Source organism: Leopardus geoffroyi, chromosome A3 (assembly GCF_018350155.1).
Source record: "Leopardus geoffroyi isolate Oge1 chromosome A3, O.geoffroyi_Oge1_pat1.0, whole genome shotgun sequence".
NCBI lineage: Eukaryota > Metazoa > Chordata > Mammalia > Carnivora > Felidae > Leopardus > Leopardus geoffroyi.
In genome coordinates, this window is record NC_059336.1 from 16,620,503 (window position 1) to 16,844,052 (window position 223,550).

A 223,550-nucleotide genomic window follows, 5' to 3' on the forward strand; every position below is an offset into this window, starting at 1 on the left:
CCTGACATTTGCACTTCCACAGACATTTTAAAATCAGCCAGTCTGTTTACACACACACACACACACACACACACACACACACACACACACAATCCTGCTGGGATTTTGATTACTATGTTGCTATCACATTGAATCTTTAGATCAATTTGAAAATCAACATTTTCAGTATTAAGTCTTGCTATCCATAAACATGGTATGTCCCTTCATTTGTTTAGTTTTCTTTTTAAGTTCTCTCAGCAATGTTTTGTAGTTTGTTTGGGTTTTTTTTGTAGTTTTCTATGTAAAGATCTTGCACATCTTTTATTAGATTTAGTTCTGAGTGTTTTATACTTTTGATGTTATTATAAATGGTTTCTTTATATAGCTTTTTATTTTTCTGTTTGTTGCAAGTACAATGTGGCAATTTTAAGACAAGTCAACCAATTCCCTCACTCTTCCCATGGAGTGGGGGTCTAATAACTTTCTCCTATAAAAGGGATGGGTTTAGTGAATGGTTTTTAACAAATAGAATATGGCAGAAATGACACATGGCTTCTGAGTCTAGGTCATGAAAGTTGATACAACTTGTGCCTGGCTTCCTCTCTCTTGGGTTATTTGTTTTTGGAACCCTCAGCCACTAGGCAAGAAGTCCCAGGCTGTTGTGCTTTAAAGAAGCCTGAAGTACAATCAAAAAGAATGAAATCTTGCCATTTGCAACTGCATAGATGGAACTGGAGGGTATTATGCTAAGTGAAATTAGTCAGTCAGAGAAAGACAAAAATCATATGACTTCACTCATATGAGGACTTTAAGAGACAAAACAGATGAACATAAGGGAAGGGAAACAAAAATAACATAAAAACAGGACAGGGAGGGGGACAAAACAGAAGAGACTCATAAATATGGAGAACAAACAGGGTTCCTGGAGGAGTGGTGGGAGGGGGGATGGGCTAAATGGATAAGGGGCACTAAGGAATCTACTCCTGAAATCACTGTTGCACCATATGCTAATTAATTTGGATGTAAGTTTATAAAAATAAAAAATAAAAAATAAAATTAAATAATTTTTTTAAAAAATAAAGAAGCCTGAAGTAACTGACACAGAGAATCCATACGCAGCAACCCTGAGACTAAAAACGAGAGTAAGATGGCTTGCCAGTCTCCAGTTGGATCATCCCCCTGCGGTTCCAGTTCTAGCCACTGTTTGGCTACAGCCATATGAAAAACTCTGGACCATCCAGCTGAGCCCTTCCCAAATCCTAAATGTACAGAAACTATTAGAGATTATTACTTGGCAATATAGATCTGGAACATATATATATTTTTGTACACTGCCCTTGTATTCAGCAACATTGCTAGACTCACTTAGGCTACCAATTTATCTGTAGATTCTGTGGCTTTAAAAAATATATGTACCACATTCTGTCTCATTTGTAACAATGAGAGTTCTTTCCTTTTCAATCCCTATACATTTATTTCTTTCTCTTGCTTTGCTGCACTGGCTAGTATTACCATTACAGTGTTGGAAAGAAGTAATAATAACAGACATCCTTATCTCATTCTTGATCTCAGAAGGAAAGCTATCAATATTTCACAATTGATTATAAAGCTTGCTATCATTTTTTGTTTAATTTCATTATGTTTTTTTGTTTTGTTTTGGGTTTTTTGTAGACACCTCTGCTGTGGGCTGGGGAGGTCAATCTTCACAGCAATCCTCTGGGTCAGCAAATAAGACTACTTTGGCCGTTTTGCAGATGATAAGAATAAGGTCCAGGGAGGGATGCTCAACATCACAGTCTTAATAGCAGGACTAATTAGCAGTACGTAAACCTAGATCTCTCACCTGAAGCATTCCTGATGCCCATATTTCCACAGTCTTGGTCTCACTAACTCTGACCAGAGCTATAGAACTACATCCATGAGAGGCCGGAGGCCATGTGCAATGAATCAGCTACAGACAGCCATTGGCTTCTTTAAGGGTCTGCCAGGAGCAACACCACCAACACAGTCACTTTTGTCCACTCCCTTCCCTAAGGAGAGGGTCAGCACCAAGGAGGTCTCCGGGAAGGCCAGGAGAGAGCCCAGCAAGGAAGTCACGCAGACCCAAAGCTTGGACTTGCCCTTTCACGTTGGCAGTTGATCAGATGGGAAGTTGATGACTCAGTTCCCCCAAAGAAATAGCCAGCCTCATTTGTTGTCCTCAGGATGGGAGTCGGGCTTGAGCCTTCCTCTCTTCCTCTTGACCCCATACAGAATCTGAGAGAGGGGAATCTCAGGTGTCACCTGAGATCCTGAGTCCTGACCAGCTGGCTCAGGACAGCTTGGTCATGCCCTGCCTGCAGCAAGCCAGTTAGGGGACCCAGAATATCTGCTTGTACATCTTCCAGTTCTCAGCTTCTAGTATCATAAATAGCTGAGATAGCAGAATACATATATGTCTTAATATGTTTTATTATGTAGATATGGCAAGGCAAACAGATCGGGAGACGATGGTCATTGAAAAGACAGTTTTTTTTTTGTTTTTTTTTTTTAATTTTTTTTTTCCAACGTTTATTTATTTTTGGGACAGAGAGAGACAGAGCATGAACGGGGGAGGGGCAGAGAGAGAGGGAGACATAGAATCGGAAACAGGCTCCAGGCTCTGAGCCATCAGCCCAGAGCCTGACGCGGGGCTCGAACTCACGGACCGCGAGATCGTGACCTGGCTGAAGTCGGACGCTTAACCGACTGCGCCACCCAGGCGCCCCGAAAAGACAGTTTTTTACAGCTCCCAAGAGAAGGAGGCACACCATGCCATGGAGGTGGGGTGGGGCAGGGCACACAGGAAAGCATATGCATTGTTCAGGAGGCAGAGGGAGAGAGGAGAAGTGTGGGCAAAAGCGTTTACTGTCTGGAAAAGAACTTCTGTGGAAAAGAACAGGCGAGGCAGGAAGATTTAGGATTGGCTAATTCGAATAATTTCAGTGGGCTCTGGGCCTAGGGACTATCCCTCGTTGTCTGGTACCTGGCCCTGGGTGATGAGGGCAGGTGGATAGCCAGCGGCATGGGGTGTGAGAGCTCAGTAAAGGAGGAGGTTGCTGGCACGGGCTCTGGATTGGCTGGTGTACATTTGAAAAATACATGCACAGCAGAGACGTTGACTACCTCTAGGAAGTGGCTAACCCTAGAAGGGGCAGTCCGTCCAGGGTCTGCAAGGCCCCAGATGTCAAAGCATCAAATGCAGAAAAGACATGGTTCACACAAGGCACGTCCACTTAGCCATGGGATCCCAGAGAGAAAGGAGTCCTACTCCAACTATGGCCCCTTTACCTGAGGAATGTCTTGGCTTTAGATCAAAACAGCCAACATTTCAGAAACAACTGTGGCAGAGAAGCTATGTAGCCAGCTGTGGGAGTCCTTAGGTCTCATCATTAATACTCTGTCTCATCCTTCTTATGGGCATTTGGAGGAATTATACTTCCCCTCCTCTTGCACTTAGGTATGACAGTATGACTCACATTAGCCACGGGAACATAAGTGGAAATGTTATTTGTCCCTTCTGGGCAGGAGCTTTAAGGATCTGGGCATATTTGACCCTATTCTCTTTTCTGTCCACCATGGAAACACTAACAAATTCCAGCTCTGCCTCTAAGACCCAACTCAAGTGACACCTCTTAATGAAGACTCGGCTGCAAGACTCCAACTCAGTGTTTCAATCTGCTGCCCCAATAACGGCCTGCACACAGAAGTGTTACCAAACCATAATAATGCATTTGCTCCATGAGTATCTTCAGGGCAGGGACAAGGGCTCACTCATCTTGGTGCCTCCAGTGATTAGCACAGGAGCTAAGACAGCATGGATGCTTCATGCCCTCTTCCAGGGGAGACAGAGCTTTGAACGACCTTCCCATCTACACACACACACACACACACACACACACACACACACACACACAGGCTGAGGAAGAAGTAGCCTCTAAATTGTTCAGATTCCAGGATACACTTACCGGTGAGCAGGTGGGGGGAGGGGGTCACAATTTAGAAGCCCAGCTAGAGCTGCTCCTTTGTCTCTGCATTCCTGGTGGCAAGATCTGACTCGGGTTAAGATGTGGTGAGACGTGTTAAGCTGGATTGGGGTGTGGAAGACGAAGGAACCCAGGGGAAAGCTCACCTCTCTGAGTTTAGCAGATCCTGACACAAGGATCCTAGTGCGAGTAGCTGATTGGAGAGTGATCCCAGGACACACAGGCAGGGGGGTGGGAAAGTAAGAGGAGAAAAGGAAGACAGTCAATAAAAGGTAAATGGCCACTGTGGAAAATTAACTCCACTGCACAATTCTGGAAAACAACGTGGAACACGTGCCCAGAGTTATCTCACTTGAGGGGCAAGGAGTTGGGTTTTTACCCACCAACTCCTAAAAGTTTTGGTTGCAGGCTTTTCCCAGAGGACCTTAATTCCCAGGCAGTTCAGCCTGGCAGGCAGAATGGGGCTCTGGCAACCAGAGAAAGCCATTAGACGAAGAGACACAGGGACCAGCACTCAGCAGCTGGTCGTGTGCTGGAGTGGTGAGGTTTGTGGGGATGTGGATAGAGCACCGAAAGTGTCTGCCACAGGGCTCTGGGCCATCCAGTCACAGGGCAGAACTCCCGCTCCCTCAGGCATGCTCACTCTATGTGTGTGCATGTTCTTTGGGAACCTGGTTGAGGTGGGTGACTACCATCTGGGGCAGTAGCCAGGCATTCCTAGGGCCCTGGCCATCGTGTCCCCAGCATTCCAGTCTGTCCATTATCTCTGAGAAGCAGCCAGCATGGCACACAGCTTCCATTCCGAACGTCTGCTGGACCAAAGAGCAAATGGACCAATGCCCACATGGCAGAGGCTTTGGCACAAGACGATTCACTCAGGCCCCTACCCAGAAAAAAAGCATGAGATGCCAAGGGCTCCGAATTCAAGTCCTGAGTTCTTTTCAACTCCCTGTTTGACCTTGGCCAAGTCACAAAACCTCTTTGAGTCTCAGTTTCCACTTCTGCAAAATGGGGTGGTAATGCTGACTCCATGGGTTTGTTGTAAGAAGCAATGATGAAATAGCAAAGCACTTTAAATCTCTGAAGCACTATCTATTAACTTGTGAGTCATTAAGTGATGTTTTCCTAGTCAAGGATTCTGAAGTCCCCACCCTTGAATTCCTCTCCATCTTTCCAGAAAGGCAATGCCAAGGTCCATCTGGGAGACTCCACGCTCCTCGGGGTTTCCCACAGAGAGGAAGTGAAGGCTGGATGTAAGGAGTGAGGGTGGAGAGTCCATGGGAAGTTCATGGAGCACCTGCTGAGAACCAGCACCTGAGCTTTTGGGACGCTCTCACCAGCCTTCAGAGTGAACGATATTTATAAAGCATTTTTTACAAATGAGGAAACTGAGGCTTAGAGAGAAGGCCTGGAGCCTCGGCCATACAGCCAGAGCCAAGACTTCTTCTTTCTTTTGAGTGTAGTTGATGCACAATGTTACATTAGTTTCAGGTGTGCAACAGAGTGATTCCACAAGTTGACACATTACCGCGTGCTCACCACAAGTACAGCTATGGTCTGTCCCAATATATTGCTGTTGTAATAGCCAGGACTTCTTGGAGCTAGGATTCATAGTTGAAATCCCTGCTCCTTCTACAACACACTACACTTGAGTTTAAATTACATGATGCGTATTGTCTTACAATACAAGGACCTTCTAACGGGTGAGTTATCTGGAACACACTCCCTGAGAATTGTCAAGGTCTGAACTTTGTCTGCCAAGTGCACACCTGTGTATTAGAGTGTGCTGGTTAAATACGGAGAGAAGCCAAGAAAGTTAAATGTGACTGAACCCCATTCAAAAAAGAAAAAAGAAATCACTGGGTGCAGCTATCTGCAGGGAAATCAAAAGAAGCATGCCTAACAGCTAAGAACTACTGAGTGCCAGACGTGTGCCAGACTCTGTGCTAAGTGCTGTACCTCTAGTCATCTTGATAAAACCCCATGAGGTAGGTACTACTATTATCCCTGTTTTCCAGGTAAGGAAAATTCGGCACAGAGAGGCCAAGTATCTTACGTACAGTTAGTACATACATCTTGTGGCCAGGATTGGCTCAAAGCCCACACTCCTGACTGCTGGACCTCACTACACCTCTGATCTTACATATAACTTTCAGCTTAAGCAAAAAAGAAAACCCTGTTCATGTTTTTATTGGAATTACATTTAATTGATAAACCGGGGAGAACCAAAATTTCTTACTAAAGCCTTTCAATCTATTGAGGTTGCATATATATTTATAAATTATATTTTAATATGTTTAATATAATGTATATTTAATTTATGTAATGTAAATTTAATGTAATGTATTTAAAATATCCCATAGTCAATATATATTTGACAGTGTAATATATATTGACAATAGTCAATACAATATATATTTTTATATAGATTTATATATGCACATGTACATATGTGTGTGTGTAGGTATATATGTACACATATATCAACGTATAAGGATACTAGGAAAACTCTGAATGCTTCTCTTGTACCCAAGAAACTTACAAATTCTCTTACTTGTGCCAACAGTTTTTTTTTCTTTCTGTAGATTAGCTTGGATTTTCTGTGTAAATGATCATGTAATCTGCAGAGAGAGAGATTCTTCCTTTCCAAGCATCTTACCACTTGTTTTTCCTTACTGCATTATCCATCACCACTAGAACCAATGTTAAATAGAAGTGTTGATGTCAGGAATTTTTGTCTTATTATTTACTTCAATAAACACACTGTTTACATTGACCATTAAGCCATTAAGTAAGATACTTCTGTGAACTTTTGGTAATTCTTCTTATCAATTAATAGTTTCTTTTTGTTTTTAGTCTGCTAAGAAATTTTTTTCTGGCATTAGTTAGGGTTTACAATGCTTTTTGAGCATCTATTGAAATAATCATTTGGATTTTATCTTCTAAGCTATTATTGAACCATCCTTGAATTCCTGGCAAAAACTGCTGGAACTTATATATGATTGTAATTTGTTTTTTTAATTCTGCTAAATTCCACTTGATATTATTTCATTTAGAATTTTCATTTAGAAAATTATTTCAGTTTATAACTATGTTAATAATTAAAATTGGTTGTACTTTTTTTATGCTGTTGTTGCCAAATTTTGTGTGTCAAGGTTATCATTATTTTTGCCTAGTGACTTGGGGAAGAAGAATTTTAGTAACTGGTTCAACTTCTTAAATTATAATTGGATCATTATGTCTTATATTTTTCTCCAGTAAGTGTTGGTAAACTATACTTTTTTAGAAAGTTGTTCATTTCCTCTAACTTTTCAAATGGATTGGTGCAAAGGTGTCTTTAGTACTATTTTACAGTTTTATAAATTCTTCTGTATCACTTCCAGTTCTGGAGTGAATAAGTCACAGGGATGAAAGGCACAGCATAGGGAATATAGCCAATGGTAACTGTAACAGTGTTGTATGCTGACAGGTGGTGGCTACACTTGCCGTGAACACAAACTGTAGAGACTTGTCAAATCACTAAGTTGTACACCTGAAACTAATGTAACACTGTGTGTCAACTACACTTCAATAAAAAAATTCTACTGTATCTATTATCAATGTTTTTTTTTCCTTTTTTCTTTTTTTTTAAATGTTTTTTAAATGTTTTTTTTTAATTTATTTTTGAGACAGAGAGAGACAGAGTGCAAGTGGGGGAGGGGCAGAGAGAGAGTGAGACACAGAATCCGAACAGGCTCCAGGCTCTGAGCTGTCAGCACAGAGCCCGACGCGGAGCTCGAACCCACGAACCATGAGATCATGACCTGAGCCGAAGTCAGATGCTTAACCGACTGAGCCACCCAGGCGCCCCTCCTTTTTTCTTAATCGATCATGCTCAAGGTTTGTCTATGTCACTAGACTATATTGTTTCTATATTCTATATGTCACTAGACTATATTTTTTCTATAGTCTATATTTTCTATATTTTCCTTTACCCTAAATTTTCTACAGTTACTTGGGTTTTTTTATATTAACATTAAAAATTTTTTTAACATTTATTTATTTTGGAGAGAGAGAGAGAGAGACAGAGTGTGAACAGAGAAGGGCAGAGAGAGACGGAGACACATAATCTGTAGCAGGCTCCAGGCTCTGAGCTGTCAGCACAGAGCCCCATGTGGGGCTTGAACTCAGACCACGAGATCATGACCTGAGCCGAAGTTGGGCGCTTAACTGACTGAGCCACCCAGGTGCTCCTAATATTAATATTTTTTAAAACAAAGAAAATAGTTGTAAAGTAACTAAAACTTAGCTTTTGGCAAATACTCATTAAGTTTATATAGGAAAAATATTTTTGAGCGCATGGCAGAGACTAGTCAATTATAATTGAGACATAGTTTATCCTCTCAAGGAGCTTACAGCTGAACTGGGGAGACAGACAAGCAAATAGGCACTTAAATACAATGTGATCAACATAAGAAAGGTGAGTACAAAGTGGAATGGGAACAGAAAGGAGGGCTTCCTGAAGGAAGTGATGTTGAGTGGGGCACAGCAGGATGAGTAGGAGTTAGGCAGATGAAAAAGATGGGTGTCTCTTAGCTCTACCCTTGGGCCCATTGTCAGCTGACCCACCTGGTATTTTCTATCACCTACAGTGGCCTCAGTCATGCACTGGCCTGGACAAAGGAGAATAAAGATAGAAATGGTTGCTACTTCTCACCTTAAGGAAGAATTTGGCAAAATTCCTTATAGTGACAGTTACTCCCCAACTGCTGGTGGCTTTGTAGAGGCACAACCTTATGGGAAACATCAGTACATTAAAATAAAAGATGTAGGGGCGCCTGGGTGGCGCAGTCGGTTAAGCGTCCGACTTCAGCCAGGTCACGATCTCGCGGTCCATGAGTTCGAGCTCTGCGTCAGGCTCTGGGCTGATGGCTCAGAGCCTGGAGCCTGTTTCCGATTCTGTGTCTCCCTCTCTCTCTGCCCCTCCCCCGTTCATGCTCTGTCTCTCTCTGTCCCAAAAATAAATAAACGAAAAAAAAATTAAAAAAAAATAATAATAAAAATTAAAAAAAATAAAAAAAAATAAAAGATGTACAACTTTCTGACCACTCCCTTCCAAGTCTCCTCCGGGAGGCGTCAGGAAATCATCCTGCAGAAGCCCTAATCTCCTAGCCCAGAGGAGTGAGACCTATGTCTTAAATAGGACAGAGACAGCAGTTTGGTTAATGGACATGAAAAGAAGGGTTTCACAGTCCCGCAGTGCTGACAGCAACCACTTAGCTGTGGACTCTCTCAAAGAAACCATTTATTGAGCACTTACTACATATTAAGCGTTTGACATGTATCACTCCCCTAATCCTCCCAGCCACCTATGGGATGTTGCTCTTACCATCCATCTCTAGGCTAAGTCAGGAAAGCAAAGCTCAGAGAGGTTAGGTGAGGTTAGCCCTATACAACTCTGGCCCTGAGACTCAACCCAGACAACTTGGCTCTGGAACTCTGATCCACCAGCTCATATGGGTTCATGTCCCCAGCACATGGGAGGAGAGCAGACCCTGGGTGACTAAAAGGTGAAGTGAGTTACAGAAGAATGAATTACTATGAAGACCAGGAAGCGACATGGGAAGTAATTACACTGTAATAGTAAGTGCGAAGCAAATGACAAAATGGTATGTGTGTGTGACAGAGCTTGTGTGTGGCAGGGCTTGACTTGGGAGGAGCACGGGGGAACCTTCTGGTGTGATCACAGTGTTCTATATCTTCATAAAGGTTTGGATTACATAGGCAGATGCGGTTGTCAAATCTCAGTTAATGGACATTTAAGATTTGTCCATTTCATTGCATGTAAATTTCAAATCAAAAGAAAAAATGTAAACAAATTCTGGACTCTCGTTAATGATTTCATACTGATGTGTTTCAGGGTCAAAGGATGTGCTTGAATTGCGTCCAGGAAAAAAAAAATAAGATGGACGATGGATGGACAGAGAAATGGCTAGATGGGTAAATGTATTAGGATAAAGCCAGGAGAGCAAAATGCTAACGCTAACAAATCTAAGCAGTGCATAGTCAGGTGTTCACTTGTAACATTCTTTCAACAGTGTTTGTTAAACTGTCCAAAATAAAACGTTGAGGGGGGAGTGTCTCCGGTGTTGCACCAGCTACTGTGAGAAGACATTTGCATTGGACACTTTCACCTGCCTGCTGCTGTTTACTATGCTTTCTCCTTTAAAACAACACAAAGATAGCCCTTCCTCCCTCATTTCATCCAGCAAATAGCAACAAAGTGCCAACAAAGTGCCCAGTTGGCAGCAAATCACTTCTCGGATTTCTCCTCCCCCATAAAGCTCTGCTCACCCCCTTTCCCCATACAGCATGGGTTAGTGCCTCTGATGGGCACTGTCTAGACCCCAAGGAAAGGCTGAGTAGAGTTGCATGGAGATCACACGCACAGGGGCACCCCCACTATGCCAACACCCTTGCAGACAAGAACCTCATTTATCTTTGCATCCCCCGCCCCAGCTCTTGGGCTGGCATGGAGTGGATCATCCACGACTGCTGAAGGAGTGCAGAGACAGAGACAAGGAAAAAGTGTCCTGGGTTCAGCAAATGCAATTGCAGACGATTTTTTTTTTTCAAACTTTCTGTAATGGTGTCCAGTTGCCTTTTGGATAAGAAGAACCCACAGCTTGCTCCAACGATGGCTTTTCACCCATTGAGGGAGGATGAAGCAGCATGCTGACTGGCAGTGATGTTTGCTTGCTTGGTTATGTGTTTATCGCTGGCTTGTTTTCATTTCATTTGCCACATTGTTTCTTTAAAATATCCAGAGAGGGAAACCACTATACATAAAGAAATTTGAATTTTTGATACCCGCTTCCCATCTGAAATGTCACTTGCACGCTAAGTCTGTGTCCCTGAGTTGCTGTGGCAACCTCTGCAGCACTCTTTGCCCGGGGTGACAAAGGGGCCCTTTGTCAGCCGGGAGGCCAGGTCTGGGTGCAGGGACATCCTATTCAGCCCATCATGACAAAGGAGCACACGTCCCCCTCTCGGAGCAGGGCAGCCGCCGGCCTGATTATGCCTGTGCCGTTGACAACCCTCCATGGGGAGACTGAGAAAAGCAATCCCCTATTATTGGCATCTTTGAACCAAAGTTGTTTTTCTCTTTTCTCTCTCTGTGCCGTTTGCTGTACAAAAACCCCTGCAAAGGGCCCCACTCATGCTCCTGAAAAGAAAAACACCAATTGTAAGGCCTCCCTGGAAGAGGGATGAGGCTCCCAATCTTAATTGAATCTCCTAAACTTGGTTATTAAAATGGCAACTCTAGCAGCAGTAGGTGAGCAGATGGGCTCTTCAAATTTTAGCAAGCAGCCTGGCCCCAGCCCAGAAAGGGAGCCTGACTGCCCTCGGCTCTGGGGTAGCCTCTGTACTTGAGAGCAAGGGGCTTGCGTTAAGGGCAGCCCCCCACTCCGACCAGGTACTCCATCCGATCAGACCTGGGGCTCAAGTGCATTCAGCCTGGGACGCTCCTCCCTCCTCAAAGGTGCAGTGGGGAATTGGGGGGCGGGCGGTGGTAGGTAGTGCCCGGCCCAGGCTGGCTGAGCTGGTTACCTGAGAGGAAGGCCTAGCTCTTAAAGGTCACGGGAGGGTAGAAAACAGCATCCAGCCCGGGCTGCTGCCCTCCTCCTGCTCCCAGAGCCGTGGGCTCCACGCCCTGTACCTGCCAGGTTAGGCCCATTTGAGGCTCTCAGAGCCCCTTTTCTTCCCCCTGTCGCTCCTCCGAGCAGAATCACCACTTCATACTTCTCTCTGTCCCAGTGATGTGTGTGGAAGCTGAGACCCCAGCAGAGCCGGAATCAGTATCTTGTTACTCAGTGTGCACCAGGGGCCAGCACAGGGCCTGGCACACGGCATGTACTCAGACAGCATTTGTTGAACCAACGAATCATGACTGACTTTATCTACAGTGTAGACTCATTGCATCCTATCAACCACTTTTTCAGGCTGAAGCCATTTCCTCATCTGATTCCATTTCTTGCTCTCCTCTGTGGCCAGGTCCAGGGCTGAGGCAGGCTACCAAGATTGCAGAGGTGATCCTTGCCCTAGAGCAGCTGCGTTTAGACAGATGTGTGGGCAGACACAATAGTGGGAGGCAGTGAGTGCCAAAGGGGGTAACCCAGGGGCTGCAGGTATTGGGGGTGGAGGCTGCAGGAGGTAAGAAGGCAGGATGGAAGGAATACAGATGGACTTGCAGGATAAAGACCTTCCCAAACAAAGTCTTGGGAATGACGGGGGGCTGGCTGAGCTTCCGTCAGAAGAAACAGTAAAAGCAAGGGCAGAGTGGTATGAAGTAACTTGTTACATGCGGAGCACCCCATGAAGCCAGCTATTGGTAGAGAAGATAGAACCTGGAAGACAGGGTCTGGATATAGCTGGAGAGGCAAAGCCAGAGGGAGGAGCCCACAACTGGGGCTTAGGAGCTCAAAGCCAAGGTGACCATGCACAGTTGTATAGGTTGTGTACTGTACAAAGGAGGTGAGTGGAGTTGAAATCCAGTCTGCATTCTGCTAGGGAATAAAAGCCCCTCCTCCCAGTTGTCAGTGGGCAAGGCTTAGCCAGGCTCACCCTGCTGTGTCAGGAATTCTTCCATTATTGCTCAGCAATTCAGTTACAAAGTATAAGATCTTTGAACATGTTTTTAAACACTATCAGCTCTGCCCTGTGTTCATTACATTTCCCTTTGTCCTGAAGTTGGACCCACACAAAAACATCTCCTCCATTAAAAATTCAATGGGACTCATACAAAGTGACAGTGGATTAAATAGCTGCATTTGGTGAAAGTCTTTCTGTCTGTCCCCCACCCCCCTGCCCCGCCCCGCCACACACACACACCTTTTTCTGGCCCAGCACCAAAAGTCAAATGCCAAAAAGGCAACTGATCTCAACTGCTTTGAAACAGACTGTGTCACAAAGGCTGTTTCACTTTGGATACTCTGTGACCCTGTTTTGGGACCTCATATTAAACTAAATAAGCCAGGGGCGCCTGGGTGGCTTAGTCGGTTGAGCATCCGACTTTGGCTCAGGTCATGATCTCACAGTTTGTGGGTTTGAGCCTTGCATCAGGCTCTGTGCTGACACCTTGCTCACAGCCTGCAGCCTGCTTCAGATTCTGTGTCTCCTTCTCTCTCTCTGCCCCTCCCCCACCCATGCTCTGTTTCTCTCAAAAATAAATAAATGTTAAAAAATTTTTTTTAATAAATAAATAAATTAATTAATTGAATAAACCAGAATCAAGGATCATCAGCCCTCTACTCCCAGTGCCTCACCCAGTGCTTGGCACACAGCGGGTTTAATAAACTTAAGACAGAAACCCACACACACCCTGTGTTTCTCTGACCCCAGTGAAAGGCAGCAAATTAGAGCCGGCGGTTGGTAATTTGTGGTATCTGATGTTAAATCCAAATATTCTCACGTTGCCTTAAAATTTATGAACACACAGGAATAGAGACTATCCCAGAGCCTTGCTCCCGTGGCTCAGAGTAAATAATAAATGATGTGTTGAATGAATGAACCAAAGAAGTAATGTCTCAAGATGGGTTTTCACACATCACATTATTTCCTAAAAACAGGACACGAAGGTAACTTCCCCTTAGCAAAGGGGACTCATTGCAAATCATGGCCTACAATACCCACCCCGCATCTGCTCTGCTCCTGAATCTTACCTGCTGGGCCCCTACCCCCAAATCTTCCTCTCCTCAACTCCCCTCCCAGATGCTGCTCATGACCTTCAGATCTCCTCCCCACACCTGTAACCTTAAACCTCAGACTCCGCACCCCACCTCTTCCCCTACCCAGCAGCCCTAGCCCCCCTACCCCCCACCCCCACCTCACTCTGATGCCCAGCAAGGCCTCAAGTCCCCTAGGTTCATTCTCTGAGGGGAAGAGGACTCACAGGACTCCTCCTGGTCCCCATGATGACCACTTGGGGAAGGGGAAGGAGCCGTAGGGTCCAGGGTGGGCCCCCTGGATGGAGGGTTGGTTTGGGGACAGGAGGGTTCAGCTTCTGGTATTTAGAAACATCCTGATGGCCCAGCCTGCCCACTTGCAAGCTACTAGTAGGGGTTCAAAGAGGCGAACACCTGTAAGAAGTGGGGGTGGACAGAGCCTAAGGCTCTTCCTTCCCCACCTAAGTATTTATTTGCCCCCCAACTTTATCCCTACTCCTAATTAATAGTAATGATATTAACCCTTTCCTTCATATATATTTTATTTTTTTTAATGTTTCTATTTATTTTTGAATTTTTTTTTTCAACGTTTATTTATTTTTGGGACAGAGAGAGACAGAGCATGAACGGGGGAGGGGCAGAGAGAGAGAGGGAGACACAGAAGCGGAAACAGGCTCCAGGCTCTGAGCCATCAGCCCAGAGCCTGACGCGGGGCTCGAACTCACGGACCGCGAGATCGTGACCTGGCTGAAGTCGGACGCTTAACCGACTGCGCCACCCAGGCGCCCCATGTTTCTATTTATTTTTGAAGGGGAGAGAGAGATAGAGACAGAGTATGAGCGGGGGAGGAGCAAAGAGAGAGGGAGACATAGAATTTGAAGCAGGCTCCAGGCTCCAAGCTGCCAGCACGGAACCCAACGTGAGGCTCAAACTCACAAACTATGAGATAATGACCTGAGCCGAAGTCAGACGCTTAACCAACTGAGCCACCCAGGCGCCCCTCTTCGTACATATTTTGAAAGTTTTTCTTCCACATTGGTACTTACCTTTTAACTTTATAACTTCTTTTGTTCTGTAGAAATCTATCTTCAGGCAATTAAATGGTACATCTTTTCCTTTAGTTTTTCTAAAGTTTTCTAAAATATTCTTTTTTTTTTTTTAATACTGCATGGATTTACAGATCCATTTTTTTTTTTTCTCTTTTCATCTTTGATCTAGTTCTGAAGTTTATTTTGGAGTAAAGACCTGAGAATAGTTTCTAGCTTAACTTTTTAATCCAAATGACTAGCCAATTTAGATACGAGTTACTGAATAATTCATCATTTCCTTCCCACAGGTGAAACACCAACTTCCTTCTACGCCCAACAGCCAAGGGTCCTTGGGTCTATACCTACACTCTGGGCCCTGTTCTCAGCATCCGTGTCTCTTTTGTGGTTTTCATTACTTTACAACATGGTTTGGGAAAAGGATAAGGTAAGTCCCACTGATTATGCTTCCTTTTCAGAAAATTTCATTCTATTTCTTCATACCCATTGTTCCAGATTTACAATAATCTCATTAAATGCCATCAATGTGAGGGCATGTGTATGTGTGTTTATTGGGATTACATTGAATTAAAGGCTAATATAAGAAGAACGAACATCCTTATAATACTAAATCTGCTTATCCAGATAGGAAGTCCTATTGTTTACTTACCATTATATTTATTAAGGTCCGATTTTATATCCTTCAGTGCAAATTCATCATTTTCTCCGTATAAGACCATTTCCTGATCTTGTTTCTAAGAATCCTCCTTGCTGCACTTTTTACTTGACTTTCAGGACACCACACTTCTCTGTTCTTCCTTCTACCTCTCAGGTCACTCCTTTTTGGTACCTGTTCTGGTTCCTTCTCTTCTCCCAGAACCTCTTAACATTGGACCCTGGAGCCCAGACTTAAAACTCTCAAGGATTCTACCGAGTGAGTAATTCCATGGTAAATATTGTGTAAATGGGTCTTCCCATGGTTTGTGTATTTTCCTCCTTATGATTCCTCACCAGTGCGAACAGTGGACATAAGAGCCACGGAGAGTACAACTCCTCATCATGTCAGTACCAACAACAGCTGTGTGGTTTCCTTCAGGGTTAGCTGGGTCCAGAGCACAGAGTTTTGGGAGACTGGGGTAAGAAAGCCCCTTTGTCTTCAAGTTAAGCTTTCAGGTTGCTCTATAAGTACAGCAATCTCGATTTGAAATGCAAACGCAGGAGCGACATTTAGAAGGAAATTGTGGTAGACTGCAAAAATGGCCCCTCGTCCACATGTGGAAAAATGATCTCTGGAGTATGTCAGTCCTAATTTCAAAACTCAGCTTTTCTCTCAACTCATGGTGTGGCCTTGGAAAAAATAACTCATCTTCTGAACCTCCATTTCCTGGCCAATAAAGTGAAGACAATAATGCCTAGATGTTGCAGGCAATTCATTTATTCATTCAACAAATATATATTGAGTGTCTATCACTTGGCATGGTTTTAAATACTGGGGACCCAGTAATGATAAAAGAGACAAAAATCTATGCCTTTGTGGAACTTGTATCATCAGAGTTCAGACAACCACAAAATAAACAAAATAATGAGAGCTAGTGGTAAGTGCAAAAAAGAAAAATAAAGCAGGAACATGGGATGGAGGAAGGGGGCTGCACCTGAGGGGGACATTTGTGGAAGGACTCCCATTAAGGTGGCAATGAACAGGGAGATCAGTTCAGATGCTACAGCACTTATTCAGGAGACAGGTGACGGTGGCTTAGGATGCAGCGGGAACCATGAGGTTCTTATCTTATCATGAGTGTGGAGAGGACCAAAATGTTCAGCCTGAGAGACTGCAAGAATTGCCATGAAGTGAGTTGCCCCTGAGACTGACGGTGGAACGGCATTGGGGAGATCGGGAACTTTGCTGGGACAAATCCCGCCGGAGAGGAGTGTCCACTTCGAAGCGGAGAGAGCCGGCAGGTAGCTGGACACATGGGTCTGGAGCTCAGGGCAGCAGCCCAGACCAGCAATAGAAATTTGAGGTTAAATAAGGGAGTCAAGTAAAGTGTTGAAACCATCGTGAGCCTGAGAGAGACAGACAAGTCTATGCTGGGCACTTGGCTAGGCTCACTCTTCGCTAGTTTGCTCCAACAGAGCGGTGTACACACTTGAAACTGATGCCTCTGCAAAATCACACATTTTTTTTTTTTTTTTTTACATGTCACAGTCCTTGCGAGTCTCTCAGAGATGGGTTTCAACAAACGGTGTCCCTCAGGAGGGCCTGCAGCACTTTCTCCCAGTACCCATTCCCCAAGTAGTTGGGTCTTCATGGATTTCCACTCAATGGATCTAGGTCTTTGTTTCATAAAAGTTCCCCAGGTGACTTTCGTGGACACCTCAGTGTGGCCAGAACCTTGAATGCTGAACTGCCAATGTCAAGAAAAAAAGAAGAAAACAACTGGAAACAATCTAAATATGCAAATAAGAGAGGTGAGCATCCTTAGCCTCATTTTACAGATGAGGAATCTGCAGCTCGGAGATTAAACAACTTCCCTGAAATCGCATAGCTGATGACTGGCAGCCAGGAACTGACACAGGCTTTAGGGTCAAATGCGTGTTCTTGTCACCACACCGCTTTGCTGCTGGTCACTCATAATCCCGCTGAGATAGGGAAAGCTGTTCTTGCGGTCTGAGTGACAGAGACATGTCTCAGCCAACTCTTCGGCAAGGAAGAGGTAGGGAATCGGTCAGTGTGTCTCAGATCCTGGTGCAGTCAAAATCCCCAGGAGCATCCCCGTGCCTCCGTCCCGAGAGTTGGCGTGTTGGGTCTGGGAAACACAGAGTTAGATGCAAAGTGCTCGCCGACCCAAATAGTCATTCTGTAAAATCTTTCTCCCACCTCCCTGGGTGCCCAGTCCCAGATCATAAACCTCCCCCACCTCAGTGCTGGTCCTTGGGATCCTGGCAGGAGAGGGTTAAAGTCCCGAGAACCCAGGGGCTCTTCTCTCAGGAGAATGGAATGTGGAGGGGAGCGAGCTGAGCTGCTGGCTGTCCAGTGCTGAGCATGGCCATTGTTGCAGAACAATTGACCTCAGGGAACAGAACAGCAGACGCTAATTACGGGACACTTGTGTTATCCTGTCATTATGAGGCCTCTGTGACCATTAACACAAGAAGCGAAGTTCACTGGCTTGCTTTGGTCATAACTTTCCCTAAACTGCTCTCTGCTCAGGGGTCTGAAGGAGTAAAACTATTAACTCAAAGCATCAGAAAAAACCCAGCTCAGAGATTCTCTAGTTCTGGTTATATTAAAATGTCCCCGATGCTTGACAGACATGCAGACTCTCAACTCCACTTCCAGAAACATGCATTTGGTGGATCTGAGTGGAAATGAAGGTAGTTTAGCCATTGACATTCATAGAAATCCAAATTCAGCCCTCCTTGGAAGCTGGCAGAGGTCCTGGAAACCACACTGGAGCTTTCTAGTACCTGCTCCCTGGCAAGGACTCTGAGGGCCTGCTGACGCTGTCTGAGCCTGTGAGTTAGTAAACTCATCCTCAACCACTGACATCCCCATCCTAGCTCACCAGGAACACCAAGTCAGATGACTATTTTTCTGCTCACACACAGCCTCGGGTCTGGTGGGAAGATAAGAATCAGAGGGGACAACAAGACAAAACTGGCCTGATGAGGGCGCTGAGGAGGGGAGAGAACGGAGGAGGAAAGTGACCTCATCTGGGAGTCCCTTGATCTCTGACCCCTGAGTTAGTCAGGTGACTTCACGCAAGAGTCAGAACCGAATAGCAATCTAGCTTGGGCAAAAAGAATCATCAATGGGTGAATTTGCTTACTGTGGAAAGAGCTGCAGCTGGCCTCAGAAATACCCAGATCCCAAAGTTAAATGCCTCCAGAACCCAGAGAGGCTTCACTCTGAGGTGGGCTTTCTGGGCCCACTAGAAACCCACCAACACCAACACCCTGCCTCGCATTGCCAGCTCTCCCACCTGAGAGATGCCGTATCTCTTCCTTTATTTTTTTTTTTTTTTAAATTTTTTTTTAACGTTTATTTATTTTTGGGACAGAGAGAGACAGAGCATGAACGGGGGAGGGGCAGAGAGAGAGGGAGACACAGAATCGGAAACAGGCTCCAGGCTCCGAGCCATCAGCCCGGAGCCCGATGCGGGGCTCGAACTCACGGACCGCGAGATCGTGACCTGGCTGAAGTCGGACGCCCAACCGACTGCGCCACCCAGGCGCCCCCGTATCTCTTCCTTTAATTCAAATTTAAAATCTCCCAGGAAGGCCTTTGATTGGTCCAGGGAAGTAAGCTGCAATGACTGATATCCCACACAAGCAAAGGGCAGAAGCAGGACAAGAAGCCTCTCCCCCAAAAGAGAGGAATGCTGGACTAAGCAAAATCTGTCCTCTGTGGCTCTTCACATACCCTATTGCATTTCAGCCTCACAACCACAGAGTGAGTCACCATTGTGACAGCTGACCAAACTAAAACTTGAAAAGTTGAAGCAACTTTCTCAAGGTCACACAGCTGGTCAGTGGCAGGTCTCCTGCATCTCAGCTCCATGGTCTCTGCTGCATTGTGTGGAATGGCAGGTTCGATGCACCGTTTGAAGGGTGAACCAAAGAAGGAAGGTAGACGCCGGGGGAGAACTGCACAGGAGGCTGAACAGGTAAGTGGGGACCATATTCTGGAGAGATATGGGTGTTAGACCAAAACTCAGGCTCTTGTTTAGAATGCAATGGAAAGCCAATCAAGATTTTTGAACAGTGCTTTAATATCAGATTTTTGGTGCGAACACAGACCTCTCAAAAGAAATAGGCAATGATACAGCATACACAAAACCAGCAGAAACAACAGATAAAGAGATGGTCCCACAGCAACTCTAGATTTTGGAGTACTCAGATACAAATGTAAAATAAAAGGAAACATGAAGAATTTCATTATAGGACTGGACATTTTATTTATTTATTTATTTATTTATTTATTTATTTGTTTATTTATTTTTAATGTTTTTAATGTTTATTTTTGAGACAGAGGGAGAGAGACAATGTGAGCAGGGGAGGGGCAGAGAGAGAGGGAGACACAGAATCCAAAGCAGGTTCCAGGCTCTGAGCTGTCAGCACAGAACCAATACGGGGCTTGAACCCAGAAACAGTGAGATCATGACCTGAGGCCAAGCCTGACGCTCAACCGACTGAGCCACCCAGGCACCCCAGAACTGGACATATTTTTAATTTTTTTTTTTCAACGTTTATTTATTTTTGGAGCAGAGAGAGACAGAGCATGAACGGGGGAGGGGCAGAGAGAGAGGGAGACACAGAAGTGGAAACAGGCTCCAGCTCTGAGCCATCAGCCCAGAGCCTGACGCAGGGCTCGAACTCACGGACCGCGAGATCGTGACCTGGCTGAAGTCGGACGCTTAACCGACTGCGCCACCCAGGCGCCCCTGGACATATTTTTAAAATAAAAATAGCATAGTTGTAAAAGAACTCAATATTAATACCAGAACCTTAAAAAGACAGTAACCAAAATGAGGAACCCTATGGATGGGGTTAAAGAACATAAGAGACCCACCAGAACACAGAATTAGTAAACTGGAAGTCAGAACAAAAGAAAATACACAGAGGTATATTCACTCTGTAAGAGAAGAATGGAGGGAAGACGCAGGAAAGAGAACAGTGAGCATAGAGAATAAAGTGAGAATATCCAGCATATGTGTAATTGGAGTGTCAGGAGGAAAAGAAAGAATGGCCCTTAAATAATCCTTGAGGAGACAAGGGCTCAGAATTTTCCAAAACCGTTGAAAGATATCAACCTATAGTTTCAAGAAGCATGGCAAAGACAAAGCAGAATAAATAAAAAGAATCCACACTTGGGCACAATAAACTGAAACTGCTGAAAACCAATAACAAAGAACATCTTTTGTAAACATCAAGGGAAGAAGACAGACTACCTTTGAAAGAGCAACACAGACTTATAACTGCCTTCTTAAAACCGGAAACATGAGCTGAAGAAAATCGAATGGCATCTTCAACATGCTGTAGGGGCCAAAAAACAAACAAACAAACAAACAAACAAACCCTCCAACCTGGAATTCTGTCTCAGAAGTCTTAACAAACACAAGATGTAGAAAATCTGTCATTAGTAGACTCACACAAAGAAAATTACCAGGGGTCTTGCAGAAGGAAAATGATCCGAGAGAAAAGCTCAGAGATGTAAGAAAGATGAAGAGCAATGGAAAGGATAAACATATGGATAGATTGAAATAAATTATTGACTTTATAAAAAAAAATAATAATGATAATGGTTTATGGGGCTCAAGATATATATTGAAATAAAATATGTGACAATAATAGCATATAGGCTGGGAGAAGGTAAGCAGTGCTGCGGGGGTTCCCAGTTGCATTAACTGGGAAGAAGATAAAAGTACCCACTAACATTAGAGTTTGATAAATGAAAGATACATGCTACAATCTCTATGGTAGCCTTTAAAACAATAGTAAAAGAATGTATCATTACTAACATAACAGAGGGGGAGAACACACACACACACACACACACACACACACACACACACACACACCCCAAATCCAACAGAAAAAAATATATGACAGAAAAAAAGATAAATCACATAGTAAAATGGTAGATATAAACTCAAGTACACCCATAACTACATTAAATACACATGGTCTAAATGACCAAAATAAGAGACAAAGATAGACTATATAAAAAGTGTAACACTCATGCTATATGCTCTTTAACAACAGATAGATCTAAAATAGGACACAGAAAAGTTGAAAGTGAAAGAGTGTGACCAAGCTATAGTTGGGAAGATGAGGTCTAAGCACAGACCTGAATGAAGTAGGAGTCCTGTGTGTATCTGGAGGGAAAGTATTTAAGAAAGAGGAGATAGCACAGGAAGAGGCATTTTCATGCAAGAGGAAGAAGCCCAGGATGGCTGGTACAAACTGAGGAAGAGCCAGCATGGTAGGAATGAGCTCACAAAGACAGCAGCCAGGTTGTGAATGGTTTTAAAGACCACTGTCATTCTAAGTGCCATCTGTAGACCAAGAGCATGGGCGTCACCTGAAAGCTTAATGCAAAATCTCAGACTCTGCTCCAGAATTATGGCATCAGGATTTGTATTTTAACAAATCCCCTGATGATTTGGATGCCTGTTAAAGATGGAGAGGCACTGTTGTCAGCCACTTGAAGGCTTTGGATTTTATTCTACATGTGAAAAGAATCCACAGGAGGGATGTGAGCAAAGGACTTATGTTTTAAAAAGGATCCCTCTGGCTGTTGTGTGGTGTGTAGGCTGTTTGGAGTTGAAAGTGAAAACAGGGAAGCCAGTGTTGACGCTTTTTACAAAAGTCAGAGAAGAGAGATGAGCGCTGGAACCAGGGTGGGGGCAGTGGAGGAAGTCAGAAGTGGTCAGACTAGTGGTCTTCAGGTTAATAGAACTGGGGAGGAATCCAGTGTGGGAGTTGATAAGGGAAAGAGAAGACTCAAGAATACCTTTTAGGTGTCTGAACGTGAGTAACAGGATGAATGATGGCATTGTTAACGGAAATGGGAAGGCAGAGGGGGAACGGTTCTGGAAGGGGCAAGAAGGTCCATTGCTACTTCTGTGTTCTGTTTTGGACATTATCAGTTGGAGATGCCTAATAGACATCAATCACATCAATCAGAGGTATTGAGTTGCCAGGTGAATATGTACCTGAAGATGAAGGGAATGGCAGGACTTGAGGTAGAAAATAGAGTGCGTAAATGATATTTAGAACCCCTATCCTTAAAAGCTGCTGATTGATGGATCAAAATGTGCAACCAGAAATGAGAAGATCATAAGAGGGAACTGAGAATAAGCAATAAAACTGATTTAGGATGAAATTCACTCCAAATATCATATATTTCTAAAAATTATCTCTCAGAAAAGAATTGCCCAAATCTGAGTTCTTACAAAATCCCTCACATTATTGGGAATATATTCTCAATTTCCTTATTTTGAACAAAAATCCTGTTTGGAGAGGAAACATCAACCTGAAATGACCTCAATCAATACTGGTTTGGGATGATTAGGGATGGCACCTGACAGAATCAGTAAATAAAGAAGGCAAAAGAAATTTGACACAGATTTAGTAATTATTGCTGGAGGTAGCACCTCACAATTACAAGTGTCACATGTCTTTGTAAACAAGCCTTTAACGCTCACTTTAAAATCAATACAGGGAATGGTTGTCTGTGGAAGTCATGCACATATACCACTAGGACAAATTAAACAACCAAAACCCTGTCCTGACATGGATTATTGTGGCTTGGGATACAAATTTCAGTGATAGCAAAAATATAGATTCAAAGATTAATGTATGTCAAATGCCCCAAATGGAAATAAAGACGATGTACTGTGGAGTTTCAAAACATGGCTTTACTGATGATGAAGACACGGATGTCCAAGATGCTGGTGAAGAGTCTGAATACAATTGTTTCTTAAAATATAAGTGGAGGGGCACCCGGGTGGCCCATTCGGTTAAGTGTCTGACTTCAGCTCAGGTCATGATCTCATAGCTCATGAATGCTGACAGCTCAGAGCCTGGAGCCTGCTTTGGATTCTATGTCTCCCTCTCTCTCTGCCCCTCCCTGCTCATGCTCTGTCTCTATTCCTCTTTCTCAAAAATAAATAAACATTTTTTAAAAAGTTAAAAATATATACAAGAGGAAAAAAGCAGTACATTAAGTTGTTTTCTAACATATCATTGTAAATGTGTATATGTAATGAAATTATCCCAATAAAATTTAGAAGTAAATATCTATTTCAATTATGTTGCAATGGTTTTTTATATGTAAGTTGGCCAAGAATTTGGAGACTATTCTAAGTAGGAAAATGGATGGAGGTGCTTTACATTCTGGTTGCCCTCAATTTAAGCATATGTGGTGTTGGATATTCCTATGGCTATAAAACTAAGTGAAAAGTTATGGCACTATCTCCAATTTGGAGGCATGAGGACAAAGACACAGATGGGCCATGAGAAAATCAGAGACCCGTTTTCCTACACAGACAGCACTCTGAGGCCATGGTAATGGGGTGAATGATGAAGACCATGTTCAGATAACTAAGGACTACCAGACATCTGAGGAAATCCTCTAATGTGAAAATCAGAGAAAAAAGAGAGAGAGAGAGAAGGAGATTAGACAGGTAGGATAGGGGTGCCTGGCTGGCTCAGTCAAAGGAGTGTGTGACTTATGATCTCAGGGTCATGAGTTCAAGCCTCACACTGAGCATAGAGATGACCCTAAAAAAAAAAAAGACAAGCAGGATAATGGCACCCACAAAATGTCCATGTCCTAATCCTAGAACCCATGAATATATTACATGACACGGCACTTTTGCAGTTTGAAGCCTACAAATGCAATTAAGGTTGTTCATCAGTGGATTCTAAGATGAAATTATCCTGGAGTATCTGGATGAGCCCAGTCTAATCACATGCCTCCTTAAAAACTAAGAACTCGTCCTGGCCATGGTCAGTGAGAGATATGACAACCAGCAAAGAGCCAGAGAGATGTGGGTTACTAGTTTTGAAGATGAGTCGAGGAAGGTGGGTGGTCTCTAAAATGCTGGAAAAGGCAAGAAAACAGATTCTTCCCTAGAGCCTCTAGAAGGAAACATAGCCCTTCAGATGCCATGATGTTAGCCCAGTGAAATCCGTATTGAACTTCTACCTATGGAATAGTAAGACAATACATTACAGTTGTGCTAATTCATTGTAGCATCAATAAAAACCAAATACAGGGGGATTTCAAGAAACAGATGTTTCAGAAGAGGAGAATTTCTTTTTAAAAAGCATTCATTGCCTCAAAGAAATGAAGTATTGCAAGCATGATCTAGGAACAGGATTCTCTTTTAAGAAAAGCAACATTCGGACAACAAAAAAGTGCTCTTGAAGTTAAAAGATAGGAGAAATTTCAAAAAGTCAGCAGCAGAGTTGGAAGAAACAGGTGAGGAAATTTCCCAGAAAGTACATTAAAAAGATAAAGATAGAGAAAATATGCAACAAAAGATAAGAAACTCTCTAGAAGATGCCCCATTTAAATAAGAGGAGTTCCAGAGAAACAGAGGGCAATATGTAAATAGGTTAAAGTACCAGTTTGAACACCAACAAACAACTCTTGGGCACCAGGTGGCTGTCCTACAATTCAACTCTGTTCCAACACCACCTACCTAGAGACAGCATCAGATTCCACAAGATAAAATTTCAGTCCTACAAGACTGCTCCCTGCCCCACTTCAGACACCAATCACAGGCCCAAGTTATTACCTGTACTTTTCACCCACTGGCTGTAAATCAAAGGTTCTGATGACCCCTCCTTTGGCTGGATTAATTTGCTACAGTGGCTCACAGAACTCAGAGAAACAATTTACTTACCAGATCACTAGCTGATTATAAAAGGATATAACTCCGGAACAGCCAGATGGAAGAGTTGCATAGGGCAAGCTCTAGGGAAGGGGCACAGAGCTTCCATGCCCACTCTAGGAGCACCACTTTCCCCACATCTCCAGGTGTTCATCAACCCAGAAGCTCTCCAAACCCCTTCCTTCTGGGTCTTTATGGAGGCCATGGTCAAGATGGTTAAATCACTGGCCATTGGCAATAGATTCAACTTCCAGCCCTCATCTCATCCTCTGAGGGTGGGGTGGGGTGGGGTGGGGTGCTAAAAGTTCCAAACCTCTGGTTACATGATTAGTACCCTCCACCACCCACCCCCCCCCCCCGCCCCGCAACGAGCCCCCATCCTTAAGTTACCTAAAGGGCTTTCTAAAAGTCACCTCATTAACATAATAAGACACTTTGATCATGGGTAATGTCAAAGATTTTGAGAGCTCAGTGCTAGGAATTGGTTGAAGACCAAATACATATTTCTTATTATAATTCACAATATCACAAACTGTCATTAACAAAACAATAACAATTTTCCCCACAGAGAAGGCCATCAATTGCCACATTGAAAAAAGCCTGTGAGGACCCAGCAAGATGGACAAAAATGGACTCATGCTATAGCATATCATCATGAAATTTCAAAACACCGGTAGCAGAGATTTTTTCAAGATAGCTCTGATTATTTTTAGACCACTAACTAATCTGTCCACTTCTGAGAGGAATATGATAATACATCCAATGACAAATAATGATTACCAGCATCTCCCTGGGATTCTGTGAATTGTTGATGTATTTGTACACTTTTAAGGGCATATAGTTTCCTGTTGGTAATGATTTTTTTACTATTCCTTTTGCTAGTATACAACCTCTTGCTATGTTTATTGTATTTTTATACTAAATGTTGTTTTGTCTCATATTAAAATTGCTACCCTAGATCTCTTAATATTTGCCTAGAATCCAGTCCTTGCTTTCTTTGCCTTTTCATGTTAAGTGTATTTCTTATTTTAAAAAATAATAATATTGACTGTTTCTTTAAAACATCTAATCTTAGGTATCTTTTAATAAGTAAGTTTAATTCATTTGCATTTATTGCAATTATTGTTAGATTAGAACATATGAATTTCACAACTTATAAGGATTTTTTTTCTTTTTCTTTCTTTCTTGGTATCTATTGGATAGGGAGAATTTCCTTTTGCTGATTTAAAAAGCTACATATTTTGCTTTTGGTCTTATTGTGGTCAGTAGTAACCACTACAGTAGTCTTTAAAACTCATGCTCATGGGGCACGTGGGTGACTCAGATGGTTAAGCATCTGATTCTTGATGTATAGTCGTGAGATTGAGCCCTGAGTCAGGCTCCACGCTAGGCATGGAGCTTGCTTAAGATTCTCTCTCCCTCCGCCCCTTCCTCTCCCCTCCCCCGCAAAAAACAAAACAAAACAAAAAAACCTCCTACTCAAGTTTAATTTCCCTTATTTATTTCTTGAACTTGACAATATTTATACCTACTCCTCCTTGTTTTCCATATTACTTGTAGCGTCTTCTTGATGTCAGTCTGATTCTTGTTTGTTGACAATCTGCTTCATTTCCAGAAATATTTAGGATGTGTCTGTGCTGTTCTTATGTTTTACCCTAAAGCAGGTGAAGGTTTTTCTCTATCTCTTTTTGTATGGTGTTCTAGAAGCCTTTTCAAGCCAGGACCTCTTGTCTTTGATTCAGAAAGTTGAACTTTTACTATTTCTCCAAATATTTTATCCTCTCCATTTTCCTCTTCTCCTAGAGTTCTTATTTTTCTGAATGTTGGCAATTCTACTTCTATCTTCCCTATTTTAAAGAATTTTTTGAGAGAGAGAGATAAAGAGAGAAGGGGCAAAGGGCAGAGGGAGAAAGAGAGAGAGAATCTCAAGCAGGCTCCACGCTCAGCACAGAGCCCAACAAGGGGCTTGATCCCATGACCCTGGGATCATGACCTGGGGATGCTCAATTGACTGAGCCACCCAGGCGCCCCTCAAAGCATTTTTAATAGTATATATTTTCCCCCTTTATCATTTGCTACTGCTTCGTGAGCAAGTTCTTCAACCTGATCTTCCATTTCATTAACTTGTTCTTCAGCTGTTTCCATCCTGCTATCAATTCCAATTCCTGTATCCTTTTACCTCAACTACTATATTTTCCACGCTTAACATTTCCACTTGATTTTTAAACAATTTCTTAATTTTTCTACATATTCCTAACCTTTCCCTTTTATTTCCTTAATTCTTTTTATAATGTTTATTTTAAATTCTAGATCCATCTGTCTCAATAATTCTGCTTCAGCTGGGATACATTCAATTTCTCACCTTTCTTTCATAACAGATGTACTTCTCCAGTGTCTCGATGCTTTGGCCTGTGAGTTCAAGGTTCCACCTGGCCAGCAGAGCAGCAGCTAGCTGTCCCTGTTATTCCACTGACACTGGAGGTCTGGGCTGCTGCTTCCAACTTCTATGGTGAAATGGCTGTCAAAGACAGCAGGGCATTTCAGGAGGAGTAGCAAGAACAGAACTTTTAAAAGCTTTCCTCCAACCCAACAGGTTTTAACCCTGGTTCAACATTACAATTGTATGTGAAGTTGAAAAAAAAAAAAGCCACCTCACCACACATTAATAAAATCAGAATGTCTGGGATTGGGTCAGGAGGTGAGCATACATTTTCTTGACATTGTATTCTGAAAAAATTTTTTCAAACCTATAAAACAGTTGAAAAAAATAATACAATGAACACGGGTATGGTCTTTACCTTGCTTCGCCAAATGTTGCCACATTTGCTTCCTCTCTCTCTGGTGGGAGTGAGGGTGTTGGTTTTGTTTTGCTGAACCAGTGAAAGTAGGTTGCAGATGTCATAACTTTTCATCCCTAATACTTCAATACAAAGGTCGTAGGAACGAGGACATTCTCCTACATATCACTGTTATCTGTGAATACTTTTAAGAGCTTTCTCAGATGACATTTAATGTGCAGCCAGGATTGAGAATCACTGCTCTTATCTTCCCACCATTGGCTCTGTTTGCCCTGTCTCCTACCCCTCAATATACATGAGCCTGCACACATTCACACAGACCCCCCCACACACACACACCAAAACACACATCACACATACACACATAGATTACATGCATACACACACCATCACATAGCACATGTGCATGTGCACACACACACACACACACACACTCACACTCCAGCTCAAGGCAGCCTTCAGGCTCCCCAGGAATTTCCATCAGTTCTTTGTTAATTCCTTGACTCCATGTTTTCTCCCATTTCTATCATTTCTCTGGGGTACAGTTTGAGGGCAAGAGCCATCAACCCCAGCTACAAGGTCACCTTAACAGGAATTTGAAGTCCTCAGACTCTGTATATATCTATTTTATAATGTTGATGTATTTGGCATTTGATAAAGCAGTGGAGAAATCACCATTTTAGGCAAAACATAATAGTTTAGAAAAACTGAAGGCAATCCTAATACAAAATAAAGTCTGATCTTGAATTTGTTCATAGTGTTCTTAAAAGGATATGAAATATTTCTTTAGTCAAAATACACAAAGACTAAATTAACCCACTCTGTCCATAGCCCCATTTCAGTCTGGGTTTTAAATGCCTGAAATAGTATTTTAAGTTACATGATACAGTCTCCAAGTTCCCTTTTTTTAAAAAAAAATTGGGGGGGGGGGGTGCCTGGGTGGCTCAGCTGGTTGAGTTTCCAACTCTTGATCTGGGCTCAGGTCATGACCCCAGGGCCATAGGATCAAGCCCCATGTCAAGGCCCATGCTGAGTGCGGAGCCTGCTTAAGATTCTCTCCCTCTCTCTCCCTCTGTCTCTCTCCTCCGCGCATGCTCTCTCTCTCTAAAATAAAATAAATTATTTTTGAAATAGTGCATCTTCCCCATATCTTTACCATATTAAATATTATAAAATTGTAATGCTTCTTTCCAATCTGATATGCAAGAGATGATGTTTCAGTGTTGCTTTAATTTGTATTTCATTGGATATCAGCAATGTCAAGCATTTTTTTACAGGGTAATTCAGTCATTTATAAATTTTATCTGATATTCATAATTTGTCCATTTTTTAAAAAGAGATTTTTAAAGAAATAGTCTCTCCCTCCAAAATTACCTTTAAGTAACTAGTATTTTCTGTTGGTTTTGTATCCTTTCAACTCTTTCTCCAAATGCATCCAAAATATACACTTATATGGTTCTAGTAAGATGATGCCAAAGCTATTCAAATACCGAGGGGTAAAGTGTGAGGTATGGGGAATCACCACGGAAAATCTGTCCATGCAAGTCTGAGGCAAATAAAAATCCTAAAAAGAATCTTATTCAAAGATGACAAAAGGGGACACAAGCAAAAACTTGGCAACAAAAGATAATGAAACAAACATAGCAGCCCAGAGAAATGAAGAATATGTTTCTGAAAATTGAACCCATAAAACGGATGAAAATTTGGGGCAAATCTACTTTCCACTTTCAATGGAATGGAAAAAAATCATCAAGGACTCCAAAGAAAAAAGGATGAAAAATAAGATCCTATAACAACAGATCAGGTTAACAAAAGAATGGGTGATGGATGCTAAGAAAAATCAGTAAGGAAATAAACCATGCTATTGCAACATTAAAAAAAAAAAAAAAAGGTATACAAAGCAATGAAAAACAGACTCATCATTGAAGAAACCCAAACCAGTGAGGTGGAGAGTAGACTTGAGAAAAATAATATAGGATATAGGGGCAAAGGACAAAAGAATAAGAAAATCCATACAGGAAAGACAACGGAGATTCAACGTAGAATGACTGGTATTCCCAAAGGAGAGGCCAGAACAAATTGGTCAAACAAACAGTAACAAGGCCAATTCTGATAAAATTATTTCATTTTATGTATAAATAAAAATTTATGTAAATATCCATGTAGAAGAAGCAGGACCCTGACTTTTCTGCCATACAATTCGCTGGTTTGAAGAAATAATAAGAACATGGCCCCAGATCATTGTCAAGGCACCAATCACCTGGTAAGGAAATGGACAAGATGTTATGAAACACTGGAGAATCTGAGGAGGAAACCACAAACACTTTTCCTCGAGAACTAGCTGAATAAATACTTTTGAACATGGAAGTTGTGTCATGGGGGAGAGTCAAATCCACCCAATTCTAAGCATGGAATTAGGACTTAATAACTGTAAGAATTATACTTATAAAATAGAGTGGAAATATTCAATTCCTGGATGGAGAATGACACATAATATAATTATGAATAATAACTTCATTATAACGCCCCGGGGCAAAAATTCAGGATACACTAATCTGGTCCGGTAGATTTGGAGTTGAGATTGACAGAGGAGGGGACAAAAAGGAGTAAAAATGTTCCTCCCTTTCACAGAGAGAGACAAAAGACAAGACCTTTCTTCCAATATTGATGAACTAGAGAATCTAGGATTAATCATTCGATTATTAACAGATCTAGAAAACAGAAACTACAGTCACTATATTACTTTAAAAATTGTAAATGTTATAGCAGAAGATACAGGGCAAGTAATACTGCAGTGAATCACAACAAAAAACAAAATAATCAAAGAACATTCTTAACAGAAATTATTATGACAATAAATGAAAAAGGGATAAACAGATTTTTTTTTTAAGCTTGCTTAGGTGAAAACACAAAATACAGCTTGCACATGCCTGCAAAACACTTGAGTAAAACAAAATGATTCAGAAAGATTATGAGTAAGACAAAAAGCAAAGAGGTTCCCGGGAATGCAAACAGGAAGAAAGCATAGCTGCAACGTGGACATCAGACAAAGCAGAAATCTCTCAAACATTCAAATATCACAGAAGTCAATTGCCATTTAAATTATTCTGATGCATAATGAAAGAAAATTTCCAATTATTTTTACAAATTATGCAGGATTCAATATAGAAAGAGCAGACAAAGCACAAAATGAAACACTACAAACCCAATTATGAATACACCTGCAAAACACTAACTGAAATATTAGCAAATAAACTAAATAGTATGTTAAAAGAAGAAACGTGAGATCAAGCAACAATTGTTCAAAATTTTATAGACTATTAATGTAAAAAGGTAAATAATCATCACAATAAATGACAAAAAACCTGATTTTTAAAAACAACATCTACCCCTGGTAGCAATGTTTCGTAAAATAAGAAGAATAGAAAGATATTTCCGTAGCATAACAACAACAAAAAAAAATTACACATGCATGTAGAATGACTGTTGGCATCATGTTCAATGGGAAGACACTCAGAAGCATTCCCCTGAAATCATGAAGAAAGACAAAGCGACAACTATTACCACTCATTTTGCCCTCTCTTCTGAAGTGAAGAGAATAAACAAGAGGTATAGATATTTCGGGGGAAACGCAAAGTGATCAATATTTGCACATTATATAATTTTCTCCCTAGGGAAAAAAAACCAAGAAAATCGATTAAAAACTTATTAGATATAATAATAGATTCAGTAAAGTAGATGGTTTAAAATAAACATACTAAAATCAATAGTTTTCTTACATTTCCAGCAATGACCAATTAGAAAATATAGCAGATTTTTTAAAAAATCACATTCATTCCAGCAATAAAAAACAAAAGATATACCTAAAATTAAACTTTTTAAAATGTGCATGATCTATACAGAAAAAAGAACAGCTACCTAATTCTACCCAACTAACTAACTGAAAAGAGAGAAAAACAGGCATGTTTTTGGATAAGAATATTCAATTGGTATAAATACATTTAAAAGAAGAGTTGGCAGTGTTTATCAAAACACAGGAAACAAGCATAAATTTTTATTCAGCAAACCCATTTCCGGGGACCCCACATAAATCTTGTACAATGTAAAAAATTACAACATGCAATACTCAAGAACGTCGGCCTCAGCTACTGGGCAAACAAACAGTTGTGCAAGTTCCCAGAGCTAACAAAGTTTATCACACTGGCAATATGTACTAACAGCCTTAAAAAGTGCTTACACTCTTAGCTAGCAATTCCATTCCTAGGAATTTTTTCTTAGGAAATAATCAAGGTCATGCTCAGAGTTAGTTTCCAGGAAATTTATTACCATGGTGTTCATAATAATAATAAAAAAAAGTGCAAACAATTTAAATGTTTAACAATGGAATATTGTGGAGCATTTAAGATTTATGTAGAATATTCAGTGATTTGGAAAGATATACATGATATACAGTAATGTGAAGACAATCATTTTATAGGCAGGTATGTTCTGCATGTATAATGTGATTGAAATTTTGTTGAAGAAAAACTATGTGGAAAAAATGATATGGAGATAGATATAGATATAGATATAGATATAGATTAGATATAGATATAGATATAGATTAGAGATAGAGATAGAGATAGAGATAGAGATAGAGATAGAGATAGAGATAGAGATATATGCCTAGAAAAAAAAGCCTAGAAAGATACAAACCAAGTTGTTGACAGCTACAGGTGTGATTTTTACTTTTCTGTCTATATTTTCTGAATTTTCTCCAATAATCATCTTTTACTTTTGTAAAATAAAAACTATTTTAAAAATTGTTTTATCTTCTGTGCAAGGGACACAGCCTGCCATCTTTACTGCACTGGGTCCTTTGTTATTTTGGAAGAATCCTTTTCCTTGGGGGGCCCTAAGTTCCTCATCTGTAAGCCAAAGGGTTGGTGAGGGCTGAGATCCTTTGGGCACTTATGCTCTCTGGCTACCTTTAAACTACCACCATTATGGCTCAGTTGGTTGAGAGTCCGACTCTTGATTTCGGTTCAGATCATGATCCCAGGATCGTGGGATAGAGCCCCTTGTTGGGCTCTGTGATAATCATGGAGCCTGCTTAAGATTCTCTTTCTCTCTCTCTCTCTCTCAACAAACAAATAAATAAAACAAACTACCATTAGCCCTGAGGCAACCTTTATGGCATTGCCCAGCCAGCCCACTACCCGTTGCTGGTGAATTCACTCTCCTACCCATGAGCCCTGGACCCTGACCATTTCAGTGCTGACTCAACTCCTAATTGCCATCATCTGCATGTCTTTGCCTAAGGGCTTTCTTTGGTAGCCAGAGGTCTCTTCCCACCACTATAGCCTATGTAAATGCTAGGGACCTATGGAATCCTCAGTCAGGAGCAGCCCTCCCCTCAGGGGTGGCTCCCAGAATCCCCCAGTGGGATTGACCTTCAGTTGCCCACCATGGTAACAGACTTGACCATGAACCCTTTACTGACTTCCTTCCCTTCCCTGCCCCACTTCCCCATCTCCCACCTGTGTGTCCTGGGATCCCCTTCCAAATTAACTATATATAATACACCCTTGTCTGAGGGTCTGCTTTTGAGCAACCCCAAGTGAGATAACCTACCCTCCCCATTTCCCCTCCCCTCAAATCTCCAACTCCCACCACCTTTCACTCACAGCTACTGACCTTGCTTGTTATTTTGTAGAAGTAGAAGCAATGAGAAGACAAAAATATCAAGACATTCACAGAAAAAAACTTTTTTAAAGGCCAATAAATAAATGAAAACAGGCTCAGCTTCACTGACCAGAGAAATGCAAATTAAAACAACTGACAAACCTTTCATAAATACTAGTAGACGAGTGGGTGTGGGGGGTCAGGGGGTATCTAACAATATAGAGAAGGTGGGAAAAATAGGAGCTCTCGTACAGTCTGAGTATGGGTACTCTCCTTGGAGAGCAATTTGGCAATATTTAGTAAAGTTGGAGATGTGCATGCCCTACAACCCTATGACCCAGCAATTCCACTTTCGGGTAAATACCCTAGAGTAACTCCAATACACAGGCTCGAGAATATTACCTGCAGCACTGATATTGTTAAGAAGAAAGAAAGAACAATCTAATTGCCTACCAACAGAGGACTGGATAAGGGAATTTTAAAACGTTCATATACCACAACACTATATAAAGGCAAATGGACCACACCTACTTGTAAAAAGGTGACTACATCTTAAAAGCACATGTTGGGGCGCCTGGGTGGCTCAGTCAGTTGAGTGTCCGACTTTGGCTCAGGTCATGATCTTGCAGTGAGTTTGAGCCCCGCGTCAGGCTCTGTGCTGACAGCTCCGAGCCTGGAGCCTGCTTCAGATTCTGTCTCCCTCTCTCTCTGCCCCTCCCCCGCCATGCTCTGTCTCTCTCTCTCTCTCTCTCTGTCAAAAATAAATAAAGCATTAACAAATAAAAAAAATAAGTAAAAAATAAAAGCACATGTTGAGCAAAAATAAGTTGCAAAAGGTGTTGTACACTCTGGCACTGTTTTATGTAAATATCAGAAGCCCCCCCCCCCCAACAATGCTGTGTCTGTGATCATACACAATGCAGTAACAGTTTCAAAACGTAGGTAGGACATGTTACCTTTAAGACACAGGCAGTGACTGGTTACCTTTGGGGATTGAGATGAAGAATGCACCAAGTATATCTATAATGTTTCGTTTCTTCAAAAGAATTTTATTGCATTTCTTTAAAAGGGAAGGTGGATAAAAGGAGTGAGGAGAGAGGGAGAAGGAGAAATGAGGCTGGAGCAAAGCAAATATGGCAAAGCAGTAACATTTGCTAAATCTTGGTGGCAAGTCTGTAAATGTTACTTTGTAATATTAATCTCTGTTCTTTTCTGGGTGGTTGTAACATTTCTGAATTCAAAAGAAAAATTATCAGGGTGATGAAAATGTTCCATGTCTCGCCTGTGGTAGTTAATGAATGGGGGCTTCTGACAAGGCTCCTTGAACTGGACACCTAGAACGGGTGCATTTTCTCACATGTAAATTATATTTCAATACAGCTGATTTTTAAAAGAGAGAACAATTAAATGAGACATTGATTGGCAGGTGCTCAGCCTCTCCTATGGGACCTGGTTCAACATAGAAGGGGAGGGAGGTGAGAGATGCTATGAACTCTGGGTCAGCCTTGAGGGTCTGGCCCCCAAACTTCAGGTCCTCAGAGCAAATGGGACACCCTCTGCTTTGGGGGCAAGAGAGAACTGAGCCCTCCTCACAGGGTTGGCTGAGTCTAATTTTAGAGCTTTGGCGGTTGGGGGAAGGGCTGACTCTGCTTCTACAGTGAGCTCATCATGTTCTTGGCACCTCAATGTTCTCTCCATTTAATTTTTTCAGAAGCACCAACATATCAGAAAAGAAGTTATGTCCTGAAATTGCTATTTGGACGAACGTGACATTTGTAGGCCAGCAACGGAAAATGGAGGAGGTGATGTGTTTGCAACTCACGGCCTCATCTCACAGCCCACACTCCAAACAATGCACACACTTATGGCGGAGAGCATTTGCCTGGATGGAAAAGTACAGCTCAATAGACAGATTCTCCACGAGGCAAGGAAGGAAGGAGGGAGAAACGACATGCAGGGCTGGCTAGAACACATCAACTGCTTACATGTGCCAGGCCCACTGTGTCATTTCATCCTCAAAATGCACTTTATCGCCCCCACTTGAGAGATGAGGAAACAAGGATGTGTTATTTTGCTAAGGACACAGAGCTGAGAAGCAGCAGAGTTGGATCTGACCCCATCTGGTTGATGTCAAATTCTTTATACTGTGCCTACAGTTAAAAAGAAGGGGCTCGGTAGCTGTTTCCTTCGTTTTATCTTGCCGTCCAGTCTTTTTCTTCCTTCCAGAGAAATCAGGGGAGATGTGAAAAGTTACTGGGCTGTTTTAGGGGCAGATCCAGGACAGGGTAACTAAACGGATGGTGAAGCTGAGGATGATGGAAGAATCCAGGGTGAGCCACGGGTTTCTGTCTTGGGGTCAGGCACAGAGATGAGGAGCCTTTCCAAGAAAAGGTGCTGTTAGTGGGAAGCAGAGACAGAGTGTTGGATTTGACGTATCCCTGGCAACAACCAATAAATGAATCCGGAGACAACGGATTTGTGAAGACAGAGGTATGCTAGGGGGATGTGGATACCCCTAAAAATGAGCCTCACTATGGTCAGACTTTCTTGTCAGGGTCTAGAATGATCCCTCAGTGCAATAAGTAAGGACATCAGACAGCCCAATGGTCATGGGCAGGAGAGGAAATCATTAGAAAAACAGACATACAAACTAAAGAAGCACACTCACAAGGGCACAGTCCATGAAGGGGTGACAGCTGCTCACACCGTAACCAGGTCCTCAAGGTGTCACTGTGTCACGCTGATATTTGTAATGATAATCCTTAACATCAAGAAAATATTCATATTCAGCCTCTTACATTCAATAAGGCAAGACATCTAAATCCACTTGATATTCATTCCCATTCAATATCAAATCAAAATGATGCTTAAAGGAGCAAGTTTTAGTTTCTAAAAATGTTTACACCTTTCAGGGAAGACACTGTCCTGGAAGGAATAGCTGGTATCTGAGATCAACTTTTAAATTTGTAAATGATAGAATACTTGTTACAAATGTAGCCTTACCCAGTGCTCAACCATACAGAGAACCCAGGGCACCTGGGAGACTCAGTCGGGTGAGTGCCAACTCTTGGTTTTGGCTCAGGTTATGATCCCAGGGTCATAGGATCGAGCCCCACATCAGGCTCTGCACTGAACCTGGACTCTGCTTGAGATTCTCTCTCTCTCTCTCTCTCTCTCGCTCTCGCTCTTGCTCTCGCTCTCTCTCTCTCTCCCTTTCCCTCGACCTCTCCCTTTCTCCCTCTCTCCCTCTCCCTCTCCGTTTCCCTCCACCCCAGCTCATGTTCTCCCTTTCTCTCTAAAATAAAATAAAAACCATATAGAGCACCAGCCACAGTTCCTGGGGCTCCTCGGAACACAGTTTGAAAAACACAGGGCCCATTTAACAAGGTTATTTTACTGATGGGTAAAATGAGGACCAAAGAAACTTCTCCAGGGCCACCCAGAAATACAGCAAAGCCCAGGCTGTCATCTGGGGCCAATTTCCAGGTACGAATTTCATGAAATCTGAAAACTTAAAGGCAAAAAGAACATACAACAATATACTTTTCACTTTTACCAGGAGAGAGATGAAGCCCAGAACTATTATATAACGGGTTCTTGGTCACACAGCTGAGACAAGGAACACAGTGTTCTTTCCTCTGGGTAGGCCGAATGAGGTGATGTGTCCCATAGTAGATTGGGAAAGGGGTCTAGGTGGAAAATTCCAATCCAAGGTGAGCTACTACATTTGTTAGATTTCTTCCATTTCCAATAGGCAGAGGGGGGAAAACACATTCACATATAACTGTACATATAATAACACCTGCTTTTTTTAATTTTTAAATTTTATTTAAATCCAAGTTAGTTAACACAGAGTACAATAATGATTTCAGGAGTAGAATTTAGTGATTCATCACTTACATGTAATACCCAGTACTCATCCCAACAAGTGCCCTCCTTAATGCCCATCATCCATTTAGCCTATTCCCCCCACCCCAACACTCCCCAGCACCCCCCAGAACCCTGTTCTCTGTATTTAAGAGTCTCTTATGATTTGCCTCCCTCTCTTTTTATCTTATTTTTCTTTCCCTTCCCCTATGTTCATCTGTTTTGTTTCTTAAATTCCACATATGAGTGAAATCATATGACATTTATCTTTCTCTGACTGTTTTATTTTGCTTAGCATAATACACTCTAGTTCCGTCCACATTGTTGCAAATGGCAAGATTTCATTCTTTTTGATCACTGAGTAATATTCCATCATATATATATGTGTGTGTGTGTGTGTATGTGTATACACACACATACACACACACACACACACACACACACACACACATACATACATACATACACACGACATCTTCTTTATCCATTCATCAGTCGATGGATGGGCTCCATCCATAAGAGCCCATATGGGCTCTTTCCATAATTTGGCTGTTGTTGATATAAATATTCGGGTGCATGTGCCCCTTCGAGTCAGCCTTTAACATTTTTGCAGTTGCTTAGCAATGAGATAGAAAAGGTAATGTTGTGGGGCGCCTGGGTGGCTCAGTCGGTTGGGCGTCCAACTTCGGCTCAGGTCATGATCTCGCGGTCCATGGGTTCGAGCCCCACGTTGGGCTCTGTGCTGACAGTTCAGAGCCTGGAGCCTGTTTCGCATTCTGTGTCTCCCTCTCTCTCTGACCTTCCCCCATTCATGCTCTGTCTCTCTCTGTCTCAAAAATGAATAAACATTAAAAAAAATTTTTTTAAAAAGAAAGGTAATGTTGTAATTTTTAAAACCCGGGATTGGTATTCCAATTAAGTTCAATTAAATATGCCCTTAGGTAGAGCAGAGGTGGTGAGCAATGTCTTGAGAAAACACACTCACCAGAAGACAAGGAGGTCATTACTTCATTTGTTGAAAAGGAGTGCCACATGGTGGAAAAAGACAAAAATCTGGAGTCGGACACATCTAATCCACATTAACTTACTAGCCACAGGTGATTGAAAGCCACTATAAAATGAGCATAATAATATTTACTTCAACAGGCTGCTAGAGGGTTAAATGAGATAATGCACAGGAAAGAACGATTTGAAAATGTATGCCAAATGGTCCTTAAAGCTACTTCTGGAACATGAAATCAAATGGCTAAATTATTTTGTGAGGTTTTCTTTAAAATTATCTGAAACATTCGAGAAAAGATGATACAATAAATGCAGGCTTACTAAATGTCCCCTCTCTGAATAGAATGAACAAAAATTAATTGGGGGGAGGGGGTTCAAAATGGTTTTTATGGAAAAACTAATCTGTAACAAAATCTTGGCATTGAACACGAAGGCTCCACCAGTTTTGAGCAAATCCTGCCAACCAAAGGTGTCTCTAGACTTTGCCAAGTGTCCCCTGGGGGTAGGAGGCCATATTGCCCCAATATGAGAACCAGCGGTCTAGAACACTCTTCCTTACTCCACAAAACAGTAAGTTGGCCAAACTCAGACAAACTTGCGATACGTCTTCTAGCTGAAGGGGAAGCAGAACCCTTTCAAGGGGGTAACCACCAGGACAAAACACTGTGATGACAAGCAAAAGCTTTACAGAACAGAGAGAGGCAACAGCATCTCCCATGGGCTAAGGGAGCTCCAGGAAAGATGTGGAATGTGAAGAATGACCCACTTGGCCTCTCTCCCTCCCTGTGAATAGGCAGAGGAGCAGAATCCCTAGAACTCAGCCTTATGAGAAGGCAGAAGAACCTGGCTGGACTCGTGGCCTGAAGCAGACTGCTCTCACGGCAAAAACTCAGCCTCAGAGAGAGACCTTCTCTGAAGCTGGGACCACCTGAAGGAGGTGAGGGAGAATCCAGCTGTTCTAAATTCAGGTAAATAATAGGCCTGATGAAACCACTCTGGTTCAAAAATAAATAAGCTTAAATAACAATATCAAACATCAAAACTATGGAAATTTTCAAAAGACAACAGGAAAGAAAGGAAGAAATAGATCATGCTAAAAACAGAGACTCTGTTTTGGAAAAAGATACAGCCAAAAGGACAGGAAACAGAAAAAAAAATTAGACCACAAATGTATCACAGCTTCAAAGAAACTAAAGATAAGGTGATAACAGATAAGATTAATAGGATTGGTTGGAACCAAGGTAAGGAATTATGCACCAGAATAATCCCACTATGCTACCATCAAATAGGTGAGAAACAGGGAGGACTATTAAAGATAGCCCAGAGGGGCACCTGGGTGGATCAGTGGGTTAAGCATCTGACTTCAGCTCAGATCATGATCTCATGGTTCATAGGTTTGAGTCCCAACATTGGGCTCTGTGCTGACAGCTCACAGCCTGGAACCTGCTTCGGATTCTGTGTCTCCCTCTCTCTCTGCCCCTCCCCCACTTGCACTCTGTCTTTGTCTCTCAAAAATGAATAAACAGGGAAGGAAGGAAGGAAGGAAGGAAGGAAGGAAGGAAGGAAGGAAGGAAGGAAGGAAGGAAGGGGGAAAAACATACAGAAAAACCACACGAAATGCAAAGGAAAAATTCAAAGATTTAGGAACAATTTCAAGAAGATGATTGCCATGGATTCCAGACAATGGTAGTAAACACACTGATGACAAGCCTTAAAGAACAGAACAGAACAAATAAATCATAAAAATAATCCTCATAAAAATAACCCATCATATAATAAAGGAGGGAAAGCTGAGTATGGAGATTGCAAAAACATAATTAGAGAAAGGGCCAAATCTACATCAACTCTGATCAAGACGTTCAACATAAGGATTTAACAAGAAATTATCTGAGCATCCAGCCAGGAATACCAAGTTATCAACAAGGGGAAGAATATCAAACAACCCTCAATTTCTCCACATTAACTGATGTCAGAAGACCAAAGTAACATCTGCAAAGTTTTCAAAGCAAAAGTATGGCTTAAGAGTTTTACACCCAACAAATATTTCACTCATATTTACTGAGAGACTATAGGATCTATCAGCATTTCTATTAAAAAATGTTTTGATAGGGGCACCTGGGTGGCTCAGGGCACCTGGTTGAGCATCCGACTCTTGATTTTGGCTCAGGTCATGATCCCAGGGTCATGGGATTGAGTCTCACATCAAGTTCTGAGTTGAGCATGGAGCCCACTTAAGATTCTCTCTCTGTCTCTCTCTGCCCACCCCCTCTTGCTCGTGCTCTCTTTTTCTCTCTAAAATATAAACAAACAAATAAATAAATAAATAAATAAATAAATATTAAAATGTTTTGATTTAAAATTTTGATAATAAAATTTAGGCAGTCAAAAGATAATTCAAAATAAGAAATAAGAAATAGGAGAGCTATTGAAAGAAAGGCTAAGATGGGGCGCCTGGGTGGCTCAGTCGGCTGAGCGTCCGACTTTGGCTCAGGTCATGATCTCATGGTACGTGAGTTTGAGCCCTGCGTCAGGCTCTGTGCTGACAGCTCAGAGCCTGGAACCTGCTTCGCATTCTGTGTCTCCCCATCTCTCTGCCCCTTTCCTGCTCATGCTCTGTCTCTCTCTGTCTCAAAAATAAATAAAAACATTACAAAAAAAGAAGCAAAGGATAAGAATTGAGCTTTGGGTCCTTTTATATATAAAACTAAGCCTCAATAACTGTGAAAAGTCATTTTAAATCAAAATGAAAACTACATAATTCCTAAATAAAACCTATGTTAGCGCGTTGGTGGCTCAGTTGGTTAAGCATCTGACTCTTGATTTCACAGTTGTGAGATCAATCCCCTAGCAGGACTCTGCTCTGGGTGTGGAGCCTGTTTGGGATTCTCTCTCTCCCTCTCCTTCTGCCTCCCTCCAAAATAAATAAATAAACATTTTTTTAAAAAAAGAAAGAAAGGGGCGCCTGAGTGGCTCAGTCAGTTAAGCGTCCGACTTCAGCTCAGGTTATGATCTCACAGTTCAGGGGTTTGAGCCCCGTGTCAGGTTCTGTGCTGACAGCTCAGAACCTGGAGCCTGCTTCGGGTTCTGTGTCTCCCTTTCCCTTTGTCCCTCCCCTGCTCATGCTCTGCCTCTGTCTCTCAAAAACTAAACAGAAATGTTAAAAAAATTTTTAAAGAAAGAAACAATTCAAAACAAGAATATAAAAATAATAAAGCAGTAATTCAGAAAATGTATTACATTATAATAGCTCAGGAAAATAGTTTATTACAAAAATTTTTAATAATAATAGCTACTGGTTATTAAGAACTTACTACGTACCAGGGACACTGCCATCAAATAGGCACTATTTTTATCCTTATGTTAAAAATGAGGGAACTGAGGCTCAGAGAGGCAAAGTCACCAGCCCACAGTCAATACAGCTTGTGAATGACAGAACCAAGATGGAAATCCAGGTAGCCTCATTCCAAAGCCCATCTATCTAACCATCAGGGACTGCTTCCTCTCAGTATACTTTTGTATATACGAGTAATAGCTAATCAGAAAATGCAATGGAATAGAAGACTCATTTCCTAACAGCAGCAAAAATAAGAAAATACTTAGGAATGAACATAACAAGAAACGTGCAGAACCTATAGTGCAGAGAAATATAAAATGTTATGTAGGGACATAAAATATAAGTAAAGACTTGCATGAATAGTAACAGATACCTTCTTCTATGAGGATTCTAATATCATAAAGATATAAATTCTTCCAAATTCTGCTAAAATTTAATGCAATCCAAATTAAAACCTCGAAAAGATTTTTTGGGATCTTAGCAAAATAATTCTAAACTTTGTCAAGAAAAATGAATGTATAGAGCTGTAAAAATTCTTTTAAAAGAACAACGAAGGGGGATTTTTTTCCTTATCAGGTATTAAAATGTATTATAAAACTAAAGTAATCAATGATGTGGCATGTTGCCTAAAGAGATAGACAAATCGGTAGAACAAAATGGAGAATCCAATTAAGTTCAAATATATACATTGAAGTTTAATCTGTAATAATAGCAACACTTTAAGTTAGTCAGAAAATTATGAATTATACAGTAAAAGATGTTGGGACAACTGTCTGGCCCTTTGGGGGAAAAATATTCCCAATTTTTATCCTAATACTAAAATATATTCCAGACATCAATGGCTTAATTATTTTTTAAATGATTATAATGCTAGGAAAAAAATATATTGGGGGAATATGAAACCTTGAAAAAAAAAAAAGGCTGATTTTATCATGTAGAAATTTTTAAATGGTAATGAACACCATAAACAAAATCACAAGATAAACTGTAGCATATGACCAAAAGCCAAGGTCTCTACTGTACAAAGAACTCTTTCATACTGGAAAGAACATAGCTGAACTTAGTAGAAAAATGGGCAAAATAAATAAGCAATTCAATAAGAAATCACATGAAGAGATGCTCAACCTCACTAATGATTAAAGACCTCAAATTACAACACCAACATTCCTTTAAACTATAAGATTTGCAATATTTAGTAACTGAAAACACTGACGGGGAGTAGGAGCATGGAGGTGCTAGTCAGTGGCCAAGGATTCGGGGCTGGCAGTGGGGAGGATCACGCAGAAGTCTGGGGCCAATGTGCCTGATGGCTGAAGAGGCTGGGTGGTGAGGGAGGCTTCAGGAACTGCATGGAGTGTGGGCTGACAGAGTAGCCAAAGTCGCAAGATGGTGAGGCAGATGCTGAGCTAGTGGGCAGAGAAGACAGAAGGCAAGTTAGGAGATGGGTTACATCAACCAAATCAGTAAACCAACTGAGCAAATAAATATAAATATTGAGGATAAGGAGAACCAAGATTTTAACTGCCTAAGAAGATATTTACAAATGTAAAAGGAAGGATAGAAAGAACCCTGAGGTGCTGGATTGGAAATGGAGGTATCTATATGAATTCATGGTTCTATAATATGTACACAAATAAGTATGGAAATAATTTAAAGATGAGTAAATGACTATATGTGTATATGTGTACATATATAGATAGGTAGACAGATACACATATGCATGGATTACATTGATTATACAGATAGATACACAGATAGGTAGACAGAAGCAATGAGCATACTGAGTGTGTTCATATCTTGGTTTTAAATATCATCCTCCACTGAAATATACCAGGGCCAATCAAAGAAATGACGGATTCCATTTCCAAAGAAATGAGTCAAGGAAAATGCAACATGAGAGGATGAGCCTAGAATATCTCATTGTGCCAGAAGGTAAGGAAATGATTGATGAATGATGGAGTCAAGTCAAAAGGACACAGAAGATACTGTGTCCTTGAAGCAGCTCCCACTGAGCAAATCTGGGACAGTCTGAGCATCAAAATAAGTAATGATAGAAATGGATTATAAAATAGGGATCCATGAGCTCCTGCTGATACAAATAAATGGGACAAAAGGAAAAGCTTTTCCTTACAACAGAAGGCCAACTAATTAGTATAGAAGGAATGATGGGAATAGAAAACTCCCACTTGGCAACCACCATGGAAGTGGTTGATCCAGGCAGGAGCTGTCCATGGAGGAGGTTTGACAAGGAACAGAGTATTGGCATAATCTCAGACAATCTACTGATCAGAGACAAGAAGGTAATGATAAGTTTAAGATAGAAAAACCTGTCAGGCACCAACAGGACCAGGGACCAAGATTAACATCTCCAGTATGGGATGGGTCACTGCCATGTGCCTCCTGACACAGTGCACTGAAATTGCACAGCATAATTTCTATGGTCTTTCTGCCCAAGAAGCATGACCTGAGTGCAACTGAGGACATATCAGGTAGATCTGGGTTGAGGGTCAACCTAGGGTATATAAGGCCGATACCCCCTGGAACTATGGAGGCCTCAAAACACAGGGGGAAATGGAGGAGTTGTTCCAGACTAGAGGAGATTGGAGGCACATAAGAACTAAATGCAAAACAAACAAACAAAAAAAAAAAAAAAAAAAACAAGAAAAAAAAAAAAAAAAAAGAACTAAATGCAATACTATTCTTTGAGAAGATCCTGGACCAGAGGGAAAAGGCACATGGTTGGGACAATTGATTTGAATGAGGTCTGTGCATTGGATAGGGGTACTGGCACCAAAGTTGGTTTCTTGATTTGGAGAGTTGCATGGAGGTTATATAGCAGAACACACATGGTTTGGGGAAACACACACTGCAATGTTTAGAGATGATAGAATATTATGTCTGTGGTTTGCCCTCCACAGATGCAGAGAAAAAATAATGGTGAGATAGCACAGATGTGATAAAATGTTAACAATCTGGGAATCTGGGTGAGGGGTAAATGGGAGTCCTTTGTATTCTAGCAACTTTTCTGTAAGCTTGAAATTTCAAAAATATGTATATTTTTTTAATATTCAGTGTTAGAGAACAGAAAAGCAGATTCTCTGGTGATAGATAGTATTGCAATTTGGTACAACCTATCAAAAGGGCAACCTGGCAATATCTATCAAAATAAGCCTTTCTGTGAGTCTAAAAACTGCATAAAGAAGTATGCAAAGATACATATATATATGTACATATACATATGTATATACATTTCTATATTTCTATAGATAGATACATACATACTCAGTGCAGAACAGATATAAACTTGAAAAATTGGAAATAATCCAAGTCCAAGTACCTATTAGTGATTATTGAAAGAGTTCATCACATCCACACAGCTTAACTCGCAGCAACCCTGAAACAATGAAGCATTGTTCAATGGAAAAACACAGAAAGGTGTTTATGATATCATTTTGGAAAAAAAAATCATTTATTCATTAATTTGGTTGTTTGCCAAATATTTATTAAATCCTACTATTTACAAATTATTGGGCAAGGTATTAGCTTTATAGATTAATAAAAGTACAGGATTCCCCTCTGAACCTCAAATTCCTAGTTAAGGAGACAGATATATAGACAAACAATAATTGTGATATCTTAGGTGAAAGGTGTAAGCTGTAGAGCAATTTTCATGGGATGCTATTTGGAAAAACAAAAATCTACGTATGGTAATGTGCGTAAGTACACGCGTGGCAACAAAAGGCATGCATGATATATTCTACTCCATTATCAGTGGCTCTCTCCGGGGAATGAGTTAAAATGGGGGAAATTTCACTTTCTGTAGTGTTTTGAAATTTTTCAATGAGTATGTATTGCTTGTATCATCTGGGGGGCGAGGGGGGAAGCAATACAAATATCTACGACTAAGAAGAGATAAGCAACATGATGTTACCTGAACACAAAACAAGGAAAAGATTGGTCTTCCTCTCTAAAATCAGGATGCAGCTTCACCCCAGGAGAGACTGACCTAAATTATTATTAATTGCAGTTGTAGGCCTGAGTGCTCTGCCATGTCTGCAATTTTAAAAAGTAAACAAACATCTTGTTCTCAAGATAATGCTGAACTGTTTATATTTGGTCTTCCTGAGAAAGGACGTTTTGTGACTCACCAGGGCTGCAGGGAGGAAGGGGCAGGACCTGCACAGATATCGGGTTTGCCCGCTGCTGGGCTTGTCCCCTCAAATCCCACCCTCCTCCCCGCCCCCATTCTAGCCATGGAGGGCAAGCTCCTCAGGGGCACCTCTCTATGTTAAAAAGTCCTGGGGTCCAAGCCCTTCCCGGCTCACCTCCAGCTCCCGCAGAGATGGGGGAATCTTAATGGAGGGGGGGTTGGCAACTTTGGAAGTAAAAAAAGATTACATCTTTCTCTTCACTCACCTCTAACTGAAATGTATCATTTCCTTCCCTTGTGAATGCTAACAGCAAACCACAGTATTTGCAGTGCCCATGACTGTCGCCAAGAGAAATCACAGATATTTTCATGCCACATTCCTATCACTGCTGCTATCTTGAAAGATTGTTTACACTCATCATGGCTTCTAAATTATGATACTAATTAGACCATCCTTAGTCCTTGGTATTTAGTGTGTTAATAAAGAAGCACATTTATTATTATATCAAAAATGTTTTCCTAATATTTTGGTAACTGCATTTTGATATACTCAGAATCCTTTGTAATCTAATCCATTTTGTTTTATGCACTTAGAAGGCTTGTTCAGAGAAGAGGACCATGGCTCAGAAAAGTCAGGAATCTTTGGCCTTGAGGACCGCAAGGGATTGAGGGTCCCAGAAGGCGTTACAGATCACCTTGAAGCCATCCTGCTATGCACTGAATGTGTGTTTCCCCCCACCCCAACCAGTTCATACGTTGAAGTCTAATCCCCAGTCTGAAGGTATTTGGAGCTGGGTTCTTTTAGAGGTGATTCAACTTGGATGAGGTGAATGGGTTGAAGCCCCAGGATGGGATGTGCACCATATAAGGGGATGAGAGCCCCGAGCTCTCACCAGACATGGGACCTGCCTGCCAGCGCCTTGATCTTAGGCTTCTCAGACTCCAGAACTGTGAGAAATAAATGTTCATTATCTAAGCCACCCAGTCTAAATGGCCTACCCCTGTGGAATATAATCCTAATGGGGCAGGGTTGGGGGGGGGGTGGAGGAGGGCAACGGATAATGAACAAGTTAAATACATAGCTAGAGGTAAGTACCATGGAGAATAACAAGGTTGGGCGGGGAATCAGAAATGTGAGGGTGAACAGGAGATTGCACTTGGAAATCAGTCATCAGGGAAGGTCTTTGGGCAAAGACCTGAAGTCAATGGGGAGACAAGTCATGGAGATACCTGGGGATATCTGGTGAAAGCGTGTTCCAGGTGGAGGGAACAGTAGGTGCAAAGGCTCAGAAGCTTGAGAGAACATGCTGATGTAACTGCAGCAGAAGTGGTGAAGGCAGTGGTGACGAAGGTGCATGGAGAGTAGGCGGGGGAGTGCCAGGAAAAGCCTTGCATTTGAGGCTAATAAATGTGGGCTCTGTGCTGAGGGAATTCGGGTGGGAAGTGACCCAGTCAGGCTGTGTGTGGAGGGCAGGGCTGGAGGCAGGCAGGAGTGGTAGTCTCGTGCGGAGGCTGGTACAGTACACTTGTTGGAAGCTGATGACTCAGATGAGGGCAAGAAAGGTATCTGATGCCAGAGGGAGTATATGCGTTTCCTGGGGCCGCTGTAACAAACTGCCACACCCTTGGTGGCTTAATGCAACAGAGGTTTATTCTCCAGTTCCAGAGGGCAGAAATCTGAAATCAAGGAGTCAGCAGGACCACACTCAATCTATTCCTTACCTCTTCCAGCTCCCAAGGGCCACCGGCATTAAATGACTCGTGCCCTCTCTCCAGCCTCACCGTCGCCCTCACGCTGTCCTTCCTTTGTCCTGTGTCTGATCCCTGGGCCCCCCTCTCATAAGGACAGCTGTGATTCTATTTAGGGCCTACGCACACAACTTCCCATCTCAGAATCCATCACTTCATCACATCTGCAAAGACCACTTTTCCACGTTAGGTTTCAGGGATTAGGAACTGACATCTTTGAGGGTCATTATTCATGAACTACAATGGGGGTGAAGGTAGACCCGCCTAGACCTGGAGAACTGTGGTCGCTGATGACCTCCATGTTGGTTAAAGCTCGGTCTTCCTCTCATTGGACCCACAGCAGCCTGGTCCTCCTCCTGTCCCACTGGCCACTCCTTTTTGGTGCCCTCCTCCGACCCAGGGCCCTGGGACGCAGCCCTTGCCGACAGTTGCAGGTAGTGGCTTCACTCTGCCTCCACGCAAGCAATGGCGGCCCAGACCTCACTCTGCACACAAGCCCACGAACTCAGCTCAGCATCTCCACGTGGGTGTCTAGGAGGCATCTGAACCCCCACACATGCAGCTTGGACTCCTGGTCTTCCCCCAACCCACTCCACCCACCGCCATACTCCTCACAGGGGGTAGCGACTCCATGTTTCGGTTGCTCAGGCCACACTCAGGGGGAGTCACCCCAGATTCCTTCCCTCTCACACTTCACATCTAATCCATCAGCAAGCCTTGCTGGCTGGACCTACTCTATTCCCACCCACCCCTGGCCCTAGCTGTCTTATCTCACCTGGATTTGGCAGCAGCCTCCTCACTGGCCTCCCTTCCTCCCCACTTGAGACTTTCAGAAGGCATGTGGGAGTACTTCACTCCTCTGCCCATTTCACAGAGAGTAGAAACCAAGGTCCTATGAAGCCCTGCATGTTCTCCCTGCTCTCTGTTTCCTCTCTGACCTAATGACTAACCTCTCTCTTCCCTTCTCACTCCTCCATGCCCACACGCTGCTATTCCATGAACATGCAAGGCCCATCTCTTCCTCAGGACCTTTGCACCTGCTCTTCCCCTTCCTGGAATGTTCTTCCCTCCAATATACCCATGACTAGTTCTCTTGGTCCCTTAAAGTCCTTGCTCAGTGTCCGCTTTTTTAAAAGGCATACTCTGGGGGTGGCTGGGGGGCTCAGTCAGTTAAGCGTCCAACTTTGGTTCCGTCATGGTCTTTCACTTTGTGAGTTCAAGCCCCGCACTGGGCTCTGTGCTGACAGCTCAGAGCCTGGAGCCTGCTTCAGATTATGTGTGTGTCTCCCTCTCTGCCCCTCCCCCACTCATGCTCTGTCTCTCTCTCTCTCTCTCTCTCTCAAAAATAAACGTTAAAAAAATTTTAAGGCATACTTTGACCACCTATTAAAAACTGCAACCCACCCCCCGCCAAGATTCCCAATTTCTCAGCTCAGTTTTCTCCATAGCAATGGAGATATACATCTGACACACATCAATTGTTTTTTTTTTATGCTTACTGTTTAGTCTGTCTCTGTGAGACATAATGTAGAACATTTTGTCCATTTTGTATAGGGACTTCTCCTTTGAGATTAGAACAATGCCTAGGCATAGTAGGTGCTCAATATTTGTTGAATGAGTGAGAGAGTGAATCCCTGGGCATGGGGTTGAGGGAAGGGCAGGAGTTCAGAGTGATTTCTGGGAGTCTAACTCCAAGCTCTGAGAGCCTTCTGTCTCCAGAAAAGGGACAGAGTAGAGGCCAGTCGGAGCTGGGATTGGGTGTGTTGTGTTTGAGGTAACCCTGACCCACAAGGCCGTTGGCTCTCTGGGACAGGAGGCTGGCAAGAGATCTCAGCAAAGGAGCTTGTTTGGCTTAAATGACAAACTAAAGCACGCCTACCACAGGGTCAGAAATAAACCCAAGCTCCTCCCATTACTGATGGTGGGAATTAGGGCAGGCTCCCTTATCCTGCTGAGCCTCATTTCTTCATCTGTAAAATGGGGATGGTCACGGTACGATCTCCGCCACGGGCCACTGTGAGGATTAAACTTGATGGCACTTGGTACTGAGAGTGTGGCAGATGTCCTGCCTCCTTTCCAAGGGCCAGGAAACCTCCCGGGAACCTGCTCCTCTCCAACCCCTATGCCCTGCAGGCCCTCCATGGCCCAGCCTTTGAACCTTGCTCTCAAAGGACCCAACTCTAGCTGGGCCTCATCCTGGAGCCCCATGGGAGAGTTAATGCAGAGGCTTTCAGCAGCAGTTGAGCACAAACTAAAAGGCTCTGACCCACTGTTCTAGGGGACTCCTTACCTCCTGTCTATCCTGAAGACACAGCCACCTTCATAGATGGGAGGGGCTGGGATCTGGGTCAGCCACCCACTGTCAGTGAACTCTAGCCTCAGCAGCTAACGGTGGAACCAGGGCAAGCAGAATGGATGTACTGACCCCAGGACCATACCTACTGTGTCCACCATGTTTACACCCATCTCAGCCTTGTATGCCTTCCATGTGGCTCCATTCCAGTCACCCCGTGTGGGGTGTAAGTGAAGGGGCAGGCCCAAGTATTCCCTCCCTGTCTATGAACCCAGTGCCTCCAGCTGACACTCCCTCAGAGGAAGATCAAGGTCAGCAGGTTCGATAAGAGGTTGTGCAGGCACCACCTCTCCTGGGAGGCTGGCTGCGGGAGCTGTACCGGAGCCACTCTGCAGGCAGTGGGGCATCATGGAAACCTTCCACGGCAGGGGATAAAGCCAAGAGCCAGTCACTGGCCTTCTCTGAGCATCAGTTTCCCCATCTGTTGAATGGGCAGATAATCCAGAGATGCGCTATCCAGTATGGTAGCCACTAGCCACATGCATCCTAAAAGTATAAAATATACAACGGGTTTCTAAGACTTAGCACAAAAAAAAAAAAAAAAAAGAAAAAGGACTTAAAATATCTCATTAATAAGTTTTTATTTTGATTACATAATATTATTTGATATTTTTGTTATATTGGGTTAAATAAAATATAGTATTAAAATTAGTTTCACTAAGGGGCGCCTGGATGGCTCAGTTGGTTAAGCATCTGACTTCAGCTCACGTTATGATCTTGTAGTCTGTGAATCCAAGCCCCACGTCGGGCTCTGTGCTGACAGCTCAGAGCCTGGAGCCTGCTTCAGAGTGTGTGTCTCCCTCTCTCTCTGCTCCTCCCCCACCTCAAAAATAGATAAATATTTAAAACATTTTAAAAAACTTTTTTTAACGTTTATTTATTTTTGAGAGAGAGAGAGACAGAGCATGAGCGGGGGAAGGGCAGAGAGAGAGGGAGACACAGACTCCGAAGCAGGCTCCAGGCTCTGAGCTGTCAGCACAGAGCCCGATACAGGGCTCGAACTCACAGACCGCGAGATCATGACTTGAGTGGAAGCTGGACGCTCAATCAACTGAGCCACCCAGGCACCCCTAAAAAAATTTTTTAAATAAAATAGAATCAGTTTCACCAGTTTCTTTTTATTTTTTAATGTGGCTACAAGAAATTTTAAAATTATACGTGTGACTTGCATTCTATTTCTGCTGGACTGCACAGCTTTGGAGACCTTCTAAGTTAAAATCTTTTGAGGGATGTGTGGATGTGGGTACTATGAAGGGTGTGCATGTGTCAAGAGGAATGTGTGGGCTCAAATGTGTGTCCACACACACTGTGCACACATAAATGGATATGCTGGAGCATGCTGCAGAAGGGAGGGGGTGGGAAGAGGAAACGTCTCAGAGACCCAGACTTGCCTGCCCCTGACTGATCCATATGAGTTTGGCCCTCCATGGGCAGAAAGCTCCTTCACCTCCATCATCCTTCAGGGGCTCATAGAAACCTGGAGTTGGGGGTTCTGGTCCCCACTTTATAGATGAGAAGTGAAGACCCAGAGAGTTAAATGTGGGTGACAGGTAACTTTCCATCCTACCCACACCCATGATAGCTGAGGGGCAGGTCTCAGGTACTGAGTGTGGAGGAAGAAGACACGTTTTAGGGGATGTGCTGACTTTCATGTGTTCTCTTAACAGTTCTCACAACAGGATGGAGGGTACAAATGAAACTGAGGCTCAGAGAGGTAAAGCAACTCACCCCAACAACGTCATTCTCAGACACCATCGTCCACCCAATGGCTACATGAACTGAAAGAGGAAGTTGGCCTTGCCTCCATCTGCTTCCCCACCCTTCACATCTACCCCACTCATCACCAGCTCCTGTGGGGTCCACCTACTAGATACAGTCTTCTCGGCTCTCATCCATCCAGACTAGCCCTACCCACCACAGCCCTCATGGGTGCTTCCCATTCATTCTCTCCAAAGCCACTAGAGGGAGCTTTTCAAATGGCAGATCAGATTTGGACTCTCCCCTGCTTAAAACCCTTGGTTGGCACTCGGTTCTGAGGATAAACACCAAAAAAAAACAAAACAAACAAAAAAAAAAACCCTAGCAAAGCCTCCCAGCCTCTACATGCTCTGGTTCCAGCTTATCTCTCCAGCCTCATGTCCCACCACCCTCCCGCTTGATCACTTAGCTACAGCCCCACTAGCTTTATTCAGCTAACCAAATGCACCACCATCCTTCCCACCATAGGGCATTTGTACAGGCTGTTCCTTCAGCCTGGGATGCTTGTCCCTCCCACTGTTGCCTAGCTACCACATTCATCTTTCATAGCTCAGCTCAAAGTCATTTCCTCTGCAAAGCCTCCCTTGACATGACAATACGATGATGACGATAAGTTTTTTAAAATAACATTTTTAGCACTTTGCATATATTAATTCATTTAAACCTCACACCAAATCTATGGAAAGCATCTTAATCATCTCCACGTTACAGATGAAAAAACTGAAGCACAGAAAGATTAATCAGTTTGCTCATGGTCACACAGAAGTTTAGCTCCACAGCCCTCCCTCTGGACTAAATGCCATATTATACACACTGTGTGCCACATCCCTCTCCTTCATGGCATTAGTCATCAGCATCACCATAGCTAACTTTTATTGGGCACCTAGTATATTCCAGGCACTGTAGTGAGCATGTTATGAGCATTGTCACTGCTGTAATTTCACATTTGTTTGTAGGATTTTGGCTGTATACAGCTCAAGTTCACATTCTTACTCATACACTGTTTCATTTATATCCACAACAGAATTTGGTTAAGGACAGGAAGCCTGACGACAGTGAATCTGAAATACAAGTTAGTGAACATCACTGAAATGATGATAATTCGCTGTATGTGCCTCATGGTAACTAACATTCACTGGGGCCATCTGATCGCAGTCCTTATGAAGCACATCCATATGCTTCCCTCACCTCAAAAACCAATTATAAAGAGAGAAAATTCAGGCATGAGTACAACCAATTCAGCTTTTCATTTAGTGGGAGGGAAAAAGAAACCCACAATGTGTTCCTTAACTAGGTCTTACCAACACCAGCCTGAGACCTTCATTCCTATTTAGTCAATTTGAAACAAAACCTCAAAATTAACCAATAAGCCAACGGCTTTTATTTAAGCCACAAAATGTAAAAATCCCTAACATCAGGCCATGACAGCAGTTTTTCTGTTTTGATGATCAACATGATTAAATGTCAGTCTCCATTTTCATGTGGATTTGTTCCCCAAATCAAATAAGATCTGTCACTTAAAGATGTATTTGTCAGCAAACTGTACAGTTTGTTACATAATTAATTCAAAACAAATTAATTGTGTGCATTTATTTTTAAAGGAGCAAGATAAAAAATGTCTCTTTCTGTATAACAATGGCATTAAACATAAACTTTGTAATGCAATCTTTAATAGTATGCTGATCTAAATAATTAACTACTTTTTAACATATGAAATAGATTTGTAAATCTTCTGAGAGAGTTGGGGAGGTTACTTTTACCATAAACAGGGAGTGCTGAGGAGCACCCCTTAGAGGCTCAGCTGGTGGGGAGAACTCTACACTTCACACAGCTGATGACTCAGAACAGAACTGAGGCCACAAGCCAGGTATCCTGTCTCCCAGCCCAGACAGATGAGGCTAACCCTAAATCCCAAAACAGTGCTCCCTGAAGCTCCCTCCTACCTACTACCCACCCACCACCACCCTCCACTCTCACTGGCATCTCTCACATCCCTGCTGTCTAGGTCTTTGGTCCTATGGTTCCCTCACTGCCTCCTCCAGAAAGGCCTCCTGCGGTCCACCATCAGAGCTCCTGCAGAGTGTAGTTCTTTAACTACATCCTACCTGGGCCTCTCCTCTCCCCACATTGGACAGTGACTTCCTCTCTGAGCCCAGGGGAGGGGCTCACTGTAAACAGAGGCTGTGTGCCTGCAGGGCAGGGATCTCTCTTAAGCCAGATTCACCTACTTTCTGAGGGACTAGGTCCCCGGGTTCAGCCCAGCCACATGGGGGGACAGAGCCCTTGCCTAGAGCTGCACCCACTGGGGAGAACTTCACCCCTGGGGGCCTCTGGGTTGTCACCTGTCCAATGAAAGAAAAGTCTCCACCCTGGCTCAGAGGGAGCCTCCAACAGCCAGAAGTCAGCCTTGGTAGGTATCCTTTCCTCCACCAAATAGATTTGGGTGTGACCTTGCCTCGTGCTTTCACCACTCTGCCCCTAAACCAGGCCGCTAGGACCTCTCACCTGGGCTCCCTGAAGCCACCTGCCCCCACCTCTGTCTACTCTGGAGCCAAAGTTATCTCGTAGGACATAGGTCAGTTCATGTCACTCTTCTGCTCCAACCCCTCCAGTGTCCCCTCCACCCACACACACCCGTTTCCTTACCCAGGACTAAACCACCCTCGTGCTATGATCCTGCAGAACCAGCCCAGACCCACTTGCTCACCCTCCCCATACCCTCACTGTCCCACCACACAGAAGAGCAGGGGGGAGTCTCCACTGGATTCCACAAGCGCATCAAATCTTTCTCACCTCTGAGCCTCAGCACAGGCCTGGGGCACCCTTGCAACCCATCCTCAAACAGCTGGACCCTCCCCATCCTTCAGTCTAAAATCTCCATCCCTCAGAGAGGCCTTCCCTGGCCATGCTACCTGACGTGGCCTGCCTCCTCAACGCCCTGAACCACAGCAACATTTGCGACCTTCATCACATGGGTCACAGTCAGTAATTAATTAATTAGCTTGCTGATTTATTGCTTGTGGCACCCGCAAGTTTCTTCCTCCTCACTGCTGTTTTCCCAGCATCTGAAACAGTGCTGGGCACATAGCAGATGCTGAATAAATGCTGGTTGAATAAATGAAAGAACAAACACCCAGAGGTGACTGTGCGTGGTACCTGGGAAGGTCATGATGGATGTGAGGGAAGGTCACTCACCAATAACCCAAAGCAGACTTACAAATAACTAGTCACCTTGAGGAAGGTTCTCTGCAGTGTGGCCTCTGTCCAACCCCAGACCCCAACTCTGCAGACCTCACTTCATCTCTGCTTCCTCCCAGGATGAACAGCCTCCACTCCACTCAGCCACGCTGGTCAAGGACTAATCAAACAAGGAAAGCGTGTTTTAAAAACAGCATTGGACAAGTCAGCACCTTGACCTCGACAGGTGAGCATGTGACACAGATATACCACCCTCTCAAATGCCGCTGTGCCGAAGAGATCGCCCCATGGTCTGAGCCTCCGTGGCCTCAGTTTGTAAAATGAGAATTCCCCTGTACCAGGTCGTGAGGCTGACACGCCAGAGTGCTTGGAATGAACTCTGCCTGCTGCCTGGTGCGTGGTGGCCCTCGGGACCCACTACAGTCTCTCTCCAGTCCCACCTCCTCCTCATTCCCTTGGCAGTCTTTGAATTGGGAAAATTCTGGAATGGAGACTGTGTCTCAGGGTATTCAGAATGAATTACCAAGTTTCTGTGGGTGTCTGGCTACCTCTCGGGGCCATCAAGCATCTTAATTAATGATGATCTGAAAGAGTTTGATATTCCAGGAATAAAAAGGCATGAGGGAGCACAGGCTATTTTAAGGAACATTAATTATTTAATGGACATTATTCGTAGAAAATTGGGGCTAACTGTTAAATATAAATTTAAGGTTGGGAACACTATGATTATTTTAACCCTAATCCCATTCCCTCTTGCCCATTATCAGGAGGAAACTATAGGTCCTAGCAGAAGAAAGACAAGATTCCAGTCTGATCTCTGCCACGGATTTGCTGTGTGACCTCAGGTAGGTCACTGCCCGTCTCTGGGCCTGTTTCATCATCTGTTATGGTCTGTACTAGACAGCTTTCCAGGGTCCTAAGCATTGACATTCTCTGGAATCAGAGAGGATGTCACTACAGCCAAGATCATCTCAGGGTACTTCAGAAACTCCCCACAATGGGCTCTATTTCCAAGGTTCTCATTCAATAGGCCTGAGGTGAACCTATCTCCAGAGGTCTTTAGGCCACACTCTAAGAAAGCTGGGACATCCAGGACATCCTCTAGAGGAGATTTGGACATGAAAGATAGCCTTTTTTTTTTTTGTTGTTTATTTATTTATTTTGAGAGAGAAACAGAGACACAGAGCAGGAGGGGCAAGGAGAAGGAAAGAGAGAGAATCCTAAGCAGGCTCCATGCTGTTAGTGAAGAGCCCGATGCGGGGCTCGAACCCATGAACTGTGAGATCATGACATGAGCTGAAATCAAGGGTCAGATGCTTAACCAACTGAGCCACCCAGATGCCCTGAAAGATAGCCATTTTTTATTAGCGGCCTACATGCTGAAAAGGCATGTTAAACTATATAAAAATGAATTTGCCCAATGTCTGATTTTCCTCTTCATCAAAGTTCATGTGTTAATTCTGGGGTCAAAAACATAAAAATTTTCTCTTGTAATTATCTCCTAATCAGCTCACTACAGTGACCCCTAAGGAGAAGTCATAAATCTTGTCCATGGGAACTGAAGATGAAACCACACACAGTGAAGCTCTCTACAGAGAATGTACACATATGGATGTCCTGAACACAGAGAAGCTTGAACCTGAAACCCTGGGAAGTAGTCCACCCATCCACCTTCCCATTCATCTATCCATCCATCCATCTATTCATTTATCCATCCATCCACCCACCCACCCACCTATACATCCACCTATCTATTTATCCATTCATCCATTAAAATATGCATGTTGAATACCTACTATGTTCTGGGCACTGGGGATACAGACAGTAAACAAAACAACTTGGTCTGTACCAGGGATGGAGATGTTAAACAAGCAAACACACTAAATAATTATAAACTGTGAAAAATGCTATGTAGGAATCAGATAGTTCTCTGAAATAGAGAATGGCAGAGTGGGAGAAGAAGAAACCTACCTTGAATGAGTAATAAAGGGAGACTTCCTAGAGGAGGGGCCATTAAAACTGAGATCTCAAAGACAAGAAGGCACACACAAAGACCTTCAGACACAAAGAATGATAAATGCAATGACTGTGGGCATGAACTGCTTGTGAACCTGAAACTCTCCCCAGTGCGACTCGCTCCCAAATGGTCAAATGATCCTTTAGCCTCTGCTCACACACTTTAGGTGACGGGGAATTCACTGCCCCTAGGACCTGCCCACCCCATTGTTGAGGACTCTGATAGGTCAGAGTTCTTTCCCACATGAACCCTGCAAGATCCACCAACTGATCCAGGTACTGACCACTCAAGTTACTCCAAGCTGGCCCACAAAACAGCGTTGGACAGTTCCAGCAACAGTGACGCCCCCAGGCAAGGGGTCACTGAGGTACCTTTGCCTGAGGTACCACCCTACCTCCTCAGCTGTGAGTGCTGGGGGAGCTGCGCAGGTCTGGTGTTATTCAGGCATGGACTCCTCGGCTCTGAACCCCCTGGCAGCTGAGTTAGGCTTCCTGAGCCCAAGATCTTTGCGTGCAAAGCAGAGGAAATGCTAGCAACCTCTCCTTCTCAGACAGATGATGTGACAAAATGTAGCAGTGTTCCAGGCAGATAATAGGAACTCAGTAATTATAGGGAGATTACTAGAGGTGAAGGGCAAGTTCCTGTGAGGTGAAGGAAACATCCACCACGGTGGAAGTGATGACAAGCGTGCAGGGGAAACCTGGGCCTGCTGTTACCTCTTGTCAGCACACCTCCCCCACCCAACCACCCCTTCCTGGTCCTTGTCCTCTGCTGCACCACACCCATGCCACACGACTGCTTAGAACCATCCCAGTCACACCACCTGTGCCGGGACTTGACTACCACACTAGCAGCCCCGCCAGGCTACAGTCACTCCCGGGTCTGCAGCGCCCCTGGACCGAGCTCCTGATTTCAGGAGTGTCCACATAGCCAAGGTGCTCAAAGAATGCACTGAATGAATAAACCTCAAAATGAAGCATGTTCTCAAAAACCAAAACAGAATGACCACGGGATCCAGCAATTCCACCTCTGGGTGTATAGGCAACAGAACTGAAAGCAGGGTCTCCAAGAGCTATTTGTGCACCCGTGTTGATAGCAGCGTTATCCACAATGGCCTAGAGGTGGAAGCCACCCAAGTGTCCATGGACAGATGAACGGAAAATGAAATGTGGTCTGTACACACAACGGAATATTATTCATTCTTAAAAAAGATGGGGCGCCTGGGTGGCTCAGTCAGTTAAGCAGCCAACTTCAGCTCGGGTCGTGATCTCGCAGTATGTGGGATTGAGCCCTGCGTCGGGTTCTGTGCTGACAACTCAGAGCCTGGAACCTGCTTCAGGTTGTTTCCCTCTCTCTCTGCCCCTCCCCCACTCACGCTCTGCCTCTTTCTCTTTCTCTCTCAAAAATAAATAAACATTTTTTAAAAAATTTTAAGCAAGAAAAAAAAGAAACAAGAAAAGAGAAGCAAGCTCTGACACAGGTTATGATGTGGATGGACCCTGAGGACGCTATGCTGAGTGAAAGAAGCCGGTCACAAAAAGACAACTATTGTATGATTCCACCTACATGAGATACCTAGAGCAGTCAAACCCAGAGAGAATGAAGCAGAAGGCTGGTTGCCAGGGGCTGGGAGGGAGGGGGAATAGGGAGCCATTGTTTCACAGGGATTAAGCTTGAGTTTTGCAAGATAAAAATTTTTAGAGATTGGCTGTACAACAATGTGAATGTAGTTAGCACTTTTGAACTACATGCTTAAAAAATGTTAAGATGGTAAATCTTACGCTATGTGTATTTTATCACAATTTTTAAAAACTGAAGCATGACTCTACCTACAGGCAGGGGCATGGACTGTTTGGCCTAGACTTTTTGCAGTCATGTGAAAATACAATAGCCCAGAGTCCCAGAGCCAGACGTGACTTTTATTCATAATCAGCACTGAGAAGAAGGTTCATTAAGTATCTAATGATTGATTCTAAAATTCGTATTGAAAGACCTGATGTGTATATTCAGAATCAGCTTGCCCTGCAATTAACTAAAAACCACTTATGACAGGAATTCATACATAATCGCTATCAGTGGAGTCAACTTGTAAGAATATTCTAAGCATTTAATTGACTTTTAAAAGAATAGCTCCAGCAAGCTAATTAAATATCAAGTTAGGGAATGTGTTAATTGATATTTAATAAGGATGTCAATTGATGTCTAACTAGCCAATATGTCTCTTAAAATATGTCAATTAGATGCCTAAAGATCCTTTTCAAGGGGATTAGGAATTGAATGTATTGAGGACGTAAGTGGTTAATTTTTTTTTTTTTTTAATTACAAACTGTAACCCTCCCTGCTGACTTTGCCTGGATTATAGAGCCATTTATGAGCAGCTCTTCCTGGTTTCCTGGTCGTCTGGACATATAGATCTACAGAGCTGGAGCAGGCTTTTGTTGGGCTCTTATCTAACATCTGTATAAAAATGGTGCCCGGGGAGGGCAAGTGAACCCTATCCAAGTTTTCCATCAGGTCAGGAATGGGCTTTGCCTCCACCCACCATGGCCAATTTTCATTAATCAGATACAAAGGCTGATGTAGGGAACTTATGCATGGCATGTACACCCTGCCTGACCACCCCCCACACCCACCCTGCCCTGAGACTCTCCTCCCACCTGGATGAAACCCCACACAGCCCAGGTCCTCTCCTTCCTATCTGCTCCCTGTCATGGTAAGAAGTTTAATCAGGAGAGCCCATGTCACTTGGAAGCCACAAAAGTTCTGCTGCCTCCCAAATATGGCCACCAAACAATATCAACAATATTACCTGTAGCCATTCTTTCATTCATCCAACATTCACTGTGCACTAATTATATGTTGTGGAAGATCTGAACTTTGGTACAGTTATCTACTTCTTCAGAATAAACCACCCTAAGAAACTGCCATTTTATTATGGTCATCTCTCTGTGGGTCAGAAATTCAAACAGGAAACAACATGAATGGCTGGTCTCTGTTCTGCAATGTCTAGAGCCTCAGCTGGGAAGACATGAATGACCAGCGTGACTCAATGACTGAAGTAGGGGAATCCAGGATCATCTAGAGGCTTCTTCACTCACATAACTGGCTCCTAGTGTGAAATAACTCAAAGGCTGGGTTCAGCTGTGACTGTCAGCCAAAACACCAATATATGGACTCCGCATGACATGGGTTTGGTGGCATGGTGGCCTCGTGGTGATCAAACTATCTTACATGGTGACCCAGAGCTCTAAGGGCTAATGTTCCACCAACAAGACAGAAGGTGCATGGCCTTTTAGGACTTACCATCAGAAGTCCCACATCATTTTAACCATGCTCTATTAGTTGAAACAATCACGACCTAGTTTCAAGGGAGAGAATGTATTCTGAAGCTGTGTCTTAAAACCACCACAGATCTTTGTCACGAGAGCAGGGGAAGTCTGTAATAGGAATATAGCAGGGGAGCAATATGATCTGATTTATATTTTAAGGTCATTCTAACTAGAGTACAGAACAGATAGTTGGGGGAGGATAGAAGCAAAGAGACTTGTAAGGACGCAAGCCATAACAGTGAATGAAGGCAATGGTGGTAGAGATGGAAAGAACTGGACAGATTCTAGAGACTTTTTAGTATATAAGGACAAAAGCATGGATTAATTGAAGGAAGTACCTGTCAAAAATGATTCCCCAGTTCCTGTCTATTGACTATTGTGGGAAGAGTGGCACCATTTCCTATGATGGGAAACACTGGAATGGAGAGTGGGGTTGGTGAGGGTTAAGTGAGACAAGTTTTGGTAGGAAAAGGTTACATTTAGTTTTGGATGATCTGAATTTGCTGTGTCTTAGGGACATCCAGGAAGAGCTGCAAGGCCTTCCATGAGAAATGCAGGTTTAGAGCTCAAAAGAGAGGTGTGATCTGGGGACAGGAAGGAATTGAAACCATAGGCATGGTGGATGGTATCACCTAGGACCAAGTCTTGAACCACTCCAACATGAAGACATCAAGTAGAGGAGGAAGATCACAGGGATCCATGAAGCAGCAGCCGGAGAGACAAGAGTAAAACCAGGGAGAGGTGGGGTCACAGGAGCTCAGGACAGGGCAATGTTCATGATGGAGGGAGTGGTCAGCTCTGTAAGAAGCCAATGAAAGATCAGAAAGATGAGGGTCCTTCGTGAGAAGGGGCACTAGGATTTGAACACAGATGGTCAGACACCTAACACTGGGTTATTCCTCTCTTTCACAGGGCAGGGCCTTCACGAGTTGTGAGCTGTGTATAACTCCACTCAAAACTCAGCAAGATCAGATCTAAGAACTAACAGAAGCAACTCCAAAGTCCACCCAGGAAAACCAACCAGTGGAAGTATGCCTGAAATGTTTTACAAAATTAAAGTACTCAGAGATGTGATAAAACATAATGAAAGGCCAAAGGGTCCTCCATGAAAGAGGCCTGAATTTCATCCCTGTGGCAAGTCTGCCCCACTGCACGCCCCTACAAGGTTGGAGGGAGAGTGGGACAGGGAGAGCAGGCAGTCTGAGACAGTGGCCTGGGTGAGCAAGTCCCTTCACCTTGTCAATACTCTACTTCTCTATTCTACCGAACATTTAAAGAAGAGTTAACACCTATTCTCTTGAAGCTGTTCCAAAAAAATAGACATGGAAGGAAAACTTCTAAACTCTTTCTATGAAGCCAGCATTACCTTGATTCCAAAACCAGACGGAGACCCCACTAAAAAGGAGAACTATAGACCAATTTCCCTGATGAACATGGATGCAAAAATCCTCAACAAGGTACTAGGCAACCAGATCCAACAATACATTAAAAAAAATTATTAACCACAACCAAGTGGGATTTATACCTGGGATGCAGGACTAGTTCAGTATCTGCAAAACAATCAATGTGATACATCACATCAAAAAAAGAAAGAACAAGAACCCCATGATCCTCTCAATAGATGCAGAGAAAACATTTGACAAAATATAGCATCCTTTCTTGATAAAAACCCTCAAGAAAGTAGGGATAGAAGGATCATACCTCAAGATCATAAAAAGCCATATATGAAAGACCCACCACTAATATCATCCTCAATGGGGAAAAGCTGAGAGCTTCCCCGCTAAGGTCAGGAACAAGACAGGGATGACCTCTCACACCACTGTTATTCAACATAGTATTGCAAGTCTTAGTCTCAGCAATCAGACAACACAAAGGAATAAAAGGCACCCAAATCAGCCAGGAGGAGGTCAAACTTTCACTCTTCACAGATGACACGATACCCTATATGGAAAACCCAAAAGATTCCACCAAAAAACTGCTAGAACTGATCCATGAATTCAACAAAGTCACAGGGTATAAAATCAATGCATACAAATTGGTTGCATTCCTATACACCAATAATGAAGCAACAGAAAGAGAAATCAAGGAATCGATCCCATTTACAATTGCACCAAAAACCGTAAAATACCTAGGAATATATCTAACAAAAGAGGTGAAAAATCTATACACTGAAAACTATGGAAAGCTTATGAAAGAAATTGAAAAAGACACACAAAAAAAGGAAAACTATCCCATGCTCCTGGATAGGAAGAACAAATATTGTTAAAATGTCAATACTACCCAAAGGAATCTACATATTCAGTGCAATACCTATCAAAATAACTCCAGCATCTTCACAGAGGTAAAACAAACAACCTTAAAATTTGTATGGAAGCAGAAAAGACCCCGAATAGCCAAAGCAATCTTGAAAAAGAAAACCAAAGCTGGAGGCATCAAAATCCTGAACTTCAAGCTGTATTACAAAGCTATAATCATCAAGACAGTATGGTACTGGCACAAAAACAGACATTCAGATCAATGTAACAGAACAGAGAACCCAGAAATGGACCCACAAACGTATGGCCAACTAATCTTTGATAAAGCAGGAAAGAATATCCAATGGAATAAAGACAGTCTTTTCAGCAAATGATGCTAGGAAAACTGGACAGTGACATGCAGAAAAATGAACCTGGACCACTTTCTTACACCATACACAAAACTAAACTCAAAATGGATGAAAGACCTAAACGTAAGACAGGAAGCCATCAAAATCACAGAGGAGAAAGCAGGCAAAAACCTCTCTGACCTCAGCCACAACAACTTCTTACTCAACACGTCTCTGGAGGCAAGGGAAACAAAAGCAAAAATGAACAATTGGGACCTCATCAAAATAAAAATCTTCTGCACAGAAAAGGAAACAGTCAGCAAAACTAAAAGGCAATCAACAGAATGGGAGACAGTATTTGCAAATGACATATCAGATAAAGGGTTAGTATCCAAAATCTATAAAGAACTTATCAAACTCAACACCCAAAAACAAATAATCCAGTGAAGAAATGAGCAAAAGACATGAACAGACACTTCTCCAATGAAGACATCCAGATGGCTAACAAACACATGAAATAATGCTCAACACCACTCATCATCAGAGAAATACAAATCAAAACCACAATGAGATACCACCTCACACCTGTCAGAATGGCTAACATTAACAACTCAGACAACAACAGATGTTGGCGAGGATGCGGAGAAAGAGGATCTCTTTTGCGCTGCTGGTGGGAATGCAAGCTGGTGCAGCCACTCTGGAAAATAGTATGGAGGTTCTCAAAAATTTAAAAATAGAACTACCTTATGACTCAGCAATTGCACTCCTAGGTATTTATCCAAGGGATATGGGTGTCCCATTTTGAAGGGGTACATACACCCCAATGTTTATAGCAGTGCTATTGACAATAGCCCAAGTATGAAAAGAGCCCAAAATGTCCATCAACAGATGGATAAAGAAGATGTGGTGTATACATATACAAGGGAATATTACTCGGCAATCAAAAAGAATGAAATCTTGACATTTGCAACTACGTGGATGGAACTAGATGGTATTATGGCAAGCGAAATTAGTCAGAGAAAGACAAATATATGACTTCACTCATATGAGGAATTTAAGATGCAAAACAGATGAACATATGGGAAGGGAAGCAAAAATAATACAAAAACAGGGAGGGGGACAAAACATGAGACTCTTAAATACAGAGAACAAACAGAGGATTGCTGGAGGGGTTGTGAGGGGGGGATAGGCTGAACAGATAAGGAATCTACTCCTGAAATCATTGTTGCACTATATGATAACTAACTTGGATGTAAATTTAAAAATAAAAAAATAAATTAAATTAAATTAAATTAAATTAAATTAAATTAAATTAAATTAGAAAATCAAACCAACAAACAAAATTAGGGACCTTGGGGAGAATGGAAAGGATGCAAACCCTTTCCAAATGAACTCGGATAAATCCTGTTAATTAATAAAAAAGTAATTTTGAAAAAAAAATACTCTACTTCCCTAATAATTTCAGGTCTATAGTATGTTGAGGTCCCGCTGACTACACTACAGGACAATCAAGTGGGATGGCTTCACGGGGGCCCATGAATCACTATGAAATGCCACTTGTCCTCACAATATTAGAACAATGGTTTCACAAGGACGGCTGAGAAGGTTTCCACATGGTCTCAGAGGAAAAGGATGGAGACATCACAGCCATGTGGTCACAAGCATGCTTTCAGAATTAGATGGTCAAGCTTCAGCTTCTGGACCTTGCTAGCTAAATGTCCTTGAGTAGATTTCTCAGCTTCTCAGAAAGAATCTAGAAAGTACATGCTAAGTTAATTTGTCCCACTGCTTAAGTCACAGAAGTTGGAGGGGAATAGAAGGGCAGCCTCTGTTTGCTCAGTATCAACTGAAGATCCCCAAATGGGGGCAAAGAGCTCAGCATTTGGAATCAGTCAGCAAAGAGCCTGGCTCCTCTTACTTTCAACTAGAAGGGAAAACCATCAGCAGCCACTCCAGCCGCTGTTGTTGGAGATGGTTATTCAGTTACCAATAACAACAGTTGCCATGGAGATGGGAGGTCCAGCCTGCCAGCCTGGAAGGACTCTCAGGCCAGGACCTGATGAGCCACATCCACACCCTTTCCAAACCCAAAAGGCAGTCTGAGTCCCAGCTTTCTCTCAATTACCTGACTGTGGAGATCTTCTGCTTTATTTTTCTTTCTTCTTCCTGTCAGAAGGTCCCACTATTTGAAAATCAGTTGGGATAAATGGCAAAGGTGTGCAAAGTCTCATGGATGGTGCAGTTACTAAGTCTTTATAAAGTCAGAGGACAGCTTACATTGGTGTTGGGGGAGGGAGTTGTCACGGAGGGTGGATGAAGGAGCTATGGGTGTTCGGGGCTGCAGCAGGTCTGTGGAATCCAGGACTGCTCCTGGAAACCCTAGAGGCCTGTGCTGGGATCAAACTCCACAGAAAGAGCCAGGGGAAGACAGGGGTGTTTCTTGAGATAGTTAGTGCCTGGATGGGCAGCTAAGAACGTGCCCCAAGAGGAAAGGTGATGCCCACACTTGAAGGGGACCACAGTTTCTCTCCAAGTTCCTGAAGACCACTTCTGGAGAAAAAGAAGCCAAATCAGAAAATAAATGTGAGTGGTAAAAAGAATCAGAGATGAGTTCTCTTGACAACAAAGAAATCAAACTCTCAGGGGGAACAGGCTTTCCCACGGCTACCCTAATCGTATACCCAGCAATCTCTACTCCCAGTCTGGGTTCTTCCCAGCACGACACAGATCTGGGTTGTTCCTGGAAGGTCGCCCAACGTGAGCTGAGCTTTCTCACAATGAGAGTACCATCCACAGGCTGGCTGTCTGCTGAGGTAGGGAGTGAGTTCCCTGTCATTGAGGGTGAAACAGAAAGGTCTAGCACCCTTTGGGTAGGGCATTTCAGAGATGATTCCTGCCCTGGGAGGTGGTCGGGACTACATGACTTTGGAGCCCCATCTTCTCTCAGCTCTGTGATTCTACAGTGAGTGGAGGTGTCCTGGCTCAAACTGGAGCAGACCATACCAAACCCTACCAGCCTGGGTTCTTCTGCTGTTTTTCCACCACTCCCAGTCCCGGGCCTCCAAATGGGGAGGGCAAATGCTTTCTCAGCTTATGCCCGAAGAAATGTCCAGAATTACTTCACACAGCAGCATCCAACCCAGCTCTGTGCCCAGCAGCCCGGAGGAGGCCTGGCCCAGAAGGCTTCCTTAAAATCTATGAAAAGAGCATCCATATACCTCTGAGAGAGGGAGGCAGGGAATGCCTTCCCCAAAGTCCCAATGGGAAAAAGAAGCAAGCCAGTGGCAGCCCCAATGACTCCCATGGTCTGAAGTCAAAGATAAGAGAATGTGTAATAAAGATCTGACCTGGTCACCAGCCCGTGTGCCATCAGCTTCCAGAGGCATGAACTTGGGAACATTTCCTAGCATCCCTGGGGCCTGGTTCCCACAACTGAACAACCATACACTCACACATGCTAATAAAGCAGATCTGCAACAAGGATTAAGAAGCCGGGGCAGGAAAGTACCCAACACAATGCTGGTAAGAATTGACGGCTGCCAATTTGCTTCGAAGTGGTAAAGCGGGAGAGGCGTCTGGCTGGCTCAGTTGGTAAAGCATGTGACTCTTGATCTCAGGGTTGTGGGTTGGGGTTGTGGGTTCCGGCTTGTGGGTTTGAGCCTCATGCTGGGTGCAGGGATTACTTAAAAATAAAAAGCTTTAAAAAGAAAATGACGAAGGGGAGGCACAAAAGGGAGAAGAGACGCAACAGGATAGACCCTGAGGTAATAATGAAAACAGGTCTGCCAAGTCAGAACTATTTGCCTAATAACACTACAATGTCATTTGCCTTTCTCCCTCTCTTCCTCTCATGAAGGTACTGTGGAATTTTCCAGAGGCTACATGGCATGTGATTGGACAACCATGAAATAAATGCAGAAGCAGATCTGAGAAGCCAGCTGCCTAGTAAGCCAGACATTCAAAGGATTTGCAGAATGTAAAACAATGCCTCTCATCTTACTAATTTTTTGGTTTGGAAAAACATAGTTTAGTTTTTTTTATAAAAAGTTATTTAACAACCATTAGGATGGCTATTACTTAAAAGAAAATTGTAACAGAAAACCACAGGTGTTGGCACGGATGTGGAGAAATTGACACCTTGGGCTTTGCTGGGGGGAATGTAAAATGGTAGAGCGGCTGTGGCAAACAGTGTGTCAATCCTTAAAAAATTAAGCATGGAATTACCATTTGATCCGGCAATGCCACTTCTGGGTATATGCACAACCAAACTGAAAGCAGGGTCTCAAAGAGGTATTTGTGCGCCCATGTGTGTAGCAGCACTGCTCCCAATAGCTAAGTGGTGAAAACAACCCAATGTCTGTCGACGGATGAATGGATAAACAATATGTGGTCTATATACACAATGGCATATTATTCAGCCTTGAAAAGGAAGGAAACCCTGACACAGGCGACCACAGGGTGAACCTTGAAGATATTATGCTAAATGATGCAAGCTGGACAAAAAAAGACAAATATGTGTGACTCCACTCATACGGAGTACCTAGAGCAGTCAAATCCATAGAGACAGAAGGACGGTAGTTCCCAGGGGCTGGGGACAGCAGGTATGGGGAGTTAGGGTTTAATGGGTACAGAGTTTTAGTATGGGAAGATGAAAACGTTCTGGAGACGGGTAGTGGCGGGAGTTGCACAACAATGTGAATGTACTTAGTGCCATTGAATGGTACATTTAAAAATGGTTAAAAGTGTAAACTTTGGATATATTTTACCACAATAACAACAAAATAAAATAAAGTAAAATCTAACGGATGATGTATAACTAGCATTTAAAAGCTTATAGCAGAGAGGGACCTGGGTGGCTCAGTTGGTTAAGCGTCCAACTTCAGCTCAGGTCATGATCTCATGGTTCATGAGTTCAAGCCCTACATCAGATCCTTTGTCTCACTCTCTCTCTGCCCCTCCCCTGCTTGCACACACTCTCCTCTCTCTCTGTCTCAAAAATAAACATTTAAATAAATAAATAAAAATAAATCCTATAGTAGAAATAAATTATCAAGGAAAAAAGTATTTGTGTTGACATGTAATGGGAGTATTATTTTTAAGTGAATTAATATTTTTAAATGTCTGAGTTCTAATGTCTAATATAGCAAACAGCAATAGATGCAACCCACAGGTCCAAAAGCTCTTGGAGGTTCTCAAAAAATTTTAAGAGTGTAAGTGTAAAATGAGACCAAAAGGTTTGAAAATGTCTACATGATATTATTCTCTCTACTTTGCATAGGTTTTAAATTTCCTGTATTAAAAAAATTTATTTTAAGCACCCGACTCTTGATTTCAGCTCAGGTCATGATCCCACAGTTTGTGAAATCAAGCCCGGCATCGGGCTCTGTGCTGACAGTGTGGAGCCTGCTTGGGTTTCTCCCCCTCTCTCTGCCCCTCCTCCCCTGCTCACACTCACATGCACACTCTCACTTTCTCACTCTCTCAAAATAAATAAGCAAACTTTTTTTAAAACCCAGTAATTGGCTATTTTTCTTTCCTTCTTTGCTGTTTGGGCAAACTGTTTAACCTTGAAGGTCCTCAGTATTCTCATCTGTCAAGGGGGTAGATAAGTCTAAAGTATGATTCCATGAATCAAATCTAACCCCACACAGACACAGGGGCTACTGCTCCCCGCTACCCCACCCCTGAGCTTCTGTGGAGATCTGAGCCTCTCTGGCTTGAGGAAGAGGGAGTGTGCTCTTGTGTTAATCAGATCCCATTAATTTTTCAAAGTAGACAACAGCCCACTTACTCATCTCCCATCGAGCCTCATCCATAATTGATCCCGCACTGCACTTATCCAAATAGACAGAGGAGATGCCCGGGGCACGTGGGGCTCTGGGAGGGTTTTCTGCTGATGAGCCTATCCTCCGAATTAATGGCTGTAGTGAGAAGCACTCACAGCCATGACCTGTTGTAACTAAAGGGGGCTGACGCCTTTCCTTCGATCAAGAATGACAAGGAAGAGAGAAAGAAACTACTCCCTAAATGCTCTAAAGGACTGTTCTGAGATTACTCCTAGTAATCGAAGCAGTTTGAGGGGATTGGTCTAAGACAGCTTTGAACTCAGGTTCATAAAGACCTCAGCAAGTCTGGACCTCAAGCCCCTTTGATCACGGCCTCTACTTGAGGCCATATACCTCTGCCCCATCTCCCCTCCAGAATAAATGCCAAATGGATCGAAGGTTTAAATATTTTTTAGAAAGAATTAGTTACAATGCTTAAAGACAATTGGGGCGCCTGGGTGGCGCAGTCGGTTAAGCGTCCGACTTCAGCCGGGTCACGATCTCGCGGTCCGTGAGTTCGAGCCCCGCGTCGGGCTCTGGGCTGATGGCTCAGAGCCTGGAGCCTGTTTCCGATTCTGTGTCTCCCTCTCTCTCTGCCCCTCCCCCGTTCATGCTCTGTCTCTCTCTGTCCCAAAAATAAATAAACGTTGAAAAAAAAAATTTTTTTTTTAAATAAAAAAAAAAAGACAATATAAAGTGAACATTTATCAGATGAGTAAAGATTCTGTGATAAGAAAGAGAAAAGCGGTCCCTGACATTTGGGAGAGCTGGCCCGGCCCTCACAGCTAGGCGCTGGAGTTTTCCTGTCGAACATAAACAATTTCATACAATGTCAACGTCAGACAAGGTCACAGGCAAGACAAAAGCAAGACCACTCTGTAATCATCTCTGAACTGTACTCATTGGCCAGGAAGCCGTAACAAAGTACCACAAACTACGTGGATTAGATAACACGTAAGGTCTGGCAGTTCTGGAGACTGGAAGCCTGTGATCAAGGTGTCTGCAAGACCACGCTTTCTCTGAAGGTGCAAGGGAAGGAGCGGTTCCGGGCCTCTCTCCTAACTTCTGGTGGTTCCTGGGCTTGTGGCAACAGAACTCCGATTTCCACCTGGTGCTCCCCCTGTAGTGCATCTCTGTCTACATTCCCCTTTTTTGTAAGGACACCAGTCATATTGGTTTAGGGGCCCATGCTACTGGCCGTTTGTAAATAAGGTCATATTCTACAGTACTGGGGGTTAGAACTTTAACATATGAACTTGAGGAGTAGACAATTCAACCCATAACCCATGAACTTGGACAAAAACAAGGACATTGTCCAAACCATAAAAATGATCAGACATCCCCTGTATGTTTCTTGGGGCTGCTGTAACAAATTACTACACGTTTAGTGCCTCAAAACAACAGAAATGTATCATCTTACAGTTCTGGAGGACAAAAGTATGAAATCAGTCTCACTGGGCTGAAATCAAGGTATAGTCAGTGCAGTGCCTCCTCCAGAGGCTCTAGGAAAGAATCCATCCCTTGCCTCTTTCAGGTTCTGGTGGCTGTAGGCATTCCTTGGCTTGTGGACACATCCCTCCAGACTTCAAAGTCAGCATCCTCAAATCTCTCAGCTCTATCTTTACACTGTCTTCTCCTGAGAGAGAGAGACAGACAGACAGACACAGAGAGCAGGTATGTGTGAACCTCTGCCTCTCCTTTTTTTTTTTTAAGTTTATGTATTCATTTTTGAGAGAGAGCACACGTACGCACAAGTGGTGGGGGGGAGAGAATCCCAAGCAGTTCTGCACTGTTGGTGCAGGGCCCAAACTCACAAACCACAAGATCATGACCTGAGCTGAAGTCAGACGCTCAACCAACTGAGCCACCCAGGCGCCCCATGCCTCCCTTTTACATAAACATTTGGGAATATATTTAGGGCTCACCTGAATAACGCAGGATAATCTCCCCATCTCAAGATCCTTAACTTAGTCCCAGCTGAAAAGACAAGTTTTCCATCTAAGGAAATATTCGCAGCCTCCAGGGATTATGATCTGATGACTGTGGCAGCCATTATTCAGACTACTCTACCCCCGGCCCTAGCTAATGAGGGTGACTGCTACTTCTTTGTCAATTATAGCTTTAATCTCACTTCATTCCTAGCACTTTCTAAATCAGATTTATTAGAATATGCAATCACAGACTTGCCTTCACCTCCAGAAAGTGTCCAGTTCAAAGAAAAGCCTTATTTCCTTAAAACCTTCTCAAAACTACTTGACCCAGGTGCAGACCCTGTAAGTCCTTTGTAATACTCCTGATGAGGTGCCTCACAGTTCTCCCATAATGTATGGCTTCTGTGTTGCAAAGAGTCAATAAACCCAACTTTGTTCAACTACAGGTATATCCACGGTGGCATTTAGCTGGAGAAAATAACAGTAGCATAAAAGCCATAAGAAGTATCACAAAGAAGAAAAGGCCTAAGTTTGTCTACATAAGAGTGACATTATCAAAAACTGGCAGAATAAGAATCTCCAAAAACCCTCTTGACCATAAAAGCAATGGGATCACTGGCAAAAATTGTCAGAATCAACTGCTTTAGAATGTTAGAAATTAACCAAAAGTTTGTAGCGATCAGGGATGGGGTGCTTTTTCAAGGAAAACAATGAATCTTGATAAGAACCTAGAGCTTTGTGACATTTTAACTTGCCCTAGTCCCACCCCCTGCTCTCCAGCCCACAATAACCTTGAAAACTAACGACTCATAATCACTAGCAAATCACTGGGAAAACCGGCAGCCCAGCAGCCCAGCTGCCACTGATGGAGTCAGAACAGAGTGGAGCTTTTCAGAGCCCCAATGTCAGAGCATCATCATCACTTGATCTGTCTGGCAGTCCCCTGGAAAACCCCACTTGTAAGGCTCATCCTTAGTTGACCTGGCTCAGAGCTCAGCCAGTGTAAACAGTCTTTTATTTCCTCCCCCAGGAGCTTTTGTCAAAAACAGTAAGTAGCAATTATATAACATTTTAGCTGCCTGAAGGAGAAATAAGTTTGGGCAAACAACGAGCTAATAACCAAAAAACTTAAAAGGAAAAGCTGGAGAATGAGAATTCCATAGAAGGTGTGGAAAAGGAGGCCATGCACACACAGAAAGCTGTGCACATGCCTAGGGCTGCGTGCATGATCAGGAAAGGTAGGAGAAGGCAGTAAGCTATCACCGCTGGCTCATCTTGGGGCCCCCTGTGAGCAGGCAGTAGAGACCAAGCCAGTGCTGTAGATGCTAGGCTGCGTGATGAAAGTGCGCCCCACATATAGAACCCCTTGACAAAGCCTGGGAGACTTTCTGGTTCCAGGGACTTAAGGAAATCTCTATCCAATCAATGGCTGACCACGAGGCTGAGAAGAGACTTCAGTGGCCACAAACAACAAAAAATACAGAGACTTTATAGAGTTAGCACGGTAGAGTCACTAAGCAAATAAACAACAACAGCAGTAACAGAAACAGCAAAACAACAAACCCTGGGAAGGAGGGACAATCTGATTTCCAGAGTTGTCACGTTATGTTATTTAGAATGCCCAATTTCCAACAATAAGACATAAGATACACAAATAAAAAAGAAAGTATGGCCCATACACACACACTCACAAAAATGCCCATGCAAACAGTCCCTGAGGAAGCACAGGTGTTGGACTTACTAGACAAAATCTTTAAATCAGCTCTTTTAAGTATGTTCAAAGAACCAAAGGAAACCATGTCTAAAGCAGCAAAGGGGGAGACGCCTGGAGTGATGGCAGCAAGATGGCGGACCAGGAGAGCCCAGCCTCCACACCCCCACAAACACTGACTTCAGGACAGATGACCTCCCAAGTCTCCAGGGGAAGAGATGAACACCCAGATCCATAACATCCAAAGAACCAAGAGTAGGCTGAATATCAGAAAATCTTCTATTAGACATATTAAAATCAAATTGTTCAAAGTCAAGGACAGAATTTTGAAAGCGGCAAGAGAAAAGCTACTCACCACATACAAGGGAGCCCCCGTGAGACTGTGAGAGGATTTCCCAGCAAACCCATGAAGGTCAGGACAGAGGATACACTCAAAGTGCTGAAAGAAAAAAAACAAACCAGAAGTGTCAACAAAGAAAAAGCTGTCCTTCAGAAATGGAGAGAAAAAGACTTTCCTAGGCAAACAAAAGCTGAGGGAGTTCATCACAACCAGACCTGTCTTATGAGAAATGCTAGAAGGAGTTCCTCACGTTGAAAGGTAGGGATACCACATGGAACACGAAAACATATGAAAGTAGAAGACTCTCTGGTGAAGGTAAGCACATGGTAAAATTCAGAATACCCTAATTCTGTAATGGTGGGGCATAAATCACTCCTAATGCCAGCATAAAAGTTAAAAGACTCGGGGCACCTGGGTGGGTCAGTCAATTAAGCAGCCGACTTCTGCTCAGGTCATGATCTCAAGGTCCATGAGTTTGAGACCCGCATCAGGCTCTGTGCTGACAGCTCAGAGCCTGGAGCCTGCTTCAGATTCTGTGTCTCGCTCTCTCTCTGTCCCTCCTCTGCTCACTCTCTGTCTCTCTCTCAAAAATAAATAATCATCAAAAATTTCAAAAAAGTTAAAAGACTCAAGCACTTAAAATAACTATAGCTAAATAACCCGCTCGTTGGTACATATCATAAAAGGATGTAAATAGTGACATCGATAACACGGGGCAGGAGGGGTAAAAGTGTGGAGTTTTTGTATGTGATGGAAATTAAGTTATCAGCTTAAAATGAACTGTCATAACTAGAAGATGTTTTATGTGAGCTTCGTGGTAATCACAAAGAAGAAACCTGTAGTAGAAACACAAAAGATATGGAGAAAAGAATCAAAACATAACACTATAAAAAAGTCATCAAGTCACAAAGGAAAACAACCAGAGGAAGTAAGGAATTACAAAACAGGCAGAAAAGAGTTTTTTACATGAAAACAGTCTATGTCTTTACCAACCAGCAATTATTTTTAAAGTAAGTGGATTAAATTACCCAGTCAAAAGACAGACTGGATCAACGGGTAGTCAGGGGAGGCCTCTCTGTGGAGGTGGTAGTGAAACAGTCCTAACTGAAGGAAAGGAAGGTGGCAGGCAGGTGTCCTTGGGAAGTGCGTTCCAGGCAGAGAGAAGAGCCACTGCAGAGACCATGGGCAAAGAGCTTGCTGGGGAGGGAGATGAGGCAGAACTAGAGGCCACAGAGTCTGAAGTGCAGGAGAGGGAGGTGGAAGGGTCTCCTAAGATAAAGGGAAGCTTCTGGGGCCTTAATGGGGTGTAAAGGGTGGAGGATTGGTTGGTGGTGCTCTCATGGACTGGAGGCTAGGGGGTACAGAATTGAGGAGGCCAGATCAGTGAGGAGGGGAGAGACAGAGGTGGCTTCATCTCTGGTGGGAGCTGGGAAAACAGTGAAGTGGGCGTATTGAAGAAATATGTCAGGGCCAGAGCTGATGAGATTTGCTAACACACTGAATGTACACCTCCTAGCACAAATTTCTCTGTTCTTTTAGAGGCTTCATTCTTCTCTAATCTATTTGTAGAGAGAACAAATGAGGGCATTTTCAGAAAGTCGTCAAGAGTGAGAGATGAAGAGATGAGGTTAAAGCCTCCCCACCCCCAACCTGGACTCTCTCAATTGAAGCACGGCACATCCCCAAAGAGAACCACATGAGAATGTCCATGGCAGCTTTCCCATAATAGCCCCAAACTGGAAACAACCCACATGTGGCTCAATAGTCGAATGGACAAATAGATTGTGTGTATTCCTACTATGGAATACTCAGCAACAGTGAAAAAGCAAAATGGAATGCATCTCAAAAACATTATGTTTTGCAAAAAAAAAAAAAAAAAAGTCAGACAAAGAAGAGAGGATTCTGATGATTCCACTAGTACAAATCTAAGCACTGGCACCCTTCATTTAATTGGTAGTGACAGAAATCCCAACAGTGGTATCCCAAGGTGACAGTGGTTACCTTTGGGGCAGGAGGCAGAGATGGACTGGAAAGGGGCAGGAAGTGACATTCTGGAAAGCTGGAAATGTTCTAGATCTAGATCTGTAAAAAAGTCAGTGGCACCATGGATAAATCAATGAGAGGACATGTGCCCCTGATAGGAAGTCATGAGAAGGGAACTTCCCCCAAATTCCCAACTCCAGTGCAAGCATGAGCAAATAATCACAGAAACTCAAACTAAGGATCCATCTACAAAACAGCAGTATTCCTCAAAACTGTCAAGCTTGTGAAAAACAAGGAAACCATCAGAGACCAGAGAGACCTGAAGAGACGTGGTATCCTGCATGGGATCCTAGAACAGAAAGAGGGCATTAACGAAGAAGGTGGGTGAAATCCATATGAAATCGGAGCTTTATTCATAGTAGCATACCAACCCTGGTTTCTTAGTTGCAACAACTGTATTGTGATAATGCTGACATTAGGTAAAACTCAGTGTAAAGTATTTAGGAATTCTGTACTATCTTCACAGTTTTTTTCTGATGATAAAATTATTCAAAAGTAAAAAGATTATTTTTAAAAAGTCATTGAGGGGCACCTGGGTGGCTCAGTCAGTCAGGTGTCCAACTGAATATTTAGACTTGTCATTTTACTGTTAAATTAGCTCTTAATAAAATATTTGGGGGGGGGGGGAGACAGAAGCACATAACATGCTCCCTGACCCAGCCAGCACACCGCCCAGCTGCAGCCTTCGGGAGCCCACCCAGCAACAGTAGTGACAGAACTGGGTCCCAGGAAAGGGCTGCTGACTTGCCCTCCGACACCTCCTGCCTCTCCCCAGCACAGGGCAGCAACACATCAGCCACAGTGGGCCACATATCATTCTCTCCAAGGGATCTGAACATATTTTCAAAAATCCATTTTCCTTCTTAAATGTTATTGTTGAAAATTCCAGTCCAGGGATGTGATACGGATCTCAGCATTCAGTGAGAGAGGTGGCCGCTGAGGCCTCTCCCGTCTCCAGTCACCCCCAGGAGTCTGCCCTGGGCCAGGTGTGGGGCTGCTTGCAGGAGGTGAAAGAAAAACCAACAGCTCCGGTGAGAAGGTGGGTCAGGCCAAGTCTGCCCAAGAGAGCCATTAAAAGCACGGACTCTAAAGCCAGGCTGGGGGTTCGAATCCTAGCTCTACCACTTACCAGCTGAATGCCTGTGGACATGTTAGTTAACTCCTGAGCACTCCAAACCTACAGGTGAAATAGGAATAACGATTCTTTACAGAGCCCTAAATTTTTTACATATTGATCTTTAAAGTGTAAGGACCCACCACCTCTCTATCTCTATAATCCTGGGGATTACATCCTGTGTTTCCTGACATTGGAGCTCCACTTCGATAACTTCTTCCCTGCACTCCCACTAGCTCTCTAAACTAGGAGACCCAATCCTCCAGGATAAGGCCTTTCCTTTCACCCACAAATACCTAGTGAGCCCTCTTCCATTGGGGGGACACGCCAAACAGTGAACCAGGCCAGAATCCGGCCTCTGTTTACAGCTTAGATCTCACCTCTCAGGTCCGCCAGCACACTCTTTCCATATGGAAGGACTTTCTTTTCTTCCCCTACCCCTCACACCTTGTGACTTTTTTTTTTTTTTTTTTAGTGTTTGTTTGTTTTGAGAGGCATAGAGAGACAGAGCACAAGTTAGGAAGGGGCAGAGAGAGAAGGAGACACAGAATCTGAAGCAGGCTCCAGGCTCTGAGCTGTCAGCACAGAGCCCAACTCGGGGCTCTAACTCAAAAACCGTGAGATCATGACCTGAGCTAAAGTCAGACGCTTAACCGACTGAGCCACTCAGGCACCCCATAGTGTTTATTTACTTTTGAGGTTGGGGGGGGAGAGAGAGAGAGAGAGACAGACAGACAGACAGACAGACAGACAATGATTGGGGGAGGGGCAGAGAGAGAGAGGGAGACACAGAATCCAAAGCAGGCTCCAGGCTCTGAGTTGTCAGCACAGAGCCCGACGCAGGGCTTGAACCCATGAACCACGAGATCATGACCTGAGCTGAAGTTGGATGCTTAACTGACTGAGCCACCCAGCTGCCCTTCCTTGTGACTAACTTCTAAACATCCTTCAGATCACCCTGAACTGTCACTTCCACCAGGAAGCCCTCACTGACCCCCCTTGCCCAGCCCACGTCTCTCCTAACTTCCCCACTAGCCAGGGACTCCTTACTTCTGTTATATACACTGCTAAGTCATCTACAGAACCCAGCTCAAAGCCTGGCACCTGCAATCACTGAGCATCTGTTGAATGAATAAGTAAATGAATGAGTAAATGACCTGGGAGAATAAGGAAGGCTTCTTCATGGAGAAGGTGGCATTTCACTGGGTTTTGAAGGATGAGTGGAAGTTAACCAACAGAAGAGTGGGAGGAGGGAAGGTCTAAGGGTGTTCTGAAGGCTTACACTTTCTGGGGCCCAAAGGGGAGGTGTCAGTCCAGGCTAAGATATTAGGCTAAGATTTTAGGGCTTGATCTTGTAAGCCAGGGACTGTCAGCCCAACAGAACATTCAAACTGCCTGGGACCCAACTCTGTAGACTCTAGTCCAGGCAATCTAGACCCCTCAGATTCTGAGGACAGCTAAGGTCAGGGACCCCTGCTGGAACATCAAGTGGAAAGTCAGAAAGATTTCCAACCACAAAGGGACACAATCCCATCTTCAGATCTAACACTGTATCAGAAGTGAGGCCAGACAGAAGCCAAGAGTGAACAGGATGGCAGAAAGGGGAAAAAGTCAAGAGACTGGGGTTCCCATTGACTGCAGGACACAAGGGAAACAGTGTGGGTCAGTGATAAGAAAGGTGAGCTGTGATTCCACTACTACTGAAGCAGGTGGAAAATCTGAGAAGTAAGTGTGATCTGTGTATACTTGTGGCACAACTCATCCTCCACCCAACACATACACAAAAACACACATGCACACAAGCACATACACACACACTCAGCCCTTCCTTGCTGAAGCCAGTAGTCCATCACAGTAGATTGCATATAGACACCTGCATGCTAAGTCTGGCTAACAGATCTCCAACCTTATAAAAATTTGCTTGCACACAACACTGGCAAGATGAGGCCCGACACAGCATCAATTTCCACTGTATCCGTTTCCACAGAACGAGAAGACAAGTAGTGGCTTCTAGAAAGAGCTTCAGGCTCCAATGGTTTTGCCTTTTCTGAGAAGCAACTACTGCTTTCATCCACACTGGGTGGGGGCAGAGGGAGGCGGCACAAACAGACAGTGGCTACGCTCTTGCTCATTATAGCCAAGTCCTGATATAGAAAGAAGAAAAAAAATACAGTTTGCACTATCTTCAAATATCACAGTGTTGTGACTTATAACAGCACCCACTGTATCTTGTTGCATTCCAACGGCCAAAAAGGAAAAAAAAAATTGAATTACCATGCTAATGTCTTCTCTTTTGGTGAAATCTGTGATCCAGGTATGTGGATATAAAATACATCATTAGTTGCTTTTAAGCTTGTCTTTAATGATGAAAAAACATTGCAGGGCATGAGGGGGAGACATAACTAAACTCACTCACTGGCAGCACTGGGAGCCTCTTGTAAACGGTAATGTGACAGTGCAGTTTCTTTTTTCCTCTGAGATGACAGTTAATTCCAGACCAGGAAGGCTGTCAAAAATGCTTAGTTCTGCTCCACTTGAGTTAATTACCGGCCCTGGGGCAGGCTGCCCTCCACTCCTCTGCTAATGGGGCTGGGCTCCAGGTAAAAAATCCATTTGCAAGAATGTTTTCCTTGCTCCAGATCTAATTTATTGAATATCAAATATTTATGCCAATGCAATTAAAGTGACAACATTGCTCTCCCTTCTCCCCTGCCCCCTAGTCGCAGACAAGCCCAGGCTTGCTGGCAGAATGCTTTATCCCGTCAACACAGGGTAAAACTTCTGCTTGAGCTTCTAAAGCAAGAGCTTTGAAACCTCTTCAACCCATAAAGTCACTTGGGACTTTACCTTTATCTTCTTTTGTAGGCAGCTACGTGACAGGTTATGGAGCAATGGCTGAGACGCTGGGGCAGAAGGCAAAGCGAAGAGAGAAAAGCCTGACTGTGGCTTGAATTCTACCCAAATCCTCTGTGGTCCTCTGTGTTCCAGGCACCAGACTGGGCACTATAGTTGAGAGAAATGGAATAGACTCCATCCATATCTCTATCAGTCTCCCAGCTTGACAGAGGAACAGCTTGGGGTATGTATAGAAAAGGTTCCAGAAACAGATCCTTTAGGGTCTTTGGTTTGGGGTCCCCAAGGCTTGAAGACCATCCAAGGCTCCATCCCATCCAACCAGCCTAACTGCAAAAAGTTTCAGGTCCAGCAAAGCATATTCCACCTTTCCCAAGACTCTATTCACCCAGCAAGAAGGCCTCAGATTATCCAGACTCTGGAGCTTTGGGGCATTCCCTGTGGGGACAGTGCCCAGCCCCCAACGTCACATCACCCCCATGAGTCTCTTGCACCACAAAACACATGGTTTGACATCTACCCCAAACAGAGGGGTGGCTGGTAAAGATAAGCCAGAGAACAGTCTAATGTGCAAAGGAAATGCATTTGGCTAAAGGAGGAAGGATTTTTTCTTTTCTTTCCAGAAGTAAGGGAGCTCAGCAAAACTCAGGCCAGCAGGTAATATTGTATCTGTGGGATATTTGACATTGTGCTGTGCCCCCTGGCTGGGATTTTTTTTTTTAGGAACCTTGCTGTCTACACCCACCTCTACCTCTCCCTTCCTGCAATGAAACAAAGACCTTTCCTTGGGTCTGAACTGGGTTTTAAAGGAGAAACAGGTATGCACAAGGTAAACCACAAGGCTTAGTAAAGGGAACACAAGACTTTGTGTTCAAAGAACTGAAAATAGATTGATTTTTATTCGAGCCTGAATTGCAAGGGAGTGAGCCCTGGGACTATAAGCATCAAATGAGGTAATCTAAGCATGGTAGAAAATGTCAAGTCCTAGATAAATATGAATTACTCTCCACATCACAGAGGTATTGGGGAACCAAATGATGTTATATGCACACTTGTGTTACATAAATTGTAGTTGTTATAAGACATTTTGGAAGAAGATGGATTAAGCTTTAACCATGGAGATAAATCAGAAAAAAACATATCTGTTAATATCTTTTGATCCTACCTTCTTATAACTGTTCACAAACAGAATTTTTGTAAATTTCCTTTCTGTTCTCTTTTTCGGATGAACATACACTACCCAATTTTAATATTCACTACCCAGTTTAATACCCAATATTTTTTACTTCCTGTCAGTCTGACTACTATGCTTTAGTCTTGAGGCTTTGTGATCATTTTGTATGGCCAGACAATTCTTTGTGAGTGTTGGGGGAAGAGGCTTGGTATTGCTATCCTTTTCTTTCTATGTCTTCTGTTACCACCCTATTCAAAGACATGATCATACCACCCCTCAACTACTGCCATAATTTCTTAGCTGTTTACTATGCCTCTAGCTTCCTCTTGTCTCCAAATCATCTTCCCCTTGGCTGCTCAAATATTGATGTCATTTTTCCTTTAAAAGTAACTATAGGGACGCTTGGGTGGTTCAGTCCATTAAGCATCCAACTCTTGATTTTGGCTCAAGTCATGATCTCGTGGTTTGTGGGATTGAGCCCCAAGGTGGGCTCTGGGCTGACAGAGCTTGGGATTCTCTCTCTGCCCCTCCCCCACTCTCTCTCTCCCCCCCACTTCTAATAAATAAACAAACATTTACAAAAATAAAGGTAACTATAGAAGAACTTCTGCTATAGCCATGGTGATAAGACAAGAAAAAAAAAAAGAGGTAAAAACCACTGGGAAAGAAGAAGCAGACTTACCATTATTTACAGACAATTTAATCATATATCAGAAAACAATAACAAAAAAAAAAAAAACACAGAAAAGGGCACCTGGGTGGTTCTGTCAGTTAAGCATCTGACTCTTGGTTTTCTCTCAGGTCATGATTTCATGGTTTGTGAGATCGAGCCCAGCACTGAGCTCCATGATGACAGCATGAAGCCTGCTTAAGATTCTCTCTCCCCCTCTATCTTTGCCCCTCCCCCCACTCACATGCACATTCTCTCAAAACAACCATTTTTTTTAAATCACAGAAAATCGATTCAAACTAATGAACAAGGTCAGTAAACTGGTCAAATACAAAATAAATTTGTATGAAACAATTGTTTTATATACTAACAATAGCCAGTTAGAAACAGAATTTTAAAAATATGGTTCACGATATATATCCATCTTCATGAGAATGTATCACAGAAACTGCCATGCAAAAGTAAATTTTGGATCTTCCATTCAAATATGCTCCTCCTCCAATGCTCAGCCTCGAAAGGGGCTCTTCCATCTACCTATCTGCACAAGACAGAAACCTAGGATTCGTCCTTGCCCCCTCCCTCTCTCATACCCCAATATATAAATCTGTCACCAAACCCTGACAACCAATATTACCTTCTGTCTGCTTCTCTCCAACCCAACTGCCTTCATCACTTCTCACCTGAAGGATTGTAGTAGCTCCTCACTGTTCTTTCGGCTTTCTTGTTCTCTCCAATCTGTTTCCACAAAGCAGATTAAGGATCTTTTGAGATTTGAAGCTAAATCATACCACCCTGCCAACAACTCTTCACTAGTTTATAAACCCCATATCTTCACCATGGTTTACATAGCTTGGCTTACCATGGTCCTTGCTAACCCTTCTACCCACTCACTTCTTCATTCCCTGTGCCCAAGGCACACCATCTTCCTTTTGGTTTCTCAAATGCCCCCAATCTCTTTCCCACCTCAGAGCCTTCACTTTCCAAATTCCCTGCTGGGAATAAGGATTAGTGATCTTCCTTCAAGAAGGTTAGGCAGAAACAGGGGACATTAGTCTTTGTCAGAGATCTCCCTGACTCCTTGGGCCTCAGTTTCTCCACCTACAACATGAGTGGGTTGAACTAGAGGTTCTCTCTGGAATTCTATGAGGTGAAGATTCAGTAAGAGGTAACAGCAGTTGAATTGATGGAGAAGAATGGGAAGTGGGGAGAGGGTAGAGAGGAAGTAGTCCTGGGAAAGACGGCAGAGAAAGGAAAACTAGAAAATAATAGGCAAGCACTTTCTGTGTATTTAAAATACTAAATGCTGTCACTTTATTTTTATTAGAACAACTCAACATTAAATCTTCACAGGATTTGGGATCATCATAATAATCTTGTCACGAAGAGAGAAAAAGCCAGCCAACTTGTATTTAAATGTTAAATATATGCACTACACTGAAAACTTGATTCCATTCCATGAAAATAATCCACATTATCCAAAGCCAAGAAAAAAAAAAACCAAAACAAAAAAAAAAAACAACCTCATTCATCCATGTAAACAATTTCTAGGTAGCCAAAGGAAGGAACATACTGGCTGCTTCTGCTCCTGGCTTCCACGAAACTCGGGGTTGCCTACTCAGTTCTCCTTCTCTCTTCCTAGCATAAGTGTGGCTTCATTCAGAAAAGCAATGTACCCAGTTAAAATGCTACATTTCCCAGCTTCCTTTGCCTATAAGGGTGGCCACATAGCATCATCTGGCAAATGATATGTAAGAATAAATTACAGAGAAATGTTAAAGGCAGGGTGGACTTAGCTGGCACATGTCCTCTTTCATTCTTTGTTTTTTTTACCCTTTCTTCTTCCTTCTTCAACCATCTTGTGTCCTTGAGGTGTCCATATGGGACAGGCCAAGGGAATTAGAGACCTCTATTTAAATCCCAGCTCTACTACCTGCAAATTCTATGAATTTAGACCGTTCATTTTAACCTCTCTGAGCCACACTCTGGTCTACCAAATGGGAGTCATGATGCCTCACTTGTGACACTATTAGGATTGACTGAAATATTTGATCAAACACAGGTGCAGTGCTTTTTAAATCATATAGCTCTTCAAAAGTACGAGATTATTTGTTTGTTTGCCTCCCTCCCTGTTTTATGACAGGTTTTCCTCCCCACTTAAATCTAAAATACTTCAGAAGTTAGAATGTCGTATTTCTATAGGACATTCTTTCATAATAGGAATACCTATTTCCTTGACATGATATCAATCTATTATTTTTTAAGTTTATTTATTTATTTTGAGAGAGATACAGAGTGAGTGGGGGAGGGGCAAAGAAAGATGGAGTGAGAGAATTCCAAGCAGGCTCTGCACCACCTGTTGTGGAACCTGACATGGGACCCAAAATCACCAACTGTGAGATCATGACCTGAGCCAAGACCAAGAGTCGGATACTTAACCGACTGAGCCATCCAGGCACCCTGTTACCAATCCATTATGTTATCAGATGCCAGAGGTCCTTTTGTATACACTCCGGCCACATGCAAATCCTAAGTTAATTTGCATTCCCCAAATGTGACTTCAATTATCTTCTAACTCAACCAGAAAATTAAGATGCACCATCCTTTTAAAATATGTATTTTTTCAAAGGTATGAGTCTATTTTCTTGAGCATTTGAGGGGCCTTATCAATATCCTTCAATTTTAGCAATTTTTCTTGAATTGTTTCTTTAATAATGTCTTCCTTTTCATTGTCTGTTTTCTCATTCTTGAACTCTTATTATTTGGATGTTGGATCTCTTGGTCTGTTTCTCTAATTTTCTTATCTTTGGGTAAGATCTCTTACCTTTCTTATCTATGTATCAGACAAAAAACCCTAAAGGCACAGAAACCATCCTACCTAGAAGGCAGGGGCAAATTAAAAATAACACGCTTCCCTAGAGCACAAACCAAAAAACGCAATCACTTAGACGTTTTTAAGTGTTCTCCTGGTTAACATTTGGGCTAAAGAAGAAAAATCAAAACTGTAAGTAGGCAATTCAAAAACAATGAAAAAGATAAAATCATATAGGAAATCTTATGGGATGAGGCAAAGCTGATTCACAGGCAAATTGATAACCTTAAATGCCCTTATGGTTAATCAGAAAAGGATGAAAGTGGGTAAAATAAACGTCCATTTAAATAATTTGGTTTTTATAAAAGATTAAAAAAAACATGGAAAGAAATCTAGAAAATATAGTTAAAGCAAACACTATTGATTAGTAAACTTAACAGAAAAACTGTAAAGTTGATAGAGAAGTTTTAGAGCTGGTTCATGATATAGCCTTGTTTCCACCACCGAAGGAGTCATAAATAAATATTATAAATGAAAAAAGGGAAACCACAGATTTTAAAATTATAAGAGGATTCTATGAATAACTATATGCTAATACTTTCAAAACCTCAGTGAAATGGATTATTTTCTGGGAAAGCATAACATACCAAAATTGCCTCGAGAAAAATTAGACTACCTGAAAAGACTGATAATAAAGGAAAAAAATGTAAAGAAAGTTGTCAAGTACTGCCTTCTAAAATGGCTTCCCGCCTCAGAGGATTTCATGGGTGCAGTACTTCAGCCTTTCACAGAACAAATAATTTCCATGTAACATAAACCCCTTCAGGGCATGAAAAAAGATGTAAATCATATCAGTTCATTTTACAAAGCTAAACTATTGACATAAGGTTTTGGATGAATCTCAAAAACATTATGGTGAATGAAAGAAGCCAGACACAGAGTACAAATTATATGATCCCAATTATATGAAGCTCAAGGCCAGACAATACTAATGTGTGATGACAGAAAGTACAGAAATGGTTGCTAGAGGTGGGGGTGGAGGACTGCCTGGAAGGAACCACAAGGGAACTTCCTGGGGCCATGAGAATGCTCCATATCTTGATCTGGTCGATGGCTACTGGGATATTTATATTTGTCAAAATTCATCAAGTTGTACACTTAAGGTTTGCACATTGTATTGTGTGTAAATTATACCTTAAAAATGTACTCTTAGGGAAAAAACCTGGTGACCATGACTTAAAAGACAGCCAAAATAAATGAATGAATTAATGAATAAATAATGTAACATAACAGGCTAATCACACTTAATATGTTATATATGCAAAAGTAGTAAACAAAATGTTGGCAAACATAATCCTGCAATAGATTAGAAGAATAATACATCAAAAAACTGCATGATTGTTTCAATATTATAAGTTTATTACTATACTAATCCAAATAAGAAAAAGCATTTCATAATAATATTGAAATTAGTCTACAAAATTCATTTATTCATTATTTTAATTCCTGATAAGCTCAGGTTAAAAAAAGATAATACCTCAGCATGATTGATAAATAATACCTATCTTAAACTGAAAGCCCAAATCATCCTTAACAGTGAAACTCAAGAGGCCACCTCATTAATGTCAAGAACAAAACAAGGATGGCCATTGTTCCCACTGATATTTACTATTGTTCTAAAGTTTCTAAGCCATGTAAAAGGACCAGAAATAGATATGAATCATAATTATGAGAGAAAGAAACAGAAGTATAATTTTTAGCCCATGATAATACTGTCTTTCTAGAGAACTCAAGAGGGCCAATTGAAAAACAATACTCTGACTGGTTACAAAATAAATACAAAGGCACGGTAGGGATGCTCACTGAAGCATTATGATAAAGAACAACTGGAAACCACCTAAATGTCCAACAGTAGGAAACTGTGTAAGTTTACTGGAAGTAAGCTGGAAGTATACACACACGACAGAATGCTATGTAGCAGTTAAGATGAATTAAGTAGATATAAAAATATTAAGTGGAAAAGAAAATGCAGGATTATGTATACAGTGTGATACTTTAATGCTTAAAAACAGACTGAAGCGCCTGGGTGGCTCAGTCCAGTTAAGTGTCTGAGTCCTGATCTCAGGGTTGTGAGTTCAAGACCTGTACTGGGCTCTATGGTAGGTTCTGCACTGGGTGTAAAGCCTACTTAATAAAATAAGAAGAAAAAATAAAATAAAACAAAATAAAATAAAATAAAAACAGACTAAACTATACTGTTTGGAAAAATACAAAAAAATAGAAGTAAAAGATACCAACTTCCATACACTGGCCACCTCTGGGAAGAGAGGAAGGGGAATGAGAGTGGGAGGGATACAAAGGGGCTTCCACTATGGTTGTACCTCTTTTTTCAGGAATAAAAAGACCTGGAGAAAGCTCTCCATCTGACCACCGGACCCAGTATGCCAGAAATAATCCCCAGAGAGTTCCCTCGTGGCCCTACCAGTCCTCCACCCTCACTCCTGGCAAACGCTTCTGATTTATGCCATCTGAGGTGAGTTTTGCCAGTTACTGAAATTTAAATGCAACCATTGGTTTCCTTTCAGATCTTCCTTGGTCTCCTTCTGAAAAACTGGCCTCCTTTAGGAAGGACACCAAGAGTCCAGAACAGACACTTGACAGACTAAGATTTGAAGGATACGCAACTCAGCGCTCCCGGCCACCATGCAAGTCAGGGGTACAGCCTCTCACAGGAGGCTACTCACTTCAAGGCACGAAGCAGACACCCAGAGGACAGGTACCCCTTGTGACACTTAACAGACTCACCTCTGTCACCGATCAAAATACCACGATACCAGGAGGACAACCCATGGAGAAAGACTCCAGTCACCACACAGATACATGAGGGTTTCTCAACCTCAGCACTACTGACTTTTGGGGCTAGACAATTCTTTGTTGTGGGGACTGTCCTGGGTGTAACAGGGTGTTTAGCAACATCCCTGGCTTCTCCCCACTAGACGCCAGTACTGGGTCCCCAGCTGTGACAACTAAAAATATTTCCAGACATTGCCAAATGTTCCCCAGGGAACAAAATCGCTCTTGTTCAGAACCACTGTGACAGAGAGGACAGATTTGGCAGAGGGGTGGAAGGGAGTTCGGGGTTTTTGTTGGTTTGTTTTGTTTTGTTTTACTTAGGAATAAAATCATCCAGATATGTGCATTAGTACATGAAAAAGCAACAAAAGAATACTGAGGACATGAAGGAAAGCCTGGATGGTTAGGGAGCACACCATATTCAAGGGTGAGAAAACAATATTATCAATCTATTGATCCTGTCGAACTAATGTGTAAGCTTCAGAGAACTATAATTAAAATTTGGCTAGAAACTTTCTAGAACTTGAAAATGTGAAGTCTAGGGGTGCTTGGGTGGCTCAGTCGGGATGATCATCTGACTCTTGATTTCGGCTCAAGTCACGATCCCAGGGTCATGGGATCAAGCCCCAAGTCGGGCTCCACACTGAGTGGAGCCTCTCCTTCTCCCCTCCATCATTCATGCATGTGGTCTCTCTCTCTCAAAACATTAAAAAAAAAAAGATTCTCTCTCTCCCTCTGGCCCCTCCCCTGCTCACTTTCTCTGTCTCTTTCTCAAGTTAAGTCTAAAGTTGCAAAGGAAAAAAAGAGGTTGAATAATAAAGAAAATTTTCAAAAAAATAAATAATGGTTCTGATCTACCAGATATTAGGTGAGTTGTAAATTATAAAAATTAAAACAGTGTAGAAAAGTAGACATAGCTGTGAAAAAATTAAAAGCCTGGAAACAGGCCTGAGTCTATGCAGGAATTTAGTATCAATTAAAGTGATGCTTGGGGCGCCTGGGTGGCGCAGTCGGTTAAGCGTCCGACTTCAGCCAGGTCACGATCTCGCGGTCCGTGAGTTCGAGCCCCGCGTCGGGCTCTGGGCTGATGGCTCGGAGCCTGGAGCCTGTTTCTGATTCTGTGTCTCCCTCTCTCTCTGCCCCTCCCCCGTTCATGCTCTGTCTCTCTCTGTCCCAAAAATAAATAAACGTTGAAAAAAAAAAAAATAAAATAAAGTGATGCTTAAATTCATGAGAAATGTAGCAGAATGCCCAATAAATGATGCAAGAACAATTCATTAACCATTTGGGGCAGGAAAAAATTCAAGGCCTGGCATCACACATCAAAATAAATTTCATGAATCAGCAAGTTATTACTTTAATTAAAATATAAAAATCTAGAATAAAATATAGATTAATATTTTTCTGATATTAGAAGAAAGGCTTTCCAAACCAAACAAAGAACTCAAAAAGGAAAGATAATATACTTGACTACACGAATATGCCAACCTTCCCATACATCAGCAAGCACTATAAACAAAATAAAATTCAGAAAAACTGTCACCTAACAAGTTATATTGACTTCTACTAAATACAATATGAAAAGGACAATATGTCATTCCCACTTTTTTCTGAGAGAGAGAGAGAGAGACAGAGAGAGAGAGACAGAGAGAGAGAGAGAGAGAGAGAGAGAGAGAGAGAGAATCTTAAGCAGGCTCTATGCTCATTGTGGAGCCCGATGTGGGGCTCGATCCCACGACCCTGGGAGCATGGCCTGAGCTGCAATCAAGAGTTGGACACCGGGGCACCTGGGTGGCTCAGTTGGTTAAGCATCTGACTTTGGCTCAAGTCATGATCTTGTACTTTGTGAGTTCAAGCCCTGCGTCAGGCTCTGTGCTGACAGCTCAGAGCCTGGAGCCTACTTAGGATTCTGTGTCTCCTTCTCTCTCTGTCCCTCCCCCACTTGTGATCTGTTTCTGTCTCTTAAAAATAAATCAACATTAAAAAATTTGTTTTAAAAAGAGTTGGACACCCAATCGACCAGGTGCCCCCACCCCCACTTTTTAAATGGACAAAAGGACACAACCATGCAATTCACAAGAGATAAAGGAGAAATGGCCAAAAAACATTAAGAAGTTAATCTCACTGGAAATTCACATCATGAAAATTAAAATATTGAGACATCATCTTTCTCCTATTGAATTGGCACGAATTTTTTAAAGTAATAGCCAGCATTTGGGAATTTCCATATCCTCTAGAGATAGTATTAATTTATGAACATTTCTGAAAAGGAATTTGACAACTATTTTCAAAGGCATTAAAAAGGTTCATATATACCTGAGAGTTACCGCTTATATCTCCAGCCCAGAACTTGCCCTTGAATTCTACAGGCGCATATCCAACAGCCTCCCACCCAACATTGCCCCCCAAGGGTCTCTAACTGGTGCCTCAAAAAAACACATCTAACACCAAGCTCCTGATTCCTACTGCCTTTCTGTGCCTCAAAGCTGTTCCTCCTATTGTCGCCTCCATCTCAGGAAAAGGTAACTCACCCTTACTATTGCTCAGACCCAAAACCTTCATGTCATCCCTGACATCTGTCTTTTACTGACATCAAATCCTGGGGCATTACACTTTAAAGTAGTTGCAGAATGCAACTCTTTGTCACCACCCCTATCACCAACACTCTGGTCTGAGCCACCATCATTCCTTACACAGACCACTGCAATAGCCTCTTTCCTTGCTCTGCCTTTGCCTGTGCTGTCTTCCACATTATCCTCATACAGCTGCCAGAAGGATCCTTTTTGTAGCCTGAGTCAAATCAGACCACTCTTCGTTCAAAACCCTCCCCTGGTTCCTTCTCAGAGAAAAGCAAAGCCATGTAAGAGTCTGTAAGACTGTGAAATTGTGGCTTATAAGAAAAATAAATATTCAGTCATTCAGATAACCGTCTCCGTAAAAACCCAAGAAGACGGTGCTGAGAGAGTTTCCAGGCTGGTGAAGATGTGCAGATTGGAGGAGAGAAGCACACTCAGAGGGAGCAGGGAAGCTCTGCTCTCCCCCCACATGCTTCGCCCTGTGTGCCTCCTCCATCTGACTATTCCTGAGTTATACCCCTCTATAGCAAACTGGTGATCTAGTAAGTACAATGTTTATCTGAATTGTGAGTGCTGTAGCAAATTAATCAAACAAGAAGAAGGGATCGTAGTAACTGCTAACTTATTTCCAGTTGACCGGAAGTAAAGGTAACAATGTGCACTTGCAGCTGGCATCTGAAGTCCAAGGAGGAGGTCATGGAAACCTCCATCTACAGCTGGTCAGTCAGAAGGACAGGTAACAGCTGGACTTGTGCCTTGTATCTGAAGGGAGGGTAGGACAGTCTTGTAAGACGGAACCCTCAACCTGTGGAATCTGATGGTGTTTCCAAGTAGACAGTGTTAGAATTGAGTTGAATTCTTGAAGACCTTTCTGGTGTCTAAGAATTGTTTATTGGAGGAGTAGGAGAACCCGCCCCTTCCAAACACATTGGAATTGGTCCAGGAACCCAAAAGAAAGACCATATAGGATCTGGCTACTTTTCTCACCTAAACCTAAGTGAGGCTCCATAATCATAAAACCCAATATTGCAGAATGCCAGTGCCAGAAGGATTAGCTTCTACTTTAGCAAGGGTGTGCTGAAATACAGAAGATACTGCCCTGGTGCCTCTGACAATTTATAACCACTGAGATTCTAGTGGTTGCACTCTCTCGCTCTCCCTCTCTCAAAAAAAAAAAAAAAAAAAGTGGGAATGACATATTGTTCTCTTCATATTGTATTTTTAGAAGAAATCAACACTTCTATTCTACAAAAGAACAAACTGAGGCTTAGAAAGTGAATTCCTGAAGACGTGCAGAATCAGCAATACAACTCTCTCAAGATGTCCCCTTGATCCAGCCCTCCCTGCATCCCATATAGCTTAGAGTCTTAGTGACCAGATATAAGAAGTTATCTGTCTGGCAGCTCTGCACTACCCAATCAGAACATACATTTAGAATAAAATGTTCAGAATAAATGTTCAGAATAAATTTAGAATAAATGTTCAGAATAAATGTTTATAAATAAATTTGAATTATCCAAGCAACAAAAATTCTTTACTTTTTCATATAAATGTATAACATTTGCATGGCCATTTCTATTGAGGGCTACAATTTCTCACAGCAAACTCAGCATGTGAAATACATCAAGATGAAAATTCCAGGGCACCTGGGTGGTTCAGTTGGTTAAGCTTCTGACTCTTGATTTTGGCTCAGTTCATGAGTCCAGGGTCATGAGATTGAGCCCTGCATTGGGCTCAGCACGGAGCCTGCTTAAGATTCTCTCTCCCCCTCTCTCTCTCCACCTTTCCCCAGCTTGTGCGTGCTCATGCTCTCTTGCTCTCAATAAACAAATTGATTGATTGATTGATTGATTGACTGATTAAAAGATGAAAATTCCAAGATAGATGGAATGATGGATCTCCCAAAGGGCTTTTGTCCATTTCTATGGAGCCCACATATCTCCTTCCAGCTTATTTCCATGCAGGCAGTCTATTTACCAGCACTCATTTCTTCATGAATTTGTTAATTTGGTTTACATCATCAGCAACTGCTCTAAGACGGGCCCTGTGCTGGGCACTAGCAGAGCTGAGATGGAAGTCCCATGAACACCATGTAGAGTAGGGAAATGAGCCCGAAGGGAGGTGGGGAGGAGGCTGGGCAGGCAAACACTGACCAAAGTAGCAACACCACAGGCTCTAACAGTTTCACTGTCCTGATAGCAGATGAGGACACCAAGGCAAAGACTGAGAGACCTCCTGGGGTTACATGGTGAATAGGTGCAGAGCACAACCATGGTCCAGGAAGCAGATGCTTAAAGCAGAACTCACCCCAGTGTCCCTCACCCCATGGTGATCCCCACCCCTGCTGCTCTCGTATCTCCTATAAGCCAAGTCAGGACTGAAGGTCATGTCTCATCCCTGGATAGTGCATCTTTGTTGGTTTTTGACTCCCCTCCATCCAAACATCTTTCCAGTTTGAGAGAAATCTCCCAAGGTGCGACCAACAACACTGCCCGATGCACCTGTGCCCACTCCTGAGTGGCCAGTCTGCTCCTCTCTTTACGCCAGATCCTGTCACACATCTATGAATCTCAGCTTCCCACTGTCAAGGTGTGTGAGAGGGTCATCCAGGGCATTGCGGGGCCATGTGGGTACCTCCTCTCTCAGAGCTCGAGTACAAGTCCCCCAACGTTGCAAATGCTGCTAGTAAAGACCCAGCAGAAGCCAGCAAACAAAGAGGCGCCTTAATAACATGCCTTGGAAGCAAGTCTTTTTATAACTTCATTCTTCCCTCTCAATGGCCCCAAATGAAGATGAAATACAGAGAGGAGCCCTTGGCAACAGTAAAGGAGAAAACTCATCCTTCCAAGGGCCTTCTCCTTGTGCCTAACTTCTTTCAATAGGAGGCAGATTTGGCCTCCCTGGCACCCACTGTGTTCCCAATTTTCTGGGTCATGGGGAACAACAAAACTCACCCTTTGGAGAAACTGTGGACCAATCACAGATGCTCTAGGCTGCAGCTGTCATGATAATTAGCTGTTTCTTTCCCTTGAGTTTCTCTACCTCTCCCCTCCCCGTGTTCCAGCCAAAGGTAGGTGGTGTGCAGGGGCCTGTGAAGAAGGGCCATCTGGAGAGTCCATTGGGCACGGTCACTTAAAGTCAAGAATAGAATCTGCAGTCAGCCTGCCTGGGTTGAGAAACCAGATCCACCACCCATTAGCTGTGTGTCGCAGAGAAAGGGATTTCTCATCTTTGAGCATCAGTATCCTCATCTGAAAGTGGACATGACAGCAGTGCCTGCCTTGTAGGAGTAAATGAGAGCCGCACATGAGTCACCTAGCAGAGGGCCACAAGCAATCGCCACTCTTGCCAACAAATGTGTGTGCACGAACACGGACACTTCAAAAGCCCTTCCACACACACCTTATCTGGACACCACGCCAGGCCAGGGTCCCATGCAGCAAGGGCCCCAGGAAGACCTGCATGAGGGCTGAAGTCATGCAGTTGAAGTCTTAGCAGTGCTTGGCATCCAGGAAGTGTACGAGACCGGCTCACCATCAAAGGTGCGTTTGAATAAATAACGGAGGCCCAGAGAGACTTTGGGATGGAGCCAAAATCACGTTGGTATGTAGTAGAGTATGGCTTTGACCTAGATTGTCTGGTTTCAAATCTTCCCCTGCAGTATGTTTAGGATCTGGCAAGGTTTTTCTGAGGCAGATCCAGTTCTCAGTCTTGAAATGAAGAATCCAGGGACACAACAGTGCTGATCCACCACTACCTCAGAGCACAGGCTGGGGAGGAAGACTACCTGGGTTCAAACCGGGGCTCTACCACTTTTCAGCCGTGCGTCCTTGGCAAATTACCCAAACTCACAGAGTCTCAGTTTCCCCATCTGTAAAATGAGGATGATATTAAGATCATTAATATCACCCAACAAGGTCGTCATGAGGATTTTTGTTATTGTTATGATCACTACCTTGATCTCAGGCACCAGAGTCAGCCTGCCATATCCCTCTCCCTCAATGCATTGGTACAAGTGCCCTAAGGGTGTGGTCACTTCATGCCTAACTGCTCAGACAAGGCTGCTGCACTGCACAATTCCCAGGGCATCACTCTCATCCTATTCCATCTGAATAGTGCCCTCTGGGCTTGTACAGCACACAACCTATACTCCTGTACATAGCAACCCTGTGCTGAGGGCAAACTGTGGGACCATAGAGGATCTGGATGTTAGTTTTCTAGTTGGAGAGCATGAGCACCATGAAGCTAGCAAAATGTCCTGGTTCTGGGGTCCTCCAGTTTAGAACTAGAATCTAGGCTGCTCCCAAAAGTCTGTGGGCCAACCCCGGCTGCAAGAGGAAGATGGTGAAAAATCATAGATGCCAACACAGGGACACAGGTTAAGGGGCTGGACTGCTGGGTAGGGAAGTGACTTGGGCAAGTTTCAGCTCCAACTCCAGGTCTCTGCATAAAATGACTCCAGAGTCTGGGTACCTGGGTGGCTCCGTTGGTTAAGTGTTCACGAGTTCGAGCCCCGCATTGGGCTCTCTGCTGTCATTGTAGAGCCCACTTGGGATTGTCTATCCCCCTCTCTCTCTGCCCCTTCCCAGCTTGTGTGTGCATGCTCTCTCTCTCTCTTGAAGAAAAAAAAAAAAAACATTAAAAAAATGATTCCAGGGTCAAGAGGAAGAACTTGCATATTCTGGCCAAGGAAGACAAAACATTAGATACCAGTTGCTACTTCATAGCATATACCGTGTCCTGCAGAACAGCAGCCCAGCCTTCAAGTTGGCAGAGCTAAGTCTTCAACAGGCCACTTCCTTTCCACTAGGCTGGCTGCTTCTGCATCTACACGGTAAAAATAGCAAATCCCATGAGCACCTCACTCCTCTTACTGTGGCCAGAGGGAATACTGTGGCTATGGCTGCATTTAACAAGTCTGTGGATGGGGATGCTGCCAGGACCTGATGGAAAGGAAATCCAGAGTAAGTGCCTATTCCATTAAGACCAGTTGCTTCCCCTCCAATGCAAATGAGGGCCTATTAACCATTCTGCCACCAGGTCCCCTCAATGAGGTCTGATACCCCATCGAGGGCTGGGATTGGACATCTGCTGCTGAAGCACTGAGCACTGAGCAGTGGAGGCAGTCCAGAAAGTCTGGGTGTGGGGTACATGCAGCCTGTTGTGGCCACTTGGCCATGATCTCCCTGGGCAATGGCAGTTTGCCCAGGAAGGAAGAAGGCCCACAGCCATGGGGCAAGTTATCTCACCCGCTAGTAAATGGCACATAGTAGATACTTAATAAATATGTTCTGAATTAATATATTAACCTGACAACTGAGAGGCATGGGATACTTGTCCTGGGCACAAAACTGAAGGGAAGTGCCCAAAATCTCAACAAGTGAGACAAGAAATACTTTGTTGAAATGATTTTTAAAATAAAAATTCGTATAAGATACTCTATGATAAATCAAATATCAGAACATTAAATAAAGACAAGATCTGACAGGGCCAAGGTAAGGGAGAGGCAAATGAGGCCAAGTCACGCGAGCACAGGGTCAAACCCTGTCTTTACTTACAGTTCTGACATTCTGATGAGGATATTTCTACCTTCATTTTTCTTTTCCTAAAACACAGAGTTAAAAATATTATCCATATTGACTACTGAGTTTTGGGGGACATCCCCTTAAATTTTGTGCCCAAGGCAACTGTCCTACCTGCCATGCCCCAGTCCCTCCCTGACCCTGAGGGAACTCTCAAAACTTTCCACCAGCTGCGAACAGCATCCTGATGTGCCGCCAGACCGTCAAGAGGCAGGGTCGCTCACACAGCTGTCTGGTCCCACTGCGGGGCCTCCTCTTGCCTGCGGTGCCAGGCACGGCTGGTAGCAGGACAGCACGCTCACTGACTGAAACAGGCCACCCAGATGTGAAGAGCCACATTGGGCATGGGTGCCTCTTGCTTCACAGAAGAAATTGCAAGAGGCCCCACACCTGTAGCCCCAGGAGCTTCCCGAAAGTGAATGGCCACAAGGTTTGTTTTTTAATTAACAAACATTATTTTTTAGAGCAGTTGTAGGTTTACAGGAAAACTGGGCAGAAAGTACACAGGCTCCATAAACCCCCTTCGCTCCTCCACACAGGGCCCCTACTATTAACACCCTGCACGGAGTAGCATATTTATTAAAATTGACAAACCAATACTGATGCATTATTAATGACTAAACTCCATAGTTTAATTAGGGTTCACTCTTTGTGTTGAAGATTCTATGCATTTTGACGAACACATGATGTCACATACCCACCACTACAGTGTTATACAAAATAGTTTCATTGCCCTAAAAATGCCCCCTTGCCTCCACTCCTCCCAATCCCTGGCAATCACTGATCTTTTCCTGTCTCTATAGTTTTGCCCTTTCCAGACTGTCGTGTAGCTGGAATCACACAATATGTAGCCTTTCCAGACTGACTCCTTTAACTTACCAACATGCCTTAGGTTTCTTCATGTCTTTTTATGGCTTGATAACTCTTTTTTTTAACCACTGAATTAATTGCTGAATAACGTTTCATTGAGCAGATATATGTACCACAGGTTGTCTATCTACTCAGCCACTAAAGAGCATTTTGGTTGCTTCTGAGTTTTGGCAATTAAGAATAAAACTGCCATAACCATTTGTGTACAATTTTTATGTGGACATAACTTTTCAAGTCATTGGGTACAATACTAAGGAGCACAACTGGCCCATGAACTTTTGAGGCTCAACAAGAGCGCTAGGATATGGGCCTCTTATCACTCTCCACGGTCAATAACATGACCTTGTCAATGGAGTGGACCGGTAGGGTGCTGTACGGGCCGTGAGGGCACCAGAGCCTCCCACAGTCAAAGGTGGTTTTTCCCTGAAGCAGGACAGCAAAGGCGAATGGCTGCCTCTACAGGAGAAGGCGAATGATGTCTAGTGGTCCAGTTTAACAGGGGCGAGGAGAAAGACAAGTCCCCCCCACCCTGCCCCCAGCCCTGCCCCCATGCTAGACAGAATGTGACAGACAGAACAGAGGGCAGAAAAAGTTTGCCTTTTCCAATTAAGCACAAACATTTTCTTCCCAGGGGTAGCAGGGTCTAGCACTTGCCTTTCTGTTTGTTCTCTCAATAAAAGGCCCTTTTACCTGCAATGATTACCTGCCACAAGGAGACCATAATTAACAGAGAGAATGTGTATTTCTAGCCATCAGAAAACTGTTTTCTAACAAGTAAAAATATAATTAACATTCCCCAGTTTTCTCCTCCATGGAGATTTTTTTCCTCCTCACTTTCTACAAATTCAGAGGAAATTCTACAAAGACTAGGAATGTATTATGGGGTTGAAACGTATCCCACCAAAAAGATATGGTGAAGTCCTAACCCCAGTAATTGAAAATGTGATGTTGTTCAGAAGCAGGGTTACTGTAGATATAGTTAGTTAAGATGAAGGCATACTGGAGTAGGGTAGCTGGTGTCCTTATAAGAAGAGACACAGAGATACACACAGAGGAGAAGGCCACTGTGAGGACAGAGGCAGAGATCAGAGTCATGCAGCCACAAGCCAGGGACACCAAGGACCGGGAGCTAAAAAGACTCAAGGAAAGAGTTTACACAGAGTATCAGAGGATCATGGCCCTGCTGACACCTTGATTTTAGGCTTCCAGACCCCAGAACTGTGAGCAGATATCAGTCATTTGAAGCCACCTGGTTTGTGGCACTTCGTTACAGCAGCCCTAGCAAACTAACACAGAGCAGGATCACCTATCTCCTCACCATGCAGATGAAGTGCCTGATGCTCTGGAAGGCGCAAGGACTTACCTGAGGCCTCAAGAAAGTGGGAGGCAGAGATGACACTTGAATCAAGTCCCACCGGCTCAGAGGCCAGTGTTCATGTCACAGCAGGATTCATTCTGTGCATGTGTGACGGTCTCTTCTGGTCCACGATGCTCCCATCTGGACACTAACCACTCTGGGCTCAGCCCTTGGGCAGCAGGTACAAGCAGGCCAGCAGTGTGCCCTGGGCGCAGGCTGCTTCAGAAGCCAAGGTGGGAAAAGAATGTGTGTGATGAGTGAGGAGGGGGGCTAGACCGAGAGAAGGGATTAATACTGATTGAGCTGAGTGCTAGGTGTCTCATACATTATCTCATTTGCATCCCACACAACTCTTTGGTGCAGGTATCATCAGCCTCACTTTTCAGAGCTGACACTGGGTCTCAGAGATGCTAAGTAACTCTCCCTAAACCATACAGCTGCTGGAGATTTGAATCTAAACTCTTCAAACGCTACATGCTCTGAGTACTTCCATCTCTTCCCAGTGGTTTAACTGCCATCCATATGTTAACAGCTCCCAAATAGTTTCTGCAGCCCCAGCATCTGGTCTCCTTGTTCAAGATCTCCATCTTCATGTCTCATGGGCATCTCAGACTCAGCATGTCCAAAATTTAACTCATCGGCTTCCAGTAAAAGCCTGGCACTCCCACCCACCAACTCCCATCCCACTTAGCACCCTGGCAGCCATCCCTGACTCCTATCCCAGCCACCTCAGCCCTCCCTGCACACAGTCCTCAAGTCACCAATTCCTAGTCATGCGTCCTCTGTCTCCATTGCTTCCAGCCTGGTCGAGATAGCCATCATCTCGCTCCTGGGTGACACAGTCTTCTCACTGGCACTCTGCTTTCAGCCTTTCCCCTCTGCAGCCTAGTTTTCCCTCATGCAGTAGCGAGGGATTTCTTGAAGCACAAACCTCATCACATGACTCTCCTGATTAAAACTCTTCAATGGTAATTGCAAATTCTTATCTGCCATTCACTGTATAAGCCCTTTACATATATTGACTCATTTAATCCTAAAAACCACCCTCTGATATGAAATAGGCACTGTGTTGTTCTTTTACAGATGAGAAAATTGGAGTGCTGGGGGTTCAGTAACTTGCCCACCATCTCACAGCTAGTAAGTGGCTGAGCCAGGATTTAAATTCCCTTGTGCTTTTGGGGTGCCTGGGTGGCTCAGTCGGCTAAACATCCAACTCCTGATCTCAGCTCAGGTCTTGATCTCAGGGTCATGAGTTCGAGCTCCACATTGGGCTCTATACTGGGTATGGAGCCTACTTTCAAATGAATGAATGAATGAATGAATGAATAAATAAATAAATAAATTCCCTTGTGTTCTTAGGATAAAGTCCAAAATCCTTCTCCTGGCCTACAAGGCCTATAGGGTCTCCCCCCTACCTCTACCTTTCCATCCCATCTCACCCTCCTCTCTCTTACTTAAGTTCAAAACAAGGACTGGGTTGTCGCTGTTGTTTTTAACTATTCAAGATCTCTAAGGTTCTTCCTATCTCAGGGCCTTTGTGCATACTGTTTCTTCTGCCTAGAACACGGCTGACCCCGTTCTTCACCTGGTTGACTTCTCCTTCAGATCTCTTTAATTGTTGCTTTGTCAGAAGCTTTCTCTGAGCCTCCAGACCAAGTCAGGAAGCATGTCACTTTATGCTTTGTGACCTGAACATTTTCTTTGTACTACTTCTCATAGTCATATTTACTCATATAATATGATGTTTAATGTCTGTCCCCTCCCTACTTCCCAACAGACAAGCTCCTAGAGGGTAGAGTCTGTATCTGCCTTGATTCTCCAGGAAATTGCCTGGAAAATAGTAGATGTTCAATAAATAGTAACAGATTGAAAGAACAAACAAACTAATAAATATAAGAATAAATGAATGAATACCCTGTCTGCTCTTCAGCTGTCTGTCCAGCCAAGAGGCACATTTTCAGATGTAATACCTTTCTCTGAGGAGAGGTTCTCAAGCTTGTAATGTGCACGCAAATCACCTGGGGGTCTTTTTAAAATGCAGATTCTGATTCAGGAGGCCCAAGTAGGACCTGAAAGTCTGCATTTCTGATATGTTCCAGTGATGCTGACACTGCTTGTCCAGGGACACCACTTTGAGCAGCAAATATTTAACCAATTTCTCACCTCAGTTTTCTCTCTTTTTTAAATTTTTACTTATTTTTGAGAGAGAGGCAGAGCACGAGTGGGGGAGGGGCAAAAAGAGGGAGACACAGAATCCCAACAAGGCTCCAGGCTCTGAGCTGTCAGCACAGAGCCCCAACATGGGGCTCGAACTCATGAATTGCGAGGTCATGACCTGAGCCGAAGTCGGACGCCTAACTGACTGAGCCACCCAGGCACCCCTCAGTTTCTCTTTAATGAGTAAGTCTTTCTGATCTCTTCCCTCACCTCCTCCTTTCCAAGATGGCACTTGAGTATTGAAAGGGAGCTCTATGTGAACTTTTGCCCCCTGGAGAGTGGCAGTGGAGGGTGGAAGTGAGTGAGGAGCCGCTCCTGCGCCAGTGCTGACATAGGCATTATGTGGTCTGCTGGAGATGCCTGGTCAGGCCTGTCATGGTCAGGACAACACTAGTTTCTGTAACAAATAAGCCCCCAAATTTCAATGGCTTCAACTCTCCCCATATTGCTCACAGAGTAGTCCAACGAGGCAATTCCTAGTCCTTTCCCAAGGTCTATGGACCTTTCCTCCATGTAATGATTCAAGGACCCAGGCTCCTCCCGGTTTTGGCTCTGCCAGCCTCTTGGACCACCAGAGTCTTCTTCTAGCCACTGGAAGAATAGAGAGAAGTTCCCATCCACTTCTTAAAATCTACCACGCAGGATGGCACAAAAACAGACACATAGACCAATGGAATAGAATAGAAACCCCAGAACTAGACCCACAAACGTACGGCCAACTCATCTTTGACAAAGCAGGAAAGAACATCCAATGGAAAAAAGACAGTCTCTTTAACAAATGGTGCTGGGAGAACTGGACAGCAACATGCAGAAGGTTGAAACTAGACCACTTTCTCACACCGTTCACAAAAATAAACTCAAAATGGATAAAGGACCTGAATGTGAGACAGGAAACCATCAAAACCCTAGAGGAGAAAGCAGGAAAAGACCTCTCTGACCTCAGCCGTAGCAATCTCTTACTCGACACATCCCCAAAGGCAAGGGAATTAAAAGCAAAAGTGAATTACTGGGACCTTATGAAGATAAACAGCTTCTGCACAGCAAAGGAAACAACCAACAAAACTAAAAGGCAACCAACGGAATGGGAAAAGATATTTGCAAATGACATATCGGACAAAGGGCTAGTATCCAAAATCTATAAAGAGCTCACCAAACTCCACACCCGAAAAACAAATAACCCAGTGAAGAAATGGGCAGAAAACATGAATAGACACTTCTCTAAAGAAGACATCCGGATGGCCAACAGGCACATGAAAAGATGTTCAACGTCGCTCCTTATCAGGGAAATACAAATCAAAACCACACTCAGATATCACCTCACGCCAGTCAGAGTGGCCAAAATGAACAAATCAGGAGACTATAGATGCTGGAGAGGATGTGGAGAAACGGGAACCCTCTTGCACTGTTGGTGGGAATGCAAATTGGTGCAGCCCCTCTGGAAAGCAGTGTGGAGGTTCCTCAGAAAATTAAAAATAGACCTACCCTATGACCCAGCAATAGCACTGCTAGGAATTTATCCAAGGGATACAGGAGTACTGATGCATAGGGGCACTTGTACCCCAATATTCATAGCAGCACTCTCAACAATAGCCAAATTATGGAAAGAGCCTAAATGCCCATCAACTGATGAATGGATAAAGAAATTGTGGTTTATATACACAATGGAATACTACGTGGCAATGAGAAAAAATGAAATATGGCCTTTTGTAGCAACTTGGATGGAACTGGAGAGTGTGATGCTAAGTGAAATAAGCCATGCAGAGAAAGACAGATACCATATGGTTTCACTCTTATGTGGATCCTGAGAAACTTAACAGAAACCCATGGGGGAGGGGAAGGAAAAAAAAAAAAGAGGTTAGAGTGGGAGAGAGCCAAAGCATAAGAGACTGTTAACATCTGAGAACAAACTGAGGGTTGATGGGGGGTGGGAGGGAGGGGAGGGTGGGTGATGGGTATTGAGGAGGGCACCTTTGGGGATGAGCACTGGGTGTTGTATGGAAACCAATTTGGCAATAAATTTCATATATTAAAAAATAAATAAATAAATAAAAAATAAAATAAAATCTACCACGCAGGAGTGACACACATGACTTCCACTCAAATTCTGTTGGTGAGGACTTGTCACCAGCCAGACACAGACGCAAGGTTAACTGGGAAATATAGTCCCTATGTGGGCTGCCACCTCCTGGCAGTAACTCCACACAGTGGGAGGGGGGAGCGTGAATGACTGGTAGGTGCAACACCAGCGGTGGCTATCACACAGCCTGGTCCCAGATACTCTGTTAGCAGTTACTAAGCCTGTCATCTGGCCTCCATCAGACATCGGAGCTGGTGTCTTCTCAGAGTATCTCTAGCCCCTCCTTAACTGGTATCAGCATTGCAGCACCATATGGCCCCAGACATCCCCTGGCAGAAGCCTTTGCTACAAACCCCCAACCTCTCACCACAGCTGTCTTGTGACAGGCTTTTGGCTTGAACCCTCGGCCTGACCTCACCTTGCTGCTCTCTTCACCCTTCAAGGGCCTTTCTACACAGCTATGTCCTCCTGGCACCCCAGACAGGAAGCTGAGCAGAGGTCTCCTACAGGAGGGCTCAGTGCCTCTCCAGCCTACCTCCAGGCCAAGGAGGGCAGGTCCTGCATGACGCATGGGCCTCCATACTTGCTTGTCCTCTGTTTCTCATCTCCATCCCACAAGCTACTGGGCCAGGAAGTACAACAGTCCCTCCCTTCCTTTTCCTGTCTTGTTGGGCTCTCCCTCTGATAGAAGCCGAGGATTCCCAAGCTGCATCTCCTTTGCTGGACCAGGATCCCCAATCCCCAGATCTTGTGAGTGTTGGCTGCTAAGGCTAACAGCGTCCCCTTTCTTGGAGACTTGCCTCTGGCAGGATCTACCTCACCTTCGAGATTACTTCTCCTCCCCAGTCAGTGACTTCCAGTGGCCATTGACTAAATGGCATGGGGTACAAATGCCAGCCCCCTTGTCTCAAGTGGGGACCAACTCAGTGATACAATTCATGTTCCAGAGCCCCTCGTGGGGTTAGGCTGAGGCTGGCCTCACTCCTTCCCTCCCAAGAACACCCTGCCATAAATCGCTCTTACCAGAGGCCCCATCTCAGCTTCTGATTCTAGAGCACCTGGCCCAACACACTGCCTTGCACCAGATCCACCTCTTCTTTCTCAAGATGGCACCTTCCACCTTCTTTTGCCAGAGCCATAATGGCAAACAGGAGGCAGGAAAAGAGAAATCAGTGTACAGCTAACAGAACGTGCTTTGGGAAGTGCAATGAAAATATCACACAAAGACCCTTCAGGGTCTTGAGCACCATGTTGTCTGTCAAAACTGTTGCCAGCAACCCTAGCATGGCCCTGGAGCTCTGCTTCTTGGAGGGAGGCCACCCACCAAACCAGGGAGATTTCGTGGACAAGTGCTCTGAGTTCAGCAGCAAGGCCTTGACCCAGACCCCATCTGGCCTCATCCTGGCCTTCCCAAAGCAAAGCCCACTCCTTGTTACTACATTAACCATGTGGGGGAACAGACATGCAATGCGAACAGATAAGAACCAGAGAGAAAGAGAGAGCATCACCTTCTGACAGGTCCGAACACCTCTTTCTCTGGCCCATCAGGAAATCCATACCCTCTCCCCAGGCCTACTGGCTGGCCCTGTTCTGGGACCTGCCATCCACAAAGGAAGTGCTTTCAGGGCTTGTGCCTGTGGATCTGAGTGGAAGGCGAGAGAGGGACAGCGACAGAAGCGCCCACCGGCCTGCAGCAATGGGGAGAGGGTGGGGAAGGTAAAAGGAGAGGGTTAAGAGCCTGGCAGTCCACACAAACACCTTCCACGCTGCACCCCTTTCAATTTCTTTTCCGTGAATTTAAATGCATTCTGTCACAGTGAGTTATGTCACCCGGAGGAAATGCCCAACTCGGCGACGTTTTTAAAGATTATTTTTTAGATCACCTATCACTATCCATTTGAGGAACGATTGTTCAATCTGAAAAAATAAATTCAAAACTGTCCCCATCTAAGCAAGATGGAAAAATAACTTTCCCTATTCTTTCCTTTTCTTTCTATTTTTTTTAAAGAATGCTTATTTCTGAAGGACAGGTTTGAAAATCTGTTTTCACCTTGACTTTCTGGCTGGATCTGAGTTGGTAAGGGGAATATCATGCCCTGTCATAGGAATAAACAAATGAATGTACAGCCAGCTGTGTGACCTCAAGCAATTCACTTAACCTCTCTGAGCCTTAATCTCCTCAACTGTTACACTGAGATAACAATACCAACCCCATGGTCATCAAATGAAATGATGTCCAGGACAATCCTTGAATGTGAGACAGATGTAAAGTGTCTGTTCCACTAAAATGTCAATTCTTCAAGGGAAGGGAAGAGGCTCTGACCAATTCTGCCCTCCCAGTGGATCTTGTGCAGGGCCTGGCCCACAAGAAGTGTAATACTTGCTGGATGGTTGGATGGTTGGATGGGCAATGGCTTGGTGGGTCCATGTCTGAACATACAAAGAGATGGACGAACGAAAGAAGGATGGATTGATGCAATGGTGTGCTGAAAAACAGCTATCAAAAAAAAACAAAAAAAAGCAAAAAAAGCCCTCACTTGTACTGTCCTCCAATTTCCATACTGTAAATACTCCCATCATGGCTGATTTCAAGCTACCAAGATGACATCACTGAACACAGAGTTGGAAAGACATGGGCCAAATTGGTGCATACAAGTCTACGAGCAGCTCCTGTGCTCCACTGGATGGATGAATGGATGGATGGATGGAAGGAAGGAGGGAGGAAAGGAGGGAGGGAGGGAAAGAAGATGGAGAGAAATAAAAGGGGAGGAAAGAAGGAAAGAAGGAGGGAAGGAGAACCATAAATAAATGTTCACCTAGAGAAGAAAATAAAAATACTCAGGAACCAGGCAATGCCAGAGAGAGCAAAGCCTGAGGAGCAGGAGACCTGGGTTCACCACCAGTCATCAGTCATCATGGACTAGGACTGAATCCACCCATTTGCTGGAGTAAATTATTTCTTTTTAAGGATGGGGGTGTGGGGTGGAGGGTGGGGTTCACATAATGCAGAACAGTAGTCCTCAATTATTTTTAAGAATTAGAAAACTTTTTCTTTCCACACGAAATCTTACCTGGAAAACACAATAATTAAGGCTAATATTTATTAAGCATTTACTGTGTAATGAATACAGTCCAAGCACCTTGCATGGAATGCCCCATTGAATCCTCCCAACAAACCAGTGAGACAGATAATCTTATTATCATCAGTTTATCAGAAGGGAGGAGGCAGGTATCCAAGGTCACCTAGTAAGCAGGAGGTCCAGGTGATCTCAGTCCTAACCACTCTGCTCTCTTGCCTTGATAGAGCAGAAGGAAAAGAAGGAGCGACCAGCTGAACTGTCCCCTGCAGGCCTTAAGCCCCGCCTTAAGCCCAGCAATCTAGCCCTACAGAAAGCCAGATTGTTGGAAAAACAGCAAGAGGAACATGTACTCATCTTGGTTCTGCCCCTGGCTGGCTCTGCGTCCTTAGAAAAACCTTTTGCGTTCTCTGAGCCTTGGTTTTCTCATTTATAATACAATGTGATCACTCCCTACAACTATTATAAATTACACATTGGGCAATTCTCAGGAGCAGGAGCAGGAGGACTTCGGGAAAAACCGCTTGCATGAGTCACATCACATATGATTTATTTACTTCTAGGACAGCAAGACCCATTTGATTTAGAATGCATCCATTTTGGGGGGCCTTTCTGACATTCTGAAAACAACTGGTAGTAATCATTTCTCTAACTAAATTAAATCTTATAGGGATGACTTTATTCTTAACAATACTTATTTTGAAAGTCATTTACTACTTAGTAATATTTAGTTTCTAGAACTGCCTTCATGTACCATTTTACAAATGTGGGTGAAATAAAACCTGGTTTGTGGGGGGAAGCAGCAAAGAACAAAAGGTTGTCAACCTATTGGGTGTTACTTTCTTTGGGACTCATATCCCTTTGAAAATCTAAGAGAAGTATGCATACTTCTCCTCAGAGAAATGCAGACCCTTTCCAAACTCTGAATGTAACTTTGGGATGGGAAGGATGAGGGGACTGCCAGCCCCAGCAGCCAGGCTCAGAGGGTCTTAGACACAAGAATGTTTCTGAGGCCCCAGGTAATTCTTCAGGTCCACATTTTCGCGTCCTCAATCAATGCAGAAAAATAGCCAGAAGCCACTCAGACAGTGCCTGAGATTTTAACATGAAGAATTCTCTTGATAAATAAATCTCTTAATGAAATACAAGCAATTAAGCTAAAAGTCCTATCAAATGCAACCTGTCACTCAGCAGCCTGACACTTAATTGAATTTCTTTTTCCATCCCCTGGCTCCTTTTCCCTGATAAACAAATTCATTCACTGCAGATCAAGTTTCCCTAACCTAGAAACCAGTGATAGTCAATCAACTAATTGACACAACAAAGACTTCTATTAAAAAAAAAAAAAAGTTCCCCTAATTAAAGTGGGAATGGAATTGTAGAATACTCTGGTGCCTGATATTAATTACTCTGTGGTTAACCCTCTCCTTCCTCCCCAGGGACCTGGCAGCAGCCTGGGGGCATGAGGGAGCCCAGACCCAGATACAAGTCCAAGTTCCAGCTTCATCCTGAGTACGCTGTGTGACCTCCGGAGGTTGCTTCCCCTCTCTGTTTTTCATGAGGTGCAACAGAAGGGATAGAACAAGGTGACTTCCAAAGCTGTTTCCAGCTCTCTCCCATTTTATGATCCAGAAGACAGTCTGATGGCAGAGTCTTCTCTCTGTGGTTGCAGGTTAGCCAGAAGCCTTGAACTGAAAATACAACCCATCTTCTGTGGGCCCCTTCTGCCTCTGCCTGGTAAATGCAGCAGCCCCTGAATGCATACACCCCTCTCCCCATGCATCCACCCATACATCCCCAGCCACATGCCTTACACACATATTTATACCACATCTCCCTGCAGCACACTCCCTCATATCACACACGCACGCGCACACACACACATCCTACATCAAGACCAGGAGTGCACACACTGACGCACAGTCTCACACATGCATATGAAACACACACACACATCTAGACACACGCCCCTCTAGAGAAGAGATACCCTCAAAGCCTTGTGCACACCCCCTTCTCCCTCAGCCCAGTGCATAAGCACACACATATGTAGCCCCAGACCCTTGTAGAGCAAATCCCCCTCAAAGAGGCCATGCACACATGCATTTGCAGATGAATGTGCACACATACACACACACACACACACACACACACACACACACACACACACACAAAAATGTGAGCTGGGGTGGATGGGAGCAGGATTCAGCTTTGGCCAGGGGAGCTCCCAGGATCTCAGAAACCTGGCAACTGACCCAACAGGATTTCCAGGACTATCTGGGTTCTAAAGTTTCTTTTATTCAACTAAAGGCTGCCAAATACCTTCCCTACGCCAGGCATTGTGGGGAGAGTGGTGAACAGACAGACACCGAGCCCAGAAGCAGCTCTGCCCAGACTCAACAGCAAGTTGTGAGGGTCCTATCTTTGGGCTTTGACATACCCAAGGATCTAGTTTAGAGGTGGCTTTCTCAAAACATCACGGTCAAGGTGGCCTTTGAGCTAGGCCTTGCAGGACACAAGAAGGGGTTACCAGGCAGAAACACGACATGAACAAAGACAGGGAGGCTGATAAGTGGGGGGTACTGAGAGATAGTGCCATGCAGGAGTGTGGGCGGCCCAGCTCCTCTGCTCACGGTCTTCAGGGCTTGGGCAAGTCACTTAACATCTCTGAGCTTCAATTCCTCATCTGTAGAATGGGGACAATAGCTGTAGCACCAGAGAAGGACCATCCATTCCTCAACAACAGAGACTGAGCAGCCTCTCTGTGCCAGGCACTGTTCTAGGCATTGGGGCTTGCCGTGAAGACAGAAGAGATGATGAATACCAGCTCTCGGCATCATGTCTGCACACACTGGGCACTGGGTTGGCAGGGCCCCCAGGGACGCAAAGGGAGTAGAGTGAGTGGGAGGTCCCTTCAACTGAGTGTCAGTGGGAAGACTGAGCTCTGCAATAAATGAGGGCCTTGGTACCCTGGAGCATGGAGGCCAGGAGGGAGCTGACAGAAGGGTGGCAGGGGCTGGGGCTGAGGCTGAGGCTGGGAGGCCGGCTTGGAGGGGATCGTGGAGAACAGTTGGTCACGCAGCCCCCAGACTGAGGCTGCATCTCCAGGTAAGAGACGACGCCTCAGCCCCAAACCCTGTCTCCCACCCCCATTCCTCATGGGGACCCCTTCCAGGGCAGGGGCCTGGCTTCCCCTGCAGTTTGCAAAGCCAGGCCAGGATGGTGATGAGGGGAGCACTTCCCTCCCCCTCAGGCACAGAATGCAGCTCTTGGCATCTCATGCTTTCTGTTGAGCTCATCTCCCTGTCTCTGTTTTCATGTTTTCCTCTCTCACGCTGGCTGTGTGGAGCACATCTCTCAGAAAATACTTGCTTTTGAAAGTTGTTGCCATAACAACCACTTCATTACACGCCAGGCCCAGTATCTCAGAAATGCAGAATCTTTCCTTAAAAGCGTGCGCTGCACATCAAAGGGGAATAGGAGCTCATTATTTTTACATTATTTTGCAGGCAAATAGATATTTTCCAATACACATTTCTTTTCTAAGTTGATTTTCTTGTTCAGTGGAAATGCACATTTCTTTCTTAACGCTTTCCTGCCTGCAGGGTTCAGGGCCTAGAAACCTAAGTTCCTCAAAGCAGGAGGGAGAAGGCATTTCTTTACCGGGATAGTCTTCCCTCAGCCCCCAACACTGTAGGTTCATGAAGGATGGTTTGCTCTAATTCACAATTCAACTGTACCCAGAAATTCCAGAAAAGGCAGAAATTCTCAGTGTAGCATATATACACCTTCGTTGGTGGGGCTTGGTTCAAACCAAGATTTCATAACAAGTGAAGCTAATTAAAAGATCCAAATCAAAACCAAACAAACCAAACCAACAAAAAATCTCAACCATTTGGGATGGAGAGGTGTTCCAGGATTTTGTTTTCTAAACCAGAGGGCACTATCAGAATATAATAGGTCCCTTCAAATGAATGCCTAGCATGTGTCTCCCCCGTCACTAACACATAAGCCCCATGATTATTGTCTGTTTGGCTCACAGCTTATCACCGGCCCCCAGAGCAGTCCTGGGCCCACAGGCACTCAGTAAATGCGTTTTGAATGGACTAATGAATGAACGTGCTGTAAACACTACATCTTATAACAATCCTGCAAAGAAGGGATTATTATCCCCATTGTACAGATGAGGAGCGTGAGGTCCAAAGAAGTTAGTACAATAGTAATATGAAGAGTCATAATTACAGCTGGCACTTTACACTTTCTATGGAAGCATAATATGCATACAGAAAAGGGCATCCATCTTGAGCACACATCTCCCCGTTTCATAAACTGAACACCCCTGAGGAACCAACATCTAGATCGAGAAGCAAAACATCTGGCAGGAGGAATGAGACTTTGACAGTAGCTTCTCAGGTGGCCTCATCACAATCCACTAAGTTGCTGCATGTTTGTCTTATGGGAATTTCTGCATCTACTTTACAACAGAAAAGGCACTACACCTCATGGCCACTATCGTGACGTCTAATATCATTGATTAGTTTTGCCTGTTTTTGTGACTTCTGCAGATGGAGCCATATAGCGGGTCCTCTTTTGTGCCTGGCTTCTTTCCTTCATCACGAGGTTTTTGAGATTCGCCCATGTTGTGGCCTATATATGACCATCATTCACCACTCTGCTAATAGCAGCTCATTTTTTTTTTTAATATACGTATTTTTAATGTTTATTTATTTTTGAGAGAGCGAGAGAGCGAGCACACACGAGTGGGGGATGGGGAGAGAGAGAAGGAGACAGAGGAACTGAAGCGCCTCCAGGCCAACAGCAGAGAGCCCAATGCAGGGCTCAAACTCACACACCGGGAGATCACGACCTGAGCTGAAGTCAGACGCTTAACCAACTGAGCCACCCAGGTGCCCCTACTACCAGTTAATTTTTAATGAGCATTTATTATGTACCTCACAAGGTCCTGTGATCGTCCCAACATTCTAAGATGAAGGCTGTATTTTGAGTGATTTGCCCGGAGGCCCACAAACAGTGAGTGGAGTATCGAACCCAGAACTTTACGGTCCCAAACTCCTGCTGTTGGCAAGAACCTCTTTCCTGGATGACTCAAGGCTATTGCTAAGAGAAGCACGGTCAATAGTGGGCTCGGCCAGGAGCGAGCAGGGAGCTTTTTGCTCCCACACCGAATGGCCCAGCATGCTATGTCCCAGCCTCTCGTGACTGTTTTTATGTCTCCAGTTCCTGACCTGTCCAGCTCTCAGCCGTTCCCACTTGCTGGTACGAATGTGCTTGCCAACAGGTCGCACCAATGGCTCTTCTGTTATTTCTAATCCACCATGACCAGGAAGCCAAAAATATTAGGGCTACTAGAATTGTGTGCAAAACAAGAGATAATGGCTATGAACGTGGACTTGACAGTGAGTGAGTTTACAGATGTATCTGTATTGTGATACAATATCTGTGATAACTGCACTTGTTTGCTCCCTAGGCCCACTGACATAAAGTTTCTAGATCTCTAAGTGCCACTCTAATAGTTTTTCCCCCTTTTGACTGCTTCAGTAAAAAGTCTTTGGTTGGGGCCTGAGGGCTTCATTCTCATCGTGTTCCTATAGCTTGTGCTGATGGTCAGTACCTGACAAGCTAGCTCAGGTTTATTGTAGTCCTGAAACCCCACAAGACAAAGGAACCAGGAGAAACAAAGCCCTTCACAGCTCTCAGAGCTGAGGCAGTGATACCTGGGAGGGAACGGTTTCCCTCCATGCCCGGCACCATGGCAGAGCTGGGGTCCTGTTATCTTGGGATTTCCCAGGTGACTCTGACTCCACCCTCCTGAAGGGCTCCCTCCCTTCCCCTCATGCTCCAAGGTGAGCGGTACACCTACCTGATGCTGGGCTTGCACTGGGTGCTAGGAACACTAACACAAGCAGGATGGGACCCAGGCAGCCTCTTCCCCTGGCAGCTCCCCTGTGCCCAGCCCTCCAAACCGCCCAGGCCTAGGTAGCAGGGCCCTGCTCTAGTTCCTCACCCCAGCCTGTCTACCCTCCGTCAGAGCACTCACTTACCTCCACCGGGCACTTATTAGCTCTCAGTATATTTTTAACAAAAAAACTAAACTTTACTGCCTGCCTTAGCCCTCTTAGAAGAAGCCAAGTTTGCACCTATTAACCAATTCATTTCCATTTCCCTGGAAAGTTCACATCTGAGCTCTGGATTTTCTTCTGAACCAGTTTTTAATATCTTCCTGGTTCCTTCAGTAATTAATGGGTTAAAAAAAAATCCTTGACATGGGTTAAAAAAGAAAAAAGAATTCTGTCCCTTTAGGCTTTCACCCTGAGCATGAGCACTCCATTTTCCTGGTTTCACGCTCCCCTAAATCCTAGGCCTGACACCGGAGAGCATCTCCCTTCACGGATAGAACAGCCATTTGCTTGTTTTCTGACACTTTTTGCAGCAGCCCTGATGGTTGTGCGGTACAAAGCCACTCCGCCCTGAGCCCATAGCTCACATTTGGCAACTGTGTCCCTTTAATGGATGCACACGTGTCTATTGTGAGTACAAACATAATGGTTTCCATGGAGACATGGTCACAATGACTAATTAGACAAAAGAGGGTGTTTTTCAAAGCCTTGAAAGACATCATGGATGTAATAAACGAACATCATCTTATTCAATTGATGTATTCCTTCTCATTTCTCCCCAGAAACATCAATAAATGATCCCTGGTGACTTGACCTCAGATTGGAGTTGGACTCTTTGGCCACCAGTCAGAGCCTGCCAGATTCTCAGTTGCAGGATCCTGATCCTGGCATACATTTCAGAAACAGCCACGAGGCCACTCATCCCCTGCCAGCATTTCCAGACTGGGCCACCCCACTCCCATCCTACCTACTCACTCTCACGATGGCCGTTTAGGGACCAGGGATGGGCTTAGGGGACCTCATCCTCTCCCTTCATCACACCAACCTGACTCAGCCATCAGCTGCCCCACAGGGAGCTCCCTACCACCTTCATTTATTAATTTCAGGGTGTTGGGAATGACTTTTATTGCCTCCTCTCCCCCAGCAAAGCTGTGGGTAGTGAGTATTAACCGTCCTACATTTCAAAGAAAAGTAATCCTTCTCCCCAAGGAGGTGTACCCTAGCATAATGTACTAACAAAATCTCAGAGGTGAGAGAGAAAACAGCCCCAGGTATTTTTTTTTCCAAAGACTGTACACAAACCTGCCTCGGATAATGCTGAGATTAGTCCAAAATCACACTACATAACAGCAAAGAGAATACCTGGACAGAAATGCCTGACCACAAGAAACAGATGCCAACTATGCAAACATATCAACCGACACCCCCAAGAAAAAGAATCACCCAAAGACAAAGAATCCAGTCTAGAAGAAAACATAACCCCAAATCCAGAAGAAAATTTCACATAAGTGCTCTCTGCTACAAAACTATATAATAATACAAATATTTTAAGGGCATAAATTCTCAAGACCAAATGTAAGAGAAGAGATGACAGCAGAGGACAGATGTCATCAAAATTTGGAAGATAAAACATAAATGGATGAGTGGTGACTAACCCAGGAAAAGAAGAAACTATGTGTAGGGTCTGCAGGGTGGGGAAACCAGCAAAGAGAAAATGGACTTGAGCCACAGAATTCTGAATCAACCAGAATACCCTTGAAGGCTGAGGTACAAGAGATGCTGAAACAGGAGTGCCCAAGAGTCAGTACGACAAACATCTAGAACGCCAGCCTCCTTTCCTGACTCTGCAAAGCTAGGAGATGATGCCTCTTACTCAGGAAAAAAAGGTGGGGAGTTTACTCCCTTGGGAAGATTGAAACCAGAGGCTCAAAAATAAACATCGGTCACTGCTAGCGGAGGGTATGAGGTGCTGTGCCAGAATCACCAGAATGAAGTGCCAACTGTGTGCACTGAACAATGCAACACAGAGAAGTCCTTTCCCCACTCAGCCCCAGAACAGGCTGGTGCCCTTGTACAGGGGAGCAAGCAACTCCTCTAGCCCGGAAGAAACCAGCTAGATGGAAAAGACTTGGAGATATCCATATTTGAGGTCTCCTGGTGGCACACCTTGTCCCCTGCCCCTTTACCCCAGAGTGAAGCCCACCAACCAGCAAACCCCTCTCCCCAAACTCACCCAGGGCTTATAGAATGTAACCCTGTTATTTAGAAATACAGATGTAAAACTAAAAGAAAGAGCTTCAAGAGTTGGAAGAAGTTGGCAAGAATGAAGAAAGGCAAGAGGAAAGAGTTGATTTTCCTGGGAAGTACAATTTGACTTTTTAATCTATGTGCATTTATTCTTTTTTAAAAATAGAAAATATTTTTAGAAAAAGAAAAACAAACTTTGAGTAATAAATCTTTAGGCATTCTGGCAGAAAGAGCAAATCATCTGCAAAGGAGAAGCAGCATCAGGCTGGATTCAGGCTTCTATTAGGTGCTAGTCAAAGCCAGAAGATATTGGGAAAATGGGTATTTTCGATTAAAAGAGATTCTGTCCTGCATAGATGTCGTTCAAGTATAAAGGCAACAGGCAGACACTCGCAAATATTAGCTAACTCAGACTGTTATGAATCTCTCTTGTGAAAACTACTTGATAATAAAATCCAGCAAATGAAAAGATAAATAAAAAGTAGAAACTCAGGGAGGGAGAGGAAGACATCATGGCAAAGGACTGAGCATGAGCAATGAATCCATTTAAAATTAGGGTTTATACCAATGTTCAGATATGATTTCAAAGAAATACACATGTTTTAAAACTTAGCAATATAGAATAATACAGAGACGAAGGATGAAGGGAAAGGAAGCAGTAGAAGGTTAGTGTCCTATTCTTTATAAAACAAGGAGTCCACCCATCTATCCATATTAACAGGTACACATGTCATTTAGGGATGCATGATTCTCAGTACGGGGCCAGGGGCGCAGTAGATAATGCATCTGACCACAGATCACAAGATTTTAAGAACACATGGTTCTTTTTGGGAAAATGCAAATTAAAAGCACAATGAAATGTTGCTACATATCTACTAGAATGAACAGACTGTAAATTGACAAAGCCAAGTGCTGGAAAGGACACAGAGCAACTGGACCTCTCCTACATTACTGGTGGAGATGCAAAATGTTCCCTAGGAAAACAGTTTGGCAGTTTCCTATACAGTCAAACACTTACCATTCAACCAGACAATCCCATTCCCAGCCGTACTTGCCTGAGACAAAGGAAAGGTTGTGGCCACAGAAAACCCTGTATGCAACTGTTTAGAGCAGCTTTACTCAAATTGACTGAAACTGGAAAGAACCCAAATGTCCTTTAACTGGTGAGCAGATCAACCAACTGTGGTACATCTATACAATGGACTTAGCAATAAAAGGAGTGAATTACTGCAACACACAACATGGTTAATCTCAAATGCATTATGCTAAGTGACAAAAAAAAGTCAAAAAGCTATCTCCTGTATGAGTTTTGTGATTTTCTGGAAAAGGTGACACCATAGGTATAGAAAACAGATCAGTGTTTGCCAAGGTCCAGGTGTGGAAGGAGGAGTTGACTGCAAAGGGACACAGAGATTTGCCAGGGGGGAGGGGGATTTCTGCATCTTGACTGTAGGGTGATTACGTGACTGTGCATTTGTCAAAGCTCACAGAACGGACTGTATGCTGCTCTGTGAAAAATGGATTAGGGAAGGAATGGAAAAGTTAGTCACAGACTTTTCACAGAATCTGCCCATGTCTTTTGATTTAATGGACAATTTTATGTTGGTCTCTCAAAAATTCTATCATTGGATTAATTGAAGTATTTTATCTTAGAAGAATACCATTGCTAAATGTGCTTATGATAAAATATATGTATTTTTTAAAGTTTATTTATTTTGAGAGAAATCATGCACATGCAAGCAGGGAGGGGCAGAGAGAGAAGGAGAGAGAGAATCCTGACTCAGGGCCCAATCTCACAAATCGTGAGATCATGACCTATGCCAAAATCAAGAGTAGGCTGTTCAACCGACTGAGTCACCCAGGCATCCAGTGGGATCTTTAGGAAACAATTATACTGGTGATGAAATACTTACTCAAAGCTCAAAAATTCCTTTGGTTTCACTGGTCTCCTTTTCTTCTGTTAATATCAAATAAAATTACATTTAATGACTTTTGTTTTCAAAAGTACCCCATTTTATAAAAGTATTTCTATCTACCTCTCCGTCTAGAAACTCCACATAGAAATAGTTGTGGGTTTTTTCTTATTTATTTATTTATTTTGAGGGATGGTGCATGTGGGGGGGGAGGGGCAGAGAGAGAGAATCCTGACATGGGACTCCACCTCACAAACCATGAGATCATGACCTGAGCCAAAACCAAGAGTTGGACACTTAACCAATTGAGCTACCCAGGCACCCCATTCACATAGAAACAGTTTGAATGGTGGGGTTTTTTTAAATATTTATTTATTTTGAGAGAGAGAGAGAGTATATGCAAGCAGACAAGGAGCAGAGAGAGAGGAAGAGAGAAATCCCAAGCAGTCTCTCTCAACACAGAGCCCGATGTGGGGTTTGAATTCACGAACTGTGAGTTCATGACCTGGGCCGAAACCAAGAGTCGTATGATTAACTGACTAAGCCACCAGGTGCTCTTGAATGGTGGGTTTCTTTCTTTTTTTTTTTTGGGGGGGGGGGAGTGAGGGAGGGTCTTTTTTATTGTAACTTCTATATTTTTTTACATATTAATGCGTGTTCATTTTTATGAACACTGTATGTCATTCCCTGACCCCACCCTAGCAGCAATCACAGCTCCCTCTCTTCTCTCTCCTAGCATACACATCACTCTCTTTACTCTGGAAGTGTTGTCATGCCTGTCCGACCTCCCTTCTGGACTGCACAGTCATGAGGGGCAAGAGTTCTGCCTTGCTCATTCCAGTATCCCATGACGGGCCATGGTCCACACAGTAAGACTCAATGCAGGCCGCCAGAACAGAGGAGACCACAAATAAAGCTGGAGGAGAAATCCTTCCTAAGTGTGAAAAGTACCAAAAACTGTTTTCAATCCTGACCTCAGGTGATAGTTTCCCATTGTCTACTTTCCTACAACATGAGGGAGAAATTAAGGGCAAGAGGCAACATGGCTAAAAGCTTAGCTCACAAGAACACTAGGGGAGGAGACACAGCCATCTGACTACCTAACATCTAATGAAATGTCTCTCCTCCTAGTGACAGAATGAGCCTGGGTGAGAAACCCGGTGGTTGGGATTCTAGAACTATGAATAAACAAAGAGAACTTAGGATGGGATGGGCCACGGAAGCCTGGAAGACACTAAGGTCTCTCAAGCAGAGACTAATAAACCCCATAGACTCCTTGGCATTGATGGAAGTCAACAATAATTATTTGTAAGCCATTCTCAAACACCAGGACACAAGATCACTTGTTACTTTCACTGAGGAATGAATTCAAATTACGTGTCCTGTGGAACTGGGTATACAAGGTATTGAAGATGAATCCCTTAGCCAGTGAATGAGCCAAGTCCACCACCCAATGCATCTCAACAGGGCTCTATTGTTCTTTCTTGGTCCTTAAGAGTCCTCAGCCACTCCCAAGAAGTGATGAAACTCTGTTTTTGTGTAAAAATGGCACTGAAAATAAATTCAATTACTTATGTCGGTAATGGAAGTGAAGAGGAAGTGAAGGCATCCAGGAAAGTGAGGTAGACTCCACACTGAAAAGGAACATCATATTATACTGCAGTTTGAATCTGTCATGTGAATGACTTCAATACATACTCAATAAGGAAGCCAGAAAACGTATCTTGTGAAACTTTTAGCAAGTGCTCCTGTCATGGCCAAAAGTGCTTATCAAATGAAAGCTCAGTTCATTCCTTCATTCAGTCCTTCATTTGGGGGCACCTGGCTAGCTCAGTCAGGTGAGAACTGAGAACACGTGACTCGTGATCTATGGGTTGTGAATTTGAGCCCCATGTTACGAGTAGAGATTACTTAAAAATAAAATCTTTTTTAAAAGTCCTTCATTCAATTCAACCATTATTACTGACCAGCCCAGGCACTGGTCCTGGCCCTGAGGATGTAACATGAGCAGAGCAAGGTCCCAGAGCAAAGTTTCCATGATCACACCATCAGTAAATATCATACAACAACAAAGTAGAAAGATCCTTAATGATCATCTGGTCTGGCCCTTCTTTTTCCAGATGGGGACACTAAGCCCCAAAGAAAGGAGGAAGTTAGTCAGGACCATGTGGTCACCAAGGGTCAAAACCATAGCTAGGACTCAGGGTCTGGTCCTCCCTCCCAACCTAACACCAGCTCCCACTTTCCTACCCTTTACAATTTGGCAGAGATCCCCTGGACGCTGCCGTGAGCTGCCCCAAGATGCTCTTTAGAGCTCTTGCAAAACATTTTGTTTTGTATCACACCTGTGGTGACAGCTGAGTTAAACTGAATGTTCACAGTCATTATGCACAGAAACCTCACACGAGCCTCATCTACGGGGTTTCAGAATGAATCCAGTTTCCAAACTCTCCTCTCTCCAGCTTATCACATGTCTGTATATGGTAAGCTTTAGAAAATGAGTCTAATAATTAGTCATCTTGGCTTAGTTAAAGACAACAGTATGTTCTCCAATTTCACTTTGTTTTTAACAAGAGAGTGATGCCAACGGTAATTTTCACCGTGGTTAAAATATGCTTCTCAGTTGGTCCCTGCAGTTAACTGAGACAGCTCTGGTCCCTGCACCTGCACAGGACTTCCCCACGGCTCACTCTTTAACCAGGCTGTGCCCCCTCCAACCCCCACCCAGGTGCCTTCCTTCCACACACATTCACATCTCTGACACCACCTGTGTACTAGGCACTAGACTAGACACTTGGCACTCATCATTATATTTAATCATCTTTGCAAGATAAACTTTACTGCCCCATTTTGAAGATGAGAAATTTGAGAACCTGAGGGTACTGGTCCCTGTCTACTGCCCAAACCCCACATGCAGCCACTCTCCCCCTTTCTCCCTGCACTCCAGCCATTGCCACCTTCTTGAAGTTCCTCAAAGGCAGCGAGCTGGTTCTCATCTCAGGGCCTTTGCACATGCAGTCTCCTACCTGAAAAACTCTTTCCCCCTCTTAACTCCTAGTCACCCTTCAGATCTCAATTCAAGCATAATTTCCTAAGGGAAGAATCCCTCACACCCTCCCCCATACTCCTGTAGTTCTTCTTCACTCACATAGCACCCTGAGGAAGTTCCTCTTCCTTCAAAGCAGCTATTACAATTTGTAGTTCCATATTTGTGGGATTATTTGCTATTATCTAACTCCCCACAAAAGCATGAACTCTAGAAAGGCAGGGACAGTGTCTGTCTTGTCTACCACTATACCCCCACACCTGGAAAGTACACATAATATGAGTTTAGTTACTATTACTGGATGGATGATGGACAATGAACAGTTGAGAAATACTATACAAAACCCAAGAAAAACCAAAAAAATCCAAAACCTTGTCACCCATCCAGGTAAGTAATGAAGCTAAAATGCAAGCCCAAGCCCCCCAACACTCAACCCTACTTACACTGTGTGATGATAATCTGTTCCGCCCCACCCCCAACCAACACACACACACACACACACACACACACACACACACACACACACACCAGCCCCAAACCCTGACCCTAGAAGACTGATGAGTGGAGCAAAGGTTCTCAAAACTCTCCAGGCCTCCTAACCTTGCTGTCCTAACCGGACCCCCCATCCCACACACCTGGAGCTTCAGAGGTGCTGATTCACGGGTCCAAGAAGGGCCCCAAACCTGGTTAGCAAGCACCCAGGTAATTCTGAAGGGAGCGTGTCCCAGACCTCCGTTTGAGGATCCCTAGACTAGGGTGAATCCAGAAGAACCCGCATTTGGGAGGCAGAGGAGCCGCCAAACCCTCCACCCCCCAGGCTGCTAACTTGCTGGTGAAGCTGCTGCAGAAACTGGGGCCGTACTGCCCTCTGGCGGTCATAGTGGCACTGGAGCTGCCGGGCTTCCGAGAGGGCGCTCGCTGTTGGTGCACCCCACAGCCGCTGATGTCTGGGGCCCAGCTCTGCCCGGGGACACAGCACCTGCGTCTGGTCCCTGACTCTTCAAAGACTTCTCCGGGGCTTTTTTCTCTTCATAAATGATGCACAGTGTTTTCCAAACTTCAGGTTTTTTGGGTAACACCTTCAGCATTTTGCCCATCTCATATGCTACCTGAATTACTTTTACTTAATTTTTTCTTTAAAAGTATGTATGTGAAATAACTCATTTAAAAAGAGAACTCCGGGGGCGCCTAGGTGGCTCAGTCAGTTAAGCGGCCGACTTCAGCTCAGGTCATGATCTCAAGGTCCATGAGTTTGAGCCCCGCATCGGGCTCTGTGCTGACAGCTCAGAGTCTGAAGCCTGCTTCAGATTCTGTGTCTCCCCCTCTCTCTGTCCCTCCCCATTCACACTCTGTCTCTCAAAACTGAATAAACATTTAAAAAATCAAATAGATAGATAGATAGATAGATAGATGGATAGATAGATAAATAAAGGAGCAAGTCCACAATAGATAGAAAAAAAAATAGTTCCACTTACAATAAATAGGGGTTGGGGAGAGGGTGGGGAAGATGTGAAAGAGTGAAAAAAAAAGCCAAGAATTACCAAATGTTTTTAAATAAAAATATTAACATTTTATAACCAAAAATAAATGGCTTGCCCAGGTGGTAAAACCATAAAGAACAGCACAGAAATTATCATAAAAGTCAGGATAGGGGTTATTTCCGGGTGAAGGGGGAAGGCTGTAATGGGGGGGGGGGGAGTTTCTGGGAAACCCAATTTTCCTTAATCTGGGAAGTAGTTATAATCATATGTTAACCTGTACATATGGGCTGTTATGTTTTTTCTGTATTATTTATTTATTTAGAGAGAGAGCACATGCATGCGAGTAGGAGAGAGGGACAGAGGGAGGGAGGGAAGGAGAGAGAAAGACAGAGAGAGAAAGAATCTTAAGCAGGTTCCACACACAGCATGGAGCCCAACACAGGGTTCAATCCCATAACCCTGGGATCACGACCTGAGCTGAAATCAAGTCGGCCACTCAATCGACTAAGCCACACAGGCGCCCTTGTTTTTTTCTGTATTTTTATCCCACAATATAAAGTACTATAGAAATAAAAAACAAGCAGTGAAATACAAGTAATTTACAAATGCGCAGGTGAAAATAAGGGAGGTGAAGCTGAGCTCTGGGATGTTAGCAGTGGCCCTGGGCCTGGAAGACACAGCAGGGCAGGGCCAGGAGCCCCATAAACCGGCTGATCAACAAGAGGCCTCCCCGCGGTCCAGCTCCAGGCAGCAGCCCCTTCACCACACCCTGAAACCTCCTACCAACCGAAGCCCACTCCCAGTTTTATTAAATGTGTGTGTCCATGCATCGCTAAGCAATTTGGAAGGATATGCGCTACATGCTATTTTCTTCTTCATATACTTTTGCATTTTCTGATTTGTTTTTATAATAAGGTTTGAAAATGAGAAAATACAGTCATGTGTCAAGGAAGTAAAGCAGTACATTTTTTTGTGTTTTGTTTTATTTTTAAATTTTTTTTATGCTTTTTTATTTGTTTCTGAGAGAAAGAGAGAGACAGAGCGTGAGCAGGGGAGGGGCAAAGAGACACACAGAATCTGCAGCAGGCTCCAGGCCCTGAGCTGTCAGCACAGAGCCTGACACGGGGCTTGAACTTGTGTCCTGAGCCAAAGTCGGCCACTTAACCAACTGACCCATCCAGGCGCCCGAAAGCAGGAGAGTTTTGAGATCAAATATGGGAATGAAGAGGTCTGGGGGTAAAGCCCTCATTTTGTCCTTCAATTGCTAAGAGACTTTCGGCAAGTTCTTCCCCTGTCTAGGCCTCCATCTCCTCATCTGTTCAGTTAGAAGGGTGTGCCAGCTCTTCATCCCCAGTCTCCACCCACCCATTTTCCTACCCTGCTCTGTGTCCTGAAGGTTGGCTCTGTGGACACCCTTGTTGGCTGGCTTCTGGTAGTGGAGGCTGGAAGGCAAGAGAGAAGTAGGGGTGTTTCCTCCCTGCCACCTTCCTTCTTTGGGTCTCATTTTGAGCAGTAGTCAATTATTATGAATAACCATGATCATAGTCATGCGGTTCTTTATCCCAAATTGTTTCAAAGACATGAGATATGTGAGAGGCAGGAAAAGCATTTGATGGGCAATCCAAGATTTTTGTAACCTTAGGTACAATTAATACAAGAGGCAGGACTTATAACCCACAAATAAAACTGACTCAAGAAAACATGGCTCATTAAAAACAACAGCACTAACAAAATGACAGAAGTAAGACCGAACATAATAGGTGCCACAATAAATGTGCACAGATTAAATTCAAGACTCAGGACGGACCCAAAACCAAAATCCAAATTTTTAACCAAAAAGTGAGATTTTCCCGGTGTTCCACGGTAGCATGCTAGAGGACCCAGGAACACTAAATCCCACCCTGCCATCCACTCTTCCTTACAAAGTGCCCAAGGCACAGACTCTCCAGAAACAAAGGAAAATGGTAAACAAGTTTCCACATTATTATGATTGGGCGTGAGCCCTAACCACAGGTTCCATGAAAACCCAAATCCAAATCTGACAGCCAGCTATTCTAGTGGACCCCAGAACAAAGTCACCAGTACCTAGATTGCCACATATAGCAAGTAAAAATACTGGATTCCCATTTAAATGCAAATTTCAGACACACACCAAGTAATTTCTTAGCATAAACATATCCCATGCAATATTTAGAACATGCTTGCACTAAAAAAGTGTCACTGTTTATCTGGAATTCAAGTTTAACAGGGTGTTCTGTATTGTATATAGCTACCCGGCACACCATAGCAGGTGAATCAGAAAATGAGAGCCGAGGAAGGGGAAGCTGGCACACAACCCCCACCCTGCCACACGGCAGGGGGGATGCGGAAGATGAGGAAGAGTGGATTTATCAATCTGCAATCTGGCCAGCGCGGTCAGCAGCTCCTCCCGGGGAGATGTCAGAGCAAGCAAAGGGCAGTGGCTTCCCCTCCCCGTACTCACATAAGTGCTGTTTACGAAAAGCCCACATGCAGTGAAATGCCACGGAAAGGTTAAAAGTGAAAGGATTTCCAGATGACTGACAGTGGTGTACTCTTAACTGCTTTTTGCCAGATGCCTGCCGAAATGGTCAAAGGAAAAACACAGAAAAATCTGTATTAGTATATAAACCAGGGAGGAGCCCAGACCACATGCTAGAATCCTTCAAGTGAGACATAATGCTAGGAAAGCCCACCCAATGAAGCGCTGGCTAGTCGTGTGCTGGGAGAGCTGGATCTTGCCAGCTCCTTGTGAAACCACTGGTAGCTACAGCGGGAGAGTTCATACCATGGAAATCAGCAGATGCGACAGGTTGGGGACATTTTTTTTTTTTAAGAATGGGTCATTAAACATTTGTTGGACTGGCTGTGCCGTAAATCACCAAATAAGAAGAAATAGATGTGTGAATAAGCTGAAGGGACCCTGGAGCAGAGGCAGTCAGCGCCCCTCCCATATGCATGGTCCCATGCATGGGTTCCCCTCCCATATGGAAGATCCGGTATGTTCTGCCTAACCTCCAGTCTCCACATCTATTTGCAGTACCAAGACTGCCCATGCTTGGAAGGTCAGAAGGGCCAAGGAACTTATAAACCCCCTGACATAGCTGTCAACAGATGAGTCTTGTGGAAGTCGGGGTATATGTGTTCCAGCTCCCTGACCCCTTGGGTGGGGCAATTCCAGAATGTGTAGGCATTCCCCATTGTTTCCCCAAAGGCCTTCAGATGCCCACCGAGGTAGCTGGATTAACCACTCACACTTTAATCTTTGCCAGCCTTTGCTAGTTTCCATATATATTTTTCTGAATACAATTTTTGCTTGGTTTTCTTATTATGGAAAAATATGTGCATTGAAAGCTTTAGAAAGTACAGAAGACATACCATGACAGTGTTTGTCTCATTCTTTTAAAATATTTATATACATATACAGATATATCTCACTTCTCTGCTCTCTAGAGACTTACCTGAAGACACTACTTGAGTCTGAATCCTTATCTCAGGCTCTGCTTCTGGGGAAACCCAAGTGAAAACAGAGCTACATCTCCAGCAGGACTCCATGCAATGGACAAGCTCAAAGCAATAAGGAGTAGGAAAGCTAATGCTTCAGAGCAGCTGTAGGGGACCAACGCTTGGTGTTGATGTTAACCCTTGGCTGGGTGCTTCACACAATTCAGCCTCCAAGATAACAAAACAAAAGGACAGCAAATCCTATCTGCACTGAGACTGGTACAGCTTCCTACAGAGATACATAGACATCCCCCGCTGCAGTGCCCCCTTCTGTAAAATGAACAGAGAAGCAACAGGAACTCAAGAATGGGCTCAGAGGTCCAAAGGAGGGGCCTGAGTACTAGGACCTTTCATAAATAGTTGTCCCTCAAGGAATAAGAGTAGACCTTAAAACAAAATTCTCTGAAATACTTTCCATGGAAAACTGGCTGTTCAAGACACTATGAGGCGTTCAGAGAAACTGAGGCTCAGAAACACTGAGCTAAATGAAGGTACACAGTCTGTTTTACCTAGAACTTCCTGGATCATGTGGATAGACACGGCGATTCCCCAGGAAAGGGATATAATATTCCAGCTCCCTGTAGGACTCATGTTCCAGCTTCACGTAATAAATACATACAAACAGAAAAGACATTTAATTCAAACATCTGTAAGGAAGTGACTAAAACTGATGACATTCAAGGCCACAAGGAAACCTCAGAGATACTAATGAGCAATCCTCTTTGGTCACATTATCTGACCACAATGCAATAAAAACAGAGATTAAAAACCAAAGGATAAATGAAAAAAATTAAATCACTTGGAAATTTATTCCTAAATAACTCAAGGAAGAGAACAAAACTGCAATTATAGGCCATTCAGAACATAATGACAATTGGATCTCTGCATAGCAAAACTCATGGAATGTAACTAAACACTGCCTGTAGCTCTAAATGTTTTTGTTATAAAATAAGGAAGACCGAAAGTAAATGAAGCATCCAACTCAAGAAGCTGGAAAATAAGCAACAAGATAAACTCAGGGAAAGAATTAAAAGTTAAGGTAAAAGTTAATGAACCAGAAAACATAAAAATCAGAACTGGTAAATCAAAGACTCTGCTCCTTGTAAAGAGCTGTAAGACACCTAGACTTGTAAAATCCCAATAAAGAGAGAGGGCAGGGAGCATGAAAGAGAGAGAGTACAAAAAAATAAATAAAAATTAGAAAAGTAAAGGAAATTTAACCAAAGATGCAGAGAGGAGTTTTCAAATTATAAGAGATAAACAATACACACAGTATCCTAGTTTATCTAGGATGTTCAGTGGGGAATGCCTATATATCAGTCTGCTCAGGCTGCATAACAAAATACCACTGATTGGGTAGCTTAAACTACAAAAGTTCATTTTCTCACAATTCTGGAGGCTGGAAGTTCAAGATCACAGTGCTGGCAGGATTGGTGTCTGGTGGGATCTCTCTTCCCGGCTTGCAGATGGCCACCTCACCATGTCCTCATATGGCCTCTCCTCTGTGCTCCTGTGGAGAGATATCTCTGCAGTCTCATTCTTTTCTTATAAAGACACCAGCTCTACTGGATGAGGGCCCCACCCTTATATCTCATTTAACTTTAATTACTTCCCTAAAGGCCCCTACAAATACCATCGCATTGAAGATAGGGCCTCCACACATGAATTGGGGGGGGGGGGGGCAGGGGGACACAATTCAGTCCCTAACAGCATACTTTTCTAGAAAAGTGAGAATTGCCAAGAGAAGCAGAAAACCATGGAACCAAGGTGAACATGGACATAGAACTATTTCTCAAAAGTGTTAGGAGTCCGAGTGTTTAGTAGACAAGTTCTTTAAAACTTTCCAACAATGTTCCTAGGCTGTTTAACTACCCAGAAAGCAGAGAAAGATAAACTGTGCTCCAACTCATCTACAAATCTAGCACAGCCATGATACATAAACCTGACAGAGATAACCAAAAACTTCACCCAGCCTGGCATCTTAACAAGATCCCAGGCGATTCGTATGCATGTTACAGTTTGAGCAGCACTGTACCACGCAACAGGGAGGGTTTTCAAAATAAAGTCCTCAAGTCAAAGGGGCTAGCAGGAGCCCAGTGGGCTGAGACTAGGGTAGCCTTGAGCAAAGAGCAGCCGGCAGAGGACAGCATAGAGGAAATCCCAGGCCAGAATTCGAGTTCTCAGGGGGGCTATCTAGGTTGTCCACACCTGTCTGCTGGACATGCAGGGAGACACTGGGAGCCAGAAATGGAGTGGACAACACAGCCCAGCGCCACATACACATGACATGAGTTTGGCATGTTTGGGATATCCTTACATACTGAAGGATGTTCCCAGAGCAGAGGGCACAGAGTTCACACTGACATGCTAAGGGGTATGAGGAGGCTGCTTGGCTCAGCTCAGTGTAAGAAACCCACAGCAAAACTCTCTAGGGAGTAGGGCGCTCCCTGTCACCATATGACCATCCTCCAGGGATGTTCCAGAAGGGATGCCAGCCCTGGGAGAGAAGCCAGTCTTGATGTAAGATGTCCTCCCAAGCTTGTGACTCTAATCCTCTAATGGCTCCATCCCTCCCCATAATGACAAGTGATGACTTGGCTGCCCAAGACACACAACTGTTTATTTTCAGAAAACATTATTCCTGCATGCTCCATGACCTTCTCTCTCCACGCCTGCATTACCATCTGTCGGTAGCACCTCTCAAGATGGTAAGTGCGGGAGGGTAATGAGCAGAATCTGACCTCACTTGCATTATTGGTCATGTAGGTGCAGACAGGCCCAGAAAGTGCCGCTTAGATAGGTGTGTCTGCAGCCCTCGCTCCCTTCAAGTTTCCATGGTGAGCAACCTGTCAGGTCCCAGGCTCAGAACAGATGCTGGGAGAAGGCTGCAGGCTTGCAGACCATTCAAGATGTCCATTAGAAGCATTATCAAGTCCAGTCTTCCCTCTCTCCATAATGGACTAAATGCTGGCCTGCCACACTAATGGGTACTTGGCCACAAAGAAGCCTGCAATAGCTAATGCCCCATTCCTTATTATGTGGATTTCAATGACGGGTGAAGTGCTTTCATTATCATCTCCATTTGCAGACTTACACATGCCTGAATTACTCAGTGTCTGGGTCAGCCCTGGTCATAAGCATGAAAAAGGCTACGGGACTAGGAACTGAAAAAGCATTGTAAGCATCGCCCACAAACTGTGCCAGGCTTTGGGGGAATGGAAGAGCAGATACCAAACCACATGTTAACTCCCAGCAGGGCCAGTGTCATACCTCCTCCAATACTGGGTTGCAGGCTTACAGAAAATGGGCACTCTATCCCATAAATGGAATGGGAGTTACAATTTACCAAGGACACCTTCTCAGCAAAGTATACCAGGAGCTATCCCTAGAGGGATGGGGAGTAAAGTGGGTACAGTGAGCACGACCCCGTGAGCCCCTCATTCCTCACAGCAACAGGTTGGTTGGAAGCACTAGAATGCCCAGCATTCTAGAGTAAGTTCCTGCCAGAACACAAGCAGCCCCCAGTGAGCACTGACCAAGGTGTTTATCCCCCACTCTAAGTTAGGACTTTGGGTTTTCTCCCTTGGAGATGGAGGGAGTATGTTATGTGTGTGTGGAGAAAAGGGAAACAAATATTGGTGACAAGGAGACACAGGACATTCTTAGGACTTTTTTTTTTAAAGATTTTATTTTTAAGTAATTTCTACACCCAACATGGGGCTCGAGCCCACAGCCCTGAGATCAAGAGTCACACACTCCACAGACTGAGCCAGCCGGGTACCTTTTAGGACTCTTGACAACGTTCCTATTCTCCTCCTTCTGGGTACACAATAGGACTGTACCTCTTTGACCAAGAGTGTAGTGTGGCCAGAAGGCTCACTCAGGACAATGAAATGTCGGCGGAAGTGACATGTATCATTTCAGTGGAAGTACGAGAATAAGGTAGGAGCAATATTTGAAGAGACAATGGCTGAACATTTCCCAAAACTAATGAAAGACACTAATCCACAGATTCCAGAGGTCTAAAAGTAAAAACAAAGAATAAATAAAAAAGAGACCCACATGTCAACATGATAGTGAAACTACAGAAAAACTAAAGAGAAAGAAAAGTTCTTTAAAAGAGACATGAAAAGAAACAGATTACCTTCACAAGAAGTTAGGTAGTGGTGGAATTCTGAATTCTCAACCCTAGTGGAAGCTGGAAGAAACTGAACTCCGCTTCAGTGAAGAAAGGAAAATAGCACAACTATACTCCACAAAGTTATTCTTCAAGAAGGAGGATAAGATAAAGACGATTTCAGACAAACAAAACCAAAAGAGTTCATCAGGAGAACACTCTAAAAGGTAAACCTCTAACGGAAACCAAGTGATCCCACGTGGCAGGTCTGAAATACAAGCAGCAGAGAGAAGTCAACATGAGGACAAGTGGCAACAAACCTGGACCCTGTGGAATGACAGTAGCAATGCTGTCTGGGCAACTTTTTAAAATTAGGCTTAAAATAATAACATAATAAGTCAAGAGGAAAGCGTATGTAGAGAAAGTCCTGTACTACTTGGAAAGAGGATGAGACTTTTATGAACTTTAAACCTTGGTAAGTTATTTACGAATGTTTCAATCTGTAAAGTAACTACTAATGATTAGAGAATGTGTAACTTACAAAACCGTGGGGGAAATGGAAAGAATTTTTTTAAACTGTCTATCTAAAATTAGGAAGGAAGAGAGAAAAAAATCAACCAAAGAATAGGTCAGGAAGCACAATATAATAGATTTAAACTCAAATATATCAGGAATTACATTAAACACATAAGTTTAGAAACAGTTAAATGACAAAAGACACGTCATCAGCAATTTTGAATGGCAGCTTTCCCCAAAGCTACCCCACCTCTTGAAAGCGATGGACAAGTGGCCTTTCACTGATGACTCCAGCTGCCTATTGTGACCATTCACGACTGCTCCCTGACATCATAGAGTGTACCTCTAGGAATCAAGCAGAGCTGGCATGTACCCTCTTCACCTTCCTGTGGGGCTGCTGTGGTGTTCTGGCTCTTGCATGTGCTTTATACGGTTCTTCTGTGTAACTCTGCTCTCTGTGCAGCTGCCCCCGACAGTTCCTTGTCCCCTTCCTAACCCACCACTTGTGGTTGCAGAGCACCGGAAACATGAGTTGTTGAGACCTTAGCCAACAGAGTTCTAAGGGCCAACTCTGGGCAGAGGACAGCTCCATCCTCCTTACCAAGGGCTCTTCCAACAGGGCGTTTCATTTTGAATCTGCGAAGTGAGCTACTCTGCCTCAAGAACAATTTCTCATGGAGCCAGAAGTCTTAGAAATTTGCCCTTACAACCCGCACCACCGAGTCCCATTCAGCAGATTTCAGTACCACCTGGCATCCTGCAGGAGAAAGAACCCCAAGAAAGCCAAAAAGATGGCCAGCTGCAAATACAACGCCTGCCACGTGGTCCCCATCAAAAAGCTGGAGGAGCATGAGGCTGCCTGTGTCAGCAGAAGCACAATGGAGGAAGAGGACAGCCTGTGCCCCCTGAAAGTTAGCCTTCCAAGTTCAGAGCAGAGTGGAAATATCCCTCCAGAGCGCCCCTGGCTCCCCAGTTCTGACGTCTGGAATGTCGACAGCACTAACTGCCATCCCACGTTTGTCCTTAAAACTTTTGTTCCCCAAAAGCTTGTTTGCGAAAGTGACATAAGAGAGGCAGAGAGAGAGAGAGAGGCCCATTCCCCAAGACTGACCACCCCCCAGAAGACTCTCAGACCAGGAGGATAAATCACCAGCAGCAGAAAGGAGCGCTTGCCTCTTAAATGCCGGAAAGGAGATGCAACTCCCCAGAATAAAAGTGCGAAGTGAGCCACCTGGGACACCTCGTTTTTCATGAAGCAGTTGGTAAAGATCTAAAGGCTGGCAGGACATTCTGCTGGCAAAGATGGGGCAAACAGGCACTTTCGTAACATTGGTGAGAAGGTAAGCTGATAAATCTCTGCGGAGGGCAATTTGACAGAAGCTGTCAAAATGACCAGTGTGCTCTGCTTCGATGGCGCGATTCTACTTCTAGGAATGCATCCTGTAAATATATTCACACTTGCAGAAGAAGAAGTGAGTGCAAGGTTACCCACTGCCATGTTATTTGTAGCAGTAAAGGTCAGTCAGAAATGATCCAAATACCTCTTGCGAGAGGGTTTGATTAAATGAATTAAGGTGCAGCCATATACAGAAATAGTATGCTGCCATGAGAAAGGGTGAGGCAGCGCTTTCAATACTGGCTTAGAAAGGCTGAAACATAGTGTTTAACTCAGACACCAGCAAGCATTTTCTCTAAAAGGCCAGAGAGCAAACAAAAAAGGACAGAGGCTTTATAAACCACATGTTCTCTGTCACAGCTATTCAGCTCTGCCTTAGTGGCATGGAAGCAGCCACAAACAATATGTAAACAAATAAATATAGGTTCCAATAAAGCTATTTATAGAAACTCGTAACAGGTTAGATTTGGCCTGTGGGACATAGTTTGCCAACTCCTGGTTTAACTGATAAAAGCCAAGTCCAGAACATTCTGTATATTATGCTACCATTTTTGCCCAGTTGTGAGAAAGAACATATGCATGTATGGGCTTATATTTGCATAACATTTCTCTCAAGGATACACTAGAACAGCGGTCCACCTACAAAGCATACAATGTCTAACTGATCCCTCACAGAAAAAGCCTGTTAGTCTCTTCCCTAGAAACTTACCAGCTCTCGGGGCAGCTGGGGGCTCATTTGGTTAAGTGTCTGACTCCTGATCTCTGCTCAGGTCATGATCTCACTGTCTGTGAGATCAAGCCCCATGTGAGGCCCTGTGCTCATAGCACAGAGCCTGCTTGGTGTTCTCTTTCTCCTCTCTCCTCCCTGACTCGCACTCTCTGTCTCTCAAAATAAATAAATACGCTTTAAAAAATCTTTAAAAAAAAAAAAGAAAGAAAATGATCAGCTCTCTCCAGGGAAGGCAACTAGGTGACGGAAAGTCAGGGGAGAGAGACTTTAGTCTACAGACACTTTAGTACCTTTTATTTTTTTTTCTACATAGAAAAAAAAAAAGGAAGTAAAAGTTTAATTCTGTGGTTTATATTACACCTCATTGTGTCTCATGAACATTTAAAACCCTGTCCCCTTTTGCTTTGGAACCCTCCCCTCAGAAAACCATACACTAACCCAATGCTACCTCCAATTCTAAGAGGATTCACAGATCAAATTCATCTACTGTTATTTCATATGTAAGAAATTCATGCTAAGAATGGAATGTCCCAGGGGCGCCTGGGTGGCCTAGTTGGTTAAGTGTCAGACTTCAGCTCAGGTCATCATCTCATAGTTCATGAGCTCAAGCCCTACATCAGGCTCTCTACTGTCAGCACAGAGCCTGCTTAGGATCCTCTGTCCCTCTGTACTCACCCCCTCTGCCCCTGCCCCACTTGCACTCTCTGTCTCTCTCAAAATAAATAAGTAACTTAAAAAAAAAAAGGAATGTCCCCAAACAGTAGAGGTATTAACTGTTAGGGAAGATTGAAATGAAGTGGGATGCCTCAGAAGACCATGTAGTTTGTGAAGGTGGGTACTCCCGACCCTCTTTTTCCTCCCTCATGAGTCTGTACAAGGGCATATCTCAAGTGCACTTTAGCGACAGCTGCAACACTGTTTAAGTATATGCAACAGCTGATCTCATGGGGAGAAAACACCTGAATAGGTTAAAGCTTCCTGCTATAGCAAGTTCATATTGTGTTAGACAATTTCAATCATCTGCCATGGAGCACTGCCTGCAACCAACCCTTCAGTACCTTTTACATGTGAATACATGTGAATATACTATCTGGTAAAAATTAAAATACACATTTTTTAAAACAGTGAAAGAGTTAAGTCTTTTGAAAGTTTTTCAGGAGGAAATCTTAACTGCTAAGTTATTTTTAAGTAATCATAACTTTGTCAACCCTGGGCCTCTCAATTCTTTCTACAAAGTGGGAAATAAAGATTTCTTCTTGCAAAAAGAAGAAGAAGAAGAAGGGGAAGGGGAAGGGGAAGAGGAAGAGGAAGAGGAAGAAGAAGGAGGAGAAGAAGAAGAAGAAGAAGAAGAAGAAGAAGAAGAAGAAGAAGATGAAGATGAAGAAGATGAAGAAGAAGAGGAAGAAGAACAAGAACAAGAACAAGAACAAGAACAAGAAGGTGGAGAAGAAGGTGGAGAAGAAGAAGAAGAAGAAGAAGAAGAAGAAGAAGAAGAAGAAGAGGAGGAAAGAAGAGGAAGTTGTTCTAGTTGTTGCCCCTAGAAAGTCTGTAAAGTGCATGAATTAGAGAACTGACATACAGAAAGCAAATGAAATAAGAAGGTCATGTGTAGGGCATATATCTGTAAACTACTGGTCACCAGGACCAAGAAAAAGAAAAAAGTAATTTGGTTTGGGTGTGAATGAAACAAATTGGTCATGAATTAATCATTCTTGATGCCGAGTGATAGATAAATTTTACTATTCTCTCCATTTGATATAAATTTGAAGTCTTCCATACTAAAAATATTTTTAAATACACATACATATACTAAAATGCAATGTGGGATCCCAGATTGGATCCTGGAAAAGAAAAAGACATGAGTGGAAAAACTGGTAAAATCCAAATAAAGTCTGTAGTTACTAGTATTGTACTAATGTGAATTTCTTAGTTTTGCTAAATGTACCACGTGCTCTTGTTAAGATGTTAACACTAGGGAAAGCTGGTGAAGAATATATGGGAATTCTTTGTACTGTCTTTGCAAATTTTCTGTAAATCTAAAATGATTTCAAAACAAAAAACGTAAATACACTGAGCAAAGAGCAACACAATAGTCAGGACTGAAGCCCAGCCACACTTCTTACTAATGTTAGGCCTCAGGGATACCCTACCCTTTCTGGCATTCTGTTTCCTCATCCGCAAGGTAGGGATGACAAACTCCTGGGACTGTGGGGAAGATTAAGGGATGACATGCAGGATTATCAGGACAGTGACTAGCACGTAGAAAGCTCCTGACGAATGATACCTACTAGTAGCAGAAATGGTGGTATTATTCAGCAAAAAGAATATGTGATGGGCTAAGAGAAACAATATGAGTAAGTAAACTTATAAAATACGTACACAAAGTTAATCAACTGAGAAAATCATCAATTTTGCATTTAAAATGATAAAAAAAAAACTTCTCAATGAAAATAGGTCAGGAAAGTGGAACCTGGTTGGCTCAGTCAGTTAAGCATCAGACTTCAGCTCAGGTTATGATCTCACGGTTTGTGGGTTCAAGCCCTGAATCGGGCTCTGTGCTCGGAGCCTGGAGTCTGCTTCAGATTCTGTGTGTGTGTCCCTCTCTCTACCCCTCGTCTGCTCCATTCTGTCTCTCTCTCTCTCAAAAATAAATAAACATTAAAACTTTTTTATAAAAAGAAGAAAAAAAAATAGGCCAGAAAAGGACATTGTTCAGGACAGAAGCAATAACAGATATGCATATTAAAATTTTTAATAGCCTCTAAAATGAGAGACATTTTTTTTATATGATTCAAACCAGGTAAGAGAAGAAAACAGACCAGGATATTACAGAAAACTTTATAAATTTGGGGTGCTTGAGTGGCTCAGTCAGTAAAGCATCCAACTATGGCGTAGGTCCTGATCTCATGGTTTGAGAGTTTGAGCCCCGCATCAGGCTCTGCACTGACAGCACTGAGCCTGCTTCGGATCCTCTGTCTCACATTTTCTCTGCTCCTCCTCTGCTCTCATGCGCACTCTATTTCAAAAAAACCTTTAAAAAAACTTACAAATCCAACAGAGAAAAGAAAGGGGAGGAGGTGCCTGGGTGACTCAGTCGGTTGAGCATCTGAGTCTTGATTTTGGCTCAGGTCATGATGTCACAGTTCGTGATTTCGAGCCCCACACTGGGCTCTGCACTGACAGTGCCGAATCTACTTGAGATTCTGTCTCCCTCTCTCTCTGCCCCTCCCCTGCTTACTTCTAGCTCTCTCTCAAAATAAATAAACTTAAAATAGAAAAAAAGAAAAGGGGGAAACAATAGTGAAAACACAAAATGTAATGGTAGAAATCAACCCAGATGTCAATAATCATATAAATGAAAATAGACTTAGCCTGCCTATTTAAAAACATTCCATTTACTTCTCTAAATCAAATACATGTCTATTCTGAGCAGTACTAACCAATACCTTTAAGCCAAAGATAGAGGCAAATACGTGAAATGTATGCTGCTACCACCACCCCCCATGCATATAACAGACATAACTAACCAATCAGAGCACATTTTCCTGAGCCTGGACAATACCTTCAGAATCTTTCTCAACACAATGCTCCAGGCTGCCATTACACAGAGGACAGAAGTCAGCTCTATCTTAACAGAGCTCCCTGTAGGCAACTCCCCAGCTGGCCAGTGACCCTCATGGCCTGACTTGAAGTGTTTCAGGAAAGTAAGGAATACAAGGGCTTAAGAAAAACTCCTGCCTGGACATCAGGGAAGAAAGACCAGGCAAGAAAGGTATGTCTGTTCTAAACTCCTGGGCTGGATCTCAGCCAGCTAGCTGTTCCCTCCCCTCAGTCCTCATTCCTTGCCTCTACTGGGCCAGTCTCCAGAGAACACTGGCTGCAAAGCACACTTTTACTGAGACCATCATAAAAACATTTGTTAGCAGTGATGGTGACCATAGCAAGCTAGTGCTGGGCTGGACCTGTGGCTGAATCAGAGAGGAGAGCCATGGCTGGGGAAAAGCACTCACGAGCCCTGGGCAGTAGACAAGCTTCCCAGGTTCGTGTAGAGGATTCCTGGCAAATGGGGAGCCTAGCAGCAGAGCCGTGTCCTAGGGCAGAGGGGGCTCTGGCATGGCAGAGGGGGGAGGAAAGAAAGGGGAGCTACATTAGAGCCAGGCGCCTTGTAGATATTGCTTTATTAAGGCCTGGCCACAACACAGAGGGGCAACTATTTCTATTTCCAATATACAGACGTGAGAAAGGAGTCTCAGAGAAGCTAAATAACCTGCACTGGTTCACAAAGCTTGTAAGTGGCAAGTGGCCTGATGAATTTAAACCCATCCCCAGCAATTCCACTCCTAGAAAGGCATAAACCAGAAATGTGTACATGAGCTCACCAAAAGGTTAGGACAAGCTGTTCATAACAGTTCTATTTATAATAGCCAATCCAGAGACTTTCCCCATGCCTTTCACAAGAATGAGCAAATTGTGCAGAAGCCATATAATGGAACACTATATAGTCATGAGAGTAAACAAATTGTAACTACCCACATCAACATGGGTAAATATTTTGTAATAGGAAATTTGGTTTATACAATGTTTAGCAAAAAAAAAAAAAAAAAAAAAAGGCAAGCGGCACCTGGGTGGTTCAGTCAGTTGAATGGCAGCTCTTCATTTCAGAAGAGGTTGAGGTCATGCCCCACATCGAGCTCCATGCTGAGATTGGAGCCTGCTTTAGATTCTCTCTCTCCCTCTGTCCTTCTCCCCCGCTCACACCTCTCTAATAAAAAATAATAATAATAATAAAAGTAAGGTAAAAATAAAAACTTCAAGAGACAAAACAGGGTCAACTGGCTGGCTCAGTCTGTACAGCATTTGACTCTTGATCTTGGGGTTGTACGTTTGAGCCCCATATTGGGGGTAGAGATTACTTAAAAATAAAATATTTAAAAATAAATAAATAAAAATAAAATATTAAAAAGGCAAAACAGAGAGCACTTAGCTGGCTCAGCAGGTTAAGCATCCAACTTCAGCTCAGGTCATGATCTCACCATCTGTGAGTTTGAGCCCCGCCCCGTGTCAGGCTCTGTGCCAACAGTTCAGAGCCTGAAGCCTGCTTCACATTCTGTGTCTCCCCCTCTCTCTGCCCCTTCCCCACTCACACTCCGTCTCTCTCTCTCAAAAATAAAAACAGGGGCGTCTGGGTGGCTCGGTCAGTTAAGCGTCTGACTTCGGCTCAGGTCATGATCTCACGGTTTGTGAGTTCGAGCCCCATGTCGGGCTCTGTGCTGACAGCTCAGAGCCTGGAGCCTGCTTCAGATTCTGTGTCTCCCCGTCTCTCAGCCCCTCCCCTGCTCATGCTCTGTCTCCCTCTGTCTCTCAATAATAAATAAGTGTTAAAAAATAAAAAATAAAATAAAATAAAAACATTAAAAAAATTTTTAAGGCAAAACAAGGGCACCTGGCTGGCTCAGTCAGTTTAGCAGTCCATTAGCACAGAGCTGATTTTGGATCCTCTGTCCCCCTCTCTCTGTGCTTCTCCCCCACTCAGGCACACTTGCTCTCTCAAAAATATAAAAATAAAACATTTTTTAAAAAAGGCAAAATAATCTATGGTGCTTAAGGTCACGGTGATGGTTACCCTTGGCAGGATGGAAAGGGGAGTTTCTGGGGTGCTGGTCATGTTCTATCTCTCGATGTGGGTGCTGGTTACATGACTGTGTTTACTTTGTGAAGATTCATCCAGCTGTAGACTTGGGATTTGTGTACTTATCTGTCTGTTGAACTTTTATGGAAAGTCTTTAAAAACTGAACCCATACCTAATGCTCTCCTGCACCACACTGCTTCTCTGGCTGATAACTATGAAGCAAGTGATGACACAGAACAGGGCACACTAAAGTGCGAGCCTGCAAGTGAAGAGTGGCTCAAGTCATGCCCCAGGCCCTAACTGGTAACTTCCCCTTGGAGCACTCCACTGAAGCATGGATACGAACTCCTCCTCTGCATGGTTTCTTAAGCATGAGAAAGGAATAAGAAAGCATTTTGTAGTAGCATCGTTAAGAGCCCGTATTTTCTAAGCCCCAGATGTGTGCCAGTGTTCTCTCCAGCCCCTTCAACAATGTGAAAGGTTAAGGATTCTCCCCATTTTATCACGAGGACGCCAAGGCTCAGAGCAGGAAAGAAACATAGCCGGTAACAGTCAGGCTGGGATTCACATCTAGGTCTGTCTGATCCAAAGTCAGAAGAGCCCTGGAAAGCTTGCCCCATGTCCTAGGGAATAATCAAGACATAGGCACAGTCACATGGCTCTGGCTTCTAGAACCCTTCATCCCACTCATTTCCAGTCCAGTTCTGGGAACTCCAGGTCTCCTAAGTTCCTCCTCCACCCAGCTGCGCCCCGGGTGCACTATTTTCTAGGGCTTTCTAGTGAACACAAGTCTACCTTGTGTATCAGCTAGTTGTCATATAATGATTCTGAGTAACAAACCACCCCAACATTCAGCTGCTTGAAACAACATTCTTACCATGCATCATTTGGAGGTTGACTAATCTAGGTTTACAAAAAGCAGACAAAAAACCAGGATATTGGACATGTAAACAATAGGATTAGCATGTGTCAAAAATGGGACACTGCCCTCAATGCCTGAAGACTATACATTCTTTTCAGACTCATGAGGAACACTTACAAAATTGATTGTATGCTTGATCATAAAGTAAGTTTCAACAAATTTCAAAGACTTGAAACCACAGAGACTATATTCTCTGACCACAGGACAATTAAGATAGAAATCAACACTAAAAAAATGACAAAGTTTCCCCTACCCCTCTGGTCCCAGCTGCCCAAGGCCTTTCTCACTGCCACATCACTTCATGGCAGAATGAGACATTTACTGAGCACCTACTGGATACCAGGCCAGGCTGCTCACTGGGCAGGGGGCAGGGACTCTTTCCCAGAGAGGGGACAAACATATTCTCAATTGTGCCTTTCTGAAGATGCACTTGCGACTCAGGCTTTATACCAGTCCTTGTCAGACTGTTCCATTTGGTGCATACTTTAACCTAGATACCTATAGGGCAGCCTTAATTAACATACACGTAAAACACCTTCATCCTGACCAGCTGAGACCACTGGTCTACATCAGTGAAAAGTTTCATTCTTAGGTCAGATTGAAACTCAGCTTTAATTACTTTATTAACTTATTATTAAGTAGGCTCCACACCCAGCATGGAGCCCATTGCAAGGCTTGAACTCACAACCATGAAATGAAGATCTGAGCTGGGATGAAGAGTCAGATGCTTAACCATCTAAGCCACCCAGGTGCCCCAATCAGCTTTAATCACTTTAAAACACATATGGCCTAAGGTGGAAACATAAACTCCATCTTTAGGGGAGGCTGAATCACTGTCATTTCTAAATCAGAGACTTGGTGACCTATGGAAACAGGACAGATTGATTCATGCTAGGGTCTGCTGAGAAAATGGCTAATTCTGGCAGTCAGGCTCTCAAGCTCATCCTGGCCTATCAAATACCTTTCCTGGGTCTCCAATTTCCCCACAAACCAGCTCCCAATGCACCTTAGTTATTCCTATTTGATATTACTAAGGGGGAGGATTTTTTCTCTAAAGAATCCTTTTCTTCACAGTTGGTGTCCAACAATGGAGCTGGCTGATAAGTAATAAAGCCACCTCTCCCAATCAGTGGAGGTGTTCAAGCAAAGGTCAGACAACTGCTTGATGAGGATGCTGGAGAGAAGGCCTGAAAAACAGAAAAATGCTTCAAGGACTTTTCCAAGACCTAAAAAAACTTCTTTGGCCCACTTTACCTGCTGCTGCAAAAACACTAATGGCCACCAGGTGGTGACAGAGTCACACCATCATTGCAAAAGCTCTAAGAGCCCAGCACACAGCTTTTCCTGGAAGTACCAAAAACCTAAGTGAAACAAAATATAAACAACTAAAATTAAAAATAGGACTACCAAGGCACCTGGGCAGCTCAGTTGATTAAGCGTCCAACTTCGGCTCAGGTCCTGATCTCATGCTTAGCAAGTTCAAGCCCCACAACGGGCTCTGTGCTGACAGTTCAGAGCCTAGAGCCTGCTTCAGATTCTGTCTCCCTCTCTCTGCCTCTCCCCTGCTTGCACTTTGTCTCTCAAAAATAAATAAACATTAAAAAAAAAATTAGGGGAGACTGGGTGGCTCAGTCAGTTAAGTGTCCAACTTCAGCTCAGGTCATGATCTTGCAGTTCATGAGTTTGAACCCCACATTGGGTTCTGTGCTCACAACTCAGAGCCTGGAGCCTGCTTTGGATCCTGTGTCTCCCTCTCTCTCTGCCCCTCCCCTGCTCTTGCTCCCTCTCTCTCTCTCTCTCAAAAATAAATAAACACTAAAAAAATTGTAATTAAAAAAAAAAGAATTACCATATGATCCATCAATCCCACTTCTGGGTATACAGCCAAAAGGACTGAAAACAGGATCTCGAAATACTGCACACCCATGTTGACAGCCTTATTCACAACTGACAAGAGGTGGAAGCAACCTTGTGTCCATTCACAGAAAGATGAATGGGTAAGTAAAATGTGGTCTATACATGCAGCAGAATATTATTCAGCCTTAAAAAGGAAATTTCTGGGGTGCCTCTGTGGCTCAGTTGGCTAGGCATCCAACTTCGGCTCAGGTCATGATTTTGAATCTGGTTCGTGAGTCCAAGCACTGGTGGTGCGGAGCCTGCCTAGGATTCTCTCTCTCCCTGCCCCTTCCCCAAGTGTGCTCTCTCTCTCTCTCAAAAATATAATAAACTTAAAAAGAATTTTTTAAAAAGGAAGGAAATTCTGATACAAACTACAACAGGGATGAACCTTGATATTATGTGAAGTTAAATCAGCTATCACAAAACAATATGATTCTACTTTATACAAGATACTTAAGAGTAGTCAAATTCATAGAATTGGAAGTTAGAATGGTGGTTTCCAGAGACTGGGGGACGGGGAAATGAGGAGTTAATGGGTCCAGTTTCAACTTCAGAAGCTGAAAAAATTCTAGATATCTGTTGCATGACAATGTGCATATAGTTAACATGGTTGAACTGTATACTTAGGAAAGGTTAAGATGGTAAACTTTGTTATGTTTTAAACCACAATAAAAAGGGAACAAAACTGAGTCTGGCACGTAGAAGGGATCTGTGATTATCAGTCATGAGCAGAGACTGTGTATCAGGCCTTCAGAGTAAGTTTAATCTCTGGGCACTCCAGCACAGGTGACGATGGAGGACATGGTCCAGCCTGGGACAGGGAAACCTGCATCTGGGAAAAGGTGGGGTATGACTCTGGGAAGGACCTCTGGTGGCTGGAATGCAAGAAGTGGGGGACTCTCAAGATACACATACAACTCTCAGACACAGACACTTTTTGGTCAGGCCCTATGGTCACATAGCAGAAAGTCAGATCTTTCGTTGGTCTTGGCAAGAGAACAACCCCACCTCAAGTAGTCCAACATGAGATCCTTAGCTCATGAATGCCCAACAATGGCCACAGCATCACTGATCCCTCCTGGTTTTCATATTCATTCAACAAATATTTTTTGAGCACCTACTATGTGCCAGTCACTAATCAGCGTGCTGGGGATAAAGCCGTGAACATGGCTGGTATCATCCCTGCTCCCTTGGATATTACATGCAAATGGGAGAGTCAATAATGTACAATAAGCCAGTACAATACAGGTGTAACTGCAACTAGACAGGCCCTTCCCCCCACTGCCTGAGAATCAGGGGCAGGTGGAAGGGGTCCAGGGAGCTATCACCCTGGAAACCACACGGCCAGGGCTGGCCTGAATCTGCCAAGACTGAGTTCTTAGAGTGAGTGAAACTCTAGGAGATGTTGTAGAGACCCAGAAGAAGACAAGATAGCAATGGCCCCAGATATCTCACTGATTTTGATCAACTGAATGATTAGTACCATTAATCCCTACTACCCAAAGTGCAGTCCCCAACTCAGCATCACCTGGAAACTCATTAGAAACCCAAGCCCTGCCTGAAAAGCCTCCTGGACCAAAGTCTGCCTTTTAACAGGATCCTACTGTGATTCAGGTGCATGGCAGAATCTGGGAAGCATTTCATTATACCGTTAGTGGTGGTCACCTCTGAGGAAAATGAGGGTGTATCGATGAGAGGGAACTTCTGCATTCTAGTTTATACACTTCTATGTCACTTGAATTTCATGTGAGGCTTTTAAAAATAAAAAATAGGCAAAAATGTATTAAAACATCTTAGAAGACAATTCCCTTTATTAAAGGGGAGATATAAAATGCAAATAAATGTTGCACGACATATCTCAAACATCATACAGACGCCCTGTAGCTAAACGTAAGTCCCCACGGCGTCGCGCAATGTCCACCTGCCCCGCTCCTCCCAGGGGGCGCCTAGCCTGCTCCCGAACCCCAGCAGCAACCTCGAGCTGAGAACACCATTTTCGCATTCGGAGTTCTTCGTGGCTGCCATAGGGGCTGCTCACTGCCACGCCTTGCTCTTCCACCCTGGTGCTGGTCCAGCCGGGGCTTGAACTCTCGGCTGTGGCCTCCCGCTCCGTGAGAGCCAGGACACCTGACCAACGTCTGCTGACTGTGCAACAGCGCCCGTATCAACAAACCACCCCCAAATTTAGTGGCACTTAAAACAATACCGATGTCCTATTTCTCAAGAGTCTGTGGTCAGCCGAGCAGTTCCGGACTGGGCCAGATCAGCTGAGGCTGGATGGCTTAGGATGTGCTCGCTCACGCGCCTGGAGTCACCTGGTCATTCCCGCCTCTCTCAGCAGGCTTTCCCACAATCCCTCACGCGGCAATCAGGGGCTTCCCATTGGGCTTCGTAAGTCACGTGACCCGTGCAGGGGCGTGGCTGCCAGAAGCAGTAATTTTTAGAGGGCAGTTGCCAGAATCCTCTCCCACAGCCTCTGTTCCTCTGACCCGGTCTCCTTCACCTCCAGGCCATGTGAGCCAGCAGATACTGAGCCACCACCTGGATCTTGTCAGGACACTCAGCCTCTGCCATCCTAATTGAATCCCGCCTTTCCCTCCCACCTGTCTTCTGCCCTACTCCCTCCTTGAAGTCAGGTACCCGGCACCTCAGCACCTCATCATCACTCCCTCTTGCTTGTGGCACTGGCCTAGGAAACACTGGGCCCTGAATCAACCCGGTTGACCAAGTTCCCCAGGCCAGCCAGGGGCTGCAGACCCCACTGGAGCAATGTGTGCTCCCACACTTCCAATCAAACCGCAAGGCGCCCTCAGCACCGACCCTGGTAAACCAGTCCCCGCGGCCCACGTGGTGACCCCACGGTGGCCAGGGGCTGCATCTGGACTCCTCACCCAAGCCTCCCTTTCCTCCTAGCAGGCAGCCTGGCCCCCATGCCATTCATGTTTCCCCTGCTTTCTTTCTTCAAAGCCCCTCTGGCTTGTGTACAGATGTTGGCTTATGCCCTCTCTAGAATCTAAGCCCTGTGAGAATAAGGTTGTTTGGAAGCATCTTGGCGTTTATTCTTGTATCCTTAGCACCAGGCACACGGGGGGATCCTTGATGCCCGTTCACTTACTGCATGAAGCAGAGAACAGCTCCAGTGCAGAGTTCGCCAGAGGTGGCAAGTTAACATGTTTGCAATTGGCAGGGAGCCTCAGGACAGGCCCTGGGCATAGGTGGATGAGGCAGCCCGGAGCAGGCACTGTCAGAAAGCCCCTGGTGGGTTGTAGGCCAGCTCACTGAGGTGCAGCCACTGACCACCTGCCTAACAACAGCTCTCTGGGAGCCTATGATAAATCTAGGGTGGGAGGACTGGAGGGCAGGTGGTCTCAGAGGCTTGTTGCATCCGATTTTGATGTAGGTGCCCTACTGAGTCACAGTGAACCCTAGATATGAAGGTCCCTTAGTCCCTCACTGGGGTCACCCGTCAATGCTGATAGCCCTGCGGGGACCATTCAGTGATGAAGCCTAGGATCTACAGGTCCCTGGGGGAAGGAGTTGGTGGGGGGCGGGGGAAGGGGTCCAGGCCAAGAAATCAACAAAGGCACAGGGGCATGTGGCAGATGTGGCCCTGCCATAGAACTGGCTGGAGCATCTGGCTTGGCCACAGGAGGTGCAGGAAGGACTTAGCCAGGCTCAAACCGGGGGTCACCTGAGGAGGGCTCTGCCATGCTGAGCGACAAGACCCCATGTACAAATTCAACAGGACAGGGGTGTGTCAGGGTCAGACTAACTCCCAGTCCTCCTCTTTACAGGACAGGGCCCCAGGCAAGAGGATTGGTCTTCAAGTCTCCCTTGGGAACCAGAAGCACTGAAGCAGAGTGTAGAGATGGGTCTGTCCCAGGCAGATGCCCATCCTGTGGTGAACTGAGACCTCAGCCCCCAAGGATGGCCACATGCCAAATCCCATGAACCCTACTGCTGAATAATACCTCACTCCCCAGTCTAGACCTTCTCAGACCTGGCACCCACCCCTCTTCAATCCCCAGATTCCAGCCAAGTGCCTGTCATCCCACTGCACCATGATCAGGGTGGACCACAGCCCAAGCTCCAACTGCTGCCATGGCCTTGCCAAGTTAAGACTACTGTGCCAGAAGGTTCTGTCCAGCTGCCATTCACTTCTTTACTGGTCTCACCTGGGGGCAGGGCTCATGGCAGGCCAGGTCAGCCAACCATGCCTAAGGCCAAGCAGGATGCTAATGCACCCTCCCCTCCCCACCAACAGCCAAGAATCCTCAGAGCTTTGAGACGCCCACAGATGAAACTGCCCCCAAGACACTGGGCCCCTCGGGGGAAGAATGTGCAGATGTACAGACAAGGCAATGCTCTGAGGATGAGGACCTAGGTCTCCACATCCCTCAAGACCCCAACAACAGTCACCAGGGAACCACGGTGACTGGGAAAGCACAAGCAGCGTCCAGGAGGAAGACGGAGTAGACAACAGCACAAAGAAAAAGGCAATTTTATTCTTTCAAGAAAATGTACTAACAGGTTGAGGGAATGAGCATGCTGGCCACGTCCCCCGTCCTAATCAGGGGTCTGAGATGAGGCCAGGCCTGACGAGGGCTTGGGAGAAGCTAAAGGGACTCCCTGTGACACTGGGGAGAGGACCAGGCAGGCCCAGGGGTGGGACTTTGTTCTATTAGCACCAGGAACCGCCCACAGCCACAGCTGGACTTGGAGACAGGACAGTGGGTGGCCCTGCTCTGCCTCCACCTGAGCAGTCTGGAGAGGGGCTGGCGGCAGAAGGCTCCCTGCAGGCGGTCATCTGAGTGTGATTCTCAAATTCACAGACCAACCTTGGTCCCCCCAACCCCCTGTAAACATAAGAATGAGCACCAAGCCCCTCAGGACAAGATGAGGGTCCGAGACGTGTGGCTGGGCTTCAAGCGGCCCAGGAGCTGCCGGGCTTTTTCTTGCATGAAGAGCTGGTCCCTGGTCCCCCCGCAGGCCACCGTCTTCCAGGCGCTGGTCATCTGGGAGGAGGCAAGTGAGTTACCATCCAGGGACAGCATGCTCTCAGTGAATGCTGTGAGCCTGTCCAGAGGGGTGGGGGACATTTCTATGACCCTCCTCCCTTTTGAAGCCACAAGTATTCTTGTGTTCCCTCCACCTTCCTGGTGGCCCTGGAGAAGTCGGTCCTGTCTCTGGGCTTCCTCAGATGTAAAGCAAGGAGGCTGCACCAGGCAACATGGCTGTGCCCCTGGCTGTGGGCACCAGCCTCCTCACGAGGCAAAGCTACAGCCAAGCAGGTTGGTGGGAAGGAACAGCAAGAGATTCATACATACAGACACTGAGGTGCGAGCAGCCACAGCAGACATCAAGATAGACATCTGCCTTTGAGGACAGACATGTGCTAAGCAACTAAACACAGAGACGATGACCTAGTTACGAGACCACACCATAAAAGGGCTGGGGGGGCAGGGAGGGGGTGCAGGTCTCCAACACATGGGCTCCCTGAGGGTGTGATGTCCAGACTGAGATCTGAAGTGTAAGTTAATCAAGCAAACAGAGCCTCAGAAGGGCATTCAGGCAGAGGCAACAGTCTATGCAAAATCCCCAAGGGGAATACCACATTCGTGGCCAGCACTCACAGGGGCAGGTGTTGGAAAGTGGCTTCGGGACTTCTGCACCGCCATGGGCTTCTCGGGCTTAGCCTGCAGGAAGCCCTCATTAAGTAGGCTGTTGTCCTCTTTGATGCCTGGCACAGAGAGGCTGGAGGAGCTTGATAGGACATTTGTCGGCTGAAATCAAAACCAAGCCAAAGACTCACCCTTCTGCCACAAGCATGGTGAGAAGGAAGAAAACTAGTCATATCCCAGCAGCACTACCTCTGGGCTGTTGGATCTTGGGCAGGACATTAACTTCTCTAAGCCTCAGTATCCTCTTCCAGATGGGGACTTCTCTGTAAAGTGCCTGTTTCAGAGCCTTCACCTAATAAATGCCCAACAGTGCTGGTCCCTTTTACATGGAGCTGGTTCCTCCCCCACAGTCTCAGGCGGGGGCGGGGTGGGGGGTGTGCTCTAGTTTCTCCTGGGATCAGAAACATCCACAGGCGGGCAGTCAGATATGGCAGCATCAACCAGCACATACACACAGCTGCACAAAACATCTCCAGGCCCTCCAGTCTCCCAGCACTTCTCCTTTACCCTCCTAACAGTCTGCTGGGCTAGGTGCTCTTATGACAGGCAAGAGTCAGGCTCGGGGAACCTAAGGGATCCCAGAGAGCAAGAGCCAGTGTCACCAGTGCCAGGACTCCATCAGATCCACCCCACCCCAAACCCCATGCTCTTAGCTACTTGCTATACTTCTTTACCGTTTGAGAATTATTTTACATGCCCACGGTGATGCCTGTCACAGGTCTGGATGCACGGCACTGAGTCCCCAGCCTGGTGGGGCTCCCCACCCAGTGATGCTTCTCCACAAGGGCTATGGCTACAGCAGTCCTAAGTCCCCATATCTGCAGGATCTGATCAGGCAATCCTTTGTCTCATGACTCCTGCCACACTTCTCACTGCCTCACACTGGGAAACATACCACTGTCAGCTGAGAGGGATCAACAGTGTGGCAAGCTTTCTGGGGGCAGGCTCTGCATAGGCAACAGCCCCATTCCTGAGCTCAGCAATGGGACCTGGAGAGCACCCATCCCAGGGCTGATGTGCCCCAACCACCTGGCTGTGCCTTATGCCTACCATTGACCCTCTGCACATCACCACCATGAGTAGAATATAATGGAAGGTGCTAAGGACCCAGATCCATGGTTTTCAAACATGTTCTAACAATGTAAACTCTTGCCAAATAAACCTTTCTGTGAAAGACACATGCAGAGCTATCTTGACTGAAGCTGGGGGTGGGTGCCCAGCCCCACCTTCTCCATCAGCCCCTCACTGCAGAGTCTGATATCCAGAAGCCTGGTCTGAGAACCACTGGGCCACTTTGCTGCCAGGGTTCCCCCACAGCCAAAGGGTTCCAAAGGCAGAGGGTCTCCAGCAAGACTCCATCCTCCGTGGGACAGAGGAGCCCTCTGTAGTTCTGGGCAGGGGAGCAGGTGAGGCGGCCAGGGGCGGGGGTGGGGGGGCGTTTCTCTCTCAGACCCCTTACCAAGGACAGCACCTTGGGCAGTGTGGACATCACCAGCTTCACATCCTCATCCACAATGTCAAGAGCCAGGGACTTGCGGACCTTCTTGATGGGGCTCCGCCGCAGCTGAGGGTGGGGAGGAGGGAGACAATTAGGGCAGACATTTGGGATTCTTTCTGAGTCACCACCAGAACCTTGGGTACGCCTGCCCCATCTGCCCTGATCACAGACTCACGCCCTGATGCAGTGGGGCCTTCAAGCCAGGCCCCTGGTTGGCAAGAATGGGGCAGGGTGTGGGGTGTGCGGGTGGATTGGGAGACCCTGGCCCCATCAGATTCAGCACGTAGGGCAGACCATCCTGCCAGATGCAACCACAGGAAGCAAGGACACAAATGCCTCCATCCAGACACCTGCTCCTCCTCCCTCGATGGACCACGCATAGCTCCCAAGCCTCTACCACACTAAACACACCCCTAAACAGGCCTGGGAGAGAATCATCCAAATTACACCTCAAATACTCACCTGCAAACAAGGAATACAGACACGTAAAACCCGAGGGACACAGGCTTGTTACAGGAATGCCCCAGCCCCATGCCTGCACCTCCAATAAGCTGGTCAAAGGTCAGCTCCAATATCAGGGAGGAGCTCTGGGAATGACTCACCCCCTAACCCAGCAGTGTACCCTAAACAGGTGCCGGCATGTCTCAGAACCACCATCTGACATAGAGAGGTCAAGTTCTCTGAACCTAGGGGCCCCCACCCAGTGGGCCACTCCCAGACTGACTATCCACCTTCCCTACACACCTCTCTGGCACATCCCCATCTTCCCCCCTCTCCCAGAAGAAAGCGTCTACAAAAAGGGGGAACACCGAATCCATCTGCTTTCAGGAAACCCACACACATGGTGCAGCAGAGGTGTGGCTTCTGGGCTGGCCCAGGGCAGCCCCTGCCCTGTACTCTGTACCCAGGTGTCCTTGCCAGCTCTCCACCTCACCCGAACCAACTGTCTCCCACCTGGCTCCCACAGCCCAGATGCGTGGCTGACTCCATCTGAGGAATCCTTGGAATCCCTTGGAATCCTTTTGTGTCCCTTTCTACTCCCTTAATACCATGTATTGAGATAGTCGTGATGCGTTTGTCTAGTGTCTGCCTCCGCCCCCTGAGCTCTAGGAGGGAGTGACCACATCTGGGTCTACATCACCATTCTAATCTACTGCTCCGAGCCCAGAGCCCACCTTAGAAGGGTCCGAACACAATGCTACATGAGTAAGGGGCTAGTTCAGTGGGGAAGAGGCAAAGGTCCTGAGCACTAGAGCCTCACCTTGGTCAGTTTCATTGATAACCACTCTGGGGAACAAAGGGCATGGGGCTGCAGCTCTACCTTCCCCAGTACCCTCCTTTTACCAGCTGTCCCCAGACTCCCCACCACCACCCCCCCGCCCCACTCTCTCCCCTCACCTCCCCATGGCTTCCTTGGCCTGAGCTGCCCAGGCAGGCAGTAAGGGCATTTCCCACCCCACCGGCCACTCACCCCAGTCTTCCTCTTCTGCTTCTCAGGCCTCACTTCATCCTCAATGATGAGCTCGATGCCGGCCTCAGAGCGCAGCACCTCCTTCAAGTCCTCCTCCAGGTGCGGGGTCTGGGGCTGGGGGCGGGACAGGGCAGCCCATGTGAGGTTCCACACCCAGGCTCTAGGATACAGCACCCAGATGTGCCTTGGCTATCCTAGGCAATGCAAGGAGGCCTGGGGCCAGGATGCTGGCCTCACACTCATTTGTGACCATTAACTGTCCTGCCTTGGACAAGTAGACATTAACCTCAACTCACCGAGGACCGTCATGAGCCAGAAGTGCACCTACACATCACCAATGTGACCCTCACAAAACTCAGTGCAACAGCTGTCATCTTCCACAAGGTAGAAATGGGAGGTTCAGAGATCAAGTGCCTGGCCCAAGATCACATAGCTATGAAGTTAGAACCTGGACATGCTCGAGCCCAAACTCCTTTACCCCTTTGTTCCACACTAACGGGGATTCTTGGTTCCATTTCCCTTTCTTGGGCCTATGGGCTTCCAGACGACCACTCTGGCCTCAGGCGGCAGCAAACAGAGAAAGAGGGCAGCAAGTGTAGGGGATGGCAACCCTGAGAAGTCATTCTAAAAGCCCCTACGTGCTCTAATTTTGGTTGCCAAGGTCAGATGTGCCTTATCAAGCCTGTCTAGAGAGCAGGCCGATGTCTCAGGGTCTGGAAACTGTATCCCCACCTGAACTAGAGAGGGCAGTGCTAACTAGTGCTTCACTGGGCCCAAAACTTCATCAGCTCCATCCCAGAGCCGAAGAGACCACAGCACGAGAATCCCACACAATGGGGGTCGGGGGCACACCACAGACCCTGTTCACAGGCCAAATGCTTTTCTACAACCTTTCTCTCACCTTCAATTCATTTCTAGAACACCTGCCTCTGTTTCAGAAAGCCCACAGTGCCAGTTTTCTGTTTTCACCAGGGAAAGCATGAGCATCCCACTGGGAGGAGTGGGTAGAAGGGCAGTTTGTCCACGGCCAGGAAGGTGCCTCACCGGCCCCTTGGGCCTGCCCACAATTGGCTCGCACATGTTTTATAAAGAACCGGCAGTTAGTCAAAGGCTTCAGTGTGAGGGGCAATTAGCCCCAGCACTCAAGCCCGTCCTCCATTCCAGCCCCTGCCCATCTTCTCCCCAGCACCAATAATGCACTGGGAGTACCGAGTTATTCGTGTGTTTGATGTTGCCCCCACCCCCGATACCGAGATTCACCAGGGTGCAACTGCGTCTCCAGCACCAGCCAGTGCCCACTCAGCACACTGCAGGTGCTTGGATAATATCTGATGAATTGGTAAGTAGCTCAGCCTCAGATCCCCCATTTATAACATCAGGGTATTTGCAACCTCTGAGAGGTTGGCAGAGTCTAATGAGATCTCAGAGGGGAAGAGCTCTGTGAGCCGTACATGGCTGCATGGACCCAAGCAACCCCACCGTGCATACCCGCCTGGCTGCACCACATACCAGGGGCTTTAGTGGTCCATATTTCTCCAGGGCATTCTTGAATGGGGTCGGCGTGTGAGGAGTGTTGTCCATGGAGTACTTCTGATCTGGGGTTACAAACCTGCCAGGGCCAGAGAAGGAAGCTTAGCGACCGGGTGGGGGACAGACACCAGCCACACCGCCACAGGCTGCCCATGACAACCACCATCCCTCCACCTGACCTTTGGCCTTGGCAGCAGGGAGCAAGCCCCAGGCACATGGTCTCTTCCCATGGCACCTTTCCACCACCCACCACCTTTCCACCCAAGGGTCTTCATCAAGCGCTTAGAGGAAGCGCCAGCCTCAGAAACAGGAAAGAACAGGACATAGTCTAAGAGGGCCCTGGAGCCCCAGCCAGGCAGAAGAATGGTTGAGACTGTTGCTCCAACATTAGCCGATAAATGAGGACTTTTTTTTTTTTTTTTTTAATTTTTTTAATGTTTGTTTATTTTTGAGACAGAGACAGAGCATGAATGAGGGAGGGTCAGAGAGAGAGGGAGACACACAATCCGAAGCAGGCTCCAGGCTCTGAGCTGTCAGCACAGAGCCTGACGCGGGGCTTGAACTCACGGACCGTGAGATCATGACCTGAGCTGAAGTCGGACGCTTAACCTACTGAGCCACCCAGGCGCCTTTTTTTTTTTTTAATTTTTTTAATGTTTATTTATTTTTGAGACAGAGAGAGACAGAGCATGAATGAGGGAGGGTCAGAGAGAGAGGGAGTGAGGACTTTTCATAAACAAGACAAGCCTGTAGCCATACTGCATGCAGGCCCAGTGAGAGAAGGTCAGAGGAGCGAGGCAATAATCCAGGAAGACCAAGTCCCTTCCCCAAGCCCTCTCCAGAGAGTGCGTGCCCCATGGAGAGCATGTGGCAGCAGCATTATTAAAGGAAGACATGTGATGCGAGATGGTGAAGCCAACGCACATGCTTAGTGTACCCTCTTCCCAAGTCCCCTCAAAATGATCACAGTGGGGACACAAATGGGGAGGGAAAGTTTTAGCAGACAGAAACCTGGCAAGGGTCTGGTCCACAAGCAGAGATACTAAAAAACTTCTATCAGCCCTGACCCTGGCAGCATGCAATATCTGCCAATGAAGGAGAAGCCTACTGGGGAGGGCCCAGAAGAGATCCCTCACAGGCCCACACCAAGCTGCAGGCACGGGCCCACCAGCTGGCCAACTTTAGCTCTCCACCTGCATGAGGCTGTGTGACCCCAGTCAGCTAGAGGTACCGCCACAGTGGACTCCCAGGCCTTACTGGGGCCGTCAGAGGATGGGAGAAATATCAAGGTAGTCAGGAACTCAGGAGCAGAGGCCAACATGGACACCATTACTGGGGCTGCTGCTCTGACCACCTCCCCCAGCCTGCCAGCCATTCCACAGGGAGATAAAAGGCTGGAACAAGGGTAAACCAATCTTTATTTCCTGCCTCAGGGTGGGGTTTAGATAGGGATCCACTCAATCTCTTCCCAAGTCCTTGTTATCTCCCACACAGGACACACAGACACCCTGCCCGCCCTGTAAAGATAAGGAAAGACAGTAAGTGACAGTCAAATGTAAACATCTCACAGTTCAAACTGCAGTTCAAAGGGATGACTCCAAGTCTCTGTGGGACATGGAGCTTTTGCCCATGAGAGGTCAGGGGAGCGAGGCAATAATCCAGGAAGACCAAGTCCCTTCCCCAAGCCCTCTCCAGAGAGTGCGTGCCCCATGTTGCATATTTTTGCAACAAATATGAGAAAACTCTAGAACCTCTCCAATTCACAGTATCAGCAAGAAGTAGTAATACATGCATGTTAGAACACCAAGGAAGACCGACTTGAAAAGGAAAGACAGAGGATTACTTGAGATGAAAATAATTCTACTCTGTGAGCCAGAGGCCTCAGCAGGTGGGAGACTGCAGGAGCAAACTGGTGAATCAGAAGACAGTCCCACCATGCTCCCTCAGAATTCTGGATGGCTTAGGACAATGAACAGGAACGTGAGGGTAGACAGAGACACGGCAAACAACCAAAAAGACTGTGTAGGAAGGAGGCCCTGAAGTGGAAGAAAGGGGGCAGACCCCCAGAGAAACAATTAAAAAAGAAAAAAAAGGAAAAAAAAAAAAAAAAAAAAAGCACATTTTCTTAGCTCAAAGTTTGAGTCCTGAGTTTGAAAATCAGGGTGGGGGGAAGAGGGGGCGATTTATAAAGAGACAGCACACCTACACACCTGGCACCACACACACACACACACACACACACACCCCACACACACACACACACACAACTAAAAGCAAACCAAAGCTCTACAAGGATCCAGGGAGAAAGAAAAGATTTGCTACAAAGGAATAACAGCAGGTTGGGTGTCAGATTTCTCCGCAACATAAAAACAAAGCAGAGCCTGCGGTTTGGGGTCACAGCTCTTCTCCCTCAAGACTTCTAGATCCAGCTCCTGTGGTGGAAAAACAGTACACAGACAGCCCAGACATCAGATGGCACAGACCTCATACCCTCCCTGCTCACAGCCTCCTCTCTGGGAAGAACTCAAAAAAAGCACTAACCCAGAAAATAACCAAATTTTAAGAGTGGGGAAGGTTTGTGCTTTACGAACCAGTAAGATCTGCTCAACACAGCCCAGCCCCACTAACACACAGACCTGGTGACCTGGTGACCCCCGAGTTCTCACCTACCATTCTCTACACCAGATTCGCTCCAAACCTACTGGCCTTATTTTTGTTCTTTAAAACACAAAAAGCCTGTTTCTGTCTGGGAGCCTTTGCATTTGCAGTTCAACCTGCCTGGAATTCCTCTCTCAAAATTCTGCATGGCTCCCCCTCCCTACAGGGCCATCCCTGATGTCCTTCTAAGTTAGAAACCCCTCTCCATTACTCTGTGCTCTCCAGGCCTGTATAACCCCGCTCACGGTTTCTATCACCATTGGAAATACCATATACTGAGCATGTTTTATTTATTTGTTAAAGAGCTGTCCTTTCATAACTTCTATGGGGGGAAAAATGGGAAAGGTGGGATATAAAAATCAGTGGGCAGGGAAACTAGTCAAATTTGGAATGAAGTCCAAACAACCATTGCCTATTATACTACCTTGCAGATGTCAAAAATAACTTCTGAAAGAGACAAGAGGAAAACCAAAACAGTCTTTTGTGAGAAGAATCTGGATTTAAAGATGAAGTAGCAGGTCTCCACTTGTGGCCCTAATAGGACATTGGGGCCAGATTTACTCTCCTGCCTGAAACAACAGAGCAACAACACACTGTGGATGACACAACAGGCTTCAAGACCCCAGGCACCAGATGACCGAGGACAGGGACACGAGAGATGGGAGACAGATGAGGACAGTTCCTGGGCAAAGCTCAGGGAGGGGAGCACAGGGGAACCCGGCAGGACCCTGAGTCGAAGAGATGTGCACAACACAGCATCACTGGAGAGGAGAGGGCTGCACGGACATCTACAGATGGGCCTCCCTGAATATTCCGCAGGGCACTAATCAGTGTACACATCTGAGGAGACCACCTGAGAGCAGGCAGAATGATGCAAAAATATCAGAGGGAGGGGCGCCTGGGTGGTTCAGTTGGTTAAGTGTCCGACTCTTGATTTTGGCTCAAGTCATGTTCCCAGGGTTGTGGGATTGAGCCCCACGCTGGGCTCAGCACTGGGCATGGAGCCTGCTTGGGATTTCTCTCTGCCCTTCTCCAGCTCACACTCTTGCAAGCTCTCTCAAAAACACAAACAAACAAACAAACAAACAAACAAACAATAAAACAGTACAGGCCAGATGACAGGAGAACATCTTTAAAACTCAAAGGAAAAAATAATAAATAAAAATAAAACTCACAAGAAAAACCTGTCAGCCTAGGGTTCGTACCCAGCAAAACTACCTTTCAAACATTAAGGCAACTTTGCAGACACACGAACTTTGCAGATTCACCAAACTGCAACATTAAGAGATGACTTTCAGAGAGAAGAACATTATTCCCAGATGGAAATACGGATTTATAGAGGAATGAATAGTAGTGGAAATGCTTCTTCATGTGAAGGAAAACAGAAAAGCGAGAGCAGCAGCAGCAGACTAGGAACCAGATGAAAAGAAAAAGGAGAAAGAGAATTATCAGTGCCTTTTGTGGCACCAGCATATCTGCTTAAAGGCTTAGATTTTTAAAATTTTGGCTTGAACAGAGAAGCACTCTGCATCCAACATGTCAGTTAAACTCGGTCAACTGCTAAGACCAATTTCTGACCAGGGGATTCATAAATCTTTCCTGACATTGTGTATCATTACAAGGGCTAAAATTTCTGAGCTGATTCCTGAATTATACAGCTTCCTAAGGAGATAATTAGGCAATGCTTCTCTTGCAGCAAAGGTAATAAGCAGAAGCACATAGCAACTGTCTCTACCTGGAATTCAGAGTCAGGATGACACAGGAAGTACACTTATATGAAAACACCTCCATAAAAGCACACGGTTAAGCAACGTGTGTAGGTGAAACACTGAGCTTTCTAGGCTCACAGCCTGACCTCCTCCTGACTGGGCACCATGGAGAGATGGAGAACCAGGCACTTCTGTCCTTCACATAAGGCTACTCAAGCACAGTGGATTTGCACGGAAAAGTCACACTAGATTAGAAGACTTTTTTCACGGCTATCTGGACGCTAGTCTGGAGATTAGAAAACCATCAAATTAAAAAACAAAAATGAGGAAGAACAAAGATGAACCACCAGGCAGGCTATCCTGACAAAAACGAAGAGGCATGGTAGCCAGAAGGAGGCTGCCTTCTTGAAACAGTCTTAGGAGTTTCTCTAAAGGTGGTCCTGATCCTGGCTTGGGAGGGAGGGGCCAGCAGGAGTGGGCAGGTACAGCACTCACGCAGCGTGCTTCTGGTGCAGGGGCGTCTTATCCCGGTGCAGGGGAGTGGTGACCACCACCTTCTGGCTGCACACCGGGGTGGACGTCAGTGAGGGGCTCTCCAGCTCCAGTGTGTCCTGTTTGTTCCAGAAGTTCAGAAACTGCCAGGGAAGAGGATGGAAACAAGACAAAGTGACAACCTGCAGGGAGGGAGTGAGACCCTGACCCCCACCCCCTGTTCTCTGACGGAGTGTTCCTCCTGACCTGGGAGCACTCCCCCATCAGGCAACAGAGAATAAACACCAAGATAGCTCGACAGGACCCACCAGCTAGGATTGCACAGACCCCTGGGATTGTCACTGCCCCCAGTCTTTGCTTTCGTGATGCTGGGGGAGGTCCCTCCCCATGCCTGTGCTCACAGCACTGATGACCGTGCAGTCAGGACCAAGAAAGCTGACAGAGCAGCTCCTTTTCAGAAGTAAGACTAGCTCTTACACAACCTGTGGACAGGGATGGTGACAATGGTTGTGGTGATGGGAGCACCTTCTCACACCAGGGCTAAGCATTCATACCAAGAATTTCTTATAGTTTTAGCCATCTTCTGTGACGTGGGTGATATCATGACACCCCATTTTACAAATAAGAAGGCTGAGCCTTACAGAGGTAAAGGTTCTCGCACGGAGTGCTAGAGACAGGACTCAAACCAGATCTGAGCCAAGTCTGCGGCACTACCCTCCCCACCTCTGCCCTGAAGGTGCCCCTGGAAACCCAGGGCCATGTGCAGGGTCCCCATCACCCTGGGCTGTTTGTTGGGCAGCTCAGGGCTCACTGTCTTCCTTCTCTCATCAACTGCCCTTACTTGAGGCCTGCTATGGGCTGAACAGTGTATTGTTGCCCCAAATTCCTATGTTGAAGCTCTGACCCACAGGACCTCAGAATGTGACTACATTTGGAGACAGAGCATTCAAAGACATGATTAAGGGAAAACAAGGTCATAGGGAAGGCCCTCATCCAACATAACTGGTGTCCTTGTAAGATTCTATGAGAAGGAGGTAAGAGATTATAAGAGAAAACAGATCAGGACACAGACACAGACACAAAGGGAGACCATGTGAAGACACAGGGAAGAGACAGCCATCTACCCCCAGAAAGGCCTCCAAAAAAACTGAAATGGCCCACGCTTAATCTCGGCCCCCAGAACTACGAGAAGATGAATTTCTGTTGTTTAAGCCCCCTGATCTGTGGTACTTTGTTAGGAAACCCATAGTGATGAACACAGGGCGTCTTGCAGAAAGATACCACTACTCACCCCCAACACTGGCCCGGCCTCGAGCCTTGAACAAATGATTAAGTAGCCTCCTAAAATGTGCCACATCTAGGCCTAGCTCTCTCCCATGTCCTCAGGGACCAGACACAGTGAGATCCAAAGCCTCCGCCCACCCTCTTCCGGTCTAGAGACATGGGACCTCCACAGTCTACCTCTCGCCAGCTCTTCCAGTCCACCCTCCCAGATCCCCACCACCCTCTCAGCCCCCAGGACAGTGCATCCCCCTCATTGACACCTAAGGCTCTCCAAAGCCCCCATCCATCCCCCAGCCTCCCCATCCCTCCTGGCTCTGGACTTCACACCACAGACTCTGCTCCCTCATCTCCATGTCTTTGTTTAAGCTGACAAAACCCTGCCCAAACATCTCTCTCAGAAGCTCTAAATGCCTTCCAGACCTGTAGGGGAGACAGGATCCCCCCTCAGCTCTCCCCAACAGTACTTTCATTACTGAGTCCCGGGAAGCAGCACCCAGGACACAATAAGCTCTTAATGACCACAGCACTTCCCACACCCCATTCTATTCAAGTAATTACAAAGCTGTTCTCAATATTCACCATCCTCGTCAAGGGCAGGGCTATGCCACACTCACATTTGCACCCCAGGGCTGGCAAGTCTGCTATGAGCAAGTGCACAATAGATTCTTTGAGCAAATACTGAGCCCATTCCCTTCTTTGCTCAGTTACCACCTGCTGGCCAAGCAATCCCTCCTCCTCATAGCAAACCCTCCAGGATGACCCCTTCCCCCCAGACTAAATGCCCTCACAAACCTATTAAGCCTTCTCCTTCACACCAAATGTCACATTTATTTGCATCTTTCCTGCTAAACGGTCTTCCCACCAGAGCACAAGCTTCATGAGGGCAGAGCCAGGCCTGTTTTTGCTCACTCTACACCCCCAGCACCTAGCACAGGACCTTGCACACAGCAGGTGCTCAGTGAAGACGTGCTGAATGACGTCTGCCTGCGTGCCAGGCCCTGTATTGGAACTGGGAGTCTGCACACCGAACCCAGTGAGCAGTCAGGGTGGGGGTCCACACACCTGGGAGGGCGAGAAGGGCAGGGTCTTGACGGGTGTGCTCTTGGGGGTGAGGCTGTTACAGGAGTCCATGAAGGACAGGCTGGCGCTGTTCTCCGTGACAGGGGACAGGGCGACGCGCCGCTTCTTCTGCCGCTTGAGCACCGAAGGCGGCGTGCCGATGCCCAAGCCCCCCACTTCAGTGCTGGGGGAAATGGGGATCAGCTCGCCCCGGCTGCTCCGGCTCAGGTCTGAGATGGTGTGGCCGTCCAGACGATATTCGGTCACACTGGGCACCGGGGCGGCCGGCTGGCGGGGCGGCAGTGCCTGTTGCTGCTGATGCTGTGTTGGCTGTGGCTGCACTGGACTGTTGCTGATGCTGCCCTCTGCAGACGGCTCCTCGGGCAGGTCAAATTTACTCAGGTCACACCAAGCATCAGGGTCCTGCCCAGAGAGGGGGGTTAGGAATAACTGCAATACTCTGCTTTCCCAATGGATTCCTTTACGTCTGTACATCTCTATTTGCAAACATACCTGAAGTCATATTGTGCACATGGCTGCTTGCAGTTATTTTTTTTTCTTTCTTCTTCTTTTTTTTTTAACGTTATTTATTTTTGAGAGAGAGAGTCAGAGCACAAGCACAGCAAAGAAAGACATAAAGTGAAGACATAAACACATAAAGTGAAGCAGGTTCCAGGCTCTGAGCTGTCAGCAGAGCCTGATGTGGGGTTCAAACCCACGAACCATGAGATCATGACCTGAGCCAAAATTGGATGCTTAACTGACTGAGCCACCCAGGCGCCCCTGTTATTTTTAAAAAGCAGTGCACGGGCACCTCGGTTGCTCAGTTGGTTAAGCTCTTGATTTCAGCTCGGGTTATGATCTCACAGTTCGTGAGATCAAGCCCCACTCACAGGCTCTGCACTGACAGCGCAGATCCTGCTTAGGATTCTCTCTCTCCCTCTCCCTGCCCTTGCCCTGCTCACACACTCTCTCTCCCTCAAAATAAGCATTTAAAAAAAAATGCTTAATAAAATATGCCTAGTAAAAGAACCAAAGTTTAAAAAAAATGAACAATTAAAAAAAATCAATACATAAGGTATACAAAAAGCACAAAAAAAGAAAACTCAGATACCCATCAAGAAGTCTAGGAAATAAAACCAAATCACTGAAGCCCCAGACCCACCTCCCTTGTTCACATCCTCTGCCTGAACTATTTACCATCCTCACGCATTTCTTTATCATTTCACCACTTACACAGCTCCCTAAATGACAGCTAGGTTTCTGCATATTTTTAGCCTTAGAATAAATCACTTCTATATCCTGCATTTTTTCCATTTAAAATTACAGCAATAATAATACTTAACTCTATTATCTACGAGTTAGATGTTTACTATTAATTAATATCAGTTATGGAAAATATTTTCAACTTTTACAAGTTTTTATGACTGTAAAATATTCCATCATATGAATATATCAGTTACTTAATTCCCCCCTCTTCTGTTGGACATTTTCCCCCTATTTTTTTTTTTAAATGTCTACTTATTTTGAGAGAAAGATAGAGAGCAAGTGGGGGAGAGGTAGAGAGACAGAGGGAGACAGAGAATCCCAAGCAGGTTCCGCATTGTCAGTCTGGAGCCCGATGCAGGGCTTGAACTCACAAAGTGTGAGATCATGACCTGAGCCAAAACCAAAAGTCAGACGCTTAACTGACCGAGCCACCCAGGTGCCCCAAATTTTTAAAAATTAAAACTAACACCTTCAGGAACATCTTGGATACAGATCTTCACCTGCATTTTTGGTGACTTCCTTGATAGAGACTCCTACAAGTGAAGTCTTGGTCCCGAGGCTGTGTGACTGGGTTTAAGGGTCTTGACCTGCACAGCTACATTCCTGGAGAATGTGCTCCGCTGTGCTCCATGCACCTGTCCATCACGGCTGCCTCCTTGGCCACTTCACCTAAATTGTCTCTAATCCCACAACAATCTTGCCAGGCAAGCATTACCTTCCTCCCTTCCAGGCCAGAGAGTTGTGCAACCTGCTGAAGTCACTAAGTTTCTGGAAGCATTCTGAGAGTCATACCCAGGTCTTTCTTCCTTTGCCCAGTTAAGTACAACCCAGCCACAGGGCTGTCGGGAGACCGAAGCTTCCACTTTGGTCCCTGGAGGTCTGGCCCTGAGTAGACCCAGGCCTCTGTGGTGACTGCTGGTCCTTGGGACTCTCAGGACCCTGGGCAGTTATTCCTAAGGGTGGAAGCCAGCTCAGGGCCAACAGTGACTTCAGGCCCACACTCCCAGCAGCAAACCCCAACCTTGAGGAGGCCCCAGACTGATGGTGTCTAATGGACCAGAAGCATATTCCACAAGGACTGCCTGCAGGAACAGCCAGCAAGCAGTGTTTCCACAAATGCTATAACAGAGCATGTATGTTAGGTAGCAAGTAACGAGCCTGGCACATAGCGGACACTCAAATGTTAGCTACCAGTTACTAATGAAGCATTTGGCCTGGCATACTGTGGGTGCTCAGTAAAACTGAGCTCCCCTCTCAAGTGGAAGAGGATGCAGAACAGTCTGAGGATGAAGGCAGGTAACACTGTGAAATGCCAACAGTGCCAGGCATGGAGTGGGTCCAACTCTCATCTTCTAATTCTCCCCTTAGGGCCTGAATCAGGGACTACATATGGCAGCCTCAGAGCTATTTATTGAACATATTGATGAACACATCAGACCTGCTTCTCATACCACTCTGAAACTTCTTGGAGTAGAGGGGACACCACAGCTGGACCCAGCAGCTAGGTCCAGTCCCAGCCACTGGAGACAAGAGGTGGTCAAGACAGTGAAGACCACCATGCTTACTCGCTGTGTGACTGTACAGATACTACTTGACCTCTCTAAGCCTCAGCCTCATCTACAAAACACAGAGAAAGGACATACCTTACAGGATGCTGTGTGGATTATACATTAAAGTCAGAGCCTGGCATTTAGTACATATTCCATAAAGAGCATCATTATTCTTAGCAAGGATGGGAAAGCCCAAGTGGGAAGCTGAATGTGGGGTGCCTCGCACTGAACGCTGCTCCTGGTTGCCAGGCCTCTCACCCATCACCTCCTGAAACCCGCTCTACACAGCAGGCCTGGCTGACACAGCTAGGAGCTAGGATGTCACATCAAGAGGTTCAGCCCCCGCCAAGGAACTCCCTCCCAAGAGGTACGATCCACAGCCAGTGTGGCCTGAGTTACCAGAAACCCCTTGGCACTCCAGCCCCAGCCCCATACATGGTGCCTCAAGCACTGTGCTCTCCTGTGCTGGGTTATGGACCTCAAACAACCACCCCTTTTCATCCTGGAGGTCTCAGTGCAGTGCCACCTCCACCGGGGAGCCCTCCCACCCCACCTGCACCATATAGCATGAGTCAGGAGCTCCCTGAAGGCAGGGACTGCACAGCAACTATCTGTGTCCCCAAGCTCTGGCTCCCAGCCGGGCACTCAGCATCAACTCAGGAAATGTTGGCAGGATGATGGAGTAAACAGAAAGAAGGATGCCTGCCCACGAGAGAAGCACTCCCAGCTGGCGGGTGCTCTAGGCCCACTGTGAAGTGCTGTGACCAACATTACCGACTCGATCAAGTCCAGGGCTTCCGAGAAGCTGGACCCCACGGCAGGGATGAGGAGGTTTGCAGCCTCCACCACCCACTTGTAGGGCAGGCTGGTTTCTGGCAAGGAGCCCTCCTGGTCTTCACGCTTGGGGAAGTCCTCCAAGGGCTCTGGTGTTCGCACTCCATCCAGGTCTGCCGGCACAGCTCCCTGCTCCTTAGAAGTGGTGGCTGCCGTGGCCTCCTCCTCACTGCTTTCCTCTTCCTTCATGGCAGGAAGTGCTGGGGGCCAGTTGGTCACAAGACTTCCCTGTTGGACACAAGGGCACACTGTTCGTGGACTTCTGGTTATGAGATATACACCAGGTAGCATTCCACCTAAAATCGCACAACTCGGGGCACCTGGCTGGCTCAGTCGGTAGAGTGTGGGACTCTTGATCTCGGGGTTGAGTTTGAGCCCCTCATTGTGTGCAGAGGTTACTTATGAAAAAAAAGTTTTTAACAACATTTTTAAAAAAACATACAATCTGAATCTAACAAGGAAACTCAGAGGAATCTAAACTGAGACATAGCCTACAAAATTACATCATACACTTCAAAGGTATCAACATCACGAAAGGTTAAGAAAGGCTGATGAACTATTCCAGATACAAGTAGACAAAACAGGGGTGCCTGGGTGGCTCAGTAGGTTAAGCGTCCGACTTCAGCTCAGGTCACGATCTCACAGTCCGTCAGTTCGAGCCCCGCGTCGGGCTCTGGGCTGATGGCTCAGAGCCTGGAGCCTGCTTCCGATTCTGTGTCTCCCTCTCTCTCTGCCCCTCCCCCGTTCATGCTCTGTCTCTCTCTGTCTCAAAAATAAATAAATGTTAAAAAAAAAAAAATTAAAAAAAAAAAAAAGTAGACAAAACATTTACGACAACTAATTAAAGTCTCATCTTGGACTGGATTATGGACAGGAAAATAGAATATAGACTGTAGATCAGTTAATATCCTGACTCAGTGTTAAAATCCCCCAACTAAATAGAAGCCTACTGTGAGTATGTAAGCAAATGCCCTTATTCTAAGATTCAGTATATTAAGGGATAAAGGGGCAAATGCATGTAAGATTCAGTATATTAGGGGATAGAGAGGCAAATGCACGTAATGGATTCTCAAATGGCTCAGATAACAAAGCAGTATGTGTATACAGAAAGATAAAGCAAATCTGGCAAATGCTAAAAACTAATTGAATCTAGGGGCGCCTGGCTGGATCAATCAGTGGAGCATGTGACTCTTGACCTCGCAGTTGTAAGTTTGAGCCCCACGTTGGGTCTAGAGATTACTTTAAAAAAAAAAATTCTTAAAAAAATAAAACTACAACTAATGAATCTAGTAAAGAGTATTATGGGAGTTCTTTGTACTATTCTTGTGACTTTTCTGTATGCTTAATATTACTTTGAAATAAATGTTTGGAAAATGGGTGTATACTAATTTTGTGACCAAAAAAAGAAAAGAAATAGAGGAAAATCATTTGTGGCAATAGCTTTCCTGGAAGAACCTTGGAACTAAGGCTGACACGTTAACCTAACAGATCACAGTGTAGCCTTGAAAACAGCACATGTGATTAACAAGGCCTTCTAGAGGGCAAGGAGTGGGATCCTGTGTCAATGGGAGGGGCACAATGGCGTCAGGGAGAGGACATGGGCTCTGGATTCAACCAGAGCTTGGACATTTTTGCTAGCTGAGCGTAGGCAAGCTGTGTGACCTGTCTGCGATTCAGTTTTCTTGCCTGTAAAATGAAGACACTAAGGTTTACCATGCAGGGATAATACAAAGATCAGCAATGATGTGAAAAGCGCCCAACCTAAACAGTGGCTATTATCACTATTGGTGTCAAGTGAACAGGATGGAAATGGTTTGGGACACAAGCAAAGGAAGAAAAGGAGATAATTTGATTGGGGCGCCTGGGTGGCTCAGTTGGTTAAGCGTCTGACTCTTGATTCTGCTCAGGTCATGATCTCACATTTTGGAACATCGAGCCCCACATTGGGCTCCACGCTGAAAGCACAGAACCTGCTTGAAATTCTCTCCCCCTCCTTCTCTGCCCCTCCCCACTCACAAGCGCGGTGTGCTCTTTCTCAAAATAAACTTAAAAAAAAAAAAAGCAGGTTTGATTAAAAACTTATACCTGCTACAACTGGAGAAAGAGGAGGAAGGCCATAAACACCATTTAAAGGTTCGAATGTGGGCATCCCACTTCAGAAAATAGCCACATTGAAAATGGCTTAGCAATTACACATAGAATTCAGAAAACACTTAACATATGACCCAGCAATCCCAATCCTAGATATTTACCCAAGAGAAATAAAAATTCATGTTCACACAAAATCCTGTATACAGATGTTTATAACAGCTTTATTTATAAACACTAGCCAGAAACAATGTCCCTCAGCTGGTAAATAAAGAGTAGATGGTACCTGCATATGACAGATTATCACTCAGCAATAAAAAGGAACAAATCACTGACAAATGCAGTCACAGAAGAGTACAGACTGTACGATTCCATTTATATGACATCCTTACTAAGATAAAACTACATCGAGACAGAAAACAGGTAAGTAGTTTGCCAAGGGCTGGGGACTTGGGAATTTTAGGGGGTGATGAAATGCCCTCCACCTTCACTGTAGTGTTGGTTACATTTGTCAAAACTCACAGAACTGTCACTAAAAGGGTGAATTTTACTGTCTATAAACTACCCTTTTATAAAGTGAAGGGATGAGGAAGCTCCAAGTTTCCCAAACCGGAAAAATGGAGCTACTACATGATGAAAGGGTAATATTCTTTTTTTTTTTTTTTAACGTTTATTTATTATTGAGAGACAGAGAAAGACAGAGCATGAGCATGAGAGGGGCAGAGAGAGGGGGAGACACAGAACCCGAAGCAGGCTCCAGGCTCTGAGCTGTCAGCACAGAGCCCGATGCGGGGCTCGAACACACAAACTATGAGATTATGACCTGAGGCGAAGTCAGATGCTTAACCAACTGAGCCACCCAGGCGCCCCGTAATATTCTTGATATAGAAATAAAAGTTTGTGAATGATTAAAAAGACAAAAAAAGAAGGGAAAAGCAAATCATTAAAGAAAAACGGCCAACTTCACCAGTAGTAAAATCAAAACCAAATACTCCACTGTTGCTCATAAAACTGGCAAAGATAGTCTTATAGAATCACAGCCAATGGTGACACAGTGTGGGAAAACAGGCAATGCCATGTGCTGCTGACAGGAAAAATGGTGCCACCACTTGAATGGCAATTTGGTGAAAATCTCAAATGTCCGTACCACTTGACCCAGTCATGCCACATCTGTAAAATTAACCCATATAAATAGGTAAATGTACAAAGAACTTGAACGGTGATGTTCGTTGCAGCATATTAACAAATGGTGACACATGTTCATCAATAGGTTATAAGAGGTGACAGAGTCAAGAATGGTATAGAGATCTGTATATACACAATGATGTGGAAAGATTTAAGAAGAAACCTGTAAGGCAGTAAGATAGAACATAATCTCATTTTAACCTTATTGCCCTTAGTAAAAAATGCTGGCAAACACATTAAACAATATATTGGTTCCTTGTGGCAGCTGAGATTAGCAGGCTCACCTTCCATAATACTGAATTCTATAAAGTTTGTAACTCTTTACAATGATCATGCATTGCTTTCAAAGGACAAGAACGAGAATTATAACTGCAAGCACTGACTAGTGAGTGGGGAGAACAGGACATAGTCCCATACACACATTAATGGGCAAACTTTTTCTGGCAGATAATATAGCAAAATATATTAGAAGTTTTTCAAGAATGTGTCTCAACCCATCTCTAGGAATTTCTAAAATAATTGAGCACATGAGCAGTGATTTTAGCTACAAGGATGGTCATTAAAGTTTTGTTTCTAATTTTAAAAATTAGATATAACCATAATTAAATAAATAGCACAACAGAACCATGAAAATGATGGAGATGACCTCCGGTACTCAGGGTCATGATCTGGGCTCATTCTGGCCCAGCATGACCAGTGCTCCAGACACAAGACACAAAGTGCCAGGGGCAAAAACCTAGCCAATAAACAGACTTTCAACCAAGTAGGATTTTCAGAGACTGAGGAAGGTCTGTCCACTTCCCCTACCCTGAAAGGCGGCCTGGTGTGTGCTGATGCTTGTTTTCTCTTTGTGGGAACATATGCCTCTCCAATAAGAAGTAAAAGGCTTGAAAACATATTACTTAGTTTGTGAATATTATTTAGATACACCAGAAAGTGTGAGTAACCTCCTCCGGTTAGGGGTGTGTAAGGAGTTGAGACTGGAAGAAGTTGATTTACTTTTCATTCTGTAGCTTTCCCTACTGTTACTCCATATGAGCATTTGTACCAGGAAATTAAGCGATATTCTCTCTCTCAAGTTGAAAAATCAAGAGACAGAAGCAAAAACATTACGTAATGCTCCAGTAGGGCATTGTAGAACTGGAGCAGTACACAATTCTACCTAACGGGAAGGAAAAGGGAAGGGGGAGCGGTTAAGAAAGAAAGAAAGAAAGAAAAGAAAGAAAAGAAAGGAAAGAAAGGAAAGAAAGGAAAGAAAGAAAGAAAGAAAGATAGAAAGATAGATAGATAGATAGATAGATAGATAGATAGATAGATAGATAGATAGATTATTCACGGGGCACCTGGGTGACTCAGTGGGTTAAGTGTACGACTCTTGATTTCGATTCAGGTCACAATCTCACAGTTGTGAGATCAAGCCCATGTTAGGACCTGAGTCAGGCCTTACGCTGAGCATGGCACCTGCTTAAAATTCTCTCTCCCTCTCCCTCTGGCCCTCCACCACTCATGCTCTCCTCTCTAAAAAAAAGGGATTATTCACTCGTTCACCATCACAGAAGAAACTAGAACAGAGCGTTAACTACCACGTACTCAGCATTGTAGAATCTCCATTCTTTGACACATTTGTTTCAAAATTTTTTAAGTTTATTTTTTTTGTGTATGTAATCTCTAAATGTGTATAATCTCTATATACAACGTGGGGCTTGAACTCACAGCCTTGAGATCAAGAGTCACATGCTCTTCAGACTGAGTCAGTCAGGTGCCCCAAATCTTTATTTTTCAAGAATAAATCATTAGAGGGGCACTTGGGTAGCTCAGCTGGTTAAGTGTCCAACTTCGGCTCAGGTCATGATCTCATGGTTTTTGAGTTCAAGCCCCGCCATCAGGCTCTGTGCTGACAGCTCAGAGCCTGGAGCCTGCTTCAGATTTTTTTGTCTCCCTCCTTCTCTGACCCTCCCCCAACCTCACAGACACGCACTTTCTCTCTCAAAAATATAAACATTTTTTAAAAATAATAAAATAAATAAATCATTAGAGGGACACCTGGGTGGCTCAGTCAGTTAAGCATCTGACTTTTTTTTTTTTTAATTTTTTTTTTTTCAACGTTTATTTATTTTTGGGACAGAGAGAGACAGAGCATGAACGGGGGAGGGGCAGAGAGAGAGGGAGACACAGAATCGGAAACAGGCTCCAGGCTCTGAGCCATCAGCCCAGACCCTGATGCGGGGCTCGAACTCACGGACCGCGAGATCGTGACCTGGCTGAAGTCGGACGCTTAACCGACTGCGCCACCCAGGCGCCCCAGCAACTGACTCTTGATTTTAGTTCAGGTCATGATCTCATGGTTTGTGAGTTTGAGCCCCAAATGGGGCTCTGCATGGACAGTGCAGGGCCTGCTTGGGATTCTCTGTCTCTCTCTCTCAAAAATAAATAAATACACATTTTTAAAAGGGGAGAAAACAAATAAATAAAAGGGAAAAAAAGAATAAATCATTAGAGACATAGCTTAAAAACATCAATAAAGTTTGCTCCAGAATGCAGTTTAGGATGTAAACATCTGCACACTGGTTACATTTCTACAATTGCATATGTAATATATTTGTGCACTGACAGCATAGAGCCTGCTTGGGATTTTTTGTCTCCCTTGCTCTCTGTCCCTCCTCCAATCACTCTCCCTCAAAAATAAATAAATAAACTTAAAAAAATAGGAAAGATGAGAACGTAAGCTGGTGCAGCCACTTTGGAAAACAGTATGGAGGTTCCTCAAAAAACTAAAAATAGAACTACCTTACGACCCAGCAATTGCACTAGTAGGCCTTTATCCACAGGATACAGGTGTGCTGTTTCGAAGGGACACATGCACCTCCATGTTTATAGCAGCACTATCAACAATAGCCAAAGTATGGAAAGAGCCCAAATGTCCATCGATGGATGAGTGGATAAAGAAGATGTAGTGTGTGTGTGTGTGTGTGTGTGTGTGTGTATACACACACATATATACATATATATATATACACACATATATATATACATATATATATACACACATATATACACACATATACACACACACACACACACACACACACACACACACACAATGGAGTACTACTTGGCAATCAAAATGAATGAAATATTGCCATTCGCAACTACGTGGATAGAACCGGAGGGTATTATGCTAAGTGAAATTAGAGAAAGACAAAAATCATATGACTTCACTCATATGAGGACTTTAAGAGACAAAACAGAAGAACATAAGGGAAGAGAAACAAAAATAATATAAAAACAGGGAGGGGGACAAAACAGAAGAGACTCATAAATATGGAAAACAAACTGAGGGTTGCTGGAGGGGTTGTGGCGGGGGGTGGGGGCTAAATGGGTCAGGGGCACTAAGGAATCTACTCCTGAAATCATTGTTGCACTATATGGTAACTCATTTGGATGTAAATTTTAAAAAATAAAAAATAAAATTTAAAAAAAAAAAAAGAAAAAAATATTAGGAAAGAGAAAGTAAAACTTAAAAAAAAGAACTGCACGGGGTTGCCTGGTTGGCTCAGTCAGTTAAGCGTCTGACTTGGGCTCAAGTCATGATCTCATGGTTTGTGGGTTCGAGCCCCACATCAGTCTCCACACGGGTGGTGTGAGGTCTGCTTGGGAGTCTCTCTCTCTGCTCCTTCCTCACTTTCATGCTCTAATAAATAAATAAACTTAAAAATAAAAAATAAAATAAAAAAAGAACTGTACACTAAACACAGATTTTACTGTATGCGAATTATACCTTAATAAATCTGATTTTTTAAATTGCAAACATGCTTTTAGTATGAAAAATCTGGAAAGGGCACAGGTAGGAAGGAAGCTGCTGGGGAGGACAGAAGGAGGTTTAGGATCTCTTCAACCCAATCCTCCATTTCATATGTCAGCTTGTTCTGTCGTAATTCACCTGCGTACAAATAGGTGTCAGGTATGCACAGAATTATGGGACAAGGGAAGGCCTTGATGAGAGGCGTAGCCCACATGAGATCCCGTGGTAGGAGCTAATGGACAGCTGTGGCTAAGTAAGATGGAAAGGAAAGAAGAGGCGTTAAATGAGATGGTCCTGGAGGAATATGACACCTGACAAACCCAGAGCCAAGCCCTGCGGCTGAGTGGCCTCAGGCCGCTGTCTCACCTGGTCTTCCATGGGGCGGGCACTCTGGCAGCCGTCCTTGTCCTCAAGCTCCAGCAGCAAGTACACAGGAGGCTTGCAGTCTTTGGACTCACTCAGGAAGCCACCCGTGTCCACCTTCCTTTTGATGGTGGAGTTCCAGTGATTCTTCACAGCATTGTCTGTCCTGCAGGGGCCAACAGGGGGCCTTTGAACTCTGCAGGCCATGTGCCACCAGGCATGTCACTAACCTGAGTTCCCACTTCGGTAAACAAGCGTTCAGCCTGATGACTCTGAGGTCTCTTAGCTCTAAGATAAAATTACATGTGTTTCTAGCCCTCAACAATTTACAGATTTCCACTAACCTCAACAAAATAAGCAAAGGTTTTATTGGGCCTATGGGAAAATCACACCACTGAAATGTTTCTGAAGCTCTCATTCCCTTCTCTGTGCACCTTGCACCTGTAGAAACTAGAAACAAACCCCTGGCTGCTGACCTCCGCTTTGAGGCTCACGGTGACCTTGAATACAAGCCCTGGTTCACCTCCCAGACTACAAAATGGCCACAAAGGGCAGAGCTAAATGACACAGAGGGTCTAACACGGGTCATCTGAATTTCAGCTACTTTCTCTGGAGAATCAGGAGACTACTTCACACTCCACCACTTACTGAAGACTACACGAGGACACACATACATAATAGTAGAAAGCACAGAGCAGCACAATGCTACGGAAGCACAGAGTAATATAGGAGTATACGGAGCCACCCAGGTGGCTCAGTCGGTTAAGTGTCCAACTTTGGCTCAGGTCGTGATCTCACAGTTCGTAGGTTCTAGCCCTACATCAGGCTCTGTGCTGACAGCTCAGAGCCTAGAGCCTGCTTCAGAGTCTGTGTCTCCCTCTCTCTCTGCCCCTCCCCCACTCACACTCTGTCCCTCTCTCAGAAATATACAAACATGAAAAAGAAAAAAGGGCAGTATGGAAGTAAGGGAATTACAGTGACAAAAGGGTAGATTGGTATAGAAAGAATAGCAGAGCAGTAGAAAAGTGCATGTGGCACGGAAATCTAGAACAGTACAGCAGACAAAGTGTAATAAAGCATGCGGTAGTTTAGAAGTATGGAGTAGCACAGGACTATGGTAGCATCCAGCAGAAAAGCAGGAAGCAGCACATGGCAGCAGAGTAGTAGAGCACAGGGCAGTACAGCAGTAGATAAGTATAAAATAGTATCGCAGGAGAGAAGCCCACAGCAGTACAGCTGCAGCAGTGCATGGCAGTAGATCAGTACAGAAGCACAGAATACAACACCACTACAGAAGCGCACACGGCGGTGGTGCCGTGCAGAGGTACTGGGTGATACAGCACCACGGAAGCCCCCCGCAGTGCAGCCGCAGTACAGAAGCACGGACTAGAGCAGCACCACGGAAGCCCCCAGCAGTGCAGTGCTAAGCAGCACGAGGCAGCTCAGCAGTACAGGACATCATAACCAGAATTACAGAAATGCAGGCACATAGTAGGCACTTCCTTCCTCAGAGGTCCAAGCATAGTGCTCTTCTAACTGTGAACAGTTAGCTCTTCCCCTGAATTGTGCACAGACACGAACAGCCGGACTGAACAACCAGTCAAAGAGGGGGGCCTGGGGGTGCCTGGGTGGCTCAGTCAGTTGAGCGTCCGACTTTGGCTCAGGTCATGATCTCACGGTCCATGAGTTTGAGCCCCGCGTTGGACTCTGTGCTGATATCTCGGAGCCTGGAACCTGCTTCAGATTCCGTGTCTCCCTCTTTCTCTGCCCCTCCCACACTCATGTTCTGTCTCTCTCTGTCAAAAATAAATAAACATCAAAAAAAACCAACACTTTTTTTGAAAAAAAAGAGAAGGGTCTGTATCTCCAAACACTCCCACTGAGGCTGTCAGGACAGAGCACTGACCACACAGGGGTGTGGGCGCTAAGGGGAGGTCGCTGGGGAAACGAACACAGTCTGGAAAGAGAGAAACCTTCTCTGAGAAAATAACATCCCCCACCAGGGACTGAAGGAGAAGACTGTGTTGGCTATACAAGGGGCACACGCTGAGTGTGTTCCAGGATGACATAGGACCACAAGGAGCTCCTCAGAAGGAGCTTGCCATGGCTGCAGGGCTGAGAGGAGGGCAGAGCGGCTACAGCCCAACAGGTAAGGCAGGGTGACAGTGCATCAAGGCCAGGCTGGTGGCATGAGCCAGGACAAGCAGGCCACACGGGGAAAGAGACCGGGTCTTCAACCCAAGTGTTAGAAGCATCAGAAGAGTAACACACTGGGTTTGAATTTTGAAACTAGACCATTCCAGACTTCAGGGGAAATACACCATCTGGCATTTTATCTTCTCTCCTTCCCAGGACCACAATGCCATAACAGACAAAGGATTAAGAACTGAATATGGGGGAAATGCACAAGGACACAGAGGCCAGGATAGAACACAGCTGCAAATAAGAGATTTTTCTGTTTCCAGAAGATGGAAAGCAGTTAGGGGATCAATAAGCAACTTAGGAGACTGGGAGTTGACCCTGGAGGAAGATTCTGGCAAGAATGGAGCCAAGTCTTCCCAATGCTTCCCCAGAAACCCAAGAGCCTCTTGAAGGGATCAGGTCCAGCGAGGAATAGAAAACTGAGCAGTGATTCTGATGTCTAGGTCCTGGTCCTGACCACACAGGCAGGAAGAGAGAGGTTTATTCTCTAGAAAAAAGACCTCAAAACCCTGGCAGAGGGCAGGGATGGTGCACAGAGCTCCAACAGGGACCAAATGAGAAATGTGTACACAGAATGGGAGGTCCCCAGGCTCCTTCTCCCTGCCCTATTCCAGAACTGTCTACAGCCAGGCCCGGGCACCCCCCGGCAAGAATCTGAAGAATTCATTCATTTCTGGGAAAAGTGAACAACCACAGAGTAATCAGACTGGCTCTTGGTACATACCCCCAAAAGGCCAGAGGACGCCTTCCCTTCCCGGGAACATCCCTGCCTGCTCTGGTCCCCGGACCCCAGCGGCTCACCTCCCCGGCAGCATCTTGGCGATCTCGGCCCAGCGGTTGCCCAGCACCTTGTGGGCCTCACAAATGATGCGGTCCTCCTCCTCAGTCCAGCAGGACTTCTTCACCTCAGGGTTGAGGTGGTTGTGCCAGCGCTCACGGCACTGCTTCCCCAGCCGGCCCTTTAGGTGCTTGGCGATCAGCGTCCACTGCTTTGTGCCGTACTTCTTGACCAGCTCGATGACCTTGGAAAAGTCCCCTGTGAAGTCAGGGAGACATGGCCCTCCCTCACGCCCACCACAGCACCTTCCCTCCATGTGAGCCTCATCTTACCACGGCCCTGAGAGGGGCCAGTCAGACACCCCAGCCGACCCCCAGGACAGACTCATCATCCCTTGATCCTCTGGTGAAGGCCCACTGTGTGCAAGGCACTGTCCCGATAGTTACCTTTTGGTCCTCCTCTTTGGTCCATGGCCCCTTGACCAGGTCTGGATTCAAGACCCTCAGCCACCGGTACTGGCATTGCTGGTCAGTGCGGTTCTGGGAAGAGAACAGGAACCTGTGAGGGTTCCTAGGACAGCAGCCTTGGACCCTGGCTGAGCACTGGGTTTAAGGGACCATGCCTACCTCAGACAGGTTCTGTCTTGTTCCCTTCACCCACCATTCACTGCACTCCCCCATGCCACACACAGGGTTTCCCTGTACAAAGTTACCTCCCATCCCCCAACACAAGGAGGCTGCCATCATGAGCCATAAATTCCTATAGAAGCTGGTGGTATATGCCAGGGGTTTTGCTTCTGAGAAAGCATTAGTCCCCTAAAGGTTTTAGACCTCATGGAAGTAGGGAAGGCGAGGACTGGGGTAGAAAGGGTCTGCTGACTTGGTCCGTGAGCTGCCAAGTAACTCAGGAAATAAGCCACACAGTAGCTCCTGCCACATCCCCTGCCTATGACACCTGCAGTCTTAGGGGTGGGGATATGGGGGACCCGCATCCCCAGGAGGTTCTAGCTGTTGCGGGGGGAGATGCTCGCCAGGAAGCCTGACGAAAGTATCACTTCCCTTCAGTTTCAGTCTCACTGTTGAGACTTTGCACTTCTTGAATGAAGAAATGCAAATGTGCCACTGGTCACATACTGCAGACCACAGAGAGCCTAAAGACCATCGGGCCTGCAAAGGCTGCTGTGTGGAGATGCTTATGACAGGGGCTCTCAAATTCTGGCTTGGGAAGAAAGGGTCTAGAAAGCTTGTTTTATTTTACAGGGGGAGCAGGGGTAGCTTGGTAAGAAATACCCTCTTCTCCTTGACAGAAAGTCTGTCCCAGGTACACTGTCTGGTCACCCAGAACCCTTATCTCTGACAGAGGGGGCCACCAAGGGGCTGCACTCACAGGAAAGTGGCTGGCCAGGAACTTCCAGTCTTGTTGTCCGAACTGCCTTACCAGGGTCCTCAGCTGCTCATCCTGCCAACGCCAGAAAGAGAAGGCTCAGCTTGTACACGTGCAGAAAGCAGCCGTTCATGATGGAGGGAGCCCAAAGGCCAGTCACGTAGGGAGTGCCAATGCTGTGCCAGGTATACAGACACAGCAACAGGCAGCAACGGAGCTGCCTGACCTTGTGGGAATTACAGTCCAGAGGGAGCTAATCAAAGGCTCTCACAAACAAAAGTAAAGCCACCCTGTGGCTGGCTCGGGGCCAATGGACAGGTATGGGGTGACTGCCTTTTGAGGGAGACCAAGGGACAGGCTCAAAGGAAGTCTAATGCAGCTGGGATGCAGGAAGCAAGTGAGAGGGGCATGCAAAATGATTCTGGGGGGCACAACAGGGGCCGGACCCACACGAGATCGATTTGAGCCTCTGTGTCACACAAAGCCACTGATGTATTTGAGCAGTCTGATGTGCTTATTATGAAGTTTACCTCGGCAGCTTCAGGGAAAGGGGTTATAAGAGGGCAGAAGGAAGGAAGGGAGGCCATTAGAGGCCCCCAGGCCAGAGATGACAGCAATGCAGCACTAGAGATGGGGAATCTTGGGCAGAACCACAGGTAGTTAGAAGGCAGACAGTAGATGTTAAAATAGTCTCCTGAAAATACACTACTGACTCTCCCAACAACATGAAATCTCAGGATCATGATGATGCATGAGAAAAGCCAGATATAAGAGAGTACACACCGCATGATTCTATGCATATGACATTTTGGAAAATGTCAACTAATCTAAAGGTAGTCAGTGGTTGTCTGAGATCAGAGGGGAGCAAGGAATGTTTAGAAGTTAATGGAAATGTCCTATAATGTGATGGTGCAGGCAGTTTCACAGTAATACATCTGTTGAAATTCACTGAATTGTACCTTAAATGGTTGCAGTTCAGTATGGAAAGTATTCCTCAAATTATTTTTTGTATTTTATACACATATGTATAAAGAAAATATGGTGTAGGAGAGCCTGGATGGCTCAGTAGGCTGAGTGTACAACTTCAGCTCAGGTCATGATCTCGCAGTCGGTGAGTTCGAGCCCTGTGTCCAGCCCTGTGCTGACTCTCAGAGCCTGGAGCCTGCTTTGGATTCTATGTCTCCCTCTCTCTCTGCCCCTCCCCCACTCATGCTCTGTCTCTCTCATTCTCAAAAATGAATAAATGTTAAAAAAAAAAAATTTAAAACAAAAAAAGGAAAATATGGTGTATATCCATACAGTGGAATGTTATTCAACCTTAAAACATAAGGAAATTCTGTTAGAAGCTACAACAGAGATGAACGAGGAGGACACAGGTGAAATAAGCCAGTCAGAAAAGGACAAATACTATATGATTCCACTCATATGAAGTATCTAAAGTAATCAATTCTTGGGGCACCTGGGTGGCTCAGTCGCTTAAGCGTCCAACTTCGGCTCAGGGCAAGATCTCACAGCTTGCAGGTTCGAGCCCCGTGTCAGGCTCTGTGCTGACAGCTCAGAGCCTGAAGCCTGCTTCAGATTCGGTGTCTCCCTCTCTCTCTCTCTCTGCCCCTCCCCTGATCCCTCCCTCCCTCTCTCTCTCTCTCTCTCTCTCTCTCAAAAATAAATAAACACTAAAAAAATATATATTTAAAGTAATCAAAACTGGGGTGCCTAGCTGGATCAGTTGGAGGACCATGCAATTCTTGATATCAGGGTCGTAAGTTCAAGCCCCACACTGGGTATAGAGATCACTTAAATAAATAAATATTTTAAGGAAATAAAATAAGTCAAAATCATAGAAACAAAAAGTAGAAAAATGGTTGCCAAGAGTTGGGGAAAGGGTGAAAGGAATTTGTGTTCAATAGGTATAGAAATTCAATTTTGCGGGGCGCCTGGGTGGCTCAGTCGGTTGAGCGTCTGGCTTCGGCTCAGGTCATGATCTCACAGTTTGTGGATTCGAGCCCCGCATCAGGCTCTGTGCTGACAGCTTAGAGCCTGGAGCCTGCTTCTGATTCTGCGTCTCCCTCTCTCTCTGCTCCTCCCTGCTCATGCTCTATCTCTCTCTCTCTCTCCTTCAAAAACAAATAAAAACATTAAAAAAATTAAAAAAAAAAAAAAAAGAAGAAATTCAATTTTGCAAGATAAAGAAGTTCTAAAGATCTGTTGCACAATGGGAATATATTTAACACTACTGACCTGTATACTTAAAAATGGCTATGATGATAAAGTTAACGTTCCATGTTTAACACACACATACTCCTGGACAGAAAAAAAAAGCCACTACAGAAATCCAGATCCTCAAGTGCAATCCAGCACCACCTGGGCAAAGTCCCCAAAAATCCTGTAGCTGAGCCAGCCCCAAACACCCTGCCCTCCTCTGCCACCCAGCCTGGTCAGGCCAACACTCCCCTTCTTTCCATGTCCTCATATCCATCTCTAGCACTGCTGTCCTGACAACTGGCAAGGACACTTTGCTGTTTCACCTCCATCTCCTCCCGGATCCAGGGACCTCCTCCCGCTATCACTTCCATCCTACTGTCCCAGTGTCTCCACAGCTGGGCACCAGTCTCCAGGCCCCAGATTGCCCCCCAATCTCTTATCCATCCTACACACAGATTAGTTCCCCTTAAGCCCAGCTATGTTCAGGTCACTCCTCTGCTTTAAAAACCTTCAATGGCTCCACCCTGCTAGCTCAACAATCCTACACACTGAGCCTGACATTCAAGGCCTTTCAGGATTTGGCCTCAGTCAATCTTTTCGTCCTTATCTTTCATCCATTCAATCCATTCCATTCAAGGACTCTTCCCTTTAGCCAAACCAGGGCCCCTCTTCTTGCCTTTCTCCACCTATAGCCCATTTCCTATTCTTACATACCCATCGCTTTGTACTCTTCCCTGACTTGATTTCCAAATCCTTATCCATGAAACTTTCCCTGAGCTCTTCGGGCAACATTAACCTCTCCTAAAGGTATTTCAACAATTACCCCTCATACGTGCTAGGAGCCTTAGCACGGGAAGGAGAGATACAACGATGAGCACACACTGATCCTGCCAGCACCAGGGATCACCAAAGCACATCCACAGGCCCATGCAGTCTTCTCTCTCCACGTCAAGCAGAGAGCGGTTCTGGGCTGGGGGCCCCAATTCATTTGTTCTTCTAGGCCTACAAGAGCTGAATATAGCTCCTGACCCACAGTGGGATGAACAGAAAAGGCTGGCTTAGCGCTCCTCTGAAGAAACATGATTTTAAAAGGTTTTACAACTCATACACAAAGCTGGGGGGGAGTGGGGAGCCCTAAATTAAACATACCTAGGAAAAAGGAAGCAGAATAAAAAGATAAGGCCAGCAGGAGTCTAGGATGGAACAGGAGACTAGACCTTAGAAAAGGTCTGGCAGTTTCTATGAAACTAAACCTATATCTACCCCAGGACCATACTTAAGTTATCTCCCCTAAAGAAATGAAAATACAATCCTCAAAAAAGATTTAGGCAAGAATCCTCCCAGGAGCTCTATCCACAATAGCCAAAAACTGGAACCAGACCAAATGCCCATCAACAAGTGAAACATATTGTGGTAGACCCATACAGTGGAATGCTATTCAGTAACAAAAACGAAAAAATTGCTGAATCAAGCAACTATTTTGTTAAGCAAAAGAAGCCAGATAGAAAAGAATACAGCCTTATGATTTCACTTATAGGACATTCAAGAACAGGCAAAACAACTCAACCTAAGAGACATCACATTAGCCATTGCCTGGAGCCAGGGAAGATGGACCTGGAGCTCCAGATATCCAGGAAGATATCCCTGGAGCCAGGGATAATGGAGGTGGTGCTTACTTATGTAAGTAAGTACTTACTTACTTATACATACTTGTCAGAACTGAACTATTCACCATTAAAAGGTGCATTCGATTATATATAAATTACACTTCTGGGAAGCTGATTAACTAAAAAGAGAATCAATTCAGAGCTGGATGTCTGAAGACAATTTTCAAAAATAGTAAACAGGAGGTTGCAGATTTAGCAGTTAAAGGACAAGAAGCACAATTAACGCCCATGATGCAGAACAGGCCGGCTTCCAAGAGAAAGAACAGCAACTGCTGGCCCTGAGGTCTGAGACACATTCTCCTGAGAGTCCTCCAGGTGGAGTGCTGAGAAGAGGCATTGTGGAGAACCAGAGGACCCCTCCACCTCTTCCGCCAGCTCTTCATCATACCCAACGGGGCATCAGGCAGACATACCCCAGGCTCAGTTCTCTGACCAGCCCCTCAGCTGCCATCAGCCTCCCTCCCTAAAATGTCCCTCAGTGTCACTCACCTCCTCGTGGGTCCATTTGACCTTGCACTTGCTGTCCCTCTGCTCTGGCACGTCTGAATCTGTATCCTGGTAGTGCAGCTCATCCAGCTCCTCGCTGCAGGGAGAGCAAGCTAAGGGTCAAGGCCATGTGTCACACTGCTGTGTGATGGATGGGCAGTGATCTCTAGGTAAAGGCTTGGGGGAGGCAGCCTTTTAGGCTCTACTTTTGATATGTCCGCCTCCTCTTTTTTTAATTCTTTAATGAATTAGGGTTATGGGCAATTTTTATTTTCTTCTTTATTTTTCTATTTTCACAAACACCCTAATGATTTAAAAAGCTTCAAGAAAAAAAGATTTCACCAAGAATATTATAATATTTGAAACCAGACACCCATTTAATATTTTCTTTTGCACAGCAGCACCTGGGTGGCTCAGTCGGTTAAGTGTCCGACTTCAGCTCAAGTCATGATCTCACAGTTTGTGAGTTCGAGCCCCACGTAGGGCGCTGTGCTTACAGCTCAGAGCCTGGAACCTGCTTCGGATTCTGTGTCTCCCTCTCTCTCTGTCCCTCCCCTGCTCGCACTCCGTGTCTCCCTCTCTCAAAAATATACATTTGGGGTGCCTGGGTGGCTCAGTCGGTTGAGTGTCCGGCTTTGGCTTGGGTCATGATCTCATGGTTCGTGAGTTCGAGCCCCGCATGGGGCTCTGTGCTGACAGCTCAGAGCCTGGAGCCTGCTTCGGATTCTGTGCCTCCCTCTCTCTCTGCCCCTCCCCCGCTCATGCTCTGTCTCCTCTCTCTCAAAACTAAATAAACATTCAAAAAAAATTTTAAACATTAAACATTAAAAAAAATTTTTTAATATTTTCTTTTGGACAGAACTTTTTAAAATTTTATGGATTATTTTAAGGATTAAATTTGATGATATATGTAATCACCAAGTACCAGGATTTCAAGAAATATTGGTTATCTGAGAATAACATTTTAATTTTTTTTTTTCTCAACGTTTTTTTTATTTATTTTTGGGACAGAGAGAGACAGAGCATGAACGGGGGAGGGGCAGAGAGAGAGGGAGACACAGAATCGGAAACAGGCTCCAGGCTCTGAGCCATCAGCCCAGAGCCCGATGCGGGGCTCAAACCCACGGACCGCGAGATCGTGACCTGGCTGAAGTCGGACGCTTAACCGACTGCGCCACCCAGGCGCCCCTGAGAATAACATTTTAAATACATATCCTCAGTGACTATGTCCATTTTCCAATCCTTGCCTACACACAGGCATGGTTTATGGAAAAGAAAATCAAAGTACAAGCAGCCTGGACTTCTGGATGTTCTTATGTTCTAAGAGGCAGTTTTTCAAGTTCCTCCAAAGTCTTCATATTTATCTGGTTTAATGATTACAAAAGTGGAAATCACACTATCCACCTCCAGGAATGTTGGTGCTGGGGGTGAAGGCAGGGTAAGGTTAGTAAGCTCCCAACTCCGGTCAGTGGGACTGCCTCAGGTCATCTGTTAGGCACATTCCTAAGTCAGGTGTCTGTAGGTGGGAAAAGCCATTTCCAAACAAGCAAGACAGCACAAGCCTTGTTCCAAAAGGACAAGGACTTCCTTGCATGTCCATCTTCTTTCCCCTTCTAGGAAGAGCTCAGCATCTTCCTAGAGTCACTCTTGTGCTCCCACACCCTGGAAATCCTCTTGCCTCAGAATGAGACTCCCTTTGGGGGTTGCCACCAAAGACCTTAAGAAATGTTTGCTAAGGGAATGACCAGGTCCTCGAATTAATAACTAAACATGAAGTCTACTCGTTGACAAGAAATGTTAAAGTAAATATTTTCAAAGTAGAAAAAGAAGGAATGGACAATGTCTAAACCCAGGAATACATCAGTCACAGAAGGAGCTAGAATTGAGCCCTGTCCAGTCTTCCCTGACCCCATTTATGGTGTCTTCCTCCAACACAAAGTAGGAGGCAAAAACTCCACAAGATACTAACAGAATAAAGCTGCCTTTAAAATCAATTGCATCCAGACTTCTAACAGAAACCATCTTTGGTTCTCCAGCACCCAGCTTCTAATAGCAGCTCAGTAAATGTTCCCTCAAGGATGAAACGTGTGGACACTCCCTGGTGCTCCAATACTTTAATGGGAACAAGCAACTCAGCTGGGAGAATTCTGTGAGATAGTATACAAAATTTGCTTCTATCATCAACATGAAGCTAACCGACTACTTCACTAGCATTCCCAGTATCTCCATTTAACAGATGTGGAAATCAAGGCTGATAGGGATTATGCCACTTGCCAAGTCCACAGAGCCAGACTGCACACCTGCATCTTCAAGCCCTCACCCTGCAATGCCAGCTGAAAAAGCAGACACCAAGCCGGTGGTGGCAACCACCTGTAGGTCCAACACACCCTTTCTATGCCCTTCGATGTTCTGGGCTCTGCTCCAGGCCAGGTGAGTCAGAAGCTGAGCAGGAAGTGGGGGCACTGGTGCAGAGGAGAGTTACATCAATAGGCCAAGAATCGAGCTGAGGGGCTGTGGGGTGCCAGGACGCAGAAATCACCCCTCACATGGGACAGGAGTCCTCCACTGAGCCCTAAGGGAGCAGTGGCAGAGGACCTGGGGGTTTTCTGGGGCTTCGGTCATTCCCTGGAGTAACATTTCCAGCACCACCTATCAGGACAGGGTCCCACAGGTGCCTGACCAGAAAACTCCTGGGAACTGGAGCTGCCCTGGGAAATGGTGGCCTGAGGGAGACAGAACCCGTGCCGGCACCCTCACCACTGCCCAGAGATCAGAGGCTTCCTCGCTGAGAGGAACTCTGGGGAAGGCCAGCAGTGAGTGTTTCTCAAGTCTACACCCTCCTCGGGGGGGGGGGGGGGGGGGGGCAAACACCATGGGAAGAGGGGGTTAAGGTCAAGGGGGCTGCGCCATTCCAGGGAGGGAACAGGGCAGGCAGGTCCCCTTTGTCCTCAGACTTCCCAGACTGATGAAAAGCCCAGAAGTCAGGCCCCAGGCACACAGGTATAGACAGAGACCTGGAACCCACACACGAGGTTCCAGGCCCCACGCTGCCACTTATTCTCTGGGGGAATAAGTAAAATGGAGACGCAGTTCCTGCTTGGCCCCAGAGCGGTCTTGATACGCATCGGTCTCTCTTCCCCTCACCTTCTACCCCAGCTGCTCCAAACTCCTCATGTGGAAAAGGAGCACAGATCTCTGAAACTAAACCGAGCTCCAGCTCGACACCCAGGTTGGGACGGGCGGGAGTGGGGGACACACAAGAGTCCCCTCCCCCCAGCCCCCTTCTCAGGCCGGAGAGAGTTGGGGGTGCTCTGTACTTCCCCTAATGTTAAGAAACGCCCTCTGCCAGAAACGAATCCAAATAGGCTTGAACCAAAAGTCCTCCAGGCTTGGGCTTCCCCCTCTCTGCGACTTGGAGGGAGAAACACATTCCCACCCCAGGGGTCGCCTCCCTCCCCGATAAAGGCCCTAGCAGCTGACACCGCCGTCCCACCCCCACCCCGCAATTAGGCGGGAGACAAAATGACATCATGCAGGGCTTGGCCCGGGTCCCAGGAGCCCCGCCCGCCCCGGCTCCGAGGCCCAGCACGCCCGGGGAGCAGAGCGAGGGGCCCCCAAGAGCCCCCCGGCTTCCCGCGGGCCCCCCTGCCTCGGGCTACCGGGTACGCGGCAATTCCCGGGGAAGCCCCGCCCCGCCCGGAGGGGCCACGGCGAGGGTGGGGGGTGGGGGCAAGAGTCGGGGTGGAAGGGAAGGTGGGGGGAGCCCTCTGCCGCCCGGCTCCGCTCACCCGCGCGTCCGCCGAGACATCCCCCCGGCCCGGGCCGCGCCGCGCTCGCCCGCCCGCCGGCTGAGCCCGGAGCGGGAGCCGGGCCGGGGTCAGGCGCGGCTGTTCGGGCCGCTCCGGGCCCCCGGGCCGTGCTGGGAGCCTTCAGCCTGTACGCAGGTCCCGCCGCCGCTCGCAGGCACTTCGGCCGCCGCCGGCGCGCACAGAAGCACTTTTCTATCTCCCGCCAAGCGCGTCGGCGCCGCCCGGGCCTGGCGCGCGGGCGGGCGGCGTGCGCGGGGCGGAGTCTGAGGGCTGCGCGGGGGTGGAACCGGAGGGGCGGGCACAGGGGCGGGGCCTGCGGACAGGCGAGCGCCGCACCCTCCCAGGGCTCTGAAGCCCCAAGGCCCGGAGCGCGGGTCGGGGAGTGTCCCGCGAGCGTCGGGGTGGGGCTGGGAAGGCCGGGTTTGAGTGCCGCGGGTCTTGGGATTTGCGGTCCTGAACCGGCCGCCATTTGACTGAGGCCGGACCCCGGCCAAATGTGGTGGGTCCTGGGCGGCCCAGGAGTTGCCCATCCAGGAGACTGAGGAAAGGTAGTGAGGCATAAGGATGGGAGAGTCAGGCCAGGGAAACAGCCTGTGCAAAACCCTAAGCGCTACTCCCAAGGCGCTCCTCCGTCCCCTCACCCCTACCTAGGCAGGGTCTGTGCCTTCGAACTGTCTCCCTGCTGCCTCTCCAGCCTCGAATTCCATGGCTCTCGCTCGGTCCAACTCCCGGCAGTCTGAGTAAGCTTCCTAAAATGCAAAATCGATCTTTCCTCTCCGGAACAGAAAACCTCTCTCCCCTCCCTCAGGGTAAAATATTCCCTAATCAGGTTTATAGGATTCTGCCAAATCACCACCCTGCCCCTAGCCAAAGGAAACTAGCTAGCCTCCTGGCCTTTTGCCTTTGCGTGGGGCCATTGTCTGGCCGGGAACACTTCCCGCGACTCGCACCGAATTCCAATCTATGCTTTGGGTTCCCTGCCCACCATCTGCTCATCGACTAGTGCATTTTTCCCTCCGAACTATGGGCACGCTGAGGTCCAAGTGGCCTCTCAATTCACCGCAGTATCCCCAGGGCCTAGAATTGTTCAAGTGCTTAAACTACTAGAGGCTTAGCAAGGATTTTCCATTTTAAGTTGCCATTTATGCCAAGTACCTCCCAAGAGGCACGGTCACACCGGGCTCCCTGGGAGGAATGCTGAGAGCAAGGTAAATGAACTATGCGACGGGAGACTGGGGAAATCTGGCTGAACCCCAGCTCTTAGCTCCTGCTATGTCTCAGATTCCTCTTCCTGAAATCTGAGGAAAAGGCCACCTTACTGGGCACCTGAGGCCAAACTAGCCAGCTGCTGCAAACTTCATTTACCACAGCAGAAGGAACACTGACATCTTAAGTACCAGAAGCTTCCACATCAATTAATTCAGGTCTTCCCCCACCCACTTCCTTCATAAAGTAATTCATGCGGACATCCCCTCTTCATTGCTAGCGAATGATATTTAAGAGTGCAGGCTCTGAAGCCAGACTTCCTGGGGTTTGATTCCCAGCCCCATCATTTACTAGTTGTGTGATCTTAGGCAAATTACTTAACTCCTTTATGCCTGTTTTCTCATATGTAATAATTAGATTTATCAAAAACTTAGCTTTTACAATGTGCCAGCCACTGTTCTGTATGCTTTATAAATTTTAATTCATTTAATCCTCATAACAATGCTATGAGATAGTATTAGAATGATCCTCTTTTGGCAGATGGGGAAACTGAAACACGGCTGTCCCCCTCACCCCCATACTATTGGTAAATGGCAAAGCAGGGATTCAAACTTGGGTTATCTAGTCTAGAGTCTATGCTCTTTTTTTTTTCAATGTTTATGTATTTATTTTGAGAGAGAGAGAGAGAAAGCAGGAGAGGGAGAGAGAGAGGGAGACAGAGAATCCCAAGCAGATGCCTCACTGCCAGTGCAGAGCCCAACCCGGAGCTCAGTCCCACAGAATTGCAAGATTGTGACCTGAGCCAAAACAAAGAGTCAAACACTTAACCCACTGAGCCACCCAGGCGTCCCTAGAGTCTACACTTTTAATCACCACACCGGTACCTACTTTGTAGGAAGGTTGTAGGACTAAACAAATTAATATGTATAAACCACTGAGAATAATCCTTGGCCCTTAGTAAATATTACTTTACTTTTAGTTTTTGTTATTGTTATTGTGATGGTGATGATGATGATGGTGATGATGATGATGACTCTTCAGCTGCCCTCATGCCTGTTCTTTGAAGTCCAGGAAGCTGCTTTGCACACGTTCTCACACGATTACTAGTTGTATTTCAGGAGAAAGACAGAACCTGGCAGCTCAGGCAAGGTATTTGTCCAAGGCAAGAGACAGGGAGCAGCTGGAGAGCCCACGCGGAACCTGGAACTGGGGCTGACCTGACCAATACACTAGAGCCTAAGAAGCCTAGGGTCAGTGCAGTGAGTCAGGGAGCAGAGAGATCACCCTGGTGCGGGATGGTATCTGGTAATCTCCATGACTGTGTTTTCTCCAGTTACCATCATATCAACAGATACCCTCTGGAGACAGGACTCCAAGTATACTGAGTACAGCCACACCTGGGAGTGGTCCCTGGGGCCAGGATTGATTACACACTGCTGTCTGGGAAAACTTTCCTGGACATGCCCATCTTGGACAGGGAAGCTGCAGTCATTTGGTTATTCCACAATATTCCCCACCCCAGGCTCCAAACTCAGGGCCTGCCTCGGTCTTGGGAACACAGAATGAAATCTACTTATTAAATGCTCGGGGCCCAGCACCAGGCTGGACACAAAACAAACAGATTGAAGACAGGTAAATGATAAGTAGGATCACATGGCGCTTCTGCCTGGCTTCCTCTCCACCTACAGAACACCTTCCTTAACATCATTCTCTTTTCATACTTCCTGCGCCCACAATTTCATTGTTCTCTCAAGAGCCCGGACAGTTCCACATTCACATTTTTAGCTTCAGATCTCTACCATAATGTTTGGCTCCTAGTAGGTACTCACAGAAGGGATTTTACACTTTTTTTAATTGAATGAATGAAATATAACACTAATATTTGGACTAGAGGGTTAGTAAGGCATAGACCAAAACTGAGAGGACGTGCCACGCTAGAGTCTGAATTGTATTTAGTAAGATATGGGACATCAAGAGATTTTGAAACAAAGGCAAGTTTTTCACATACTTTTGCCCCACGCTCAAGGGTCTCAGTGTAGAGGACAGTCATGGTAGCAGGTAAGTGGTGAAGGGTGAAGACAGACCTGAGACGCCAGCACCAGGACTGGAAATGGCACAGTTACTACAACAGGGTGGATTCCCCAATGCAGGGAAAGCAATTCAATTACCTGCTGCAAGGAATCTGACCTCTACAGAAAAATTTTCCCACTCACTTCTCAAAAGATTGAGATTTTATGAGTAACTATTTGTAAAGCACCTATCTGTGAGTTCCAGGAAAAAAAAAAAGGCAAAATATTCAAGTTAGAAAAGTTGCCATAATCATACTGCTAGAGGGCTCGTAGCTTGACATAAAGCACCCATAATTTGAAATGTAAATATAATGGATACTGTTTGTGAAAATACACTGAAATGATTGAGACTGGGCTGCAGGCAGGGGCTAGTCATTGTGAGGTAATCTAACCATCCATACTCTCCAGAAACTCATCAGCTAATAGGATAGACAATGAGTAAACAGATAAGTGAACTGTAAGGGTGAAGATAAACTTCAGGGGCTGTGGGTGCCACCCAAAAGGGTCACTGAAGGCTCTTCAGACCTTGGTGGTTTAGGAATTTGCAAGGTAGCTAATGTGGGGAATAGCACTTCAGGCAGAGGGAGCAGCCAGTGCATGCCAGGGAGAAGAAATATTAAAAAGTACTCAGGGACTGGCCAGAGTTGAAGTCATTTTTGACTCTTCTCTCAAATTACTTATCTGATTCATTTGCAAATCCTATTGGCTCTACCCTCAAACTCTACCTTCAAAATATATGGGAAATGCGAATTAAAACCACCCAGCCATATGGAGACAAGAAAAATGAGTGCGTATGTCCACACAGAGATTTTTACATAGCTTTGTTTGCAACAGCCCCAAACTGGAAACAACCCAAATGTCCATCAACAGATGACTGGGTAAACAAATAATAGATATAAAATAAATATATCCAGGGGTGCCTGGGTGGCTCAGTCGGGTAAGTGTCCAACTTCAGCTCAGGTCATGATCTCATGGTTTGTGGGTTCGAACCCCGCATCAGGCTCTGTGCTGACAGCTCAGAGCCTGGAGCCTGCTTCGGATTCTGTGTCTCCCTCTCTCTCTGCCCTGACCCCACTTATGTTCTATCAAAAAAAATAAATAAACGTTAAAATAAATATATCCATACAGTAAAATGCTATCCAATAATAAAAAGGAATTATTGATACAATATGAATCTCAAAAATAATTATGCTGAAAAAGCCAGAAAGTGGATATTGTATATCATTTACATACAACTGTAGAAATTGCATAACAGAACCAATCAAAGTGACCATGGTTGCAGAGAAGGGATTACAAAGGGACAGAAGGAATTTGGGGCAGTGACTGATATGTTCCATTTGCATAACTCTAGGGGTGCCTATTCAATCACTGGGAGAAGTGTGGGGTCACTGACCACAGAACAAGGGAAACAACTCTGCTGGGTTTGTCCAGATCATGCCGGCCCCTGCTGTGTCATTTTCACAACTGCACAGAATGAGAATTTGGTCTTTTAGAAACCATTTAACCCAAACTTCTGGCGTTCTTGTAAGGAAGAGGAGACTCCGATACAGCTGCCAGGGCCCTGGGCTGCTTTATACGCAATGTTCAGCCTACAGCCCCGACCTCTACCCTGGGCTTTCTGGGCATCAGCTTTCGCAAACAGTTCTTTCTTTTGCAATGTGTCCACTTGTCCAGCAACCAAGCAGGGAAGGATTCACAGGTTAGGGAGTTCCGGCACAAAGTCAGGGATGGAACCGTCGAGGGACACCAAAGCCTCCTCTGGCGGCGGTGGAAACCACTTCCACAGCCTGGCCATGCCCCGCGGCCACCCATGGCCCAGGGCCGCATCATCACCCACACCTGGGAAGATGAAAGGAAAATCGGGTTTTGAAGTCCACGTGGCAGTCTGTCGCCGCCCGCTGTGCTCCGGAGCGAGTGACGTGACCTGTTTCGAATCACCCCTCTGGTAAACGGGGCCACACGAAGGCCCGAGAGGTCGGACGGCGGGGCGCGCGTTCTGTCTCAGGCGCGGCGCGAAGCATCGCGGGAGTTGCGCCTCCTGACGTCACTAGGGGGCGCCTGCGCTCGGGGTCCCCTGGGAGCCGGGCTGCGAGGTGTGGAGCCCTGACAGCTTTGCCTCTTCCGGCTGCTGCCTGGCGCGTGATCCCTCGAAGCTGTAGTAGCTGGGAGGCTTCTCCCGACGCCTGCCATTTCGGGTCGTGCGGAGGATGGGTGAAAAAAAGGACCAGGAGTTATGGAGGTGGTCGGCTCCGACCTCGTGGCGGTCACGGGAATTGGCGTCCAGTGGTCGCTCGGGCCCAGAGCCCTGTTGACCGCTCTGCCTCCACCCGGCCCTGACTCCCCGTGTATTTCAGCAGCCCGGCACGGGCTCCTGACACTGCAGTTTCCTTCACGCTACCATTGCGCGTAACCATTTGCGACTCTACGAAGTTAATTTCTCTCCCCAGTTAGATTGTGAGCTGCAGAAGCAGAACGCTAAACGGTGGTAGGCTTCATGGTAAAATTTGGTATACGCAAGATTTCTTATTCTTTTTTTATTTTTATTTTTAAAAAAAAAATTTTTTTTCAACGTTTATTTATTTTTGGGACAGAGAGAGACAGAGCATGAACGGGGGAGGGGCAGAGAGAGAGGGAGACACAGAATCGGAAACAGGCTCCAGGCTCTGAACCATCAGCCCAGAGCCCGACGCGGGGCTCGAACTCACGGACCGCGAGATCGTGACCTGGCTGAAGTCGGACACTTAACCGACTGCGCCACCCAGGCGCCCCTCTTATTCTTTTTAAAGTAAATATTTCTTGGGGCACCTGGGTGGCTCAGTCGGTTGAGTGTCAGACTTTAGCACAGGTCATGGTCTCGCACTTCGTGAGTTCGAGCCCCATATCGGGCTCTGTGCTAATGAATAGCTCAGAGCCTGGAGACTGGTTCGGATTCTGTGCCTCCTCCTCTCTCCCCCTCCCCTCCCCTGCTCATGCTCTGTCTCTTTTTGTCTCTCAAAAATAAATAAATGTTAAAAAAATTTTTTTAGGGGCGCCTGGGTGGCGCAGTCGGTTAAGCGTCCGACTTCAGCCAGGTCACGATCTCGCGGTCCGTGAGTTCGAGCCCCGCGTCAGGCTCTGGGCTGATGGCTCAGAGCCTGGAGCCTGTTTCGGATTCTGTGTCTCCCTCTCTCTCTGCCCCTACCCCGTTCATGCTCTGTCTCTCTCTGTCCCAAAAATAAATAAACATTGAAAAAAAAAATTAGAAAAAAAAAATTTTTTTTTTTAAATAAATATTTCTGTCTCTTGAAGGCAGGGGAAGAAATTGATGACATTAGTTGCAGAATAGGGAACTGAATGGCTGAGGAGGTTGAAATTCTTTCTCTTCAAAATCCTCCAGTTCCATGCATAGGTATTACCTAATTTTTTAAATTAAGTTTCATTAGGGCACACGTAACACTCTAGAACCTTTTAGGGAACAGTTTGAATAAAACCTCTCATATTTGGTTTTATAAATAAATAAGTTAGCAAAAGCCAGACTAGGTAGATCTGTGAATAAGATACTCCAAATTTTCCTTCCTGCTCTTGGGGAGAGGAGAGACCTTTATTCCCAACATGTTATCTCCCCTCATTATATCTCCTCTTCTTTTGACACTCAAGTTTCTCTGAGCAGAGATGTATTTGAGTTCAACAAATAAGATCTCCAACAGTTATTTTTATGCTGTTACCCACTAAGACTGATACTATCACTTTTTGTTGTTTTTGTGTATTTTTTTAAGGAGTTTTTAAACGTTTATTTTTGTGCATGCATGAGAGAGAGAGAGAGAGAGAAAGAGAGGGAGGGAGACGGACAGAGGATCTGAAGCAGGCTCTCTGTCAGCACAGACATGGGGCTCAAACTGACAAACCGCGAGATCATGACCTGAGCAAATGAGCCACCCAAGTGCCCCAGTTTGCGTGTGTTTTGAGTGAAGCTGAAATACTTGTTCAGTTCCATTAACTTTTTCATTTCGAGAGGCTTGCATACCAGAAGTTCGAGAATATAGGTGAACAGCAACTGGGATAAAAGCATTCTTGTAGCTCATGTTTGAATTTAAAAGCACCCCTGCTCACTACCTTAACCAGTGGATTGAACTTAATTTCTCTAATAGAGGACTGTGATATACACAGCATCAGCTATGAGCTATTCTTGCCAAAAATGTTTAATTCAAAGATAGTCAAGCCTTTAAACTTAACTTCCACTTTGCAGTAAAGGAGATAATGGGACAATAGACACCATCAGAAAAATCCAGAATGTGGGACATATAATTTAGTCTCCTCAAAAAAATCAATGTCATTAAAAAAAAAAGAAAGAAGAAGAAGGAGGAGGAGGGGGGGAGGGGGGGAGGAGGGGGGGAGGGGAGGAGGAGGAGGAGGAAGGGAAGGAGGAGGAGGGAAAGAAACACAGGGAACTGTGTTTTGGACTTAAAACAGATCAGAGACAATCAAATCCAATGTGTGAAACTTGACTGGATTCTGGCTTGAAAAAACATCTATAAAACATTTTGGGGACAACTGCGGAACATCTGACTAAGCATGAAATATCAGAAATGATAATGGATACTGTAGTTATATAATGAAGTATATAATGTCTGAAGTTTAATATTAAGCATTCAGAAAAATATACACACATATATAAAGTATATATGGTAATATGTTAATTTTTAAAAGGTGGTAGGTATTGGTGTTTATTATACTATTCTTTCCACTTTTCTAGATGTTTCAAATTTTTCAAAAAGTTGGGAAAAAACATACATCCTTGCCACAAGGGAAAAAGCCACATGACCCATGACAGGACAGGCCTTGCCCCCTCCAAGGCACCTTTTCAAGTCCATGTAATGGGAACAGCTCTAGGTTAGTAGGCAGGCTGTCAGTGCTCTTCTGCCCCTAGGTCTCTCTAGGTCTCTGTGTCCCCTTTAGGAAGTAAAGTTGGATTAAATTCAGATAGATCCAAAAAGTTCTTGCTAAAATTGTAGGTATATGTTCTAATCATCTATTTCTACAAAACAAACTATTCAAAATAAGTAGCTTAAACTGTGATTTTATAATGTTTGTGGATTCTGTGGATCAGGAATTGAGAAAGGTACAGGGACAGCTTGTCTGTTCCATGATGTCTGCCGCCTCAGCTCAGACAACTCAAAGGCTAGGGATGACTTGATGCTGGAGACAGGAATCACTTTGGAGGCATCTTCACTCACATGTTTAGCAGGTGATACTGGTATAGGTTGGGACCTCTAGCTGTTGGCCAGGACACCTATATGTGGCCCATCCACATAGTCTATCCAAGTGGCCTCAGACTTCTTCCATTGTTGGCTTGTAGCTCTAAAGGTGAGTGTCCCAAGAGAACTAGGCAGAAGCTGTATAGCCTTTTATGACCTAGCTTCACAAGTCAGTGTCACTTCCACTATAGTGCCTAATTCAGAGGGAGGGAACATGGACCTCATCTCTCAATTGCAGGAGCATTAAACCCACAATGTAAGAGAAGAGGATATGGGCTGGGAGACAATAGTTGAGTACATTTATGAAATGTATTCCAAATACATTGCCACAACACTCCAGTTGTTCTATGGCTAGTTTTCTCTCAGCTGGCCTCCAGATTCTACCCTCTGAGCAAAGTGGTCTCCTCCTTCCCCAAGACTCTGCTCTGACTTGGCTACTCTGAATAAGCCCCGCACTAGGGCTCCAGTGTGTGAGAGAATGGAAGCCTGTGAACAGAGCTTTAACATGAATAAATAATTTGAAATTCAGGATGTGAGCCTTTATTTCCAAGGCTCTGAATTTCTAAAAATGTTAATTCCTTGGTAGACTGTTCTCATGACTTCAATTATCAACTCCATATGAACAATAGCAATATCTTTTCTAAGCCTCGGATTTCTAGCTATTTACTGGTTATTTCCACTGCTATGAATTGCCATCATCTCAACTGGATTCATATGCTCCAAAGCAGCTCACTTCTCAGAATCTCCATCTTCCAATAGCTCCACCACTTCCCAGGATATCAGGCTCAAAATCTTGCCAATCTGACCTTCCAACCATCAGACCAAATCTATTTCAAAATGCCACCTTTCTTACAACAGCACTTGAGTTCATCCGCATTACTTCCTCTGGGGGTTATATCACACTCTCCATAAATGGCCTTCCTTCCACAGTTCCCATCTTTATGGAACCCACCAGCTAAACTGTTCCCATTGCAACACATTCCTTACACACTGGTAGTGGCTCTGCAATCTTCTATCTGGCTTTGAGGGTCCACCAATGCAGGTCCCCAGTGTATCCAGTACCCAGCTGTCCCATTCAAGCACGTACAGTCTTTCCCATTTTCCTTGGGACAGATGATCACATCATCATAACTGAAAATGACAATTCAGTGCTTCAGGAGCTCAGAGGAGGGTGGTAAAGTGTGAATGGAGACAACAGCCTCCAAATGGTTGTGTCCCGGGGGTAGCTGAGAAAGGAAGGGGTGAGTGATCTATGTAAGGAAGGTATCTATCTACTATTTCATCTTTTTCATTAAGCACATTTGGCGAACAGGTCATGTGGGTTAAGTTTATTTTATATCCTTGAGGTAGTCCAAAAGCTGGATAATATTTATGATATTGACATTTATGCCTTTGATAAAGGAGACTCAAATTCAGAACTACAGTTGGAAGAAAAGACTTCAATCAAAGACTTTCATAAATTATAAAAGTAGAGATTCAGTAGGTTTAATCTTAAAAATGGAATGTATCTTACATAAGGATCTTGTTAGAAACGCTATACCTATCTGGGCACTACAGAAGACGCACAGACCTTCCACAACTCATGGAAGAAAGAGTGTATAGACAATGTTGATAAGGAATTAAGGAACAATTCAAAAATAGTTTACAAAGGAATCAGGAGGCAGAAGATGCTTCAAGAGGCATGGTCCTCAGAAATTGTTCTGGAAGGCTGGTTCACTTGTATCAATGTCATGTTCCTGAATGAAGAAATAAGACACAGAATTTTAGTATTTCAGTACAAAGCATGAAATGGGAAGTCTGGTGTTTTATACTTTGATTAAGATTCTGAACCATCATTAATTGGGACATATAGTAATCTCTGGCTTTAAGGCTGAATCCAGCTGGAGGATCAAGTTTTCACTATCAGGACAGGGCTTTTGACTACTGCCTGCCACCCACCGCAATGAGCGGGGAGCAAATACAGTTGAAGGCACCAAGGCAAATACCACACCAGTCTTCTTATCTTGGCCTTAGGGGCCTGTCTCTGCCTTGTCAGCAGGGTGAGTACTGCTGAGAACCTACCTGAGCAAAATTCCACATTTCAGTGCTCCGCAGTTATATCAACTCACTTCTGTGCTCCTCACGGCATTATATCAGAGCGCTGTTAATTGCCCCTATATATTCCAGTCTCCCCCCACTGCATGTGGCTCAGGAAGAGATAGCAAAGGCCACTTTCATCTTATTTACTACCACAGCCCCAACATCTAGCATCATGAGTACCCAGCAGAGTCAGTCCCTGCCAGTAGATTCCAACCATTCCACTCAGCACATACAATCCTAAGTATGTATATATTTATAGCCCTTCCCCCCAACCCCATTTACCATATCCTGAATGTCTTCCCAAGCCCTTAAACATTCTTCTAAACATTTTTAATCTTAGGGATGCGCCCTTGGTACTTAACTAGCTCCATACTGATGAAGATTTTTCTTCTGTTAAAACAGTGATACACGGAGCATCCTGGTTGGCAAATCTACACACATTCAGGATTATATTACTAAAACAAATTCTGAGGATTAGAATTGCTGTGTCAAAGGTACATACATTTTGAGGACTTTTGAGCAATATAAAAAAGCTCTCCAGGGGCGCCTGGGTGGCACAGTCGGTTAAGCGTCCGACTTCAGCCAGGTCACGATCTCGCGGTCCGTGAGTTTGAGCCCCGCGTCAGGCTCTGGGCTGATGGCTCAGAGCCTGGAGCCTGTTTCCGATTCTGTGTCTCCCTCTCTCTCTGCCCCTCCCCCGTTCATGCTCTGTCTCTCTCTGTCCCAAAAATAAATAAACGTTGAAAAAAAAAAATAAAAAAGCTCTCCAGAAAAGTGGGACAAATTTATTCTCCCATCGGTAGAATAGGTAGTATATAAATGCCCATTTCCAACGGTGGTTGAACATTTAATTTTAGAAATCTCATCAAGGGATAGACAAAATGAAGGCCAGGCATAATTTTAAAGCCCTTGATCCTCAGTCCAGAGAAAGATGATTTCCGTCATGAGGTGCTGACCTCATGGCCTGCTTCTGTATCCTGTGCTCAGGTCTCTCTAGCAACATTGACATCACTGCTATGCCTCAAAAAAGCCAGGCCAAGCCCAGCCTTCAGGACTTTGTACAGATCTCCCTCTGCCAGGGACACTCGTCTCCCAGCTATCTGCATGGCAAAATCCTCAACAATTTCAGGCCTTTGCTCCAATATCACCTTTGTAGTGAGACCTACCCTAACCACCCTATTTAATACTGCCACATTCAGCACGCTTGATCCCTGCTCTACTTTTTCTATGCCATCACCTTCTAGCATACCATGTGATTTACTTATCTATTATGTTTATTGTCTTCTGTCAAGCTTCAGCTAGAACATAAGTGCAGGGATCATTGTCTGTTTTGTTTACCTAGTAGATACTTAATAAATACTTGCAGAATGAACGAATGGCATAAAATACGAGAAGTCCAGTTTATGGAAGATACCACCACTCAAACAGTTTCCACTTTAGTGGGCTTTCTAGGCTCTACCTGATTCAACTTCTTGAACTCCACTACTTGGAAGAAGATGTGCTCAAGGATATGTTTGGCATCTTGTTGGTCCTTTGGTAGTTTACTGGTTACTCCAAGAATATCACCACACTTCCTGACGTAGAATTCCAGGTCTTCTTCAGTACCTAAGCACAGTTGGAGCAGTCAGATTAACCCTTATTTCCTGTCCTTTCCAAAATACAGACTTACTGTGGTATAGGTATCCCCTTGTCAGGTTCCTATACCTCTCAAGATCACTCACTTTTCCTAGGGTAATGTGACCACAGGACCTACACAGTAACAAACTAAAGAGATCTCTGATGTGCTGCTTTTATAAATCAGGACAAAAGTGTGACACTCCTAATTAGAATAAAGCTGGGGGCGCCTGGGTGGCTCAGTCAGTTAAGCATCATCCGACTCTTAATTTCAGCTCAGGTCATGGTCTTGCAGTTAGTGAGTTCGAGCATCGGGCTCCATGCTGACAATGTGGAGCCTGCTTGGTATTCTCTCTCCCTCTCCCTTTCTCTCAAAATTAAATAAATACACTTTAGAATAAAGCTGGAATGGCTCTGGCTCTCCTATTCCCAGATCCAGCATTCCTACATTACAAAGAATAGGAGGAACTAGAAGGAAATCAAATTACCATTCTCTGAATGTAGCAAGGACCATTATGAGAAGGGCATATGGGTATTTTAAATAGCATTTATTATAGCAATATTATAGAAAAGGAAATGAAAGAAGAAAAGAATCACTCATAATTCCACCAATAACATATCTCTGTGCAGCCATCCCCAGCAGCCCTATATCAAGGATGGACAGCCATTACAGCCCTTCTTACACTATACTGTAATTCCTTTCTGTTTTCCCCTTCTGATGTGCATTTTTTAAAGCTATGATAGAAATGTAAGTTTTTTATTAAAATATTCAAACCATAGGGGCGCCTCGGTGGCTCAGTCAGTTAAGCATCTGACTCTTGATTTCAGCCCAGGTCATGATCTCATGGTCAGTCGTGAGATCAAGCCCCACGTCAGGCTCCACACTGGGCATGGAGTCTGCTTGAGATTCTCTCTCTCCCTTTCCCTCTGCCCCTCCCCTACTCGTGCATGCACACACACTCTCTTTCTCTCAAAAAAAAAAAAAAAAAAAAAAAAAAATCAAACCATACAGCTGCAAAAATCTCTTGCCCCAACTCTATCTCCACTGATACCACCTAAGGTAATTATTGCCATGTATGCCTACATATTTACATATGTGTAAAAAATAGGATCAAACTATAATAGTTCTGTAAGTTGCTTTCATTATTTAACGATGTCTCATGGACATCTTATGTCAAAGCTTATGCTCTGTATCTTTCCTTTAACAGATGTATAATATTTCGTTATTTTTTAAACCAAACCCTCTACTGATGGGCCATTAGACTGTTGTCAATTTTTAATGCTACAATTAATATCTCTATAGCTATAATTTTTTGTTTCACATTTCTACAAGGATTTCTTTGGATAAACTGGATAAATTAGAAACAGAAATGCTGGGTCAAACCATCTGACCCTTCACAGGTGTGTTATTCCTACTGCACCAATCACTACATCTTGCTAATTTTTGATTGTTCAGCACTTACCACAAGGCTTGACAAAGAAGAGAGATGCAGTTAAGGTGTTCTACACTGAACTGTTTTTATTTTTGCAGTCTCCTTCCTGGTCCTTGGGTACATATAGATGTTGTTCATAGTTAGGATCCTAGTGAACATGGAATTTTATATCCTGCCCTTCCTCATTTAGGATTCTCACTTAAGTTCTATCAGTGTCACTCCCTGGCCCCTGGAAACCTCTTTTATAATGACATGTCATCCCATCAAATAAATGGGACACAATTTACTACCATTCCCTGCTAGTGTACCCTAAGCCTATTCCCAATGTGTAAATAATTTTTATTCCTAATTTAAAAAATAAATAACATAGTAATCATCTATATGCCTTCACATATCTCCTTAGATTAGATTCTCAGGAGTGGGGTCACTGCCTCAAAATGGATGGTTAATTTTATGCCTCTGAGCACCTGTGTGCAGGCCCATTTGCTATGCATGTCAGGGGAGCACTGGGCCAAGAGTCAGGAGAACCACTCACCTCATAGGCATGAGGCTTGGGGCCTCACCTCCTCATCCACATGTCAAGGTAGGTACACATAACTCTCCCAGGATCCCCTCCGATCTGAAGTCTCTATAATTCTTCTGGCCTTGACTGAATTTTCTTAGTTAACGGCTCGTATGACCAATGACCTAGACTTGCTAAGTGGCAGCCAGGGTCAGAATGCATCCTATGGTTACTCAATAAGTCAGAACTAAAGACCTATAGGGGTTAAAGCTGAGACCTTGGCTTCTGCTTTGCATCATGTTCTAACTCACTGAGCAAACTGGCCTGAGAGAAACAACCAACATCATTTACATGAAATAAACAGAAACTCTCATTTTACACTGCCATTCATATTTTGTTCTCCCTGAACAAACTCTAGCTTTCTCTCATGGCAAATCTCAGAAGTTCACAACTACATAAAACTTACAAAAGAAAACAAAAAAAAACCTGGCCAAACTTACACTTATTGGTAATCTGAGCGAGGCGGGCCTTCTCCGAAGAGAATGTCTCATCCAAGTCAAACAGCTCCAGTGGGGGAGGTGGTAACTCCCTGAAGCTGGGAGGGAAAACCTGAAAGGAAATCAGGTCTTTCATGAAAGAAGGCATGCAAAGCCACAACTGACAGTGATAAGATGGAAGGAAATGAGAAGCCAATTCAGCCCTTCCCTGGGATGAACCACCCAAATGCCTGTCACCTCCTCCTGCCCTAACTCGTTAGACCATATCAAGCAAGAGGACTAGTGCACTGTAAGCAATCAAACAGAACCAGCTCTAAAACAGCACTAAACTGATCAAACTGACACACCAGTGCCCACTAACTTGTGCAAGGACAAAAGCTTGGGGATAATTATGCTTATTTGTGTTGAACATCTGATTGGACAACTTGTTTCTCATTTAACTATGAGTTCATTAGGGGCAGAAATTGGGGAAGCAGATGTAGATCCATGTAGAAAGTGTATTCCAGAATGTGGTGGGATAAGAGAGTTCTGAAGGTAAGTTGACTTAATGCCGGACTGGAATGTTGAAAGTGACCTGTGCACACGTGACTACCCCCTGGGCTACAGACTGTGCTATGAATCTGAGGGCCTGTTGCCTAGAAAGCTGCAGTACAAAGCATTTCCTCCTTTCCACCCAGGATTTCTCCTATATGCCCTCCAAGTACACAAGATGGGAAATGCTTAACGACCAGAAAAGTCCACGCCCTTGATTTCTCAGTTGGGAACTACACCCAGTAGAAGTCCCTAAGGAGTACTAATAGGTTTGGTCTCTGCATGTTTAGAGCCAGAGAAACACAACTTCCTGAGAAGTACCACATGCATTGAGTGTACAACTACACATGGTTGGGAGAAGGACCCATGCGATGGCCCAGCTGGAAAGTAAGGACAAACAGTGGGGTTCTGTAGCAGGATCCCCCATGCACACCTACTCACCGCTGGCTGAAGGGCTGGCAGTGGGGTCTCAAACTGAGGTTGGATGAGCTGGAGAGGTTCATGTTTCACATTTAGCTGTTCATGGGCCCTGTGTTAGCAAGACAAAAAAAGCAGGAATCAGGATGAGACACTGTGGCAAAGCACATCTAACTGACCACACTGTGCTGTTCTCCATCAAATCACGTGGTTCAACACTTTCACAGAAAAGCACACAAAATGTGTTGGTATATGTAATGTAACAATCCTTTCACGAATATTCCCTACTGTATCACACGGCACAACTATACTGTGAACTGAAGGGGAAAGTTTTTTAAGTTTCATATCAGGCTTCTCCTAGACAGGCTTTTTATTTTTACCCAGTGGACACTATAAATGTGGTAACTCACTCTGTTTCCTTATTTTTTTTCACCACCAAGAGACAGGAGTCAAATCTGAAGTCTGCTTCTTGCAACTGAACAGATCTGTACAATATATACTTCTGTGTGCTCACTCAGCAAGTATTTACTGAATATGTACTGTGCACCAGGCGGTTTTATACACCAGGAGAACAGCAACGGTGAAGACAAGAGACCAAGGCAGCCTCATGAACCTACATTCTACTAGAGGAGAGACACACAATAAACAAGACCCTAGATGACAGGTATCAATACGTAGTAAGAAGAAAAGCAAACCAGGACAGAGGGATAAAGACAGGGAAGAGGCAGGGGGTACAGCCCTGAGTGAAGAAGTGAGAGAAGTGAGAGAAGCCCTGAGTGAAGTGAGGGAGGAAGTCATGCACTTACTTTCAAAAGTATCCCAGGCAGAGGCAAGAGCAAGGAGAACAGGAATAAGGGTGCTAGATATTTTCACAGAACCTCAGGGCAGCCAGAGTGGCTACAGCAGAGGGAGAACGCCAGTGATGAGTTTACAGAGTCAAGTGCTGACCTTACCCCTGTGTTTCTTTTTGATTATGGCCTCCCCTCTGCCTCCATTCTCTCAAACATTCCTTTTATCCTTTTGCACCGTAATAATTTTGTAAGCTGGCTGAACTCCTCTGGAAATGAGGCAAATTAAAATATACCCACCTAATTTAAACTATGAACACATTTGTGACCTTTTAAAATTAAGCTAAACAAGCAAATGTCAATGAGTGTGAACAAAGTTCATGCCTGCTTCTATGGACAAGTGATTTTAGAAAGGAAAGAGGTCTGCGACTTCAGAAAGGCACTTAGCTGAGCTGACTGCTATCACTGCCTCCACCATTCCCAGGTGCCTGGGGAGAAGAAGCTTTCCTGGCAATGCAGAAGATCCCTAGGGAGGGAACAGGAATAACTTTCACTGAGTACTGACTGCAAAACAACCCTGGTTGGGGCGCCTGGGTGGCGCAGTCGGTTAAGCGTCACGTGACTCAGTCAGGTCAGCCAGGTCACGATCTCGCGGTCCGTGAGTTCGAGCCCCGCGTCAGGCTCTGGGCTGATGGCTCAGAGCCTGGAGCCTGTTTCCGATTCTGTGTCTCCCTCTCTCTCTGCCCCTCCCCCGTTCATGCTCTGTCTCTCTCTGTCCCAAAAATAAATAAACGTTGAAAAAAAAAAAATTAAAAAAAAATAAAAATAAAAAAAAAAAACAACCCTGGTCAGTGGGTATAATCTCTTATAGAAAAAAAGCAGAAGCATAGAGATAAAGAAGCTTCCCAAGGTCACATGGGTAAGGAGTGACAAAGGCAAGATCAGAACTCAGAGCTGGCCAATCCCTGCCAACCCAAAGCCCCATGACTCGGTCTATACTGAAGGCAGAATGTCATTAGGGGCAATGTTTAAGCTAAAGGTCCCACCACTGGCACACGAAGAACCCTGCTGCCATGATTTTCTGGCCTTGGCCATCCCAGCCATGATTTTTTGCTGTCTGTCTGCAGATGGAGCTGGCTACACTGAAGCCCTGTGTGAATAATAAAACAAACGCCACTGCATCTTCTCTTTCTTGCTCAGCTCGCAACTCGCCCAAATCTTCCTCCACCTACGAGTCACCGTGCGCTTGATGGGAGTGGGGAATGCGTGGAGAAACTAATCTTAAAACCAAGAAAACCTAATTCAGAAAGCTGACTGCGGGGTGGGGGTGCTGGGCGGGGGGGATAAGGGGAGGAACAAATGCCAATGCTAAATAGAAACCTATGAAATGGGGCTGAGTTATCTATTTCCAGAACACCCTGGCCTGACCTCTGGCACTGTGTTTTCACCACTCTATGTCTCAGTCCCCAACCCATCAGTCCATGAACTCAGAAGGCAGGGACTCCACGCTCTTTGTCTCTACCTCACCCCCACAGGCATCAGTAAATACCAGATGGACAAATGAAGTTACTTCAGAGCAACATCATTCAGATGTTTAAATATTTAAAGGCTAATCGAATTTTTACTTAGAAAAGAGGAATTGTATTCAAAAGATGTTACTAGCAAATATAAATTCCTAAGAGCACCATATAGAAACTGGCCCGTAACCACTGTCCTTTGCTTTGGTATAAAAGACAAATTCAATTAAAAGAGCTATCTAAGCTCCAAAATATCTACTACTTGACCCTGATGGCACTAAAATAATGGTTCCAATCAATCTCACATTCAGCACAGTCACAACACCCTGATGTAAACCACATCAGAAGATGACAGAAAGCAAAGGCAGAAACTGGGTGGACTGTAACTCCCAAGTGGGGCAGCCTGCTGTGCCTTTTGTTATTCTGAGAAAAGTTCCAACCACAGAGGAGGAGGAGCCCCGGGCCCATCTCCAGGCCATCTGGTTTCCCAGTTTCCCAGTTCTTTCCTACTCCCTGCCCCACACCCTTCCAGGGACTCTCCTGCTGCCCGCACTCCCCTGCCCCTCCAGCTCCTTCTCCCCAGCTTGCCAAAGGCCCTCCTCTTCTCCTCCTCAAAAGCAAGGGTAGCTGTGAGGCCCTGTCTCCAGCCCAATTCCCACTCCAGTGCTGTCCTTGAGAGTACCTAGCCCTTCCCCCACTTTTCTAATCACCTTCTCTAGGCCTCTTCAACATCTACACTGGTGGTTCCACCTGCATTCTTCACAGGGCAACCTCTCAGCCACATCAGATGGAGGCGCCTGGAGCAGAACTCCTCTCTCTCTCCTCTCCCCGCATCCTGAGAGCCAGTCCACAGCACTGCCAGGTGCCCAGATCCCTGAGGGAGAAACCACTATCTCTGACCTTGCCATCACAGCCTTCCATGGCCTGTGGCTTAGGATTCTTTCTTCCCAAACATCTCTTGAAACCACAGCTACTGCTCCCACCAGTGTCGCCCCTCAACCCTCCAATCTACTGTCAACAGTCGCCTAGCTGGTTTCTTCTACTTTTTTTCCCCGATTAATTGTATAAACTGCCGCAAGGCATTGTTTTATCTGGTTTTAGAAAACAGATTCAATCCTGTCCCTCCTCTAGAGGTCTTTACTAGCATCCCATTCACAAATTAGGCCCTTGCCCTGAGCCTCAGGCTGTCTGCCTTGGCTTCTTATTTCTGTGATGCTCAGGCAGGTCTCCTCAAGTGCCAGTGCTGGAGAACACAGAACAGATTGTTGCAGGGGACTTCAGAGGACCAAGCTTTCAACTATTACTAAGTTGGCCTCATTTGAAGTCAAGGCTGAATGCAGTTCAAAGAGCAGTTAGAAATAAACTTCCTTGTCTGGACACACCTACACATGTGAACATGTGGGCTTTGCACAGAAGCTACATCATTGCCCACCTCTCTCTCTCTGAACATCCCTGCCATCTCCTGAAGCCTCTTCACCCCTTACGGGGGAGCACCCAGTACAGTGCCAAGCAGACACAAGGCCCCCTAAATTGTTTGTTGAAAGAATCAATGCCTGGCTAAGAGGGCCCCTCTTTCATAAAGGCTTCCCTGCTCACCCCCTTAAGAGTCAAATTCTCACTCTTCATTATGCCCATGTTTAGCATTAATACAATGACCTTGCACCACAGCCTCTGTCTGTCTCCTCCATTAAACCATGAACTGTGGATACAGTGCCTGGCACAGGAGGTGGTCAGTAAGTATCTGGGGAACCTGAACATAAATACAGCAGGAGGAAGTTAGACACTCATCGGTAGTTTACACCATCAGCCTTTGGTTTATCCAGATGTAAACCCCATGCCTGGCCAAAGAGTCTGAAAAATGTTGCCCTCAGTCCCTGTCCCTGTCATTAGGAATGGACAATAACAACAAGCAGGCAACAGAGCAGGCAATGAAACAAGGGAAAGCCCCAGTCTGAAAGCCATTCAGGCTCCCACCTTGGGAAAAGACCTTACCCTCCCTAAACCTGTTTCCTCAGCTGGAAATGCAGCAGGTAATTCAGAGGCAATTCAAAGTATGAAGTGAAGTAATAACATGCAGTGCCTGCAGGGCACCTTGCCTAACCAACTCACTTTACTTGGGGTTCCTGGGGGCATGAGACCCTCTTTGAGGAAACCAGGAAAGTCCCAAGCAAACCAGGACAAGCTGGTTGCCCCAAATGCCTGATACAGAGCCTGGGACACAACAGGAGACTAATAACTGCAACCCCCACCCCAATTTTCTCAGCTATCTTTGTCGATCTCATCAGAGATCTGAGAACATGTTTTGCATACCACATATGCCATGACCCTATCTCCCATCCCCAGGCTCATGTTTTCAAACCAAACACTCAAGAATGAAGTGCAGTGCAGCTGAGAGCTACAGGTACTGACTTGATGACCTTGGGGAGGGAGGTGGTATCCAGCTGGTAAATGGACAGATCGAAGAGGGTGGTGAAGTCTCTTGGGTTCTCATCGCCCTCCTGGAGACACACTCGAAGCCGCTCTGACAGGGTGGCTGTGTCGGGCAGCATCATGTAGTCGGAAATCTGAAAGCCACAAGAGGGTTCATCACACAGCACGGCAGGAGTAAGAATTTCATCTGTCTAACTCTGCAATAGTTCTGCTCTTGCCAAGAGATTTCACTGTCTCTGGTCACTAACAACTAAACCTTAAATAAGCCATTTCATGTGGAAAGAGGAATAAAAGTCACTTGGCTAAACCCCAACGCTGGTTAAATCCAACTCTGTAATTCCTCATGCAGTACTGAACACAGCTGGATAAACAACCATGCCGACTGGCCTCCTTTTGATTTCGTGACCACTGACCTCAAGTGCTCAGCAATCAGCTGTATTTGCCTAGTTCATTCACTTCCCGTTGTCCTAGGCAATACCTTCCTTTTGTCACTTCATCCATCTCAAACAATTTTACCTTTCTTAATTTTAGCTGAAGACCTTATTTTCTATTTCAGTTGAGAAAACAGAAGCAATCATAAAAGACAGTCCACAAGCTCCCACTACAGCTATCCACCCACCAGCATCTAGGCCTTATACTCGGCTTCCTCTCCTGTTATATGTATGAACCGCCTGTGACCCCGGCACAGATGACCCTCCCACTTGGACACTAGATCCCAGCCCTTCTCACCTAACCAAGGACATGCCTCCAGCACTGCTGAGAGCCCTAAATGATGACACATGCTGTGTGCTGGTAACTGTAAAAGACCAGGAAAACCTAAATGTCCATCAATAGGAGACTGGTTAAACATACTACAGTACAAACATTAGAAAATAGTCTTAAAGAAACAAAATGAACAAAAATAGAAAGAAAGCTCTTTATATGTCAATAAGGAAACATCTCTAAGACATATTGCCAATTTTAAAAACTAAGATGGTGAATACACACAGTGTATATAGTACCATTTGTGTACAACAAAAAGGAAGGAGATACACACACATACTTGTTTGCTTATAGATATATAAAACATCTCTGGAAGAATATACAAGAAACAGTTGAGATTGTTGTCACTGGGGAGGGGGACAAAGTGGTTCAGCAAAAACAGGAGGGAAACTGTTCATTGCGTATGCTTTTGAATTCCCAACTGTGAATGCATTACCTACCTAAAAAGTACATTTAACTTTAAATAAAGGCGTGCTGACAACAAGAAGTTGACTCCTAATTGCCCTCTGAAGTCCCCTGCAACAATGTGTTCCACATTTTCCAGTGCCAGAACTTGAGGAAACACACTTAAGCATTACAGAAATAAGCCTATACAAACAGGCTCGTTTTTCTCTATATCCCAAGAGATGTATGTCCCAAGAGATATGTCTGTGTTAGAGGTTTCAACCTGGTAACAGAATGGGGGTTGAAGGTGAGAGCAATAACAAAGGCCCTGACTGTGTCAGGACACGCACAGCAGGAACATCAGTAAGGGCCAAGCATCCCAAAGGTCCTGAGGATGGTTCGCATCTTTGCACAGAGACTTGCTACCAAATCCTAGTTCAGAAAACCATCAAGACCTTAGATGTCCAGACAGAAACATAAGAGTGTTCCCAAGACCACTGGTTTTCATGACTTCCTAGCAGATTTAGAGATTAAAACTTGTCATGTAAATCCTCTTAGCTCTTTACTCAGCTACCATTTCATTAAGTAACATTTGAAACCAAGCTGTTGTCTGGGTTTGAAACCTATTCCAACATAAGATTTTATCTGAAATCATATGAAGTTTGGATTTTCAGAATTTCTTACTTTGCAGCATTACTGGGCCCAGCATTTTACTTGCCAAAGCCTTACAATGCAAAGGACATTTGCACCGGGTCTCATATGCAGAACATACAGGAGACTGCATGATTTTAGAGAAAGGCCTCAACAACCCCATCTTCCTCTGGCTCCCTATTGACACTTCCCTTCTGAACCAGTCCAGTGTCGCGTGCGGTAGACAGTCAACAACAGAGCAGCAGAAAAGCACAGGCTCCAGAATCAGCCTGACATGCGCATTAGTTATGGCTGGCCAGGTATCAATCTCAGCAGGGACCCTGAAGAATGTACTTACTTCCATTTCCTCAGCTAGAAAACAGGAATGGCAGAAACTTAGTAAGAGCAGGTGGCCACAAAGACCAGGAGCAGACACAGCATCTCGTAGTGCTGCTTCCCTCGGCCCCCAACGCCCTAACTAGGACTGGCAGCTGCCAAAGATGCCATCCACTCAAGAGTTGGGTCCTGTGAGATCTGAAAAGTGAATTCCTGACTGTACCCCAATTGTTTTATTTGGGAGGCTTATATCACTTTTCGGGAGGAATTTAAGCAAAACATCCATATACTTCATGTTTCCGTATGAGGGAATGTTTTAGACACGGGGCTCTTCTGTTTCCTAACCCAAGTCGGTTTTGGGGAGGCCACACCCTCAGCTGAGGGAGGCAGCAGGCAGCAGTCCACCATTTCTGACCATATTCTTACCCACTCCCTGCTATCCGCAGCCAGGAAATCACTTTCCTGACACTTCAGAGTTTAAGAAACAGAGACACAATTGTAGAGCAAGTAGACTTTGGGTTTTTGTTTTTTGTTTTAATTTTTTTATTTTTTAAAATAAACATTTTTGGGGTTTTTATTTATTTTGAGAGAGAAAGAAAACACACACTCACGCACGCGTGGGAGCAAGGGGCAGAGAGAGGGAGAAAGAGAATCCCAAGCAGGCTCCACACTGTCAGCACAGAGCCCAACACAGGGCTCGATCTCACAAACTATGAGATCATGACCTAAACCAAAATCTAGAGTCGGATGCTTAACCGACTAAGTCATCCAGGCGCTCCAGAACAAGCAGACTTTGAATCGAGACCTGGGTTTTGGTTCTGGCTCTGCAAGTGTTTGCTCTTGGGGCATACTGCAATCTTGCAGAATTTCCATTTCCTCATCTCTAAGATGAGAATAAGACCATCTCCTTCCCAGGGCTGTTGTAAGGATTATATAAGATGATTTATGTGGAAGTATATGATACACAGTGCTTGTATATAATAAATACAAGGGTTTAAGAAAGTCTGACAGCTGTATAGCACTTCCTACACCTTTTAATTTAATAAGTATACATCTATTAATTGAGGTCTCACAATTATCCTGTGAGACAGAGAGTACAGATATTGGTGTGTCTGTGAGAGATGAGAAAACCAGGACAAGAAAGGGTTAGAAATAGCCTGCTTAATGGGGCGCCTGGGTGGCTCAGTCAGTTGAGCGTCCAACTTCGGCTCAGGTCACGGTCTCGCAGTTTGTGAGTTTGAGCCCTGCGTCGGGCTCTGTGCTGACAGCTTGGAGCCTGGAGCCTGCTTCGGATTCTGTGTCTCTCCATCTCTCGGCCCCTCCCCTGCTCATGCTCTGTGTCTCTCTGTCTCTTAATAATAAATAAATGTTAAAAAAATAAATAAAATAAATAAAAAAAGAAAGAAAGAGCCTACTTAAGGTCTGATGGCCAGAATGGAGCAGGACAGAAAAGCAGGTTTCTGGCCCCTATTTCCATGCTGGTCTCACTCTCCATCATCTGATAAATAGTATCCTAAAGGCTTTAGGACTGTTTTTCCTAAAGGCACCAAAATTATAGTTTAAAATTTAAATTCAGATGATGTTTATTCATAAAAAGTTATTTTTATATCCTTCATATTTCTGAAAGAAGTATTTCTCTACAAATAATGATCTTGAAAGCTTGGCATATACATATAAAGAGGTTCCCATCTCAATTAATTCTATAATTCACTGATCATTTTTTTTTTTTAATTTTTTTTTTTAACGTTTATTTATTTTTGAGACAGAGAGAGACAGAGCATGAACGGGGGAGGGGCAGAGAGAGAGGGAGACACAGAACTGGAAGCAGGCTCCAGGCTCTGAGCCATCAGCCCAGAGCCTGACGCGGGGCTCGAACTCACAGAGTGTGAGATCGTGACCTGAGCTGAAGTCGGACGCTTAACCGACTGAGCCACCCAGGCGCCCCTCACTGATCATTTTTTTATAATGTGGTTTTCATCACCCCAGAAAGCATCACTTCTTTCCATCTGTCTTACAGATAAAGTAAGAGATACATAATCCTTTGGAGCTGGTGCTGGCAGCCTGGACCCATTTGTTCACTTAGAATGGTTTTTTTTGGTTTTGTTTTTCTTTAAGTAAGTTCCATGCCAAATGTGAGGCTCGGACTCATGACCTGGAGATCAATAGTTGGATGCTCTTCTGACCGAGCCAGCCAGGTGCCACTCACTTTGAAGTTTTTAATGATTCACAGACCCCTACCTCTGGGTCCTCAGCATCAATCTGGTTTAAGTGGATGTCTCCTGTCGTGAGCCACTGGAAAACAACATCCTGGATTTAAAAAACAAACACAGAGTTACACTTGGTTATTTGAGAAAACCAAAGTGGGACTAGATAACTACATCAATTAAGAAAAAATGATAAAGGGAAAAAGACTATACAGCAGTGATTCAAAAAAAAAAGAGTAACCACCATTCCCTCGGTGAAATCATACGAATTCAAAGTTTTCCTCAACCTAATGTCACTTTTACTACTGGAAAGTGATTATTTGTCTTAGGGCACTTTCACCTCTAACCACAGGCCAAAATTTATTAAAACTTGCTCATGATCAATCCCAAAACAACTCCTGTTTAAATGTGCCCATGACAGGGGCACCTGGCCGGCTCAGTCAGAAGAGCATGCAACTCTAGATCTTGGGGTCATGAGTTCGAGTCCCATGTTGGGTATAAAGATTACTTAAAAAAATAAATTAAAAAACTGGGACGCCTCAGTGGCCCAATCAATTGAGCATCCAACTTCAGCTCAGGTCATGATCTCACAGTTTGTGGGTTCGAGCCCCATGTTGGGCTCTCTGCTATCAGTGCAGAACCTGTTTTGGATCCTCTGTTCCTCTCTCTCTCTGCCCTTCCCACAATCATACACTCTCTCTCAAAAATAAACATTTAAAAACAAATAAATAAGGGGCACCTGGGTGGTTCAGTCGGTTGAGCGTCTGACTTTGGCTCAGGTCCTGATCTCACGGTTTGTGAGTTTGAGCCCCATATCGGGCTCACTGCTGTCAGCCTGTCAGCACAGAGCCCTCTTTGGATCCTCTGTCCCCTTCTCTCTGCCCCTCCCCCGCTTGTGCTCTCCTCCCCACCAAATTATTTAAATAAATAAATAAATCACTTTAGAAAATAATTTTAAAATTATTTAAAAAAATAAATGTGCTATAAAGTAGACTGTATCGGGGCGCCTGGGTGGCTCAGTGCACTGGGCATCTGACTCTTGATTTCAGCTCAAGTCATGGTCTCACAGGGGATCTCATGGGGTCTCAGCTGGGATTGAGCTCCACGTTGGGCTCCATGCTGATGGTGCAGAGCCTGCTTGGCATTCTCTCTCTCCGCCCCTTTCCCACTCATTTTCTCTCTCTCTCACTCTCTCAAAATAAACAAACTTAAAAAAAAAAAAAGAAAGTGGACTATATCTAGATACCCCTGAAATGTGTCTAGAGACACTAGAATTTCATGTAGATTCCACAGAAACAAGATCTTAATCAATCTCTCAATCCAGTAACACTCCTTAAGGCTGAAGGAATTTGTTCCATTAATGAAAAAGTTCAGGGGACCTCCTTCCTCTAGCAAGTGAGTCACCAGAATCACACCAATGTCCAGCTCTGGCACCCACCGTCTATCATTCTTCACAGGACGTGTTTCCACCACACAAAGCTGACAAACAACTGCAATGCCTTTACCTCATTCCCCACATCAACCAGTGACCAGTCCTGTCATAACCCCTCCTGACACCGCTCCTGCCAGCCGGCCCTTCCCCTCATTCTCGCCTTCCCTACCTTCACTCACGTCAGCGTCCCTTGCTGCCTGGCTGACTCTACCAACCTCATAACTGACTCCACCTCCTCTCTCTCACCTGCCACATGCCTGACAGAAGAGTTTTTCTGAAACACAGATCTGACTGTGCTCAAGGCTGCTGGACACGCTACATGGGCTCCCCACAGCTTTCTGCAGAAAGTTCAAGTTCCTGGGCTTTACGTGTGAGGCCCTGGTTGAGCTTACTCCTCACCTCCAGGGCTGGCTCCCACCCCAATTTGGCATGCTTGAAAACATTCACCATATCCTTCCCTTCTCTTTTCTTTTTTTAAAGAGGGAGACAGAGAACACCTGTGAGGGAGGGAGAAGGGCGAGAGAGAATCCTAAGCCCCATGCTCAGAGGGGAGCCCAATGTGGGGCTTGATCCCATGACCCTGGGATCATGACCCAAGCCGAAATCACTCAACTGACTGAGCTACCCAGATGCTCTCTACCTCATCCTTCTAAACATATGTCTCTGTCTCTCATGCTCTCTCTCAATGTACTATAAACTTTTTCAAAGCAGTGACTATGCCTGACTCAACTTTGTATCCTTAGTGTGAGGAACTGAGCTGAAGAGCTGTTCTCTATTTTGTTACTATCTTTTTTTTTTTTAAGTTTATTTATTTCTTTTTAGTAATCTCTGCACTCAGTGTGGGGCTCGAACTCACGACCCTGAGATCAGGAGTTCCATGTTCTTCCGACAGAACCAGCCAGGCACACCTGAAGAGCTGGTTTTAAATGAATAGATGAACTTAGCAGTACTTTTTTTAATGACATGAAAATCATACACATTATACATTAATGTGATGAGAGAGAAGAGCTTACCATGATTTTGCTGTTTTCTTCTTTATCCAAATATTGGTCACTGAACATGTGACAGGAGCCAAGAACTGCCAGCTTCCCCCCCTGGTTCTGTTGATGACAAAGTAGTGTCACATAGATCGTGAAATGCACCCCAAGCATCCTGGTCTCCCAACAACTCATCATCAGAATCATGTGAGCAACTGTCTTATATACTAAGTACCAATTCATATCAGGATTTTAATGGTCTAAAAATATCAACTATGACCACAACTACATTCCCACATGCTTCTCATTTTAGCATGAGAACTGTTTCTACAGTATTTTCCCAGTTAACTTGTAAACGAAGATTAGAATTTTAAAGGAAAAAAATATCCAAAAGCAACCTGTAAAGATTTAAAGATATTTTAGAGTACCAAAAGACAGTGTTTAAGATCCAAACAGAACACTAATCCACGAGCAAGAAATATTCATAAAAGAAAGAATCGGTTAATAAGAAAACACTTTAATTAGTGATTTAAAAAAAATCGAAACAAAATATTTTTGCCGATCAGATTAATAAATATGAAAAAGATGGCTATCAACAGCGTTGGTCAAGTCTCAGTGAAATAAGTTCTTTCACACATTACTGCTGAAACTGTCAACATATGCAACACAGCAGGTAAGACTCTCCGGACAATTTTACAGTCATAATCACAAAAAGTGAGAAATCCAAATGTTCACCACAGAAGAAGTGGTTAAGAATAACAGAACTCCTCCAGTGGTGAAGTTATAGTGACACAGGGTTTTCAGTGACATGGAAGAATGCTTTTGTCATAACATTAGGTTAAAAAAAAAACAGTATACCAGACGCTGTACAGTCACCCTAGTGTAAAGCCCATGAAGCAAACCAGCAAACTTAAGCCAAAGCAAAATGATCAAGACATCAGTTTTGTAGTGAGAGGCATTCTTTTTTTTTCTATCATGACTGTATTTTCAATTTGTCTACAATGAGCATAAATTACTTTTGTAATGGGAAAAACAGCGCAATGTTCAAACTGCAAAACGAATGCGGTTTTTCTAGCAGCATCAGGGAATTGGCACAGCTGTAAGGTACTATGAAAGAAGGACTCTCAAGAGATACAAATAGACAAATTCTATAAATAAAACAAAATTTGCAAAACGAACTGTGACTTGTACCACATTAATAGCAAATGTCTCATAGGAAAAATAACACTACTGCTATAACACAACCATTGAAAACACATCAGTTACTGAGAACAGGAAGTGAATCTGGTGGAAACGCACAGACAGAATGGGGGAGCGCCGAGTGAACTCTGCTGCGATTTGAACTGACATATGTAACTAAATACAAGAAGAGGAAAGGACTTTCCTTCTTACTACTACCCACAGTTAGACCTAGAATTTTTCTTTAATATTATTTTTTTTCCCTACCTCATTTATTTCAAATAGATTACAGATCTTCCTTTAATCCTTGTATTCTGTCCGATGGAGATCCTATGGAGATCCTACCGTTGTCTTCAGCTTCCTTTTCCAGCTTTTGTCTATAATTTGTTCCAATTAAGTAAGAGTATATCTACTCAAGGACTGATTTGCTCTTTCGATATTATTGAGTCTATCCTAGTAAAACACCTAGAAAAGATCATGACAAGCTCAAGAAGGCAATGGCCCTGGGCAAGGAGACAGCACTGCTCCCCCCCTTCCACTGGTTTATCTCACAAACTTAAAAGTGACAGGCAACATCCTCTCTGAAAGATTGTATTTATAAGGCAGGACTAAACACCTGTTAGGAAAACAGGCTTTAAATAGTTAGGCAATGGGCAGATGATAATCTCATGAGTTCAAGAAGAATCACCACAGTTAGCATAGAACTCTGTATCTAATAGATGCTTCATAAAAATCCACTAATTAAGCCAGGTAGAATTTCTGTGTTAAAAAATAAAAAAATAATTATAGTTTTGGTATTACACTACCAGAGGCCCCTTAAGACAGTGTCTCGTTACTTTTGTGCCTACTAAGTGACAGTTTATGTAGACCAATTATTTCCACATCTTAAATCATTTAATACTTTAATTAAAAAAAAAATTTTTTTTTTCAATGTTTATTTATTTTTGGGACAGAGAGAGACCGAGCATGAACGGGGGAGGGGCAGAGAGAGAGGGAGACACAGAATCGGAAACAGGCTCCAGGCTCTGAGCCATCAGCCCAGAGCCTGACGCGGGGCTCGAACTCAGGGACTGCGAGATCGTGACCTGGCTGAAGTCGGACGCTCAACCGACTGCGCCACCCAGGCGCCCCAATACTTTAATTTTAAAGAAATATTTCCAGTTTTTTGGGAGAGAATAACAACCATAATAACTATTTTGAATTTTGTCTAAATATCACTTTCAAACACAGCATAGATATTTATTTACTTTCTAATAAAATGAGGTCAGAGCTTTTAAATATGGAAGGGAAAAATACCTAAATCCCACAAGAAAAATAGGATATGAGGAACTAAAGAAAAACTGGGAGGTCAGCTGGTGATTGGTAGACAAATAAAGGTGAATTCAGCAAAACATGAATTAAAAGGCAGTGGTGGGGCACCTGGGTGGCTCAGTTGAATGTCTGACTTCGGCTCAGGTCATGATCTCATGGCTTGTGGGTTCAAGCCCCGCATCGGGCTCTGTGCTGACAGCTCGGAGCCTGGAGCCTGCTTCAGATTCTGTGTCTCCGTCTCTCTCTGCCCCTCCCCCACTCATGTTCTGTCTCTCTGTTTCTCAAAAATAAATATTTAAAAACATTTTTTTAAGGCAGTGGATAAGTGGGGTCGCAATGAGAGGGGCTATGTCCTCTGGGACTACATGCTCCCACATTTTGTGGGGTCTCCAGGATGACAACTGAGCAACTAGTCTTCTGACATGTTGCTCTGGGACAAACTAAAATAAAGGCAGCACGATTCTGTGTGTTTTGGTATAGTTTGTTAACTCAACCTTTCCCTGAATGGGTCCTCTTACACTCAGAATGACAGCCTGTAGTTACAGACGGTTATAATATAGACAGCCTCATGCTACAGTGGAATAGCTGTGGATTTACAATGATAAGAGCTGGGTTTAAGTCTTGACTCCATCGATTATTGGACGATCTGCTATTTCCCCATAAGTAAAGTATAGTTAATTGAAGTACTACCTCACAGGGCTGTTGTAAAGACCAATGAGAAAATACATGAAACCCTTTTGGAAATAGTAGTTTTTATTATTTCAATAATAAAAATAACATATCCACCCATATCTAAGAAAGGCTGTACCTTCGAGTGATAGAAAGCCAGAATGGGTCTGTTCAGCGGGAAACAGACAGAGCCTGTGGACAGAACAGCCACTGCTGGTTTCATGACACTCAACGTGGCACCAAAAGGATAGACAAAGGTGAGAGCCCTGTAAGAAATGAAAGAAATCATCAAAATTTTTTAAAAAATGAATAAAAATTTTTTGAAGATAATCTCAGCGCTTCTTGAACAATTCAAAATCAAACACAAAATTAAAAAAAAACACGTAAAAAAAATTTTCTCTAAGCTTTAGTTTGTTAACTCAAAAACTGGTATAACTCTAGCTACTGGTTTAATAAAGCATTTAAAAATATATCAATGTAAATTAACAACTTCTAATTGTATGTGTAAATGACTGTAACTAGAAGAACTAAAGAAATCCCTATGGAGGAGGAGGAGGTAGAGGAGTCTCATCTAAGAGCTGAACTAGAGCTATAAATGAGCTTGCTCTGTGTGACAATGTCTTCCAGGTAAACATTTTCCTCTTCCTTAGAGATCTGACTGGTGTTATCTCCAGGAATGAGTGGCTGTCATTAGAAGGCTGTGTTACCAGTGAGTACTTATGTGAGTAAAGACCTGCTACACAGACCTGCCTTGGAGTCATTCCCCTACTGTGTCCTAACAAGACTTAAGAGTATCTAGAGTGAATCAGTCTGACTTGAGGCAATGTACTCCTGGAAAGGGTATAGGATGGTGGAGGAGGGGGGGAGGGGCGGGTAAGGGTGGGATGCAGACCTTGCAGTATGGACAACCCCTGCAGGAGGGGTTAAGGTTTTACTGAAAGTAAGATGGAGCTCTGCAAAGGTAGTTATTTGAAGGAAGTGCTCTCAGAATGGAGAGCAACAGGAATCTTATAACAAAGCATAAAGTTAGAAATCGGCAGGGGGTTGGGGGGAAGCACCCATGAAGAGCTCCCTATAAAGATAATGTTAATTTTCCTTTCTCTTAGACCAAGCTAAAAGAATTTTCTTTTTAGCTTAAGTTCACAATGATTTCCTGCTAGTGTTAAGTCTTCCCCTCCCTTCAGTCAAGTCTCACCTATCCCTCTGACTTCTGTGTCATATTGTGGGTGAGAAGTGGCACCTGCCCCACATTCTCCATTCTCCCCTTTTCATCCCTACCCAAGCAGTAGCCCAGGGAAGGGGACCATAGGCCATGAATCCTAGGCCAGAAGCAGAAATAAATGAACAGTTGCCGGGGAGCCTGGGTGGCTCAGTCGGTTAAGCGTCTGACTTGAGCTCAGGTCACGATCTCGCAGTCTGTGAGTTCGAGCCCTGCGTTGGGCTCTGGGATGATGGCTCAGAGCCTGGAGCCTGCTTCCGATTCTGTGTCTCCCTCTCTCTCTGTCCTTCCTCCACTCATGCTCTGTCTATGTCTCAAAAATAAATAAACGTTAAAAAAAACTTAAAAAAAAAAAAGAATAGTTGCCATGCAGGAAGAAAAGGGATGTGGGGAAAATGGTTACATGGATGTCGGTGCATATCCTTGCCCCACACTTTCCCCAAACACACTCTAAGGAGATGATTCTCAAGGAGGAAGGGAGAACGGACACTTGAGTTATATGATGAAAACTGTCAGCTATTATTTATACTCCTCTATTTCTTTTATTATTACTAAGAAATCAATCAGACTGACATTTTGATAAGACTTTGAGCATAAGGCTATACACCCATGCAAAAAACAAAAACAGGACTTTTCCAAACCACACACGAATGAGTAAGATTAGCAGACTGAATAACTGGGAAAGTGTATTCCCAACTTTAAATGTAAGGTCTTAGGGCCTTATATGTAGAGGTCCTAAGGTGGGAATGAATGTAGTGTATTTAAGGAATTAAAACAAAGCCGGTGAGGCTACGGCTGAGAGAAGGGAAAAGGGACATGATAGAATATGGGCAAAATGAGAACCTGAGACTCCAATAGGTCAAGATATCTCCAAACATAAAGCACAACTAGTTCTCCACATTTCAAAGCCTGCCCAGAGAGTGCTGCTTCCAGGATGACCCAGAAAATAACCAACCAGCCCTCTGCCCTTCACAACTACTGAGGACATAATAATGCAACAGCAGGTAAGATACTATGCCATGTGCCTTACCAAGCACTTCTACAAGTATGGCCTCACTGGATTTTCCCAACAACTTTGTAAGATTCATGATGTCTCCATTACGCAGACATGGGAACAGAAGCTAAGAGTAACTTGCCTGGGTCACCTTGCAAGTAAGACACAAAAATAAAAATTTCTACCTCCAAGTCCAAGTGCTTTTACCTACACCAACTGGATAAGCTGACACAAAGCTTAAGAATTAGATTATGATCGGGACACCTGGGTGACTCAGTCAGTTGAGCATCTGACTTTGGCTTAGGTCATGATCTCACAGTTTGTGAGTTTGGGCCCCGCATCGGGGCTAGCTGTTGTCAGTCTGTCAATGCAGAGCCCACTTCAGATCTTCTGTCTCCCCCTCTCTTGGCCCTCCCCTGCACAGTGAAGGAAACAATCAGCAAAACTAAAAGCCAATGGAATGGGAGAAGATATTTGCAAACGACATATCAGATAAAAGGTTACTATCCAAAATCTATAACCTCAACACCCAAAAAACAAATAATCCAGTAGAGAAATGGACAAAAGACATGAATAGACACTTTTCCAATGAAGACATCCAGATGGCTAACAGACACATGAAAAGATGCTCAACATCACTCATCATCAGGGAAATACAAATCAAAAGCACAATGAGAGACCACCTCACACCTGTCAGCATGGCTAACATTAACAAGTCAGGCAACAACAGATGTTCGCAAGGATGTGGAGAAAGAGGATCTCTTTTGCACTGCTGGTGGGAATGCAAACTGGTGCAGCCACTCTGGAAAACAGTATGCAGGTTCCGCAAAAAAATTAAAAATAGAACTACCCTACAACCCAGCAATTGCACTACTAGGTATTTATCCAAAGTACACAGGCGTGCTGTTTCGAAGGGACACATGCACCACAATGTTTATAGTAGCACTACTGACAATAGCCAAAGTACAGAAAGAGCCCAAATGTCTGTCGGCTGATGAATGCATAAAGATATGGTAAGTATATACAATGGAATATTACTCGACAATATAAAAGAATGAGATCTTGCCATTTGCAACAACATGGATGGAACCAGAGTGTATTACGCTAAGTGAAATTGGTCAGTCAGAGAAACACAAATATCATATGACTTAACTCATATGTGGAATTTAAGACACAAAACAGATAAACATAGGGGCGCCTGGGTGGCTCAGTCGGTTAAGTGTCTGACTTCAGCTCAGGTCATGATCTCACGGTTCGTGAGTTTGAGCCCTGTGTTGGGCTCTGTGCTGACAGCTCAGAGCCTGGAGCCTGCTTCAGATTCTGTATCTCCCTCTCTGTCTGCCCCTCTCCCACTCATGCTCTGTCTCTCTCACTCTCAAAAATAAATAAACATTTAAAAAAAAATTAAAAAAAGAAAAAAAACACATGAGCATAAAGGAAGGGAAGCAAAAATAATATAAAAACAGGGAGGGGGACAAAACATAAGAGACTCTTAAATACAGAGAACAAACTGAGGGTTGCTAGAGGGATTTTGGGTGGGGGGACAGGCTAAATGGGCAAGGGGCATTAAGGAGGATACTTGTTAGGATGAGCACTGGGTGTTATATATAGGTGATGAATTACTGGATTCTACTCCTGAATTTATTGTACTATATGTTAACTAACTTGGACATAAATTTAAAAAAATTAGATTATCGTTCTTGAATATCAATAATATTAACTCTATGATATAAATTGCCATACGTTTTTCCCCTTTACGACTTTACCTTGGTTTTATCCTAAGAAAGATCTTCCCTACTCTAAGATTATAAAATATTTGCCCACACTTTTTTCTTAGTACTTTTATGGTTTTATATTTTTAACATTTAAAATTTTAATCCATCTGAAATATATGAGTGTGTTGTGAAAATGGAAATATTTCGTCAAATGGTTACCCACAATTGTGCTATCTATTCTCCAATAGTTTGTAACGTCACTTTTACTATAAACTAATAATTCCCACCTCTCATATATATTGAGTCTGATTCTAATTTATTTATTTTTCACTATTTCTGTGTTAGCACCACATTAATTTAATCACTAGAGTTTTATAATATGCTTTAACTCCATAAAATGTTCAAGTCCTATGGGGTGAAATACCTCAAAATAGAAAGGTAAACTGGAAAAAATATCTGCAACACAGGGAAGTCTTATAAATGCATAAGAAAAGACAAACCATCACAATAAAAATGGGCATAAAGTAGTGAAGAGGAAATTCACAGAAGAAATGCAATCAGCCAAAAGATTTTAAAGGTCATCCTACTCAGTAATAATCAAAGAAATGCAAATTAAAAGAAAGAGATATCGCCTTCACTAGAATACTGCAAGCTGGCAAGAGAGGAAAAAGGAGCACGTTCATAGGGACAATAAGTGCTATAAACTATCTGGAGGGCAATTTACCGAAGTATCACATTTGGCAATGCATCAATTGGAAAACCCTTGACCCAGAGATTCTAATGCTATGAATCTAGCCTTACTAAAATATCTGTATAAGTGCACAAAAATTGTACATACAAAGACATTCACCAAGTGCTTCATTTATAGTAACAAGTATAAAATTCTGTTTGTAATATCAACATGGAGCAGACGTTCAGAGTACAGGCCATGGAGCAGAAGTTTAAAACTAAGTTCTGACACTTATTAGTCAAGTGAGCTTGGGCAATTAACCTCTCTGGTATCTCGTCTATAATCTTAGTGTGTTGTTGTGATGATTAGAAAGAGGTAAAAATTCCTGTCACAGAGTAAGTGTTCAATAAACATTAGGTTTAACTATTAAAACGAAATATCACCAGGGCTCCTGACTGGCTCAGTCAAAAGAGCATGCAACTCTTGATCTTAGGGTCATGAGTTCAAGCCCCACGTTGGGGGTAGAGATTAAGTAAAAACTTTAAAATAAATAAATGAATACATAAATACATAAAGCAAAATGTCATAAATGACCTAAATGTTCAATAGGAGATTGGTTAGATAACTTAGAATAACTCAAATTTAATCTAGTCATTAAAAGGATATGGTACCTATCTGTATTTTTATATATGAAAAAAAATCTAGAAATCTAAATACCATAGTATTAAGAATAATTGTCTTGGGGCGCCTGGGTGGCTCAGTCGGTTGAGCGTCCGACTTCAGCTTAGGTCACGATCTCGCAGTTTGTGAGTTCGAGCCCCGCATCGGGCTCTGTGCTGACAGCTCGGAGCCTAGTGCCTGCTTCGGAGTCTGTGTCTCCCTCTCTCTCTGCCCCTCCCCCCCCCCACTCTGTCTCTCTCTCCTTCAAAAATAAATAAACATTAAAAAAAAGAATAATTATCTTTGGGGAAAGGAGCATACATTTACAGTGGAGGGCTTCTATTTTCTTCCTTTGAACTATTCACATTGTTTTTTTTGGTAAGAATGACTTTTGTAATCAGAAATGAAAACGCTTCACTTTGAAAAAGAAAACTCTTTAAAATGATAAATACATCCTCTTTAGGTAGCCTCAGAAAACACACTCACTGGGCATTGTTTCCACTGCTCTCCTCGTCAATGATTCCAGGCACAGCCTTCCCTGCAGCTCGGCTGATTTCCCTTGAAGAAAAAAAATCTAGTAAACAAAAAATTTTTAGAATTTCACACCCCATTCATTAATAATAAGTATGAATGAACTGCAAGCATTTTTCAGACTTGTTCAAAATGTAATTCTTGAAACTTAAATAAAGGTACATCTATACACCTACACCACTTTGTGTAGCTTGCAAAAGTTAACATTAAAATATGAGGATCAGTTCTTTCTTGACTCCTGAGGGAAGGATCAATATACTAGACCACATTCTAGACTAGACCCACATTCTAGTCCTATATTCTAGACTCCATATCATCAGACTCAGCAGAGTGCCTGGCACGTAGCAAATTCAAGCGTGGAATGAAAATTTTTGAATATAGGGAAAAGCTCACAGAGGCCACCTGATGGTGTTCCTCTCATGCATTCATTTCCCACTTCGCCAAAGCCCCTAATTTATCCTCTAAGATCCAGTAAATCAGAAAAAAAATTAACTTCATCCCAGGCTCCAGGGGTAGAGAATATGACCTCGCCACACCATCAGGGTATTCTATGTCTCCTGCCACAGTGACCAGTTCAGGATGGGCATGTGGCCTAGGCCAGCTCCACCAGAGCAAATTGCAGGACTACTCTTGCTGGGAACGCTGTGATCAAGACAGGCTCTCATGATGTGGCGTGCAGATATAAATTTGGGAACTGCTAAAACTATTGAGCCCACACACAAAGGAGAGCAACGCCAAGAGAACTGGAGAGCAATGGAACTGGAGCCCGACAACATCATGAATTTTCAATCCACACCCTAACCCTGCCCTATTTCTGGGCTTTTCAATGACATGAATCAGTAAAATCTCTTTATTGTTTAATCCCATTTGAATAGGGTTTTCTGTGCTTATAGCTGAATGCATTCTAACTGACAAAAAGGTGAATGTGGAATAAGGTTTCAAAAGATGGGAGGAATATAACTTGAGGAATGAGAAGTAATATAATAAAATAAATTACAATATAGTGAAATAAAACAAAAAGGCAAGAAAGAAGGGCCAGCGAAAAGAATGTGTGAGAAGAGAAGAGAGAAGATAGGAATTATTTGTAAAAACATTTCTGCTTTCAACATGCTTACCTATTCAAGACTCCATTGGAAACCAGAGCTTCTTTAGGATGGAAATACTTATAATATACATTTCTAACCACAGCATCTTTAAAGGGCAAAGAGAGGAAGTTGCACCTTAATTAGAAATAGGTTTGATATTAGATGAATACAAACTTGACCTGTAAGAAACCCTGGAACTCTGTTGCAATTCCTCCCACTTTATAAATGGAAAAAGCCTAGCCCCAGAAGGCTTAGACCGCCACTGAGATCAGAATGCCGGACCATGCACCCTCAGCCCAGGGCTCTTCCCATTGTACTATTAGGTCCAGAGGACTACAGTATGTATAATAAATAGGAAATGGCTACCTCTACTAAAATGATAATAATTACCATTATTAATCATGATTCCATATTCTTCCAGGAGAAAGTTAATATTGGTGTCGTATCTGGATTCCCCACCCTCTCCTAGCATCACAAGGATATCACCACCACCATCAAGGTATTTCTTCAGGACTTCAAACTACATAAAAGAAAAAAAAAATCTATGAATATACCCCAAAGACTTCTGTCCAAAGTACTATGAAGAAAAATAAATAAATCTATGAGGCACTTAAATATAAACATCTGTAAGATATATAAAATTTACTCTCTATGTAGGATTTCAAGCTTGTTTTTAAGTACAAAGTTCCAAAATACTCAAACTGAATTGACATTTTCCACACTGACTATCTGGAAAGCAAACTCAAAGTGGAAAGTATTAGCTAAAAGAAGCTCACAGGTCATTGAGCAGCATCCCCAGTCTCAATCTACCAGATGCCAATTGCACCTACCGTCTCCTGCCAACAACCAACGATGTCTTCAGACATGGCCAAATGTCCCCTGGGGCCAGGGGAGAGTGTGTAGAAAAAAAATCACCCCGGGTTGAACACTATCGCTCTGGACCATACCTTCCCCTGCCAGCCAAGGACTCAGGATGAGAGTATTGTACACCACCCCCAGGGAGCAATTCTGGTCAAGTCACTGACTGATCAAGCCCTAGTGAGAAATGCATGGCATCTGCTTATCTTCTAGGAAGCTCTCTCTTGTTTTCACAAAGCTAGAGAAGGGAGAAAAATCTAGGGCTGACCTTGCTGACCCAGCCTGAGAAAACCTGGGGTGAGTGGTCTAGACCAATAGTCCCTCAACTTTCCTCAAGCACCCCAACAGCAAATAATGTGAAAGTAAAGTATGTATATTTATATAATTATAGAACATACTCCCAAAAAGGAAAAATGTGAAGGATAATAAAGATATGACAAATATCATTTCCCCCTGGCACCTCAGTGATTGATCACACACATCCCACTTTGGAAACCACTGGCCCAGCCCAGCTTTGCTACAGACAAACCTTTGTGCTCTTGCACACTCCCTGGATTTCCTTCTCTCTCCCAGCTCCCCAAATATAGAAGACATAGTGCAACAGTTAACATCACCAAGGGGGCTTGCTCCCAAATGAGACATAATTTCACAGATCCCAAACTGTGCACAAGACTGTGCCCTTCATGGGGATCCTACATACCTATTTAGCCTTTGTTTCAAAATGTGGAATATCATTGATGGGGGGTGGGAGGGAGGAGAGGGTGGGTGATGGGTATTGAGGAGGGCACCTTTTGGGATGAGCCCTGGGTGTTTTATGGAAACCAATTTGGACAATAAATTTCATATATTATAAAAAATAAATAAATAAATAAATAAATAAACATAAAAAAAAAAAATGTGGAATATCAAGAGGTGCTCTAGTGTATGTATGCTCAAGCAGTAACAAACTGATATTCTTCTAGGTTTATACACCAAAACATTGACAATTTGAAGTACACATGTTCTTTTATAACTCATTTTTTTTAACTACATTACAGTTGAGACACTTTTTTCAATGGTGGTGGGTTATATTACCTGGGCTTTTCAATTCAGAATAGTAAGTGATGAATCACTGAATTCTACTCCTGAAACCAATGTTGCATTGCATGTTAACTAAAATTTAAATTAAAAATAAAATAAAATAAAATAAAAAAGTTAAAAGTGCTTCTGCCTTTCCTTCCTACCTCGCTCCACCTCTAAAGTGAAGGCAAGGTGCCAGGAACTGGTCTGGTGTGAGAACATTTTATTAGGCTAAATATGCCTCTCAAGGGATTCTATCATTTGGAAGCCACTGCCTTCCATCTCTAAGAGCTCGAAGTAAGGTTTGACCTAGTGCCTGTTCCCTCTTGGGGAAAGGACCAGGCACCTATCTCTGACCCTCTTTCCAGATGCCCTGGCTTTCCTGACACTGCCTGCTCCTCAGCAAAACCTCCTCACGTCTCTTTGTTTTCACTAGTTGGAGAAGGGAAGTTGGTGGGGGGGAGGGGAGTGGGGGAGGAGGATAAGGGAGGTAGCGTGTAGCGTGAGGCCACTCCAAATCAACGGGGACTATGGAATATACTATTCCTTTGCAGGCCACTGCATGCTGTGTGTACATTTCCCTCAGGCTCTCACTGGGTGGGGGCAGCTGGCCACCTCCATGTTCCTATTAGGAATTCCTGTTCCTTCTCTCAATGAACCTGATCAGTTATGTCTCTTCTCAGGTGACAAGGTGGCCTTGCAGTTGGGTCAACAAACAAAAGAACAGAAATGCTTCCCTGTAGACCTCCTCCCTATGTCCCCATCCAAAGTCAGAGCAGAAGACTGGACCACACCGGTGCCACCCTGCCACCACCTCCCTACTCCCCACAACCCTCCCTGAGCACCAAAGCACTTTCACATCTCTGTCAGAAAGGCTCTTGCTGTGTTCTGGGGTTTCTGTTTAGTTGTGGTAAAATACACATAACATAAAATTTACCATCTTAACTATTAAGTAGTGTTAAGTAGTGTTAAGCACATTCACATTATTTGCAACCATCACCACAATCCATCCCTAAAACTCTTTTCATCTTGCAAAACCGAAGCTCAATACCCATTAAACAACTCCCCATTTCCCCCTCCTCGAACACTGGCTACCTCGATTTTTTTTTTCTTTTAGTTTATTTATTTAAATTCAAGTTAGTTAACATACACTGTAGTACTGGTTTCAGAAGTAGAACCCAGTGATTCATCATTTACATATAACACCCAGGGCTCATCCCAGCAAGTGGCCTCCTTAAAGCCCATCACCCATTTAGCTCACTTCCCCACCCACCTCCCTCCAACAACCCTCACAGTTTGTTCTCTATCCTTAAGAGTCTCTTATGGTTTGTTTCTCTCTCTGTTTTTATCTTATTTTTCCTTCCCTTCCCCTATGTTCATCTGTTTTGTTTCTTAAATTCCACATATGAGTGAAATCATAGGATATTTGTCTTTCTCTGACTTATTTCCCTTAGCATAATACACTCTAGTTCTATAGAGACTGAAGATGACAGAAAGAAATGGAAAAAACATTCCATGTACATGGATTGGAAGAACAAATACTGTTAAGATGTCTATACTACCCAAAGCAATGTACACATTCAATGCAATCTCTATCAAAATACCACGATTCTAACTTTATATGAATTTGACTACTCTAGGTATGTCGTATAAATGGCATTATACAGTACTGGTCTTTTTGTAACTGGCTTATTTCATTTAGCCTAACATCCTCAATACTCACCCATGGTGTAGCATGTATCAGAATTGCCTCTCTTTTTAAGGCTGAATAGTAGTTTATCACATGTATGCCACATTTTGTTTATCCATTCATCTGTTGGTAGACTTAGGTTGCTTCTGCCTGTTGGCTATTGTGAACAATGCTGCTTTAGACATGAATGTACAAATAGCTCTTTGAGATTCTGCTTTCAATTTTTTGGATATATACCTAGAAGTAGGATTGCTGGATCATATGATAATTCTATTTTTAATTGTTGAGGCACTGCCATGCTGTTTTCCATTTTACCTTTTCATCAACAGTGCACATGGGTTCCAATTTCTCTACATTTTTACCAATACTTGTGTTCTGGGTTTTACATTTATCTTTGTTTACTCTATGAAATAGAATTAAAAACAGCTTAAATTTAAAAGGAATTTTCCTGTTTTCAAATGTGGCAAACAAGTATGGCCGTATTTAATTAGCCTCAACTATGTGTCTGGCACTTTATATGCATTATCTCAGTTAATGATCACAACAACTCCACGATGAAAAAAGAGATGAAAGTGATTACTTTAAGGTGATACAGTGTATGGTGAAGTGGGATTCATATCCGGAATTTCAGAGCTTATCTGCCAACCATCTCATTGTATTTCTTCTTTTTGGATATTACTTACCTCAGCTGCAGTAAATTTTTCCCTTGGCCCAGCTGTAATCCACAGTTTCACCCCAATTAGCTTCTCAGATGTGATTTCATCTTTTAAACTAGAAATGGGATTTTTAAAGTATTAGATCCATAATTTAAAGCAATTTATGAATTACTCTAGCCTCTAGACTGTATGGAACCAGAGGCCACAGAGGCCCAGAGATGAAGGGATTTAGAGGTATCAGGTACAGCCTCTCTCCCAAAGTGAGAATCCCCTCTACAGGCTTATCTGAGATCAGCCTCTGCTCAAATACGTCCCCTAGGCCAAGATGCCCAAGTTAAACATACAGGAGTATAAAGAGTCCTCCAACTACTAATTCAATCAACTCTACATTAGTTTGTATAATTACATAGCCTTATCCATTAAGAAAAACCATTTACACACACAACAAAGGCAGAGAGGAATTCTCATCTTTCCTTTCCCTAAACTGAAGTATTGTCCGAAGTTAAAATATGGAGAAAGCCTCTAACCTCTTAAAAAGTTGTGTATGTATAATTAGAATAATTATTTGATTTGTGATTTGGGGGACAACTTAATATACTAATTGCCAACTTTTAAAAAATATGTTTTTATAATAATTTATTTACTTTTTTTTTTTGAGAGGCAGCGAGCAAGCAGAGGAGAGGGGCAGAGGGAGAGAGAGAATCTCAAGTAGATTCCACGCTCAGTGAGGGGCCCAACGTAGGGCTCAATCCCATGACCCTGGGGTCATGACTGGAGTCGAAATCAGGAGTCGGATGCTCAACCAACTGAGCCACCCAGGGGCCTCTATAATCAATTTATTTACTTCTGAATGTTCTTCATATTGAATTTCTCCTGCCTAAACAACCTCTTACATAAGAAAGTAAAGACTTTCCAATATTACCAGCAGGCTATTGTCATCACTTAGAAAGGAAAACAATATATATGGTCACCTCTGAATCTTCCAATTACTCCGAAGTCTTTTCTGCATGGATTTATAGCCATTGTTGGTGGTAAATACTTCTTTTTTGTACGCATTGAAAAGAATGGTGCTCCGAAGCTCTTTCTCCATGGTTACCTTATGGAAAAAAGAAGAGATCAGAAAAAATGAAACAATAAACAATATTCCAACAGACCATAAATGGAAAAAATAGTCTTCTTCTAATTTATCAAGAGAGGAAATACAGCTGCAACCTAGTTATCAAATCCCTACAATTCTCAAAGATTGAGAGTGAAATGCATACTCACAGTCGCAGAAACCTGAGGCTATCTCTGGCTTTGCTTCTTGTCTCTGGCCCTGGCCTTCCCACCAGCCTATTCTCAGGACCCTGCCCTGCCATCACCCTACCTTTATGCCCTGAGACCATGATGCCCACCTGATTTCTGACTGCTAACTACTGTTAAGTGTGGGGTATAGCCCTTCAGATTCTTTATTTTTTTAATGTTTATTTATTTATTTTGAGAGAAAAAGAGAGCATGAGGGAGGGAGGGGCAGAGAGAAAGGGAGAGAGAATCCCAAACAGGCTCCAAACTGCAGGGCCCCATGTGGGGCTTGAATTCACTAACCATGAGATCATGATCTGTGCCGAAATCAAGAGCTGGACGCTTAACTGACTGAGCCACCCGCGTGCCCCTGGTTTAATATTTTTCTAACTGACATTAATTACTTTCATAGATTTACCTGTCTTTAGACTTAGCTTCTAGTAGCTTTTTTGGTTTGGCTTGGTGGAATTTTGGAAGCCAAACAGAGGTTTTAAATTTTTTGGAGTCTTGGGGCGCCTGGGTGGCGCAGTCGGTTAGGCGTCCGACTTCAGCCAGGTCACGATCTCACGGTCCGTGAGTTCGAGCCCCGCGTCAGGCTCTGGGCTGATGGCTCAGAGCCTGGAGCCTGTTTCCGATTCTGTGTCTCCCTCTCTCTCTGCCCCTCCCCCGTTCATGCTCTGTCTCTCTCTGTCCCAAAAATAAATAAACGTTGAAAAAAAAAAAAAATTTTTGGAGTCAATAGTATTTATCTTTTCCTTTCTTGCTTTTGGATTACATGACATATTTAGAAATTTTTTTTTTTTTTTTTTTTTTTTTTTTTTTTTTTTTTTTTTTTGCTGTGCTAAGTTTACAAATACAATGCTTTCTTCCAGTACTTTGTTATGTGGTTAAGTTAAATTTGGTCTGTTTGGAATTTATTTGGGTGATCAAAATAAGCTTCATTACTGTTTTTTTTTTTTTAATTACAATAAAGCTGCCTGACATCAAACCATCTTCTTAATGCTGATTTGAAATACCCCTTGACTACATAATAAATCTCTAGAAGTATTTGTATTTGGATCTATTCTGAATTCCATTATTTTCTATCTGCATGTAAGTTCCCGCTCATTTCTATACTATTTTAATTATTATAACTTTATAATATGTTATAATATCTGGTGGTGCTGGAGAACTAATCCTCACTAACTTTTTAGAATTTTCCTGGCTAGTCTCATATTTTTTCTTCCAATTGAACTTTAAAATCATTTTGTAAGCTCAACAAAAACAAACCTCATGATTACAGCACCACTATCTTTCCATGTTCCAACCATCCTTGTACACTATTGTTTTCCCAATGTGTACATACAATACCCTATCCAGCCTTTCTCAGTTAACTAAAAGAAAAGTCTCCATGGTTAGGATAGTGGCTGCATGATCTAGTGCATGATTATGCCCTAATGAACTCCACCACTGCTTTCACGAACATCTTTTCAATTATTTCGCCTTCACAAACCCTATTGGAATTTATACACGTCTGTCTTTGCCGTTATTTTTGCTGTAGGACAAATTCCCAACAATTTCCTAGGATTCCTAGGAAAACGGGATGAGACAATGCTCTCTGATACTCAGCAAGAGAACTAAACAGCCCAGCCACAGGCAACGGAGATTCGAATGCAGTCCGAAAGTTCGGGATCCGGGCCTACATCTGCGGCCCCAGTTTACTTTATCTCATAAGACCTCGATTTTCCACAAGACTGGTCCAGAGGCCCCAGGAACAGGCCGGCGAGGCCCCCGCCAGCTCCCAGGACGCTACAACGGCCATGCCGGCCCATCACAGTCGGAGCCCTTCTTACCTGAGGCCCAGTGACCACCATCTTCACCTGACACCGCCCAGCATCCTGCGGCCAGGTATCCAAGGCCGCTTAGCAACGGCGTAGGCGAGGCAGCGCGCTGGGGAGGCGTGCACTGCGGCGTGGACCTACCTCCGCAGCAACGTGATGACGACAGAACGGAAGACGCCATTTCTCCTTGAGCGTCACGGGGCTGGAGGTCAGGGGGCGGAGCTAATATGGGACTGTACCATTACATTGGTTGAGGGGTAAACCCAAACAGAACGTGAATTAACTTTAGGCCAAAAATAAACCCATCTCGTTTCGTACTTTAATATCAAGTATTACTGGAGACTGATATAACTAGTAGGACCCTGGGGCCCAAACTTCGCTCCACCCTGAGGGAGGAAAGTGAAGGCTTCCGGCGGTGGCGGGTGGGAAATGCCCCATCCTCAACTCCCAAGAGCGCAGGCGCACAGCTCCGGGGCGAATCTGGGCGGAGAGTGGAGGACGGAGTCTAGCTGTCGGAAACGCCAGATGAGAGGTTCTTATACGTGCTGTGGAAGGGTTTCGGCGACTTGGCACCTCGGGAAGCCTTCCCCGCGAAAGATGGACAAGTTTAGTGGTGCGAATGGTCACTCGAGATAGTTCTTCCTCTTTAGTTAGCCCCGCATCTCTGAGCGCCAAAGTGCTAAGCCCAGGATATGACGGTGAACTCGCCCTCTAGGCCTTCCCAGACGGGGGGGTTGGACCTTGGCCAGATCCTACCAAACAGTGAAAATATAAACT

The 223,550-nt window shown here is 44.5% G+C and overlaps 3 protein-coding genes, 1 long non-coding RNA gene and 1 other non-coding gene across 6 annotated transcripts; 1 reads left to right on the forward strand and 4 right to left on the reverse strand.

The window, feature by feature from the left end:
• Positions 1-69,428: 69,428 nt before the first annotated feature.
• Positions 69,429-139,893, reverse strand: LOC123580181. The gene is made up of 6 exons (XR_006703161.1): positions 139,541-139,893; positions 123,513-123,634; positions 102,432-102,611; positions 96,636-96,845; positions 72,744-72,827; positions 69,429-70,382 (listed from the first exon to the last, which is right to left on the reverse strand). It is a non-coding gene; the product is annotated as an uncharacterized LOC123580181 (long non-coding RNA).
• On the forward strand, positions 126,469-128,289 carry GTSF1L (gametocyte specific factor 1 like). The gene has a single exon (XM_045444534.1). The coding sequence runs from the start codon at positions 127,432-127,434 to the stop codon at positions 127,900-127,902; it is 471 nt and encodes a 156-aa protein (XP_045300490.1). The 5' UTR covers positions 126,469-127,431; the 3' UTR covers positions 127,903-128,289.
• LOC123581775 lies at positions 129,798-129,922 on the reverse strand. The gene has a single exon (XR_006704005.1). It is a non-coding gene; the product is annotated as a small nucleolar RNA SNORA28 (small nucleolar RNA).
• A 1,926-nt stretch (positions 139,894-141,819) lies between the features above and the next one.
• On the reverse strand, positions 141,820-178,598 carry MYBL2 (MYB proto-oncogene like 2). Of its 2 annotated transcripts, none has more exons than XM_045444535.1 (14): positions 178,314-178,598; positions 174,529-174,622; positions 170,174-170,245; positions 169,234-169,326; positions 168,811-169,031; positions 165,811-165,973; positions 158,310-158,597; positions 154,720-155,139; positions 152,377-152,516; positions 147,494-147,593; positions 145,985-146,098; positions 144,475-144,579; positions 142,968-143,117; positions 141,820-142,349 (listed from the first exon to the last, which is right to left on the reverse strand). In XM_045444535.1, the coding sequence occupies exons 1-14, from the start codon at positions 178,331-178,333 to the stop codon at positions 142,221-142,223; spliced, it is 2,109 nt and encodes a 702-aa protein (XP_045300491.1). In that variant the 5' UTR covers positions 178,334-178,598; the 3' UTR covers positions 141,820-142,220. The 2 variants fall into 2 exon arrangements, with proteins under 2 accessions (XP_045300491.1, XP_045300492.1); XM_045444536.1 differs by having other exon boundaries at positions 144,487-144,579; positions 178,314-178,550.
• A 9,701-nt stretch (positions 178,599-188,299) lies between these two features.
• Positions 188,300-222,957, reverse strand: IFT52 (intraflagellar transport 52). Its single transcript, XM_045444537.1, has 14 exons — positions 222,786-222,957; positions 220,644-220,768; positions 219,700-219,787; positions 215,800-215,929; positions 215,440-215,515; positions 214,280-214,351; positions 208,675-208,801; positions 205,413-205,499; positions 203,002-203,070; positions 198,631-198,785; positions 193,941-194,028; positions 192,972-193,080; positions 190,382-190,527; positions 188,300-188,579 (listed from the first exon to the last, which is right to left on the reverse strand). The coding sequence occupies exons 1-14, from the start codon at positions 222,804-222,806 to the stop codon at positions 188,532-188,534; spliced, it is 1,341 nt and encodes a 446-aa protein (XP_045300493.1). The 5' UTR covers positions 222,807-222,957; the 3' UTR covers positions 188,300-188,531.
• Positions 222,958-223,550: the final 593 nt, after the last annotated feature.

What these genes read in the sequence shown, in the direction of transcription:
- MYBL2 (XM_045444535.1), bottom strand. Translation starts at nt 178,333, where the DNA reads ATGTCTCGGCGGACGCGCGG. An exon ending in ATGTCTCGGCGGACGCGCGG is followed by an intron (nt 174,623 to 178,313) that starts GTGAGCGGAGCC and finishes CTCTCCCTGCAG; the next exon opens with CGAGGAGCTGGATGAGCTGC. An exon ending in CCCGCCCCATGGAAGACCAG is followed by an intron (nt 158,598 to 165,810) that starts GTGAGACAGCGG and finishes TGTGTCCAACAG; the next exon opens with GGAAGTCTTGTGACCAACTG.
- GTSF1L (XM_045444534.1), top strand. Translation starts at nt 127,432, where the DNA reads ATGGAGCCAGAAGTCTTAGAAATTTGCCCTTACAACCCGCACCACCGA.
- IFT52 (XM_045444537.1), bottom strand. Translation starts at nt 222,806, where the DNA reads ATGGTGGTCACTGGGCCTCAG. An exon ending in TGCCAGCCCTTCAGCCAGCG is followed by an intron (nt 193,081 to 193,940) that starts GTGAGTAGGTGT and finishes ATTTCCTTTCAG; the next exon opens with GTTTTCCCTCCCAGCTTCAG. An exon ending in AGTTCAAGAAGTTGAATCAG is followed by an intron (nt 188,580 to 190,381) that starts GTAGAGCCTAGA and finishes TTCTTCATTCAG; the next exon opens with GAACATGACATTGATACAAG.